This window comes from Loxodonta africana, chromosome 21 (genome assembly GCF_030014295.1).
Source record: "Loxodonta africana isolate mLoxAfr1 chromosome 21, mLoxAfr1.hap2, whole genome shotgun sequence".
Taxonomy (NCBI): domain Eukaryota; kingdom Metazoa; phylum Chordata; class Mammalia; order Proboscidea; family Elephantidae; genus Loxodonta; species Loxodonta africana.
In genome coordinates, this window is record NC_087362.1 from 33926333 (window position 1) to 34212336 (window position 286004).

General features: G+C 47.5%; 7 protein-coding genes across 13 annotated transcripts in view; 4 read left to right on the plus strand and 3 right to left on the minus strand.

The window, feature by feature from the left end:
* TAF1C (TATA-box binding protein associated factor, RNA polymerase I subunit C) overlaps positions 1 to 2400 on the plus strand; it is a 9954-nt gene extending 7554 nt beyond the window's left edge. For 3 of the 5 annotated variants that reach the window (XM_023558119.2, XM_023558122.2, XM_064273731.1), the window contains 3 exons: positions 1 to 192; positions 282 to 419; positions 494 to 2400. The exon at positions 1 to 192 is cut by the window's left edge and continues 1 nt beyond it. In XM_023558119.2, coding sequence (XP_023413887.1) covers positions 1 to 192; positions 282 to 419; positions 494 to 1404 — 1241 coding nt within the window. In that variant the 3' untranslated portion in view covers positions 1405 to 2400. The remainder of the gene's footprint in view (positions 193 to 281; positions 420 to 493) is intronic. The other 2 variants (XM_023558120.2, XM_023558121.2) reach the window with 2 other exon arrangements.
* Positions 2401 to 4577: 2177 nt separating this feature from the next.
* DNAAF1 (dynein axonemal assembly factor 1) lies at positions 4578 to 23189 on the minus strand. The gene is made up of 10 exons (XM_023558123.2): positions 22983 to 23189; positions 18901 to 19036; positions 18332 to 18423; positions 16137 to 16358; positions 15829 to 15995; positions 13669 to 13790; positions 10746 to 10912; positions 9539 to 9805; positions 7193 to 7302; positions 4578 to 5053 (listed from the first exon to the last, which is right to left on the minus strand). The coding sequence occupies exons 1-10, from the start codon at positions 23104 to 23106 to the stop codon at positions 4910 to 4912; spliced, it is 1551 nt and encodes a 516-aa protein (XP_023413891.2). The 5' UTR covers positions 23107 to 23189; the 3' UTR covers positions 4578 to 4909.
* A 163-nt stretch (positions 23190 to 23352) lies between these two features.
* On the plus strand, positions 23353 to 47154 carry HSDL1 (hydroxysteroid dehydrogenase like 1). Of its 2 annotated transcripts, XM_003418155.4 has the most exons (6): positions 23353 to 23438; positions 35837 to 35898; positions 37580 to 37811; positions 39155 to 39600; positions 39811 to 40038; positions 44841 to 47154. In XM_003418155.4, exons 3-6 carry the CDS (start codon positions 37592 to 37594, stop codon positions 44937 to 44939), a joined length of 993 nt encoding a protein of 330 aa, XP_003418203.1. In that variant the 5' UTR covers positions 23353 to 23438; positions 35837 to 35898; positions 37580 to 37591; the 3' UTR covers positions 44940 to 47154. The 2 variants fall into 2 exon arrangements, with proteins under 2 accessions (XP_003418203.1, XP_010596129.1); XM_010597827.3 differs by lacking the exon at positions 35837 to 35898 and having other exon boundaries at positions 23356 to 23438.
* Positions 47155 to 49655: 2501 nt separating this feature from the next.
* MBTPS1 (membrane bound transcription factor peptidase, site 1) lies at positions 49656 to 104804 on the plus strand. Its single transcript, XM_003418082.4, has 23 exons — positions 49656 to 49807; positions 63259 to 63744; positions 64454 to 64711; positions 68649 to 68852; positions 70550 to 70660; positions 70991 to 71100; positions 72866 to 72982; positions 74106 to 74173; positions 76751 to 76853; positions 78838 to 78989; positions 79863 to 80024; positions 84582 to 84726; positions 88084 to 88272; positions 88816 to 88988; positions 90266 to 90381; positions 91016 to 91172; positions 91926 to 92050; positions 92712 to 92789; positions 95021 to 95161; positions 97751 to 97882; positions 99066 to 99192; positions 102610 to 102740; positions 103933 to 104804. Exons 2-23 carry the CDS (start codon positions 63576 to 63578, stop codon positions 104127 to 104129), a joined length of 3165 nt encoding a protein of 1054 aa, XP_003418130.2. The 5' UTR covers positions 49656 to 49807; positions 63259 to 63575; the 3' UTR covers positions 104130 to 104804.
* A 1297-nt stretch (positions 104805 to 106101) lies between these two features.
* SLC38A8 (solute carrier family 38 member 8) lies at positions 106102 to 134584 on the plus strand. The gene is made up of 10 exons (XM_003418083.3): positions 106102 to 113006; positions 117814 to 118012; positions 120679 to 120820; positions 122102 to 122203; positions 124321 to 124378; positions 128313 to 128427; positions 129740 to 129887; positions 131190 to 131383; positions 132001 to 132052; positions 133676 to 134584. The coding sequence occupies exons 1-10, from the start codon at positions 112731 to 112733 to the stop codon at positions 133767 to 133769; spliced, it is 1380 nt and encodes a 459-aa protein (XP_003418131.2). The 5' UTR covers positions 106102 to 112730; the 3' UTR covers positions 133770 to 134584.
* Positions 134585 to 177975: 43391 nt separating this feature from the next.
* Positions 177976 to 195222, minus strand: OSGIN1 (oxidative stress induced growth inhibitor 1). 2 transcript variants are annotated; one of them, XM_064273733.1, is made up of 6 exons: positions 194998 to 195222; positions 186206 to 186310; positions 183728 to 183822; positions 182389 to 182580; positions 182108 to 182199; positions 177976 to 179511 (listed from the first exon to the last, which is right to left on the minus strand). In XM_064273733.1, exons 2-6 carry the CDS (start codon positions 186270 to 186272, stop codon positions 178563 to 178565), a joined length of 1395 nt encoding a protein of 464 aa, XP_064129803.1. In that variant the 5' UTR covers positions 186273 to 186310; positions 194998 to 195222; the 3' UTR covers positions 177976 to 178562. The 2 variants fall into 2 exon arrangements, with proteins under 2 accessions (XP_064129803.1, XP_003418132.1); XM_003418084.4 differs by having other exon boundaries at positions 183728 to 183864; positions 194998 to 195220.
* A 29224-nt stretch (positions 195223 to 224446) lies between these two features.
* On the minus strand, positions 224447 to 249670 carry MLYCD (malonyl-CoA decarboxylase). Its single transcript, XM_003418085.4, has 5 exons — positions 249096 to 249670; positions 238556 to 238668; positions 235998 to 236154; positions 232141 to 232290; positions 224447 to 225662 (listed from the first exon to the last, which is right to left on the minus strand). Exons 1-5 carry the CDS (start codon positions 249636 to 249638, stop codon positions 225132 to 225134), a joined length of 1494 nt encoding a protein of 497 aa, XP_003418133.1. The 5' UTR covers positions 249639 to 249670; the 3' UTR covers positions 224447 to 225131.
* Positions 249671 to 286004: the final 36334 nt, after the last annotated feature.

Sequence of the window (286004 nt, forward strand, 5' to 3'; positions counted from 1 at the left end):
TTTTCCCTGGCCTGCAGTTCTCGCTCTACCTGGTGGATGAGCGCCTCCCCTTGGTGCCCATGCTGAAGTGGGCCCACGGCCTGCCCTCTGCACCCCTGATGGCCCAGTTGCTGCCCGCACCCTGCCCCGGTGCCCCTCGGCCCCTGCTTCTGGGGGGCCAGGGTGGCCAGCTGCAACTGCTGCACCTCTCAGGTGAGGTCCAGGCATGGACGGATGGTACGGGAAGGAGGGTGGACGTGGCCTGCCTGGGTTGGGGCCTAAGCTGGCTGTCCGTCTTCCAGGAGAGGAGGTTTCTGTACCCCGGCTGGCAGGGCCCCCTCAGTCCCTTCCAGCGAGGACCGACGCCCTCTCTGGGTTCCCTCTGCTGGAACCTGCAAGTCAGCGGCGGCTGCAGGAGCGGCTGGATGCTCCAACCATAGGTGCGGAGGCGGGTGGGGCCACAGCAAGTAGCACCCCTGTCTGGCGTGGAGGGTGATCGTGACTCCATCTGCAGGTCTGGCAGCTGCCGTCCCGCCCTCTGCCTCCACATCAGGCCTGGCACTCTTCCACCTCTCCAAGGCAGGAGATGTATTCTACCAGCACCTGCGCCTCCAGGAGGGATCCAGCTTCTGCAGGGATGCTGGGCTTCCCAGCGACCCCAGCCCCGAGCCCCACACACCCACAGCAGCAGCTCCCACCCCAAGCAGGACACCCACACCCACCACAGCTTCCTGGACGCCCCAGGCCACTGCCTATTGCAGCCGGTGGCTGAAGGCCCTGCTCAAGGTGCCGCTGCCCCCACCTGTGTGGACAGCACCTACCTTTTCCCACCGCCACCTTCTGGGCTACAAGGAGCAGCTGCAGGATGGGGGTAAAGTGCTGGCAGGTCTGCGAGCAGCCATGACCCAGGGGCGGCTCCTGCGGCAGAGGGACGTGGGCTCATTCCCCACAGCTGAGCCGCCCCCAGCCCCTGAGTCTGGCCCAGAGGATGAGCTCAGTGAACGTCTGGACGAAGCCTGGGAGGGCCGGGGAGCAGACTGGTGGAGGAGACGACAGGGCAGGAGCTTGGGGCTGGGGCACCAGCCAAGGCGGCACAAGCGCCGCACTCAGCTTTCCAGCACCTTCTCCTCACTCAGTGGCCGCTGGGACCTCTCTGACGGCCCCAGCCCCCCTCCCAGCCCACATCGCACGTCGCCTGTGCCCCGGCCTCTGCCCCCAGCCACCCCCCACTCCCAGGGGCTGACCCAGGAGCTGTGGACCCGGGGTGTCCCTGTGGAGCGGCAGCAGACACTCCAGGATTACATGGCAAGACTGCCTTCTTCTGGCCTTGGGGCCACCTCTGCACCCCCGTCCCAGGCCTCCAGCATCCGGAGCACCCCGTCCAGACAGCAGGCCCCCCGAAAGAAGTCCCGCATGGGCTTCTGAGGGCACAAGGCAGCTGTCCCCCAAACCCCCAGCGAACTGTGTGGTTGAGCAGCCAAGCCTTGGTGTTGAGGGGGGCACTACCGGTACTGCCTTTTCACATCTGAAGACTCTGTGGTTGTGGAGGAAGGAACAGGGGCTAACAAGATCATTTCTCCTGTTCTTTACAAATTTACCTGAAGACTCCACAAGATGTGCTGAAGGCCCAGTGGTCAGGGTCAGTATGGGAAGTCCCTCCAGGGGACAGTGGTGCTGCGGTGGAAAATGGGACTCAGCATAGTCTGGGCGGCTCCATCACGCACCAGCGAGGCCTCAGGCAAGTGACTTGCTGTCCGTACCTCAGTATACCCCCATGAAATCAGGGATAACAGTCACCAGCTACCTCACTGTGATATAACTGTAAAGCTCAGTAAACGTCAGCAGCTGCTGCTGGTTTTGGTTTGTGTTTGTTAAACAATTTCTACCATGGTCTAATGTCTTGTAGAGATAGGCTTTGGGCCCAGGCTTGGGGGTTGAACACTTGTCAGCTGAATGTGATTTCTAATGATGGAGTTTCTTAGACTGGACAGCACCCCCTTATGAGGCTCCTGACTTCTAAAGTGCCACTTCCTGAGTTTCTGTCGCTCCACTAGACGATTGTGCTCTCCTGTGGAGAACACCCATTTGAAGCTTCATGGGACCAGGGTCTGATATAGATTCCTAATCACATTAAGAGAGGAATGGGCCTGTCCTCAGGGTAGCTGAAGAAATAAAAGGAATTACCTGTGACTGGCGTGAGTATTGGAAACCTTGGTGGCATAGTGGTTAAGTGCTACGGCTGCTAACCAACGGGTCGGCAGTTCAAATCCACCAGACGCTCCTTAGAAACTATGGGGCAGCTCTTCTCTGTCCTACAGGGTTGCTATGAGTCGGAATCGACTCGACAGCAGTGAGTTTGGTTTGGTGGGTTTGGTGGCATGAGTATTAAATAATCCAGTAACACACTGCCTTGCACTGATATTAAAATGTTTATGATACTCGGAAGAGACATTAGTATACTGGTAGTGCACACTACAAGTAACAGGAACGGGGGTGGCTCTGCTTTCAGAACAAGGAACATAGTGTTGGTCCACGTTTGCAAGGCTGAGAAAGTAGAAGCAGGGACCGTGTGGCGTTGGCATGGCCACAGCGAAGGCCCACATGCGCTCTCAACAGAAGCAGCGTTTGAAGGAAGAAAGTGAGCTGAGTGGCTGGCTGTGCCTGCTGGGGTCAGGCCTCAGGGCCCAGCTGCCACCTTGCTGTCATTGCCAATGCAAGCACAGAGGGGGCCACCTTTGGTTCAGTCCAACCCAAATTCAATGTCCTCATGGTCATCCTCCTCGCTGGGCTCTGTAGGCACCCCGGGCTCAGACTGCACTTCATCCTTTCCAGCACCATTTCCTAAAGAGTTCAAACAGAAGGTAGCTGAGCATTTGTGGGTGATGCAGCCAGCGCCCTTCATTTCTTTTTGTGGGCAGATCTGAGTCACCCATGCAGCTGTCTCTTCACAAACAGTACCACCTGACTACAGATAAATGTTGAATAAGAATAGGAATTGTCTGGGCCCGACAAACTCTTGTTTTGTAAGCCAACACTCCCTAATTTGGATGTCAAAATACCCGTAGTTCGCTTCTTACCTAAGCACTAGCCAGTTCCCCCTCCTCCGCCGCCAACAAACTGCACCTTCCCAGGGCCGCACGGGCAGGCCTCCAGCACCAGATGAGGCCTGGTGTGTTCAGCTGTTGGTGTCATCTGCCCATCTAGCCCAGCAATCGACATCATCCCAGACCATCTCACTAGTTCACCCCGGGTCCCTGGAGCTTTGCTCTGGGGGACCTATACCCTCAGGCCAGCTGCCACCCTTGTTTTGTCCCAGATTCCCTTGCTGTGGTGCCAACGATCCCCTCCAACCCTTAGAAGTCTTGGTCTGCATGGCCTGGAGGTGGCAAGAATGGGGGAAAAATGTAGGTTCTTTAGGCCCCCTCAAGACCTGAACCTGAAGCCGAGTGCTGATGGGCAGTAAGCACCAGATGACCTGATGCGTGCAGCCACACACACCAACCTCAGAACTGCTTGGACTGGGGCCCACTATTGTATGAGTTGCAGCTTAGTAAAGCTGTAAACTTAGGAACATGTCTGTGGTCTCCATGAGCTGCCATGAGTGTTCCTCCAAGAACACAGGGTGCTTGGTGTCAAAGGCCCAGTTGCTACTTCCCCTCTGGGCTTGGGTTTTAAACAGTTCATCAATGCATGGAGCTTTCGGCCCATCACTTTGGGTAGGGTGGCATTACCTGGTGGTGAGGCTGGGAGCATGTTGCTGTCCCTGTCATTGGAAGGGGCTGGCCTGGTGTGTCTCTCACAGGTCGGGGGCATCGGCAGTTGGCCTAAAGGCTCTTCGCTGAGCTCTTGAATCAGCGGCTGGGGGGGCTCCGTGTCTTTACTTTGGGTTTCCAAGTTCCTCTCTGCTTCTATTTTGAATATGTCTTTAAAGGGGATCTCAGCCTTCTTTGGGGTGTCTTTAGAAATTGCAAATATATTTGAAAGGGTGTCTGTGGACACATTTTCCAACACTGGGAGTGACGTGTAGTCCAGTTCTGGGTCACTGTCTTCACTCAAGCTTGGAATTGTTTCAATCTTCCGAAAGCATGTTTTCTACGAAAAAAAAAATAACGATGAAACGTTTTCATAGTTGAGTCACTCTAAATTGTATTATGCAAATTCTGCTTTTTTTAAAATCTAAAATCGCAAAGTATTCTGTTGCCACATATAAGAAAGGCCGAAGAGAACAAAACACAGAGCTCTGTACTTGCAGAGTCAGGTCTCAGGATGGACACTCCTTGGCTAGTTGCTTCTGAGCCCAAGAGTGGTCGTGACCTCTGCAGCCAAAGTTCACACCCCTCTCCAAGCCGACACCAACCCTCTGTGAGTCTTCACAGCTGCACGTCCCTACCCACTGCTTGGCAACATGGATGTGCTCTGAGACCCTGAGTGGCCCCTCATTGAGCCTGAAACACCCCTTGCCCAGCCACCTGGTGGCACGCTCTAAATCCACTATAGGCCTTGGCTCCCTTGGGTCTCGCGTGTGTGTGTGTTTCCTCTGTTCCATGGTGTGCTCACTGGAAGGAATGATGTCTTCTTTCTCTTTCTCAGTAATGCCCAAGGGAGAGATGGAGAGAAAGACGATTACCTTGGGAGCATTCCGCACTGTGCCTCATCCACTCCTTCCTGTCTCTCCTTTCCTTCCTTCTATGTGTGGTTACAGTCACACAGACATGCACCACGTGGACATATAAACACATCATAAGGACAGAAAAGTGTATTCAGGTAATTATGTGCAACGTGATAAAAACAGGTGCCCAGGAAACCCAAGTAGTTGACCATGAAACCTTAAGGGAGTGAGCAACAGCATACAGCCACGTTCCCTTTCTTTTGAGATGTGCAGAAAGTGGGTGTATGCGATGCTTTACTCAAAAAGAGCATTTTACTTCTTTCAAGGCAAGGAGATAAGCTGTGTAAATGACAAGACTAAAGTGAGAGTGGAAGGATCCTGGTTGTGGGGGAAATGTGTCCTGGTAACCTTGTCCTGGTTGCTGAGAAATTCACTGGCATCGATGTCTTCCAGGTCAGGTAGGTCCTGAAAAAGAAGTAACGAACCACATGTCACCAGGGCGTGCACACGCCAATTCCCGGCAGGCAACATAAATTGAATGGAGCCTCAGTGTATATGCAGGCAAAGTGTAGACGAGAAATAAAAATGAGCAGTGACCCAAATTTCTCAACCAAGGACCCACTGCCCCTCCAAAGAAACCCCGTACACAAAACACAAACGTTGCTACTTCAGTATCTGGATCTAACAAATCAAAGTGAGATTTCTACCGTGGGACACGTTTGAAGAATTTCCAAATGGTTTCTCCACTTTGTCATCAGAGACACAGCTTATCTGGGAGGGGCCTGAACCAAATGCACCTCCTCTTCCGCTGTATAAATTACTCTTCAGGCTCTATGTGGTATAAAGTTAGTATATTTTGGACCGCCCCAAAACTGGTAGGGCTTTTTTTTTTTGGCGTGTGTTACGGTTTTTTGGAGGCGTGGAGGCTATCTTCATCCATATCAACCAGTCTGGCATGTGGGAGAGGCAGCGCAGTGTGGTGGTTAGATGCATGGACTCTGGAACCAGACCCCCTGGGTTTCCTTGCTGTGTGACCTTGGGCAAGTTACTTAACCTTTCCGTGCCTCCATTTCCTCATCTGTAAAATGGGGAGTCCCTGGTGGTGCAAACGGTTAACGCATTCAGCTACTAACCAAACATTCAGGTCTGCCCAGAGGCCTGGTGATCTGCTTCTCAAAAATCAGCTACTGAAGACCCTGTGGAGCACAGTTCTACTCTGACACACGTGGGGTTGCCAAGAGTTAGAGTCAAGTTGAAGCAAATGACTTGGTTTGGCTTTAAAATGGGGATGATAACGGCACCTATCTCTTAGAGTTATTGGAAGGGTTAAACCAATTAAAATGTGTTTAGAATAGTGCCAGGTATTTAAAAAAAAACAAAACCAAACCCACTGCCAATGAGTCGATTCCAACTCATTCTGACCCTATAGGACAGAGTTAACTGCCCCATACAGTTTCCAAGGAGCAGCTGGTGGATTCGAACTGCTGACCTTTTGGTGAGCAGCCGTAGCTCTCAACCACTGTGCCACCAGGGCTCCAGTGCCAGGTATAGAACTGAAAAATAATAGTTATTACTGTTGTTCTGTATACAGTTGGTTCTCAAATGTTAGAGCTGAATTGTCCAAGCTGGAGACCTTCTATCAATATTGACCATGCTTAGTTTGACTCTTGTTGAACCAGTGAAATTTTGAAGTTTGGACATTTAGAAACGAAACACCAGCTTAGAAGTGAAACACTAACATGGGCAGGGGCATGCAAAGACTGAGCAGTGGTGGGCTGGGCAAGTCGAGTCAGCCGATGGGTGGGCGGCTGTCCAGAGGAGGATTGAGAGGCTCTGGCTGTGAAGCGTAACCTTCTTGACGATTTTGGGGAAAGCTAACTGGACAAAATTGCTTTGCAGTGTAACTTCTTTGGGGAAAAGCAATCAAGAGCTCCCTAGATGTGTGCTATTTTGTCCCCCACAAATATATATTGTAAATCCTAACCTCTATGCCTGTGGTTATAATCCCATTTGGGAATGGGCTGTCTTTGTTATGTTAATGTGGCAATATTAGTATAGGTTTTATCTTAAGTCAATCTCTTTTGATATTTAAGAGAGATTGAACAAGCAAGGGAAAGCAGCAGAGATGACGGAAGAGAGATGCCAAGCCACATGAAAATCACTCAGGAGAAGAAGCTCAGAGGAGACAAGGACCTTCCTTCAGAGCAGAGAAAGCCTTCGCCTAGGGGCGGCGCCCTATATCCGGACTTTAGCCTCGTAAACTGTGGGAAAATAAATCTGTTTGTTAAAGGCACCCACTTGTGGTATTTCTGTTATAGCAGCACTAGATATCTAAGACAACGTGGTTAAAAAGGAACCATTTAGGCCAATGCTTCGGAAACTTGAATGTGCATTTGAGTCACCTGGAAATCTTACTAAAATGCAGATACTGATCGGTGGTTTGGGGCAGGGTCTGGGATCCTGCCTTTCCAAGCAGTTCCCAGTGGTGCCATGCCTGCTAGTCCAATGACCACACTGTGGGTAGTGAGGAATTGAAGATTTGTATGTGATCACCTGTTTTAACAACCATAAAATATTTATTTCTACTGCAACCACTTTACGTACATCAATGAAGAGCTTCTCCTTTGTCTTCAGTTCGATGGTTTCTATATCTTCAGCTCCATCAAGTTCTGTAACTAATGCACCCTCAGTGGCCACAATGTGGACAGTTGAATCTAAGGAACAACAATAACAAAAGGTCATTAACCTTGGAGTTAGTTTTATAGACAGTGGTCAGATAGACAAGCCCAAGGTAAAGATGATTCCACTGGCAGAAGGACAAAAACCCTGCTTGGGTCACAAGGCTGCCCTGTGACGAAGCCACAAGAGCCCACAGCTTAGGACAGGGTTATATCCACTAAGGAAAGGAAGAAAGAGCTGCCTCCTTTCTGAAATCTGGAGATGAGGCCAGTGAGATGGATGGAACAGCCAGTGATCAATTCATAATAATCAGTAACTTCGGAGAAGGCATCATGATTGATGCGTATGGTGATGGAGAAGACAATGCTCTAATGACAAGAGTGGGAGACTGAGAGGCAGGCTGGACGTCGTGTCCTGGGCCCTGCTGAGGGAGAGGGTGAGCCCACAGACCTGGCTTGCCTGTCACTCAGTCAATGACATGGCCCTCCAGCCACTGCACAAAGATGAAGGACCAGGGATGCCTGTCAATAATCACTAGGTTACCTGGGGGACACAAGAACATTTTACTTTAACCACTGAGAAGTTGGCATGTGACAACTTGTACGAGGCAAAGTCATGAAGCCCCATAGATACATCCAAACTCACTGAGGGACCGAATTGCTGGGCTGAGGGCTGTGGGGACCATGATGTCAGAAAATATCTAGCTCAACTGGTATAACACACTATATAAAGAAAATGTTCTACATTCTAGTTTGATGAGTAGCATCTAAGGTCTTAAAAGCCTGTAAGTGGCCTTCTAAGATACTCTACTGTCTCACCCCATTGAGAGCAAGGGAGAATGAAGAAAACTAAAGATACAAGGGAAAGATTAGTCCAAAAGACTAATGGACCACAACTACCATGGCCTCCACCAGACTGAGTCCAGTACATCTAGATGGTGCCGGGCTACCACCACTGACTGCTCTGACAGGGATCACAGTAGAGGGTGCTGGACAGAGCTGGAGAAAAATGTAGAACAAAATTCTAACTCACAAAAGAGACCAGCTTTACTGGTCTCACAGAGACTGGAGAAACCCGGAGGGTATGGGCCCTGGATACCCTTTTAGCGCAGTAATGAAGTCACTCCTGAGGTTTACCCTTCGGCCAAAGATTAGACAGGGCCATAAAACAAAATGAAACAAAAAAGAAGCACACCAGCCCAGGGACAAGGCCTAGAAGACAGGAGGGGACATGAAAGCTGGTAATAGGGAACCCAAGGCCAAGAAGGGAGAGTGTTGACATGTGGAGTTGTTAACCAATATCAGAAAACAATATGTACACTAACTGTTTAATGAGAAGGTAGTTTGTTCTGTAAACCTTCATCCCAAGTACAATAAAAACAAAAAAGCGTCTGAATTGAAATGTGCTGTAGGTGTCAAAAACACTGGATTTTGAAGACTTACTATAAAAGTAAAATATCTCATTAATAAATTTTATACAGATTATATGTTAAAAAGATTATACTTTAGATATATTAAGTTAAATAAAATATGTTGTTAGTGGTTCCACTTGTTTCTTTTTACTTTTTTTAACGTGGCTTCTAGGAAATTTTAAAGGAGCGCTGGTGGTGCAATGATTACGCGCTTGGCTGCTAACCAAAAAGTGGGCAATTTGAACACCAGCCACTCCACAGGAGAAAAGACCCAGTGATCTGCTCCCGTAGAGTTTACAGCCTAGGAAACCCTATGGAGGCAGTTCTACACTGTCCTATAGGGTCGCTGTGAGTTGGAATCGACTTAATGTCACACAACAACAAGAACTTTAGGAAATTTTAAATGACACATATGGCCTCCTTCACATTTCTCTTGGAGCCCTGGTGGCACAGTGGTTAAGAGATCAGCTGCTAACCAAAAGGTTGGCAGTCTGAATCTACCAGCTTGGAGTCCCTGGATGGTGCAAGTTGCTAACCAAAAGGTTGGAGGTTTAAGTCTACCCAGAGGAGCCTCCGAAGAAAGGCCTGGTGATCTACTTCAAAAAAAATCAGCCATTGAAAACCCTGTGGAGCACAGTTATACACTGACACACACGAGGACAGATGTGTCAGGAGTCAGAGTTGACTTGACGGCAACTGGTAGTTACTGCTTGTATTTCTCTGGGTGATGACTTGTGTACTTGATCCTGTGGAAGCAGCGACAGAGAAGAACTGAAAACCAGAACGCTCCATTTCACCAGTGTGATTCCGTGGCCATGGAGCCCTCCACGCGCCCTCTGAGTTTCTCGCCCATTGCTCACCTTCCTCCACAGCGCCCAGAGCTGGCGGGGTCAGAGGCCTGGCTGGGAGTGCCACTCCTGGCTCCTGATCCTCAGTCTCCCCATCAGCCCCCTCAGGCAGCTCCCTTTCTCCACCGGGCTTTTCTGGGAATAGCTCATCCTTCGCCTCAAAGCTTTCCTTAACGAACATCTCCATCTTCTGCCGCGTTCCTTGGTCCAGAGGAGGCCCTTCCTTTTCTTCCTCCTTGGCACGCACTTCCTCATCGTCATTTGGCAGCAGGGTCTCCCCTAAACAAGAGAAGTTAAAGGGTGAAGTTGAAAATGTCTTGGAGGAGCAGGGGGTCTGCATGTCTACCAGGAGCCCATGGTGACAGTCTGAGGATGCGTCCTGAGGAAGTAGCCAAGGGTGCAGCTAGAGGAATTCCTGCAAGGATGCTTACAAAGTGCAGTTTATATCAGCCAATGAATGGAGCTCACTGTCCACAAGACGGACTGTTTCGCACATTCATTTACTGGAACAGGACAGAGCCATTAAGAACACATAAAGCAGTAGCTTCTTAGGAGAGGCAGGCTGGAGTATTTAGAAGTGAAAGGCCACGGTGTACGACATTACCTTCAAATTGAGTCAGGAGGTAAAAAATAAAGTGTGTGTGTGTGTGTGTGTGTGTGTGCGTGCACGTGTGCATTGTGCATGCCTGCATACATATGTGTGTGTTTGTGTGTGCTTGTAACAAATGTGTGGCAAAAATGTATGTTAAAAACCACAAGCCAAGGAATGCAGGTGGCCTCAAGAACCTGGAGAAGGCAAGGAAACAGGTTCTCTCCTGGAGCCTCCAGAAGGAACCAGCTCTGCTGACACCTTGATTTTAGCCCCGTGAGACCCATTTTGGGTTTCTGACCTCCGGAACCATAAGATGATACGTTTATAGGAATTTGTTACGATAGCCACAGAAAACAAATACATCATTTATTCTGAAAAACGGAGACTATTTTAACAAATTGTGTTTTAATCAGTAAAAGTGCCTTGGAATTGCACAGAATTGTGGGGCTTTTTCACTGGAACTGGCAGGTGTGTGAGACCAGCTGCAGATGAATCCGCAGGTAAAAGTGTATGAACTATTAGAAAAAAAAAAAAATCCTAGAGATTAAAGCACGTGAGTTCACCAGCCCATATTTCCCCAAACTAAACAGGGCTCAGAGGAGGTTGTCTTCTTCCAGGAGCGCGTACCTTTCTCTTGGGCTTCTCTCTGCCTTTTCCTTTCTGCAGCCCGCCTCTTGATCATCGCCAGGGCTTCAATGCTGTCTGCAATCTTCCTCTGCTCTCTGCTCTCCCACTGCCGTCTCTCCTCCTTCTCAGCTGCGTACCCTCCCCGAGCCCAGGCCTCTGCACAAGCTCTGTTTGCAAGGACAAATAAAGCAGCAGAGGTTTGACTTTTTACAGGTTAAAAGTAAATGCAAAATGTATGTTATCTGACCAAGCTTGTTCGTCTTCCCCAAAATCAAAGCGCACACAGGATAAGGAACAAGGACAAAAGTGAACACGTGCACCTGTTAATCTTTAAAAAGTCTAGTGGTTTTCAAAGCCTTCTTAGGGCCCAAAAGCACAAGCGGCAACAGAAAAAAAAGAGATCTCTTAGACTTCATCAAAATTAAAAATGCATGTGCTTTAAAGGGCATCATCAAGAAAAAGACAATCCCACAGCATGGGAGAAAATATTAGAAAATCTTATCTATAATAAGGGACTTTTATCTAGTCTATATAAAGAACTCTTGCAACTCAATGATAAAAAGACAACATAACTGAAAAATGGGCAAAGGTTAAGAGAATGAAAAGATATGCCACAGGCTGGGAGAAAATATTTGCAAAACATCTATCTGATAAAAGGACTTATATCCAAAATATATGAAGAATTCTTAAAACTCAACGATAAGAAAACAAGCAACTCAATTAAAAAGTGGCAAAAGATCTGAACGGATACCTCACCGAAGAAGATAAACAGACGGTAGATACGCATGTGGGAAGATGCTCAACAGCCTATGTCATTAGGGAATTGCAAATTCAAAGAATGAGATACCTTACACACCTATTATAATGGCTAAAATCCAAAACACTGACAACATCAAAAGCTATGGTGAGGATGTGGAGTAACAGGACCTCTCATTCATGACAGGTTGGAATGTAACATGTTATACTTTGGATACGAAGCTAAACATAGACTTACCATAGAATCCAGCAATCATGCTCCTATGTATTTACCCAAATGAGCTGAAAACTTCTGTCCACACAAAAACCTGCATATGAATGTTTGTATTAGCTTTATTTATAATTTACAAAAATTGGAAGCAACCAAGATGTCCTTCAATAGGTGAATGGATAAACTGGGATACAACTATACAATGGAATATTATTTAGCAACTAAAAAAAAAAGCTACCAAGCCACAAAAAGGTATGGAAGAACCCTAAGTGCACAATACTAAGTCCAAGATGCCTGTCTGAAAAAGCTACATACTCTATCATTCCAACTATATGACATTCTGGAAAAGGCAAAGCCATAAAGACAGTAAGACCAGAGGTTGCCAGGAGTTCAGAGGGAGGATGGGAGGGATGAATACATGAAGCACAGGACATTTTTAGGACAGTGAAATGATGCTGTATGATACTATAATGGTGGATACAAGACGTTATTCATTCGCCAAAACCCACTGGACTGCACAACACAGAGTGAACCCTGATGTGAACTATGGGCTTTAGTTAGTAATAATGTATCAATATTGACTCATCAGTTGTAACAAACATATCACAGGAGTGCAAGATGTTAATAATAGGAGAATCCTTGTGTAGGGTAGAGAGCAGGTATATGGGAACTCTCTGGATGTACTTCCAGAAAACAAGTTTTCGTAAACCTAAAACTGCTCTAAAAAATCAAGTTTACTAATTTTAAAAAGGGGAGGCCAAGGATCTGAACAGACATTTCCCCAGAGAAGATACACGAATGACACTAAGCACGTGAAAAAATGTTCAACATCATTAGCCATCAGGAGAATGCAAGTCAGAACCACAATGAGATATGACTTCATACCCAGGAGGCAGAAACCCTTGTGGCGTAGTGGTTAAGTGCTACAGCTGCTAACCAAGAAGTCGGCAGTTCAAACCTGCCAGGCGCTCCTTGGAAACTCTATGGGCCAGTTCTGCTCTGTCCTATAGGGTCGCTATGAGTTGGAATTGACTCTATGGCAGTGGGTTTGGTTTTGGTTTTTTGGACCCAGGAGGATGGCTATGATAAGAAAGACAGATAACAACAAGTGTTGGTGAGGCTGTGGAGAAATTGTAACCCTTGTACCCTGCTGGTGGGAATGTAAAATGGTACAGCCATTTTGGAGAACAGCTGGCGGTTACTCAAATGATTAAACATAGAGCTACCATCTGACCCATCAAGCAGTCCACGTTCCTGAGGTTTTATTCAAAGCTAGAATTAATAGTGACCTAAATTAAAGGGTAAATGAAAAACAGATAAAAGTAGTGTCAACATACATGGCAGTCCAGGGCTTTCAATATTCTTTATAAACCGATATGGAAAAAAAAAAAAAAACTCCAAAAGGAAACTAGGAAGAAATCATGAACAGAATATTCATAAAGGAAGAAATATAAGTGGCCAATAGAGATGAAAAACAATGACCTCATCAGTTATCCAAAACTGCAAATTTCAGACAATGAGATACTATCTCCACCCATTGATCAACTTGGCAAAGATTTCTTTGAAATGGTTCCATCTGGTGAGATTATAAAATGGTTCAAACCTTCTAGAAAACAATTAGAAAATATTTATAAGAGCTTTTTAAATTGCTCAAACCATATTCTTTAATCCAGTAACACCACTCTTAGAATTCAATTCTAAGGAAAGAATCGGCGATGTGGTCAAGGCTTATAAAAAAGGATACTTATGTAGGAATTATGAAAAATCAGATATAAAGTAAGTGCTCAAGAAATTGGGATTTCCTATAATGGACAATTACCTAGCCATTAAAATTATTTCCAAAGAGTATTTAATCACGTTTAAAAATAGTAGTAAATTAGAAATAAAGATTTAACATTTAAGCAAGCTCAAATATTAAGCATGAAAACGTGATCAAGGGGATTTCCTATTTCTTACCTGTCTTTTGGAAAAACAGGTCTGTCATCCAGATATGTTAAGTGTTTAAGTCGAATGGTAACTGTCCTCCGATAACTAGCAATGTGCTTAATAACTGGGTTTCCAATCAAATTCAGTACACGCTGTAAGCCAAGAAAAAAAAAAAAAAGCAAAGCCAAATTCATTACTAAAAAAACGCATGTGATTTAAATGTTTTATATGTCCGGTGCTCTAAGAATTAGTTAATATATTTTCTAGAGCAAAAAGGAAGGGCTAAATGTCCTGGAGACTTTCTCAGGGACATGGGGAGATTTTCACTGTGTTTGTGCCGTCTGAACAGCCCAGAGGACTGAGCAGCCCTTTCTTCTCCTTCAGCTTCAGATTCTAGGTCTTCTTGTCGTTACAGAACAATATTGGAAAACATTTCCTGAGGCCTTTTCCAGCTGCAGTGATTACATAAGTTTTGCTCACTGTCCTAGTCATCTAGTGCTGCTATAACAGAAATATGGTGAGTGGGTGGCTTTCACAAAGAGAAATTTATTTTCTCACAGTCCAGTAGGCTAGAAGACCAAATTCAGGGCATCAGCTCCAGGGAAGGCTTTCTCTCTCTGTCGGCCCTGGAGGAAGGCCCTTGTGATGGATCAGTCTTCCCTTGGTCTAGGAGCATCTCAGTGCAGGAACCTCGGGTCCAAAGGACGTGCTCTGCTCCTGCCACTGCTTTCTTGGTGGTACGAGGTCCCCCATCTCTCTGCTTGCTTCCCTTTCCTTTTATCTCTTCAGAGATAAAAGGTGGTGCAGGCCATACCCCAGGAAAACTCCCTTTACATGGATCAGGGATGTGACCTGGTAAGGAAGGGTGTTACAATCCCACCCTAATCCTCTCTAACATAAAATTACAATCACAAAATGGTGGACAATCACAGACTACTGGGAATCATGGCCTAACCAAGTTGATACATACATTTTTTAGGGAGACATAATTCAATCCGTAACACTCACTCAATCTCTTTTACTGAAATTAATCTCTATTTGATTGTTTTCTTACCTTTAAGCCAGGGCCCATTTTAAGAAAACATGCACAGCAGCTAGTCAGGTAAGAAGCAGTGATTAAGGGAAAAGATGGAAAGTACCCACTTAGCTGTGCCGCTCAGACTTAAGCCCTTTCTCCCAAGGTTTACAGATCTCCTTGAAGTCTATTTAACACCAGGAATAAGAAAGGGATACGACAAAATAGATTAAACAGCTGTGTGCCATCCTCATGGAATCCAGGAATTCTATCTCTGAACCACCACTGCCCTCTGTCCGTCTGCACTTCTCCTTAAATACTTATCACCTCCTCTCCTGCTCCACAAAGCTCAAAGAAGGTGGATGGTTAAGGCTACATCTGGGCAAACAGTTTTAAAATCTGTTTTCCTAAACTGACTTAATATTTTTCATATCTAAAGTGGTTTTTGTCATTGGAGAAAATAAATATGTTGTAAACTATTTAGTTTAGCATTTCTCAAACTTCATTCAGACACTACCTTCATTGTTTTTGCCATATCTTTTGCATGACATGCCAAGGGTACGGGTGGTGGGGGTGGTGGGAGAAATAAAGGGGGTGCCTTGTGCGCAGAGAATTTAAAAGCAATCATAAAGCAACTGCAACGCAGACTGCTCTGCATTATCACCGTGTGCTGGCAGTTCTAGACTATTCCTCCTTGCTGGGCTGTGCCATTCCCATTGCGCTGCACCAGCTTGGTGTGACATTGATTATTCCTGAAGTAGTGTTTCTTGGAGTACCTGGGTAGTCAAACGGTTAGCGTGTTTGGCTGGTAACTGAAAGGTTGGAGGTTTGAATCCACCCAGAGGTACCTCAGAAGAAAGGCCTAGCTATCTACGTCCAAAAAATCAGTCATCGAAAACTCTGTGGAGCACACTTCTATTGTAACACACATGGGGTCACCACGAGTCAGCACTGACTTGACGGCAACTTGTATCTTGTTACAGATAGACACTGAACTATTCACGGGTGAAATGACATCGGGTATTTCCTTTAGGATACTCCAACTAAAAACACAAAGAGGAAAAAAGTATGAAAGAAAAAGAGAAGGAAGGATGGAAGAAAGGAAGGAGAGAAGAAAGAGAAATTTGATATTTAAAGAATAAAAAATTAACAAGCTTTTTTTCTATATTTTTTACCAAATCGGGCATGCTCTCGAGAACCCTCAGGATCTCTGGATCACTCAGCTTATTGTGGGAGAGGTCAAGCACGCAAAGTTTCAAACATTCCTTCAGATGCTGAATGTCTTCCACACTCTCTAAATGGTTGTGCGCCATCTGTAGTGTGTTCAGGACTGGAAGGCAGGCTGGAAGGCAAAGTCAGCAGAAGTCAGCAACAGGGGCATGAATGACTGTTTCTTGCCCATAGTATCCATTTTTAAAACCTCCCCGGGGGAAAGTGATGGACATAAGGACATATTAAAAGATCCCTCGTTGGACATTCTTACAGAGGTTTTCAATGGTCTTGATGTAATTGTTGCTGAGGTTAAGGGCATCCAGTTTCTGCAGAGGTTCTAGGTTTTCGATTTTATGAATCAAGTTCACTTGTAAGAAAAGACACCGCAACTCGGTTTGGGCATCCAGGTTCTCGATTTTCTGTATCCCATTGCACTCCAGCCAAAGACAGCGCAGCCCTGTGTATTCTTCCAAGTTCTCAATGCGATCAAAGCCTAGCGACAAGGAAGGAGATGTCAGCTAAGGTCTTACACACATGGGACATACGGTCACCCTTGTTTCGGTGCCATGATTAAAGTGCTCAGCTGCTAACTAAAAGGTCGGTGGTTCAAACCCACCAGCTGCTCCAGGGGAGAAAGATGTGGCAGTCTGCTGCTTCCATAAAGACGACAGTCTTGGAAACCCTATGGGGCAGTTCTACTCTGTCCTATAGGGTTGCTATGAGTCGGAATCGACTCCACGGTAACAGTTTACCTGCCTGTCTAGCATCCGCACCTCCTTCCTCTAGTAACACCACTGCAGCTTTTAAGGAACCACCTCTCCCCCAATTCTAATCCACGGCACTCTGGGTGGCCCATCACAGTCACAACGATTCATTTGGAGATGGTCACTCTTAGCCAAGCTGGGCTAACTGAGACAAATCCTAGGAGTTTTGCTGGCTCCATTGGAAAGAGGTACTCTTTCTTTGGAATCGTCAACCTCGTGAGGTAAAGCCTACTACTGCAGCAGCCGTCTTGCCTTCATGCCTGGGGGTGGATGGTATAAAGAGTGAACCTTCCTGAAAATGAGCCAAACAGTGGAAAGCAAGGTCAAGAAAAGGAGAGAGACAGCTGCATGGAGACACCCTGTGAACACCTGGAGCCAGCCATGCCTAAAGCTGGGGCAACCTGTTGAGTGCTGTTTTGCTTTATTTTTCAGTTTTATGAGCCAAATTTAAGGATAGGGAAACAAGCATTTTTGTTTCCTTTAGTAACTCCTTGCTGTTTTGCAATTCATAGCCCATCCACAGTTACCAAAACTTTTTTTGTTTTTAAGTAGACTTTATTTTTCAGAGCCGTTTTAGGACGACAGAAAAAGTATGCAGAAACTACAGAGTCCCTGAGTACCACTACTGAAACTTTTAAAATCTATTCATTTCACTGTCTGAAAAAGTTTTCATTAGAAAAGTGTAACAACATCAATGGTGAGGAAAATGAAATTTGCCCATGGTCCTGCCACCCCAATAATCAAACTGTTTTCATTTTTCTCTATTGCCTTCCAACCCTGCTGTAAACATACATAATGTGTATACACTTGCAATCACAGAATACATTTAAATACAGGGATAGTAGAAAATTTTTTTAATTTTGCCTTTTTTTTTTTTCCTAACATTTTTATAGCATAAGAATTTTCCGTGTTACTTCAAGGTCTTCATACTGAATAAGTATCTCTAAAAGATGGAACCTTTTTTTTTTTTTGCCTTAAAGATAACCACGATACCATTGTGACACAATTTACCAATAATTTCTTCATATCGTCAAATAGCCAGTCACTGTTCACATTTATTGGTTTTTTTTTTTTTTTTTAACTATTTGTTGTTAGAATCAGAATCCAAGTAAGGTCTGCATATTGCAATTGGCTGATGCCCCTTAAGAATCTTTTAACCTGTAGTCTCTGGTCCTCTCTCTGTTTCTCTTTCTTCCCTTGCAATTTTTTGTTGTTATTGAAACACTGGGGTCATTTGTTCTTGAGGGTTTCCTACAGGGTACCTTTCCTACTGGGTTTTCTCGGGGCCTTGTTCTCTCTCCAGCTCTCACTGTCTCTCCTTCCCTTTCACTGTCCAGCACTGTTAACCCCCTTTCTAGTTCACTTCTCACTTCAGTCCAGTCCCATTACCAAAACCACCTGGCTGAGATTTCCAGTGACATCCTAATTGCTAAATCCTGTTTTCAGTCCTCTCTGTACCTGACCATTCAGAGGTATCTGACCTGATGGGCCATGCTTACCTTTTTCCAGTTTATAAACTCTAGGCAGACAAGACGTTTTCTTCAAAGCAAAATTATTCCTTTTCCATAGGTCTCCACTAAAATCTGAAAATGCTACTTAGATATAATTTGAGAGCTCCAGATGGTCCCTGAGAAGAATTTTGTATACCACTGGAGTCCTTCCACCTAACTAACGTGAGGCACCTTCTCCAGCAGGCCCTTACCTTTAAAGTGTAAATACAGCGTGTCATTCAGGGCTGGGGTAATGTAAAGCTTGTGTTGCTTGCAGAGTTTTTGCAGGAAACTTTTAGTCATTCTGTTAAAAGGAGAAACATGAACAAGAAATTTAATTTGTTAGCTGTAAATTATATTCCAAAAATTCTTAACCACATTCCCTTCTCCCCAAAATTCCACAACATGCTATGTGCCTGGTAACTATTTGAAATTCTCCTCCTCCTCCTTTTTTTTTTTTTAAACAGCTTTCAGGGCCTCTTCCAGTATTGTTACTTTCAGCATTCTTAATAATTGCAACATATGTTCCAACAAAAATGCTCTTAATGGTGTCATCAAGAACTACTGATGCTTCTCTCTGTAGGCCTGGCATTAAGTTTCACAGATTGTGGTCAGTTGTATAACAGAGGCACTGCCATCTGGGCTCTGCTCCTTTAATTCTCAGACATTGGGCAGCTGTTTCATCTCCGTGGGTCTCCATTTCCTCATCTGTAGAAGTGGTGAGAGCACCATCAACCTTATTCAGGAAATGTGTGCTGTAACTGGCAGCACGCCCACATACCTGGGGCTTCGGTCATCCCTGTCATCTCGTGGGTGTCCTAAGCGACTGTCTGACCTGCTGTCACCACTTTGTTTCTGCTCGCTTTGGGAGGATGTGCCGGAGGGATCCACGCATGTTTCCTTGGGCTTGTTAATTTCTATAAAAGAGACTGGTTCTATAGATATAAAATACACACACACACGCATGTATACACATATATATGTACATAACTTTTCTCCAATTTCAATTTGATTTATAGCTCTGTCTGCTTTTAGTATACTTGTTACTGTCAAAAAAAATTTTTTTTTTTTTTTTTTTAATGTCGTTAGGTACGTCAAATCAATTTCTAGTCATAAAGACCCCATGTGACAGAGCAGAACTGCCCCAGGAGGTTTTCGAGGCTGTAGATCTTTATGGGAGCAGATCACCAGGACTTTCTCAGGTGGAGCGGCTGGGTGGGTTCGAACCACCACACTTTCAGTTAGCAGCCAAGCGCTTAGCCGTTGTGCCACCAGGTCTCCTTTTAGTATGGCACTGTATGACAATTTTTAACCCATTGACAGGGACCATGTAAATTTATCTTCGGGTGGATTCTCTATAGAAACTCTTTTACAGGTGCACAAGGAGACCTGCACAAAGATATTCATTTTTGCATTGTTGGTAACAGCAACAACAACAAAAAGGTTACTAACTCAAATACCCATCCATGGGGACAGGTAAATAAAGCGTGCTATATGAATTCAGTGGGTAACTATTTTGCCTTAAGAAAGTGTATTAGAGCTACATCAATCAGCGTGGACAGTTCTCAGAAAGATACACTGAGGGGAAAATCCAAGTTTTATAGTAAGCAGAGTATCGTTTGTCAATTAAAAACATACAAACCAATGCTATGTATTGTTTAAGGAACCATAATATGCGTATAGAGAAGTGACTGACAGAATCTACACCAAATTCAAGAGAGCTGCTTGATCTTGGGGGAGGGAGAAGGGAATAGGACCAGGAAAGGAGGGCAAAGGGAACATTAATTTTATCTGCAAGGTTTTTATTTATCAAAAAAGACTTCAAGTCAATACGTTAATCACTTTCAATTCTAGGTGGCAGTACATGGGTGTTTGTTATATTATTCGTTGCTCTTTTAAATTTCTAAAAAAATTCCTCAAAAGAAAAACCACACAAAAATAAAGCCGGTAGACGTTTCTCTGGTAAAAAGTAAATAAGCGCATTCCAACGCACTGAATTTTAAGGGCTGTTGGCTGCTGCTCTCTCTGTGTTAGTGTGGTGTGCTGAATGAGACGAAAACACTCATTCTGTGAGGACTGTCTTACAGGTTATCTATTCCCCACAGCGTTCGTTGCCTAGCCAAAAGAGGCACTAGATAAATGTTTGTGGAATAAACTGCTTAGTATACACTTAATAATTTGTTGATTATACTAACACATTATTGTGAGGTGCCACTGAATCAGTTCTGACTCACAGTGACCTTACGTACAACGGAATGAAACCTTGCCCAGTCCTGCACCATCCTCACAACTCTTATGTTTGAATCTATTGTTGCAACCACTGTGTCAGTCCATCTTGTTGAGGGTCTTCCTCTTTTTCATTGATTCTCTATGATAATAAGGTAATAACAACATGGGGTACCATTTATTAATGGCCTACTATATAAGCCCTGGTGACACAGTGGTTAAGAGCTACGGTGAGCTACAGTTGCTAACCAAAAGGTTGGCAGTTGGAATCCATCAGCTGCTCCTTGGAAACCCTATGGAGGCAGTCCTACTCTGTCCTATAGGGTCACTATGAGTTAGAATCGACTCGATGGCAATGGGTTTGGTTTTAGTTTTTTTTTTACATGCCAAAAACTTTCACCCCAGGGCTTAAATCAACCTGAAAGCCAGGCATAATTATCCCTGTTTGCAGATGAGAGATTAAGGCTCAGAGAGGTTAAGTTCTGGGCCAACAGCCACAAAGCTGGTGAACTGTGAGTTGGAATCTGAACCCAATACCTCCTGGTTCTAAAGCCTATGTCTTCCCACTGAGCAATACTGCTTCCCTATGGTTTCTTACTAAGGATTTGCCTGGACAGTAGGTGCTTAAGATATATTTGTTGACTGGGTTTGAAAAATGAAATGCCTATCAACTGGCTTCTTTATCTGAGCATTATAAGGTTTCTCCGTTGGGCCCTAAGCCGAGTGAGCCTGGAGGCTCCAGCGTTTCTGCCAAGTTCAGCCCATTCCAGAAACTTTGGTGAGGGTCATACAGTGACCCCAGCACCATCAACCATTCACTGAGTCTATCATGTGTCAGGCACTGGACTGGGGACTGAAAATTCAGTCTAGATGTCCTGCCCTCACATAGCTTTCAGTCTGGATGGGGAGAACCTTGCATCTTACACAGCGACACCAATAAAGGGATAAGATCAAAACAAAAAATGTAGGAGCAGCAGGGGAGCTGGTGTGTTAGGTGAAGACTTGGACTAGCATGTTAGATCATCGAGGCATGAGTCTGTGTCACTGACTTGGTAGTGTTGTTGAGTGTCCCGAGTTGATTACAACTCATAGTAGCCCCATGTGACAAAGTAGAACTGCCCCATAGGGTTTTCTTGGCTGTAATCTTTATAGAAGAACATTGCCAGTTCTTCCTCTTGCAGAGCTGCTGGCTGAGTTTGAACTGTCAACCTTTGGGTTAGCAGCTGCGCTTAACCGTTGCACTACCAGGGCTCCTTCTGTCACTGACTAGCTGAGGGCAATCTGGAGCAAGTTTCATACATAGCCTCTTTAAAGTCTTCACTTCCTCTTCTGCATGAAATGGGGGTGGGGAGTGTGTACTGCAGCGGGCTGGTGCATAGCTCAGATACAGCAAGCACTTGGCACCTACCATTTTAGTAAGTGTCAGACCCCTGGTGGTGCAGTGGTTAAAGGGCCGGGCTGCTAACCAAAAGGTTGGCAATTCCAACCCAGCACCCTGCTCAATGGAGAAAGATGTGGCAGAATGCTTCTGTAAAGATTTACAGTCTTGTGTCTGGGGTCTTAAAAGCTAGCAAGCAGCCATCTAAGATGCGTCAATTGGTTTCAACCCATCTAGACCAAATGAGAATGAAGAACACCAAAGACTCAAGGAAAATATGAGGCCAAGAGACAAAGGGCCATGTAAACCACAGGACTCCATCAGCCTGAGACTGGAAGAACCAGATGGTGCCCAGCTACCACCAATGACTGCCCTAACAGGGAACACAACAGAGAATCCCTGATGGAGCAAGAAAAAAGTGGGATGCAGAACTCAAACCCTAGCAAAAAGACCAGACTTAATGGTCTGATTGAGACTGGAGCGACCCCAGAGGATATGGTCCCTGGACTCTCTGTTAGCCCAAAACTAAAACCATTCCTGAAGCCAACTCTTCAGACAAAGATTAGAGTGGACTGTAAGACGTAAGGCAACACTGGTGGTGTGGTGGTTAAGTGCTATGGCTGCTAACCAAAGGGACGGCAGTTCAAATCCACCAGGCGCTCCTTGGAAACTCTATGGGGCAGTTCTACTCTGTCCTACAGGGTCGCTATGAGTCAGAATCAACTCGATGGCACTGGGTTTGGGTTTTTTTTGGTTTTATAAGACATAAAATGATGCTGGTGAATAGTGTGCTTCTTAGCTCACGCAGACACATGACTATGTGGGCAGCTCCTGTCAGGAGAGGAGAAGAGAGAGCAGAGGGAGACAAGAGCTGGTCGAAGGGACATGAGAAATACAGGGTGGAGGAGTGTGCTCTCACATTATAGGGAGAGCAACTAGGGTCACATAACGATGTGCTTAAAAGTGTACGAGAAACTGAATTGTAAACTTTCACTTAAAGCACAATACAAAGAAAGAAAGAGAGAGAGAAAAAAAAGATCTACAGCCTTGGTAACGCTATGGGGCAGTTCAACCCTGTCCTACAGGGTCGCTATGAGTCGGAATCGACTCCAAGGCAGTAGGTTTGGTTGTTTGGCTTTAGCTGCTATTACTACTATTTTTGGCTCTGAAGATGAAGTATGTGATGTTGGAAGAAGACAAGAGGGCCTAGTCGCGTCGGCCATTGCCCTCCTTTCCCTCCCTGGGGAGGCCGTCGGCACCTTCCTTGCGGCCCCCTTGGCCTGCGCTCCCGTGGTCCCCCGCAGACGCCTCCACGCCGGGATCCACGGCGCAGTCTTGCTCCGCTCCCTGGCTTGCCACTGGCTCCAAGGCCTCGGGGTGCATGTTTATTCCTGTAACGCGGAACACCTCGTTCTGCGGGGCTGCTGCAGCACCAGCGCCGCCAGGGAGGCCGGCTTTCCTTCCTAGCCGGCCCCTGGCGCCAGCGTCGTTAGCTGCCCAACGGTCCTCTGGTCTCCAGGGCAACAACCGCGCATGCGCAGGCGCATACCGGTGCCGGCGCGCCACGGTGCCGGCGGCGGGCCCTGCATGGCTCCGCCCCCTGCGCGTGCGCGGTCACGTGGGGGCGTGCCCGGCGGCAGCTGCGGCGGCGGTGACGGGGGCGGTGGCCGCGCGGGCCTGGAGGGACTGGGCCGGAGACTGCGCCGCCTCTGCAGGTACCGCGCCCCTCGCACCCTCGATCCAACCCTCTCCTCGGTCTCCAGCCTCCGCTGGGTCCTTGGCGCGAGCCTCCTTCAGAGCCCCCAACCACGCCCCCCAGGGTCGTCCCCTTGGCTTCCTCGGAACCCCCCCTCCGGAACTCCCGCTCCACTCTTACCTCAAATACCCGCCCTCAGCACCCCCTCCTTCGAGACTAGTCACCCTGGCCCGTCCCCCCAAATCCCGGAACGCCCCGTTCCCTAGACTCCATCTCCATGCGCCCCCCCTCCGCGTTGCACACCAGCGGACCCCCCCACTTCTAATCCCCCCCTTTAGGATCCGGCAGTTCTGGCGGGTCCACCTTCCCCCAGCACGAACCCCTCTCTCCCCCTAGACTCTAACGGGCTCCTCCCTGGAGAGGCTTTCGAGTCACCAGCTTTGTCAGCTTTATTTTCTATTCTAGACGGTTTGGTTGGAGTAGGATTTTATTGTCTTTTTTTCTGTACTGGAAATGATTCCGAAGAATAGAACTGTTAAAAGGCAGCAGCAATTCCTAATAGTCGGATCGTTTGTCTAGATGCTTCCCTCGTGATCGGCCCTGCCAGGTTCCCTTTGAAGTGCTAGAGGGAAGGTCCCTGTTCTAAAGGATCTTGTAGCCCAGACACGGCCTGGCATCCAGACAGCTGCAGCACCTCGAGTGTGTGCAGGTTACTGGGAGGCAGCCTGGCGTGAAGGCTTCCAGCCAGGGCTCGGGACTTGGGTAGACCTTGGTCTGAATTCCGGCAGCTTCTTCGCTGTGGGCTCCTGGGTATGTCATTTTACTTCTCTGTGCCTCAATTTCCCTATCTGTCCACTGGGGATGATTGTAACCCTACCTTATGAGATTGATGAGAGAATAAAGTCAGGGTAGAGGGTAAAGCACTAAGAGTGTTTTGCACAGTCAGCACTTAGTTTCGGCTCTGGCTACGGATAGTTTATGGGTAACATAGAACACTGAATAACACTGGCTAATAAAAACCAAAATCAAACCTATTGCTGTTGAGTCGATTCTGACTCATAGCAACCCTATAGGAGAGTAGAACTGCCCCATAGAGTTTCCAAGGAGCTTCTGGTGGATTCGAACTGCAGACCCGGTGAGCAGCTCTTAACCACTATGCCACCAGAGCTTCCATAGTGGCTAATAAAAAAAAATAGCTAATATTTATTGGCCACTTATGGTTCAGGCACTGTTCTAAGTGTTTTATATGTATTACCTCATTTATTTCTCATGATATTAGCTAGGAACTATTATCCACATTTTACAGATAGTGTAAGGGAAGCAAAGAGGTGAAGTAACTTCACCTTCACTTAAGACACAAAGCTTTTAAATGGAGAGCCTGGATTCCACCTCAGTGTCCTTTCCCAGTGTCTGTGGTCTCAATTGTTGTTGTTTTCAGCTGCCATTGAGTTGGCCCCTGAGTCATAGCATCCCCATGCAAAACTCAGTGAAACTTCCCAGTCCTGCACCATCCATATGATCAGTTTTGGATTGGACTGTTGTGATCCACAGGGTTTTCATGGGCCGATTTTTGGAAGTAGATTGCCAGGCCTTTCTTCGTAGTCTGTCTTACTCTGGAAGCTCTGCTGAAGCCCATTCAGCATCATAGCAACATGAAAGCCTGCACTGACAGATGGGTGGTGGCTGCGCATGAGGTGCATTGGCCGGGAGTCAAACCCAGGTCTCCCGAATGGAATGGGAGAATTCAACCATTAAACCACTAATGCCCTCATTGTCTTAGTTACCATACTCATAACCAAGGACATAGAGTTCAGCAAACTGGTTCTGCTATTATTATTTCTTTTCAGATAGTTGTTTATTGTGATAAAATTGGCATAACAAAATTTCACCATTTTATCCAGTTTAAAATGTACGATTCAGTGGTTTTTATTATATTCATGATATTGTGCAGCCGTCACCACTGTCTAATTCCGGGACATGTTCATCACCCCCAAGAGAAATCCAGTATCATTAGCAGTCACTTCCAGTTCCCCCATCTCCCCATCCCTTAACCCCGCCAAAACCAAACCCATTGCCATCGAGTTGATTCAGACTCATAGTGACCTTATAGGACAGGTTAGAACTGCCCCGTAGGGTTTCTAAGACTGTAATCTTTGCGGAAGTAGACTGCCACATCATTCTCCTGAGGAGTGACTAGTGGGTTCGAACCACTGACTTTTCAGTTAGCAACCAAGCACTTAATCACTATGCCACTGGGGCTCCTTCCCCCATCCCTTGGCAACCATTGATCTACTTTCTGTCTCCATGGATTTGCTTATTCTGGACATTTTGTATAAATGAAGTCATGTGATTCATAGCCTTCTGTGTCTGGCTTCTTTCACTCAGCATAATGTTTTTAAGGGTCACCCATGTTTTAGCATGTACCAGTACTTCATTCATTTTTATGGCTCAGCAATGTTCCATTGTATGGATGTACCACATTTTGTTTATGCATTCAGCAATAGGTGGACATAGGGGTTGTTTTTACTTTTTTGCTGTTGTGAAAAGTGCTGCTATAAACATTCATATACGAGTTTTTGTGTGAACATAAGTTTTCAGCTCTTGTGTATACATTCAGGAGTGGGGTACCATTATTATTTTAATTCTTGCTACACAGAGACATGAAAGTCAGGAGTATTGGATCTTGGTTGAGAATCTGGTTTTCCAACTTCCATGTTGCTGGTCTTTCCTCTCAGCTCTTCCACTTTTCAATTTACTGCTGTACCAAAAATTGGCAAAGGAATGTAAGGAAATTCCAAAAAGTCATGATACACCAATAATAACTTTTTCAAAGTGCTGACACAAAGTTTGAGAAGCTTCTTCAGTTTTTCCTCTGTGAGAGTGAAATGTGAGCTTTGAACACAAAGCAGTATTTGATTGTATTTATTAGGTAGATACTGTATACAGAGCACCATGGAAAGTGCGGTGGAGGAGTATTAAAGATGTATGAGATCTCACCCTCACGCTTTCACAAAGTTCCAGGAAGATTAAAAACAAATCTGAAAAGCAAAAACTGTAAGCTTTTAGAAAATATTTCCGTGACATGGGACGAAAGTGGAATTTCTGAAACAAAACAACAAGCAAAACATGAAGGGATAAGATTGATAAATTTGACTACATTAAGACATTCAGTTCATCAAAAGAGCTATAAAGAGACAGAAAACATGGAGAACTAGCATCTAGAATAGGTAAAGATTTCTTCTAATTCTGAAAGAAGACCACACTAGAAAAATGGACAAGAGATAGCACAGGCATTTCATAGATAACACAAATGGCACTGAAATAAAAGAATTTCAACCTCATGAGTAATCAGTGAAATGTGAATTAAAACCATAACGAGATACGATTTTGCAATTCCATATTGGCAGAGGAGAACAGGTGGACAATGCTTGCCATTGGTGAGGATGCTGTGGGAGTGTAGATTGGTTCAACTACCTTGGCAGTATCCAGTTTAATGCATGGATGGCCTGTGACCCAGCAGCTCAACTCCTAGGCCTTGTACCTTGGAGAAACCCTTGTTCGTGTGCCTGGGAGGCACGTTCAAGAATGTTCACAGTAGCACTGTTCATAATTATAAATAAAAACAAGAGCAACCCAAATGCCCATTGGCAATGGATATGTGAGTTGTGAACTGTTGATACTGTGAAAAACTGTACACAGTGGAAGTGTGTGAACTAAGTTACAGGCATCATCACAGATCAATACCAAAACAATGTTGAGTGAAAGACACAAGTCACTGTGTGATTCTTTTACATGAAGTTCAAACCAGGCAGAATTGAACAATACTATAATACTGTCGTTTCAGAATACATGCTTGGGGGTGGGGAGTGGGGTTACCACTATTAAAAAAAAAAAAAAAGACAGCAAGGAAATGGTTACCTTCAGTGTGGACGAAGAGGGTGTGAACAGGAAGAAGCGTATATGGGGCTTCTAAAAACTTTCATTTGTTAAGTAGGGTGGTGGCTGCATGGGTGTTTTATTACTCCTAAACTATACGCGTAATAGTTTTAATACACTATTGAATGTGTGTCCTAGTTATCTAGTGTTGCTATAACAGAAATAACAGAAGTGGTCAGCTTTAACAAGAAATTAAATTTTCTCGCAGTATAAATCTGAATTCAAGGTGCCGGGTATAAAGGAAAGCTTTCTCTGCGGTTCTGGGGGAAGGTCCTTGTTCCTTGGCTCCTTAGTGATCTTATTGTGGCTTGGCGTCTTGTCTTCCCCCATCTCAGATTGCTAGCTTAATCTGCTCTTTTATGTCTCCAAAGAGATTGATTTAAGACAGGCCATATACTAAAACTACCTCATTAACATAACAAAGGAAACCCGTTCCCAAATGGGATTATAACCACAGGTATAATGGTTACGATTTACGACATACATTTTTGGAGGATACAATTTGGTTGATAGCAAGGTGTTTTTCAATTAAAAAAAAAATTACAGAAGAATTAGTTTTAGATGCATTTCCTATCCCTAAGAGGCCTGTGCTGTAGTTGGGGAACCAAGATGTAAACAGACTTAAGCCTTTAAATAAAATCCAAATTAGTGTGTGGTAAGTGCCGTATTGCAAAGAGCAAGTGCCGTATAAGGAGCCCTGGTGGCGCAACAGTTAAGCACTTGGCTGCTAATTGCAAGGTTGACAGTTCACACCCACCTAGCAGCTCTGCAGGAGAAAGATCTGTTGATTTGCTTCCTTAAAGATTACAGCCTAGGAAACCCTATGGGGCAGTTCTTCTGTGTCACATGGCAGCCTTAGGAGTCTAAATCGACTCATGGCACCCAACAACAAGAAGTGCCAAATGGGTGAGTGAGGCAGAGAGGAATACAGACCCGAGATCAGGGCGCCGGCCTGGAAAGGGAAGGGGCTCACAGGTGTTAGGTCTTCATTCACCGGGGCCTGCCATTATAGGTACTTATTTTTTTTTTATCAGTAAGTGCTGGAAGTGAATCCAGGAGAGGACATGGGGCTATTACGGAGCTATGGTGGCACAGTGGTTAAGAGCTACGGCTGCTAACCAAAGAAGTTGGCAGTTGGAACCCACCAGCCACTCCTTGGAAACCCTGTGGGGCAATTCTCCTCTATCCTACAGGGTTGCTCGCCTTTAGGGCAGTGTTATCTCTTAAATTTCCTGTTGCTGTTATAAGGAGGCCTGGTGGTAAAGTGGTTAAGCACTCGGCTGCTATCCAGAAGGTTGGCAGTTTGAACCCACCAGCTGCTCCGAGGGAGAATGATGTGGCAGTCTCCTTCCGTAAAGATTTACAGCCTTGGAAACCATGTGGGGCAGTTTACGCTGTCCTTCAGGGTTTCTATGAGTGGAATCAACTCGATGGCAGTGAGTTCAGTTTTTTTTGGATTGCTGTTACAACAAGTTAACTCAAATACAGGTAGTCCCTGACTTAAGTGACGGGGTTCTGTTCTGACAGCTACTTCCTCTTAAGTTGATCCTGACATAAGTCGAATACTTCACTTTTTTTTAGTTTTCATTATTATTAGTTTTTATTATCAGGTTTTTTTAATCTTTATAAATCTGATCTTGATTTGTTTTTGGAGGTTGGAATCATTACATTTGAGAATAACAATTACATGCTGCAACAATGTATGTAGTGCATATTACTAAGAATAAGATATATGAAAAAAACCCAAAAACGAGTGATCGTAAGTGCAGTTTGTCGTAACTCAAATATGTCTTAAGTCAGGGACTACCTGTACAGCGGCTTGAAACAACACACATTTATTATCTTACAGCTCTGAAAGTCAGAAGTCTAAAATCAGTGTCACTGAACTGAATCAAGGCGTCTGCAGAGCTGGTTCCTTCTGGAGGCTCTGAGGGACAATCTGTTCCTTGCCTTTGTGAGCTTCTAGGGGCCACCTGCTTTCCATGCCTGGTGGCTCCTTCCTCTGTCTTTGAATCCAGCAGCACCCCAACTTCACATCTCTCTCTCTGACCTCTGCATCTGTTCTCACATCCACTTCTCTACCCTTACTCTCCTGCCTCCCTCTTACGAGGACCCTTGTGATTACATTGGAAACCCCGGTGGTATAGTGGTTAAGAGCTTTGGCTGTTAACCAAAAGATTGGTAGTTCAAATCTGCCAGGCGCTTCTTGGAAACCATATGGGGCAGTTCTGCTCTGTCCTATAGGGTTGCTATGAGTTGGAATGGACTGCATTGCAATGGGGACAGGGTGATTACATTTAGGGCCCACCAGGTTAGCCTCCCCATCTCAAGGTCTTTAACTTAATCACATGTGCACAGACTCTTTTGCCATGTAAAGTAGCATATTCATAGGTTCTGGGGATTAGGGTCAGGACATCTTTGAAGGGCCATTATTCAGTCCACCACACTATCATTTGCTAGTGCATTGTCTTTTTCCTATCCTACTTGCTTTATTTTCTTTAGAGACACTTTGGACCACCTGTTTTATGTTCTTTTACCCACCCCAGACCATCCATTTGGATAGCTTGGTGATGCCTAAGCTTCAGCCAAGGCTTCTCTCCCAGAACCACTGACTCATGAAGGTTCTTCTTTTGGTCTTACTGCGTTTTGTCCTGCTGGGCTGAGTCAGCTAAACTGTAGGTCAGGATAATGTTACAGGCCAGAGCAGTGGTTCTTTGAAGAGGTGACTTTGCTCTCTGCAGTGTTGGTCATGTGTCTCCCATGACACTGTTGTACTATTACCTTTTTGTGATGAGTATAGCCCTCGTGAATATTGCCCTGCAGAAGTAAAAGATGCTGAAAGAATCGCTCGTCTTCGTATTTTGATGACAGTTCTGATTTACTCTTTTCCTCTTATTTGATTCTCTCTTGTTTCCTGCACTGATGTTTTAGTTTTCTAAAACATTTTTAATTGTTTTAACATTGCTTTCTAAAGAATGGGCTTTTCTTAGTTACAGACTAATGCTTTTAACTAACTAATCCATCCCTGGTGGTGCAGTGGTTAAGAGTTCGGCTGATAACCAGAAGGTCAGCAGTTTGAACCCACAGCTGCTCCCTGGAAACCCTGTGGGGCAGTTCTACTCTGTCCTATATGGTTGCTATGAGTCGGAATTGAATTGGCAGCAATGGGTTTGGTTTTGTTTTTTTTTTAATCCACAGAAAAATTAGCCAGCCAGACCCCAAAACAAGTTAAATGCTGCTTGATAGCTGCACATATCTGGCAGGTTTCTAGACTTAAGTGTGTTATTATACCTTTAAAACTGTGTTTCAGTGAAAGGCCACAAGCCTTCCTGCAATTTAATGGTTTTGGGGGAAGGACTGATTACTTCTTTCAGTAGAAAGGCTGTATTTCCCGTCATGTGCTTAAGGGCAGGGAACAGGATAGAGATAAAAATGTAATGAATTTATAATTTCCCATTCTTTTCCATTTATGGTGCATCAGGGTATAAACTTAGGTGCGATGATGTGGGGTGTGCATAAACAGCAGCCAGGGGTCCCAGTACCCTGTGCTCTCAGCTGCTGTTCTCTATGCCTAACTAGGAAGACTTGGGCTCAGCCCCATCACTTCTTGCCTGCACTGTTACAACAGCCCCTTCCACTGCTGCCAATTGCTTTCTGGAAACAAACTTGATGGACCCTCTCCTTTGATGCCAAGGATTCATCCCAAATGCTTCAGCTTGGTGTAAAGGCCTGCCACACTCTGGCCTTACCTCCCAGCCCCGTTGACATGGCTCTGCACACATCCTGGCCTGTAATCACATTAGAATTTACACTGTTTCCTGAGCGGGCTGGGTCTTTGACAGTGCTGTCCTTGGGATACCCCAGGATGCCCCTCCTTCTCTGCCTGACAAAGTCTCACCGGTACTTCGAGACACATGACCCTCTCTTCAAAAGCACCCTTGCTCCATTGCTCTGCAGTGGCCCTGCTTATCTGTCTGTGAATTCTGGGTACACAGGCATGGTACACAGTCCTGGCTTATTCATGATGGTGTCCTTGGTATCTGACAGTGACTTGTATTCTTCATTGGCATTTTGTTGTTTTCAGGTGCTGCCGAGTCAATTATCGACTCGTAGCAACCCCATGGGATGAAGTAGAACTGCACTATAGAGGTTTCCAGGCTATAATCTCCATGGGAGCAGATCACCAGGTCTTTCTCCCACAGAGCTGCTAGGTGGGTTTGAACCACCAGCCTTTCAGTTAGCAGCTGGGCACTTAACCGTTGTACCACCGGGGCTCCTTCGTTACTGTTTAGTAGTTTGGTTTTCCACATAGGCTCCCATGTAGACATTCCTATAGACCAGTGACCATGCACACCTAGGCTTCTTGGCTATTTTGTTTACTATGCATCTTAGGCTAGGTTCTCTAGAGAAGCAAAACCAGTAAAGCATATAAATATACGCAGAAATTTATATCAAGGAAATGGCTCACGTGGTTGTAGAGGCTGGAACGTGGGTCAGGCTGGAGGCTTCTCCTGATTCACGTAGCCACAGGGCCTGGTGAACCCGAGATCAGTAAGTCAGACAGCAGGGCTCAGGCTCAAGGACTGATGAATCCCAAGATTGGGAGGCTGCTAGCTCAAGTCCCAAGAACTGGAGGTCAGATGAGCAGGATCCAGCTGTAGGATCCAGTGTGAGCAAAAGCCCATGAGCCTTGCCAGAAAGTACACTTATGTTGGATGCAGGCCACATCCCCAAGAAAACTCCCTTTCAACTGATTGGCTGTCACAGCAGATTCACTCATGGAGGTGACCACATTATATCAAATCTCATCATGGAGGTGATCACATAATTATCTGACTGCCAAACAGTGTCATAATTGCCAAACCACTTAGAATCATGGCCCAGCCAAGTTGACGTACAACCTTAACGATCACTATGCATAAACAGTGAGCAAACGACTGCTTTAACTCTTTAGTTACTGTTGGTTTCAGGGTACACCAGCCACTTTTTGTGCTTCTGGACCTCATAGGTAGTACGTTATTGCAGTTCCAATGCATTTAGCACCAAGGTGGGTCCCTTTTGAAGTGCATTAAGATTACACCTGAGTTGGAGCCTCATTGTTAACGTAGACTGAGCATTCTATTGGGTGATAGTTCCTGGTTGTGTGAAATTTGTAAACTTTTTCCTTTTTTCCCCTTTATTTCTGTGAGATGAAGCTTGCAACCATGATTACAGCTTTCCTGTGTGATACTTAGGGAGCTCTGATGGGTTCGTTTTGTTTTTTCTGTGTCATATTTGCAGAGTCAGAAGTTCCCCATGTAACCTAATGGAAAAAACAAAACCAAACCAAGCCTGTTGCTGTCGAGTCAATTCTGACTCATAGTGACCCTATAGGACAGAGTAGAACTGCCCCATAGGATTTCCAAGGAGCAGCTGGTAGATTTGAACTGCCAACCTTTTAGTTAACAGCTGTAGCTCTTAACCACTATGCCACCAGCGTTTCCAACCTAATGGAAAGGCACCTGCAATAAATTGTTTCGTTCTTATTGGTATATTGTCATACTACGGATCTGTGACACCACAGTGCCACTCACCTTATTGGTAGCTTGTATTACCAGATCATATTTTTCAAAATTCATACTACCAACCAAAAATTTAAACACTCAATTAGTAAGCATACATTCTAATACTGAAAGCACATGCCATCAAAAAACTAAAGATAAAAATTTGGTAACAAAAGAGTTTTAAAGTGTTAAAAAGCAAAGATGCCACTTTCAGGACTCAGGTGCACCTGACCCAAGCCGTGGTATATTCATTTTTTTTTTTTATATGCATGCAAAAGCTGGACAGTGAATAAGAAAAACCAGAGAAAAATTGATATACTTGAATTATGATGTTGGTGAAGAATATTGGTTATACCATAGACTGCCAGAAGAATGAACAAGTCTGTTTTGGAAGAAGTACAACCAGAATGCTCCTTAAAAGTGAGGATAGTGAGACTTCATCTTGCTCACTTTGGACATGTTATCAGGAGGGACTGGTCCTTGGAGGAGGACATTATGCTTGGTAAAGTAGAGGGTCAGTGAAAAAGAGGAATACCCTCAACAACATGAATTGACACAGTGGCCATAACAATAGACTGAAACATATCCATGATCGTGAGGATGTCACAGGACTGGGCAGTGTTTTGTTCTCTTGTGCATGGGGTCATTATGAATCGGAACCCACTTGATGGCACCTAACAATGATAACAACATGCATAAATAAATCAGTCTTTGATTTATTGGTCTTCTGTGAGTTTGGTTAGTGCAACTTGGATCCCTCCACCTTGAGTTGCCTCTGAGGAAAGGTAAATCACATTTCCTTACATCAAGCTGAGGACCAGGCCTTTCATCCCATCAGTCCTCCTCTGATTAGCCATGATATACATTTAGGGTACTTGTCTATGGTAGAACTGTAATGTTGACATTTCATAGCACATTCCTGCTGACAAGATGGTGACTGGGCAGCTGAGGGGTGGAGTTGAGGAGCCAGGCCAAGATGAGATTGAAGCCACCTGACACAACTGCTCTTCAGTCAGCTCTGCACTCAAAACACTCTCTGCTGGGCTGAGCAGAAGGGCCCTAGAGGGTTGTATCCCCTCAGCTTTTCCTTCTGTCAAGGATCAGAGGACTGTGTATATGTTCCTGCCATGTGAAGACTGAGAGCAAGATAGGACATACTGTGGCCTGTGAGCTGCAGTGAAGGACTGGCTAGTGCAGCTTAATCCAGTATTCATGGAGCTCCTTCTCTGTGCCAGGAGCTGTGGGAGGTGCTGGAGGAACAGAGGGGAGTAAGATTGGCCTCTGCCCTAGAGGAGCTCCACCAGTAGGCGGTGTTACAAACACAAGACAATTCTAATGAATGCATGTGGCCGAAGGAGAGGGTGCAGATTTAGTACAGGGTCTTCTCGTTTCCTCATTCCCGCAGCACCTGCCCCACTCACAGTCTTGAAGATGCTGCACCCCAAATACATATGGCACCTTCCTCCCTGTACCTTCCCCCCCGCCCCTGCCCCAGCTGATTAGTCACATTGTGGTACCTGAACTGAGGTGGGCCAGCTAGAGTCTACCAGGATCTGGAGTAGAGATGCCAAGACAGGCTGAAGTGGTGTTGGAAGGTCAAGTGTACTTCACACGTGGAGCTGAGGGTGGTTTGCAGAGAGGGAGAGAGAGAGAAAAAGAGAGAGTGGCCAAGATGAAACCCCAGGCAGATGCCAGGGAGAGGAAGGTCAAGATCATGGCTAGGTGGCTGTTGTCTCATCCCACCCACCCTGCCTGTCTCCTGGGCTTGGGCTTCCTAATGGTCACTGGTATCTTTGCAGTTTGCCCCCTTTCTCTAAGCTAACTTAGATAGATTTTGTCCCATGTGATGAAATCTTCCTTAATAAAAGAAGGGGCAGGAAAAGGGGTGCACCTTCTAGCTAAATCTTGAGGGAGGCAGGGACTTGGGTGAAACACACGCTGGTCTGCATGTTTTGAATTCTGCGATGAGGCTCTTTTGTGTTTGGTGAATACTTTGCTGCCTAGACAGGGATTCCCTGCAGAAGGAGTTTTGTGTTTTTTTTTAATTTTTTAAATGTAATTTATTTTGTTGTTGAGAATATACACAGCAAAACATGCCAATTCAATAGTTTCTACATGTACAATTAAGTTACCTTGATTAGTTTCAGGGGTTCATCCAGCCTCCATGGCTCCAGAAAGTCTGGATTCCATGAGAATTTGAAATTCTGCATTTTCCCCCTTTTGTGTGTTTTCCCTCTTTAGCTGGAGGCTTTGCCCTCCTTGGCCCCACACAGGCTTTCCCACCTCAGTCTGTAATTAGACATTTTTTCATAGTGTAGATGGGTTTCAAAGTCCTTTTGGGGTGCTTTTTTAGGGCTCAAGCTAAGGGGAAGAATTAGGGGATATGAAGAAATCCTTGAGAGGAAGCAGTATGATCGGTCCCCTTACGCCCTCACACCCAGCAAGCACTCCAGTTGCCCAACATGCAATGAAAAACCCAGATCCTGTGTCATACCAGCCACACTCCAGGTGCTCAGTAGCCACATGTGGTTAGTGGCTGCCATATTGGGTGGTGCAGGTCTAGAACATGCCATTGCTGTAGAAAGTTCTATTGGACAGCCCTGCTCTGGAGTTTGCAAAATGCTTGTACACAACTATATTTCATTTTGTTGCTTGAGACTCTATTATTGACCCTGTTTACAGGTGAGAAAATGGAGGAGTTCATCCAGCCTTCATGGTTCCAGAAAATCTGGATTCCATGAGAATTTGAAATTCTGTTCTGCGTTTTCCACTTTTGATCAGGATTCTTCTATAGAATCTCTGATCCAAATGTTCAGTAATCGTAGCCAGGAACGTTTTCTTAATTTGTAAAAGCTTGTATCTTAGTTGTGTATCATTTTCCCAGCTGAGCTACAGGGAGAAGATGAGGACTTTGTTTCTTATTGGTCTTTGTTCACAGATTGGCCCTAAGAGAAAGACAGAGCAGCAGACTCTTGCAGGACCGGAGCTGGCAGAGACAAGGTGAGAGAAAACCAAGGGTAGACAGTGACTCAGAGCAGGAAAAACTTGGAAACCCTGTTTATAGTCAGTTACTTGTTGCTAGGGTTTTTAAAATTTTTTTAAAAATATTTTGTTGTTGAGAATATATGCAGCAAAATGTAGACCAATTCAACCGTTTCTATACATACAGTTCAGTGACACTCATTACATTCTTAGGCTTGTGCAACCATTCTCACCTGCCTTTTCTGAGTTCTTCCTCCCCCATTAACATAAACTCACTGCCTCCTAAGGTTCCTGTCAAATCTGTCAACTTGGTCTTGTCACTTTGATCCCATATAGATAGTTCTTGAAAGAGCTTAATGGTCAAGGCAGACCTTTTTTAACTAGTTAAGCTGAACTGTTGTTTGGTTTTAAGAAGACTTGAAGGGATATTTTTGGTTTTGAGTTTAAAGATTATCTCAGGGTAGTAGTTTCAGGAGTTTATCCATTCTCAGTGGCTCCAGGAAGTTCTGGAGTCCATGAAAATTTGAAACTCTGCTCTGCATTTTCCCCCTTTGATCAGGATTCATCTGCAGAATCTTTGATCAAAATGTTCAGTAATGATAGCCAGGCAGTGTCTAGTTCTTCTGGTGTCTTGGCCAAGGAGGCTGTTGTTCATGAAGGCAATTAGCTGTACATTCCATATCCTCCTCCTGTTCCTGACTCTCCTTCCTCTGTTGCTCCAGATGAAGGGAGATCAATTCTTGTGCCTTGGGTGAACACTTGCTAGGGTCTTTTTACTACACAAGTCTTTAAATTCTTAGGGAAAAAAATGTTTCAGGGGGAAGATGTTCTCCTTACACAACTTCCCATCTGTGTGGTCGCTCTATGACGTATGTTTTATTGTGTGCGGTTGAGTCGATTCTGACTCAGAGACCGCATGTACCAGAGTTGAACTGTCCCATAGGGTTTTCTTGACTATAGCTTTTATGGGAGCGGATTGCCAGGCATTTTCTTCCACAGAGACACTAGGTGAGTTCCACCTGCTGACCCTTCAGGTAGCAGTCGAGCACTCAACCATTTGTGCCACCCAGGGACTCCGGAGACATATTAGTGCATATAAGTTATGATTTTTTGGATCTTAGTAGGAATTTGATGACTCTGGGTAGTTTTGTTGGTTAATTTTCTTGGAAGAAAAGCACTTTATAAGCCATAAAAAACGAACAAAAAAACCCATTGCCATCAAGTCGATTCCAACTCACAGCAACCCTATAGGACAGAGTAGAACTGCCCCATAGGGTTTCCAAGGAGCAGCTGGTGGATTTGAACTGCCGAGCTTTTGGTTACCAGCTGAGCTCTTAACCACTGTGCCACCAGGGCTTCGTTTTAAGCGATAGCTCTCAAGTAATACGATGATAAATTGACTGGATCCACAGACTGAGGAGCCCTAATGGCGCTCTGCAGGAGAAGAATGTGGCAGTCTGCTCCCGTAAAGATTACAGCCTTGGAAATCCTATGGGGAGGTTCTATGTGAGGTGGAATTGACTCGATGGCATTGGGTTTGGTGTTTTTTGGTTTGGATCCACAGGCTACGTGCATTTGAAAAGTAACTGTTACTGGAATTCAAAATTTTCAAGGTCACATGTCTCTTGATGCCTTCCTTAACTGAAACTGTATGGTCATTTAACTTACTAACCAAAGAAGGTCTCTCCCTTCCCTGCAGGTTTCCATCACCATGGCTGCCGTGGACAGCTTCTACCTGTTGTATAGGGAGATTGCCAGGTCTTGCAATTGCTATATGGAAGCCCTAGCTTTGGTTGGAGCCTGGTATACGGCCAGAAAGAGCATCACTGTTGTCTGCGACTTCTACAGCCTGGTCCGGCTGCATTTTATCCCTCGCTTGGTGAGCAGAGTGGATCTGATCAAGCAGTACGGAAGATGGGCGGTTGTTAGTGGTAAGAAAGGAGATTGCAATTCTTGCCTAATTTAAAGTCGAAATCATCTTTTCTGTTCAAGTTGTGTTTTAAGTCAGATGCATCACTCAAAGAGCTTCTGAATTTAATGTGATGCTTTTACGGATCATGGTGATTGAAAAAGAAAAGTTAGTACCCCTGTTATGGTTATGTTCCCGTTGTCGTACTGCCCTCTTCTTAGGAAGGACTTTCCTCATGACTCCTCTCCTCGCTCTGCCTTCTCCTATTCGCAGTCCTACTCCAGCCCCACCTTCTAACCCCTCACCTTTCTTTTTTGCTCCCTGTTTTGAAATTGTCCTTGGACACCATCACCATTTTCAGAAGTGCTTCACCTATTTTAAATATTTTAATTTATGATTGTTCCCCAGAAAAAGTACCTCCTGGCACACATTCACTCCAGATACAAGTTTGAAAACGACTCCATACTGTGTGTCCTATCACCTTGGTAAATGTAAAACAGCTCTTTATCTATCATCCGTCAGGGTGTCTAGGAGAACCTCTAACTAGCATATATCAGTCCCTGGATGGTGCAAACAGTTAACGTGCTCAGCTGCTAACCAAAGGTTGGAGGCTCCAGTCCACTTAAAGGTGCCTCGGGAGAAAGGCCTGGCAATCTACTTCTGAAAAATCAGCCACTGAAAACCCTGTGGAGCACAGTTCTAATCTGACACACAGGGTTGCCATGAGTTGGAATTGACGTGTTGACAACTGATTTTTATCATTTGTCTATTGGTTCAACATTGTTGTCCTTGACTCATAAATATTAAAACTCATTTTAAGTGTGCATTTTTCTCTGCTTAAACATGGTAATGGCTATTTCAGATCCATTTTTTGAATAATTTATTTTTGTTGTCGCCGAGGATATACATAGCAGAACAGACACCAATTCAACAATTTCTGCACGTACAATTTGATGACATTGATTACATTCTTCAAGTTGTGCAACCGCTGTCACTCATTCTCTTTTTCTGAGTTATTCTTCCCCCATTAACGTAAACTCACTGTCCCATGAGTTTCTCATCTAGCCTTTCGAGTAGCTGTTGTCAGTTTGGTTCCATATACATAGATATTGAAAGAGCACAGTGCTCGAGGCAGACATTCTTCCCTGGTAGAGCTAAACTATTACTTAGTTTTGAGAAGACTTCTGGGGACATTTTTGGCTTGTGGTTTAAGGTTTAAAGATTATCTCAGGGGAATAGTTTCAGGTGTTCATCCAGCTTCCATTGCTCTGGAAAGTCTGGATTCCATGCGAATTTGAAATTCAGATCCATTTTAAAAGTTCCCCCCATGAAACGAGTGTGTTCACTTTCTCCCTTGCGTTGTAGGTGCAACCAGTGGGATTGGAAAAGCCTATGCTGAAGAGCTGGCAAGCCGTGGTCTCAATATTGTCCTGATCAGTCGGAACAAAGAGAAGTTACAAATTGTTGCTAAAGACATAGCTGACACTTACAAAGTGGAAACTGACATTATAGTTGCAGACTTCAGCAATGGCCGTGAGATCTACGTCCCAATTCGAGAAGCCCTGAAAGACAAAGACATTGGCATCTTAGTAAATAATGTAGGTGTGTTCTACCCCTACCCCCAGTACTTTACTCAGGTCTCCGAGGACAAACTCTGGGACATCATTAACGTAAACATCGCCGCAGCTAGTTTGATGGTCCATATAGTGTTACCAGGGATGGTGGAGAGAAAGAAAGGCGCTATCGTCACTGTCTCTTCCGGCTCCTGCTGCAAGCCGACTCCCCAGCTGGCCGCATTTTCTGCTTCTAAGGTAATGTATTAACTACTAGAAAGTGAAATCGTAATGCAACAGACGATTTATTACAGTTGTTTGGTCAGATTTGTTGAGTACTTTGTCAGCAACCATGTTTACTTATACTGTGTTTTTTCCTGAAGTTATAGTAACCAAAGTTTTCTTTTTTTTCTGGGTATTCTTTCAATTTCCTGAAAACTAAGCCTTTTCCCCTGTCTGTTTTAACAGGCATATTTAGACCACTTCAGCAGAGCGTTACAATATGAATATGCTTCTAAAGGCATCTTTGTACAGAGTCTGATCCCGTTCTACGTAGCTACCAACATGACTGCTCACAGCAGCTTTCTGCGCAAATGCCGGTGGTTGGTGCCTTCACCCAAAGTATACGCACATCATGCTGTTTCTACCCTTGGAATTTCAAAAAGGACACCAGGGTACTGGTCCCATTCCATTCAGGTAACACTACGCTCTCTGCCCTTGTAATGAGATTAATTCATCCCAAACCTTTATAAATGATACATAGGACTCTGTGGAAGCCCAGTGCTGAAAGATGAGAATTATAGAATGTGATTCTTGATGATTGTGGTTAAGGCACTGAATTTTCTTTTGTGGAATTATTATATTAAGACTATTCAAACGTTTAATCTCTATGACACCTAGAAGATGAAATATGCTGCTTTAATGTAAGTAAGTAGGTGGTAAAACCAAAAAAAACCCAAACCCATTGGCGTCCAGTTAGTTCTGAATCATAGCGACCCTGTAGGGCAGAGCAGAACTGCCCCATGGTTTCCACGGAGTGCCTGGTGGATTTGAACTGCTGACCTTTTGGTTAGCAGATGTAGCTCTTAACCACTATGCCACCAGGGTTTCTTAATGAGGTCGTAGCAGTAGAAAAATACTATGTATTTATATGGGAATTTCAGAGGAAAAAAGATTCTACTAACGTTTGAAGGGGTATCTCTAAGTCAGTAGTGTAATCTGAACACCATGAGACATAAACTAGGTCTTTATTTTATGTAACCAGTATGTCAGATAGCATCTCAGGGTGTTCTGCAATCCCCTTGTTCCAGAAGCATAGAATTTTTTTTTTTTTTTTTAAAGTGCGTTATTCTGGCCTGGTAAAGATTGCAGCCTTTTAGTGTTTTAAAGAGAAACATTTTTGATCTTTGAAATTTTGATTCTTAGATAGAGAATGTGATGATTTATTGTAATAGACTTGTATTTCTTTATCTGGCATAGTATGTAGATGTGCCCTGTTTAAAAAAATTTTTTCTAATATGTAGCATTTTCTTAATTACCAAATGCATATTTTTGGGACTATTTACATAAACAGTATTAGGTTTACAACCACCGAATAAATGGATAAGTGAGTCAACGGTTAATTTTTGCTTTTATCAAAGGATTTGGCAAAAAGTTTAAGAAGAAACAGTTTATTTAAGTGGCAATTTCCAGGTCCTTAGTTACTTGAGGAAAGCAAAGAAACCTAAACAAGTCGTCTTAGATGCTGCTGGCTGTTGGAGTTCCCTTAGAAATGAAGATGTAATGAGGATAGGGTTTAGATTCGGTAGGTGTTTTGACTGTTTATTGTTGTTGTTAGGTGCTGTTGAGTCAGTTCTGACTCATAGTGACGCCACGTACAACAGAACGAAACACTGTATGGTCCTGGACCATCCTTGCGATCGTTGCTATGTTTGAGCCCATTGCTGCAGCCACTGTGTCAATCCATCTCATGGAGGGTCTTCCTCTTTTTTGCTGGCCCTCTACTTTACCAAGCATGATGTCCTTCTCCAGGGACTGGTCCCTCCTGATAACATGTGCAAAGTACATCAGATACACTCACCATTCTCATGTCTAAGGAGCATTCTGATTGTACTTCTTCAAAGACAGGTTTGTTCATTCTTCTGGCAGTCCGTGGTATATTCAGTATTCTTCGCCAGCGCCATAATTCAAATGCAGTTTTTCTTCTTCGGTCTTACTCATTGTCCAGTTTTCGCATGCATGTGAGGTGATTGAAAATACCATGGCTTGGCTTAGGTCAGGCACACCTTAGTCCTCAAAGTGACATCTTTGCTTTTTAACACTGTTTATACACGCCAGTATTTTAATCACAATTGAACTTTGTTCACGTTGATGAGCTTTTCTTGAAAACATATTTTTTGTGCCAAGAAAAACTGTTGGCATTTTTTCCTATTTTCATTTACTCAAACTACTTTCAATGTTGTCAATATTTTTTTTTCAATTTTACAACAAAGATTTGATCTCATCAGTTGCTTTTCATCCATAGTAGATTTCTCTGATTGCTTTTGCCACTGTAATTTTTCTTTTGTAGTCATCATTTCTTCTGACTGCGGTCTTGCCAGGTTGAATTTTGCAGATCTAAATTTTGTCAAGATTTTAATCCTCTTTCAATCTCTTGTATATAAGAAATTTACTGTTTATGGAGTTTGACATGTCAAACATACTGCATGAAGTTTTATTTTGTGTTGTTTATTCAATTAGTCTTCCACATTATGAATGAAGTAAGAATGGTAGTTTATTTTTGGCCAGATATGGTGGTAGATTGATGAGAAGGGTTGAATGAAGAGGAAGTGGAAGGGTTGAATGAAGAGGAAGTGGAAGGGCTGAAGAGGAAGAAGAAGCACAAAATAGTCTCAGGTTTATGGCTTCGGAAACTCAGTGGTGTTACTCAGATAGGTAGCATAAGAGGGAGAATCAGGTTTTGGGAGAAATAGTGAGGGTTTTACACATAGCTAATTTGAAAGGGCCTGGGAAATGTTTACAAGGAGAAGAGGAGTTGGCAGGTGGATAGGTGGGAGCTCAGGTGAGAGGTTTGCATGGGAGATAAGGGTGTGCAAGTCACCAGCATCTAACTGGATGGTTAACTCTAGAGGTGGGTGCCATCACCCAAGGAGAGGTTGTAACAATAAGAAAAGAGTTTGAGGGCAGAGCCTCAAGGAGCTACAGAGTTTCAGGGGCCAGTGGTGGAAGAAGACCCAGCAAAGGAGACTGAGAAGGGCAGCCAGAGGGATTTGTAGGAAAACAGGTGAGAGTAGTTGGAGGGAAGCCAACGGGAGAGGTGGCTGTGAGGAGGGAGTAGTCATCAGTGCCAGGTGATGCCACTGTCCTGTAACAGAAGGACCAGAACATGCCTGCTGGGCGTGGTATCTTGGAAATCTTCAGTGACTTGCTGAAAACACTTTTGGAGGCATTTTCAGGAGAAGGCAGATTGTAGTGTGTTGACAAGTATTTAGAGGATGAGGACATGGAGACCATGTGTAAGGTAAACTCAGTCAAGAAATAAGACTGTAGAGGGTGATGGGGAATGGGTTTTCTCCTTGTTAGCTGATTTATATAAGTTAGAAGAGCCTTGACTCTAATTTGATGCTGGAGGGAAGGAGCATGTGGAGAAGAAAACCCTTAGGTGTCTGGCACGGTATACCTGATGCTGTTCCCCTGGAAAAACACAGTGGCCAGGGGTGGAAATTAAAGAACAGAGCGAGTTCTAGATGCCGGCCCCTTCCCTGCTAAAACCAAAAAACCAAACCTGTTGCCGTTGAGTCAGTTCTCACTCACAGTAGCCCTATAGGACAGGGTAGAACTAGGTAGAGCTAGGCTGCAATCTTTTTTTTAAATTTATTTATTGTGCTTTTGGTGAAAGTTTACAAATGAAGTCAGTCTCTCATGGAAAAAGCTGTACACACCCCGCCGTGCACTCCCAGCTGCTCTCCCCTTGATGAGACAGCACATTCCTCCTCTCCACCCTGTGTTCCCCGTGTCCATTCAGCCAGCTCCTGTCCCCATCTTGCTTCTCATCTTGCCACCAGACAGGAGTCGCCTACATAGTCTCGTGTGTCTACTTGAGCCACAAAGTTCACTGCTTACCATCGTTGTCTATTTCATAGCCCAGGCTAATCCCTGTCTGTAGCGTTGGTTTCAGGAATGGTTCCAATCTTGGGCTATCAAAGGGTCCAGGGACCATGACCATCAGGGACCCTCTGGTCTCAGTCAGACCATTAAGCCTGGTCTTTTTACAAGAATTTAAGATATGTTCTCCTGCTCCATCAGGGATTCTCTGTTGTGTTCCCTGTCAGGGCAGTGATCGGTGGTAGCCGGCGCCATCTAGTTCTTCCGGTCTCAGGCTGATGGAGCCTCTGGTTTATGTGGCCTTTTCTGTCTCTTGGGCTCATATTCCTAGGATACAATCTTTAGGGAAGCAAACTGCCACATATTTCTCCCATGGAGTGACTGGTGGGTTCGAACTGCCAACCTTTCAGTTAGCAGCCAAGTGCTTAAGCGTTACACCATCAGGGCTCCTTTCCACACTAAATAAGTACTGAAAAAACATGTCAAGAAATACCACTTTGAAGGGGATCTGACTCTCTAGTGGTTCAGTTTAGCCTTGCCTGCAGGTTCCTCTCTAGGGAGCAGACACTCACTGCTCAGATCGCCTTGGATTTGGAACAGTTTGTTTAGGGCACAGGCTCCAAGGAGCACTATCCGGGTATTTCCCCTATAAAATCCTGGCTCTTCAAAGGGGTCCAGAGAAACCTTAAGGAGCCCTGGTGGCACAGTGGTTAAGCATTTGGCTGCTAATCGATAGGTAGGCGGTTTGAATCTACCACCTGCTTTGTGGGAGAAAGATGCGGTAGTCTACCTCTGTAAAGATTTAGACTTGGAAACCCTTCTGGGCAGTTCTACTCTCCTGTAGGTTTGCTATGACTTGGAATCAATTTGTCAGCAATGGGTTTTAAAGAAGCCTTAGTTATTTTGATAAGAAGTTACCCATGGTTCCCAACCAAATACTGGGCCTCTAGTGTCTTGTGTCTTGGTGTCTAAGTTTTCTTGTTTAACTTACCTCCGTCTTGCTCCTAAAACCCCAGTTTCCTCATGCATTACTGACCATGTATGCATCTCTCTGTATCAACTGCCTTTTATTCTGGAATGATTTTATAATGAACATACTATTCATATCACATTAAGCAATGCTGTGTTTGTATTCTGTGTCTACGTCTGTCCAGCCTCACTGGAGAAAGGGGCTGAGTGGTGATCATTTTTCTTCTCTGTTCCCCATAGAGTCCAGGAGTATGATCTTATGCATAACTAGGTGCTAAGTATAGTAGCCCTGAAGCACTTTTTCCTTTGTTGTGTTTAATGTGATCAGTGGGTATATGTTGGATTAAATCCTAGGCTGATTTTAGCACTTCAGTGTTGATGGTTTTGGGGTCTAACCTTCTGACCTCTTTCTCTTTCATTTTTAGTTTCTTTTTGCACAGTACATGCCTGAGTGGCTCTGGGTGTGGGGAGCAAACATTCTCAACCGCTCATTACGTAAGGAGGCCTTATCCTGCAAAGCATGAACCTGGATCATCATTTAGGAAGTTTCGCCAACTTACCGGAACCTATGGTATTCTGACATTTGGAAGAACATGATTAATTCATCTTATGTATTTTTTGTTATTACTGGTTATTTAGCATACTGTTGAGTCATTTGCAAAGCAAACACGATGTTTTTAGAGAATGCTGTGGGGAAATCCTCGAGGAACACCTGAATGTTACAGAGCAAATAACAATCGTCGTGTAGGAACTAATTGGAGAAACCTAAATTTCAATGCATTTTTTCCCCTAAGCTTTTCAGGAGTCGTGTGAATCATGCTGCTCTCTCAACCAACGCAACCTGAAATTGAAAAATACTTAAAATATGACTTGTCAGCTCTTGTAATTTCAGATTTTTTTTTTAAGGGAAAATATCTATTTCACTAGCCGAATGGCAGTTTTGGTTTTCAGATGTTCATCAGGAAAGACTTTGTAAATGTGTGACTTTATAACTAAGATTGCTGGTATTATTAGCAGTGAATGTATGTGTGTGTTACGTTGCGTAGCTTTAGTTGTTTGTGTATGAAACTGCTGCTCTTCCACTGAGATTTCATCAGAGGTGTGTATGTGTGTCTATGAGCAATTTTATTTATGAGTAAATTACTTTAAAAAAGATTTCCTGTCAAGGTGGCTTAATGTGGAACCTTACGGGGTATTAAAAATCTAGATTATTCCTTTTCATACTAAACAAACCTACCCAGTCCTGTGCTGTTCATTTGCCACGTATAATATTACCTTGACGGCACTGGGTTGTTGGGTAATACTACTTTGCACATTCTGTTTTTCTTTTTAATCAACCGTGACATTAATTTATTCCTTGATTTGGACATGTACTGGGTGACTCTGAGTCACCTCTTGATTTATACAGATAATTATTGTGGATAAGTAGTGATTGCTCAGCCTGCGTTCCATCTCGTAACTGAAATGTAGGCCTTGGTAGAGCTTGCTATCTCTGGTTTCCATACACTTTTCTATGTCCTTTTCTTCCATTCCAGTAGCGTTATCGGTACAAACATCAAGTATTTGTGGAATAGTAGTTAAATACATATAAATTATGTCTGTGATAATGATGTATCTGTTGAGATAATATGTTAGAAGCTCATTTCTTGATTTGTATAATGAATTAATGCTTTATAGTGAATCTTTTGTTGGTGTGAAGATAATTAGGCACAAACCCCTACAACGTGGGTTAACATTGAAACCTACTGTGAAATGTTTCTTTTGTTCAGGGCTTATAAAGCCAAACATTTTTAAGGACCGCATATGTAGTGCTTTGAAAACTGTAAATCACAGTATGAATATGGTAGTATGTGCATATTTAAAATTCAGAGCTGATATTGTGACACTGATACAGAAGCTAGTAAATTAGTTAAAAGTGAGATTTATGGAATTGTTTTCTTGTGAGATGATATAAGTAGGCCTTAGTTTGCTTTTATGTTATACGCACAGTTTTGTCAGTGACATTGGCTACAGTATTTCCACCCATGACTTGGACTCAGAAGAGCAGTGGTTAAGTCCAGAAGTTCATCCACTGATAGACCATGTCTTGATAACAGAAGAGGATAAAATGTGGAAAATTACAAACTGGAGATTCTATGTAACACTGAATGTTTTGATGGAGTTTCCTTGGAAGCCTTTATTTTGTCACATTTGGCGTTTTCCCTCACCTACAATTAATTTATGGTCATTAAGGCTAGAAAAAATTTAACCTCATGCCACATTGACCTGAACTCTAATCGATGTGTGTGAGACGAAGCTGCAACTTTATGTAAAAATATCGTCCGAGAATTATAAGTAAACTTATGTGGTGCCGTGATGTCTTATATTTATAAATGAGGTCGTGAATCATTGTCATGTGATGAGACTAAGTAAACCATGTCCGTGATGTTTTTGAACTCTCTATTTAGCAGGATATAGGTAGATGTGCCGATTGGTACAAATGTGGTGGAAGCTTGTCCTTCGCTTTAGTGAAAGATCAGAACTGAGACTCTTCCTTAGGTTTTCTATCCTTCATGAAGTACTTTTTTCCTTTTTTGCCTCCAGAGCTCATTTGAGAGTCTTAGTTGCAGCATGGTTTGTGGATGGGGTTTCCTACTGAGAATGTGGGAAATAAGAACCTTTGAAACTTAATCTGTAAACTGAGAATTTAAAAATAAAAGCAGTTGCTGTTGCTTCTTTTGGAAGAGGCTTTGGTCCAAATGTTTGTAAATTAGTTGTTTGAAATAGGAGATACATTTTGCCCTCCCTCAAAGAAACAATTATAAAAAGTTACCAAAAATGAAGCCTTGACTACCTGTGGTGAGTAATTCATCGATAGCTAATAATTCAGCAAGAAAATTGTACATAACAGTGTGTTCAGTATGTCTTTTGAAACTACTAAGTGGTTTTCTTGACCTCATTTTCCTGATACGTTGAGTAAGATGAAGACTGATTTTGACCGTTGAATTTGGGATTGAGCCATTTCATTCAAGTGGAGGGGCTGAAGCTAGAGTGGAGTGGGTTCCAGGAAGAGTAGGAGGAAAAAAAGGGAGACAGCAGGTAGAGACAAGTCTTTTCAGGGGCCTTTTTTCCAACACCAATTACTTAAAATCTCATTACATTTGGGAACCAGTCTTTAGTCTTGACAATCTGAGTCCTCCAAAACCAATTCCAGTCTATCAGCGTCTCAGTATTGTCTTGGCTGTTATGCTTTAAAAAAACATTTAGTTTTGAATAAAGATTTACCTTCTCATGGTGGCACAGTGGTTAAGAGCTCAGGCTGCTAACCAGGAGGTCAGCAGTTCACATCCACCAGATGCTCCTTGGAAACCCTATGGGGCAGTTCTACTCCGTCCTATAGGGTTGCTATGAGTTGGAATCGACTCCACAGCAATGGGTTTGGTTCCCCCCGCCACCCATGGAATACTGAATGCTTTATATCCATGAAGCAGCGAGTTTAGCAAGTTATTTTAGACCCTGGAGTAGTGGAAAACTGGTAGACCAGGATCCTGTAGCTCCCTGTGTCTTGCTTGGTAGATACCCAAGCAGCTTATCTCTGCCATACCCAAACCCAAAAACCAAACCCACTGCTGTTGAGTCAATCCTGACTCAGAGCGCCCCTATAGGACAGAGTAGAACTGCTCATAGAGTTTCCAAGGAGTGCCTGGCAGACTCGAACTGCCAACCTCTTGGTCAGCAGTCATAGCACTTAACCACTACGCCACCAGGGTTTCCCTGTCATACCCAGCCACCTTCAATTTATAGGCATTTTCAGGAGCTGGCAGCAGCATCCTCTTCTCTGTGTTGGGGCTTTGCTATCACATGACAGCTGTTGGCAACTCACTGTCAACCTGTGAATTCAATGGCATAGCGATTAAAAAAAAAAAAACCCTTGCCTTTGAGTTGAATTCTGACTCATGGCAATGCTATAGTATAGAGTAAAACTGCTCCATAGGGTTTCCAAGGCTGTAATATTTATGGAAGCAGACTGCCACATCTTTCTCCCGTGGAGCTGCTGGTGGATTCGATCCACCGACCTTTCGGTTAGCAGTAGAGAGCTTAACCACAGCACCACCAGGGCTCCCTGGCATAGTGATTGAGGGCTGTTAAAAGAAGCCTGGCCAAAATTAATGTACCCCAAATTAGAATGACACAGTTAAGATCAAATACATTACATGGTGACAGCAGAAAGCGCTTAACTTTGAGGATTTACAAATGCACAAGCGTCAAGAATCTCTGAAAGTTCATAAAATCGAACGTGACCTCAGAAGGGGGAGAAAGTCTTAAGCATCAGATACGGGTTGGTCTAAGTACTAACCCCCACCGCTTTTGAACATGTACTTGATGTATATGCTTCACTTAACCCTTATGAGTTAGGTATCAGTATCTCTATTTTTGGGTGAGGAAGCTGAGGTATGAAGAGGTGAAACAACTTGCCCAAGGTCACAAAGTGCCTGAGGTGGGATGACTTCTAGGCTGTCGACCAATGTATTCTGCTGTTCTATATTTAAAAGGTCACATAGGTGGGATTTGGGATGGAGAGGTTTAGCCTATTAGGGTGGGAGTCGGACTGTCCGGAATTCGAATCCTCACAGCCACTTCACCTGTCTGCACCTCAGCTGCTGCTCGGTAACACAGGTAGCGATGCCTGTGATTTCGCTTAATTATGGGAGAGTGGAAAGGTGTTTAGCCCTGCACCTGGGAGTACTCCTGGTATTGGGCGATGAGGAAGAACTAGGGGTGGACAGACTTCCAGACTGGGTACTTGGGAAGGTGGTTTAAGCGGGGTTGGGGATTCTGAGATGCCCAGGCTGGGGAGAAAGGACCGTGAACCTGGCTTTGGATACAAACACCCTAGAGGGGCCCACAGGAAAAGTTTCCACTAAAGACGGTTCAACACGTTTCTGGCCAATGCCAGCAGACCTCCGAGCGACGGGGGTCCGTTTCACCAGGGTCGGACTCAGCTGGGCCGCTTTCCGAGATCCCGGCCCCAAAGCGTAGTGAATCCCCAGCGGAGGGATTCGAACCCCGGCTTCTCACAGACTGCCACCCGCTCCGGGGAAGTTGGCCACGCCCCTCCGCCTCTCGCCACACCCCCACCCTGCAAATGCCGCGAGACCTTAGCCCTTCTCCCAGTGCTCAGCCCGGCGGCGTGTAGGCGCCCGGAGCGCGCACGCAGGCCCCGGGCGCGCGGGGCACGCTGGGCACGCAGGGCCGGCGGGGGCTGGCGCTCCCGGCTGCTGGTCTCCCCGCACGGGTCGCGCGGTATCGCGAGAGTTGGGAGTAAACAGCCCCGAATGGAGACCCGAGGCGTGCTGTTGGCGGAGGCTCGGTTATCCCGGGCCCACTGGACCGGTGCTTGAGGCAGCCGCAGGTACGTCAGCCCTCCCGACGGCTGGGCCGCCGTCTGCCTGCGCCCGGAGGCCGCCGCCGCCGCCCCTCCCGACGGCCGCAGAGCGCTCAGGTGTGTCGGCCGCACGCGAGGCCCGGAGGTGAGGGGCGGCGGTGCGGCCGGCTGGGACTTCCCACTTGCCGCCGCGGACGCTCCGTTGGCCCGGGCTCGGGCTGCGACGCGCGGAGTGGCCTCGGTCCCCCAGTCCCTTCTGCACTGCGACAGGGCAGCGGCTTCGCAATGACTTCGGGATGCAGCAGGCAGCCCGGGGCGGTGGGGACGTTTGGGGTCGTGTATTAAAAATCTGCGTTTATAAGCACGAAGTACTTCATGAATACATCTCGTATAAAAACGCGATAGTCCCCTTTACCTCCCCCATCGCCAGTCTCCACCACGACTTACAGCTTGGGGTAGACCCTGCCTGGCTCTTTTCTGTGTGTCTGCACTGTCTGATGTTGTTTACACTGTCTGATAGATTGCTCAGTTTCGTTGTTTTCTTTTTGTAATGTAGACTTTAACTTGGTGGAATGATATGCCCTGCTCTGGCCCTCAGTCTCCAAACACACATAGTTCTAGGTATGCACCAGGAGGTGCTGGTATCAGATCTGAAATGAACTTCTGTAGCAGAGTTCGTGGTCAAGGAACGTGGTGATTGTCTGCCATATCTCGGTGCACATTGCTCTACTGATTTTTAAAAATGCAACTTAAGAAGCCTGAGGACCAGGTGGGCCTGTGCTTCCTTTTAACTCTCAGAATCAAAATGTGTTTGAAACTTGTAGGATTTTAAAATCTTGCTTTGTCCTGTCATTCTTGTACCACCTGAGACTGTTGTAGATCCTTAGCGTAATTTTTATTAGCATGTTTACCGCTTGTTTTAGATAGAGGCCCCTGAGAATCTTGGCCTACGTGTCTACACAAATGAAGGTAAATACTGGCATTTACTTAGAGTCTGAATGACACTTCCCAATGAGGTTGAGTGGAATAAGACCTCAAAGTTGAATTCTGAAGATGGGTTCTTAACAATGCTAGTAATTGGCTTTCACTTCTGGGTCTCAGTTTGCACATGTATGAAAATGAAGGGCTTGGAGAAGAGTAGTTATTCCTCTCCCAATTTTTTTTCATCTGCAGAATCCTTTTTTATTGTATTAATTTTGTATTGTTAAGAACTTTTTACTGTGGTATAATTTACATACTATGAAATTCACCTGTTTTCGATGTACTATCCATTGATTTCTAGTAGATTTAGAGAGTTGTGCAATCATCACCGTCACCACAATCCACATTTAGGATATTTCTACCACCCCTGAAAAATCCCTCATGCCCGTTTGCAATCCCAGATGCAGGCAACCACTAATCTACTTTCTGTCTCTCTAGATTTGCCTTTTCTGACTGTTTCACATAGATGGAATCATAGAATATGTGGTCTTTTGTGTCTGGGTTCTTTCACTGTGCTTAATGTTTTCAGGGTTCTTACCCCCTGTAGCCAGTATTAGTACTTCATTCTTTTTTAAGCCAGAATAATAGTCCATTGTATGGATATACTATGTGTTTTTCATACATTCATGCAGAGTGTTTTTTGCAAATAAAATATTATTTTATGCACCAGTGTATGATGCAGATGACAGCGGAGTTGTTCATTGGAACTGGGAGTGGGATCTAGCTGGACCCTGGCCCAGTAGGTCTCTCCATGACACTCCCCAGGCATTCCTGCTAATCAAGAGTTAGTGGTATAGGTGGAAAAAAGGGAAATTCTAATCCGGTGCTTGCAGAGCCTTTAAGCACCTAGTGTACTGAGAATCAAGAGGTAATTCATCTTGTCAGGAGGTTTTGATCATTCCCTTCAAAGTCACATCTTCTTTGATTCCATTTTCTATGAATCTGGTGGTGGATAGGAGCCCTGGTGGGAAAGTGGTTAGGAGCTTGGCTGCTAACCAGAAGGTTGGCAGTTCCAATCCACAGTGAACAGAGACAATAGCAACATTCACAAAATAATAGGCAATATAAGACAGTATGGACCAAGGATTTTCAGCCTTGGCACTGTTGCAACTTCAGGCTGGGTAATTTGTAGGTTTTAACCTACTGGTAGACAGACTATCCTGGAAAAAATGGTTCAGTCATGCTTAAGAACACACCTTTATTTTAAGATAATATGGTCTGGCACAGCTTAAATGTTAGCCTATTAAACAATGGTAACAGAGCCAAGTGTGTAATTAGTTACCAGAGTGCTATTTTTGCAGCCAGATTTTTAATTCAACTGAGTAGTCCCCTTCTGTGGTCTAAGCACAAATCAGAGTCTTCTCTGGAGCTATTTTAGTAATAGTTCTTCAAAAAAGTAAGGCTTATCTGCATAATTAGATGTTTATAGGGTGATACAAGTCATTTCCCTCACCTGAACTATCTTCCTTATTTTCAGAGGAATAATTTCAGTGGTACCAAAATTATAATCATAGTGATATTTTTTATTATGCAAATTATAAATAGAAGAATCTCTGAGCTGCAAGGAATGCTCTTAGCTAGGTTAGTTGCTTGCTCAAGTAGTACATTTCCTCTACTTTGTCTCCCTTTAACATGTGCATCTCATTAAATGGTATTCCTGGTATGTATGATTTGAGCTGTATCTTTTCTATTTAGTATTTGATGTCAAATATTTATTTATTACACCTGTGTTAGAGGTGCAGTCATACTTACGGAAAATCCATAGTTATGGAAATACATCTTTTATGCGTATACCTTGGCATGGAAAGAAAACCAAGTTTTCTACATAAAGAAGTTAAATTAAATCCAGTAAACACTTAGTGGATCCAGTAAAGCTCTAACCTGGCCCTACAAATAAGTGATATTACAAATGATAAGCCGTTTTGGGATGAACTAGCTAAAAGCTTAGTATTTTCAAAGGGTATCTTTTCCTTAGGCAAGAAAGTAGCTGTAGTTGGATTTTGAAAACGATTCCTAGGAATTAGATTCCCTTGTAAGCTCTGTTATGTGTACAAAAAAAGAAAATCTTTACATATTTGAATCTTTGTCCCACTGTCTTACCAGAAAATGTTTTTTTCTTTGAAATTAAAAAAAAAAAATTTATTGTGCTTTAAGTGCAAGTTTACAAGTCAGTCTGTCATACAAAAATTTATACATACCTTGCTATATACTCCTAGTTGCTTCCTCCACCCCCGTGAGACAGCACACTCCTTTCCTCCACTCTATTTTTGTGTCCATTTGGCCAGCTTCTGTCCCCCTCTGCCCTCTCATCTCCTCTCCAGACAGGAGCTGCCCATGTAGTCTTATGTGTCTACTTGATCCAAGAAGCTCACTCTACACCAGTATCATTTTCTATCCCATAGTCCAGTCTAATCCCTGTCTGAAGAGTTGGCTTTGGGAATGGTTCCTGTCTTGGGCTAACAGAAGGTCTGGGGACCGTGACCCCTGGGGTCCTTCTAGTCTCGGTCAGACCTTAAGTCTGGTCTTTTTACCAGAAGTTGAGGTCTGCATCCCACTCTCTCCTGCTCCTTCAGGGGTTCTCTGTTGTGTTCCCTGTCAGGGCAGTGATTGGTTGTAGCTGGGTACCACTTAGTTCTTCTGGTCTCAGGTGGATGAAGTCTCTGGTTTATGTGCCTCTTTCTGTCTCTTGTCCTCATAATTACCTTGTGTCTTTGGTGTTCTTCATTCTCCTTTGCTCCAGGTGGGTTGAGACCAATTGATGCATCTTAGATGGCCATGAAATTTATTTTAAAAGGTTTGTTAGAGAGTGTTTAATTAAATATAAAAATAACATATGCTCTTTGTTAAAAAATAAATAGAATGCAGAGGAAAATAGCTACCTGTAACCTTACCATTGAAAGGTAGAACCACTGTTAACTATTCTGGTGTATATTTTTCAGTGTTACTTTTTTTCCTATGCACATAGACATGTTTTTTTATGATCAAAATTTGGACCATTCTGTTAGCAGTTTAAACTCACCCAGCAGCTCTGCAGAAAAAAGGCCTGGCAAACTGCTTTTGTAAAGATTACAGCTAACAAGATCTATCTAGATGAGATCAAATTGACAACAGCAACTTGAGAGATTAGATAGGAACTTTAGAGGGCAGTGAGTTTATATTAATGGGTGAGGAACAACTCAACAAAGGAGGGTGAGAATGGTTGCACAACTCGGAGAATATGATCAGTGTCACTGAATTGTACACGTAGAAACTGTTGAATCGGTGTACGTTTTGCTGCCTATATACTCAACAACAACAAAATAAATGAGAAAAAAAAAATTATTACAGCCAAGATAACTGTGTGGAGCAGTTCTGCCCTGTAACACATGAGGCCTCCGTGAACTGGAATTGACCTGACAGGTGCAGGTTTGTTTTGGTACATGAACTACTTTTTTACTTAATATTTCATTAGTATTTCCCATATTCTTAAGTATTCTTTGAGAAATGTATTTGTTTCCATTTTGCTACTGTAGCAGATTAGCACAAACTGAATGGGTTAATACAGCACAAATGATTGTCTTACAGTTCTGGAGGTCAGAAATCCAAAATCAGTCTCACTGGGCTAAAGTCAGGATGTCTGCAGAGCTGCGTTAACTTCCAGAGGTTCTAGGGGAGAATCCATTTCCTTGTCTTTTTCAGCTTCTAGAGGCTTCCTGGAAACCTGACGGTGTAGTGGCTAAGCACTATGGCTGCCAACCAAAAGGTCGGCACTTCAAATCCAATAGGTGCTCCCTGGAAACCCTAACGGGCAGTTCTACTCTGTCCTGTAGGGCCGCTATGAGTCGGAATTGACTCGACAGCAACAGGTTTGGTTTGTTTTTGGTTTAGGGGCTTCCTGCATTCCTTGTGACCCCTTCCTTGCATCACTTCAACCACTTGGTTCCATCCATAGTCACATGTACTACCTAGTACTCTGATCTCCTGTCTCCCTATTTTAAAGACCCTTGTGATTACACTGGGCCCATGTAGACAATCTAGGCTAATCTTCCCACCTCCAGATCCTGAACTTAATCATACCTGCCAAGTCCCTTTGGCCATATAGGGTACCGATCACAGGTTCCAGGGCTGAGGAAGTGGACATCTTTGGGGGAAGTGGACACCTCAGCCAGCCACAGGAACATAATTTGACGTTGCTGCATAGCCTTCCATAGTATGGATGAACCATAATTATTTAGCCTGGCTCCCTCTTATTGCACAGTTAGATGGTTTCTAATTTTTCTGGATTATAATCTTGCAGTATGCATTCTTATACACAAATTGTATGCTTTCAGATTCACACTTCTTTGAGATAAATTCTTAGGGGAGATTTTAGAAAAATAGTGTAACCTCTCTCTTCTTACAGGGATGGCCTCGAGCCAGACCTGCTGCGTTCCCACCCCAGCTTTGCCGCTCACTGGCGTCATGCAAGGTGCTAAACTACTCTGAGCCTCAGTGTTCTCATCCACAAAATGGAAGTAATAACAGCTTGTTGAAAGGATTAAATGATTTAATGCATGCAAATTACTTAGATTAGTGCCTGCCACATAATAATAAATGCTCAGGAAGTGTTAGTTTTGGTTACTACTGGATTTGCTAGATCACGTTTTTTATGTTCATTTTAAGGCTTTTTAACACATAGTGGTAAATTACCATTCTGAAATGTTACAAGAGGTTTTTACATTCACCAGCAGCTTTTTTTCTTTTAAAGTGTTACTTGATTTTTAAACTGATTGTCTTTTTGCTGTTGAGGTGTTGAAATTTTCTGTGAATTTTAAGAGATTAATCTCATCAGATATGTCATTCCGCCCGATTTTTTCCCAGTCTGTAGGTTCTCTTTTTACTCTTTGGAGAAGTCTTTTGATGCACGTAAGTGTTTAATTCTTAGGAAGTCCCAGTTGTCTAGTTTATCTTCTACTGTTTATACATTTTAATTATGTTTGGTAGTCTATTTATGTCATAAATTAGGGCCCCTAAAGACCTATGTGGAAACGCTGGTGGTGTAGTGGTTAAGAGCTACAACTGCTAACCAAAAAGGTTGGCAGTTAGAATCCACCAGGTGCTTCTTGGAAACTCTATAGGACAGTTCTACTCTGTCTTATTGGGTCGCTATGAGTCAGAATTGACTCGACAGCAGCGGGTTTAAAGACCTACACAAAGAAAACTATGAAACACTATTCAAGAAACCAAAAGAGACCTACATAAATGTAAAAACATACCATGCTCATGGATAGGAAGACTCGACACTGTGAAAATGTCAGTTCTACCCAAAGCCATCTACAGATAAAATGCAATCCTGATCCAAATACCAACAGCATTCTTTAACGTGATAGAAAAACGAATCACCAACTTCAGATGAGAAGGAAAGAGGCCCTGGATAAGTAAAGCATTTTTGAAGGTAGGAGGCCTCACACTACCTGACCTCAGAACCTGCTATACAGCTACGATAGTCAAAACAGCCTGGTACTGGTACAAAAACAGGCATGTAGACCAATGGAACAGAACTGAGAACCCAGATGTAAATCCATCCACCTGTGGTCACCTGATCCTTGACAAAGGACCAAAGTCCATTAAGTGGGGAAAAGACAGCCTTTTTAACAAATGGTGCTGGCAAAACTGGTTGTCCATCTGCAAAAAAATGAAACAGGACCCATACCTTACAATCATACACAAAAACTAACTCAAAATGGATCAAAGACCTAAATCTGAAACCTAAAACAACAAAAATCATGGAAGAAAAAATAGGGACAACGCTAGGGGCCCTAATACATGGCATAAAGAGACTACAAACCATAGCTAACAATGCACAAACACTAGAAGATAAACTTGGTAACTGGAAGCTCCTAAAAATAAAACACTATGCTCATCAAAAGATGTCTCCAAAACAGTAAAGATAACCTACAGACTGGGAAAAATTTTTTGGCTATGACATATCTGACAAGGGCCTAATCTCTAAAATCTATAGGCTACTTCAGCACCTCAATAGCAAAAAGACAAATAATGCAGTTAAACAATGGGCAAAGGATATGAGCAGACACTTCACCAAAGAAGACATTTAGGCAGCTAACAGACATGAGGAAACCCTTGCTATCATTAGCCATTAGAGAATTACAAATCAGAACTACAGTGAGATACCATCTCACCCTGACATTACTGGCACTAATCAAAAAACAAAATACCAAATGTTGGAGAGGTCATGGGGAGATTGGAACTCTTAGCAGTGCTGGTGGGAGTGTGAAATGATACAATCACCTTGGAAAAATGATACGGCGCCTCCTTACAAAGCTAGAAATAGAAACACCGTACAATCCAGCAATCCCACTCCTAGGAATATATCCTAGAGAAATAAGAGCTGTCACATGAGTAGACATATGCACACCCGTGTTCATTGCAGCAGCATTCACAGTAGTGAAAAGATGGAAACAACCTAAGTGCCCATCAGCAGATGAATGGATAAACAGATTAAGGCTCAGACACACAAGGGAATACTACACAACAGTAAAGGACAGTGATGAATCTGGGAGACATCTCACAACGCGGATGAATCTGGAGGGCGTTACGCTTAGTGAAATAAGTCAACCACACAAGGACAGGTTATTACATGAGAGCACTATTATAAAAACCCAAGAAAAGGTTTACATACACACAAAAAAATCTTTGATGGTTACGAGGGAGAGGAGAGTTCAGCAGGGGAAAGACAGCACACAGTATAGGGGAAGTTAGCACAATTTGAACAAGACAAAGTCAAAGAAGCTTCCTAGACACATCCAGACACCTCGAGGGACCGAGTTACTGAGGCTGAGGGCTGAGGATCATGGTCTCAGCAACATCTAGGTCAGGTGGCACAACATAGTTCATAAAGAAAACATTCTATATCCTACTTGGTGGGTAGCACCTGGGGTCTGAAAAGCTTGCAGTCGGCCATCTAAGATACATCTTTTGGTCCCATCACATTCAAGCAAAGGAGAATAAAGAAAACCAAAGACACAAGGAAAATATTCATGCAAAGGACTAGTGGATCACATGAACGACAGCCTCCAGCAGCCTGAGCCCAGAACTAGATGATTACCAGCTACCACCACTGACCACTCTGACAGGGATCACAATACAGAGTTCCAGATGGAGTGGATGAAAAATGTACAACCAAATTCAAATTCACAAAGAACAGACTTACTGGTCTGACAGAGACTGGAGGAACCCCCGAGAATGTGGCCCATGGCCACCCTGCTAACTCAGAAATGAAGCCACTCCTGAAATCCACCTTTCAGCCAAAGATTAGACAGGCCTGTAAAACAAATGATAACACATGTGAGGAACATGCTGCTTAGTTCAGTCAAGTGTATGAGACCAAATAGGCAACACCTACCCAAAAGCAAAGATGAGAAGGCAGGAAGGGACAGGAAACCTGGACTAATGGACAGGGAAAACCCCGGGTGGAAAGGGGCAGAGTGCTGACACATTGCGGGAATTGCAACTAACGTCACAAAACAAATCGTGTATAAATTTTTTGAATGAGAAACTAATTTCAGCTGTAAGCTTTCACCTAAAACACAGTAAAATTAAAAAAAATCAGGGCTCCTAGGTTTGCCCTTTTTTTTCCTTCCATGATCTTTATAGTTTTAGGTTTTGCATTTAGGTCTTTGATCCATCTTGAGTTAGTGTTACTTGATTTTTATGATGTAAGTCAGAGAAACACTAGAGTTAATTTTAACAGAAATTTACTCTGGACCTTTTCAGAATTTGCAGAAGTTCTGTCAGTTCCTTAGAATGAGGGATACTTTTAATTTCACTCTGACAAAGTCAGTCCTGCCTGTTGGATGTTGAGATGCCATCATCTTTAGCAGTGATAAGTCGTTGACACAGTGTGTGGTCTGCTTATGCGCACCATAGTGCACATACATGAAGTCTGATGTGAGAGATATCATTGCCCCTTCCCCCATTTAAAATTTTTACTCTCTCCCCCTAGTGCGTTCCTGGCAACTCAAGCTAAGTATAGAATTATTCATTTTTTGTGTGCGTATTTTAGAAACATTCTCAACCTCACAGTTACAAGTACGGCATGAAACCTTTTTCTCCTGAAGAGCAGTGGGATACAGACCTCAAATTCTCTTAAGACCAGACTTAATGGTCTGACTGAGACTGGAAGGACCCCGGTGGTCATGGCCCCCAGACCTTCTTTTGGCCCCGGACAGGAACCATTCCCGAAGCCAGCTCTTCAGACATGGATTGGACTGGACAATGGGTTGGAGAGGGATGCTGGTAAGGAGTGAGCTTCTTGGATCAGGTGGACCCTTTAGACTATGTTGGCATCTCCTGCCTGGAGGGGAGATGAGAGGGTGGAGGGGATTAGAAGCTGGCGAAATGGACACGAAAAGAGAATGGAGGGAGAGAGTGGGTTGTCTCACTAGGGGGAGAGTAATTGGGAGTGTGTAGCAAGGTTTATATGGGTTTTTGTGTGAGAGACTAACTTAATTTGTAAACTTTCACTTATAGCACAATAAAAATTATTAAAAAAAAACTTTTTCTCCTGAACTATTCGAGAGTAAGTTTCTGACCTAATGGCCCAGGAAATGCTTAGTGGGTCCTTCCTATAAGCAAGGCCCTTTGCATGTAAGCACAGCACAGCTGTCAAAATCAAGAAATTAATATTGGTACCTCACTTACTGCTAATCCATAGTCATGCTCTATCTGTGCTTTTGAATTGTTTCGGTGATGTCCCTCATAGCACATGGGTCCCGTTCTGAATCAAGAGATGTATTTAGCTCTTGTGTCTCTTGAGTCTCCTTCAGTCTGGGGCAGTATCCCTGTCATTCCTTGGCTTCTGATACCCTGGTACTGTTGAGGATTCTAGGCTAGTTATTTTGTAGAATGTCCCTCAGTCTGGATTCATCCGATGCCGCCTCATGATTCTCTTCAGGCCGTGCAGCAGCTTCACAGAAGTGTTGCTGATTCTTTTCAGAACATCCATCCAGGTGGACATGATTGCACGTGTCTTACTGCTGGTGACTGTGGTCGCTTGGTTAAGTTTCTCCACTGCAGAGTTACTCTTTTTACCTTTGTAATTTCCCTTTGTAATTTGTTGGGAACCATTTTGAGACTATGTAAATATTCCATTCTTCAAACTTTCATTTTATTTATTTTTATCATTGTGGACTCACAGTTTCCTTTATTCATTGTCTCAGGATCCATTACTTTTATTTATTTTGATGCTCAAGTTGTCCCAGATTTGGCCAGTGCAGGCCTGTCACACTGGCTTCTGTGTTCTTTTGACACACCCCCGTGGTTCTTTTGAGCACCTCTTTGCTTTCCAGCATGAGAACATGTTTTGGGTTCATCTTGTTCTTATCTTGCCCAGCCTTTCTCCAAGGAGCCTGGTTTCTTTTAGTGGAGAAGGGTATATAGAAAACTAGCTCTGGGCACTAGATGTGCTCACTGCTATTGGGATGTCATTGCTCCTGTGTTCTTTCACTAGACAGAGCTAGGAAATACCTGTTTGTGTGTATATAGCTGTGAATGTATGTTTAGATGTGTGTATGCATGTATGCACACACATGCATATACACATTTGTGTATATTTCTACATCTGTCTATATGTTGAAAGCCATGAGTTTCACACTGTACTTCCAGTTTCAGTCTGATACTGCGTGGTTCCCTCAGTTTTTTTTCCCTTTTCATATGTGTGACCTGCCTCTCTAACAGTGAGAAACCTGGCTCCCATTATCCTCAGAGTATTTTATTTATTTGGTCAAAACATTTCCCCTTGTAATCAGATGTCCCTTTGTCATCACTGCCATCATTCTATTGTCTGTGTAGTGCCTTCTTCACCTCACTCAGGGTCTGACACCCCTCACCAAGGTGTCCCCCCTCCTCACCTTGCTCAGGCCTCAACACCCCATATTAGGTCACTGTGGCTCTCCACTGGATGCCTACCTCCTGTCCTCAGCTAAATCATTCAGGAGGGAAGAAGAAAAGGAAAAGTTGGAACTCTTTAAAAAAATTTTTTTTTCCTTTTGTGTATGTGTTGTGTGAGTCTGTGTATACACATGCTGTCTGGGCTGCTGCTTAGCTGCTTGCCACGAGATGGTGAGCCTGTCTTAGAGAAAATGCTCGCTAGGTTTACATTATATAGAAGAACCACAAATGACCAATCATTGACACAGGTGAATAAATATATTTGATGCTAGAATGTGAGATGTGTGTTTTTAAAGCCCCTGTAGACAAGTCGGTGGGGACCGGGGAGCTTTAGAACACACTGGCCCAGGAGTGTCGAGCTGGGCAGGAGTGGCAGGCCTCGCCCACCCCGTGCCCAGAGTGTTCACTGAGCCTCCAGCCCCTGTGTGCTGTTTTTGTTTTCCTCAAGAAATTTATATTATGAAGCCTCCTTATTCTAGAATTGGGAGACCATAGAAACCTCAGGATGCGTTGCCATAATTTTTATGAGGCACATAGGTTCTTCAAAAGAATGTCCTCTTCGAGCCTGGATTTTGGTTCTCCTTTTAAGACCCTAATTGGGTCAACCAGATCCAAACAGAACAGGGAAGTGCCTCCTTGTGCCCATCATTTTCAGCCTTCTTGTTTATTCCTATGGGGTTTTATACTTGAGGGTGTCTCCTTACGGCAACCGGTGGGCTTTAGATGGAGCAGGTTGGCTGGAATTGCTGGGCACGGAGGGTGCTGTGTGGCAAGCCAGCTTACTCCCCACCAACAGAGTGCTTTTCTGGAAGGGGTCAGTGGACCTTTTAATGACTAACCTCGTTGTCTCAGTTGACTACCCTTCCCATGGAAATTCTTTCCCACTGATTTTGATTTCTTTTTAACCCTCCTGTTCCCTTCTGCCTCCTTTCTCCTCACAAAAGAAAAGGAACTGATTCCCTAGGATGCTGCCCTAACCATGTCCCCCCAGTGCCAACGCTCATCTGAAATTTAATGTGTTCAAAACTCAGCTCTGCCAGTGGAACCACACTAGCTGTTTTCCTGCCGTCTTCTGCATCTCAGGGCAAGGTCCATTTGTCCAGTTGTTTGGTCAAGACACTTTAACTTCTCACGTGCACCCCCACTCCCCACATCTGGTTCATCAGTAAATTCTGCCAAGTCTGTCTTCATAGCCGTGATCTGACCCCCTCCCCTCTCCTCTGGCCCTGCCCTGGTCCAAGCCACTGTCGTCTCACCCCCAGATTGCTTACTTACAGGAGCCTTCCAGTTGGTCCCCCACTTCTGATCCTGCCCCCCTTCTACCTGGAAACCAGAGGTCATTTCCCTGCTTGGAATGATCCAAGGGCTTTCTTTCCCTCACTAAATAAAAACTTACACACTTTCTCTAACTTCTAAGGCCTTCCCCGATCTGTCTAGAGGCTGACTTTCCTGAGCATGCATCAGCCAGTGTTGTTTTTTCACTGCTGCTCTGATTTTCCACTAGGAAAAATGACAGGTTTTCCTCCATCCAGGTATTTTGAGAGTTATCTGTACCCACATGTAATATAATACTGAGATAATATTTTTCTTTAGCTGTAGCTTAGCTTACAACTGTCCTCTCTCTCGTGTCACTTCCACTATGGATTTAATCTGGTTTTATAACATATTTAACTGGCCAGGTTTCTTTTAAGTTTGAGGCATCAGGTAAAATCATTTGAATGACAGAAAAAACCCTTTTCATGAAACTGGCAGAAAATATTTTGACATCTGAAGAGGTGTAGTGTGAGATAATTTTAAAGCACAGTGTCTCTTCGAGAAGGTATGAGATATGTAACTTGTGTGAGAATCAGTTTGCCCTTATGTAGTAATTTCACTGAGAAAGGAAGCATGTATGTTCCAAGCTTCTACCTGAAAAATTGATGTCACTTATGGGGAATACAAGTCCAATTGGGGAAATGTGCTGGAGATGAAGAGTTGGAAATGATAGGAAATGTAAAAGTATGAAATCCAAGTAAAATAGGCCCTGGGATTATGGTTCCTTCTTCTGTTTGGCTACTAGGATGCTCTGGGCCATTGTGTTTACTGTTCCTGGTCTTATTTAGTTGTCCTTAGTTTTTTTCCATTTTCTTCATTTTTTTATCCTTTTCATTTTTGAAGCTGCCTTAAAGCTGCCCTTGCCCATGAAAGAGGCAAGGTATAGTTAAATAAAAATGAAATATTTAGATATTTTGTGGTTTTGTTATACATTTCCTGGGGTAGGCTTTTGACCCTCTTACCTAAATAGTGTCCCTGGGTGATATAAATGGTTAATGTACTTGGCTGCTAACTGAAAAAGGTAGAAAGTTCAAGTCCATCCAGAGGCTGTCTGAAGAAAGGCCTGGCAATGTAATTCCAAAAAATCAGCCATTGCAAACCCTGTGGAGCTCAATTCTACTCTGACGCACATGGGGTCGTGGGGAATCAGAGTGGACTCAATGGCAGTTGGAACTTAAACTGTAAGTATCCCTAAATCAAACCTGGCTGTGTCAAAGTGCCACTAGTTGCTGTATGTGCTGTGTTTTGTTCTGTAGATTGGCTTATAGAGCGATCGATCGCCTCCGTTGGACCTTGGTTCCGTGGTACAAATGGAGTATAGGACTCAGTAGTGTCGGCCAGAGTGAGAGGAGCGTGATACCCAAAATGGAGAAGAAGCGAAGAAAGAAATGAAAACCTCTCTTCAGGCCAGACCACAAAAGGCCATGAAATTTCACTTTTATTTACGTTGGACAAGACTGCAAGATGGCTGATCAGTAATGTTTCAGCTTTTAGCTGGAACAAAAATTAACTTATAATCAAGGAAGCAAACAGTGCGATTTGAATTTATGTGATTTTCTAATCATATCCACTCATGACCATGAAGCTTGTCAACATCTGGCTGCTTCTGCTCGTGGTTTTGCTCTGTGGGAAGAAACATCTGGGTGACAGACTGGAAAAGAAACCTTTTGAGAAGGCCCCGTGCCCTGGCTGTTCCCACCTGACTCTGAAGGTGGAATTCTCTTCGACAGTCGTGGAATATGGTAATGATACAGTTTTGAATGTTAGGACCCTTGTTTTTGTTTTTTTTTTTAATACTTTAAACAATTAAATTTTGCCCAAGAACATTCTGTTTCTACAGTAAATTTCAAATGGCATGAGGGCCCAGCACATGGATGTTAACTCTGCTTATGTATGTTGTTTCCTGATAGAGTTAGCTTAAGTGAGACAAGAAAACTGATATTCTGAATTATTTATTGACAGTGTGATTCCCAGAAGAGGTGCCCTTGTAGCTGGTGAAGATGAGAGGTTTGGAATAAATAACTAAACAAATAGACTCATAATCCACTCTGGCATTTTGTCGTTGTTTTCAGTAAAATGGAACCAGCTGAGTAGTTATTTTTCTGAATTCTTTTTTGAAAAACTTAGAGAAATCTCTTTGCTGTACATTCAAACTTCTGTTAATATCTGCTTTTGTGAAAACAGCAAAGGTGTCTGATTTTGAGTGAGGTAGTCTATGTACTGGGTTTGATCAGGGGATTCACATAGACCATTTTAAAGTCCACACTCTGCAAACTGCTGTGCAAGGCATTTAAACTAATGACTTGTTTTTGCTCTTTTTTCACTTTGGGTTTTATGATTTATGAGGTTTACTTTGAAATAAATTTTATTTTAAACAGTGAAGTTTTCAATTAGATATACTGTAGTATATGCACACAAATTCTTACTTTTATTTGTGGTCGTTGGTTTTAGAATATATCGTGGCTTTCAATGGATACTTTACAGCCAAAGCTCGAAATTCATTTATTTCAAGTGCCCTAAAGAGCAGTGAAATAGACAACTGGAGAATTATACCACGCAACAACCCATCCAGTGACTACCCTAGTGATTTTGAGGTGATTCAGATAAAAGAAAAGCAGAAAGCGGGGCTGCTGACACTTGAAGATCACCCAAACATCAAACGCGTCACACCCCAGCGGAAAGTCTTTCGTTCCCTCAAGTACGCAGAGTGTGAGTATTGCGACTGCCGGTGGATCTCTGTCACTCCTGAATCTGTATCACCTCCGTTGCACTTTGAGTCGGAGACAGAATGCACATGTTCACACAGGACAGTCCCTCCATCCCCAGCTCTTTATTTTGAAAAATTTTCAAACTGGCAGCATAGTTGAAAAGAGCACAGTGAACGCTGATATCCCTTCTTCTGGTTTCAGTGAATATTTTCTTGGCAAGAATTTTTTTCTTAAATGAGACTTAATGTTATGCTGGTAGAAGAAAACCTGAAGGTTTGCAGTAGGGGACGGCAATGGTCGTTGTTTGGAAGTGCCTTTTACCCAAGTTACTCTCAGAGCCTTCATGCCTTGAGGGTGTGACCCCCCTTCACTTTCTGGGAAACAGGGACTTGGCATTTTCTCTTTCCTGGCATATTACTTCTGGCAATGTGTTTTTATTCTTTGTTGAAGGCACTCTTGCAGAGCATCTTTTCCTTGGGTTTCATTTAACTTCCTCACTGCTTCATGACATGGTTTCAGGTCTCCTTACATCTCAGTTGGGTTTATTTAAGTCATCAGCTGTGCAGAGTGAGGATGGAAGGATTTTGATGGTGCTGTTTTCAGCTTGAGGGCTCATTCTTTTCTACCTCAGTACAACTTGGGCTTGGTAAGGTAGAGTTTATGCTGAAATAATAAATTGCACATTTATTACATGATGTTTCCCAAAGCATATGGATTACCAAAGGACTTTTTTTTCCCTATTTGGGAAAACCAGGCTAACAAACTGCTAGTTTTATTATTGTGTACTATCATTTCTTTCATTGGGAAGAAAAGGAAATTAAGTTTTGCTCTCCTTGCTTTGCCTGTCATATAGTAGGCCTGAGAGCCTCTGAGGTTTTGCTACATTAAAAAAAAGAAAACATAAGGGAAAAGATTAAATAATTTGCCTACTCTGACAAGCTAGTTCTTGGGTCAGCTGTAGAATCCAGGTGTCTGACTTCTTCAGAACCTTTTCTGCTAGTTGATGTTTTGTATTTTCTCCTCCAAAAACAATAATCTCAAAAGAAACCAGGAAGATAAAAACAGATCAGATTTTGTCCAATTAGCTAAATATGTACATTGTGCTTTTTCTTTTCTATTTTTACCTTAAAGAGCTTTAGAATATTTTAGGAAACATGGAGATGCCTAATTTTAGCACAGGAATCAGAGTATCGTGGCTGGGGTCCTTTCTACACCGTCTCTCCATGTGGTTGTCATATACTGTGCTTGATCCCACCACAAGGAAACACGATGCTTTTTGACAGACTCCGTGTTTCTTATAGTTAGCTGTGCCCTTGAGTGATGAGTGGCTCTTTTTCCTTAAGCTTCTATTTTCTTATCCATACAGTGGAGATAATACCTACCTCATAGGGTTCCTATGAAGAAAAAATGAAGTAACGCCTATGATGAGAGCTTAGCAGAGTTTTTAGTATGTCGTAAGTAGACATTAAATGCTGATTATTTCTATGGCTCTTATTGTTAGAAAGTTTTGCTTTATTTTGGGTTGAAGCCTGTCTCATTCTCGATCCCACCTGTTGCCTCTATCCAGGAGGGCCAAAAGGCAAACCTAACCTGTTTTCCACAAGGCAGTGTTTAAAGGTATTTTGAAGAGACCAGTGTCACAAAACAGTATGTATATAAATTTTTGAATGAGGAACTAACTTAAGCTGTAAACTTTCACCTAAAGCACAATAAAATTAAAAACAAATGATGAAGCAAAATAATAATAATAATAACAAAGATACCATGAAGTTATCTCTCTTTTGGGTATTTGAAGATATCCATGGTGTCCCTCTTCACAGTTTCTTCTCCCTAGGCTAATAAAAATCCACAGTACCTTCATCAGCTATTCATATGACACGATTCAAGTCTCCTCACCGTTTTAATTGGTTTCCTTTGAATACTCTCCACTTTTTCTAAATTGTTTTTTTATTGTGCTTAGAGTGAAAGGTTACGGTCAAGTTAGTTCTTATACAAAAATTTATACATGAATTGTTACGTAACCCTAGTTGGTCTCTCTATAATGTGACAGAACACTCCTCCTTTCCACCCCTAATTTCCCGTTTGTCTCATGTGTCTGCTTGAAGTAAGAGGCACACTCTTCATGAGTATCATTTTGTGTCTTATAGTCCAGTCTAATCGTTGAAGAGTTGGCTTCGGGAATGGTTTTAGTTCTGGGTTAACAAAGAGTCTGGGGGCCATGTCTTCAGGGTTCTTCCAGTCTCAGTCAGATCATAAGTCTGGTCTTTTTACTAGAATTTGAGTTCTGCAGCCCACTTTGCTGCTGCTGCACCAGAGACTCTCTGGTGTGTTCCCTGTCAGAGTGGCCATTGCTGGGAGCCAGGCACCATCCAGTTCTTCTGGTCTAAGGCTGATGGAGTCCTTGGGCTAATATTTTCCTTGTGTCTTTGGTGTTCTTCATTTTCCTTTGCTCCAGGTGGGTGGGGACGAATTGATGCATCTTAGATGGCTGCTCCCTAGCTTTTAAGACCAGAGACAGCACTCACGAGAGTGGGATGCAGAACGTTTTCTTAATAAACTTTGTTATGCCAGTTGACCTAAATATACCCTGAAACCATGGTCCCCAGACCTCTGCCCCTGCTACTCTGTCCCTTGAAGTGTTTGGTTGTATTCAGGAAACTTCTTAGCTTTTGGTCTAAATTGTTCTTAAAGAGTGAAGCCCAGATCTGAAAGGTAAAGCGGACCAGACCCCTCCCTTGTTGTAAATATTGTTCTTCAGTTAGTGCCTCCAGTATTGTCCCGTGCTGTTGACTTAACAACGGAGTCAACACAGGAAGCTCAGTACAGAACAATTTCAGTTGGACCGAACTAACAGTAGTTACCTTCTGGAATGGATTTGAGTGTATATTTTTTCCCGTTCCTTGTACCCTTATGGGTGTAGCCTGGGAAGGCTGGAGTAGAATGAGAGTAATTTGCTTCAGAAACAGAATTTCAGCAGTTACGGATTTGTCCTCCTGAAGGCTGATTGGAATTATTTGTTCATCACAGCATGTACTTTGAAAGGTAAAGGGAAAAAACTTTGTATTTCTTCTGCTTCCCCCCGCTCTTTTTTTAAATTAAGATTTAGTTTACAAATCTTAATTTAAAACTTTTTAGCGCACAGTTTGGCAAGTTTTGACAAAAGCATACAGCTGTGTATCCAGCAACAAAGTCAAAGTCAAGATGTAGAAGAGTTCCATCACCCCCAAAATTTACCCACACCCCTTTGTAGCTCTTTTAAAACAATTGCTTTTTGAAAGGTGAAATATGCAGATTAAAAATATCAATCAATATAAAATTGGACAAAGGTCCTATTGATGTTTGGCCAGAGATATGTGTAATGGGATAACATAGCTTTTTCCTGACCCAGAAATCTGGTACTGTAAAACCTCATGCTTACTTCATGACCATTTTTCTTCAACTTTTTTTTTCCTTCTGGTTCAGCAAAAAGTTGCTGATGAAAAGTCAGGTTTTTCTTCAGTTGTAATATTGCAGTTGGCTTTATTTCTTAAAGAGTGTGGGCTCTTCTCTACTTTACATTGGTTAGAAAATTCCAGGTGAAGAACTGTTTGAGAATGACATGACAGCTAAATAATATCCTATCTTTGGTTAAGCATTGGACTGCCAACCAAAAGGTCGGAAGTTTGAATCCACCAGCTGTTCCTTCGAAACCCTGTGGAGCAGTTCTACTCTATCCTATAGGATCCTATGGATTGGAATGGACTTGATGGCAGTGGGTTTTTTAGCATTGAGAAAAGGAAGAGAATCTTACTCTCCTTCAAATAAGATTTTAAAGGCAATCTCCTTCAAATAAGATTTCAAAGGCAATCTCCTTCAAATAAGATTTCAAAGACAATCAGAATGATTGTCTTCCCTCACAGAGCTTCTCCTATTGTGATCTTTCTCTTCCTTGGATCTAGCTGACCCCCTTGTGCCCTGCAATGACACCAGGTGGAGCCAGAAATGGCAATCATCCCGCCCCCTTCGAAGGGCAAGTCTCTCCTTGGGCTCTGGATTCTGGCACGCTACTGGAAGACACTCGAGCAGACGGCTGCTGAGAGCCATTCCTCGGCAAGTTGCCCAAACCCTGCAGGCCGATGTGCTTTGGCAGATGGGATACACAGGTGTGTACTGTTACTTGGTTTAGCAGCATCAAGTTTCGTGTCCAGGAGGGCCATCTGGTTGAGTTCTGGGCACCAGAGCTACATGGGCTGTGCACCACATCCTTCTCAGCATTTGCTGAGCTGGACATTCGGCACCGCCCCTTGTCTTTGACTTGTGGTCTGCTGGGCATCTGCTTCTGTGCTGTCAACACTTTTGCTGTTAGAAGGGGTGAGTTACAGGGCGTTTCTCTCCCAACAACACAGACATGGGCAAACACACCACCGCTCACAGCCAGAGTTGATTGGCAGTCCAGCTAAGTTCTGTAATTTCTCAGGGAGAGAAATACAATTCAAACAAGATCTTTACTAGTTACCTGTAGTTGGTGCTATGCATGTAAAATGAGTAAGTAGCTGACTATAGGACTTGCTGGTCATATGTTTGGGAACAGGAAACTGTTAATGACCTTATCGAATGGAATAAAACTTAAAACCAGTAAGTTTTTTTCCTTATTGATTGATCATGGCGGGAAATTCCCATTTTAACTAAGGTGGAGCCAGACTTTTAAATGTAAGTCAGAGTCTCCTTGATGAAGAGACCCTTACCTCTCCTTTGATTTCCCTAGTCCCCTGCCCTTCAGAATGCCTGAGGTACTTCAACCTTTTAACACCTTGTAGACTGATATTTTATTACAATGGTTGTCTTTTGGTCTTATCTTTTTTTTTAGGGTGAGAACTACTTCACAAAACAGAAATTCTCTATTCCTCAGAAAAGCACTTTTTATTCTACCCAAACCTAATGGTTCTTAATTTTATGTGTGCATTTTCAAAAAGTAAGCAATACGTTTTGACAGTTATCTCAGTGTAATTGATTAACGTAGTATTGGTACTTAAACACAACTCTAATACCAGAAAGACATCAGCTTCATTACATTGGTTAGCTGTTAAGTAATAAAAGTATCTTGTTTTCTAGAATGTCTTGATCTGACAGGATTGACTGTATTTTACATTGGTGCGGGTGGCTTTTGGCTAGTATCTGAAATAGATCCATGATGATATGTGTGTGTGTTGATGAGAGACAAAGGCCCCATAACCCAGCCCTTATGAGCATAGTAGAGTGGCTTTCTTTAGGATGTGATTATTCCTGTGTGTTCCCTACAGTCCCTCCCGCAGACTCTGCTGTAGTTCATGAATGGCATTGAGTAAGCCACAGTCCTCGTCAAGGTTTTGTCTTTCCTTGTTTGTGTGTCCTGCTCCGTAGGCTTGTGCTTTTCACCTTCTAAGGAGATGGTGGATGGATACCTGGTGTAAATTGCCAGAAGGTGTCCCTAACCCATTTTAACCAGCGGCCTTTTCTGGCCCCTCCCGATGTACCCAGAAGGGGAATATTGGTTGTAGTTGGCAACGTGCAGCCTCAGGAGTGACCTAGAATTGGGGAGCCGTGGTGACAGTTGAGGGGCGTCCAGATGTGTTTTTTGTTTAACCCCAAAGCTTGTTTAGCCACAGTGAGGGCATTTCCCCCACTGGCCCCTTTTCCTTCCTCTTGCTCAGCCAGCTGACTGTTGAAGTACCCTGAGTCGTACAAATGGTAACACCTGGAGCTCAGACCTAACTCTATGAGGTATTCTTCATGGGTCTCATGGAGGAATGCATTTTATAGAAGGAACTCCAGGCTGTGATTTCTCCTGACACAGTTATGCATTCTTTCTTTTTGGGCTAAGGTGCTAATGTAAGAGTGGCTGTCTTTGACACTGGGCTGAGTGAGAAGCACCCCCACTTCAAGAATGTGAAGGAGAGGACCAACTGGACCAATGAGCGGACGCTGGACGATGGTGGGTTGCACTGGGCTTGCAGTGCCCTCACGTCTGTGGCAGTGAGCATTCAAACACACACAAGCTGTGATGGCAACCCTTTGTTACGGGGTCTCTGAGGATATCTGGAAATGGGGTTTGAGGAGAGAAAGAAGGATGCCTCGGGGAGGAGAATGTTGCTGTTGAAGGAAGTAGGCGTGGCTGGACCTTGGGCTCTGAGTGGAGACAAGGGAGAGGCACAGGGACCCCTCACCCAGGACCCTGAGGGTGGAGTTGCCTTGAATTGATTTGAAAAGTTTTGTCCTGACATACATTATCTACTGTGCTTTATGTTTCTTTTTCCTTATGTAGGGTTGGGCCACGGCACATTTGTGGCGGGTGTGATAGCCAGTATGAGGGAATGCCAGGGATTTGCTCCTGATGCAGAACTTCATATATTCAGGGTCTTTACCAATAACCAGGTAGGTGATTTAAGAACTGTGGAACTTAGAAAGAATTGATACTGAAGTTTGAAAAGTAAAAACATGAGAAAACATAACACCTGTTTACAAGTGGCACACGTCAGCACTGCTAAGCTGCTGCTCAGTCCCACAAGTGTAGCCTCGCTGCCGTCCCCTCCATGTGGCTGCCCTATTCCCACCACCCGTTTCCTCAGCCAGTCTTGAGCCCGACTCCCTGCCCCCAGGTTCCTGTGTGCAGCGAGCCTGCCTGGTTTTCTTGTACCTCAGACTGCCCAGGGCTTCTACATATCATGTCTGGGGCACATTTCTTGTACTTTCTTCGGGACAGAAACATTGCATGCTTGTATTTACTGCCCCTATTGAATTGTGACTGCTTTGAAAGCAGGGGCTGTTTTATAGCTGTGTGTATCCCTAGCACCTAGTGTCATTTTTGGTACTGTGACTTTCAGAGCTTTGTCTCCCTGACTCTTCATATTTACAAAAAAGAGGGAGGGTCTTAATAGTTACTTACAAATTTTATTTCTTGAATAGGTAGTACAAAGTTCAAAAATATCAGAAGACAATATAATGACAAGTCTCCCAGCCCTGTTCCCCATCCAGCAGAATCTTACCTTAGTTCCGCACATCTCCTGAGGGGTATTGTTAGTCATTTCTTATACCTCCTCCCTGTAACATTTTTTGTATATACAAGCAAATATAAATATGTAGCCTTGTTTTTTTTTTAATGGACTTTACGTTTTAGAGCAGGTTTTGTTTTACAGAGAAATTGTGCGGAAAGCGTAGCAAGTTCCCATGTAACCCTGCACACTGTTTCTTACATTATTGATGCCTTGCATTCTGTTTGTGTGGTGTGCTTGTTACCGTCGATGAGCTAACGTTGACACGTCATTATTAACTCATACATCATAGTTTACGTTAGGGTTCACTCTTTGTGTTGTACAGTCCTGTGGGTTTGGACAAATACTTAATGTCACGAGTCCGCCATTACAGTGTCCTACAAAATAGTTCCATTGTCCTATAGTCTTTTTTTAAAAAGCCTTTTTCAAAAATAATTCGTAATCATTAGACTTAGTCCACTTAAGCTGTAAATTTAATTCTGGATTAAAAAAAAATGGTGATGCACAAAGTAATTTGACTTCTACAAAGAAACTAGGAGGAAATTAACATCAGAGAAATAATCCATGAAGTAACTTTTGAAAAGGCGATGCAATTTATCCTTCAGTCTATTTAGGAGCAAAGACTACTAGACAAATACATTAGACTAATTAAGGATGCTTAACTTCATGTAAGTGTCTTAGGACAGACCTTCTCGTCAGAGGGCAGCTGGAAGTCCGGGGCTTTACTTAGGAAGGTGTATGTTAAGATAAAAAGCTGTGCTTTAAGCATAGAAGGAAGACCACCCTCAACACAGCTCATTCTCCAAGGACTTACAGTTTCTGGTGTAGTGTTCTACATTTCAGAGCACTATCTGTACTTGGGGTTCATTTCTGAAATTTAAGTTGGAGGGTGAGAACGATTCCACAACTTGGAGAATGTAATCAGTGTCAGTGGATTGTACATGTAGAAACGGTTGAATTGGTGTATGTTTTATTGTGTATGTTCTCAACAACTAAATAAATTAAAAAAAAATAGAGATGAGAAAAAAAAATCACAGGAAACAATTTGAGCTGTTAAGAGCCTGTACTTTGCCCTTAAATATAAAAACTTTGTTGTGGCAGTCCATGACTTCCTGAGGTATTAAAGGAACTCTTTTAAAATGATCTAGGTGTCTTATACATCATGGTTCTTGGATGCCTTCAACTATGCCATCTTGAAGAAGATCGATGTGTTAAACCTTAGCATTGGCGGCCCCGACTTCATGGACCACCCCTTTGTTGACAAGGTGGGTCATGTCATCACACAGGACGACAGTGTGTTTTGAGGACGGCTCCTGTTCTTTTGTATGCCCCGACTTTGAGAGCTTTGTTTCAAGTGTGCTGGGTGGCTCTTACCACCCAAACGGTGACAATTCTGTGAGGATAGATGGTTAATGATAGGAACTTTAGTGGTTTGCCTGTCGTAAACTCAGTGGATTAGAAGCATTGAAGTAGGCATTTGTAAGTAGCTCATAGTGCCTGTGGTATTCCTTTCTTATTCAAACACAATTCCATCAGCTTCCTGAACATAAAGTCAGTGTCTGTGCCTTGTTCAGTGCATGGCCCAGCATTCAGATTCTATCCTTGCTCTAGGCTTGCTAGTTACCACACAGAGCCACGTGGTAATTGTCTAGTTTATACTGTAGGCCTATACTTCCTGCCCCTTCTCCCATTTATTTATTTAAAAATAATATTTTATTGTGTTTTTGGTGAAAGTTTACACCGCGAATTAGGCTCCCATTTGACAATTTCTATGCAAATTGTTCAGTGACATTAGTTAACGTTTTTCACAATGTGTCAGCGTTATCTGTAATTACAGTCTGGTTGTTCTGTTTCCCATAGTCTAGTTTCCTTGCCCTTTTATTTTCTCAACTTTGCTTAAGAGTAATTGTTGACCTTTTGGTCTCATAAAAATGGTTTTTTAATGGATCACCGTACTCACGGGTAATACACTTTATTTTGGGTGTCAGCCTGTTATTTCACTAAAAGGTGACCTCAGGGGAGAGTTTCATTTAAGGTTTAAAGAGTATCTCAGGGCAGTAGTCTCAGGGAGTCCTCTAGTTTCAACTCCAGTGAGTCTAGACTTTTAAAGATTCGAATTCTGTTATGCATTTTTCTCCTATCACTGTCCATCCATTGTGGCCCTGATCAGAATAGTCAGTAGTGGTAGCCGGGTACCATTTAGTTCTTCTGGTTTCAGGGTAGATGAGGCCATGGTTTGTGTAGGCTGTTAGCCCTGTAGACTAGTTTTTTCTATCTTTCTAGTTATTTTTTAGGATTATTTTTAGAAGTTGTGGGTTTTTGGAGCATTGTATGCTTATTGTTTAAAAGTGGTATGTTTTCATAAATAAGCACTTTTTAATTTTGTAGGTGTGGGAGTTAACAGCGAACAACGTAATCATGGTTTCTGCTATTGGCAATGACGGGCCTCTTTATGGGTGAGTAGCCCCAAACAGGGATGGCCTTAGAGATGTTTCTTCCTGGAATAATAGAAAAATTGTTTCTGTCTGTGTGTCTGTCTATATGTTTGTATCTATCTCTATATAAGGAAGAAACCCTGGTGGCACAGTGGTTAAAGTACTCTGCTGTTAACTGGAAGGTTGGCCGTCACTCTGCAGGAGAGAGATGTGGCAGTCTGCTTTCATAAAGATTTGTGGCTTGGAAACCCTATGGGGTAGTCCTACTCTGTCCTGTGGGGTTGCTATGACTTGGAATCTGCTCGACAGCAGTGGGTTTTTATATGTAAGGTGCTCTGGTGACGCAGTGGTTAAACACTTGACTGCGAACTGAAAGGTGGGCAGTTCAAATCCACCAGCCACTCCGTGGGAGAAAGATGTGGCAGTCTGCTCTTTTAAAGATTTACAGGCTTAGAAACCCCATGGGGGTAGTTCTACTGTATCCTATAGGGTCACTATGAGATGGAATTCACCTCAACGGCAATGAATTTGGTTTTTGTTTTATATAAACTTTGCGTTACAGAAATCGGGAGTATATGATGAACCCCCCATCCCTACCCCATAGGTACCAACACAAGGCCGATCTTGTGGCTGTTTAACTTTTTTTTAACTTTGCTGTAAACAGCAATTTAGAGACCTAAGGTTTTTATTCTAATTATTCCCTCCCCTCCAAATCAATCTGTTACAAATAAGTTGATTCAGTGGTATTTATTGAGCCCCATTGTATACCCAAGCACAGTGGGGTGAAGAGGTAGATAAGACGTTCTTACCTTTTTAGGAGCAATAAGATATAAACACAGCAAAACTAGCACAATACAGAAAGCGATGCATGACATTTCCTTTATTTTTCAAAGGTTTGAAGCACACGAAGAATGATGGGGATTGACAGGCAGAGGGAGGGTGGGAAGATGACATTTTTGTGTGTGTCATCTTCGTGGGGAAGCTCTGTCAGTGACTTGTGTACTAACCTGTGCTCCTTGAGTTCATAACATTTCACTGTCAACCAATAAAAAATCATTGTGGGCGCCTGTGAACAAGAGCCTGGCAGCATGTAGGTGGCCAGCGAGTTGAGAAAGCAGTGCATTGGAAATGGTAGGTGGTTACAAGAACAAGCACTGGAAATCTTGCTACTAATCTCACACTCTTTCTCTTTGACAAAATTTTATTGTGGTAAGATATATATAACGAAAAGTTGGCCTGTTTAACCGTTTTTAAGTGTACGCTTCAGTGGCACTCATTACATTCGCCGTGTTGTGCCACCATCACCACTCCCCGTTTCCAAAAATTTTTCATCACCCTAAACAGAAACCTAGTGTCCCTGAAGCAGTAACTCACCGTTGCCCTCCCGCTAGTCCCAGATAACCACGAATAAACTTTTGTGTCTTATTTCATTCAGTATAATGTTCTCAGGGTTCATCCATGCTGTAACATGTGTTAGAATGTCATTTCATTTATTGCTGGGCAGTATTCCGTTGCATGTGTGTACCACATATTGTTCATGCGTTCATCTGTTGATGGGCATCTGGGTAATTTCCATCTTTTGGCTGTTGTGAATAGTGCTGCAGTAAACATTGGTGGACAAGTATCTGACCCCCTGCTTTCAAGTCTTTTGAATATATACTTAGGAGTGGAATTGTTGTATCATACGGTAATCCTATTTCACTTTTTGAGGAACTGCCGGACTGTTTTCCGTAGCAGCTGTACCATTTTGCTGCTAATCTCTTTTAAGCAACTTGGAATCAGTTAACATTATTAACTTGTCGGAAGGTTCATTTTTGGGGAAGCAGAGCCGTAGATTGACAGTGCAGTTTCCTACCTGACCCGTTCCATACCTTCACACGGCTCAGCTTCATTTTCACTTACCTTTTAACGGTTTAGATGGTTTTGTCATTATTCATTTCACTATAATTTCTTTTGCAAATCTAGTTCACTTGAGGAATTGAAGAGAGCAGCATGGCTTTTACCCTGCATCCCATGTCTTTAGAGGAGCTCCAGGTTACAGAGTGATGACAGTCTCACAGTCCCTGTGAGGAAGGAGGAGCACACCGCAGGACTTTGACTGACAGCTTGTCACATCCTGCTCGTGGCAGATGTGAATGTGGCCCCTTCCCAGGGGTGGAGGGTGGGAGCGGGGCAGGATGAATACATTTGAAACAGCTGGAAAGAGCTATGAGGATGTGTAATGAGGGTGTGAATTGTGACAGGGCCACGTCTCATGAAGTTACAGAAAGGGGAGATCTTTGAAGCCTGGAGTAGCGAGAAAGTGAGTCTTAAGGTGGGCCCCCCAAAGTCTGGTAAGGTGAGGGGGAGAGAAAGAAAGGCCAGGTGCCCCAGGTGAGAAGAAGGGATTCAGACACAACACAAAGGTGGTGGTGAACGTGGCATTTCACAGGGCAGCCATGAGGAACTGTTAATAGGAGCAACAACTCATTGGGCCACAGAGGTCTTATCACAGAAGGAGAGCAATACAGTCAGATTCTTCTGGGGTCATTTGCCCTTATTCGAGTCACATATTTTTAAATGATTTCTCTTCTTCTGTGTTTTTGTGCCTCTCCTTAGCACTCTGAATAACCCTGCTGACCAGATGGATGTGATTGGAGTAGGTGGCATTGACTTCGAGGATAACATTGCCCGCTTTTCTTCTAGGGGAATGACTACCTGGGTAAGTTGGTCTTCATCAGCCTTGTGGGTCTGGTGGGTGTTTGTAAAGGGACACATTTGTAAAGGCACAAGTAGAAAAGCAGCTTGGAAAACAGGCCAGCCCTCATGTTCACGGCCTGAACAGCTGGGGCAGCAGGTTGCCCAGCTGTGAGGACGAGAGAGCTGAACCCTTCAGTGTCTGTCCTTTCAACACTGGTGGGTCTGGAGCCAGCGGAAGGGCCCATGCTGGCTTTCAGTGCGGCCTCCCAGTTCCACTTCCCTTCAACTTACTTCTAAATAACTCCTTTTTTATGTGAATTGGATTTGTGCCTGCATGTCCTAATTAATAGGCAGATAAGCAGTCCTTATCTGTGCTGGTGAATATAGTCTTTCTGTTCCAAACTCTTAAGCCTGAGATTGGCCTTGCAAAGCAAGAGAAGTGAGTCAGAGCAGCTTTACATCAGCTCTGCTAAGGTGGAGATAGTTACATGTAGCTGCATAAAACTTAATAATAACTCCAACAGGTTAATGTATTCAGCTACCTGGAGTTTCGTTACGCCACTAATTCATTGTCCTTTACCCATCACAAAGTATTCAAAATCAGGAGCTCTTGGGGCAGCACGTAGATGCTCTTACACTGGAGGGAGCCAAGGAGTGACACCTGTCCCCAGGGTTCGGTTGTCTCTGGTGTGCTCTGACTCCACGTGTGCTGAGGTCTCAGGTAAGTCCCAGGAAGGATGCTGAACTGCTGAGAGCACCGCTGGCCACATCCATACTGCAGCCCACTCGGTGGTGTGGTCGTCCATGTGAGCTTTGGTTTCAGCATTGTTAAAAGCTAGGTCTGACAGCGTTGCCCTGCATTTTCTTCTAAGAATTTTATGGCTTTAGTTGGCACATTTAGGTCCTTAATCCATTTTGAGTTTGTTTTTGTGTTTGGTGTGATGGCACGGTGAGCCTTAGTTTCATGACAGCGTCGACTCCTGGCGCCTCGTCTTTGGCTTTAAGCAGATGGCATCCCTTTCGTTTAGCCCCGCCAGGTTCCATGCCTCACATGCTTAGTCAGGTGCCTCCTCCTCAAGCCCATTCAGTGCCTGCCACGACCTGGTGACCCTGGTCTTTGAGAAAGTAAGTCCCAGGGGTACGTTGTGTGCCACTCACCCACGCTTCCTGAGCACTTTCTCTCTACTGTTAGATAGGAGGAAACCATGCACAGCCTGTTGGTGTCTCCAGCTCCCTGTGTGAGCGCCTGCCCAGAGAGAGATGGGCTGTCTTGTCCTTGGCCTTCATCAAAGGCTTATTTTCAACAGACTTTGAGAAACATCCCGTATCATCCACAGAGCTGCATTGGAGGTGTCTTTCCTCTGTGTTCCTTATCTATGGACTCAAGTTCCTTTCAGATTTGAGTGCCAGGAAAGGGTTTTCACTTCAAATTAGTTACTTTCCCTTTTTCCTGATAGTATAGAAGAACCCATTGTAATTCTTATCCCCACTTCCAGCAAACTTAGGGGCACACAGTTAACATCTTCTCCCAGGCTGCTCCTACGATTATCTTAATCCTCCTTCTGAATGATCTTTTCTTTCTCCTCTTACGACAGTTTGAAATGTCCACTTACATCATGAACTTTTCTCTTGTAAAGAAACGTGTATCTTTTCTAATTTTTAATGTTAATTTTCTAATTTTTCTAACATATTTCTAATTTTTATTTTATCTAGAAGTAAGTTGGTTTCCAGTTTCTAGTCTTGCATGTTAGTAAAATAAAAATGTTTAATTTCTTTATGGCCTTGCTGTTTTACTGGTTATTGCAAAACACACCAAAAATAATTTTGTGTATTATCATGTAAGTTTGTTTTCTGTATCATGGTGTATTTCAGACAAAAACCGGTACCTCTCTAAGGTTATACCATACTTTAATGACCCATATTTATATTTTGGTTTTCTCATAATTACACGTAGCTCTGTGCCAGTGTGTGGGATATGGTCGAAACCAAGTCACTTTTGTTCACAGGAACTGCCAGGAGGTTATGGTCGTGTGAAGCCTGATATTGTCACCTATGGTGCTGGAGTGCGGGGTTCCGGTGTGAAAGGGGGGTGCCGGGCCCTCTCGGGGACCAGCGTTGCTTCTCCAGTGGTAGCAGGGGCTGTCACCTTGCTCGTCAGGTGAGTGTTGTTCTGCAGAGGGAGACTCCTTCATCAGGAGTCAGGATACAAGGCCTGGTGCCTGGAGCCCAAGAGCTGAGTCTTGCTCCTGCCACCAGCAAGGTTTCAGAGTTTTAGCACGTCACGTCACCTTGCTCTGCAAAAAAGTTAGGAGTCCACTCTTTCCTAGAGGGTTGCTCTGAGAGTCAGATGAAGTGGATGTAAATGCACTTTGTAAACTCCAAACTCTGAAGCACTATACACGGGTAAAATGCCTGTTACTGTTTTTATTTTATGTTTGAGTTCTGTTATTTGTTTGTTCTTAATATACAGCTCATTGTTCTTTCCAGACAAGTATATCTGTTAGGAAGGGAATAAAAAGTAAGGTGGTTCCCTGCCAGTTTCCTCCATGTCTTCAAGAATTCACCCTTTAATTTACTATGTTAGCTGAGGAAATGCCCAACCAGTCGGTGGACTCAGCCACTGCTTCTTTAGGACAGACGAGTTTCTCTCCGTCATTGACTTGTTCTTTGCCTCATTGAATCCCATACACAGTTGGAATAGAGCTTGGTGACCAGCCCTTAATTTTGCAGCTAATGAAACTGGGAGAATCTTCCAAGTTCTCTGGCATAGTAGAACCAGAATTGAAACACACACCCTCTGACTTTTAGTCTGATGGCTGTGTTGAATAATTAAAAATTATAAAGTGATGTCTTTGGAGCCAGCATTTATTTTGTCACTGTCTCGGTAAGGTTTTACTTCAACTGTTGTGTCATGATGACACACAAAATTCTGAATGTATTTAAAATTATGGTATTAAATGTTTTTTATATTTAGAATTGTGCATAAATTTATGACTTCTAAGAAAATAAGCAAATCTGTGACTTCCTCCAGTACGGTCCAGAAACGTGAGCTGGTAAATCCGGCCAGCATGAAGCAGGCCCTGATTGCGTCCGCCCGGAGGCTTCCTGGTGTCAATATGTTTGAGCAAGGCCATGGCAAACTTGATCTACTGAGAGCCTACCAGATCCTCAACAGCTACAAACCCCAGGCCAGGTTGGTCTGCTTCTCACCTGAATAGGCCGGTTTCTGCTTTGTTGAGCTCTGCAGGGACTTTTCCCTCTGCACAGAATACGAGCCTCTAAACAAAAACACTGCTGATCAAACCACACTCAGGGCGCCAGTGAGACCTTAGTTCTGCTGCTGCTACAAAGGGATGGCGGGCCGCCAGATCTAATAACTCCTTTGACCTCCTGAGGTCCTTTTCCTTTTAATATAAATGGGTAAGAAATAATGACTTCCTCTCTTTCTTTTTTTACTTCTTTAAACCTTTTCTTTAGAAATGATTTTAGATTTACAGAAGTTTTTCAGAGCTAGTAGAGAGAGCTCTCATATACCCTTTACCCAGCTTCCCCTAATGCAAGCATTTCAGATTTTCAGCTAACCATACTACAACTACTAAAACCAAGGTATTGACGTTGCCACTGTACTGTGACTAGTCTACAGACTTGATTCACATCTTGCCACTTTTCCCACTCGTACCCTCTTTCTGGGTCCAGGATCCAGGCCCTGCGTTGCACTTGGTTGTCGTATCTCAGTCTCCTCCAACCTGGGACAGTTCAGCTTTTTTTTTTTTAATTGTCGTGAAGATATGCACAACAAAACCTTCACCAATTCAGCAGTTTCCACATGTACAATTCAGTGACACCGATTACATTCTTCATGTTGTGCAGCCTTTGTCACTATACTTCTCCAAATGAGTCCACCACCATTAACTCAGTGCCCCCTGAGCAAAACTCCCTCTGTCCTCCTCCCTCCCACCCATAGTAATCACTAACAATCATTGGTTTCTGTATATTTGCTTATTTCATGTAAGTGAGATCATAATGTATTTGTCCTGTACCACTGACTTGTTTTGCTCAGCATGGTGTTTTCTAGGTTCAGCTCTGTTATGGCAGGCATCTTCTGTTGTCATTCATGACTGATGCCTTTGAGCGGTACTGGCCAGTTATTTTGTAGAATGAACCTCAATTCGGGTTTATTAGATGACTTATGATGATTGGCTTTGTTACATATTTTTGGCAAGATTTTTTTTACCTTTTATTTTGAAAAGATTATACACTTAGAAGAAAGTTGCAAAAATAGTAAATGAGAACCCAGATATCCTTTACCCAGCTTCCCGTAATGTTAACGTCTTACGTAGCCATAGTACAAGTATCAAAGGCTGGAAACTAACATTGATAACTATACTATTAATTGATCAACAGACCTTATCCACATTCCTCCCATTGTCCCACTAATGTCCTTTTTCTGGTTCAGATCTAATCTGGGATCCCACATTGCATCTAGCTGTCATGTCTCCTTAGTCTCTTCCAGTTGGGGACAGCACCACAGCTTTTCTTTGTTTTATTCTTGGTGGTGTTACTTTTGATCATTTGGTTAAGGTGATGTGTTAGCTGAGGGCCTTCAAGAAGCGTATGCTAGAATGATGGGCGTAGATGTGTGAGAGATTTATGTGACTGGGGTGGGGTGGGTGGTGCCCACAGAGGACAAAGGGAAGGGAGCAGAAGCAGGCAGGAAGAGTCTTAGAGCTATGCTGCAGATCCAACACCTGTGAAGAGAGAGGGAGAAGGAAGGTTTGGGTAGCAAGTCTCACACTGTGGTATTGTGCCAAGACAGTTTTAGCTGATAGGGAGCCTTGAACCAATGTTGCCCACTGGAAGAGTACCTTGTCCTTTGGAAATGGGCCTGCCATGTCTCTCTGCTGTGCTGGGTCATCATCTTGGAGCAGCCTGGGGATCACATGTCCGTTCTTTTATCTTAAGTTCCTCTGATGCTATGTGTGTGCATTCCTTGGCTTGTTCTGTATTTTGCCTGATCTCTTGAAGAGTTCTGTATATTAATCTGTTGTATTCTACCTCTCGTAGTTCCAGGAAGTTTTCTTTATCCGGAAGATTTCTTGTTTTGGGAGCTTGCTGAAGCCATTGTAGTCTGCCTCTTATGTGATTTGATATTGACGGTTGTCTCTGAGCCATCAATAAGTTACTGCATTTATTTTATGTTTGCTTACTGTGTCTTAGCTTCTTGTTTTGATATGCCCAAATAGGCTGCTTGAGTGAGCTAGCTTGATTATTGGCACCTTTGAAGCTCTAATGTCCCGTCACTAGGTGGTTAGAGCTGTTACTAGGTATATGAGCCCAGGTCTGTTTACTTCCCTTGTATGGATTCAACTCAGGTGTCCAGGTAGTCAGTCACCAAGTGTGTGTTGTTGTCTGTCACCTACAGTCTTAGACGAGCAGGGGTAATTGGTGTAGGCACAGGTATCTGGCTGCTGTAGGGGGTCACGTGCTGAGCAAGGCAGAGGACTGACAGCCACCTCTGAGTGTCTGTGAGGAAAGTGTGTCCCTGTTCCCTAGGGCGCCTAGATGGGTGGGTTTTGCGGCCAGACTATGGGCAGTCAATGCTGTTGGCTGTTAGGACTGGAAGGCGCACTTATCCCTGGACCTCTGTCATGGCTGGCTATGTGGTGGGGGTGAAGCCACCAGTCCTCAGGCCCCTGAGATAGGTGAGGACCCTGCTTAATAGGCAGAGCCATGTCAGACGTCACGAACCTGCCTCTCCACCATATAGCTGAAACAGTTCAAGTTAGGCTTCAGGTATATACCCTGTTGTACAGTGCTAACGAGGGCCTATGCTGTTGAAATGGGCCCACACAAGTCTGTGCAGGGGTGAAAGGTGTTCAAAATTCATGGACCGCCTATGCCTGTGCCTAGGCAAGGAGCTGTGTCTGCCCTGAGTTCCCAGCTTAGGGGAGATGGCAGATTATTTTTTTCCCCTGTTTGTTAATCTGTTCCTTCTCCAAGGCCAGGAGGATGGCTCAGGATGCACAACAGGTCCTACTTCGAGCCCAGGGAAAGCGGCTATCACTGAAGCCGGCTTGGGACCTGGTGCAGAGTGGGGAGGGGTCAATTAAATGAGTTTTTCCAGAGGGGTGTTTTTTGGTCCTCGCAGTAGATCGGACACAAGTACTTGTCTTTTGCCGAGAGCACTGCTTTTTGCTAATTCCGGAGGTGTGAGTGAACTCTCCCCCGCTCAGTCTCTCCTGATGTGGAAAATGCGTCCGAAGCACCACTGCTTGTCTAACCGCGCTTGCGCCAGTGGGTCCGGCCTGTGGGGTACTGGTTCCATCAGCGTCAGGTCTGGCAATTCCTCGCTGCTTCTGAACCATCTCTCCCTCCCCCTGCCACTCAGTCCGATTCCTCAACTTTGCCTTTGATGTTCAGGGCTTCTAGATTGTCATATAAAATCGATTCACTTGTTTTTTCCGGTCTTTGTTGTAAGAGGGAGCAGCAGAAGCGTCTGACTACTTTGCCATCTTGGCCCCGCCTCCCAGTTCTTTTATCTTTAGCCTGATAGAATATAGTTGTACTGTTTTCCAAAGTTATTTAGGTTAATTCTTCCTCACTCCAATTAGCGTGGTTTTGTAAACTCATTCATAATACAGTTGGGTTTGTTTGTTTGGGTTTATGTACCTTTTTAGATTCTTCCCACATCTCAGTTGATTTCAACTATTTATTTGGTATATGAACTATTACCATGGTTCTAAAGACAGAACTAAGGTACCCTGGTGGAGCAATGGCTACACGTTCGGTTGCTAGCCGAAAGGTCAGTGGTTCAAACTTACCAGTGGCTCCGTAGAAGAAAAGACCTGGCAACCCGCTCCCATAAAGATCTCAGCCTAGAAAACCGTGGAGGGTTGCTGTGAGTTGGAATCAACTTGGCGGCACACAACATAGGCAACAAAGAACTACACAAAAAGGTGGACCCAGAGAAGTGTCAGTCCCCTGTCGTCTTTTTTATCCCTGTACCTGTTACCCTGTTTTTTTTCACCTTGTTCCCATGAACCTTCTGTAGTTTTTGGTTTGTTCTTTCAGTATTTCCTTCCGCACAAGTGAGTAGGTACATGCATGTGTATTTTTTTTATATGCTTCTTTTTTACCATAGATATTCTATTGTACTTTGCTTTTATCACTTAACAATATCTGGAAGTCACTCGTGCCAGTTTGTAGAGATCTTTATAGCTGCATTGTATGGAGGTGCCATTGTTTATTCATCCAGTCTCTTCCCTACTGGCATTTAGGTTGTTCCCAACACTTTGTGAGTACAAACAGTGCTGCAGTGAACAACCTTGTGCATGTGCATTTTCTTATTGTTGTGTCTCCTGGCTTCCTGTCCTCTCTCCCTCCTGCCCGCTAGAGGGGTCACAGAGCATGCCCCCTGCCTAGCAGTGAAATGCATCCACACTTGTGCAGTATCTCTGCCCAGGGGAGCCTCCGTGAGGCTCAGAGTCCAAGGTTTTTATCAGGGGCTGGTCGCATACTCATTGCCACGACATTAAAGTTGCAGACTTCCAGGAGGACAGAGGTGTTCCCCACATATGACATTGTTTGTACAGACAGTCTAGGCAGGCTGGCACGAGGGCCTGATCAGCACAGGGAGCATCCTAAAGGCAGGTATCCAGATGCCAGGGTCGGCTGTTAGGTCTTTTTGCATGACAGTTGTATTGCTTTGCTGCCTTTTCTAATACAGCCTACTATGATACTGTTCTTTCAGTTTGAGCCCAAGCTACATAGATCTGACCGAGTGTCCCTACATGTGGCCCTACTGCTCCCAGCCCATCTACTACGGAGGGATGCCGACAATCGTGAACGTCACCATCCTCAATGGCATGGGAGTCACGGGAAGAATTGTCGATAAGGTGAAACTTCTCTGACCTGGTGCTTTCTGACACGGTCTCTGATGTGGTGGGTGAACACAGTGTGGCCCCATTTTCTTCATGTCTTGATTGCTTCTTCTCAAGTTAAAACAAGCACACGGGCTTCTTCTCCAGTCTGGGCACTGAGGGTATTGGAAGTCCTGATTGGTTTACCTTAAATCCTTTCCAGAATAAGTCAGAGCATGGATAAATGAAACCAGTTTGCTACTTTTTACTTTGGCATCTTGAATTTTGCTTCCGAATTACCTAATTACATTTTGTTTTTCAACTTTACAATTTCCTACCTATAATTAAAGGCCTTAGTGTTTGGAAGATACAGTCTTTTAAATTTCATGTTTGTAATTTTTTTCTTTTATGTTTACTGCATAAATAGTATCATAATAATAAAGGATAGGAAGAAAGAATAGAAAGATGACTTCTGGCCCCAGCGTACTAACCACTATTTTTTAAATGTTCTTTTCTAGCCCTTATGCTTTTAGTTATCTTTATGCAGTAGGCAAAGATCCACAGTTATATTTTTTCGGTTCTTATTAAATTGTAAATGTTTTGAAATATAACTACATACACAGCACAAGTAGCTGTAATTTATTTACTGTTTCTCTTGCTTGACCAACAACGTGGCTTTTAGCATTTTGGTGCTATAAACATTCCACTGGGTGTCTTTACATGTGTGGGTTTTTCCTTCTGTGTTACTTCCTTAGCATAAGTCCCTGGATTGGAATCTCGAGGACGTAACTGTTATTGTGACTCTCGGTATTTACTGCTGGGCTGCTTTCCAGGAGTGTTCCGTTGGTTAGACAGCGGTGGTGGTGTATGGGGGAGGCGCCTCCTCTGTGCCTGCTCTGGGTGGTGCATCTTTTTTTTTTCGTTCTTGGAGTTTTATTTTAATTGGGATATATCTCACATGCCATAGAATTCACCCTTTTAAAGTGTACAACTTGTTGGCTTTTAGTATATTCACAGAGTTGTACAACCATTATTACTTTCTAATTCCAGAATATTTTCATTACTCCACAAAGAAACCCCATGCCCGTCACCTCCGCTGTCTGCCCCAGGCCCTGGCAACCACTGATCTACCTTCTTTGTCTCCACGAGACATTTCGTGTAAATAGAATCACAGAATATGTGGCCTTTGTGTCTATCTGGCTTCTTTCATTTAGCCTTTCAAGGTTCATTCATGTTGTATCACGTGTCATACCTCATTCCTTATTATTGCCAAGTAATTTTCCTTGGTGGTGCAGTGGTTAAGTGCTTGGCTGCTAACCGAAAGGTCAGCAGTTTGAACCCACCAACCAGTCCGTGGGAGAAAAGACTTGGCAATCTGCTCCTGTAAAAATTACAGCTTAGGAAACTATGAGGCAATTCTCCACTGTCATACAGGGTCGCTATGAGTTGGAGGGAAACTTGATGGCATAGTGGTTAAGAGCAGCAGATGATCCACTAGGCACTCCTTGGAAACCCTATGGGGCAGTTCTGCTTTGTCCAGTGGGGTCACTATGAGTAGGAATCGACTCGATGGCAATGGCAGTGGATGAGTTGAAGTCAACTTGACGGCCCACACCACCACCACCAATGGTACTATACATACATACCTGCTGCTGTTTACACACTACTAGAGACATACGCAAGGAGCCTTGGTGGCTTAGCGGTTAAGAGTTACAGTAGCTAACCAAAAGGTCAGCAGTCCAAATTCACCAGGCGTTCCTTGGAAACTATGGGGCAGTTCTACTCTGTCCTATAGGGTTGCTATGAGTTGGAATCTACTTCATGGCAGTGGGTATAGTGGGGTGTAGGGACATACCCAAGGAGCCCTGGTGGCACAGTGGTTAGGCCCTCAGTTGATAACTGAAAGGTCAGAGGTTCGAACCTACCAGCCGTTCCATGGGAGAAAGATGTGGCAGTCTGCTTCTGTAAAGATGATAGCCTTGGAAACCCTATGGGGCAGTGCTGCTCGGTCCTGTAGAGTCTCTGTGAGTCGGAACCAACTCAACAGCAATGGATAATATTCCACTGTGTGTACGTACCACATTTTGTTTATACATTCATCCATTGATGGACATTTTGGTATATCACTTAACATTAAATTTAGAAGAGATAAAATGGATGCCTGGTTTAATTTGCATTTCTTTGGTCTTTTTTTTTTTTTGAGGTGGATATATCTCAGGTTTGTTTACTAATTGTTTTTCCTCTTGTGTGGATTATCTTTTTATTTCCTTGGCCCATGTTTCTATGAGAATTGGAATTTTCCCTGTCAGTCTGAATAAGATCTTTAGGTCACTACTTGTGTTTTATGCAGTGTTCCCCAGATTATTGTTTTCCTTTCCCTTTAATATTAGTTCTTATAGTGGTATAAAAACTTTTTTTTTCCAGTTGTGTAAGTTTAACATTCTTATGTAGTTGAATTTATCATCTTTTGTTTCAAAGATTAGAAACTTAGCCTTCCAGAGATAGAATAAAATCTCAGTTCCGTTCTCCACTGTTCTTTTTTCATATGCTTGTTAATAGATTTAATTTCTTCATCTGCGTGGAGTTATTTGCGTGTGTGCTATAAGAGATGGACAAAAGCCAACCTTTTTCTTTCTCATCAGTGGCCCCAAATCCCTTTCCTTTCTCATCGTTGGTGATGCTCCATCCTTCAGACATTCCTTTTTCGTTTAAAAAAAAAAAATTCTTCTTTTTAAATAATCTGACTCATTTGGGGAGTATATACTTGATATTTAGAGCTGGTTTGAAATGCTGGTTAATCATAGGAGCTCATCCGTGTTTCTTCCAGAAGGTCTCTTGTGCTCACCTCGGCGGGGCAGAGAGGGCAGCTGTGTTTCCATCCGAGCAGTGCCTCTCTGGGCTTCGGCAAAAACCTCTGCCTCCCCAGCCTCTAGCTGCAGAATTCGAATGGGGACACTCTACACCTGTGGCATTTTATTACTTTCAGTTAATGTGATTCTTTAAGCTTATAATTAATTGGGACCTAACTTCAAATCCGAGATTTTCCAATTACGTTAGTTCTCAGACCAGATAGAAATTCTTTGTCAACTGTGTGTCTATCCCCCCCAACATTTTTTTTTTTAACTTAGAAAAAAATATTTTCCATAAAATTGGAGGCTGTCAGAAATAGTAGTTTGCAGACTTCCTAGTGAGTGATGTTCTAGAAGGTCCATAAGCTCCTTGGTGTATAGGTTGCTCAGTGTCTGTGTACACATTTTTTTTTGCCTTATTTAATAAAATACCTCTCAAAAACTGATTTAGCTCATTTAGGCGTCGAGATGAAGTGTCTGAGTTCCAGATACTTCGTCCCTAAGAATTTCCCTTCAGCCTTCCCTTGCTTTCTTTCCCCTGTAGCCTGACTGGCAGCCCTATTTACCACAGAACGGAGACAACATCGAAGTCGCTTTTTCCTTCTCCTCGGTATTGTGGCCTTGGTCAGGCTACCTGGCCATTTCCATCTCTGTCACCAAGAAAGCGGCTTCTTGGGAAGGCATCGCCCAGGGCCACGTCATGATCACCGTGTCCTCCCCAGCGGAGACGGAAGTAAGTGTGTGGCGGGGAAATAGCTTCTTTCTCCTACCCTTTAATGTCACTTGTCAGGCAGGGAAGGACAGGCTGACTCCTGGGGTCTTGGATGCTAAGTTCAGTTGACTGACGGATCAGTCTTTAAGGATAGGGTCTCTGAAGCAGTGGAGTGTAAAAAACCAATCCAGTAAGTGAGTAATAGTGTTCCCTAGTCTGTTGCCAAGCAACAACGGATGTGACTGTTTTGTGCCAGATTTCAAGCTCAAAATGATGGTGCCCAAGTATGCGTCCTCTAAAAGAAAATGGGGGGTCATCTTCTGAAGCTCTTGTGGCTTTTTGGAACCAAGTGCCTTACAGTGTAAGTCTTAAACTCATAAGAGTTTGAATGGGGTTAACTGCGGTAATTGAATCTGCCACTTCACACATTTGTTGCTATTGGAAATTCTTGTGTGCAAATTATTTGGCTTAAATTGATAAATAGAGATGATTTTTAAAAGAAGAAAACCCAACAGCTGCTTCTGTACAGAGGGGGCATCTTCAGGTTTCTGTTATTTCTTCCAGTCAAAAAATGGCGCAGAACAGACTTCCACGGTGAAGCTCCCCATTAAGGTGAAGATCATTCCTACTCCTCCTCGAAGCAAGCGGGTTCTCTGGGATCAGTACCACAACCTCCGCTACCCACCTGGCTATTTCCCCAGGGATAATTTGAGAATGAAGAACGATCCTCTAGACTGGTAAGCCACGTCAGACGTGATACGTATTGCCTCCATGTCCATCCACCTCGGGCCTGGGGGTCACCGCTCCTGGGTGGAGGGTGAACCTCTTGTTGAGCCTGGACTCCATGATCCCCAGACTTTGTGGGTCCTTTTGCTCTTCAAGCACCCTGCACTTTGCCTTTGAAATGTAGCACAGTTATAATTGAATAATTGTGCAGTAAAAAACCTCGAGGCCGTCCTTATTTGCTCTTTCCCTTACATCTCCCAGTGAGTCAATCAGGAAATCCTGTCAGTTCTACCTTCAAAACAAGTCCTGAATCCCACCATGCCTGACCATCTCTTTGGCTTCTGCCCTTGTACCAGCCATTGTCATCTCTTACCTAGATGGCATCAGTAGCCTCCTGCCAAGTCTCACTGTTTTGTTCTTGCTCCCTGAAAATCCTGTTCCCCATGTAGCAGCCATGTGCATCTTTTTAAAACATGAATTATATCACAGATTCCTTAAAACTCTTCAGTGGCTGCCCATTCAAACTTCTTTCACATGGCCAAACTTCTTGGTGTGGTCTGTGTAATTTTGAAAGATTTTTATAAGATCAGATTTGCCCTTTAAGAAGATTCTTCTGGAAGGTAGATTAGAAGGGGCTCAGACCAGAGGCAAAGCTGGTAAGCCGTGGTAGTAGCCGTGGGCCTGGAGAGAGTGTGTGGCTCAGCACTGTGGAGCAGGCTGGCTCTGAAGGTCTAGGGGAGGGCTGGGTGGGGGTGGAGTGCCCAGGATATATAGTGATTACTGGGGTTTTGGCTGGGGCAATTGGGTAGATGGCTTACATGGAGAAAACAGGAAAATGAACACATTTAGGCAGAAGAAGGAGTGAAAGGTGATCAACAAGAGTGCTATAAGTGTAGTTGTGTGTTGCCATCTTAGTTCTTTTTGCCCTGTGTGGTTTGCTCCAGCATCTCTGTGTTCTTTTGCTGTGTGCTAAGCTAGGTTGTCAAATGCAGGTGGTTACTAGCAATTTACATGCATGCTGCTTGATAAAGCTGTGGTTCAGCGCACTGTACAAACATTTTTCCAGCTGTGCCTTGGTATTATTTTGTCTTCTCCATGCGTGAGCCATGCACATGGTTTCCTGTTATCCATTCTCATGCATCCAGCACAGAGAAAGCAGGTCAGAAAGCCCAGCTTCTGGGCCGGTGGACGAGACTTCGCAGGCCTTTTCTGCTGGTGACCTAACTAGATAAGACTTTCTTATGAAAAAAGATTGATCATTTTCATGTCCTGGCTTTTTGCTTTTCAGGAATGGCGACCACATCCACACTAACTTCAGGGACATGTACCAACACTTGAGAAGCATGGGCTACTTTGTTGAAGTCCTTGGCTCTCCCTTCACGTGCTTCGATGCTAATCAGTATGGTGAGCAGCAAGGGTCTGCTATCCAGATGCTCTTGCAGCCAACACAGGGGTTGCTGAATGCTGACAGGGTGAATCACGTGTTAAATGATGGGCCAACAAGCAGTCTCCTTGTCATGGTGAAGGCCGAACTAGGTGTTAAAGAAGACTACGTGCCTCGGATTTGGTGGGGTGGTTGTAACATCCAGCTAAAAGACAGGACTATCGGATGCTTAGAGATAGGGACATTTGTACGTTTTTAAAAGAAAAAAAAACTCTCACACTGTATTTTGTTCCTTCTTAAGTAAGTGAGAAATCTTTATATTAGCCATCACAAATGAAAACAAAAGGCTACAACTAGCTGGCACCAAGAGCTCAACTGCTAACCAAGAGGTGGGCAGTTCAAAACCACCAGCTGCTCCTTGGGAACCTCACGGGGGGCAGCTCTCCTCTGTCCTGTAGGGTTGCTGTGAGTCGGAATCGACTCAATGGCAAGGGGTCTTTTGGTTTGTGTATTGGTGAGCCCTGGTCCTTTATTTTTCACCTCCTTTTTCAGTGGCACAAACCAAAAGATTAAGAGCCAGGAGCTTGAGAGATAGTCCCCAGTAAAATACATTCAGAGATGAAAATTCTCAAACCTTGGCACTTTGTGCCCCAGGAACGTTACTGATGGTGGACAATGAGGAGGAGTACTTCCCCGAAGAGATTGCCAAGCTGAGGAGGGACGTGGACAATGGCCTTTCGCTCATCGTCTTCAGTGATTGGTACAACACTTCCGTTATGAGAAAAGTGAAGTTCTATGATGAAAACACAAGGTACTGGGATGAGTTGGTATTTGGATAAGAAATCTGAATTTGGGGGAATTAATGTGTATCCACCAAATACTTCGATGATTATTTGACCTGCTGGTGGTCCTTTCAGTTACCAGAAATCAGAAAGCTTGGTTAGAAAAAGCTCTCTCTTCAGAGAGAGGATGTGTTCTTGAAAGATGCTTTAAAATGATACCTTGCAAAGTAAGTAAAATGCTTACCATTCCTGAGTCAGTTTAGGGAATTCATCGTCGTTTCTTGATCTCAGATACTTAAGCTGTACATTCTGTCCTTCCTGTACTCCCTCTCTCTGTTACTGAATTTGTACAGGTTTTAATGCACCAAAGGAACTGTTACTTGGAGGACCCTTCTAGTAAATTAATTATTTATAAGTATAATATCTTTATAATGTATTTTGAGTTTTTTCTTTATAAGTTTCTCAACTGAATTCTTACAAGTTTGCTTCTCATCTCTTTTCCTCCACTTCTCTAGATTTAGGCTAGGCAATTGTATGAGGGTGTTTGAATGAAGTACTGACTTTCATTTCATAAGAAAAGGTTACTTTTTCCTGCACACGGGTTGAAGCATTTGCACTTGCAGTGTGACTCCAACCCAGGCATTAGTCTCAGCTGAACTGAAGCCTTAGCGTGGACAGACCGGCATGTGGCAGGGGAGCTTGGCTTTTGTTGTGATGGGGTGTGGGTGGCGGTGTTGATTCTCCATGTGCTGAGAGCCTGTGCCTTGTTCTCACTTTCACAGACAGTGGTGGATGCCGGACACAGGAGGCGCCAACGTCCCAGCTCTCAATGAGCTGCTGTCCGTCTGGAATATGGCGTTCAGCGACGGCCTGTATGAAGGGGACTTTACCTTGGCAAACCATGACAGTGAGGTTCTATGTTTACTTTCTTTAAAAAGGGCACATTATTTCAAGAGTTGTGAGACTTGTAACTTTGAAGTCTACACTTCAGAGAGAGAATTATGCGATTCCTAAATAAGTGAGGGCCTATAGAAAGAATGACTCGATGTTTTTGAGAAGTATTTTTATAAAGTGGTATTAACCACTCTGGTTCTGTCCAGATTTTTGAAACGAAAATATTTTATGCAGGCACTCCTAATTTTGGTGCTGTCTGTAAAATTCTTTGTATATTATATGCTCCCAAATAGTAAATACATCATAGGTTGTTGATCATTTACAAAATTTCGTTGGTGAAATAACTTTGCATATCTTGTTTATGAAGTCTCCTGATACACTTCTGGTAGCTAGTTTCTGGAACAGCACTTACGCATTAGTAATTGTGCTCATCCTGACTTGGGTTGTCCTAAGTCTCTGACAGTTCTGTTCTGCAACCAGTGTCAGTGTTTTTTTTGAACTTGAATTTTGAGGTAATTACTTGAAATGTGACAAGGCAGTGGCAGCTTTTAAGAATAAAAACAGTTTTTAAAAACTGTATAATTTGTAAAGAATGCATTTTGGGTAAATGATTAGTTCTTGATGCAATTGTTGAGTGTTTTGTGTTCTCATAACTTTGAGCAATTCTTTTCTAGTGTATTACGCATCAGGGTGCAGCATCGCGAAGTTTCCAGAAGAGGGCATAGTGATCACACAGACCTTTAAGGACCAAGGTAAAGAATGCTACTCATAGGCTTTTCGGTTTCTTTGTTCTTCTTTTTATAATAACAAATTTGTTGACTATAACTCACATACTATAATATCTGTCCTTCTAGAGTGTACAGTGCAGTGGTTTGTAGTATATTCACGTGGCTGTTCAACCTTCACCTCTGCCTAATTCCAGAACGTTTTCATCCCTCCGAGAAGAAATCCCAGGCCCATTAGCTGTTCCTCATGAGAGTTGGTATTTTGTATTTCAGAATGAACGTCCATCTGAAAGTGTACTGTTTCCATAATGGGGAGTTATGGATGGTTTTATTAGTTGAGAATGATGAAAAGTCAGGATTTGTTACTTGTCTGCAACCGCAGGTGGAATTTATGTCTGAAGAGTCTCTACCCATTTGAAAGGGTTTTTTTTCTTTTCACCAAAGCCACGTCAGTCAGTAAACAGATCTGTGCTTCGTAGGGTTGTATTTTAACTTCAAGCACATGAGTGGTTTGTCTTCCCCCATCATGTGGCACAACTTAAAGTAGGTTAGTGATCCTTTCTGAAATCAGTGTCTCAAAGGACAGTCATTGCTGGCACTGGGTACATGTGAGGAGCAAAAGCAGTGGTCTCCTCATGGTGTGTGTCCCTCACTGGCTCACTGCTCTGGGGGAGGAGAATCAAACTTAGATTTAAGGTGCTCCATTAAAAAACCATCTGTGTCAGACCAAAAGATTAACAGTTACTCTAAAGCAAAGATGAGAAGAGAAGGGAGCAGGGAAACTAGAGCACTGGAAAGGGAACAACCAGAATGCAATTTAAGAGAACGTTGACACATTGTGAAAACTATAATGTCAGTGAACAATTTATGTACAGATTGTCAAATAAAAACCTAATTAGCTGTGTAAACTCTCGTTGAAAACACAGCAAAATATTATTTGGAAAAAAAAAAGAAAGTAGCACCTAGCAGCCCATGAAGGGCTTTTTGTTATGGTGATGTGCAACCTGTCAAGTCAGCAACCTGTTATGTTGATGCAGGTCCTGTTAAGAACATTCAGGATTTGGACTTTTAAAGGATCACGAAGACTTGTCATAGAAACACACCTTTAGGAGTGTTAACACTAAGAGTTTTTTACATAAGAATTAAATGAGGATTTCGTTTCAAAGTGAGATAAGTGTCTTACAGAGAAAAAAAATTACATTTAAAGATGAACACTTTATGTTGGTGTTCTGCTGCAGTCTGAAATGAGTAATTACCTTGAAATCCTTTTAAGTGGTGGCTTGTTTTTATTTCGAAAAAGGCTTCGAATTGAATAATCCTTGTGGTAAAAAATAGGAGTGTGGAAATCCGGGTTATGCTGTGTCAGAAAAGAGCCCACTGTCAGGAGCAAAACCCAGTGACACCGTGAGGCCCAAAGGCAGTGCCTTGTGCTTTACACATTTCGTCTGCTTTACTGCTGTTTTTCCCTCACTCCGAAGGAAATCTTGTTTCCTTCCACTTAGCTCCTAGTGGAGTTACACACAGAGAGCGTGAGATGGTGGCATTTTCCTAGCCACAGGCATTTTGAGTGCTACCAACATGGTACGCCCTGGGTTCTGCTGAAGACGCCTGTCATGTTCTGGTGTTGAGGAGAGCGCTCGCTTGGGAAGATGCTTAGATTGTAGGATGATGCACTGAGAGTTGCAGCCTGTGGCTTGGACACCTTGTTGACCTCTGACCCATTCAGCTTTCTCAGTCGTGCTGGGTGTGTCCTGAAGCCACTGTCCGGAACTTAGGCACCCTGTCTGGGACTTCAGCACCCTGTCTTCTCTTCCACAGCTTTACCCGCTAGGCTGTCTGTGCATCTCCAGCACGGCCACACGGGGGCGGCAGTGTTCTCTGGAGGGCCCAGCACCTGCTCTCCTCCCATAGAGATCTCTGTATAAATTTAACAAAAACAGTCCGAAGATGTAGGGCTCTCAGGGTAAGCGCAGACAAGAATTTGTTTTGTTTAAACCTGAAAAAGGAGAAATGACAGTTTACGCTTGCAGACCAGATACTTTGTACTTGCGTTTCAAGTGAAAATGAAAAAGGATGGAATTAGTGAATTTTGCTAAAACCCAAATTAGTGACATTTAAGACATTGCTTTCCTAGCCTAAAAGTTTGGACTATATTGATTAAATACTGAATCTTGCTGTGGTTTTATATTTGTTAAGTGATACAAAACAGTTCTTTGACAGAAATTCTTGTTGCTATTTTTGTTGTTGTGTTGCTTTAGGATTGGAGGTTTTAAAGCAGGAAACAGCAGTTATTGAGAATGTCCCCATCTTGGGCCTTTATCAGATTCCAGCTGAGGGTGGAGGCCGAATTGTGCTGTACGGAGACTCCAACTGCCTGGATGACAGTCACCGGCAGAAGGGTAAGAACGGCAGTGTGGCAGGAGAGCACATGGGCCTCAGAATGTGACACACAAGTCCTTTCCTCCCTTTGTCCTGAGAAGGCCCTGATAAAATGCTGGTGAACAAAAGACTCTGCTCACATGAGCCAAGTACAACTGGCGGTGGTCCAGGTGCTCTGACTGCTTGGAGTTTTTTGATAGGTATCTAACTCTGGACACATTTAAGAAACAAAACAAAACTGCTTTGGCAGTCTGCAGTGGCTTCTTCTCTTATCTCCACCCTCGTGAGGCCAGTGCCCAGGACCCCAGTACCACAGTGGAAAGACCCAACACCCTGTTTTCCTTTCCCAAGCTTTACCTTCTAAGCTGTCTGTGTGTCTCCCGTATGGCCACTTGGGGGTGGCAGTGTTTCCAGGAAGGCCCAGCACCTGCTTTCCTCCCAGACCTGGGAGTCTTGGCTATATGAGCCTTTGTCTTTCAGAGGAGTGTTATAACCTTTAGGGGTGGGTGGATGGGCGTGTGTGCCTTTGTGTTTCGGGGGAGTGTTACAACCTTTAGGGGTGTGTGTGTGCGTGCGTATGTTGGTGGGGGGTGTGCACCAAGAAGGGTCACCTCCTACACTTTCCCCTTTTCAGGGTCTCTTCTAAGCTTGGTGCTTTTGAGCTTGGATATAGACTGTTGTTTTATAAAGGAGGAAGTGGTATGCCGAAAGTGTTACGTCTTTGTACCTTGGTAAGATGATGGAAAAAAATAGGACTAAGACGTGGTCTCCTAATTCACTAAGACCTCTGGGGCACCAGGGGGAGGGGATGGTACCATCTACCCTCATACTTGCAAATCACTGGAAAAGCATAACTGCAAGAAAACAAGGTCTTCTAAGAGCTTGAACTGTGAGTCGAGAGCCCCATCCATCCCCTCTCTCCCCTCCCACCTACATTTCTTGTCTCTCTCCTCTCTCTCCCTTTCTGATTTTAAGTTGAAATTGACTAAATTCCTAGCATTTTATGTAAATCCTTAGAGTATAATTGGCCTTCTTAAAAATCAAAAGTGAGGGTTAAACTAACGGTTGAAAGAAGATTGATGTTTTATTTCCACAGAGATATTCTTTTAAAGATTTGAGATCACCTGGTAAAAGTCTTTATTAAAACTTAAAATGTTGTAATATTAATATATACTGATGATTCTGTAATATTCCTTGGGCGGCCATGGCTCTAGCAGCTTACTTGTCCATTTCCCCACTTTTGTCTATTACGTAATTTCTTTGGACTCGGGCAGATGTGGCTGTGGCAGCGTGCTTGTCTGCTTTCCCATTCTTGCCTATTCTGTAATACTTCCTTGGACTCGGGCAGACACAGCTGTGGCAGAGTGCTTGTCTGTTCTCCCACTTTAGTTTATTCTGTAATATTTCCTTGGACTTGGGCAGACATGGCTCTAGCGGCATGCTTGTTCATTTTCCTACTTTTGCTTCTTTGAACATATGCCGAATAAAACTTTCTTTTTGCTTTAAAAAAAAAAAAAGTGAAGTAAACATTGTAAATTTTTGTTTTTTATCCAGGCTTACTCACATAACAAACTCTTGTTTATAACTTCCAAATGTGTGTTATATAAACTGTAATCGTACTGTTTTGTTTTAATGGTGATTAAAGTGTCACCTCACGGTGATCGGCAAATTAAAGTACTTCATGGGAAAAAAAATAAAAACTTAAAATGTGAGAAGATTGTCCTAGCCCTTCACTTTCAAATGGCAGCTGTTAGTGCCCTGTGGGGGCTTGCAGCACATGACCACAAGTGTCCTTCATTGAGCGCAAAGTCCTGAATCATCCAGGTTGATGATAATGGCTCCTGGAATGGGCAGACCCAGGGAGGAAGGGTACGGAAACAGTCATTCCAGGTTTCAGTGCAGGGCGGCATTTCCAGTTTTCTGTAGAACCATGCCTCTGCAGCCTGTGAGCGGGACCTGGTTATTGCTGCTCAGCGCCTGGACTCCTTGCAATGTCCCAAGAAATCTCAGACCACCCTCGGCTTTCAAGCATTAGGGATTGGGAGCCACCAGCCCAAATGGCAGCTCAAAGTAATGGCTCTCCAACTTGTGTTGAATTCAAACCCACCTCCCTGCAGTGTCCACACACTGGTCCCAGCCCTGCCCACCAGCTCTTAAACACTGTAAATCTAGGTCCTTCTCCACAGAACCCTTCGGTGGTGGCAGAAGTTATGGTCCCTTGCCTCAGAGACCCAGCTCTCTGGGCCACTCTTCACTCCAGGGCTGTCACACAGTCTTGCTGTCCCTGCATGGGGCCCAGGGCTGAGTGCGTACTCGGGCAGTTTGGCCAGCACTGGGTGCAGTGATGCAAACACTGCCCAGAGCACAGGGCCCTATAGTGAAGCCCCAGCTGGTCTCATTTACACGTGCTGGTCTAGTGGCCTGGACACTGGCCTGGTAGGGCACGTGCTGCTAAAGAACCAGTGAGCCAGAACGTGCCAGAGTTGCCTTGATCTGAACTCTTTACTACCATTTTCTCTTCTTTTTGAGATTAACTTTCTTTTATCTTTCTGTAGGGTTTCCTTCTAAAACAATGTAATTCCTAACCAGCACACTTGTTAACTCCCCAGATTGCTTTTGGCTTCTGGATGCTCTCCTTCAGTACACGTCATACGGGGTGACCCCTCCCAGCCTCAGTCATTCTGGAAACCGGCAGCGCCCGCCAAGTGGAACAGGCTCCGTGACCCCAGAGAGGATGGAAGGTGAGTGGCCGGGACGGCGCTCATGGAGGGGAATCGTGCAGCCTAGCATGATGCCGCCTCAGGAACCATCCTGCTTGCCAGAAAATGAAGACCGTTGGTGTGTTCCACCAGGTTTTTTTCCTTAATGATCGTAGGCAGAGTAGCAAACGGCTGTAGCCTAGCTGACTAGAATGGACTTTTGCCAAGGGCCACTGTGCTCCAGGTGCTCTGACACGCTCCCCAAATCCTCACATTGCTTGGAGCTTGGGTGCATTGTCCCACTCTCACAGGTGAAGAACTGGCTCATGGAGGTTTTCAGCGATACTAGCGGATGCCTTTGAGCACTTGCTGGGTACCAGGCATTAGGCTGGTTGCGTGCCGTGGATTATCTCGCGAAGTCCTTTCAGCAGTCCTGTGAGAGTAAATGTTACTGTCACAGTTTCCAGATGAAGAAGCAGAAGCGAGAGAAGTAACTGTCAAGGTCACTGGCTGGTCACCAGTGGAACCTGACTTACAGGATGCTGGCTTGTGGGGACTGTGATCTCGGCAGGTCTCAAGGATAGCAGTACTGGCCTCAGGCTTGCGTGGCCCAAATGTTCCAGTCACCACCACACCATCCAGCGGACGCTTGCCAGATACATGCATAACTTCAGACTGTCTAGAGCCCCATAAAAAAATGTAAAAAGAAATAGGTGAAGCTCACTTAATACATCACAAATATTGTCATTTTAGCATGTGGCACCACCGCATTTTATGTGCTCAGGGGCCAGTGTGGCTCATGGCTACAGTATTGGACGGTGCAGATTTAAGAAATAAGAAATCAGAAGTTTTAAAATGCAGGGGTTGTTTTTGTTTTTTGGCAATGAAGCTTCTCTGCAGGTTCACATCCTCACGTGTGGCCTTGTGTATGCATTGATGGTCAGCAAATGTTGACCACATCATGACATACAGTGTGACCCTCTGAAAGGGGACAGTCTGTTCCATGTATCCACTTACCTGCAGCAGTGAGAACATGCTGCCTGGAAAAAGCCCTCAGGTCGCTGTCCTGAGGCACCTGGCAGGCCCCTGGAAGACAGGCTCACAGCGGAGCGTAGTGATCCTGGCGGCAGGAAAGCAAACAAACCTGCTTACAAAGCCTTGTCTTGTCCCTTGCTGCTTAATGACAGTGCTGCTTCTTTTTTGTCGATGTTGACCTGGGCCACAGGAAACCACCTACACCGCTACTCAAAGGTCCTCGAGGCCCACCTGGGAGACCCGAAGCCCCGGACACTGCCTGCCTGCCCACACCTGTCTTGGGCCAAGCCACAGCCCTTAAATGAGACGGCTCCTAGGTGAGTGTTCCTGGGGGTCTGTGATTCACAACTCCCTTTTTTGTAAGAGAGAATGGAATTTTACAGACAACACTATCGAATAATCAGATCTCCTGACTTGTCATTTTGTGATGGGATTGAAATTTAGTGAGCCCCCGTGTTGATCTTTGGAAATACGTTCTCTGGTGGCATCCTGCTGTGGGTAACTGGAATCTTGCTATGAGAATCTGTCACTGGCACTGTCACTGAACCTGAGCTCTGACTCGTTTTGGTGAGGGCGTGGAGTCTTGCTGTTTGAGGTTGTGGTCTCTGAGGTGTTCAGTGTGGCGAACTGCAGATAGGCCTAGGGTTCCTTGGAGGAGGTTTGGGATCTGAGTCGGAGCCTGGCCTGGTGTCTGCTGTGGCCTTAACTTCCTGTGCAGATGTTTGTTTCTTGTGAGCTCAGTCTCCCATAGTGACAGCCAATAACCCCATCCCTTGCCATTCCTTCTCTGTCATGTCCAGACAGTGTCTGTCTACCTGTCTCACTCTGCCTCTCTGTTGGGAGGGTTTCCTGTCAGAAGCCAGAACTGGATCTCTTGCCTGTTGTCTCTCTGGGCAGAATGAGCCTGTTTAGCACAGCTGGTGACAGTTTTCTCCTCCTCCCTATTGCTCTTCAGTCTGAGCAGGACACCCTCCTCTACTGCAGGGATAATTGGAGCTTTTCCTGACTTGGGGTGCTGGTGTGTGAAGCGGGGGCCAGTGTCACAAGAAGAGCAGTGCACCACTCCCTCAGCTGGAGCGGCTGCTGCATAAGAATGTCTCCCTCCTCGACAGGAGGCCACCTTCCCATTCCCTCCCCCGCCCTGCCCCCAGCCTTCAGGGCTGCACAGGAACGTCTTCCTCCTCCTTAGGAGGCCACCTCACTCCACTCCTGGGGCTCTATCTCGCTGAGCTGGGCGGCTCCCTGGCAGCCAGCCTTCCTGCTGCCCATGCCACCTCTGCGAGCAGATCCCCCTCTGGCGATGCCTCATGCCTTCTTGTCCTCTGCCCCATGAGTCTTCCTTTAGAATGTCTACGTTGCACGAATCTCAGTGATGTGCAGGTGTTGGTGGGGCCGGGTACAGAGGACCACAGTGGATACCATGAGTCACGAGGAGGATGAGCATGGAAGGCGTCGAAGGCCTGTCTCGTTATACACAGACAGCACTCAGGACACCGATCACGGACCATATGGCATCACTGGAATGTGTTTGACAGGAGACAGTGAGATTGTGGAGCCACATAGTGTCTTCTCATCAGCACTTTTCTTCCTGATACTTTCATTACTGAGAACTTCCCGTTTCCACTTAACATGTCATCATTTAAAATCTTCTGATAACTTGCCATTTTTACATCCCATTTATTAATAACCTCCCATTATTCCAGCACGCAGACCAGCCGTGGTCAGCAGTTCTGACGCTGTGGACAGGCAGTGCTGGTGCATGTTCTAGAAATCCAATTACTCTCCACAGGGCTGTTCCGGACTCGGAAGCAGATAACAATGACCTTTGGTATCCAGCTGTTCCCATCACATATTCCATCTAATTCTGAACTGATCCTCAGGGATGTTGATAACGCAGGGCTCCTAGAATGCGATTTCTCTCTCTCAGTAATTCCTTCCAGCTACCCCCGCCCGTTTATCTCACATTTAACATCTGGTTGGAAATTACTGTCAGCCCTCAGAAGCCTGGATCTAAATGTACTTTGTATTCCTAGAGGAGATTTGAGGCTCATGGAAGAAGCAACAGACAGCCCTTTACAGGCCCAGGGCAGACACTGGTGCAGTGCCAAGTACAGGCTTCTAGTTCACCGACGTGAAATGAAGAATCGTCACCATGCCGATTTGTCCGGCACCGAGTGTCCATACTTGTGGACAGTTGCAGGGGTGTCAAACCTGATAGAAAGCCCTGCCCAAGGGTGGTTCTCTCCTTCCGTCAGTATTTGGTGGAATTCTGGAATGATAATGATGGTGTATTGTTACCACAATTGCTTAACTAGAAAATGCCATCACCAAACAGTTAAATTCCGTAACAGCATATTTACCTGTTAGAGTTAAAATATAGCCCCACATATATTCAGCTAAAAAGTCAAACTTAAGTATCATTGATTCCGTAACTCAACATTGCCATTTTAATTTCCAGACAGATGAAACCTGAAATGTAAAGTTCAGTCGTATACTACAGAAGAGATTGTAATACTCGTTGGCATTTTCTAATTGATGGCCTGGCTGAGAGTATCCCATAAGAGTTTATCTCTTTCCTGCACGGAAGGCTTCTTCCCAGGCCTAAAGAGTTGTCAGGCTTCACTGTGTTTGGCTGATAGAACTGGACACTATTGCATTCTCTCAACCAGAGTAAGAGAGACAGGTCAGCAGTTTCCAAGTGGATAAACAGCAGAAAAATGGGGAATTGGTAATTTGCAAATATCATTTCACTCCTTCACCTTCCTTAGCAGGAACAGTACTCACATTTTCCATGCGTGTTCCTAGCTCTAATCTTTGTGTTCTCCCAAGCTGTCTGCCGCTGTTTACGGCTTGTCAGCCTCTCGTTCTTCCACTGAAGTTGTACTGGTCTGAACAAGCTCTTCACAGCTACGGATACATGATGAGAATGCTGCCGTGACGAGTACAGTACCTGTTGCCGAGCACACGTTTCCTCCGTGGTCTGGCACTCGCCCTGGCGGGCCAGGAGGGATGTGTTCCAGGTGCTGCTGCTCAGATGCTCTACTCTGTTGTTGTTGTTGTTGTGTGCTGTGGAGCCGACTCCGACTCATCACAGAGGAGAACTGCCCCATAGGGTTTCCCAGGCTGTAACCATTACAGGAGGAGGTCACCAGATCTTTTCTCCCTCGGAGACGCTGTAAGATTTGAACTGCTCGTCTTTCAGTCAGCAGCCGAGCGCTTAACCATTGTCCAACCAGGGCTTCTTATGCCATGGTTACATGTGTGTTTCTCATATCCTCCCTCCCAGTGGTGGTTTCCTTGAGGACAAGGACGATGTCAGCTCCCAGGGCCGGTTTGCCCTGCTCCTCACATGTGGTAGTTGTGCAGTTACGTCTGCAGTGTTGATTTTAATTAATCAAAAAGCGAGCTCTGGCTGCTCCAGAGCTCTGCTCCTCTTCCCAGTGTGCCTCTCTCCCCTGATGCTCTGTGACATCTCCAGCTTCAAGCGAAAGCAGGCTGGGTGGGCAGTAGTCTGACCTGACTCTGAACGTTGTAGAGTCCTGAGTATGGACTTGATATTGACATTTCTATCTGAGGACCCAGAAGGGGCACATGATGATTCAGTCGCCTTTATGTCAAGGTAGATGGGATCGTCACTTGTCTTTAAGTTACTTTCCATTTCTCAGGGATTGGCTGAACTTCCCAGGCTAGTATAATTGCTTATTTTTGTCTTGCTTTAATCTGTTTCCCTGAAGTAACCTTTGGAAACATCAAAAGCTACTCTCCATCGACCTGGACAAAGTGGCGTTGCCCAACTTTAGATCAAACCGTCCTCAAGTACGACCCTTGTCTCCTGGGGAAAGTGGTGCCTGGGACATTCCTGGAGGTAAGTTCTTACGTTGTTGTCACTGTGAGTCAACACTGTGATTCGTTCAAAATATCCCCTCCTTGAAAAAAAAGAAAAGGATTAAGATATTGTTGTCACTCTTGAAAATTCTACTTAGATTTTCAAATACAATTTTTTTTTTACTCTGTTCAGGTGTCACACTTAAAAATTTTCAGACAGAGTAACTTGCTCACTCTTTATTAGAGTTCTGTAGTACAAATGTGTATCACATATCCCAGGGGATGCCTGTTACCTGCTGGGCTTGGGCTTGGTCCCAGTCAGTGATGGTAACCGACCTGGCCTCTGAACCCTTGACACAGTGCCCCCCGCTCCCCATTCTCTGCCCAGGCCTTTGGGATACAGCACCATCCCATCAGTGATGGGACTTCACTGGTAGATGCGGTGTGGCCCTGGGTGGTTCCACTCCATCCCCTCACCCCAAGTACAGACACACGCCCTCCACAGGTAGCCACTTTGGCCTGAGCAGACTGCTGGGGCAGGTCTAAGGCTCTCCTTTACCTGGGCCATGGGAACTGGATCACCCTAGCAGAGCAGGGGGCCACTCCTCTGCTCTGGAACCCTGAGCTCTTCCAGAGAGATAACAGTCTGGAGGGAGTTCTCTGTTTCTAGGAGCTGAACAGAAGCTTTAGGGATCAGCAAGGGCACCCCAGCCCTGGGAACTGTGTGTGTGACACTAAGATCCAGAGGCCCTGCCATAGTCCCAGGGTGCACTGATGATGGTCCATTCTGGAACCCTCAGCATTGCTCATGACAGGGTCGCATTTGACATTGTAAATCGGGGGTCCCCCAGCAGCAGCTCCTAGTTTCCTACCACACAGCCAGTCTGTGGAGAGCTTTCCTAAATGGAGGGGCATGGCCAACAGGTGTCGCAGGATGGAAACTGGTCTACCTCTCGCTGTTCTGAGCAAACCGAGGCTCCTCTGGGCGCCCTTACTGTGCACTGTCCTGTCTTCTCTCTGGGAGAATGGGAGGAGAAGCAGAACCACAGCGCTGCTGCACCCCAACGGAGTGTCGCTGTGGCTCACTCTGCCATTCTCTAATGGCCTGGGCTACGCGTTAGCTGAGGTTTAAATAGTGCTCTGCCCTGCCAGCCCAGCATCTGGTTTCTGATGAATCCTGAGCCTGCAGCTCTGTGGTATGACTGACCACTCACCAGCCTGTCTTCTTTTAGGGATCATGCCTGGCCGCTACAATCAGGAGGTGGGCCAGACCATTCCCGTCTTTGCCTTCCTGGGAGCCATGGTGGTCCTGGCCTTCTTTGTGGTACAAATTAACAAGGCCAAGAGCAGGCCCAAGCGGAGGAAGCCCAGGGTGAAGCGCCCCCAGCTCATGCAGCAGGTGCACCCCCCAAAGACCCCATCTGTGTGAGTGCCAGGAGAGCCAGGGCGCCTTCTTGACGGCTCAACGGGCAGCGGAGCTGGAGAAGGCTTTGCACGGGGCCCCCTGGTCAGAGGGACCCAAAGTCCAGTGCGGGTGTGTTGGAGTTCCTTCTAGATGGCCTCCCCCTCTCAAGCGACTAGGGCTTGAGGTACATCTCCAGATGTCTTGGGGCCCGGCCCTGCCAGGAGGGACTCAGCAGTCAGCCTCAAGGGGGACATCACACAGCAGCACCAAAGACTCGGAGAGCTTCACAGGCGGCCTGGGGTCTTCTGACCTGAGAGGAAGATGTACTTAAACACTCGAACCAGCCCAGACCAAGTAAAACATGCTTGTTGACAGTTGTTTTCTATATTTATTGTTGGAAAAGTCACTTTAAGGACTCGTGGTATATGGAAGCAAAGCTATTTTTTTTTTTTTGGTCAACGGAATGCAGTTTTTTTACGATTACGACATCATGAGGATTAACACAGATTCCATTATCTCCTTTTTGATGAAAAGGACAGACTAAGATTTGAAGAAAACTAGCACAAATCTGTGAAACATAGACCTTCGCTTTATTTTTATAAGTATCAATTGCCATCATGTTTTGTAATTTGGGGTCTTGATTTCACCATTGTTGGTGAAGAAAATTTTCAATAAATAATGCATTATCTATATGAAGCTGAAAAGTCGTGTGCAGCTGGCTCTTTCTCTACTTCCATTTCTCTGCAGTGACAACCTGGAATGGATTCTTAATCAGCCTGCTCATTTTTATTATTATTGAGATATAATTCACATACTGTAAAGTTCACCTGTTTAATGTACTTTTTTTTAATGTATTTAATGTGACTTTTAATGTATTTACAGAGTTGTGCAACCATCACCACGATGTCATTTTAGAATGTTTTCATCATGCCCTAAAAGAAACCCTGTACCGTTTATCAGTTGCTCCCGTTTCCCCTCTTCCCCAGCTCCTGGCAACCACTAATCTACTTTGTCTCTTTGGGTTTGCCTATTGTGAACATTTTTGGAGTCATTGTCTGGAGTCACACGGTATTTTTCCTTTTGTGTCTGGCTTCTTTCACCTAGCATAACGTTTTCAAGGTCATCGATGTTGTAGCATGTATCAGTAGTTTACATTTTATGGTCAAATAATCCATTGTGTGGGTATACTCCCTTTGGTTTATCCATTCATCAGTTGATGGACGTTTGAGTTGCTGCCACGTTTTAGTTGTTACAAGTAATGCTACTATGAACAGTGGTGTGCAAGTTTTTGGTTCTCTTGGGTGTATACCCAGGAGTAGAATCACACAATAAGTATGTTTAACTGTTTGAGGAACTGCCAAACTGTTTTCCAAAGTGGGTGCACCATTTTACATTCCCGTCAGCAGCATGTGAAATTCCCGCTTCTCCACATCCTCGCCAGCGAGTTTCGTCTGTCTTTTTGATTCTAGACATTTTAGTGGTTATGAAGTGGTATCGCATTGTGGTTTTCGTTTACATTTCCCTAATGACTTAATAATGTTGAGCATCTTTCTGTGCTCTTGTTGGCTGTTTTGTATCTTCTTTAGTGCAGTGTCCATTCAGATGCTTTGCCCATTTTTTGAGTTGTCTTTTCATTGTTGAGTTGTAAGATTTTTTATTCTGAACAGAAGTTCCTTATCAGATACATGATTTGCAAGTGTTTTCTCCCATCCTGAGGGTTGTTATTTCACTTATTTGAGGGTGTCCTTTGAAGCACAAACATCTTTAATTTTGGGCAGTTCAATTTTTGTTCTCTTTGCTTGCAAATGTTTTAGGCATTATACCTAAGGAACCGTTGCCTAATCTAAGGCAGCCCATTGAGTTTTAACCCCTGCCTGACCAATCTGTTTTCTGTATCTGCCAGACCAGATATCAGCCTTCACAAGTAGGGGTTGAGTGACTGGAAAGGAGGAGGAGAGGCCATGTGGGACCAGGGGTGCTGATGGGGTCGTGGGGGAAGCACCTGAGCCATAGCAAGTGGCCTTGGCTCTATCTGTCTTCTTTGGGGACTAGATATCTCATCTCCAGAGGTGGCATTTGGAACTGGGGGTCTTTGCCATTCCTTCCCACCAGGAGGATCAGTTAAACCCGCTGCCATCGAGTCGATTCCGACTTATAGCAACCCTATAGGACAGATCAGTTGGATGGCTTTAAAACTCGTCTGTATATACCGCTCACCTTCAGGACCAGTTTTCCTGGCCCCAACTTCTTCCCCTGGCGCAGGTGGCCCAGGTCACGCCTTGTCTGCTGTCTCCGGAGACTGGAAGGTAGAAGGTGATCATGGTGCTTTCCTGAGCCAGAGCCCTTAGGTGGGTTTCCCACCAGGATGGGATGGACCCTGCTGGCCAGGAACCGAGCATTCTCATGGCCGGTCACCAGGCACATGACTGTAGCGAGTTAAGCCATTCTATTTGTAGGGCCAGGAAGTTGGGACCAGGACACAAGGACAAAGCATATGAGCATGGACACCCAAACCACAGATTGAGGCTAAATTAGGAACAAAAGAGAATTTAAAAAGTATTCAGATTTTTAGGAGCTGTGCTTACGGTAAACCAAGAAGGGAAGCCTGGTGGGAGATAATCTAACAAGGTGAAGTTCAGTAGCAACACATGTGAAGAGCTGTGGTGGTTTTGGAGAAGCGGCCTGAGTTACACAGGGGCCCGAGGGCATGAACAGGCTCAGCCTGTGTGCGTGCAGGGGCTGGAGGACATGAATGGGCTCAGCCTGCAGGCATGCAGGGGATGTGAATGGGGTGGGCCTGGGGCCTGCAGGGGCATGCTCTCAGTAGGCAGAGGCAGGGTAGTGAGCCTGCCACAGAGGCTGAGTTAGTACAAGGGCAGCATCTAAAAATAAAGTGGATATTGTTTGTGTCTCATAGACAGACCAGTATTAGTGCTGTGTGCCAAGCATATTGTCAAGTGTGATATGCACATCATTTCATTTTTACGCAAGCAGTGTAAGGTAGGGACATTGGCTCCCATTTTATAGGTTCGTCAACTTACCCAGAATCACATGGTTAGCAGCAAAGTTGGATTTGAACTTGACTCTGCCTCGATTCCAAGGCTTGTGTGCCTAATCTCCATTTTCTCCTGCTGTCCTCTGTGGTGTCCTGCTTCTGACTGCGTCATATTAAAGGGACAGCGACACTAGAAGGTTGATCGGGACCACAAGGGGCCATGGGACAAAGCCATGGAAGGGACGAGGTGAGTGAAGGAGCAGGTGAGATTGAGCCAGGAGTAGAGAGCTCTTGGTGGGAAAGCTTCTGCAGATCCGAGTGAAGACCCGGCGCCAGGGGGTCCCTGTGAGACAGCTTTGGGTCCAGCATAAACTGCTATGTTCAAGAAGGGAGACCTTCTTGGAGGTAGGTACCCCTTGCAGGATAGCTGCAGTGGGAGACCAGGGGTCCACCAGGGGGAATGTTCTAGAGAGGATGTTGTCATTCGTGGGATGGGCATGGCACTAAGACCCTGGCCCCATAAGACTCTGACCTCAGATGCCTGGAGTTCAGCTCTAGCCTGGCCCCTTTCTGCTTGCACACCTTCACTTCTCTGATCGTAGTGTATCGGGCCTAGTTACTTGCCAGCTACAGAGCCAGTGCCCAGTCAGTGTCAGCTGTTGGTAATGATAATTTCATGATGGCAGCTGTGCCCAAAGGCTGCCAGGCAGGTTCTCTGGCTGGGTCCACCAGTCTTGCCCCAGGCTGGGCCTACTCCCTTCTGTGAAGAGATCCTTTCTTACATGGACTCCCATGGACAGTCCTAGTAAATAACTGCATCTTTTTAAAAGAACCAAAACACGAGTGAATGAACCAGACCACAACCATAGAATATACCTGGGTGTCTACAGGACTCCAAGTTCCCTGGAGGGACTAGTTCTAGAGGTCGGACCCCAGGTTTCATTCCTAACCACCGCTTTCTCCCTTGAGAGTTGGGCAGGTGCCCTGAGTGCAGCAACTAAATGAGATGCTGTGTGCAGGTGAGACACAAATGATAATCACAGCTGGGCACCCCCTTGCCCACATTCAGAGTAGGGTGGGTCCTAAGCCCTCATTCCTTCTGAGTGGTGTCTTACACAGAGAAAAGAGGATGAGTCATACACACACACACACACACACACACAAACACACACGACACCACATGAGGATCTGTCCACAAGCCAACAAACACCTGGGGCTATAGAAGCTGAGTAAGACTAGGAAAGACCTTCCTTTAGAGACCACAAAGAGAATAGCTCTGCTGACACGCTGAACTTGGACTTCTAGTCTCCAGAGCGGTGAGACAGTAAATTCTGATCTTTGAAGCATTTTGTGACATTTATGTTATGGTAGCCCTAGGAAACTAAGACAGTTGCTGTCACCAAATCCAGAATACAGTTCTGAGCTTCCCATAGCCGTGGTAAAAAGGGCAAAAAGGATATGCCTGGTTCCCACAGCAATTAAGGCAAAACTGCCCCTTGCATTTTCCTTATGAGCCTCCCCCACTTCTCAGAATGGTTGTTCTGCACAAAGAGGATTTATTGGGATCATCAACTGTCCCTGCCTGTGTGGTCCCTATGGGCCAGCTGGTGGGAGGTGTCAGTGTGGAGTACAGGTTAGATCATCAGCTTTGCTTCCTTGTCTCCCTCCCCCCTGAGCCACCCTCATTGTCTCCCCGAAGCCTCCAAGCCAGAGCCTGGTGCCAGGCCTGGCTGGGCTCAGTGGAGGTGGCCGCTGCCTGTAGATGGGGGGTGCCCAGCAGGACGCCTCTCCACAGCTCAGAGGAAAGGTCATGCAGCCCTGGATGCCGGCAGAGAGCAGATATCAAAGCCCTGTAGAATGAAGAGGTTCTCCCCCTTGCCTGGGATTTCACAGGCTGCTGGCCAATTTCTAAGTCATGCACACTAATGGGCAGCTAATGAGGGGCCTGCTGGTAGGGCAGACTGTGGCCCCTGGCCCCAGAAGCCAAGATGAAGGAGGTACAAAGCCCCCAGCTGCTGATTAAGGCCTCTTTGTCTTCTTTCTCACTGCAATCAGGAGGCCGGGTTTGGGGGAAGGAGTAAAATGGCTTGACTCCGGGTGAATGCCCAGGGAGAGCTGTGTGCAGTATTGCAGGGTGTGCGACCTGGGCAGAGAGTGACACAGTGTGTGCCCCCTCCACCACCCTGCCTGTAGCCACATCCACAGTCCCCGCTCCGTGCCGTGTCCAGTGCCGTCGTCAGGTGTTTTAAACCTCCAGCATGGAGGAGGTGGAGCTAAAGCCCTGCTGTAGCAAGAATGGCTTACCCGGCACAGCCCCCCTAGGTCTAAGCCAGGGAACCCCAGAATGCAGTGGGCCTTTCCAGGAGCACCAACTTCTGCCATGACTGAGGCTTCACACAAGATGTTCCCACCTTCCAGAAGGTTTTGTCCCGCCCTTCACCTTTGGGATACCAATTTCTCCACCCCACGCCCAATATTTCTCCCATTGGACCATGGTTATTGTCTGATCTTGACCTTGGCCACCAGAGTAGAGACCCTTCTCTTGCCCTTCTGAGTCCTAAGTCCTGGCATACAGTAGGCACTTGATCAGTCAGTGTTTGTTGAATGACTGATTGAGAACACAATTGGATCCCAGATATGTGGGGTGTAGTAGGTTGGATGGTGGCCCCCAAAAAGATTCGTCTACCTGGAACCTTGTAAACATGACCTTGTTTGGAAAAAGGTTTTTTGCAGATGTAGTTAAGTGGAAAATCTTCAGATACATTCGTCCTAGATTATCTGAACGGACCCTAAGTTGAATGACAAGTGCCTTATAAGAAGAAGAGTAGACACAGAAGAGGAGAAGGCGGAGGCCAAGCAATACCTGGAACCACCAGAAGCTGTGAGAGAGAGGTAAGGAAGGATCCTCCCCTAGAGCCTCCAGAAGGAGCATGTGCTCCAGAACTATGAGACAGTAACCTTCTGCTGCTTTAAGTCACCAAGTCTGTGGTAATTTGTTACAGCAGCCACAGGAAATGAATACATGGGGGAAACCAACCTTCCTTTTCATCTCTCTTCTGGAGTCTGTACTCATCCATCCATCCATTCACTCACTCATTTGTTCACTCAGGACTTCTGTCCAGGGCCTTGTCAGGATCAGAGTCAGGGCTGGGGGTGCAGGGAGGCAGCAGGACATGGCAGGCCTTGCGATGAGGTCCTGTCGCTTGCCAGCCATGACACTGTGAACCACGAGCTGACCGTGCCTGAGTGCCACTCCTGCTCGGGATGTGGGGATGGTGGTAGCACCCCCAGAGAGTCGGTGTAAGGATCCAGTGAGCTAGAGAGTGTACTCATGGCAGGCCCCACTCACGGTAACCCTCCTTTCAGGGTAGCAATTTCAGTGCTGCCTAAGATGGTGTCCCAGCTCCCACCTCACATTCTGGCTCTGTGTTCACTGGGGATGTGGGAAGCTGGTGGTTCAGCAGGTCACACATTATTGATAACCCACTGCCATGCAGGGCCACTAACCAAATCCGCCCTTGAGGTAACCAGAGTCAGGGGCTGAGGAAGTAAGAAACCACACCAGAAAAAGGCCTTTGGGGCTGGTCTGGGGCTGGCAGATAAGGACTGATTAGAGGAGGTGGGGCTCTGGGCTCTGAGGATGGCTATGTTAGAACAGTGGTTCTCAAGGTGGGGAGGAGCCTGAGTGTTAGGGACTACTCGTTAAAAATGCAAATTCCCAGACACCCCCCCACCCCCCATCAGAACTGCTGAATGGGAAACCCTGAGGGTGGGCCCAGCTGTCTGTTTTCACGTGCCGCCAGGGGATTCTGATGCATGTTGGGGTTGAGAGCGGGGAGTTAGAGGGAGCCTGGATTCCAGGATTAATCAGGTCCGAATGAGAATTCACAGTGTGACCTTTATGTGCTGCATTTCCTGGGACGAGGCCATTTCCAATATTCTGCTGTCTTTGCTGGCCATGTATCTGATGGTGAGTGCCAACGGGGTTTCGGAGAAGTGGTCACACAGTGGAGTCTCTGCACTCAAAGCGTGAGCGGCAGCATCAGCCTTCTGAGAGCTAGTTAGGGATGCAGAGTTCAAGCCCCACCCAGGCCGCATGAACTTGCAAGTGCATTTGAACAAGCCCCCCAGGCCATGTGAGGAGCACTGGTTGGAGCTGGGAGGAAGAGGGAAGTGGAAGGAGCCAGCCCTGAGGAAGCACCTGCCCATAGCCTGCGTGATGTCCACGCAGGAGCTTACATCCCCTTGGCCTCTGCCACGTGGGTACGTGAGCCTCCTCTTGCAGGTGAGGAAGCCGCCGGGCGTCTTAGGTTTCTCATGTTGCTCTAACAGAAATACCACTAGCAGAATGGCTGTCACGAATGAATTTATTCTCTCACGGTTTAAGAGGCCGAAAGTCTGAATTCAGGGTGCCAGCTCTACGGGAAGGCTCTCTCTCTCTCTCTGTTGGCTTTGTCGGAAGGACCTTGTCATCAGTCTTCCCCTGGTTTAGGAGCTTCTCAGTGCAGAGACCCCAGATCCAAAGGATGTGCTCTGTCCCTGGCACTTCTTCCTTCGTAGGAGGTCCCTCTCCTCTCTGGTCAACTCTCTCTTTTATATCCCAAAAGAGTTGGACACAAGATACAACCTAATCCTGTAGACTGAGCCTGCCTCGTTAACATAACTGCCACTAATCCTGCCTCATTAACATCACAGAGGTTAGGATTTATAACACAAGGATAATCACAATCAGATCATAAAATGGTAGACAACCACACAATACTGGGAATCATGGCCTAGCCTAGTTGACACATATTTTTGGGGGACACAATTCAATTCATAACACTGGACCTCAGAGCTCACCCTGTGGGCAAGTGGCAGGACCAGACCCTGAGGGTCTGCACTCTTTCCATGCCACCTTCCTCAGACCGGGACCTCAGAGGGCACCGGAGGGAGTAGGCCTTGAGAAAGTGACCTCGGGGGTCACTGTGGTGTACCCCTGCTGCTTTGATTTTTCCAGCTGTGCTGCTGTAACCCTGGGTGGGGGGATAAGGGCAGCCTGAGAAAGCGCCACCCGCCAGGGAGGGGCTGAGCCAGGATAGGGGCGGAGGAAGGAGTCTTAAGACTTCACCCAGCCCTGGCTCGGACAGAAGTCTCAGAAGCAGCAAGTCCTTGGGTCAGATGGCCCTGCCCACTTGTCCCTGTCCTCCAAGGACTTGGGACATGACCCCTACACATGTTTTCTAGGGCCCCTTAACTAAGACTCATTTACCCCCCAACAGAGCTAGAATCTGCCTTTTTCTACCCTTCCGGACTCCAGAAAAGCAGCTGGCCTGCCTAGAGAGAGCCTGACTGGTGGCTGAGGACCCTCTCTTGCCCTGAAGTTGCCATCTGGTGGTGAGGACTAGTGTATCAGCAGGGGGGCTTCAGCTGGGAGCAGAGGGGTCGGGAGGATTGCCAGGAGGGAGAATCGGAGCTTTGGAAGTAGGGGGAGGTCCTTGGGGCTGAGTGGTAGGCCGAAGCGAAGATAAATGGGTAGAAAGAAGGGTGGGGGAAGGAAGTGGGCATTTGTTTAGGGGAGGAGGGCCAGATGTTATGGGCGCATGACAACCATATGCTTTGGGAGGGGGCAGAGGCAAAGGAAGAAGTAGATGGTGTCTTGGGGAGGGGGAGGTAGACCCCTGCAGGGAGGAACTTGGTATCAAGCCCTTCCCCTCCTTCCTCTGTCCCCTTTAGCTATGGAGGGACAGACCCCAGGAAGCAGAGACCTTGCAGAAAAATCCCCCCTTGCTGCGCACCCCCGCAGCTTGTCCTCGCTTGGGGCTGTCTTCATTCTGATGAAATCCTCCCTGGGGGCTGGCCTGCTCAACTTTCCCTGGGCCTTCTACCAGGCCGGTGGGTTGGCCCCGGCCTTCCTTGTGGAGCTGGTGAGTCCCTGGGGCCAGGGAGGAGATGGCTGCTGGTTTTTCAGGTGGTTCTTGGTGTCGCTTCTGCAGAACTCTCTGTCTTACAGACTGCACGTCTGGGGTTTCCTTTCCCTCTGCTAATGAGGGTAGAGACCACACCACTGTAGCACCAGGCAGGGAGCTGGGCCGGTCCATGGCAGAGGGTCACAGAGCCCGTTAGACTTGGACAGCACTCACAAATCTGGCATTACAGTCCCAAGGAGCCGTGTCTAGGCGGCCACCTGCCCGCCTGGCTGAGTGTTTTTGCCTACTGGGACCAGCTCGATAACGAAATCTTAAATCCTGTGTGCAACAGAAATCACGCCTGGGGTGAGTCACTCCACCATATACACACACGGTGCACATAACACACACATAGCACGTGTGCACACGCATAACAGCATGCACACACACGTGCTCACGTACTGCACACACATACACACACGTGTGCACGCTCACAGGCCTTTTGTGATGTCGGGGAGGGGGGGTTCAACTACTTCTGGCTGCTGGGTCCCCGAGTCCAGAGGCCGAACCTCCTTTAGTGGAGGAGAGCCAGCTGATGAGCACAGCATCATGTTACTTCCTGAGCTTCCCCCCCGCCCCCCGGGCTCATGAGAACTCTGCCTTTTGTGGTCAGCTCCCTGACACAGTTCCCCTGTTCTATGACAGCCGGGGGGGTAATTGATGAGCTTTAATGATTTATGGGCCACAGGGCCTTTCAAGTCTCCTGGGAACTACTGCCTCCCGCTCTGGTTGAGTCCATTATAACCCCCCCACCCCTATCCCCAGTGTAGGCCAAGCGCCTGCTCTGTGCTGGCGTTGTTCCGGCACTGGATGAATAAGACAGTGTGGCCCCTGTCCTTGTGACACTTGCGTTTTCATAGGGAAATCAGACAAGATACAAGTCTTCAGAGAACATCATTTCCCGTGGTGGTAAGTGCTGGGAGGGTCAGGAGGGTGGGACAGCCTGCAGGGTGGGCAGCAAGGTCCCTCTGAGGAGGTGATGTGTGAGCCACGCCACAGCGGAAATGGCAAGAGCCTCTTGTTGTGCATGTGTGGGGAGGCCTGGCTGTGTTTGGATGAGTGCAGCAGTAAGGCTCCCGTTATGGGACGCTGAGGAGGAAGCCCTGCTCTCAGGTCATGGGGTTAAAGGTGAAGCGGGTGGGGCTCAGGCACAGATGCAGCCAACCCAGGGCCCCTGGTAAGGGCTGCAAAGGGGTCACATGGGCATCTTGCTGAAATACAGATCCTGAAATGCAGCTCGTCTGGGAGGCCTGATATTGTACATTTCCCATAAATGCCCAGTGACGCGGCTGCTGCTGGTGGCTTGCCCTTTGTGTAGGAGGGTCTAGAGACCCCTGCCTTGACCAGACTTGAGCCCACAAGGAGACCTTAAACACGAATGCAAGGAACCCCTGCCAGGGAAAGAATTGGGCAGATAGCAGCAACTCTCCCACCCACTCAGCCAGTGCTTTTCCATCCAGAGCTGCCAGGTTGCTGGGGAGGGGTGGATTGGCTGGGGTGACCTTGGTACGAAGCCTGCCCCGCCCTTAGCTTGTGATATCCCATTACACAGGCCCTACTCTGGTCCGTGGAGCATTGCAAACTCCCTACATCCCTACATTACTGGGTGCGGCTGTAGGTCTCCAGTGACCCATTAGCATGTGTGGTATAATGAAACCCCAGCCCTCTCTTCGGGGCGGGCCTGAGCCAGAGGTAAAGGCTGGTTTCCTGCCCTGCTGCTCAGGGTATACAGTCCCCTCCAGCAGGTCACCTGGTCCTGCACAGACAGTTCATCTCCTTAGCAGAGACGCACAAGTCACGGGCAGGGGCTCCTTCTGACTCCCTCTCCTTCCTTTTGTCCACAAATGTTTATTGAGTGCCTGCTGTGTGTGAGGCACTTCTCGGGGGCAAAAAAAGACAAGGTACCAGTCTTCACAGAGCCTAGACTCTGGTGGATGAGAGAGAAGACAAAGAATGCCATAATATGTGCACGGCTGCAAGGATCCATTTCCTAGAGCCACCATGACAAAGTACCACAAACAACGTAGCTTAAAACAATGGAAATGTATTCTCTCACAGTTCTGGGGGCCAGAAATCCGAAATCAAGGTGTCGGCAGGGCCGTGATCCCTCTGAAGGCTCTAGGGGAGGAACCTTCTTTGCCTCTTTCAGCTTCTGGTATCTAGGCATTCCTTGGTTTGTGGCTACATCACGCCAACCTCTGTCTGCCTTCACGTGGCCTCCTCCCGTGTCTGTCTGCTCATCTGCCTCTCGTAAAGACATTTGTCATTGGATTTAGGTCTGACTTGAATAATACACAGCTCTGGTGGAGCAGTGGTTAAGAGCTTGGCTGCTAACCGAAAGGTCGGCGGTTCACATCCGCCAGTCGCTCCTTGGAAACTGCAGGGGCAGTTCTTCTCTGTCCTATAGAGTCGCTATGAAGAGCCCTGGTGGCACAGTGGTTAAGAGCTTGGCTGCTAACCAAAAGGTCAGCAGTTCAAATCCACCAGTTGCTCCTTGGTAACTGTATGGGGCAGCTCTACTCTGTCCTATAGAGTCACTATGAGTCGGAATCAACTCAGCAGCAGTGGGGTTTTGAATAATCTAAAATGATCTCATCTGGAAAGCCTTAGATTACATCTGCTGAGACCTAAAGGTCACAGTCACAGGTTTCCGGGGCTAGGACATGGACATATCTTTTGGGGGGCCTCCATTCAAACCACTACAGACAGTAAGTGTGCCCAAGGAAGGCGTGGGCATGGAAGCAGCCAACCTAGGGTGCTCCTAGCAGGCTCCTCTCAGAGCCTGAAATGGAGAGTTTAGCCTAGCCTGGGGGCAGGGGCATCAGCAGAGGCTTTCTGGAGGGAGTGATGTTGGAGAGGAGGTGCAGAGAATAAGCAGGAGTTTGCCAGGTGAAGGGGGAGTGGATGCGAGGGGTGTGCTCTGGGCTGAGCAGCCGGCACAGACAAAGGTGTAGTGGCGGAGGGAGCCTGGACAGTTGTTCTCCAAAGTTTCAAGTTAGACGTTTCTCCTCGGCAGCCCTAGCTCTGGCCTCTGGAGTAGTGCGGGATCAGCCTGTGTGTCCAGTAGCGTGAGCTGAGTCTGCAGTGTGTGAGGAGGCTTCCCCCCTGGCTGAGGATCTCCCGCTCAGGACAGCTCTTCTCCATAGGGACCAGGTCCAGCTTAGGGACAGGCAGTGGTCCGTTCAGGAGAGGCTCAGAAGTACCTAAGTCTGTGGGCTCGCAGGGCCTTGCACACATCATTGGTGGGAGTATCGGACAGCACAACCACTTGGGAAAGAAAGCAGTTTGGCAGTTTCGTATAAAATTAAACATATGTCCACCCTAATACCCAGCAATTCTAGGAGAAATAAGAACATGTGTCCTCAAAAATGTCCTAGAATGCTCAGCACAGCATTGTTCATAGTACCCCAAAACTGAAAACAAATCAGATGGCTATCAGCCAGTGAACGGATAGACACATCGTAGTACGTTCATGCAATAGAATACCAATCAGCAAAAGTAGGTTTAAACTGCTGATGAGATAAACCCACACAACGTGATGAATCTCACAAACATGCCGATTTGAAGGAGCCAGTTGGGAATTGATTGGGAAGGGACAGGAGGGAACTTCTCAGGGCGAGGTAATGTTCTATATTTCGATAAGGGTTTGAGTGGCACTTGTACGTTTGTTTTAACTCTTCAAATAATAACCGGTACCAATTATTAATGAGTCGATTCTGACTCATCGTGACCCCATGTGTGTCAGAGTAGACTTGTGCTCCACAGAGTTTTCAGTGGCTGATTTTTCAGAAGTAGATTGCCAGGCCTTTCTTCCACAGTACCCTCTGGGTAGACTTGAACTTCCAGACTTTAGGTTACCAGGTGAGCATGTTAACTGTATCATTCACGGACTCTCTTCAAATGATACCGTTAAGATTTGTGCTGCAGTTCATTGTATGTAAACTTCATCTCACAAGAGAGAAAAGAACCATAGACAAATACCAGGCTCTGATGAATGATATGCGTGCCAAAGTATCTGGGGGAGGCATAGTGCTGTCTGCAACTTACTTTGAAATGCTTCCAAAGTGATCATGGATTGATGCATGCATAGAGGCATGGGTAGACAGGTAGAGATGTGGTAAACAGATATGCCATCTGCTCATGGTCAAACCTAGGTGGTGGGCACATGGCTATTTACTGTAAAATTCTGTGAACCTTCCTGTATATTTGAAGAGCTTCATAACAAATGTTAGAAAAATATTTAAGCTGCAGGAGAGGGCGTATGGAGAGTAATAGTACTGCCACCATTTCTTGAGCACTTACTCTGAGCTGAGTGCTTTGCATGCTTTGTGTAATCCTAACGCATCACAACAGCCCTGTAAGTAGATGGTACTATCCCCACTTCACAAAGAAAGAGATAGACTCTGAACTCAGGTATGTCTGCTCCAGCTCCAGCTCCTAACCACCACGCTTCCCTGCCTCTCCAGCCATCCAGCCACACATGTGTGGTTAACTCTGTGGGTGTCTGCTGTCTCATTTGTCCAACTGGGGCAGAATGGTTAGAATCCCATGATCACAGACTCACAGCCAGAGACACCTTGTCTCAGAACAGAGGTGGGGCTGCTGGCACCTCCGCTGGAGGCCTCCCAAGCTGTAGGCAGCCTTGGCCTCTGCGGGTGAGAGGCCTAGCGGGGGGATCAGTACCAGATCCCCAAGGGGTGGCTGGCTATGGGGTGTGGTGGGGCGCCGCAGGCCTGGGCCCCTGGCTGACTGTCTCGCTCCTCAGGTCTCCATGGTCTTCCTGATCAGCGGGTTGCTCATCCTGGGCTACGCGGCCTCTGTAAGCGGCCAGTCCACCTATCAGGGTGTGGTCCGCGGGCTGTGTGGCCCCAGCGTCGGGAAGCTATGTGAAGCCTGTTTCATTGTCAACCTGCTCATGATCTCCGTGGCCTTCCTCAGGGTGATCGGGGACCAGCTGGAGAAGCGTGAGTACTGCCATCCTTGTTATTGTGGACTCCATATGTGCACATTTGCCGGCTCACTAATGTTTACCCCAAAATCAGTACTGGCGATGCCTTCGTGCTCATTCACCAATGTGCACAGAAAAATTTTAGCCCCGCAGCGTGCACCTTCCCAGCCGAGGTTGAACTAGGCATCTCTCTGTCTTCATGTCCATACTGTAAACAAGTGTCCTTTTTGTGCTGTAGTTAGTACTGTGTTTTTTGCATTTCTGTGATTTATTTGTTGGTGATTACACTGTTTAAAGGGACTCCCAAGCATAGTGCCCAAGTATTGCCTTATATTACTAACTGCTAGAAGGCTGTGGTGCGGTGTGCCTTACGGAGAAAATGTATGTGTTAGATGAGCTTCCTTTAGGCATGAGTGATAGGGCTACTGGCCGTGAGTTCAATGTTAATGAATCAACAACATATATTAAGTAAGGTATCTTTAAATAGAAACACATATAAAACAAGCTTATGTATTGACCAGTTGATGCAAATATCAAGACCAGAGGCTCACAGGAACCTCCTAACCCTGTATTTTCCCTGGAGCAGTGGTTCGGTATTTGCTAATTCAGTGTCTGCAGAGACTTTATATAGCATAAAAAAGCATAGCTACCATGAATAGTGAGAATCAAGTGTATCTCTGTTGAATTTAGGCCTGCCCTAGGGCGTGGAACCTGGTAAGCAGGAGGCAAGGAAGGCCCTGTGCTGGGCGGGGGGTATAGTGGAGGCAAAGACCACACCCCGCTCCCAGTGTCTGGGCAAGGGAGACTCTGGATGCATAATTACCAGTGTGATGAGAGAGAGAGAGGCTGCAGCCAGAATGTCTAGTGGAGAGTGCCCATTTTACAGTTGAGAAGACTGACCCAACTGCAAAGAAGCCCCTGATGAGAGATGACCAACACTACCTTAAATATTGGGATATGTCTATGACTGACTCCGCCCCCACACAACCACTGCGCCCACCTCCACTAAAAATCTTCCTCTGAGTACTGCGTTAACTGCATCCTGACAATTTTGATATGCTCTATTTTCATGTTGATTCCACTCAAAATATTTTCTAATTTTTGCTCTGATGCCTTTTTTGACTCATGGATTGTTTAGAATTGTGTTGTATAATTTCCAGTTATTTGGGAGTTTTCTAGATACCATTTTGTCTTCTATCTAAATTGTCTAATATTAGGAGAGAACATAATATGTGTGGTTTCAGTCTTTTTTATCAAGACCTGTCCTATTTTTTTTTAGTCCTATGGTCTAGCACACAGTCTGTCTTGCTGAGCGTCCCGTGTGCACTTGAAAAGGATGTGTACTCTGCAGTTGTTGGGGGCAGCGGTTTAGAAATGTGCGCTAGGTCAGCATGGTTGACGGTTTTGTTCAGACCTTCCATAACCTCACAGATTTTCTTTCCTTTCTTTTTTGTCGGTCTAGTTAGTCTATCAGTTTCTGAGCAAGAACTGTAAAATTGCCTACTATGATTATGGATTTGTATATTTCTCTCTATAATTCTTTCTCAGTTTTTGTCCCATGCCTTTTAAAGCTTTGTTTCTAGGCACAAACGTATGAATTGCCCCTTTCATGTGATGAAACATTCCCTTTTTGTCTCTGACGATACTTTGCCATTGAATCTGCCTCATATGATATTAACATAGCCACTCCAGATTCCTTATGGTTCGTGTTTGCATGATGTTTTTCTCTCTGTTCCTTTACTTTGAACCTAACTGCGCCTTGGGATATTAAAATGCATTTCTTGTAGGCAGCATATGGTCAGGTCTTGCTTTTTTAATCCATTTTGACAATCTCAGACTTTTAATTGGAACATAGTTATTGATTGATATGACTGGATTAAGGCCTACCATTTTGCTATTTGTTTGTTTATTCTGTCTGTCCTTTGGACCATGAGCAAAAAGGCCCCTGGCTATGGAATGCTGAAATTAAAGCCATCCATCCGTTGGGAAAGGAGCCCTGGTGGCACAATGGTTAAGCACTCAGCTGCTAACTGAAAGGTCGATGGTTCAAATGCACCAGCAGCTCAATGGGAAAAAAGACTGGCGATCTGCTCCCATAAAGATTACAGCATAGGAAGCCCTATGGGGCAGTTCTCCTCTGTCCTGCAGGGTCACTATGAGTGGGAATTGACTTGATGGCACATGATAACATCTCTTGGGAAGCACTGTCTTACCCATAAAGCCCTGAGGTTGGTGTATCTGAACCTCCACGTGGGTGAATGGGTACAAAAATGCCCTTGCCTGCCAGTGGCAAGTAGAGTTGATCTCAAGTTTTGACTTGAGTCAGTGGCTAGTGTTGTGTGTTGAGAAGGATGCTGAGGCTGTGTTCGGTAGTCAAGGGCCATGACTGGTTTGAGCCCTGAGCTGGGAATGGGGGCCACCCTGGCCCTGGGTGGATTGACAGGGGTGGAGAGAGTATTGCTTACATGTTTCCAGCTGGGTATTTAGGGATGTGCCTTCCCACAGGCAAGCCCAGGCTTCAGTGGTGGGGAGGGCAGATACAGGGCAGGATGTGTCCCCTCTGAGGGGGTGCTTAGGTGGGTCATCGGGTACCAATGATTGAACGCAGCTCCTGCTGCTGAGGACATCAGGGCGTGTCCTGGCCCCTGCTGGGCGTGAGCTCCTTCCCTCTGTCTCCACCAGTGTGTGACTTCCTCCTGCCCAGCATGCCGCTGGCCCCACAGCCCTGGTACACGGACCAGCACTTCACCCTGATCCTGCTCTCCATCCTGGTCATCCTGCCACTGTCCGCCCCGCGGGAGATCAGCTTCCAGAAATACACGAGGTATGGCACGGCAGGCACGTTCTGGCAGAGCAACAGCACTGCCCGGGTCCCCACCTGGGGAGCACCTGTGTCAGGGTTTCCTTGGGTGGTGCGCGCGACGGGTGAACATGCTCAGCCGCGCACCAAAAGGTTGAAGGTTCACGTCCACTCAGAGGTGCCTTGGAAGAAAGGCCTGGTGATCGATGCCTGGAAAATCAGCCATTGAAAACCCTGTGGAGCACAGCTCTGCTCTGGTACACATGGGCTCACCCCGAGTTGAGGTTGACTCAGTGATTCTGGTACACATGGGCTCACCCCGAGTTGAGGTTGACTTAGTGACTCTGGTACACATGGGCTCACCCCGAGTTGAGGTTGACTCAGTGACTCTGGTACACATGGGCTCACCCCGAGTTGAGGTTGACTCAGTGACTCTGATACACATGGGCTCACCCCGAGTTGAGGTTGACTCAGTGACAACTGATTTGTTTTTTGGGTTCTTTTTTGGTGGGATTAGGAGAGAGCTGCCAGGCCTGGCCTTTCCATTTGGAAAAGAAAAACAAATGGAAAAATTATACAATAGGTGGGAAATACAGATAAGCAACAAGGAAAATTACTTGTAACATCATCACATGCTGCTAACGTTTTGCTCTTGGATTGTTCTAGACTTTTTTATGCAGAGATACACAGATCCTTTTTTTTTTTTTAAATGGTCGGAGGCTTTATGCATACTTTTGAAAAAATAAAAAGCCTGGCAAAATTGCCCATACAAGTTGTAGCCTTCCCTTCCCTCATGGTATTGTGGACATAGACAAAGACTTCCCACCTTGGGACTAGAACACAGAAACGGTGGGCACAGAAACCGCCCCCTGTGCACCTCCTGCCCATGGAGCACATCCAGCCAAGTGAGGGGCCCCTCCCTGTCTGCACTGTGGCCAAGCCAGTGGCCCGGCTTAGACGCCACATCCACGACACTAGCTGGTGTTATGCTAGGGAGATGGAGGCCCTGATACCTGTCACGTTGTCGCTGTGGGCCCGGCACCGTTAGGAACTCAGCAGGTCTGCCCCCTGGGCCTGAGAACAGCACTGCCTGAAGTGATGCTGCTGCCATCCCCGTTGTACAGATATAGGCATTGAGGTTCAGAGCAATGAGCCACCGCCAGATGCCTGGTTAGGGAGAGGCAGAGCTGACATGCAAGCCCACTCAGGCTGGCTCCGAGGCCCTGCCTGGCGAGGTTTCTGTTCCTGTGTGTTGACTGTATGCACCACTCTTCCTGCCCCACCCTAACACTGTGTGTATTTTAGCATCCTAGGCACCTTGGCTGCCTGCTACCTGACCCTGGTCATCATGGTGCAGTATTACCTCTGGCCCCTGGGCCTGGTTCGGGAGCCCCGTGTTTTGCAGAGGTGAGTCTAAGGGACTCTTCATCGCATTATGGGGGAGGCACAGGGGATGCAGTGATGGCGTCCTTGGAAGACCCAGTCCCCAAAGTTTGCGGAGAGCCCCAGCTCCCTCATGTGAAGTCCTAGTGATGGATTTGGATATGGGGAACAAGGGCAAGGAGAGGCTCAAGGGTGACTTGGAGGTTTTTGGCTTGGATAAAATGGTGGGAGGACCAGATACAGGGCTTGTGTTAAGCTGGAGGTGGTTTTGAGGCATCTAAATGGAGATGTCGAGTCCACAGCCAGATCTTTGTGTCTGTAGTTCAGGCGACTGGTGATCTGGGCTGGAGAAAGATGTGGCTGGTGTTGGCCTCGAGATGCCCTGTAGAGCCGTGAGCCCGGCTGAGATCGCAATGGAGACATGCAGTCTGAGCCAGCCGCACTGCAGTATGGGGAGGTCAGGAAGTGAGGAGGAGCTAGTGGAAAGTGAAGCCCTGGAAATCAAGCAGAGAGCATTCCAAGGAGGTGGGAGTGCTCAGTTGCCCCCTGTGCTCATGGGTCCAGGAGGACTGAGCATCACATTTGGCCGTGGATTCCCTGTGAGTGGATGGCCCAGCAGGGAATGCGTGGAGTGGGAGGCACGTGGATTCAGTTCAAGTGAGTTGCAGAGGAGAAAAGGAGCCGGTGCAGATAAACAAGACTTTGGAGGAGTGGAGGAGAGAAACGGGCAGTGGCTGGACAGGGACACGGGGGTCAAGGGGGGCAGTGATCACAACACAGTCTCATGTCAGTGGGGATGATCCAGGAGAGAAGGGAGAATCGCTGACACAGGAGACAGCTGGGTCTGTGGCTGATTGTGTCCTCGAGTCAGCGAGGGGATCTGGTGGTGATGTGGCTGTAGGTTGGAGGCACCACAGGCTCAGCCCCGGGAGCATGTAGAGGACAGAATGTGTGTGCCGAGATGCTGGAGGCCAGTGGATGGAGCGGTGGACACACAGGGTCTTTTCTTACGATTTTCAGTAGAAAAGAATGACACAGAGGAAAGTGTCTTGAGCTGTCGGCAGGACAGAGAGACCATTTCCTAAGATGGATAAAATGGTCAGGAGGCACTGCGAGCTGCACCCAGACCTGGGGTCGGCCAGAGCAGCACAGACAGAAGATAACAGCTAGTGGTTCCGTATCGCTGCTGCCACAAGTTACCAAACATTCAGTGGCTTCAGACAGCCCACATTTATTAGCTCACAGTTCTGGAAGTCAGTGTCTGACTTGGGTCTTACTGGGCTAAAGTCACGTGTCAGCAGGGATGGTTCAGAAGAGAATCAGTTTCCTTGCTTTTTCCAACTTCTAGAGGCTGCTCACATTCCTTGGCTTGTAGCCCCTCGCTCTGTCTTCTAAGCAGCAGCGTAGCCTTTCTCTGACCCTGCTTCCATAGTCACAGTTCCCTCCGACCACAGCCAGGAAAGGCTCTCTGATTTCAAGAATTCATGTGATCAGATTGGGTTCACCTGGACATTCCAGGATCATCTCCTCAGCTCAGGGTCCTTAATCTCAATCCCATCTGCTTCTTGCCCTTTGCCATCTAAGGTATAATGTAATCAGAGGTTCTAGGGACTAGGGCGTGCACGTCTTTTGGGGACTTTATCCTACTGACCACAACCACCCTAATCCCTTTTAACTACAGGCAGAGACTATGATTTATAATACATAGAAAAATCACAAAATAGAGGACACCACACATGGCCTAATCAAGCTGACACATATTTTTGGGGGGACACAGTTCAATCCATGACAGGGAAGTTTGATGGACCTTGCCTGTGTCCCAGCCCCTCAGCTGGCTGGAGTCAGGTAGCCTTGAAAGAGAAGCCGGGAGTTACTTGTAGCAGCTCTGCGCCCAAGCTCTGCCTGTGAGTGGACTGTCAGCTTACCACATGTCGGCAGGGATGTGTGTAGAACGTGCTGCATTTAGCAACATCCTTTCCCTCTCCAAAAAGCCAGTAGTGGACATGGGAATTGAGATGCATCTTGTAATCATGCTCAGCTGCATTTTCCTGGCATCACTTAGAATTTTTTGTTCTTTCAGGTGGAAGGTTGTTTTGAGTTTAACTTTTCTTTAGCAAACACCTGTTTTCGTCTATTTACAGCCCTTCCTCCTGGACCTCTGTGTTTAGTGTCTTCCCTACCATCTGCTTCGGATTCCAGGTAATTTTAGCGGCGGTATTGCAGAGTGTGGCATTTTCAAGGCTGTGCATGTCTACCTGTTCCCTTGGGAGTTGGTTGCCTCCCTGTTGGGCATGCTGAGCTTGCAGGTGCCCACCTCCAGCCTGTGGCTGTCTTCCACAGACTGTACGTCCGGACCTGGGGCTGGTTCAGTGAGGCATGAGTTGCCATCGAACCTGGGAACGTGGCTCCACTGGCAGCCCAATGCCAGCACTGGGGTCGAGTGTAGGGGTCTGGGGCTTGGCCCCTCCCTGCAGGAGGGTCACTGGTCACTGGATGTGGAAGCTTATAGCCGCCACGCACACACATCGCAGGTAGATTCTGCCTCTGGGACATGGAGAAGAAAGAGCCCACTGGTCCCTGCCTCAGGGCATACAGTTTAGAGGGGCTGGTAGGTGTGTAGGTGGCTGCAGGAGCAGAGGGCAGAGTCCACAGGATTTTCACAGAATGATGTGGGAGGAAGGATGGAGGGGGTGTAGAATTGCAGGGGAGAGCTTCTCGTCTCACCTGGAGGGGCAGTCAGAGGATGGAAGGCCTGACAGGAATCTTGCAGAACTGTGGGAGGGAGGGAAGGAGGGAGATTGGGCATGGTGGTGAGAGACCCAGGGCTGTGTGTGGAGCATGTCAGGTGCCCTCCTCTGTAGAAGGGGCCCAGTGGGGGCCTGGGCTTGGCTCCTGCCTTCTGCTCTCTTATGCTTTCCAGCCCTTGTAGCAGGTGGCCTCGTACTCTGCTCTTTTATTGTTTATTTTAGGGAAGATCTGCCTCTTCTGAATACAGCCACCCACCACCCCCACCCACAGCCATAGCAGGACTGCCCCAAAGTAAAGCAGGCCTTACCAGGGCGAGGTGCCCAGGGTTGCTAACAGCACCTCAGCCTCCTAGCTTTTGAGTGTTTTCTTTCCTCGCCCATCACCCAGCTCCTGTTTCTGTTCTTCATCCCACATTTTCTGTTTTTTCAAATCCTGAAATGTTTCCATTTCTCTTCCTTATAAATGACTTGATTTATCACTTCTGGGGCTTAGCAAGCGTCTCACTGGAATTTCTCACATTTCTTCTTGCACGCCCAATATTTTGAAAGATCCGAAGCGATGATTTCACTGCCAGCTGTGTGGATTTAGTGTATTGGCCCCGCTCCCACCCTGAGCGGTGCCATCTGGCTGGGCGAGCTCATCCCGGGGGCCTGCTCTCAGACGCTTACAAGGGACGCCCCCTCACCTTTGCCGGTTCTCCTAGCAACCGAGACCTGAGCTGCAGTTTCCAGGGACACGGACGCCATGGTGGAGAGTTGGGGCTGGATGTGAAGTAAAGGGATGGGGGTAGGGTAGGGGACTAGGGGCTGGCGCAGGCTACAGGCGTCCTGACCACCAGGGCTGCGGGACCGACCCTGGGGTCCAGGGCTGGGGGGGAGCAAATGGGGGGCAGAGCTGGAGGGGGCAAGCACAGGGAGTCACCTGTTATCAGGAGCGCAGACTCAAACATATCACCCCAGGCACAGAAGGCACCCTCCTCCCAGCCACCATGGCCACACTTGGGTATGTTTATGTTTTTATATTATTGAGATATAATTCACATACTGTACAATTCATTTATTTAAAGTGCAATTCATGGAGACACAGGGTGGAGGGAAGGAGTGTGCTGTCTCTTCATGGGGAGAATGGCTGGGAGTATATGGTAAGGTATATGTAAGGTTTTACATGAGAGACTCACTTGATTTGTAAACTTTCACTTAAAGTACAATAAAAATATTAAAAAATATATATAAAAAAAAAAGAAAGAGCCCTAAGATTGTTTGATATGTCAATCCATTTTGTACTCAACAGTATGCCAGTGTTCGCCAACAAGCACTAAAGCTACAAAGCAACAGGGGAGATAAAACGGAATTTAAGCTTTTGCTTCAAATTCCATTCTTTAGAAGACAAACTCATGCAAAAAATATTACAGCTGTTGACATTTTCTGCTTCTCCTATAAGTCAGCGTACTCTTTCAGCTAAAAAAAAAAAAAAAAAACTAGAGGGGTGCAATTTAAGCTACCTCTAGTGGTTCTTATGGGTCCATAAAAGTATAAGTCAAAATGTTCTTTTTAAAAATATAGAATATTTAGACCATTCTGACAAGGGGTCATCTACAAGTAAACAGATTCAGGTGAAAAGAAGATAATAAAAGGCCATTCATTGATTTATTACTAATTTGAAAATATTCAAAAATTAATAAAAAAATAATAAAGTGTGCAATTCAGTGGGTTTTAGTAGAGTCAGAGCTCTGCAACCATCACCACAATCAATTTTAGAACATTTTCATCACCCTAGACCCCTTAGCCATCACCCCCAAAGCTGCCCACTGTCCCAGCCCCTGGCAACCACAGACTTGCTTTCTCTCTCTGTGGATTTGCCTCTTCTGGACATTTCATATAAATGGGGTCATACAGTATTTGTCCTTTTGTGACTGACATCTCACTCAGCAGGTCTCGAAGCTTCTTCCATGTGGTGGCATGCATCAGGACCTCATTTCTCTTTATGGCTGAGTAGTATTCCATTGTGTGTGTGTACCACAACTTGTGTATCCGTCCATCCGTGGGTGGACACTTGGGATGTTTCTGCTCTTTGGCTGTCATGTGCTCTGCCCTGTGTTCCACCACGTGGCTGCAGCCAATGAAAGAGGTGCTCAGAGCCCAGGAAGTAAGGGAACACGGCTGCAAGGAGCCTCAGGAGCGGATAGAAGTTAGGCGGGTAGAGCCTGTGGTTTCAACCGGAGTGTGTGAGGGGACATTGGGGTGGGAACCTGCCATCCCCCAAGGATCCTGGGGGACCCCAGCACCTACAGGGAGCACTTAGTTATGCCAGCCCATCTCAACGCTAGCCACACACAGGATCCCCTTTTAGAGCTAGAGCCTGTTTTTGTTGGGTGCCATCGAGTCAATCCTGACTCATAGAGACCTCATTTGACAGAGTAGAACTGCCCTATAGGATTTTCTTGGCTGTTAATCTTTATAGACATAAACCTCCAGGTCTTTCTCCTGAAGAGCCGCTGGGTAGGTTCTAACCACTGACCTTTTGGTTAGCAGCTGATTGCTTAACCACCGCACCACCAGGGCTCCTTAGAACCAGGGCCTACCCTAGATAAACTGACCTGAATCACAAGGTGGGCTCTTGGCATTAGTTACGTACATTTTACACTTAAAAGTCCTATCATAATATGATCTACACAATGAAGTATGTGCGTGCCCATGTAACAGCACCCAAATCAGGGTCTAGGGCAGTGTCAGTCCCCACCAAGGCTCCCTCTGCCCTGTTCTGTCAACAGCCCCCAACCCCAAGGCAGACCCTATTCTGCCTTCTCTGGCCACACAGCAGAGCAGCTGTTCTCAACTGGGACGGTTTTTCCCCCGGGGACATTGCCAGTGTCCGCAGACATTTTTGGCCACATAACTGGAGTAGAAGCTGTTATTGGCATCTAGAGGGAAGAGGCCAGGGATGCCGATCCTGGTTTTCCCCTCTGGGGAATGGGTGCACTGCCGGTGGCTATGTTCAGCTGTTGTGAATGCTACCTCCTACAATGCATAGGACAGGTCCCCCACCGCAAGGAATTATCTGGTACCAACTGTCAGCAGTGCCAAGGTTGGGAAGCTCTGCCCTAGACTTGCTGGGCGTGTGGTATGAACTCCACATCAGTGGGAACATGCAGTGTGAGTCAGTGTGTCTGGCTTCTTTGCTCACCATCGCCTCTGTGAAGTTAGTCCGTGTGTGGGGCGTACTCATGTCCTTCCGTTTCCACTGCTGTGTGATAGTCTGAGTGTCCTGTGGTTTACTTATGCGTCCTACCATGGATGGCCATTTGGGGTTTCCGGTCTTTGGGACATGAGAGTTCTCTGCACCACTGTGGGCGATGCTGAGGCCTGTGGCCACCCTCTCCCTGCAGTGTCATGAAGCCGCTGTCTCCATCTACTGCAGCATGCGCAACCAACGTCTCTCCCACTGGGCCCTGGTTTCCATGCTGTCCCTGCTCCCCTGCTGCCTCATCTACTCGCTGACAGGTAAGGCCTTCCCCGGGCGGCCAGGAGAAACGGGAAACGATAACAAGCATTGATCTTGAGCTTTCTGTGTGCTGGGCACCATGCTAAGCATTTCGAGTGCCTTAACTCATTCAGTCCTTCACGTCCTGTAGGAAACACCCCACTTTACAGATGAGGAAACAGAGGCTCAGAGGGCTCCCACAGCTTGCCCGAGGCCTCAGAGCTAGACGTGGCAAAGCTAAGACCCAAACTCAGGCCTTGTGTCTCCAGAGCCTCGTCTCACACACCACAGCCCTGCCCTCTGTCAGCAGTAGTGATGCTCACTGTAGGGTACACCTGGGGCACTTTATGACACGCCTTCCCATGGATGCGGTGGATTTGGGAGCTCACACGCCTGTGCAGTAGTAACAGCATCTTCACAGGGGTCAAGACTGGTTCAGAGAGGTAAAGTGCCATGTTTGAGGCCACACAGCATGTCTGTGCACAGCCCCAGGTCTTGGTTTCCACTGACTGCTGGCCCACTGCCTGCCTCCAGCCCAGTGGCCCTATCTTTCATCCACCTATTGGACTTAGGGAGCCCTTGGGGTGGCAGCAAGTATGTTGGACCAGCCTTGAACTTCTGTGGTTTCCCAAGGAATTGCTGGGTGGCCTTTTCGCCAGCTGGGCAGTCTCTATCAGTCTGAGCGCCATGACTCAAGTCACCCCACATGGCCCAGGTGTCAGTAGGATCACAGGACCCCTCAGAAAGGGCCTAGAGAGAATACTGCTTGCAACTGAGACAAGTGACAGCCCTTGGCCAGAGGTGGAGCATCTTAGGGAAAGGCCGGTGACCTGGATGCCAAGAGACAGCATTGTGTTGGTGGAGGGGGAGGACTTCACTCTCGTCCTGCTGTGTGATGCTGGGCACTTGTTGACACTGTGGTCTTGGTTTTCCCCATCTGGAAAATCGGTGCACTGCCAGCTGCCAATGTTCAGCTGTTGTGAGTGCAGTGGACAGGGTGGGGAGGTATACTATAGTTCCAAAGTACTGCGTGCTTCTAGTCGGTGCTTACCACATGAGCAGGCCCGCCCAGCTCTGTGGGCAAGGAGAAGGAGGAGGGTCAGCCCTAGTTCACCCCAGCAAGAGCTGTGAGTCAGAGAGCAGAGTAATGCACAGGCTTAGGATATGAGAGTCTTGAGGACGACAGGACAGTAGGACCCTCTCTAGGCCCTCCATCAGCTCCTGAGGACCACCCCAGGGGTAGTAAAGCCAGGTGCTGTCAGTGTGTGGGCATGGGGCCACAGCCTTTCTGTAATCAGTGCCCCCTGGCTTCCATCCTATCCCACCTCCCAGGAGCTTATGGCTTCCTGACTTTCGGGGCAGGTGTTTCTGCTGACATTCTGATGTCCTACCCTGGCAACGACGTGGTTGTCATCGTCGCCCGAGTCCTCTTCGCCGTCTCCATTGTGACCGTCTACCCCATTGTGCTCTTCCTGGGGAGGTGAGGCCTGGCTCGGCACAGAGCCCGCTCCTCATGGCTCTTTCCTCCCATGGCCCAGGTCCTGCCTTGATGGAGGAGGGAGTGTGAGGGTCCTGGGGCTGCCGTTTAACAAACCACCACACACTGGGATGCTTCAGACAACAGAGTTATCCCCTCTCGGTACTGGAGGCTACAGTCAGGATCAAGGTGTTGGCAGGGCCTCGCTCCCTCTCAAGCCTCCAGGGAGCATCTGTTCCATGTCTGTCTCTTAGCTCCTGGTGTTGCTTGCCATCCTTGGCACTCCTTGGCTGTGGCAGCGTCACATCAATCGCGGCCTTTGTCTTCACGTGGCCTTCTTCCCTGTATGTGTTATTTATATATATCTCGTCCAATTCTATGCTGTTTGGCAGATAAATAATCACAAAGCTGGCTTAAAGTGTCTGTAACTTAGCAAGACAAGACGTTTTATAGGAACACAAAGACAAAAGGCAGATAGATAAGCAGGTTAGAATTGCAAAACAATGGCCCTGTACCTGCTTGGAAACCAAAACCAAACCAAACCTACTGCTGTCGAGTTGATTCCAACTAATAGCGACCCTATAGGCGAGAGTAGAACTACCCCATAGAGTTTCCAAGGAGCGCCTGGTGGATTCAAACTGCTGACCTTTTGGTTAGCAGCCATAGCACTTAACTACTACACCACCAGGGTTTCCACCTGCTTGGAAAGGCCCAGAAAGTGGTGCCAAGCCCCCAGCAGCCAAGGTGAAGAGGGAAACCTGGTCAGTCATGTGATCCACCAGGTCCTTAACAATGGAAACAAGCTGACTGCTCAGGACACATGGCTATTCCTGACACCAGGATAGACAGTCACCTTCAGGACCTTCTTCCAAACTCGCACAGTGACATAGCTTGCCTGTCTTTTTTCCTGTCTCTCTCATGGGCTCATGCTTCCTGCAATTTGGTGCTTCTTTCTCTGCCAGCAGCACTGCTGGCTGCTGTATCCTTGTCTTTCTGCCCTAGAGCCTGTCCATGTGCCTGCCCAGGGCCTGTCGTGGTGCTGGGCACCCCAGGAAGAACATCCATGATGACTAACATTTGTTGTGACTCAGTGTGTGCCAGGCGCCGAGCTGGCACGAGGTATAGGGACTGCTGTCGTCTCACCTCATAGCTGAGGAGACGAAGCCCTGAGTGTCAGCCCATGCACTTGGCCTCCCTCGTGTTGGACTTCTCTGCTGGTCTCCTGGGGGCTGGTCGGGAGGCCTGGTGGGGACAGCGGGGGCTGGGCCACCTGGTGGCCCTGGTCAGCGGTGGGTGTGGCCCTAGGTCAGTGCTGCAGGACTTCTGGAGGCGGAGCTGCTGCAGGGCCCTGGCTGACCCTTTGGGGCTGGGGGTACGGATGCCGCTGACTGTCTCGTGGGTCGCTGTGACACTCACCATGGCCCTGCTCCTGCCCGACCTCAGTGAGGTCATCGGCATCATTGGCAGCATCAGCTCCTTCTTCATCTTCATCTTCCCAGGTGAGATTCCCCAGCCCAGCTTCCTGGCTATGAGCTCCTCTTGCCCCAGCCTGGCTCCGTGGGGTTCCCATTGCTGGCCCATGGGGGAAGCCCCATCGAGTTGGGCGGCTCCCAGCCCTGTTTGTTGAGCATCTACTTGAGCCAGCCACAGGGCTGGGTGCTCTACAACCTGCCCATTTAAACATCTCAGCAGCCCGGGATGGGAGTACTGTCATCGTCCCCATCCTACAGATGAGAAAACCGAGGCCCAGAGGCTCCCCAGGACCGCACAGTTAGAACGCAGCAGAGCTGAGGTTTGAACTCACCACTCTTTCCACCCATCACTGCTGCCTCACACTGGAGGATTCTGTGTTATTTTTTAAGTAAAGTCTTTGACTACATGAACCTCACATGGTTCAGTTACTGCCTGACCTTGTTAACAAGATGTAGAGCTGGGACCTTAAAACCCAGTCCTTCTACCTCCAAGCCGGGCCTTCACCTCACCACTCTTCCTTCCTGAAGGGGCATGAGCCAGTCGGGTCGCCTTGGGGCAGAGACCCTTCTGGTCCCTTGGGGTCTCTACTGCATGTGGATAGAACTCCTGGGCACTCAGGGGTATCCCCATGTCCCCCTCACAGGTCTGTGCCTCATCTGTGCCATGGACGTCGAGCCCTTGGGGCCAAGACTCAAGTAAGTGTCCCGAGAGGCGGGGCAGTGAGCTGGGCACGTAGGTGGCTCTGGTGAGAGTCTGCAAGCATGAGTGTGCAGTGGACATTGGAGACCCTACTGCCCTGCCTCCTCTGTAGAAGGGGAGGGCCTTGTTGGGCCCAAGAGGGTCTGCACAACTCTTACTCCCATTTCACAGATGTAGAAACTGAGGCCAAGAGATGGAAACAGATGCTGTGTGAGAGTCCCGGGGCTGCTGTAACAAATTACTACACACTGGGTTTTTTAAAACAACAGAAATTGTCTCCGAGTTGTGGAGGCCAGAAGTCTGAAATCAAGGTCTTGGCAAGGCCTTTCTGTTTCTGAAGGTTCTAGGGGAGAAGCCTTGTCTCTTCCAGCTTCAGTTGGCAGCTGGCAATCCTTGGCCTGTGGCTGCATCACTCTCATCTCTACCTTCATTGTCACATGGCCTTCTCCCTGGGTGTCTTCTTCTAAGAACACCAGTGATTGGATCTGGAACCCACCCTAATCCAGCGTGACTATTCTTAGCTAATTACATCTAAAAGACTCTTTATTTCCAAACACAGCCACAGTCACAGGTGACAGAGCTTTTCAGAGGCCACCATCCAACCCACTACAGATGTGCTTCAGGTGCACAGTTGGCCGGCCGTAGCTTTGGGCCCCGGTGCAGGCTGCTGCCTCCACATCCCTGTTTCTCCCACCACACGGAACACCACCTCGGTTTCCCAAAGCAGCAGGTTTAGCATGCTCCCCTTCTGGGCAGAGAAGGGGCCCTCCGGTTGCCTGGTGACTCAATAAGGGGTTCACTCCCTACAGCAGTCTCTGAAATAACTGCTTTTGTTTCGTCCCTGGGTCCAAGCTCACAACAGCTTTTACTGATGAGCTTTCAAGATATTTTCCTTCTCCTGGTCCCTCTGATCCACAGAAGCGGCTTCAAGCAATGCCGCAGCACAGTCACATTCGCCCTGGGTGGACGGTGTTTACTGCCCCAGGCAGCTGCCTGGCCAGAAATGTTCCTTCCACGACAACGGAACCTTTTGGCCTTCTTAATGGGGCTGGAGATATCTGCCGGCCCTGCCATCTTGTGGGGATCTTATTATCGCTCTCGCCTCATTGTCTGCCTCCCGTCTCCTCTGGTTACATCACGAGGCTGCAGATGTGACCTCGGCCCACCACCAGTCCCAGCTGCCTCCCCCAGCCCCGGCGGCCGCTGCCACCACTGCTGCCGCTGCTGTCACTGCTGTGCAATCTGAGGCCCAATCCAACCCCATCGAGTGTCTTAGAGTCTTCTCCTTCCTCACTTTGGATTGTTTCACCACTGTGAGGAGTGGAAAGGCAGGGCGTTTGCAGCCAGGCCTCTCCCTCCCGTGTCTTTGTCTTTGGCAGAATATTGGGGCAGGATGAGGTTTTGAAATCACAGACGGGGAGTTTTTGTTTATTTTTTTTTAATTGCCTGGGTACTTTTTGGTGGGTACTTTATTTCGTTGTCTCAAGAGCCCATCCCTACAGGTAAAGGAGAATACTCTGAATTTGTCCCAAAATATGGAGCCGTTCCCTCAAGTGCTCGGCGTGTCTGGGCAGAGACCCAGAAGGGCACGTGCAGACGCGGGTTTGTTACGTTGGCAGGTGCTGCCTGGAGCTCTGGGGTGTGGCCTCCGTGCTGGTGGGCACCTTCATCTTCGGCCAGAGCATGGTGGTGGCTGTCCTGGAGCTGTTCTGAACAGGAGGGTCCTCCGCACACCACCGTCTACTCCCCGACAGACGTCACTTGTTTCCAACATAAACACCTTCGCCTTTGCAGGCTGCTCATCTGGGCTTCCACTAGTCCACAGGGGTTCTGGTGCCATGGTGGGGGGTGGGTGGGGCTGAGGCCCAGAAAGCCCTGTTTGCTGGGTGTCGGGATCAGAGACATCAGGTGAGGGCAGAGCACAGTAGGCAAAAGTCCCCACTAGGGCTAAAGAGAGAACAAGATGGAGTGTCTGCCCAGGGCCGAGGGAGGCCCAGCCAAGTCCTTGGACTCATTGGCACTGATGGTGCACAGGGCCAGGGGGATGTCCCAGACACTGATGGATTCAGGTCACTCTTTTTCTGCCTTGGCACATTGTCCTTGAAGCTGGTAGTACCCAGCGCAGGAGAGGAGGGGCTGATATTCAAGGCCACCTTAGTTGGGGAAGGCAGTGGTTAGGCTCTCTCTGGGGATTATGTCACAGAGCCTGCATGTGTGCTGCACGAGGTTGGTGACCATGTGTCCGCTCTGTTTTTTCCCACCTGTCCACCTGCATGGAGTGGTTTTCGGTACATTCACAGGTTGTACAACCATTGCCACTATCTAATTCCAGAACCTTCTCATCACCCCAACAATACCTTCCCCCCAAGTTACCCCACCCCCTCTAAGTCCAGGCAGCCACTAATATATTCTCTGTCTCTCCAGACTTGCCTTTTCTGGACATTGCATATAAATGGAATCATACGCTACATGGCCTTCTGTGGCTGACTTCTTTCACTGAGCATGATGTTTTCTAATATGTCCATTTTACAGGTGAGGCAACTGAGGCTTGGGAAGGTCAAGACCTGCCCTGTGAGGTACAGAACTGGAGCCAGTACTGATTTGGGGCTGGACGCCATTGTCCATTTTCTTTCCACTCCACATACCACCAAGGAGTGGCCAAAGGGGTAGGGACTAGGATGCCCAACACAGGCTGGGAGTAGCCCTCTGCCCTCCTCCACCCTGGCCACAGGGTGGAGCTGGCAAGTGTTGCAAGTATCGACTCTGACCAGTGAGGGGGACACAGCCAGTCTGCAAGCCTCTCTCTGACCAGCCCCCCACAGCTAGCCGCACCCTATCTTCAGTGGCCACAGGCCCTCCAGGGCTATGGGTTCAGGGACCAGGACGTATGCCAGGGCAGAATTGTCCTAATGGGTCATTTATCTCCCCAGAGTAGGCAGCAAGAATGGATAAGTCATTCATTTATTATATCCTGTCTGCTTCCTAAAAGGCTTAGTGGCAGCTGGCCGGGCAGGCCGGGGCTGTGGTAGACCCTTCCCGCAAGGGTCCTAGGAGATAGAGTGGCAGGGAAGGGATCGGCCATACAAAGACCAGTGGGCGAACAGCTCTGCCATTTGTTATCTCAGGATCTTGGGCCAGTTTATGAACCTCATGTAAGAATCCATTTCCCTACTAGCAACATGGAAACAGTGTATATGATGCAGGGTTATGGTGGAGACTAAAGGTGGTAACATATCAAGGGCAGCTGGTGGGTGCCTTACTCATGGTAGAGTCTCAGGCAATGGCAGCTTTAGTTCCAGAAAACCTAGGTTGAGATTGGCAGGTGAAGACTGAGCTTCCTAGCAGCCAAGAGGAAAAGGGAAATCTGAGGAGCCCAGAGCCCAATCAAAGGCAGGAAAGCACATCAGGAGGGAAGTGGCCTGGCACTAAATGCTAAGAGCTGAGGGTGGGGCTTTTTAAAGGGTGACTGAATGTCATCACTGGAGACAGTGACGTCTGTCGATCTGTGACAGGTACAGACCTGCTCTCCATATGACCGAGCCTCAAATCCACACCTTTAGAGGCTGAGGGCATGACACAAGGACGTAGCCTGATAAGGTCAGAGGAATACCGGCCGAGAGTCACCATCTGAGGTCTGACAGGCACAAACCATCCCCCAGATTGTCCCCTCACTAGCGTTATATGGTCCTTTGTGACTGGCTTCTTTCACTCAGCATAATGTTTACAAGGTCCATCCACATTGTAGGCCTTTACTGCTCCTTATGGGTAAGATTCCAGTGTATGGATGTACCATGTCTTGTTTATTCCTTGGTTGATGGACGTTTGGGGTTGCTTGCACTGATCGGCTATTGTGAAATAGTGCTGCTATGAACATGCATATACATGTGCTTGTTTGAACACCTATTTTTGATTCTTTTGGGTATAATATATACATAGGAGTAGAATCGCAGCATCATATGGTAATTTTGTCTTTAACTTTTTAAAAAATTTTATTGTGCCTTAGGTAAAAGTTTACAGCACAAATTAGTTTCTCATTCCAAAATTTATACACCAATTATTTTGTGACATTGTTTGCAATCCCCACAAGGTGTCAGCACTCCACCCTTCCCACTTCAGGTTCCCCGGGTCCATTCGTCCAGTTTTCCTGTCCCTTCCTGCCTCCTCATCTTTGCTTTTGGGCAGGTGTTGCCCATTTGGTCTCATATACTTGAGTGAACTAAGAAGCATGTCCCTCACATGTGCTTTTATTTTACAAACCAGTCTAATCTCTGGCTGAAAAGCAGACTTTAAAGGGGAGTGGCTTCGTTTCTGAGTTAGCAGGGTGTCTGGGTGCCATAGTCTCGGGAGTTCCTCCAGTCTCTGTCAGACCAGTAAGTCCAGTCTTTTTTGTGAATTTGAATTCGGTTCCACGTTTTTCTCCCACTCTGCCTGGGACCCTCTATTATGATCCCTGTCAGAGCCGTGAGTGTGGTAGCTGGGCACCATCTAGTTCTTCTGGACTCAGGCTGGTGGAGGATGCGGTTCATGTGATCCATTAATCTTGTGGACTGTTATTTTCCTTGTATCTTTGATTTTCCTCATTCTCCTTTACTCCGGATGAGATGGGACCAATAGATGTATCTTAGATGGCTGGTCAAAAGCTTTTAAGACCCGAGACACTACTCACCAAAGTAGGATGCAGAACATTTTCTTTATGAACTGTTATGCCAGTTGACCTAGATGTCCCCTGATGTATTTAACTTTTGAGGAACCTGATCAGGATCTTGGCTGGACTCACCCGGAGCTGTTCCTCCTATGCATTTGGTGCAGTGTTGTCCAGTGGTTAGAACACGGATTGGGGGGCAGGGCACTCAATTTGGATATGAGCTGTGCCACTCGCTGTGTGACCTCTGAGGAGTTACTTGCCCTCTCTGGTCTTGGTGTCACCATCTGCCACATAGGATGTCATGCGCATGGAGTACGGTGGTGCCTGCAAACTGCTTGACTCCACGTGTGGTTCTGGAGTGTAAATTAAGTGGGAGCTATTATAACTTTTAGGGCTAAGATTTGTTCTGTTCAGAGCCTGTTCCCACCCACTCATCCTGAGGAGGTGCGAAGGCTCTAAGCACCCGTGGGCTGGGAGCAGCAGAGATGCTACATACAGTGTGGGGAAGTGTGGGGCAAGCAGGGCGGATGCATGCATGCAGCCCAGCCGAGTGGGTTTCCTAGTTGTACCCCAAAGAGCATCAGCCCCTGAGAATATTTTTAAAATAGCTGAGGTGGCTGGAAAAGTACCAGCTTCCACGGGGGCAGGGGCAGCTCTTGTGCTTCCTGCCGCCGCCAGCAGGGCATGAGCAGCGTTCTCACAAGCCAGGAGGCCTCTGAGGCTTCAAAGTCAAGGTCTTGTCCCCACTTTACAGATCAGAAAGTGGAGGCACCGAGAGCCCTGTGCAAGGACCTTCTGCTTGGAGATGTAGAGCTGGGACCAGAAACTGCATTTCATTCTTCCAGCAAGCCCACAGTGTGTTTTGCCGGTTTTGATGAGTGTGAGGCCGGCACCCAAAGCTGCATGGAGGCAGCTGGGAGGGGCAGGACTCAAGGACAGAGGCGGGACCTGACAGGGCAGCAGGGGCTCCCAGGAGCCAGTGAGAGCAGAGCAGCGCGGGCGAGGGCCTTGCCAGTGGGGGTGGTATTCCTAACAGCTGTCGACAGCTGGCTGTTGGCCCTGGGCCAGGCAGAGCAAGGGGAGATGTGCCGTCCCGGTCCCCCCTCTGCAGGGCTCCCACTTCCCTGCCCACTGGATGCAGTCACAGCGCCATGTAACCATCACCACTGTCTCTTCCCAGAACATTTTCTTGAGCCCTAACAAACTTAGTATCTGTTCTCCCCTCAAGTACAGCTCTCCACTCCCCTCGCCCCTGGTAACCTCTCCTCTGCTTCCTGTCTCTATGCATTTGCCTCTTCTAGATAGTTCACGTTAGTAGGGTCATACAATGTCTCATGTCTGGCTCCCTTCACTCAGCATAACGTTTTCATCCTCGTCCTTGTGTGTAGCAGGACTTCATTTCTTTGTACGGCTGAATAATACTCCACTGCATGTAGGAGCCCTGGTAGCACTGTGGTGGTGCGCTTGGCTGAGGTTCCAACCCACCAGCCGCTTCGTGGGAGAAAGATGTGGCAGTCTGCTTCTGCAAAGATTACAGCCTTGGAAACCCTGTGGGACAGTCCTAGTCTGTCCCATAAGGTCGCGATGAGCCAGTCGACTCGATGGCAGTGGGTTTGGGTGGTTTTGATGTGTATGTACTACATTTTGTTTGTCCATCATCTGTTGATGGGCATTTAGGGTGTTTCCACCTGTTGGCTATTGTGAATAGTGCTGCTGTGAACGCTGGGGTACATGTGTCTGTTTGTACCCCTGCTTTCAGATCTTTTGGGTATGTAACTCAGAGTGGAATTGTGGGGTCATGTGGTGATTGTTTTAACTTTCTGAGGAACCGCCAGCCTGTTTTCCACAGTGGCTGTACTATTTCACTGTCCCACCAGCGATGCACAGAGTGTTCCAGTTCCCCCACATCCTCTCCAGCACTTGTTTCCCGTTGTTCTTCTAAAAGGCAGCCAGCCTAGCGGGTGTGACGTGGCAGCTCATCACAGTGATTTGATGGTTTTGATTTGCATTTCCCTACTGACAGTGATGTTGAGCATCTTCTCATGGGCTTGTGCTGTCATGTGTTATTGCCTCCATTTCACAGATCAGAAAATTGAGGCTCAGGGAGGGTGACTCAGTCAGGTTTCACAGCTAAGAAGGGGCCCCAAGCACCCTTATGGCTTTCACCAAACCAGCTGGCATTAACTAGAGAACGGGAAACAGAGGCACAGCACACAGGTGTTCCCAACCACAGTTTATTTGGTGCCTGTGTCCACGGTGGCATCGTCTGCCACAATGTGACGTGGGCTCTGTGCCCACGGGCTCGGCCAGGCCTGGATTGGGCACTACAGGGTCACAGCTCCTACAGGTAGTTACAACCAGGGAGGCAAGAGAGAGGTGGCACTGAGTGATTCCTGCTGACCCATCGCTACCAGAATGTGAAGGGTCCGGGGCAGGCTGGGCACCGGGGCTGGGTCATGCGTGTGGTCAAGGGGAAGAGTGGATGGGTGTCTCAGAGGTGAGATGGTGGTGCTGGCGCCAGACACCCGTGCTGGACAGCCTGTGGCTGCAGCAGGGTCCGTGGCTTGGGTGCTGCTCTGCCAGTGAGGAAAGGATGGGAGACATGGGGTCCTTCATTTCAAACAGCAGGAAAATACATTCTTGTTTAGAAGTGTATTGCAAAGACAGCACGTATACCAAGGTTCCTAGAAAAGAGAGGGTGGGTGGACGGGCTCTTCTGGGGACCTCAGGGAAGTGGTGGTCAGTCACGGGCCACCGTGCACCAAGCAGCTAGAGAGACAGAGAGAGAGGGACAGAGACAAAGACAGGGAAAAGGACAGAGAGAGGGAGGGACCGAGAGAGAGATGGAGGGAGGGAGGGGGAGACAGAGACACACATCAAGGTGCAGGTCTGAGGATGGGTGCTCCTCCTGTGTCCCGTGGAGGGCACAGCTGGCAGGTGAGGAAGGCAAGGGCAGCCGTCCACTGGGCAGGGAGGGCTGAGGAGGTGGTCCCCCCACCATGGAAGCATCTGCTCCCCATCTGCTACAGGACAGGAGAACGGTTACCATGAGCACAGCCTCATTCATCAAGTGCCAGCTCCGTGCCCACTGTGCCAGGCTGGGGTAGGGGGGGCGCCAGAGTGCAGGGTTGTGGGGAGCCAGCAAGCACGGTAAAAGACGGAACCACAGGGCCTGTGGCCACCTGGCTGGCAAGTCAGCAGCCACAGAGGTGGCAGCAGTCTGGGTGGGGATAACAGTAGGGTCTCATCCCCAGCCCCCTCCCACCTGCACTGCATGTGGGCTCTGGGCATCACCTCTCGGGTGCTCCGGGTCTCACCTTTCTCCCCTCTGAGTCTCCTGCTCTGGCCCTACACCTGCTCCGTGGCTGTACTGTCACCTTCATTACCCGTTCTCCTCTTTACGGGTCTCACCTGACCTTAGCCCCGGCCTCTGACTGCAAGCTGTCTCTGGGACCCTTTCTACATACCCAGCACACGCATATCCACTGCGATGCACTCTGTGCAGCCAACTGAGCAAAATATGGAATCGTGGGAAAACCTGGGCCCACCTGGGAAGCTGGGTAGTACCTGGCTGATCCCACCAGGCAGGGGCCCTTGCTCCCTCTGGCCCTGGCTCTTGTCTCAACTCTACCGTCTCCCCACAGAGGACCCTACTCCTGCTTGCATGGCCTGAGCTTTTTGTTCCCCACCCCACCTCCCTGCTCTGTCCTGAGCCTCCCACCTCACCTGGCAAAGAGATCCTGGACAGGGCCTCGGGCTGGCTCAGCGTGTCCACCTTGGTGTGCCGGAATGCCTTGCATGCTGGACTCTGCAGGTGCCTACAACCGGGGGCACAAGGTCAGCTCTCAGGGTGCCTGCTCAAGGAGGGGCCTGGCACTCATCCTGTTCTGCCCTGGACAAGGAGTTTCACGCCCAGCTCCCACCAGGCTCTAGGCGCAGGGCTTCGAAGCCTGTGTGTGAAGACGAGGGATCCCAGAGGAGCACGGGACAGGTAATGGGGGGATAGCCAGGGTCCACCTCCCAGTGAGTGTTCCTCAACAGAGAACTTTCCTTCTGGCTCAAGACTGGCCAGGGTATCCAGGCCCGGAGTGACGACTGTGCCCGACAAGCCCTGTCTCATCTGCCTCCCTGGGAACATGACAGACTGTTTTGACTTAGAACCTTCCCAGCCAAGAACCACGCTAAGGTCAGGGGGGCTCAACCCCCGAGTCACCCGGGAGGTGGGTGCTCCTTATACCCCCTTGTACAGGTGAGCAAACTGAGGCTTTGGAGGTTCAGTCATTGTCACCAGTGTCAGACAGGGCTGGACTCATCACAGCCCATTGGGTTGGGGCAGGGCCACCCTCCCTGCGCCCCTGTTCCTGACCGATGGCCGCTGTGCCCACCTCTTCCACTCCTCCTCGGTCTCCCAGAACTCGTAGACAACAAAGGTGAAGCCGTCAGACATCCTCATGGCGGCGATGCTGCGAGGGGAGAAGAGAAAGGGTGTGTGGACAAGCTCAGAGCCACCACACAAGCCTCATCCCACCATCGCTGCTTCTACCCTTCCTGCACTCGGAAGCCAGAGCAAATGCAACAGGCCAAGGGACAGCCCAAGACCCTGGAACTGTGGGTCTGGCAGAGCTGGGGCGGGGCGCCTAGGAAATAGGGATGCTATGCTGGGGAGCTGCCACTTTCCTGACCCAAAGCCTCTGCGGGAACAGCGCCCCACCACCTGGAACCAGGACCGGCACCCTGTCGTGGCCAACACATCTGCTGGGTGGAATGTCATGTCACTGAGAAAGGCTTCACTGTCACCTATGAAAGCCCAGCCTTTAACAACAAAAGCCAGACTTGCCTTCGTAATCACAATCTCACCTATGTGATGAGGTCGGAATTGTCCTGACGGAGAATACCGAGGTACAGGGAGGGCCCTGCTCTGGATTTGGGGTCCTCTGGGATCACCACCTGATCACCCCTCTCTGCAGCTCTCTCCTCATAGGAGACTACAGGGCCAGGTGGGGGGCAAAGGGGTGGCTCCATGATGCTGGGGACTGTGGGAGCATGGGGGGCTGAGGGTCCACCCCGAGATGACACCATCTCTGACGTGTCCCCACCTTGTCTGGCCCCGTTCCTTCTCACATGCTCAGCAGAACAGAAACCCCGGCCCCAGCATTCCTCCATAAGAACAGTCAGGGCTGTTCTGCTGTATAAATTACTGGCAATTCCAGGTTCCCCTGCCCAGGAGAGAGGCAGGGAGACAGACCTAATGGTATCATTAGTTATTATGCTCCAGCTACAATCACACACGGAGCTGCAGGGCTCTTAGCCTCAAGGAGAGGGAGGGGGTGTGTAACCCTGGAAATGAGATGTCACCCAGGGCCTTCACCAGATGGGGATGTGGTGATGTTGGCAGGCAGAGGGCATCCTGAGAAACTGGGTTACTGCCACACAGTGAGAGCAGTCCCGGTGATGGGGCTTCTGCCCAAACAGGCGGGCACGGGGTGCAGGAAGACCTGCAGGGATTCAGCACCCGGGTGAGGAAGCCCTACCAGGCACCAGCCTGCCACATGGTCCCTGCCCCGAGAAGGGCTGTGAGGTACAGTGGGCATCTATGCCAGGCTATTCAACTGAGTGGGCCAACATTATAGTGAGGGGACCAAGACAGAGCAGCTGGTTCAGCCTGGGGGGCCGGGGCATGCTGCAGAAGGGAGGTGGCTGGCTGCCTCTTCCTCCTCATCTCCATCCCCCTCAGTCCTGGTTCACCCCTTCTTTCCACCGTCCCTGCCCAGGTAAGCACCTGCCGTCAGGCACGATCTGCACCAGTGACCCCAACCCTGCTCCAGCCCTGCCCTCCCCCAGGGTCTCCAGACTTGTATGTTGCATCTCAGATTTAATGGGGCCTCTCTGCATGCCCCCCTTCTCCATCCCAGTAAACGCCCCCTCCCCCATCCAGCTCCTAGAGACAGAATCCAGGAGTCGGCCTCACTTCAAGCCATGAGCAAACCTGCTGAAATCCACTCCAAAGCAGACCCAGCCCTGCTGGCCTCATGCAAGGCCCAGCCCCCACACTGTCCTCCCTATCAGTGACTCCCACCCCACCCCACCCTCACACCCAGGGCAAGGAGGAAGCCGTTCCTCCTGCTCATCAAGGCAAGGCCTATGGCACTCCAGAGAAGCCCCTGCCCTGAGGCTCATGGATCACCTCCCAGCCCCGCCTGCTGCTTTCTCAAGCTGGTCACCCTTCCTCTGCCCAGGTCTCAGCACTGGCCATTCCTGTGCCCAGAATATTCTTCCCCCAGAGTTACAGGCGTGCTGCTTGTCACTCAAACCTCAGTGCCCACAGGACCCCTCCTAGGCCCCTTTCCCCAAAGCCACCTTCTCACACAGAACCCTGTTCTCTTGCCTTCCTAGCACCTGTCACCACCTGGGAGCCCTGGTGGTACAGTGGTTAAGAGCTCGGCTACTAACCAAAAGGTCGGCAGTTCGAATCCACCAGCTCCTCCTTGGAAACCCTACAGGGCAGTTCTACTCTGTCCTATAGGGTCACTATGAGTTGGAACCGACTTGACAGCAACGGGTTTGGTTTTTTGTTATCATTACCTGAACCTACTTTTCTTTGCCTGGTGTTGTCCCCTCCCACCAAGCATGAGTTCTCAGCCAGGACAGTGCCCCGGCATGTCTCCCCAGAGTCCAACCACTCAGGAAATGAAATACAGGTTGAATGAATGGGCGGGGGGTGGTGGGGTGGCGGCAGGCAGCCAAGTTGAGGCAGGGAGACCTCAAGGCTATGGCTCCCATCCTGGCACTGATAGCGGGCCTGCAGGCTGACCGTGGAGGTGGAGTGAGAGCGCCCGGCCAGTCTGTGTCAACAGGCTTTAGTACATCACAGCCAGGGCGTGCGTGATCATCTTTGCAGACCCCTCAGATGTGGCCACTGCAGCGAAGCATGGCCAAGCAGCAACGCCGCCCTGGGGAGTGTAACAGTAATCAGTGATTGAGTCCCCTTAGAGGCAGCCCAGGGTGAGGAGATGGCGTGGGGGCTGCTGATCCAGCTGTATGCCACTCCCGCTGAGGAAGGGTGACGAGGAAGAGGATGGTGGACATTTACCTCAGGCCTTGCTGACTCTTCTTCCTCCCTGAAGTATTTGGTGAGCATGTACCACATGCCATACATGGTGCTAAGTCTACGACCACAACCACCATGACAACAGCAACAATAGTACCAGTAGCAACTGGCACAGAGTGAGTGTGGGCTGGGTACCACCCTCACATGCACTACTCACACCTCCTCACAACCCCAGGGAGTAGGGTGCATCTGTGGTCCCACTTTACAGAGGGGTAAGCTGAGGGCAGGAGGTTCACACAGCCCCTCAGTGCCAGTGCTAGGATTCAAACCCCGCTCTCTTCACCACCCCACAAGGGCACTTCCAAGGGTATAGACTGTTCCCAGGGGTAAAGCCAGGAGTCCTTATCCCCCCTCCCCAAGTCCGCACCATCACTCACTGGAAGCAGTTCCTCTCTCCAGCGGTGGCCCGCAGGTACTGCCGCAGTGATTCCAGGAACTCACTCAGCTGCTCGGGGCACACGGCCATCTCCTGCCGGACCAGCTGCAGGTGCTGCAGGCCAGAGGGGGCGTGAGCCGGGGGCGTGGCACGGTGGACTGGCAGCTGGCCACCCCCGCAAGTTCCCTGCCAGACCCTCCCACCAGACCTTCACCCAGCCTGATGGGCCCAGCACAGGACCCGGCCCCCTACTGCCTCCCTTCAGAAAGGACGAGACACCAAATTCTCCCACCCCACATGCACACTCATTTTTGTACATGAAACTGATTATAAAAGCACCAAAAACATAAAAGATAAAAATCAGAAAGCAGTCCCTACAAATCCTGCAAATGGACATGTATGCTATAGAAGCCCCACGAGCATCCAGAGCTGCCCATGGGGCATGTGGGTGCGAGGCGCAACAAAACCAGTGACTAGCGAAACCCAGTTCTGAGCGAGTCCACATTTTTTTTCATCACTGTCCTGCTGACCACTTTGTTTCTGCAAACTTTTTTGATCAAAGCTCCTCAGAGAACACCCCTGGGAGGGGAGGCTGGCTCACGGTGGGGTGGGGGCCAGGGGCCTGGCTCAGGCAGGCAGGGGCCTCACCACGTTGGTGCCGTCATCGTCTGAAAGCCGCTGCTGCAGGTCAAACCAGAGGGTCTGAAACAGCGAAGCAGAGGTGAGGCTCTGGGTGGGGGCACCTCCCTCAGGTAGGCCTCCGAGGAAGGGAGCACCCAGGACCACCAGAGCTCTAGGTTCCAGGAGCTCTGGAGTCCTCCAGGCTGGAGGGAGGCCCCAGGGGCCAGCCATTCCTGGACAGGGGCCCTTCCTCCTCCAGGGAGGCTCAGAGGGACCCAGGAAGCCAGTTAAAAATTGAATTGTGTCCTCTTGCACCTGTGAATGTGACGCTGTTTGAAAACTAGAGTTTTCTTTTGTTATATTAATGAAGTCATAGTAGAGTAGGAAGGAGTCCTGGTGGCGCAATGGTTAAGTGCTTGGCTGCTAACTGAAAGCTGGGCGGTTTGAATAGCACCCAGTGGCTCTACAGGACAAAAGATCTGGTGATCTCCCATAAAGATTATAGCCTACACAACCTTATGGGGCAGTTCTCCTCTGTCACATGGGGTCACTATCAATCAGAATCAACTCCACAGCACCCAACAACTGGAGTACGGGGGGTTCTAAACCTAGTCCCCTCTGAGTGGTGTCTTACAAAAGAGAGAACAGACAGACACAGAGATGTCATGTGATGACGAAGACAGATACATCTACAGGCCCAGGAATGCCAAGGGTTGTGGCAGTTATTAGAAGCTGAAGGAGACAAAGAAGGACCTTCTCCTACAGTCAACATCCAGATTTGGATGTCTAGCCCCCAGAACAGTGAGAAAATAAATTCCTGGTCCTGAAAGCCTGTGGCATTTTTTGTTCCAGCAGCCCACCACAGAAAGCTGCAGACTCCCTTCTGGCCCTGGCGGCCAGGGCCCCTGGGAGGCTCGGAGGCCAGCAGACTGTGGAGAGGGCAGAGGGAGGCTCCTCTTTGCTGGTATGCCAACTTGGGAGTCCTGGATCCAGGGTGCTGGTTTCACCCAGCTGCTAACCACTGCCCTGAGAATCACCATCAACTTATAAATCACCCCTGTCTGAACCCCTGGTGGTCTGAAATAGAGGCATCTGTTCTCCCCCCTCCCCCAGGCCTCCTTCCCTTTCTTTCCCAGGCCCCAGGCTAAACACTTTACAGATACATCTTACTGTATTTTACCAAGTACCCTGAGGCAGGTCCTGCTCCACCCTGAGCTTCTGGAAAACATCTTCACCCACTGTTTATCACTGAGTACCTCACAGTGGCTTTACTCGGTGCCTGCAACAACGGACTCACATACCAACCGTCATGAAGACAACACAGGACCAAGCAATGCTTCGTTCTGTTGTATATGCGGTCTCCACGGGTCAGAGCCCATCCAACACAACGACAGCACTTCACAGAGGCTCAATGAGATCGTGAATGAGTGGATCAACTACACAGGGAGAACCCTGGCTCCAAAGGTCACGAAAGCTGGTTCAATGTCAGAGCCCAGGTGTGAACTGAGGTCTCAGCCTGACACACACAGGCCTATGGCTCCCCATTCTTTAACTTGGACACCCCAATAAATGCCACCTGTGTGCCTATCCCTTCCCACGCACCACAGGGCAGACTGGGACTCTGTTCACTCACACACACCTGGGTTGTTACACACGCAGGTGAAGCACATCTCTTCACTGACAGAGCTTGGAGGACAGGCTTCAGGGGGAGCAGCTGTGTAGTTACAGGGTCCCCCCCCCCCGGGGTTTAATATTCTGCTACCACAGTTTTTAAATCCTTAATCATTTTTTAGCAGCCCCCTGTCCACCCCATGTTCATTTTGCACTGGGCCAGCAAATTACGTAGCCATTTCTGGAGAGAGTGGTTGACTTCTAGGGACACGCTTTGCCTGAAGGCGGCTAGTAAGGGGCGAGAGGGCCTCATGTTGGAGATGCGGCTCCGGAACGGCTGGGCCCCGCGAGGAGGGCACCCTGTCTGCCCCGAGCCCTTCCTCCTTCCCCCCTCAGCCCACCGCCCCAGTCCGCCCCCCGCCCCGCTCCCCCGTCTCTGCCCGGAGGCCCCACCGCTCCCCTTCCGGCCCGCACCCGGGGAGGTGGAGGCGGTGCAGGTGGGCCAGCGGGGGCGGGGCCGGAACCGAGAGCCAGCCCCGGATTGGCTCCCGCCCGCAGCCCGGGCCAATCAGAGGCGGCGCGGAGGCCCCGCCCTGTCTCCAGCACGCCCGGGTGCTCCAGGTTTCCAGCGCCGTTGTTAGGGCGACTGGGGCGCTAAAAATAAACTTCAAAGAGGCTCCATCCGCGGCGCCTACCGAGTTGTTATGACAACCGGGGCCAAGGGGTCTCCACCGAGCTGCTCCCACCCGCGGCGGGCTTCACGAAGATCCGTCCCACCTCGGCCTCAGCCCGCAGGCGGGTGCCCCCGCCGCCTCCGCGGACGCAGGGACAGATTACCCAATACGTAAGGGACCACGGGTTTACTTGAGTTTACTAATCTGTGGTGCGCAATTTCACCTGTTTCTCACCACAAACCCATGTGAAACTGTGCACTACAAAGTAGTAAGTAAACACAAGCCCTTGCATAACTTGCTCTCTGGTTAATCCCAGTAATCCATGCTTACTGGTTAGTCCCAGGCTGATGTCCCCTCAAGTGATTGCCTTCCAATTAGGGGGGACCGCCTTCTGCCCCCAGACTCCCTCAGAACTATCCCAAAACCCATGGAGGTACAATGCTCTTTGCAAAAGACGTAAAAAATACAGAAACGTTGAAGGAATGTAAAGTGTTCTTCATCCCACCGCTGGAAGGTGTCTGTTATCACCTGGGGGCTCATGTAGGCACATGGGTATGATGTTTGCATGTGCATAGATTCTGGTGTCCCTGTCTAATAACATAGTAATCGCTGGCATCGCTGCTATTGAACACTACCTACACCCCAGGTCTGTGCTAAGCCATTAGCAGACATCATTTATTTAATCTTTACAACGCCCTCCATGAAGGGAGTGCTATTCTATTTTTGTCTCTCTCTTCAGAGAAGGAATCTGAGGCTCGGAGAGGGCACATTACTGGCCCCCAGGTCACACAGCTGTTAGGTGGCAGAGCCAGGATCTGACCCTGGGCAGCCTGATGCTCAGCCTGTCTGCAAAACCCCACAGCCAACAATGTTTTACGCTACCCAATGGACATATTGCGAATACTCTACTGAATTATGAAACGTTCTTTGGAAACACTATTCTGGACAGGTGGTGCCATTTTCCATTACCTGTGGACATGCCCTAGCTTACTGAATAGAGTCCATACTGCTGTAGTACCTGGGGAGAGTGGCGCATGCAGTCAAGTGCTCAATTACTAGCAAAAAGGTTGGCCGTTTGAACCCACCCAGAGGTACCTCGGAAGCCAAGCCTGGCAATCTGCTTCTAAAAGGTCACAGCTTTGAAAACCTAGTGAAGCAGTCCTATTCTGCACATATGGGGTTGCCATGAGTCAGAATCAACTTGACAGCAACTGACAACTGCTTTTGGTTTGCTTGTTTCTACTCTCCCCTTTCACTCACCACTTGCTCGGGCCACCTTGGCCTTAAGCTCCCCTACAAGCTAGGGCCCCTCAGAGCCGTGACCCTGTTGATGATGCCTGGTTCTTTGCGACACCCCCACCTCTCTGACAGCCCCTCCACTTCTCCAGGCCCCTCGCCTGGGCCTGCACAACAGGCACAGGGCACGCGGTCTATCCTGAGACATATCCTCAATTTCCACAGTCCACCTGGTGATCTCTTTCAAGCTCCCGAGTCCCCTGAAGCCCTAACTTCTATCCTGAGCTCCAGGCCTCACTCCCCACCCCTGGGGGACTGGGAGAGATGGGGAGCGCGGATGGGGCTCAGCCAGGCTCACCTTGTTCTCCAGCCTCCCGATCAACTCTGCCAGCCGGCTCACCTGGGCTTCTAGGCCCTCCTCCTTTGGGTCTGCAGTGACTGGGAAGGACAGTAGAGAGTCTGATGGCTGGCAGGGCAGGCCTGGGGTGAGGGGAGTCCCAGCCTCCCTAGGAGCCTGGGGCCTCTTCCAACCCTCCCTGTCCCTGGCCTGGCTCTGAGGCACTCTCAGAATTCCTCCGAGGACCCCCAGCCGGTGCCCTGACTGAAGCTCCATTCTTACCAGTTGGAAGCATCTTCCCTTGTTCTGTGGCCACGAGCCTGTGGTTGGGGGCATAGGGTGGTGTGGCGTTTCCATACCAGGTGTCGGTGATGCCATGGCTGGGTTTACTGTGGTTCTGTCTGCAGTGTGTGGGGTGGGGGGGGGGGAAACACACAGACTGTGACAGAGGCTGCAGGGCCCTGACCTCAATTTTTAGCAGCTTGGACATTGATTAAGTGCTGGCTTAACCTGCAGGGACTCCCCCCATGGAACCCCATCCCTGTGACATGGCCATTATTGCCTTGGTTTTAGAGGGGGAAACTGACGCCCATAAGCCAGCGGCTTGGCCAAAGTGAAAGAGCTAGCCAGGGCAGATGCAGGATTTGAACTCAGCTCTACTCTGGGCCCACAGCCCAGGCCCTGCTCCCAGGGATCTGGTGCTCTCCAGCAGCACTTCTTCTGCCCGCCCTTTCCTCAGCACCAAGGCCCCCACCCCAACACTCTCAGCTCCCCTAGCACCCATGGGGCCCAAACAGACACAGAGGCCCACCCCCCACACACCTCACTAGGAGCCAAGGTGGTGTTCAGGGCCCTCTGGGGTGGGGGGCTTGCACTAGCCCAGACCCTCCTCCAAAAGGGACCCCTATGACAGCTGAGAGTAGGGATATAACAGCCCAGAGAAATCTGTGATCCTGACCTCAACCAGGCCCAGAGAGAGGAGCCAGCCTCCATATGCACGACACACACACACGTGCACAGCCACCTCCATGCCATGACACACTTGGTGCTAGCTCGCCAGAGAAATACACACACTGCTCACCAACGCTGGGCTCGGCAAACAGTAGGTGCTCAACAAATGCCCAGTGACTGGTGATCCCCACATGCAAACATAAGCCAGTACACACAGACACTCACAGACATGTACGTCTGCACAGAATACATGCCTAACCACACACACACACACACACAGCTGCACAGCTGACACCCCGGCTCCCACCCTCCCTGCCTTTGAGCATCGCTGCCTTCAGTACCTCCTGGCATTTGTCTGCTGTGACCCCTGCAGCTCAGCCTCTCCTGCCAAGGGAGCAAAGCAGACTCCCCACCCAACCCAGACTCCCAGGGGAGGGGAAAGGCTCACAGAGTTGTTGAGTCAATCATGGCATCTACAAACCAACAGCCAATTAAATATGTCCCACGGACCATAAGCAGGGCTGAGTGGGCAGGCCACCAGGGCCACAGAGTTTAAACCAAGCTGTGCCTTGAAACATGATTAGTTTGGGAAACAGTATTTTAAATAGTGCTTACTGTATGCGCACCAGGCATTCTAAGCGGATGTTATCCTGTTGAATCCTCACAACGACTGAGGAGGAGATATATAGTTGTCTCTATTTTACAGATGAGGAAATGGAGGCACAGAGAGCGATAACAGCCTGCCCAAGGTCACCCAGCAACTAAGTGCACAAACATCCCCACCAAGCAGCAGGCTGGTGTGTGCGCCCATGGCCTGTCCCCGGTGAGCATGCAAGGTGGAGCCCACCCATCAACGAAGGCATCAACGCACCGGATCTGGCTGGTCTGCTCCTCTATAGCCTCCACTGCACTCTCCACAGAGCTCAGGAGCGACTGGATCTGATTGGCAGTCTCCTTCAGGAGGAAGCGGGTCACAAACTGGTCCACGTTGCTCCCGCCCTCGTACACCTGGGCAGGAAGGGAAGGGGCACACAGCAGAAAGGGGTTGGCGTAAGGAAGAGTATGAACTGGAGGAGGGAACCTGGTGTGGGGTCTGGCACAGACTTGGGCATACGTGGGGGGACACCAGGGTGAGTGTTTTTGCCCTGCAGTGGGAAGGAGGACCCCACTGACTGGATCTTGGTGGCTGGAGCATCTCTGAGGTAGGGATGGTGAGTTCAGAGACCAGAGTTTGGACCCCAAATTCACTCCTTGCCAGCTGTATGACCTCTCTGAGCATAACAGGGTCACTGCAGTATCTATCTTACATGGTTGTGGTGAGGATTAAATGACAAAATGTATACTGAATGCTCATCACACAGCCAGTCAATATGGGTGCTACTGTGATGATGAAGGAGGAGAAGTACAAGGAGGAGGAGATGGTAGTGGTGGTGGTGATGATGATGAGGTGATAATGATGGCGGTGATGGTGATGGTGGTGGTGATGATGAGGTTGATGATGTGGTGATGGTAGTTATGATGGTGGTGGTGGTGATGACGATGACAACGTGTGGTGAGGTGGTGTTGACAACAGGGATAAACTATTAAAAAAAAAGGAAGAAGAATTCACAACCTCCTCCCCCTCCTTCCTCCTCCAAGGAGGATTCTCTGGGTCCCTGGGTCTTCATGCTCCTGCTCAGAGAAACAGAAGAAGAGAATTAAAAGCAGCCAAGAGAGGCTAAACTGGCTCCCCAAAGAAAGGGGCCGCAAAGAAAGGGCTGCAGGCTCAGGAGTGCAGAGGGAGGGAGGGGGCAAGAAGTATCGGGGGGACTCAAGAGGGAGACCTCCCAGATGCAAGGAGGAGAGGAGCTCCAGGGAAAGACAGATAAAGAGGATTTTCCACATGTTTTGTGGTACAAGACAGAATTTTCTCCTTTTGTCAAGAGACTCCAGCAAAGACATTTCATTTCCTGAGAGTGTTGGTGTCCACTTGGTTTCTTTCAGCTGCAAAAGGCTCTCTGATGGAAACGTGAAGGCTCTGGGATATCCCAGTCTCTCAAGGACAATAAAGATGAAAATGGCCCTGTGTTGGGGGGACTCTGGTTCTCTCAAAGCCTTCCCCTCAACTGCTCCCCAGCCTCCTCTGCCAAGACCCCACCTTCCTGGGTCACCTGCCCCAGGCACCTTGGAATTCTGCCCAGTCCCTGGCAAGGCAAGAGAAAACAGGGCTCTCAAGGAAAGCAAATTACACCATCCATCACTCTGACTGGGAATTAATTAGCAATAATTGCACAATGGGAAACAGAGCTGAGAGACCGACTGAGAAATGGAGCGGGGGCAGGGAGCAGAGGAGCCTGGATGAGGGATGGAAAGAGGCCGAAGAGAGACGCCCACGGACAGGGAGGGATGGAGGCGGACATCAGTGCCAAGGACCCGCCCAGGGCAGGCCAGAGACAGACTCAGACCCAGAATGAATTTGTGGCAGAATTAATTTCAGGGTCTGCTATCCTAATGCACTACAACTAATGACTGTCCCTCCTAGCAGACAATCAAAGCCACCCACAGTCCAGAGGTCAGTGGGCTCAGACAAACAAATGGCCAAAAACAACAAGGCCAATCTTGGTAAACGTTTTAAATGCAAAGGGAAGACAGGCTGCTAGAAGTGATCAAGCAGAAACACAAACTGAAGTGAGTAGAAAGGACGGAGCCCAGAATCGGGGATGTGACCAGGGCTCAGTAAGTATTAACTGGCTAGCTGAACTCTGAAAAAGACAAGTTATTTTCGAAGGAGTGAAAACTCAGCTTTTACCGATTTCTCCTTGCCACAGTCCGTGCCCAACAAGGCTCCCCCCGCAACAGATTCCAAAGGGAAAGGATGAGTTCTAGGATTTTGCATCCAGTGGACAAAGTATTCATTTGCAGGACAATAGAGAGACATTCAGAAATCTGCAGAGTCTCTGAAATTTTACCAGATGAGTGGCCTTTTCTGTAAAGAATACTTAAAAATCCTCCTCAAGGGTAAGAGAGTACACAATACGGGGGAAGCCAGCACATCCTGTACAAGGCAAGGTTATGGAAGCTCCAGGGGCACATCCAAACTCCCTAAGGGACTGAATTGCTGGGCTGAGGGCTGTGGGGACCATGGTCTCTGGGAACATCTAGCTCAACTGGCATAACTTAGTTTATAAAGAAAATGTTCTATATTCTACTTTGGTGAATAGTGTCTTGGGTCTTAAAGGCCTATGAACGGCCATCTAGGATACTCCACTGGTCTCATCCCTTCGGGAGCAAGGAGAAATGAAGAAAACTAAAGATACAAGGGAAAGATTAGTTCAAATGACTAATGGATCACAACTACCATGGCCTCTACCAGACTGAGTCCAGTACAATGAGATGCTGCCTGGCTACCACCACTGACTGCTCTGACATGGATCACAATAGAGGGTCCTGGACAGAACTGGAGAAAAATGTAGAACAAAATTCTAACTCAAAGAGAAAGACCAGACTTGCTGACCTGAAAGAGACTGGAGAAACCAAGAGTATGGCCCCCAGACACCCTTTTAGCTCAGTACTGAGGTCACTCCTGAGGTTCACCCTTCAGCCGAAGATTTGACAGGCCCATAGAACAAAATGAGACTAAAGGAGCACACCAGCCCTGGGGCAAGGACTAGAACACAGTAGGGGGCAGGAAAGCTGGTAATAGGGAACCACAAAGTGGAGAAGGGAGAGTGTTGACATGTCGTGGGGCTGTTAACCAATGTTGTAAAACAACATGTACTAACTGCTCAATGAGAAACTAGTTCTGTAAACTTTCATCTAAAATACAATAAAAAAAAAAAAAATCTTCTCAAATCGCTTAGGTTTGAAGTAGAGAAAGAAGTCCTGGGTAGGAGAATTGTGAAAAGAAGTAATGGTGGTCACTCAGATTAAACATTAATGTTACAGTGCCCAGGAAATAAAAACATTAACCACTAACGGTTTCATCTTAAGTATACTGGATTAAGGCAGTGGAAAATATAAAGTATGGAAGAAAAATCGCTTGAAAATCTCAAAAATTCCTTTTATTCCACAAAAGAGAATAGAAAGCAACGTTTTTTACTAGCTAAGTATAAATATAGGGCTAAGAATGTTAACATATTTTCAAAAAGTCACTAGCACAATAAAAACTGGAATGCTTCCCTTCCAAATTACATTCAAAGGGAACAGAGCAGATGCATCAAAAGGTAAAACACAAGGAGGCAATGAACGTATAAAGAAGGGGAAGCACAAGAGATCACAGCAGATGTGGAAAGTGTTGAACTGGCGTATGATTTGCTGTGTAATTTTCAACATAAAAAAGGAAAAAAGTTATGGCAGAGGTAAGTAAATTAGAAAACTTATCATGAAATCTGAATAAATGAAGTTGGGCAGATTGTTAGAAAAAGCTAATTAAAACACGCAAACCTCTGTCAAATATAAGTTTTTAAAATGTAGGGAAATAGGACAAAATTTAAAATAATGCCCAAGCTATAACAACAGATAACTTATTGAATTTAATCTGTATTAAATACTAATTTTGTGCCAAACAATGCTTCAGGTTTTTTAAAAAATCATATAAGGTCAGCAATTTGAATCCACCAGCCACTCCCTGGAAACCCCATGAGGCAGTTCTGCTCTGTCCTGTAGGGTCATTATGAGTTGGAATCAACTCGACGGCAATGGGTATATAACGGATAACCAATTATGCAATCATAAAAACAAATATTTCCATAAGGTTTACTTAGAAATATACTCAAAGGCACACAAAATGTCAAAAACTTTATTAAAACTACGGCTGACCTTAAAATAATTATTAAAATATTCTCCTCCCCTGTTTAGTCCATATCCAAGAGTTATGGATAAATTTTTTCCATTTTTGAACGGAAAAATGATTCTATATTGGAGAAGCTGACTTACACACAGAAGCTGTTCAAATATCTCACAGTTCATCCCCAAACTACACCCAAGCTCCGTTTCCAACAGAGAAAGAGATGAAACGTTCATCCAGTGACTAGGATTCGCCAATGCCATACAAGAAAAATGCACCAGTTAGGGCTTAACGCAGGAAGCTACGGATCGTTCAATATGACAGAAGCTAATAATAGAATCCACCCCATCAATAGCTTAGGGAAAATCATATGATCATTTTTAAAGACCAAAAAAAGCACTTGAGAAAATTAACTACCACCTCCTGAAGACAAAATTTAACAAAGGGAATGAAAAAAATATTTCCTTAACATGCTGAAGAAGATTCTAAAACAAGAGCTGGCATTAATATCCTCATTAGTGGAGAAACACTAGAGCAAAGCACTTGAAAAACATCAGGAGCCAAACAAGGCTGCCCAATGTAGCACCGTGACGGTGTTTTTAGAATTTGGGGGAAAATGCAACAGGACATAATAAGAAACATGAGGAAGCTTGATTTTGGATTTCTAGGCTCCAGAACTGTGAGAAAATACATTTCTATTGTTTTAAACCAAAAAAAAAAAAAAAGAAAGAAAGAAAGAGAGAAAATGAGGAACCCATATTAGCAGGAAGAGATAACTACACGATTTAATACAGATGGTCTAACTACATCCTGACAAAAGCAAACGAATCGGCTACAACCGATGGGGATACAAGAAAAGCATTTTAAAAAGCAATCAATGACATGCATTTCTACAAACAAAAACTGACTAAAAAATACAAAAGAAAAAAGCTGTTCCCTACTGTAACAGTTCACTACCACCATCCCCACTGAAAACCCACCAACCACACCTAACATCATATATGCGTGATTTACAAGAACAAAAACTCTAAAACTGGTCTATGCTGTACTGGTAGACATTAGAGTCTCCTCCTTGGTGGAGAATTACATTGTGTTCCTAAGTAGTATGACTAAAGACCAAGAAGTAACTACAGAGGTTATCAATGCCTCATGACAACATTGCTGGGAAGTGACCCCATTCCAAGAGAGAAAACTAGGCTAAATGAGTTTGTTTCAATTGCCCAGAGTCTCATGTGGGCATATGGTACAAGCTGGGGTTTATAGCCTTGTCTGAGTGACTTGGAAGCCTGGGGTCTTTCCATGCCCCCTTTCCACTCCACCACCCATTTTGATCTTCCAGAATATTCTAAAAAGCTGAACAATTACCGAGAATCAGTCTTACGCAATATTAAAATATACTTTAAAACAGTGAGATTCAAAACAGCACGACACTAGTACAGAAATGGAAATGTGGAGTAGAGGCTCAGGAATAGACCAAGATATTTTTGGATACATGGAAAGAAAGGGATTCTTTAAAACACGGCACAGCAATAACTGTGTGGCATTTGAAAAAAAGTACAGAATTGATCTGACCTACGCCTGGGCATATATGCTCCTTTGGAGCGAGGATGAAAGGACTTCAGCTTGCTTACTTAGGACAAAACATCAGGAAAACCAATCACTAGAAAGGACATCATGGTTGGTAAAGTAGAGGGTCAGCAGAAACAAGGGAAACTCTCCATGAGCTAGACTGACACAATATACACAAAAATGGGCTTAAACATCCCAACGATCATGAAGATGGTGCAGGACCAGGCAACATTTCCTTCTGATACACAAAATGTCACCATGAGTCAGAGCCAACTTGACGACAACTAACAACAACAATAATAAAAACTAGCAATCGCCTTTGCTCTGTGCTGGGCCCTGTTCTGAGTAGCTTACAGACCTTACATTATTTGGTCTTCAAAGGACCCATTTCACAGATGGGAAAACTGAGGGTCAGGGAGGCAAGTGACTTGCTGGAAGTCATTTAGCCTGGTCTGGCTGACTTTACCAGCTAAGCTCCCCTGCCTCAACCAGCATGCGGGCCCAGCCTTTTCCAAACTCCCACAATGCAGGGTAGCTCAGTAGGCTGAAAGCTCCCGGGCATCCTTGTGGCCACTCCTAGCTCCTCTCTGCAGGCCTGGATCAGTGTGTCCATGTGGTTGCCCCTGTTCCTGGCTGAGTGGCCCTCCAGGTGCCCCTGGGCCTGAAGTCCCATGCTGCACTCCATACTTTTTGCCTGGTCCCTAACTCAGTTTTCCTCTCATCTCAGCCTGTGGCTAAGGTTGTCTGGCTATGCCTTGGCTGGGGTAACCCCTCCAAGCCTCCATTTCCATAACTATAAAATGGGGCAAATAACAGTACCTACCCCACAGGGTTGTTTTGAGAATTAAATAAGATACGACCATCTTGAGATATAGACCATTTCAAGAATAGATTGGACACACTGAACACTAATGATCAAAGACCAGACAAGTTGTGGAATGACATCAAGGACATCATACATGAAGAAGGCAAAAGGTCATTAAAAAGACAGGAAAGAAAGACCAAAGTGTATGTAAGAAGAAACTCTGAAACTTGCCCTTGAACACAGAGTAGCTAAAGCAAACGGAAGAAACGATGAAGTAAAAGAGCTGAACAGAAGATTTCCAACAGTGGCTTGAGAAGACAAAATAAAGTATTAGAATGAAAGTATTATAAGTATTATAATGCAAAGACCTGGAGTTAGGAAACCAAAAGGGAAGAACACGCTCAGCATTTCTCAAGCTGAAAGAACTGAAGAAAAAATTCAAGCCTTGAGTTGCAATATTGAAGAATCCTATGGGCAAAATATTGAACAACACAGGAAGCATCAAAAGAAGATGGAAGGAATACACAGTCACTGTACCAAAAAGAATTGGTTGACATGCGTCCCTTTCAGGAGGTAGCATATGATCAAGAACCAGCGGTAATGAAGGAAGAAGTCCAAGCTGCACTGAAGGCATCGGCGAAAAACGAGCCTCCAGCAACTGACAATACCAACTGAGATGTTTCCACAAGTGATGCAACGCTGGAAGTGCTCAGTCATCCATGCCAAGAAATTGGGAAGACAGCTACCTGGCCAACTGACTGCAAGAGGCCTGTATACATGCCTGTTCCAAAAAAGGGTGATCCAACAAATGCACAACTTATCGAACAGTATCGTTAATATCACACACAAGTGAAATCTTGCTGAAGATCACTCACAAGCAGTTGGCAGCAGTACATTGACAGGGAGCTGCCAGAAGTTCAAACCGGATTCTGAAATTGAAACCGGACACGGAACGAGGGTTATCACAACTAATGTCAGATGGATCTGGGCTGAATTCAGAGAATAAAAAGATGGTTACCTGTGTATTACTGACTACGCAAAGGCATTTGACTCTGTGGATCATAACAAGTGATGGACAACACTGCGAAAATGGTAATTCCAGAACACTTATTTGAACTCACGTGGAACCTGGATATAGACCAAGAGGCAGTTGTTCGAACAGAACAAGAGGATTCTGCAGGGTTTAAAATCAGGAAAGTTTGTGTCAGGGTTGTATCCTTTCATCATTCTTATTTAATCTGTATACTGAGCAAATAATCCAAGAACCTAGACTATATGAAGAAGAATGGGGCATCAGGATTGGAGGAAGATTCATTAACAACCTGAAAATATGCAGATGACAACCCTGCTTGCTGAAAGCAAAGAGGACTTCAAACACTGACGATGATTAATGACTTCAGTATGGATTATACCTCAACATTAAAAACAAAAACAAAAAATCATCACAACTGGACCAATAAGCAGCATCATGATAAACAGAGAAAAGATTGAAGTTGTCAAGGATGTCATTTAACTTGGATTCACAACCAACAGCTATGGAAGCAGCAGTCAAGAAATTAAATGATGTATTCCACTGGGCAAATGTGCTGCAAAAGACCTCTTTTAAGTGTTCAAATGCAAAGATGTCACTTTGAGGACTAAGGTACACCTAACCCAAGCCAGGGCATTTTTAATCACCTGATACGCACGCGAAAGCTGGACCATGAATAAAGAAGACTGAGGAAGAATTGACGCCTCTGAATTTTGGTGCTGGTGAAGACTACTGAAGATATTATGGACTGTCATGAGAATGAACAAATGTGTCGCGGAGGAAGTATAGCCAGAATGCTCCTTAGAAGTGAGGATGGCAAGACTTCGTCTCACTTACTTTGGACATGTTAACAGGAGGGACCAGTCAGTCCCTGGAGAAGGACATCATGCTTGGTAAATTAGAGGGTCATTGAAAAAGAGGAAGACCCTCAATGAGATGGACTGACACAGTGGCTGTAACAACAGGCTCAAACATACCAATGACTGGAAGGATGGTGCAGGACCAGGCAGTGCTTCATTCTGTGTTACACAGGGTCGCTATGAGTCAGAACTGACTCAACAGCACCTAACATCAACAACATTGTGGAGAACATTTAGCACAGGGCCTGCCAGCCATCGTGGGTCCTAGGGAAATTGACTGTGCTCTTGTCTGTGGATGCCTGTCCCCTCCAAAAGCCACTAGCCAAGTGGGGGTACAGACTTACAGGTGGGAAATGAAGCTCAGAGCAAGGGCTGCTTATGCCCATCTGAGTTACAGTTGAGAAGGCTTTGAAGTGATAGAGCCAGGCTCTGACCTCCAGGGACAGCCAGCCCAGAGCCTGGCTCTATTGCCCTGCCTTTCTGCCCTCCTCTGGGGCACAAATGCAAACCAGGAGGAGACAGTGCCAGAGTGGAAGCTTTCAAACCACCAGGGACCTCTCTCAGGAGCACACAGAAGTCTTTCTCACACTCAGCCCTTTCCAAATACTCTTAACACAGTCCATTCTCATTACTCACAGCCACTATGTTCTATAAAGCAGTTCCAGAAGGGTAAAAATGGTTAGGCATTTGACTACTAGCCCTGGGTGGGTTCAAATCCACCCAGAGGTGCCCTGGAAGAAAGACCTGGCGATCTGCCTCTGAAAGGCCACAGCCTTGAAAACTCTACGCAGCAGTTCTCCTCTGCACACGTGGGGTCGCCATGAGCAGGAACTAGCTCGATGGTAACCAACGATAATGGCAACATGTTCCATGAAGTCCAACACTGAATTAGCAAATACAGAACCACTGCTCCAGGGGAAATACAGAGTTCGGTTCCTGCAAGCCTCTGGTCACAACATGTTCACCAACCAACCAATCCGTAACCGGCTTTACTGTGTGTTTCTGTTTAAAGACTCTTTATTGAACATATATTGTTGATCAGTTAACACTGAACTCAAGCTCAACAGCACTGTGACTCATGCACGAACAAGCTTATCTAACACTGTGTTTTCCCCGCAAGGCACATCACAGCCTTCTTGTACTTAGGAACGCTAGACAGGCTTCAGCACTACACTTGGGGACCACTTGAAACAGCAAAATCACTAACAAGAAGCATAGAAATGAGAAAAAGTAGCACTAAGTAGACTAAGTAGGAGTCCCAGGATGGTGCAAATGGCTAAATGCTGGGCTACTAACCAAAAGGTTGGTGGTTCGAACCCACCCAGAGGTTCCTTGGAAGTAAATCCTGGTCATCTGCTTCCAAAAGGTCACAGCCTTGAGAACCCTTGGAGCAGTTCTACTCTGCACACGTGGGGTCACCACGAGTCAGAGCCAACTCGACGGCAGCTGGATGAAACAGACCGTGAAGAGGACACGTGTCCGCAGTGAGAGAGCTGAAACAAGAAGGCATAGCACCTCCTCGCTCAGCCTCAGTCGGGAACGCGTGCACAGGGTGACTCCAATTTTTTGCCCCTCTGCACATGTCCATGAATGACCGCCAAAGTACCATGAGTACTGATTTAGGGGTTACGAATTAATGTTAGCAAGTAGACAAATTTGCAAATAGCAACAGGCAGAGGAGGACTGACTGGAGTTCTATGGCCCAGCTCATGTTTCCCACCTTGTCACAATGCCCTCATGTGAAACCCAACCAGATTCCTTGGTTACGTTCAGCCTGCCCCATCCATCCTGGGAACCCTGAGGTGGCAGGGCCTGTGGCTCGTCAGGTGTGATGACCTATCTGAGGCCATGGAGGCTCAGTGGGACCACTGCTGCCCTTTCTTGGACTCCATCCTAGGACCATGTCCAACATGCCAACCTGAAAACGCACCCAGCTCAGAGAAAGGGCATCGAGCTCCAAACCAGACATTGACTTTAAAGTTCGTAAAGTTACCAGCTGAGCTTGGATGGGCCATTCACCAAGCTGCCCTCCTCACTTCATTGTTTTTCTCAGCTACCTCTTAGAGCCGCAGCAATGCCCATTCCGAGCCAGGCCCACCTGCCGCTGGTCATCACAAGTTCGGGCAGGCCCTGACCCTGGGCGAGGGTGCCGGGAAATCCAGAGCTGAGCTGGTGCTGAGGCCCTGAACCTGAGGGGCTGCCACCCGTACTCACCTTTTTGGTGTAGCCCATGGCCTTCAGGACAGAGTGGTTGAGGGTCTCCAGGGAGGCCAAGACATCCTCATAGTCCCCCATGTGGTCCACAAAGTAATCTGGGGTAAGGGAAAGTGAAGGGCAAGGTAATAGGGGAATTCTGTCCCCCCGCCCCCGCAAGCCCCAACCATGCCCCTCACTGACTCTCCCCCATCCCATTCCAGTACCCACAGCTAGGCACCTACCACACAGCTCCTTGGTGTCCACGTGGCTGCAGAGAGGCAGAGACACATAAAGAGAAAGTCAACAGTCTGTACCCCTCCCCCCTGCCCCGCTTGCCCCCTGCTGTGCGCTATCACACCTCCTCCCCTTTCATGCCATGTGTGGCTCCACAAACCCTACCTGCTAGAGGATGGGGTGGCAGGCGAATGACTTGTGCCCCCCCCCACCCCACGCTGAGGAAGGACGGAGGGGCATGCAGCCATGTCTGTCCAACTCTATCCACCACGCCACCCCCACCCCAAAACCCACCCACCCTGTCGTGGGTAGAGTGGGACAAACAGCTAAGGGGACAAGGCAGAGGGTGGGGGCCTGGCTGTCACAGGTGGTCAATGAAACATGCACTGGACACACTGCCCCCTGGGCCTCCTCTCCTACAGGGTCCTGGGGCCCATGGGGCCTGGGACAGCCCTCTTTGTTCTGGCTCTGGTCCCCATGACCCCATTTCTACAACATGGAGAAGGACCTGCCTCTCTCAGGGAGGAGGCTGGGCTTGAGGGTGCTGTACACTATGGGAGACAGCGATGGCCGACCCTCGCAGATGGAGGGGGTGCGGAACATTCCTGACTGTGTGTGCAGAAGGCCCTGGGGGTGCAAATGGTTAACATGCTGGGCTGCTAACCAAAATGTTAGAGGTTAAAAGTTCACTCAGATGCACCTTGAAAGGAAGGCCTGGTGATCCACTTTCAAAAAATCAGCCACTTTGGCTCCCACTACCACCTGCCCAGACTGGGACCACAGAGCAGGAAAAAGTTAGAGAACCAAAAATCAAATTCTGGCTTGCTGGTCTGAAAGAGAATGGAGGAACCCCCGAGACCATGGCCCTAAGACACTCTTCTGACCTGGAAATGAAGCCATTCCCGGAGACCACCTCCCAGCCAAACAACGGACAAGCACATAAGATAAACAGTAACACTGGGGAGGAACGTGCTCCTTAGTATCATCGATTATACCAGATCAAAACAGTATTATCCGCCCAAAAGCAAAGAGGAGAAGGCAGGACAAAAGGAAATGGAGAAACCAGGGCAGAAATGGGGACAGTGCTGACACATTGTGGGGAATGAAAACAAGGTCATGGAACAGTTTATGTACAAACTGTCAAATGGGAAACTAATTTGCTCTGTAAACTTTCACCTAAAGCACACACACACAGAACAAAGCCCTTAAAAGACAAAAAACAACAACAAAAAAAACCAGCCACTGAAAATCCTGTGGAGTTTGGTTGTACTCTGACACACGTAGCATCACCCTGAATCGGAACGGACTTTACAGCAACCTGTTCTGGTTTTTCGTGGCCACAGTTCCCTCCTTTCGGCATGGAGGGGGCTGGCCTAGCAGTGTACTCAATGGAACCAGGCCCCATGGCTGCTTCCACCCTAAAGGGCTCTGTGGCCTAATAAACCTGGGCCCAGAGGTTCTGCCTGCCCTGTCCTCTCTTGGAGGTCGCTCCATTTAGGTTGTGTATTAAAAGTTCTGAGAAGTCCTGCAGAAAGGAACTCTGACTAATTTGTTTAAACTGTTTTGTTGTTGCCGTTGTATGCCATCTATTTGATTTGACGCATAGCGATCCCACGTGACAGTGCAGAACTGCCCTGTGCATAGGGTTTCCTAGGCTGTAATCTTTACGAGAGCAGATTGCCAGGACTTTCTCCCACAGACCAGCTGGGTAGGTCTGAATCACCAACTTCTTGTTAGCAGCCAAACGTTTAACAATTGTACCACCAGGGCTCCTTTTGTTTAAACTAGTATTTCACATTCTTTTTGATCCAAGTAAATTGTTTTGGGCAGAAAGTCTATTTAACACCTCCAGGAGCGAAGGTTTTCGGAGCACTTTGGGGGATGCAGAAGAGAATAATCCCACAGGCCTTTTAGAGTTCTGACCTTCTAGAATGGCAAGTCTGCTGTCACCTCCCTGGTCACCAATCACACAGTCACGTGGTTACACCAGCGACTCCTTCTCTCCCCACCCTCCACCTTTTGTGCCCAACACAAAAGGCACCTAATGAATAAATCAACAGTTAGGGCCTCAGCCCCTTCAAAGCTCCCTGGAGGGGCTGGAGGAACTATTCAGAAACCTCCACCTGGCTCCAGAGGCTAAGTCCTCTTCTCTGGGGTCTGCAGCCTGAAGCCATCTATCTCACCACAGGGCCTCAAAGTAGCCATCCCCAGAGAGGGTGTGCTGGTTCTACCTGGCCCCCAGAGGCCCAGCCCCAGCCTCTGCACACTCCTGGGACGCTCTCAGCCCTGACCCTGAGCCCGGCCACCATTTTACTGGGTCACTTGCAAACTGGCTTGGTGGCAGTTCTTTGTTCAGGCTGTCTCTAGCCAGTTTTAAGGGACCCCAACTTATCAACTCTGCCTCAAGAAGTCCCCCAGGAAATCTGGTCCTCATAACCTGCGTGGGCCTGAGGAAGTAACCAGGTCGGGGCTCTGGTCCTCCCTGACGCTGAGGCCTCGACCTGTTGTGGAACTGTGAGGCAGGAGCTAAGGCTGGAGTTAAGGGTTGGAGGTTTCAGTAGAATGTGTATTTTGCACTGGATTTAAAGACGGGCTGGAGCTAGAGTTTTGGTTGATTCCGAGATGCAAGTTAGGGTTATGACTGGGCTGGGAAGAGGTTTAATTAACGAAGGATTAGAAAGGGTGTCCCTAGTTGGCACAAATGGTTAAGCACTGGACTACTAACCTAAAAGTTGGCAGTTCAAACCTACCCAGAGGCACCTCGGAGGTAAGGTCTGGCAATCTGCCTCTAAAAGGTAACAGCCTTGAAACCCTATGGGGCAGTTCTACTCTGCATACACAGGGTCGCCATGAGTTGGCATCGACTCAACAGCAAACAACAATAACAAAACTAAGGATTAGAAATCGGGTTCAGGTCAGAGTTAGTACGTGGTTATGGTTTAACCTGACTTAGGGGTTAGTGTTACGATGTGGATCAACGTCACAGTTAACGCTGGGATGGAGGATTAGCATGTCACTAATACAGCAAAAGTTAGGCATCAGGGTTGCGGTTAGGGTTAGAACTGGGCTGAATGAGCAGAAGGAGGAAGTCACTGCCAGCTTCCCATTTTCATTACCCTGTATATTCTGTGCAAAGCCTAGGGTCTCTCCTTGCTTAGCCATGTGTGCTCAGAAAAGACAAACTTGGGACTGTAGCCAGTGCAATACCAACTTGCCCAGTCTCCAAATTATCCCAGGCAGTAAGGGCCAAACACATCTGACTCTTGGATTAGCAAGTTTGGGGACTCTTCCGGTCTCCTGCCCCCTACACGGTGTGGAACATGAGGACTTGGATGCTGGGTAGGAGGAAGATGCCCCTGCACGATCCACCCATGCCCTGCTCTGGCACCCGGCCACAGGCTCACTTGGTATTGTCGGAGTCAATCGTGTGGAAGAGATCCTCCAGTTCTTTCTCATTGAGAACGCCATCTGCAAAGAAGAGCTGGAATTCCTCCAAAGACAACTTCCCGTCATCTACAAGGAAGGAGGGAAAGCAGCTGGTGTCTACAAAGACAGGACCGTGAGGGCCAGGGCACACACTCCCTCCAAATCCAGGCAATTCTCAAACCGACAAACTCTAGCTCAGATAATCCCTCCACCCAGCTAGTTCCCAAAGTAATAGATAAACTCCAGCTCAGATAATCCCTCCACCCAGCTAGCTTCCAAAGTAACAGATAAGCTCCAGTTCAGATAATAATCCAGGCATCCCCATGTACCCAGGAGCCCTGGTGGTACAGTGGTTAAGTGCTCAGCTACTAACCCAAAGATCGAGGTTTGAACCCACCAGCCACTCTGTGGGAAAAGGATGTGGCAGTCTGCTTCTGTAAAGACTAACCCAAATCCCACTGCCGTCGAGTCGATTCCGACTCATAGCAACCCTATAGGACAGGGTAGAACTGCCTGATAGAGTTTCCAAGGAGCGCCTGGCGGATTCGAACTGCCGACCTCTTGGTTAGCAGCGGTAGCACTTAACCACTATGCCACCAGGGTTTCCCTGTAAAGACTATAGCCTTGGAAATCCTATGGGTCAGTTAGTCTACTCTGTCCTATAGGGTCGCTATGAGTCAGAATCAACTTGACAGCAACGGGTTTGGTTTTTTTTTTTTAACCCACCTAATTGCCAAACTGGAAATCCTGGTGGCGTAGTGGTTAAGTGCTACCGCTGGTAACCAAGAGGTCGGCAGTTTGAATCCACCAGGAGCTCCTTGGAAACTATATGGGGCAGTTCTACTCTGTCCTATAGGGTCGCTATGAGTTAGAATTGACTTGATGGCAACGGGGGTGGGTGTGTGTGTAAGTGCCAAACTAAACAGTAAACTCCAGTTCACGGAGAACGTGACCCATCCAGCTCACTCCCAAACGACCAACACCTGTTTACGGATAATTCCCAAACCAATAAAAAATACAACAATAAACAGGCAATCTTCTCCCACTTAATTGGCATAAGTGGTAGAGGTAGACCAATTTAAGTAACCTCCCAAGGTAACACCACCGGTAAGAGGTAGACCCAAAGCCAGGTGGTCTGATTAACTACCCCACTATTGCTTCCATGTGGCCTCCACACAGTTAGCTTCTCCACATTCAGCACCCAAGTCCTGACTCTGGGAGGGAGCAATCTCTCTCTACTCTGACCCAGCTGCACAGCTTCAGGCCCACCATGTCTGACTGGAGATGATTGCCATAGATGCAGCTGTCAAGATGCCAAACCATGAGGGATGGAGGGGCCAGGCCTGGGGTGGGGAGGGGCAGGACTCTGTCTGCCACACCTATACCTAGTCCCATACCCATTCACATGCCTGTACACGTGCCACTTGTCCATCCGCCCCCCTCCCTTTGCCTCACGCTCCTCTCCCCCACTTTGGGGTGCTCTAAGCACCAGTATCTGCTGAGGAGATGTCTGGCCCCCCTATAAAGGTTTTGTGGGTTGCAGCCACTGAAGGAGGAGGCTCAAAGCAGAACGTTGAGTGACCCCAGGGGAGGCCACCCCAACCCTCCAGCCTCAGGTCTTCCCACCTGCACACACCTGCTGAGCAATCTCCAGCAAGCCAGTTCCTGACCCCAGCAGCCAGCACTCAACACCCTCCAGACCCAAGACCCTCTCTGCTCCTCCACATGGCAGCTGTTTCCATGAGAGACTGTGAAAATCAGGGAGAACAATGATCTTCCTGGCTCCCCACCCTCTCTGCACAGCCCCCTCAAAGCTGGGTGCCTGGACAAGGAGCCCTGCTGACCCACATGGCACCTCTGTGCAGATTAGAAAACAATGGCCTTCCTCCAGGGGCATGCAGCCTGGTGCCCACACATGTGAGCCGAGAGTGAAGTGCTGGCCAATGTGAGGCCTCTCGTGCAGGGCACAACCTTCCTCTTCCATCCAGGGTAGACACACTTGGCCCTGAGTGGCTTAAGGGCTTGTAGCTCTGCTCCAGGCAGCGCTGCTGGGGCTCCACATGGGATAAAGGAACAAGCTCGGGCAAGGGGACTTTCACATCAGGGCCTCATCACACCATCTTCTCTCTGGCCCCATAAAGTGTCAGTGGTGGGAGGGAGAGAGAGCATGAAGGTGTACATATGCACAAGTACGTGCATGTGTGTGCACGGGGGGCTGGGACAACTCCCCAAGATGCCCCAACATCCCAGGAAACATCTCAATGTCACAGAGGGAGAAAGCTACTTTTAACTTTTGAAAACATGACCAAAAATCCAAACAATAAACATGCAAATAAAAGACCCAACCATGGAAAGTGTACAGAATCCTCTGGGAGATCATAAGATGGATGAGGAGACCTGGGAATGTTGGCAAGACCAAAGGTAACGCCAGGATCACCGTGCAGAATCACGCTGCCGCACGTGGCTCTTTCCACATGTTCACTCCTGCAGTCTTCGTAACAGCCTGTGCCATACGGAGCACCATGGCCCCCATTTTACCGAGGGGTAAACCGAGACACAGAGAGGCTAAGGGACTTGCCCAGGTCCCACAGCTGGAAATGGAACCTAGGCAGCCGGCAACTAAGTCCATGCCCTCAACTCAATCTTGGGGCAACACATACGTGGACCTCCACCTGCCCTTCCACATAACCAGGGTGGCAGTGAGGGGCAGCCAGTGGTGCCACCCTCATGGCAGGGTGCAGGGCTGCACAGAGAAGCCTTCTGAGGCTCAGGCTGGACTCCATGAAAAGAGATGGGTATGTCATGCCTGCCACGGACATGGGCGTGGGGGTGTCAGCATGCCCTGAGTGAACCCCAGGTCCCCATCTCTACCTGCTACCCTGAGCTGTAGGCTCCCTGCCTCTGTCCCCAAGCGTTGCCCAAATACCTCCATCCACCCTGCACCGGGAGGACAGACAGGCAGTGAGAAGCCACCTGTCTCCTGAACACAAAGGCTTCTCCACTGACATCTATCCTCGTGTCTGGCCACACGCCTAATGAGCCCGAGTCAGCTAATGAGGAAAACGGCTCCTGCCCGAACCTCGGGTCCAATTAGACCAGAGGGCCGGCATCTCCACTTCCTGCAAAGCCGGTTTGTGGGTGTCTCCGCTAATTAGCCTGAGCTCAGCCTCTGTTGTGGTGACCTTTCAAATGCCAGGAGCCTCTTCATGTCTGCGTCCCAGGTGGGAGACTCAGCCTGGCCCTCCCGCCCTCTGCCAGCCACCACGTGCTGTACTTCAGGACTGGGATACCTGGTCTGCAGCAAGTGAGTCCTTGTCATCAGAGCTACCATGACAGGCTGGCCACCAAGCCTTTGCTCCCACAGTGTCTGAAGTCTACCTGCCTCCAAGCCTCAGCTGAGTGCCTAGTTTGGGGACCACATTCCCATCACCCAGTCGCTGAGGCATCTTGCTCCTGTGGACACCGGATGCAGGGCCAGTTTCCACGTGTGGTAACCAATTGTATGTGTGCCTGTGTGTGTAACTATACCACACCTACACCCAAACCTATTCCCACATCTGTTCTATACCAATCCCCATACCTGTACCCAGTTCTAGTCCCATCCCTGTACCTATCCCAATCCCTGTACCTGCACCCAGTCCTATCCCCATACCTGTTCTCATATCAGTACCCATACCTATCTGTGTACCTATTCCTACTCATATTCCTATCCCATTCCCACACCTATGTCCATATCTGTCCTATCTTATTCCCATGCCTGTATCCAGACATGTTCCCATATGTATATCTATCCTATTCCCATACCTATTCCCACAGCTATGCCCATACCTGTTCCCACACCTGTACCCACATCTACTATATCTATGCCTTTTTTCTTACCTGTACCCATACATATACAATGTTTTTACACCGTGCTGGGTTAAATCAAAACCTGCCGGAACCACTGCACACCTGAAGGTCTGATGTTGATTATCTGCCCTCTCTAGCTCTTGCCTTTGTCCGCTGTAAAAAGGTAGGGGGTTGACACTTCTCACCCCAGTGGTCCCTAGTGAAGACTGAATGAGAGGCTACGAAGGCTTCGAGCATAATAGGTGCTCAGTGACTGCTGACAGCTCCCAGCCCACAGCCTCCCTGCGGAGCACAGGGCTGAAAGCAAACACTTGACAAGCCAAGCTAGCAGAGTCCCACTTTCGAAGGCATTCAATAAACATCAGCTGGTATTAGGGTTTATTGATTTCTCACAGAGTGCCAAGCCCAGGGCTCAACTCTTTATCCTCACACCAGCCTCTGGGGTAGGTACTATCACTATCATGCCCTTTTACAGATGGGGAAACTGAGGCCCCGGGAGTTTAGTGACTAGCCCAGGCAGTTGGGCCTAGAGCCCTAGCTCACGACTGTACTGGGTCAGAGGAGGGACAGCCTCTCCTCTCTGCATCCTGGGCTCTGGGGATTGCACTGGGAAAGGCATGGCACACAAACCCCGGTGGGAAGAGGTAAGGCCTGAGAACGGGGTGCGGGCTCGGCCTCTGTGGGTCCTCAGGCACAGAAGCCAGGATCTCACAGCTGTGCTCAGCTGGGTGGCCAGCCTGTGGGCCAGCCCCCAAAACGGCCTCTGACAGCAGATGCAGGTGATGAGGAGGAAACTATTTGTGCCCAGCAGGGACCCACAGCACCACCTACCCCCACGCCCCCACATACACACCCTGCAAGAGTTCCTTACAGAGCTGCCCAGTTGTGAACACACACACACACACCCTTGTTTACACAGGACAATCATCAGAGAGGCACACCCAGGAAAACCCGCAGAGGCACACAACAGTGTGTGTGTAACTATATATACACCTATACCCAAACCTGTACCCATACCTGTTCCTGTGCTGATTCCCATATCTGTGCCCATCCTACTTCCATACCCATGCCCATACTTGTTCCCACACCTATGCCCGCACCTGTTTCCATACCTATACCCATCCTATTCTTGTACCTATGCTTATCCTACTCCCACACCTGTATCCACACCTGTCCCTATACTGACTCTCATGCCTGTTCCCATACCTGTACCCACCCCTATTCCATATCTGTACTCATTCTATTCTCATATCTGTTCCCATATCTATGCCTACACCTGTATCTATACTGACTCCCACACTTGCTCGCATACCTGTTCCCACACCTGCACACATACCCCTGCAGTGCGTATGGAGATGCACAGCCTCACAGACACACCTACAGCCAGATACAAAGTCACACAGAAAGACCCACAGCCGCCCTGCTGCCACCTGAGTGATGCATACAGCCACACTCCTGTCATGTACCGACGACTTCCTCTATGCCAGGAATCGGGCCCACAACAGGCCCACATCCCTACCTTTGGAGACTTTGCCATCTGCTCGAGGAGCCCAGCAGCCAACAGGCAGCTGCTACACAGCCACACCCCACCTGCCCACATGCTGCACCCTGAGGACCATAGAGAGACTCCCCGTTTCCTTAACCTCTGTCAGCAAATCTCAAAAGCCATCAGGCCACAGTACCACCACTTCAGTCCTCCCAGCGTCCCCGTCCTCCTCTGCTCCACATGGACTTGCTGCTGATGGTTTTCACACTGAGGGGCCTGGGAGGGGCCGCTGTCACCCAGGGGTGAGACTCCTTGGCACTGGATGCCAGCCCAGGCCTGGGAACCCTCCTCTGGTCCCAAGACCTCACATCCCAGCTTCCAACAGCACTAGGAGGACTGGTCAATAGCAACTTCCAGGGACAGGGAAGGAGGGAGGCTGGGAGTGCTGGGGACCTGGACCAAAGTGGCCATCTGAGCTCTATCCTGGCAGGAAGGACCCTCCTCTCCCTCCACACAGCATGATACTCAACCAGCAATTTCTCAATGAACGAATGAATAAACACTGAATAAACACTGAGCATGACTTGATTTTCTTTAGATAAAGTTGTCACCCCCATCTTCTCCCTGGATTTTCCCAGTAGCCCAGGGAAGTAGGCAGGGCAAGTGTTATCACCCTCACTTTATAAACGGAGAGACTGAGGCCCAGAGAGGGACTGTGCCTTGGTTAAGGTGCACAGAGAGTTGCTTTGGGCCCAATAATTACGACTATGGTGATAATCATTGTGACACTTGTTACGCTGTCTGTCTTGACGGTCACAGGGAACTTCGGAAACTCCATTACTCTCAAGTACTCAGCCTTCCACGAGGTCTGCATACTTTCTGCAGGGGTGTGTGTGCGGGAATGGGAACAGGTATGGGAATAGGATGGGCAGAGGTATGGGCACAGGTACAGGAATAGGATGCGTCCAGGTTTAGAAAAAGGTGTGAGTACAGGTATGGGAACATACAGAGGAATCAGTATAAGAACAGGTATGGGTACAGATGTGGGCATAGGTATGGGAACAGGAATGGGAATCAATATAGGAATGGGTAGGGCTACAGGTGTGGGCACAGGTATGGGCACAGGTATGGAATCAGTATAGGAACAGATATCGGAACCAGTGTGAGCATAGGTATGGGAACAGGTGTGGGCATAGTTATGGGAATAGGATGGGCATAGACATGGACATAGATATGGGAAGACCTTTTTACAGTGTCCTGAGCTCTGTGGCCACAACAGCCACACATGCTGTTGGGGCAGCTGCATGCTGTGAAGGAGAGGGCCATGGGGTCTATAGCAGAGCCTTGATTTCCCATGCTGGCTGGGCAACACTGGGCCAGTCACTAACCTCTCTGCTCTGGGCCCCCACAACGAAGATAAAACAGGGCACCAGCACCAACCAACTGCATCAGGTTGCCATGAGTAGTGACTGTTCCAACACCTATACAGGGCCTAAAGTAGGCTGAGGGCTTCCTTAAGGAGGGGTCCCTGGGCCCCAGCCTGGGATGCCTTGGTCCAGCTCAGCTACACTCCATCTAAGCACACCGAGGACTTCCTCACCCAGTGCTGGTAGGAGTGTCAAATGGTACAGCCACTGTGGGCGACAGTGTGGTGGTTCCTCAAAAGACTAAACATAGAACTACCATATGACCCAGTAATTCCATTCCTAGGCATGTACCCAAAAGAGCTGAAAACGTGTTCAAACAAAAACGTGTACACACATGTTCATAGCAGCACTATTCACAATTGCCAAAAAGTGGAAACGACCCAAATGTCCATCAACAAATGATGGATACACTAAGTGTGGTGCACCCCCTACAATGAAATAGTTTGACCATAAAAAGGAACAATGTTCTGACGCGTGCTACAACTCACATGAAGCTCAAAAACCTTATGCTCAGCGAAACAAGCCAGACACGAAAGATAACATACCGTGCGATTCCATTTATATGAAACGTCCAGCAAAGGCAAATCCATAGAGACGTAAAGCAGGTGAGTGGTCGTCAGAGGCTGGGAAGGGGGAAACGGGGAGAGACTGCTAATGGGAGATGAAAATGCCTTCGAACTAGAAAGGGGTGGTGGTAGAACAACACTGTGAGTATATTAAACGCCACTGAACTGTTCACTCTAAAATGGTGAGTTTTCTGTTATGTGAGTTTTACCTCAACAAAAAGAAAAAAAAAAATACACCAAACACTAACCCAAGTAGGACATCATTCTCAGCATCACAAGCACCAACTCACTGAATTCGAGGCACCCTACTCAGAAGGAACGATCATGATCCCCAATTTACAGACGGGGAAACTGAGGTGTGTGCAAAGCCAGGTCTGGACCTTCTGCCTTCAGAACCCTGTGCTCTTAACCTTGGGGTTCAAGGTTGCCCACGTCTCCTGCCCCGTCCCTTCCCTGTGAAGCATCAGGACAGAAGGAACCTGGTCCTCATTCAGTGAACAGCCTAGGAGGGATGCTCACCATTTTTGTCCGCTCGGCGGAAGATCTGCAAAGAGAGGTTGAGTCAGCTCTGGCCAGGGCCGGGCAGGCGCCCCCACGGGCTTCTGACCAGACGTCTCCAACCCACCCCTCCCCCGGGGGTGAGCCCCCCAGCAGCTGTGGCCTGGGGGGCTGAGTCCCCTCCCTGGGAGGAGGCCGGGGTGGGCTCTAGGGCTGGGGGAGGATGGTTCAGGCAAAGCCCCTGCCAGCCGCCACAGAAGCAGCCGCCCACTCTCCCTCTGTGCTGCCAGCCTGCCCACGCTGCACGGACAGGCACAGCCCTTACAGAGTCACCATCCACACTGCCCACCCCCACACACACGTCACACAAAGAATCAGTGATCGGGGACACAGCCACACGCCAAGCCTTGCACCCTCTCCCAGACCCCTCAGAGCCTTGTTTCTTCAGGAAGGTTGGATTTGGTCTGAACTGAATAGGCTGTGGGTGGGTGGGGGTTGCGGGGGGGAGGCGGACGAGTGATTTTCTGGGTGGGGAGTAGGTGGCACAGGTGCCAGGGGCTCAGAAACCAGGGCAGGCTGTTCTGGCTGCACCAGGCAGGGAAAAGGAGCAGCCCAATTCCCAAATCTGAGGGCTTCTGTGAGAAAAGCCTCTGCTCGGCTGGGGAAGACTGAATCTCTTTTTCATCGGCCTTTCCGGCGACATCCGCACCGAGGCAGAGCCCTGGCCCCATCCACCAAGGCCAGGGATGCCCATCCCTCCCACACGCGACCATCGACCATCGCCTGGTGGGCTTTGCAAGCCTCTGCACCCCCGCCCTGCCTCGCTGGTGGGACCCAGGTGTCTTGAGTTTTAAGGCTTCCTGGGTGTGGCCATTGTTGAAACCTGTGTGCTAGAGACCTGCTCCACCCGGAAATGAGTCAGGCCCGCAGCACTGGGTACCCCTGGAAGCCTGTTAGAAATGCAGAGTCTCAGGCCCACCTGGCCCCACTAAGTCAAAACCTACTTTTTATCCAAATCCTCAGGATCTTATTTGCACACTAATGTCTGAGTGCGATTGCAGGGAAGGGGCAGACCCTAACTTCCCAGATCTGGGAAAAAAATAGGGGCCTCAGGCAGGTTGCTGCCGATCCCTGAGCCTCAGTTTCCTCTGAGCTTAACCAGCTTGTTAGACTGGGTAGGTAAGTGGTGCTCAAGAGAGGCAGGGAGGAGGCTGGGGCCTCTGGCTGTCCCACCTCCCTCCTTGCCCTGGGGCACCAGCCAGCTGGCCCTGCCACCCTCCATCCCTGGAGCACTGTCCTTTATCATCACAGGGGCTGTACCAGGCTGAAGAAGCAGCTGGAGGGGGGGCTTACATGCGCCCTGCTGCCCCATGGGGGCTGGTCGCCCCTTCCCCTTACTGAACCCTGACACCTGGGGACCAGCAGGAATCACAGTGACTGAGGCTGAAGGGGGATCAGACGGCCCCAAACCCTCCTCCAGAATCAGCCTAGGCACCTCACACCCTTCCTCCCAACAGTGCGAGCCCCCAAGGATGGGGGTCCCAGGCCTCCCCTGGAGCCTGGCACTGGGCAGGCACCTGCTCTGGGCGTGACTCGTCAAGTGAGTGACAGCCAGTGATGTCAGCTCCGGGAGTCTGCAAGGGCACTCTGGGAAGGCCCGCTCAGTCACCCCATTTCTCAAATGAGCAAACGGAGGAGGCTCAGAGCCCACCATCATCACCATCAGAGAACTGGAATCAGGAGGAGTATAGACAAAGCCCAGCGGCTCTGGGGGTCTGGGAAAAGAAGCTCCAGCTGTTGGAGTGTGTGTGTGTCTGGCTGTTTGACTGTATGCTTGGGGCACCAGAGACAGAAGCACTCACAGTCCTGCTGTCCCTTCCCTGCCCAGCCCTCCTCGCCCAGACCCGGCTACAGGTTCCAGGAGAGACAGAGGGAAGAAAAGGGGGTGCACGCACACACACACTCCCAGAAACACAACCCACCTCTTCATACACTCAGAGGTACCCCCACCCCCCACCAGCCACGCACCTCACAGGGCCCTCACTGGGACACACAAGTTGGCATCCCCATGCTGTCACTGGAGGTGGGGGAGACCTCTGATGAAGCCCCTCCATTCCTCCAAGATGCTCCACAGGGGGAAGCTCCCCACCAGCAGGCATCCATCCTGAGGAATCCTCCCTCCCCCATGGGGGCAAGGGGGATGGGTTCCCAGACTGCATGGGAGAGGGAGTGAGGAATGAGTCTGGGGTTCCTGAAGTGAACAGGGCTCTCGTGAGGGAAGGGTACGTGAGGGAAGGGTACGAGTGGAGACAGGAATGGAGGGCAGCTGGGTGCTTGGAGTAGAGTGGCTGGTCGGGGAATGGAAGCCCTGGAGGGGTTCAGGCTCGGGTGGAAGTGGTTCTGCATCAACGGAAAAGAGAGGCTAGGTGGGGAGGGGCTTCACTTTCAAGGGGGTTGTGTTGGGGAAAAGGGTCTTTGATTAGGAATGACACAACTGGGCTGGGGGGCCCTGCGTCGGGAAGAAAGAGGGGCCAAGCTGGGGGTTGTGGGGGTCTCAGAAAAGTAGCTACTGGGATAGAAAGGAGACGGGTTGGGGGTGGCCGGGGCTCCTTTCCGGGAAGCGACAAGGTAAAAGGTGGAGTGTAGGTCTGGGAAAAGGATCGGGGATTGCCTAGGACAAAATTAGTGAGGTGGCCAGGTCCGGGAGGGAGGTTCAAGGGCCCCAGCTCTGGGAAGGTGGGGAAGCGGAGAAGTGGAGGGAGGGGGCAAGGAGGAAACCCCGCTCCAGGTAGGAGCGGACACAGGGTGAAGGGGACTCCTGTCCAGGGAGATGAGAGGACTCGGGGTGCAGACCAGTCAGGGACATGGGGAGGCTGGGGGGTTCACGCTGTGGGGAGCGGAGAGGCCGCGTGAGGGTCCTGCCTCGGTTTGCCGAGGGGAATGGATACGAGTTCCCTGCTCAGAGAAGAGGGGGCTCTGAGTCCTGGAGGGAACAGGGGGTCCGTGTCAGGGGCCATTCCTCGAGAGGAGGGGTCTCGGGGAACAAGGGGCTCCGTATTGAGGTCCCTTTCCTGAGAGAACGAGGCGCAGAGTCCCAGCAGGCAGGGCGTCTCCCCCAAGAAGGGGGGCTCTAGGTCCGGCAGGAACCGGGAGTCCGTGTAGGCTCTCCTCCCTCGAGAGAAGGGACGCGGGGTCCTCGCAGGAACGGAGTTCCCCCAGAGAGGAGGGATACAGGGTCCCGGCAGGAACCGAGTTTCGTTTCGGGGTCCCCCGAGAGGAGGGCCACGGGGGTCCAGGCAGGAAAAGGGTTCCGTGTCGGGGTCCCCCTAGAGAGGAGGGGGCGCGGGGTCCCAGCAGGAACGGAGGTCCTTGTCTGGGTCCCCTCCGAGAGGGACGCGAGGTCCAGCCGGGACCCGCAGGGGCTCCGGCGGGTCGGGGCGCGCGTACTCACGTCCAGGATGACGGCGGTGCCCCCGCGCAGCGCGGCGGGGCCCGGCCGGGGGTCGGCGTCGGGGGTGGTGGGAGCGTCGGGGGCCAGCGGCGCCCGAGGCTCGCCCATCCTGGCGCCCACCCAGCGCAGCAGCCCGCCCAGCGCCCGGCCCTGCGGCGGCGGCTCCCGGAGCAGCCTGTGCGCGCCGGCCCTGCACAGGCGCGCCGCCCGCTCGCACATCGCTCCGCCACCGGAGCCCGCCGACCCCCGCCCGCCGCCCGCGCGACCCTCCCGGCGCCGCCCGCCGCCGGGCCCCGCCTCCCTTCTCGGTCCGCGGCCGCGGACACTCGGGACGGCCGGGCGGGGACGGGGGGGCCCGGACCCCGCGCCACGTGCCAGGTCCACCACCCCCACCCCGCCGGGCGCTGCGGCGGGGGCTGCCTGGGGGCGCGGGCCGGTTGGCTGGACCCCGGCAGGCCGGGGAGGGGGCTGCAGCGGAGGAGGCGCGGGGGTGTCTGGCTGCTGGAAGGGGGTCCCTGGGGGCTGCCCCCCCTCCGGAGTCCCCTTCCCATGAGCCCCTCCTCCCCTCGTGGCGCCGCCGCAGGGGCCGGAGCGCTGTGTCCGGCGAGCCCGCAGCGCCCTCTGCTGGTGCCGGCTCTAGGTTCAGCGTTCACACGCCTCAGGCCTCCCCGCCCCATCACTTCCCTGGCACCCACCCTTGCCCTCCAAGGGATTGCACGCCCCCCAGACCTCCCTCTGCCATTACAGAGGCCCAGAACCAATCTACGCCCCAGGACACCTTCCTCCTCTCCCACTCCCACTCATCCACCCACTCAAAGGATTCATTAAGAAACACCTGCCACACAGCAGAGACTCCCTGAGGGAGCAGGAGAACAGTGGGATGCAGACCTCAAATTCTCGCAAAAATACCAGACTTAACGGTCTGACTGAGACTAGAGGGAACCCGGACGTCACGGTCCCCAGACCTTCCATTAGCCCAAGATAGGAACCATTCCCAAAACCAACTCTTCAGACAGGGATTGGACTGGACTGTAAGACAGAAAATGATACTGGTGAGGAGTGAGCTTCTTGGCTCAAGGAGACACATGAGACTATGTGGGCAGCTCCTGTCTGGAAGGAAGGTGAGAAGGCAGAGGGGGACAGGAGTCAGCTCAATGGACACAGGAAATACAGAGTGGAGAGGAGTGTGCTGTCTCATTAGGGGGAGAGCACTACATAGCAAGGTGTATATATATTTTTGTATGAGAGACTGAGTTGATTTGTAAACTTTCACTTAAAGCACAATAAAAATTTTTAAAAATTTAAAAAGAAAAAGAAGTACCTGCCAGGTGCTAGGTCTCGGGCTAGGCACCAGGATCCAACCCCGGGGCACAACACCCCCCTGGTGCAGAGCCATACACTGGAATGATTCCACGAATAAATGAACAACTGAAACTGAGATGCTCTGAAGTGGTGGTGCCATGGGCCACGAGAACCACCAACAGGGGTTTGTGTCAGCGGAAGCTTCCTAGAGGAAGTGACCCTCATGCCAAGTGACTCAAAGGAAGAGAAGGAGTTAAAGAGAGGAGGAAAAAGTCATGGGCTAGAGACCAGCCTGTGCAAAGGCCCTGTGGCAGGCTTGGGCATGGTAGGCAGGAGGAACTGAGAGGACAGTGTGACGGGGAGAGGGGCAGGGAATGTAGGCAGGGGCTGCAAAGACCTCCACAGCACATCAGTCCTGGAACACACCCTCCCCCAAATCTTCTAACATGCTGCCCCCTCACCTGCTTGCACCTGACAATTGCCCCCCACCACACACACACTTGGGGCCCATGGAAGCAGCAGTCAAGAAATCAAATGACATATTGCATTGGGCAAATGTGCTGCAAAAGACCTCTTTAAAGTGTTAAAAAGCAAAGATGTCACTTTGAGGACTAAGCTGCACCTGACCCAAGCCATGGTATTTTCAGTTGCCTCATCTGCATGTGAAAGCCGGACAATGAATAAAGAAAACCAAAGAAAAATTGACACCTTTGAAATACGATGTTGGCGAAGAATATTGAACATACCATAGACTGCCAGAAGAATGTACGATTCTGTCTTGGAAGAAGTACAGCCAGAATGCTCCTTGGAAAAGAGTATGGCAAGACTTCGTCTCACGTACTTTGGACATGTTCAGAAGGGACCAGTCCCTGGAGAAGGACATCATGCTTGGTAAATTAGAGGGTCAGTGAAAAAGAGGAAGACCCTCAACAAGATGGATTGACACAGTGGCTGCAATGATGGGCTCAAGCATAATGAGGACTGTGGGAATGACACAGGACCGGGTGGTGTTTTGTTCTGACGTACATAGGGTCACTACAAGTCAGAACCGGCTCAACGGCGCCTAACAACCCCTACATCTGTATTCTCCCCACCCCAGTCCACAGGCCTCTGGCTCAAAGCGCAGGGTCCCAGGCACCCAGCCACCTCCCCAAATAGAGTCTTTGGACACAGGGTAGAGTTAGGCGCTAGTTTTATTTGGGACCTGTCGGGGTGCTGGCCCCAGTAATCCCAGCTCACATGGGCACCTTTTCCCCTAGATTGCTAATGCAGATCTGCGCTGGGCCTGTGGTCACTGTTGGCTCCTCGGCTTCAGTCTGAGTCCGGAGCAGCCTGTGCCCCTCCTCCTCATCCCCAGAGGCCAGTTGCATGGGCTCATGGCCCCTCCTGTCTCCTGCCAGGAGAAGCCCCCCTCACCGGGGTATCTTTGCAGGGCTGTTGAGATCTCCCCTCCTCCTCAGGGCCTCAGGACGAACACCCTGTGCTAGGGTGGCTTCCTGGTCTCCTTCCTCAGCAGGGAGCTGGCCACAGCCAGGGCACCGCCCTGCACAAACCGCACAAAGTTGTCCCCAGCCAGTGGCCCCACAGCATACAGGCCCTCCTGGTGGGTGCTCTGGTAGGTGAAAGGGTCCACGTCAACAGGGTTCCTCTTGGTGCTCAGTGGCTGGCTGGGGTCCACAGCAAGGTCGGCGCCTCCCCCAGGGAGGAAGGAGAGGTCAGGGTAGGAGCCAATGAGGACCAGCACCAGGGAGACACCAAAGACCTTCTGTCCACCCTGTGGGTCATGGAACACAACCTGGTGGTCTTCCTTGAAGAGTAGCGGCCGGTGCTCGGGGAGGCTGAGGTAGCCCTCATAGGGGCTGGGCGACAGGATGGACTGCTCACGCATCATCTGGTGCACCTTGTGGTACTCGGGGTACAGCATTTTGGGCAGCTGGTTGAACACCAAGCCGGGGTCGTCCACAGCCCGCCGGAAGGCATGAATCACTGGCACGTTGTAGTGACGGGCATACAGGACCGCGTCAGCCGCTGATAGCCCCGCGCCCAAGATGAGGACGGGCTCTGAGGCCGGGGTCACCGCACCTGTCCGCGTGGCCGCCTCTAGGGCTGACAGTTCATGGTGGACGAAGGGCAGGGCCTCCCCCGGGATGTTTAGGCGGGCTGGGCTGTCAGACGTGCCTGTGGCCAGGACTACGTTGCGGGTGCGCAGAGAGAAGGGCTGTGGGCTCTGGTCCTGGGTGGTCAGGAAGCCGCTCACCTGGAAGAGGGGGCTAGGGTCCTGGGACCTGGAACTGCCAGACTCAGGTATACTCCATTCCACAGCTGTGACCACGGCACCGGACACGAAGTTGTGGCCCAGACCCTTCTTGGTCACGTAGTCCCTGTAGTAGTGGGCGATGTCCCCGGCTGTGGCTCGGCTGTTTCGGAGACCTCTACGGCAAAGATGCAGGAGTGGGAGTGTCAGAGAGCAGTCTAGGGTGAGGGGGACAGGCTGGTGGAGATGACTAGATGGTGTCAGCCCTGGGGCCAGGCAGCAGCGGAGCCACCCACTGCCTGTAGGGCTGGGCCAAGTGGTTAAGCTCTGGGAGCTTCAGTCTCTCCTCTGTAAATGGAGCTACTAAGGCCCCTACCTCAGGAGGGGCAGCATAGGGCCAGATTTAGAGTGCAGACTCCAGACCTGGATGCCCAGGTTCAAATTCTGGCTCTGCAGCAGGTTGGAGGCCTGGTGGCATAATGGTTAAGAGCTTGGCTGCTAACCAAAAGGTTGGCAGTTTGACTCCACCAGCCGCTCCTTGGAAACCCTATGGGGCAGTTCTACTGTGACTTTTTGGGTCGTTATGAGGCATCACAGCAGGTTGGCTCTGTGCCTCAGCTTTCTCACTTGTAAACTAATGATGATGACGGTGACAGTACACTTCTTGGTTGTTAGAGAATTATGGGGGTAGATACTAATGAAATGCTTAGAACAGACTCTGGCAGGTAGCTAGTGCCACTATTATTATTGCCTCAAAGGATTAAACAATATTCCATGTAAACACAGTATGATTCCATTTTTATAGCATTCAGAAACTGGCAGGTCAAGAGAGTGTCTACCTCTGGGGAGGAGGGTGGGATGGTGACTGGGGATCTATTTCTTGATTCTGGGTAGCCATAACACGGGTGTCCCCTTTGAGAAAACCTCTCCACCTGTACATACATGAGGTGTGTACTTTTCTACATGTAGGCTATATTTCAATAAAACATTTAAAAAATGGAAAGCACTTAGCAGAGTGCCCAGCCCATGTAACAACAACAGTGGGTATTTTATTACTATTACTACCATGCTCCTTTCCAGCCACAGTGCCAGGAGGGCCAGTGCTCCTCATGGTTAAGTTGCAAGTTTGGGGAAATTTCAGCCCGCCACTATATCTAGCTGTGTGACCTCGGGTGCTTTACTGTACCCAGCTTGTAGAGAGATTGCTAAGGATGAACTTGCTTAATGCAGAATTGTAAGCGACATGCCAACACCAAAACCGACCAAACCTGTTTCCGTCAAGTTGGTTCTGACTCATAGTGACCCTATAGGACAGAGTAGAACTGCCCCATATGGTTCCAAGGAGCAGCTGGTGGATTCGAACTGCCAACCATTTGGTTAGCAGCCACAGCACTTAACCACTACGCCACCAGGGTTTCCCATGCCAACACACAGGTGGCTAAATGCCACACTGTAGCATGAGCTTGGACCACATCCCCCAAGACCACTTCAGCCACCTTAATTCAGCCAATCCTCGACTGACACTTGAGCTCTGGAAACGAAGCTATTTCTGTGGGTTTGTCATTTCCCCCACCTTTGTTGTCATAAAAATTATTAAAAACAAACAAACAAACTCTCCCAGGAAGATGTTGCATAAAGGGTTGTTTAGAGTAATGAAAAATGGGCAAGAACCTAAAAACCCTGTGACAGTGGCAGCGCCATGAGGGTGTGGAGCATGTCCATTGTGTCTTTTTGCTCCGACACCTAAGCGCGAGGTGCAGCACCATCATAAGGACTCAGTGAAGATTTGCTGAAGAGGAGCTGCTCAGCCACCAAGGACTCAAGCTCAGACAGAGGGGACAGCCAAGATGCTCTAGGGGTGGTGAGACAAGCTGACGTGGCAGTGGGAGGTGTCAAGAGAGAGCCTCCCCTCTTTCTCTTTTACACGGAGGATATAAAAGGGTATGTTTACAATTGCAATACAAGTTTCTGCCTGTCTGTTAATATCATTACATGGGCCTCAATGTGTTCTACCAAGTTTGTGCCTGTCATGGCCCCCAGCCGTCATAGGAAACAGGGCTTCCTATACAAGAGCAGAGACCACTCCGTGGAGGTGTCTGCTGGGAGCAGCTTCTCATTTCAGCAGCTCTAAGCGTTGTCCCAGGAAGATCAGGGCCTGGATTCCTTTATCCAACAATACAGCTGTATCTGGGGGGCCAAGGTGTCCGGTGTGGGCATATACAGAGCCCGAAATAAGACGGGGAGAAAATGCCCACAAAAGTGGCGGTGTTAGGTAGAAGTGCGGGGCTGGGGTTGGTTGTCTTCCTTTTCTCAATTTTCTGTAGTATAGTTATGTTTTTAATGCAAAAGCATTTTTTTTTTAAAGGAAGTATACCCTCAGCTGACTTAGAGGGAATGAGATCGTTCCAGACCAGGCTCAGAGTAGTGGGCGGGGCAGCAGGGAGACCAGGGGGCCCTGGAACCTGGGTCAGAGTATAGGGGGTCATGGGGGGCAGGGAGCTGGTGGTCACCTTACCTGGGCCTCCTTAGAGTCTGGGATGCTATGGGGAGGCCAAGCCAGGGGTCGTGTGGCAGGGTGGAAGGAGCATTGGACAGGGAGTCCTGGGGCAAGCCCAGCACTGCTGCTCACTACCCCTGTGGTCCTGGGCAGGTCCTGTCCCTGCCTGGTCCTCGGTTTCCCCTCTGGAGGATGAGGAAGGACCAGATGAGCCCTGAGGGCCCTTGAACTCTGGCTCCTGGACTCAGGGTGGGAGGGGCTTCCCAGCTGGCCTTACCTCCGCTTTTTGCGCATCCAGTCCTTGACCTGCAGATCTGGGAGCCCCATCCACTGGCCTTGACTCAGGGTCACTGTGGAGCCTTCAATGGACTGCATGAAAGAGAAGGCCTTCAGTCCAGACCTCTGCTATCCACTCGGGGAGGAAGGCAGGGGAGGCCTTACCTGGGGCTGGTGGGGAAGGAGAGTGGGAGGGGGAGGCAGGTGAAAAGGGGGAGAGGAGGGGAAAGAGAAGGAGGCTTGGGTAGAGGTGGCCTAACCCCACCGCACCCGCTTACTCACATGCCAGGCGCCCCCGGGCAGGTTCCGGCCCAGTACCACATGGGGGATGGCTCGCTCCTTCTGGCGCTTCCAGGTGAGCACCGACTCCAAGTTTCCCCCGAAGTCTGTATCTGGCCGCAGGAGGGAATCAAAGAGCAGGGCCACAGGGCTTTGGCACCGGCCTTCGAGGCCTTCAGACAGGTAATCCAGGTCCTGGAGGGGAGCGGAAGTCAGAGAGGCCACAGGGGAAGGCGGGTTGGTTTCCCAGAGCCGAGGGGTGGGCAGGACTGTGGGGACTGGGGCCAGGCTGTTTCCTTGAGGCTGAGACAGCCACAGTGGGGGCTGTGTGTGAGCGCTCACTCTGGGGTCTCTCCAGGAGCCCAAGGACCCCAGACCACTGGCTGAGCAGGAAAGAATAAGAAGGGACTCGAGCAACTGCCTAGTCCTGCATTCCCATTCTAATGTCAGGGGTCAGACAGGCTCGGGAAATGCTGCCTCCCAGAAGTGGATGATGCCTATCAGCACGTTAAAGGCTCTGAAAAGTTCCGCAACAGCCATTTTACCTGTTTGACTAGTTAATTACCCAGCGTTTCCCAGGTCCGCTGGATTAGGGACACTGTCTGGGCACATTATTCTGAGGAAACAGTGTGCTATAGGAGACACTGGGAACGGGCTGCTCTAGACCAAATACTGGTCTACTTCCTTCACCAGCCAACTCGGGGGTGGATGCCTGCCTGAAGCGGGAGGTGAACAAGGAAAGGCCTCCTGGAGGTAAGGGGAGTAGAGGGTGGATTTCCAGGCCCTTCTTGGAAGGGGGAATGGAACTGAAATTTCTGGGGCAGTTTCTCAACCTGGGCACAACCGACATTCTCAGTAGTGGTGGCGTTGTAAGTGTTTAACAGCATCCCTGGCCTCTGCCCACTAGATGCCAGTAGCACCCTCCACACAGTTGTGACAGCCAAAAATGTCTCTAGACACTGCCAAATGTCCCCTGGGTACAACCATTTATCTAATTGAGTGCTCCCAGTAACTTCAGCAAGGAAAATGCTGCTCTTTTTCACCTCATACTTGAGGAAACTGGGGTGCTGAAAGGTTAAGTAACTTGCCCGTGGTCACACAGCTGACAAGTAGAAGAGCAAGGACTCAAACTTGGACAGACGGGACAGCCAAGATGTTCTAGGGGTGGTGAGACAAGCTGATGTAGCAGTGGGAGGTGTCAAGAGAGAGCCCCTCTTTCTCTTTCACAATTTCCGTGGCTGATTTCGTGGCCTCTCGTGTTCTGTGTTGGGCCTCGTTTCCTGCAAACACGTTCTCTTTTTCCCCTGGGAAGCTGGGAAATTCTTCTGAGGGGGTGACCCACCTGGTCCAGGATGGAGACCCCTGGCGCCTCGGTGAGCTTCCTCTGCAGCAGGGGGTGAGGGTGGACAGCGCCTGGCTTCACGTAGGGGGTGTAGCCTGAGAGCAGGTAGGACAAGCAGATGCCCGAGGGGCCATTGCCTGGGGGGAGAAGGCAGGGGGCAATATGGGTGCAGGGATGGAAGGCAGCATTTTTAGGCAAAACAGACCACCACCGAGGGCTTTGGTCATGATCTGAATCATTCATTCATTTATCCTTTATTCATAAAAATAAAAATCAAGCATTTACTAAGCCTCTAGCATATTCCAGGTGCTATGCATGATAATAATCAATAAAAAAATAATGAACAATTGTTGAGAGCTTACTATGTTTCAGGGACTGTACTAAGAGCATTGGACAGCAGCAGTAATGAAGTAATGGTAATAATATCTAACATTATCAAGTGCTTACCATGTATCAAAGGAGCCCTGGTGGCACAAAGGCTAAGCACTCAGCTGCTAACCGAAAGGTTGGCAGTTTGAACCCACCCAGTGGCTCTGCAGGAAAAAGACCTGGCAAAGTGCTTCCATAAAGATTACAGCCAAGAAAGTCCAGTGGGGCAGTTCCACTGTCACACGGGGTCATTATGAGTCAGAATTGACTCGAAGGCACCCAACAACAACTATGGGTCAGACATTGTGTCGAGTGATTTTAGTAATAAAAATAATAATAAACCGACAGATGGAGATGCTGTATCAGGCCTCACAAGAACCCTAAAGTGCATGCATTATCTTACTGAGCACTCCCAATAACTTTAGTAAGAGAAATGCTACTCTTTTTCTCCTTTTTTTTTACATGAGGACTGGCACAGAGAGGTTAAGTAATTTGCCCGTGGTCACACAGCCAGCAAGTATAAAAGGGAGGATTCAAACCCGGACAGAGGGAACCCTTGGGAATGTGATGGCGATTCCGAGATCACTAAAAACTGGCCACAGCCCCTGAAAGCTGACCATCTGGCAGGTCGAACGAACGAGTCAGATATTATACTACAGACAGAGAAGTGTCTGGGTGAGCGAGCACAGGAGCCACGGGGGGCCAGGAGGGGTGCTAAGCCACCTGTAGGGCCAGCTGCCTCCAACTTTGAACATCCGTGGAACTCCCTGTTTGTGGTAGTTCTTGGGCAATTAATCAGGTCCAACCCCCTGACAGCTCTTCTATTCTTTTTTTTTCCTCTTCTTCTAATCTTGTGCTATTCAGAGTATTACCCATCCATAGGATATCATTAGGGCAAACCACAGGAAATGGCCAACATTTAACTGATTTTGACTTACAAAAATGGCCATTCTGTGTGGGTCCACCTGCTGCCTGCGTAGAGGAATCATCTGTGCCCCATTTTTGCAGGCCCCTGAGGCCAGGGGCCACATGCTGCTGCTGTGTGTCCCCTCAGTGGGTACCTAGCACAGGGTAAGCACCCGGCAGACATGTTGGACCTGATGTAGTTCTGGGAGCGTGTGAGGCATGAGATTCAGGAGCAGAGGACCCTGCAGCCACGCCCTGGCTCCCTCCACTCACTAGCTGTGTTTCCTTGGGCAAGGCACCTCCCCTGGCTGACCCTCAGTTCCCTCTCTGTAAAATGGGAACAGCAGGGGCCACGGCTGCCTTCCTCTGTAGGAAGGATCTGCCAAGATGGTAGAGGTGGTCAGGAATGCGTGCAGCTTTGCAGCGCTGTCCACCAGATGTGGTATGTGAGCCGTGGACGTGATGTTCAATTTTCTAGTAGCCACATTAGAAAAAGTAAAAAGAAACTGGTGAAATTAATTTTAATAATATAGTTTTAAATCTATTGATCAAAATAAAAACAGATACTTTAACTCTTATTTTCACACAGTCTTTGAATTCCCTTATGTGTTTTATATCTTAGGAGTCCCTGAGTGGCACAAACAGTTAAGTGCTCGACTTCTAGCCAAAAGTTTGGAGGTTCGAACCCACCCATAGCTGCCTCGGAGGAGAGGCCTGGCAATCTGCTTCCAAAAGGTCACAGCCTTGAAAACCCTGTGGAGTAGTTCTACTCTGCACACATGGGGTCGCCAGGAGTCAGAGTCGACAGCAACTAACAACAACGACAATTTTATACTTATAGCACATCTCAAAGTGGACTAGCCACGTTTCACATGCTTGGTTGCCACACGTGGCTGTGGCCACTGTACTGGGCAGTGCAGACTCACAGCTTAAGACTGCCAGCTTAGGGACCAGGCCCATCCTCGCCCTGCTGGCTGACCCTTCCAGTCTTGCCTCATGGGTTCTTGAGAGGATTAAATGGGATGATGTTTTATAAATCACTAAGCATAGCTCCAGCCACACAGTGGACACTTGATGGCTAAATTAAATACCCCAGGTGTAAAGGGAGGCCAGGCCTGGCCTTCCCCAGCTCCTGACTGCAGGCCTCTGTTGGCACCCTTCACTCAGTGCCAGCCCTGCCCCTGCCCTGGGCACCCTACTCACCAATGATCACAGCTGCAAGGGGCTCAGAGCTGCTGGCATCGAGGTGGTCCTTCATTGAGGAGTTCATGGCTGCAGCTGGCAGGGGTCTTGGCACTGGCAGCTGACCTGGGGACAGAGATTAGGCCTTGGTGTCACTTCCTGGCTACAGGGTGGCCTCTGTGGGCTCAGGGTGGAGTCCAAATTCCCCCGGAGGAATACTGACTCCTCTTCTCCTTTCTCCCAATAGGCCTGTCTCCCTGGACCCTGAGTTATACGGTACTCCTGCCCAGCATGCCCCCTCCCTTCCCCTCCCCTAGCCTGGTTACCTGGGCAGGCTCTAGCCCCCCCAGCCTCACTGCCTACTGATGCTGGGACAGTAACCACACTTGCAGCTCATTATCTATCTTCCACAAGGCCATCGCAGCCCTGCCCAGGGACAAGCCCTGCCCAGTCCACATCATGGTCTAGTAGTGTAGCCTGTGGACTTTGGAGCCATAACCTGGGCCTTCTTAGCAGGGCGACCCTGGGCCTATTCCTGGACGTCTGGGGCTCTGTTTCTTCATCACAAACTGGGAATAGTAATAATTTTCTACAGCACAGTGGTTAAGAGCTCTGCTGCCAACCAAAAGGTCGGCAGTTTGAATCCACGAGCTGCTTCTTGGAAACCCTATGGGGCAGTTCCACTCTGTGCTATAGGGTTGCTATGAGTCGGAATCAATTCCATGGCAACGGGTTTGGTTTGTTTTTGTTTTGTTTTTCTACCTCATAGTGTTGTTGGGGGACGCAGTAAGATAACTGACACGAAGCACCTGCCAGGAATAAATCTGCAATTGGGAAAAGACAAGGGCTTATTTCCATGGAAACTTTGGAAGCCAGTCACTTGGGTTTAGGGAAAGGCTGAAAGCCTGCTGTTCTCTGGAGCACCAACGCCCCCTGCTGGCCCAGCAGCTCAAATCACTCGACGGGACCCAAACACAGTTTTCAGGGCTGCAGAGGCCTGGGGAAACTGGGGGCTCACTCCCCCAGCCCAGGTAACAGTGGCCACCAGCCTCACCTGCCATCTACTTGATAGTTGTCTGAGGACCACAGGACAATGTGAGCGCATGTGGGATGGTTGGTGATTAGTGCTTTTCTCATATCCTCACGCTGACCCCATGGGGTAAATGCTATCGATCCTATTATCCCATTTCACAGATGCATACACTGGGGCTCAAAGAGGTTGTACAAATGGCTCAGTGTCACGCGAGTGGCATTTTAGCCCAGAGCTGCTGGTGCCCCGGCTTTGCCTAACCTCTGTGCCATCGTCTATCCCTGCAGGGGGACCCGGGACACGTCATGGCAAAAGGCTGAAGCTGGTGGGTACAGGGCCTGGCTGGGGACCACAGATGCCTACCCAGAGTGTGGGCCCAGGGCCCACAGCTTGTGGAATTCTTCCAAAGAAGGCCGAAATCTGCACTTTTATGTGATTTCTCTGATTTAGGAGAGTGGGCAATAGATTCCCATTTTTGGAAAATCTCAAACAGGTCCTACAACACTGCTGAGCCCGCATGCAACCTCTGATGTGTGCAGGGGACAGAAACCCCAGATTCACTGTCGGGCAGGTTCCCACAAATGGACGAGGGGCAGGAGCCGGAGCAGGCCAGTGAGAGGAGCTGGGCACTGCCCATGATGACAACTGCTGACCTTGCATAGCACTTTACAGTTTGTGAGGAGTTTGCTCCGAAGTGATAGTGTTTGGTCCTCTCGGCGACACTGAGAGGTGCACTGGGTGACCTCTATCTTGTAGGTGAGGAAAGGGAGGCTCGGGGTGAAGGATGTGCCCAGCGTCACACCACAGCTGCAGCGGGGCAATTCAGGGGCCCAGGCTCCCTCATGGGTACTCTCACATGCCCTGTGAATAAACTTCCTTGCCTGTCCAAGTCAGGCCCACGCCCCCAGTGTCCAGGGCCTCCCTCCTTCCCTGGGGAGACGACAGGAACCTCATAGCCTTCTCCATGCCCCCTTTTTTTTCCAGGGCCCTGTGCTGTCTACCTGAGGGAAGGTTTTAGAGTGACAGCATTGCCACCAATAATAATAAACAGCTAGCACTTGCACATGCCATGGAGTTGGCTATGTGCGAAGCGTGTTCTAGGTGCTTTGTACATGTCAACTCATGGAGTCCTTATTTAATTGGGCTGTTATAAGTACTCTTACTATCACTCCCAGTACCGATGGGGAAACTGAAGCCCAGAGAGCTTCTCAGCTGGCTTTTACAGTCTGTGAGGAGATTGCCCAAGCTCGCACGGGCGGAGCTCCAGTGTCCCAGGGGCCCTCCAGGCCAAGCTTGTCTCTGATCACCCCGAAGCTTGGTCCCAGCACTGGTGCCAGCAGGTAGCTGATACTTCCAGCCTAGACAGTCTCTCACTGATGGGCGCTGGCTGGCCAGGCTGCCCTGACCAATGGGATCAGAGTTCCCAGGGCACTTCCTCCTGGCACCCCCTTGGCCAACGGGCCTCTACTCCTCATCTTTGCTGTCTTGGGGAATAACAGTAGGGGTACATGGGGCATCTTTGCTTAGTGCTATCCACCTGTTGTCTCCTTCAACCCGCCTGTGGAGGGGGCTCCTCCTTCCACCTTACAGATGGGGAAACTGAGGCTCGGGGAGGTGAAGTCACTTCCTGAGGTTACAGAGCTAGGATTTGATCCCTGTGGGCTAAGCCCACAGCCATGCATGGAACCTGGACACCATCTACCTGTGCTCCACCTGTCTGGGCCATGCCCCCCCCAAACCTGTCCTTTTGTGTTCTCCACCACCCAATAAGGAGGTGGAGCCCTTTGTTGATAGACAAGGAGTCCAAACTGCTTGCCCCTTTCACCTTTTGTGGGAGGGGCAGGAGCCTGACTTAACCGCGGGAACTTTTTTTTTTTTTTAATTTTTATCGAGCTTCAAGTGAACATTTACAAATCAAGTCAGTCTGTCACATATAAGTTTATATACATCTTACTCCATACTCCCACTTGCTCTCCCCCTAATGAGTCAGCCCTTCCAGTCTCTCCTTTTGTGACAATTTTGCCAGCTTCCAACCCTCTCTACCCTCCCACCTCCCCTCCAGACAGGAGATGCCAACACAGTCTCAAGTGTCCACCTGGTACAAGTAGCTCACTCTTCATCAGCATCTCTCTCCTACCCACTGTCCAGTCCCTTTCATGTCTGACGAGTTGTCTTTGGGAATGGTTCCTGTCCTGGGCAACAGAAGGTTTGGGGACCATGACCGCCGGGATTCCTCTAGTCTCAGTCAGACCATTAAGTAATGGCTTTTTGTGAGAATTTGGGATCTGCATCCCACTGATCTCCTGCTCCCTCAGGGGTTCTCTGTTGTGCTCCCTGTCAGGGCAGTCATCGGTTGTGGCCGGGTACCAACTAGTTCTTCTGGCCTCAGGATGATGTAAGTCTCTGGTTCACATGGCCCTTTCTGTCTCTTGGGCTTATAGTTATCGTGTGACCTTGGTGTTCTTCATTCTCCTTTGATCCAGGTGGGTTGAGACCAACTGATGCATCTTAGATGGTCTCTTGTTAGCATTTAAGACCCCAGACGCCACATTTCAAAGTGGGATGCAGAGTGTTTTCATAATAGAATTATTTTGCCAATTGACTTAGAAGTCCCCTTAAACCACAGTCCCCAAACCCCCGCCCTTGCTCCGCTGACGTTTGAAGCATTCAGTTTATCCCGGAAACTTCTTTGCTTTTGGTCCAGTCCAGTTGAGCTGACCTTCCATGTATTGAGTATTGTCCTTCCCTTCACCTAAAGTAGTTCTTATCTACTAACGAATCAGTAAATAACCCTCTCCCACTCTCCCTCCCTCCCCCCCTTGTAACCACAAAAGTATGTGTTCTTCTCAGTTTATACTATTTCTCAAGATCTTATAATAGTGGTCTTATACAATATTTGTCCTTTTGCCTCTAATTTCGCTCAGCATAATGCCTTCCAGGTTCCTCCATGTTATGAAATGCTTCACAGATTCATTACTGTTCTTTATCGATGCGTAATATTCCATTGTGTGAATATACCACAATTTATTTAACCATTCATCTGTTGATGGACACCTTGGTTGCTTCCAGCTTTTTGCTATTGTAAACAGAGCTGCGATAAACATGGGTGTGCATATATCCGTTCATGTGAAGGCACTTATTTCTCTAGGGTATATTCCGAGGAGCAGGATTTCTGGGTTGTATGGTAGTTCTATTTCTAACTGTTTAAGATAATGCCAGATAGATTTCCAAAGTGGTTATACCATTTTACATTCCCACCAGCAGTGTATAAGAGTTCCAATCTCTCTGCAGCCTCTCCAACATTTATTATTTTGTGTTTTTTGGATTAATGCCAGTCTAGTTGGTGTGAGATGGAATCTCATCGTAGTTTTAATTTGCATTTCTCTAATGGCTAATGATTGAGAGCATTTTCTCATGTATCTGTTAGCTGCCTGAATATCTTCTTTAGTGAAGTGCGTGTTCATATCCTTTGCCCACTTCTTGATTGGGTTGTTTGTCTTTTTGCGGTTGAGTTTTGACAGAACCACATAGATTTTAGAGATCAGGTGCTGGTCGGAGATGTCATTGCTGAAAATTCTTTCCCAGTCTGTAGGTGGTCTTTTTACTCTTTTGGTGAAGTCTTTAGATGACCATAGGTGTTTGATTTTTAGGAGCTCCCAGTTATCTGGTTTCTCTTTGTCATTTTTGGTAATGTTTTGTATTCTGTTTATGCCTTGTATTAGGGCTCCTAAGGTTGTCTCTATTTTTTCTTCCATGATCTTTATCATTTTAGTCTTTATGTTTAGGTCTTTGATCCACTTGGAGTTAGTTTTTGTGCATGGTGTGAGGTATGGGTCCTGTTTCATTTTTTTGCAAATGGATATCCAGTTATGCCAGCACCATTTGTTAAAAAGACTATCTTTTCCCCAATTAACTGACACTGGGCCTTTGTTAAATATCAGCTGCTCATATATGGATGGATTTATATCTGGGTTCTCAATTCTGTTCCATTGGTCTATGTGCCTGTTGTTGTACCAGTACCAGGCTGTTTTGTCTACTGTGGCTGTATAATAGGTTCTGAAATCAGGTAGAGTGAGGCCTCCCACTTTCTTTTTCTTTTTCAGTAATGCTTTACTTATCCGAGGCTTCTTTCCCTTCCATATGAAGTTGGTGATTTGTTTCTCCATCACATTAAAAAATGACATTGGAATTTGGATCGGAAGTGCATTGCATGTATAGATGGCTTTTGGTAGAATAGACATTTTTACTATGTTAAGTCTTCCTATCCATGAGCAAGGTATGTTTTTCCACTTAAGTAGGTCCTTTTTAGTTTCTTGTAGTAGTACTTTGTAGTTTTCTTTGTATAGGTCTTTTACATCTTTGGTAAGATTTATTCCTAAGTATTTTATCTTCTTGGGGGCTACTGTGAATGGTATTGATTTGGTGATTTCCTCTTCGATGTTCTTTTTGTTGATGTAGAGGAATCCAAGTGATTTTTGTATGTTTATCTTATAACCTGAGGCTCTGCCAAACTCTTCTATTAGTTTCAGTAGTTTTCTGGAGGATTCCTTAGGGTTTTCTGTGTATAAGATCATGTCATCTGCAAATAGAGATAATTTTACTTCCTCCTTGCCAATCCAGATGCCCTTTATTTCTTTGTGTAGCCTAATTGCTCTGGCTAGGACCTCTAGCACAATGTTGAATAAGAGCGGTGATAAAGGGCATCCTTGTCTGGTTCCCGTTCTCAAGGGAAATGCTTTCAGGCTCTCTCCATTTAGAGTGATGTTGGCTGTTGGCTTTGTATAGATGCCCTTTATTATGTTCAGAAATTTTCCTTCCATTCCTATTTTGCTGAGAGTTTTTATCATAAATGGGTGTTGGACTTTGTCAAATGCCTTTTCTGCATCAATTGATAAGATCATGTGGTTTTTGTCTTTTGTTTTATTTATATGGTGGATTACATTAATGGTTTTTCTAATATTAAACCAGCTATGCAGATGACACAACCTTGCTTGCTGAAAATGAAGAGGACCTGAAGCACTTACTAATGAAGATCAAAGACCACAGCCTTCAGTTTGGATTGCACCTCAACATAAAGAAAACAAAAATCCTCACAACTGGACCAATGAGCAACATCATGATAAACGGAGAAAAGATTGAAGTTGTCAAGGATTTCATTTTACTTGGATCCACAATCAACAGCCACGGAAGCAGCAGTCAAGAAATCAAAAGATGCATTGCACTGGGCAAATCTGCTACAAAGGACCTCTTTAAAGTTTTGAAGAGCAAAGATGTCACCTTGAAGACTAAGGTGCGCTGCATGTGAAAGCTGGACAATGAATAAGGAAGACCAAAGAAGAATTGACACCTTTGAATTGTGGTGTTGGTGAAGAATATTGAATATACCATGGACTGCCAAAAGAATGAACAAATCTGTCTTAGAAGAAGTACAACCAGAATGCTCCTTAGAAGCGAGGATGGCGAGACTGCATCTTACACACTTTGGACATGTTGTCAGGAGGGATCAGTCCCTGGAGAAGGACATCATGCTTGGCAGAGTACAGGGTCAGCGGAAAAGAGCAAGACCCTCAACAAGGTGGATTGACACAGTGGCTGCAACAATGAGCTCAAGCATAACAACGATTGTAAGGATGGCTCAGGACTGGGCAGTATTTTGTTCTTTTGTGCATAGGGTCACTATGAGTCAGAACCAACTCGATGGCACCTAACAACAACAACAACAACCCTGAGGCCACCGTGCTGTGAGGAAGTCCAAACTAATCCACATGGAGAGACCCCAAGACTATGCGAACGGAGAGAAAGAGATGCCCCCACTTTTCCACATCCAGCCATGGTCTGACTACAACAGCAGAAAAGACTCCCAGGGTCAGACCCACCCAGACGGGCCCTTTCTGAATTCCTGACCCAAAGAAACCATGAGAGATAATAAAATTATTGTAATTGTTTAAGCAACTAAGTTTTGGGGTGATATGTTATGTAGTAATAGATCATTAGAACATCAACCTTTGATTTTGACTATTCTTTTTTTTTTAATTGTACTTTAGATGAAAGTTTACAGAACAAACTAGCTTCTCATTATACCATTAGTGTACATATTGTTTTGTGACATTAGTTACCAATCCCATGACATATCAACGCTCTTCGTTCTAGACCTTGGGTTCCCTATTACCAGCTTTCCTGTCCCCTCCTGCCTTCTAGTCCTTGCCCCTGGGCTGATGTGCCCATTTAGTCTTGTTTTGTTTTATGGGCCTGTCTAATCTTTGGCTGAAGCGTGAACCTCAGGAGTGACTTCATTACTGTGCTAAAAGGGTGTCCAGGGGCTATACTCTTGGGGTTTCTCCAGTCTCTGTCAGGTCAGTAAGTCTGGTCTTTTTTTGTGAGTTAGAATTTTGTTCTACATTTTTCATCATGTGGTTTTTGTCTTTTGTTTTATTTATATGGTGGATTACATTAATGGTTTTTCTAATATTAAACCAGCCTTGCATACCTGGTATAAATCCCACTTGGTCATGGCGGATTATTTTTTTGATATGTTGTTGAATTCTCTTGGCAACGGCGGGAACTTTTGAACTCCAAGTCAAGTGCTCCCTCCCAGCACCACCAGGATGCCACAGTCATGAGGTCACACAGTCCAGGACCGACCCATCGATCACTTCCTGTGCAGAAAAGCTGCCCGGGAGCCCTGATCCCTGAGAGCTCTCCCACCATGGAGTAGACCCGCTGAAAACGCACAGAATATAATGTGAAAGCTTCACACTTTTCCATTTCTTTCCCACTTTTACGGTTTATGAAGTTGGAAGCATCCATTTTTTAATTTTAACTTCTGAAGTCCCTCTGAAGATGGAAAATATTACTGGAAAAAAGTTAAAAATCGACTCTTCGAAATTCACGAAACCAAGTAAGCATAAAGCAAATGGAAATAAGGGCAGCTTTACGGGATGTTGCGTCTGCGTTTGTGGCATTGACGATCCAGAGGCCATCAGAGCTTAAAACTGCACCAAGACGGGGACAGCTGTATTGGCCGCGCTTGCTGCACACTCTGGCCCTCAGACCATCTGACTTTGAGGACAGCCCTGCCAGGCGCGTTTTCTCGTGCCAATTGCACGGTCGGGAAAACCGAGGTGAGAGGCGCCCTGCCCAGGGCCGCCCAAGAACGTCTGAGTCCACGCCATGAGCACAAATCTTAGTTCTGCCCTCGTACCTGTGCGACCCTGGCAGAGTCCCTGGACCTCTGTCAGTACGAAGCGCGATCACAAAGACACCGAGAAACAGCACGCCCCCGGGGCGCGGGCTGGACCGGGCTGTGAGCCTGGTGCAGCAGGGCCTCCCCTAGCGCCCCGGTGCCACCTCCCTCCCAGGCGGCCCCACCAAGACCCCAGGGTCTCCCTGGGCCTCCAGCCCTCCAGCCCAGCACCCTTGAGCCTGCCGTGGGAAGCTAGTCCCTGGGGTCCCCATGCTTGGCTGAGGGTCGGTACAGTGAGCTCGGTCCGGCGGGCGGCTGGACCCAGCGGGTTCGGCAGGGCGCTGGAGGCCACGCCTCCTTCCCTCCTGGAGCCCGGTCCAGGGTCGGGCGATCACGTGCCCCGGGCGGGTGGGCAGCAGGGCAGTGGCTGGATCCGGGCACTCGCCAACTAGGGGTGACCCTGGCAGGGGGAGACGCGGGCCGGGCTGGGTGGGGGGGCCCGGGGCTTCGGGACCTCCTGGGAGTCCCGCCCGGTTCCAGGGCCTGCAGACCCGGACCCAGCTGGCCACCCCTCCTCCAGGCCTGGCCGGGGTCACTCACCTGATGGGCAGCTGGTGTAGGTGGCCGGCGAGCCTAGCCGGCGGTGCACGAGAAACTGGGGTCACAGCGCCCGCTGCGGGAGCGGGACACCCGTCGCCTGTGGGGACTTGAGAGGCAGTGAGCGGCGAGGGGGAAGCGAGGGTATTTCACCGAGCGGCGGCGGGCGGGGCCGGGCAGTTACTTTCATAAGCGTGACTCAGCAGGCCCTGGATGAATGAACTTGTACACCCGGGGCGGGTGCACGCTGCGAGCCAGGGCGGCCTTGAAGGGGCCCCGGGGCGGGCACCTGCCTCCCACCAGCCTGGCCCCGCGCTGGCTCTCTCATTCCACTCAGATTCCACCCCAGGCGCCTCTTCCCCACCCCAGCCCCCAGCCTGCCCAGGCTGCAAGTCCCCCTCTGCACCTACTGGCTGGGGGAGGCTGGGCAAACTGCTCATGGCCGACCCTCAGTTTCCTCATCTGAAAAATGGGGCTAAGGAACAGCCTCTCCTGCCTGTGGTGGGTATAGGCTTAAATGACACCACTTGTCTCCCTCCCATGCTGACCACAGGAAGCCCCTCCCAGTTTAGATCCCATTTTCTTCCTTACGTTTCTTCTTTAGCAGGTATCCCTTCGCACCTCACACCTTGCTGGTTATTAGTTAGTCTTGTTCTTGTCTCTGTCCCTAAACCAGAATGTGGGCACAGTGTCGGCAGGGAGTTATGTCTCCTGTGTCTAGAATAGTGCCACACACAATAGTGGGCACTCAAATTTTGTTGAAAGGAAGGAAGGAAGGTAGAGCAGAGTCTGGTCCATAGGGCTCAGGACCTATTAGCTATTATTTCCATTACTGATGCTACTGTCTCCTCATCACCACTTTAGGCCTGGGGGCACCCCTGACAGCCCTGTTCTGCTGTGTGGCAGTGGGGGCCACCAGTGCTGGAACCAGGGTGGGGCAGGTAAGGCACTCACCTGGGGCACAAAATTTAAGGGTCTGTCAAAAAAACTCAGTAACCAAGAAAATAGTATTTTAAAGCAATTTGTTTGAAAAATCAAAATTAATGTAAAAAAATCCACGGTGAATGAAATATCAACGTTTAAGATAAACACAGGATTCAAGACAGTCCCAACCCAAGTCATATTAGATCCAGAGTCAAAAGGAAAAATCAGGAATACTGATGCTGTCTTCACTGAAAATTGTGGTATTCTCTTCATCATAGATGTTTTGCATTCATTTCGGTTGTTTAAAAAATTGCATTCATGCATTATGTGTCCTGATTATGGAGTGTTTTGGACCCCTTAAATGTTGTGCCTGAGACAAGCACCCCACTCCCCTCACCCTAGCCTGGCCCTGGCCCTGGTGGCCACAGGGGACCCGGGCCGTGCCCTGGAAGAGCACAGGAGTCCGAGGTTTCATTTCACATCCAGCTCTGCAATCACGTTGCCCAAATGGGCTCAGCCCCTTCCAGGCTGGCTGAGCTCCCGGGAGATACGGCCCCTCGGAACCTCAGTTTTACCCATGTGAAAATGGGCATGCATAATCCCTTCCTCCTGTGGTCATGGGCAGTGATGACCCAGTGGGGGGTCATATGACACAGCCTGTGGCCTATGGCAGAGGGACATCTGCCCTCTGTTCCAGGCCTCAGCTCCCGGCTTCTAGACCCACTGCAGGTGTGCTGTGTGACCTTGGGGGGTGGCCTCCCTCTCTGGGCCTCTGTCCCAGCTGTGGCCTTCGTGACACCCTTGGAGCCCAGCAATGACCAGTGAGGGCCCGAGGCCAGCAGCTCTGGCACGTACCTCTTGTTCACACGCCATTGTCCCCTAGCAGCTGCCTCTCTGTCTCCACTTCCCCATCCCAAGGTGCTCCGCCTGCAACTTCCCCGTTTTCAGATATGTAAACTGAGGCAGAGAGAGACACACACCCAGGGTCAGAGACTGAGGGTGAGGCTGTAGGGGCCAGGATGGCAGGGTCCGCAGAGGAGAGACCGAGAAGGAGGCCAGCTTCCCAGAACCCTGTCTCCTGGGCCCTGCCCACCCCTTCTCCCCACAGCCTGCTGCCCCCGCTGGCCATGACCCCCCTTTCTAGATTTTGAAAAGTTGCTGATAACTGGGAATCATGGTGACACGTGGACTTTCTTCCCTGCCGCCTTGTTTACCAACCATGTGATTAGTGGAAATAGAATTTTTTTAGTTGTTTCTGGAAAGCTCCACTAAGACAAAGAGATAATGTGACAAACCATGAAGGGGCAATGGAGAGAGGGAGCCACGGAGACAGGAAGAACAGGCCTTTACAGGCTGTCCTGGGGGACGCATGCTCTTGGATCCCAATGAACACCCCTAACTCCCTTCCAACTGCCTGGCCCAGCTCATGGCCATAAGCTACTCGTGCCTACTGAGCGTGGAAATGTGAGATGTGCTGGAGTAGGGCTGACAGATTTAACAAGTAGAAATACAGGACACCCATGTGAATCTGAATTTCAGAGAAACGCCAGTTGATTTCTAGTATAAGTATATCCCATGCAATATTTGGCTATTAAAAAAAAACCAAAACCCATTGCTGTCAAGTTGGTTCTGAATCATAGCGACCCTATAGGACAGAGTAGAACTGCCCGATAGGGTTTCCAAGGAGTGCCTGGTGGATTCAAACTGCCGACCTTTTGGTTAGCAGTCAAGCTCTTAACTACTACCCCATCAGGGTTTCCTATTCGGATATATATATAAAACCCTATACTTATCCTAAAACAAGTCATCATTTATCTGAAATTCAAATTTAACTGGACAGTCTGTATTTTATCTGGCAGCCCTCGCTGGATTTTGAATACACACTGGATTTTGAAGAATTAGTTTTTTTATTAAGAAGAAGGTAAAATATCTTATTCCTCTTTTTTTTTTTTTTTAACATGGATTATAAGACGTAATGAAAATATTTTGGATGTATTGGGTTAAATAAAATATGTTATTACAATTAACTTCACCACTTTATTTTGTTTGTTGAATGTGGCTATTAGAAAATGTAAAGTTACACAGTGACTGGCATTATACTTCAATGAGACAGCGAAGCTCTTGACCTTGGTGCCTGCTGATGACATAAACCAGAACATTCCCAGGTCCAGCACTGAAAGTCCTGCCGTGTCCCAGGCAAAGCAGGATGGTTGGTCACCCTAGAGCACTGCAAGTGGATGGGCAGTGTAACCTGGGAGAGGTGCTTTCCTTCTGTGCCTCAGTTTCCCCATCTGCGCACTGACGCTGCTAGCAGGAAGCTTGCAGGTGACACATGGGAGAAGCTTGAACCCTGGCAGCCTGTTGTGCTTGGTATGGCAGCACCCCCCACCCCAGGGCCCTGCAGGATGCTCAGGAGCTGTGGAATGGATGGGAAAGGGTGGGGTGGCACAAAGAGCTTCCCTGGGGGTCTTGGTCCTGAGACAAAACCCCCTACCCTTCCATCAAAACTGCCCTTCCTGTCTCCCTAAGAAATCCCAGAATCATCCTAAGGGGCTGCTCCTGAGCCCTGCTCATCTGTTCTGTCCCTCTGGTCCTTGCCTTCTTTGTCCTCAGCCAGGGGCTCCCACAGATGCTGTCCTTTGCTGGGCACCTTCAGGGCCGGGCAGTGTGAACAGAGGATTCCTTACATCCAGATGAGGCTCAGAGAGGGTGATCTCGGGCCTGAGGTCACACAGTGGCCGAGCCAGGGCTTGAACCCAGGGATAAAGTCTGACAGACAAATGGTTGCCTCCTTCCTGTCTCAGGAGCAAAGGCAGGGGTTGGGGACCCTGTCTACGTTCCCAGTGTCACGGTGGGCAGCCTGAAGACCCCGCCTACCACCACGGCTGCCCAGTCTTTACCAAGTGCCCGGTACTGAAAGCACGTTCCATGGACCAGCCAATGCACTGGATTTGCACAACGGTCCAGCGAGGAAGGTACAGCGCCATTACCCCATTCTACAGGTGAGTAAACAAGACGCAGCAAGTTAAGGCAGGCCCCAAGTTCACGGTGAGTGGCAACACTGGCAACACTTAGTTGTGCTGGGGCTCTGTCAGGAAGAGACCAGGCCAGTCCAGTACATGATACGCTAATATTTGTGCAGTGCCTCACTGTTTACAGAGCCTGGTTGTCTGCGTTATCTCATCGATTCTCCCGACAGCCCAGAGAGATGGGCAAATATTTTCAACAGCAATGTTTATTTTACAGATGAAGAAACCAAGGTTCAGAGAGGCCAACAAGTTTGCCCAAGGCCACCTGGAAATGAAGGGTGAGGGCACTCAGACTTTGGCCTGTCTGGAGGACAGAACCCAGAGCAGCAGGCGGGGCCTCCAGGGCTTGGCCTGGAGGGAGAGGAGAACGCTTGGCTTGGGTTTGTCCTGGGGTCTGGAATCACCGCAGACCCCTGGGGGAGATGCTGAAAAAGCTGAGAAGGACACACAGCCACACAGAGAGAACTGGGGTGGGGAGGGCCACAGAACAAAGGAGCCCAAGAGGTGTGCGGGGGTGGGGGGTGCGGAAGGGCATCTGCTCAGGGTGAGACAGGAGGCCCCAGCAGACACATGAGACATTCCTTGCTCCCCCAATTCCTCCTTCTTTTCCTTAAAATCCGTTGCCGTCAAGTCAACTCAGAGTCATAGAGACCCTATAGGACAGGGTAGAGCTGCCCCGTAGTGTTTCTAAGGCTGTAATCTTTAAGGGAGCAGATTTCCAGGTCTTTTCTCCCACGGAGCAGCTGGTGGGTTCAAACTGCTAACCTTTTGGTTAGCAGCCGAGAGCTTAACCACTGCACTACCAGGGCTCCCTTTTCCTTAAAAACCAGGGGAAAGTTCCCGCAGGAGAGGGAATATATCTGCCTCAGGGGCAGGGTAGACAGGATATGTAAAAGGTGTGTGAAAGGCTTCTCTTTGGAGGCAGACAAGCTGGGACTCTGGCTCCCTCACTTTCAGATGTGTGACTGTGGGCAAGTTACTTTACCTCTCCGAGCTCCACTTCCTTGTCTGTGAGATGGAGGTCACGACACCCACCTCTGGCAAAGCAGTGCTTCTCATCCCTGGCTGCATACTGGGATCATCCGTGGAGACTTAAAGAATATACTAACGCCCGGAGCCCCAGTCTTACAGATTCCGATGACATGGGTCAGGGATAGGGCCTCGGAGTCTGCATTTGCACCCCAGGTGCTTCCTGTGTGCAGCCTGGGCTGAGATCTTCTGTCCCTGTGGCCACTGGAGGATGAGCTGGTATCAACACAGAAATCACCTAGCCCATGAAGGGGCTCCAGGCCTTAGACCTCCCACCCCTGTCACCCCATTTTTCTGTAAACCTCCTTCCTTATGCTGTTACAGGAACCGTGATGGGGACTAAGAGAGAAATACGTCTTCAGAGGAGCCAGGAGCCAGCTGGTGACCCTGGTGGGGGACTCATGAGAAGCCCACAGCCCACTGACACCACCAGCTGGCCAAGAGTTTGACATCATCTTGCTCGTCCACTGCAGGGCTAGCCACTGTCCCTGACTCAGCTCTTCAACAGTGACTCTCTGAACCTCAGTGGAGGACTCACTCTTTACCCCTACAACAGTCCCTCTTACTCATCACAAGCAGGGCCATACTCTTGGAGCCTGGGATTCTAATCCTAAGGAAAAAATCCTCAAGCAAGAAACAGCTTCAGTAAGCTAGGAGACATAAGTCACAGTGTTAACATCAGCCGTGAAAAATTGTCAGCACCTTCTGCATCCAAGAACCGAGAATAGTCAGTACACGGTGAGCATGTGCTCAGAGCAGAGTCCTGTGCAGCCATTAGTAATGGCAGAGAACCGGGGGAGGGGGGGACGGGAGACTCTATGATATATACAAGAGAAGCAAATGACGAATTGGATTGATGCTGTGTCCAATGGGTAGGCCTCTGGGCACGAACTAGAAGGGGACATGGGGAAAAAAAGAAAGCTAGATAGATGGTTAGGATCGCGGAACCTGAAAATTCCAATTTCCATTATCTTAGTATAATGTGGCTGTTGGGCACTGTCAAGTTGACTCTGACTCATTGTGACCCTATGTGACAGAGTAGAGTTTTCTAGACTGTAATCTTTGAGGGAAGGAGCCCTGGTGGTGCAGTGGTTAAGCAGTGCTTTGAACCAAAAACTTGGTGGTTGGAACCCATCGTCATTCTGCAGTCTGCTCCCGTAAAGATTACAGCCTTGGAAACCTTATGGGGTAGATATACTCTGTCCTTTAGCATCGCTATGAGTCAGAATTGTCTCGACAGCAATGGGTTTGGTTTTGGTTTTAATCTTTATGGGAGCAGATTGACAGGGCTTTGTCCCGTGGAGCTGCTGGGTGGGTTCGAACCACCAACCTTTTGGTTAGCAGCCAAGTGCTTAACGTTGTGCCACCAGGACTCCTTTCTTTGTATAATAAACGATTGTAATAATCATAAGTTAAAATAATTCATTGAGAAAATGATGTCCTGTCTGTTTTGTTCACTGATGTATTGCAAAAGTCAAGCACAGGGGCTGGGACACAGTAATGGCTCAATAAATAGGAATTGAATGGCTGCATGAATCTCTCAGGCCATCCTGATAGACTCTGAAAGTGCTCATGAGCATTCATGGTCCTTCTCTGCTTTCTGTCATATGCCATGGTTGCCATGCCTTTCATCAGTCATTGATGACAACTTTGAATTGGCCAAGGGTGAAGACAGAGCCCTGTGGCACACCACTAGAGACCATCCCCGCAGTGCCCACAGCTGTTATTGTGAGAGGGGTGAGCAACTGGGGCCCTGCCTGTGGAGTCAGAGGCACTGGTTTGCATCTCAGCTCTGGGAACTTTCTTGCTGTGAGTCTTTGGGCAAGTGACTTCACTTCTCTGAGCCTCAGCCTCCTTGTCTATAAAGCAGGGATAATAATACCTGCCCCCTAGGGTAGCTTGCTGCCTGGCAGGTTGTGGCTTCTCAATATGTGGTAGGCATCCTGCAATCTGTCCACAACCACCTGTCCTCTGCTGTGGCTGAGGACGCACAGGGGGCCGGCAGGACACTCAAGGCAGGGACAAGCACAGGGCCCTAGTTTCCCAACGGGAAACTCACTGATTTTTCTGTCATCCAGCCCACATTTCCCCCAAATATCCTCTAGGGCAGCACTTCTCCAAGCGTGGCCCCCAGACCAGCAGCACCAGCAGCACCTGGGAATTTACTAGAAATTCAAATCTGGTACCGCATCCCAGACTCGCTGGATCAGAAATCCTGACTGGTCCCAGAAGTCTGTGTTTTCCCAATGGAAGGAATTGCTGCCAGGACCCGCACCATCCCCATGATCAGTTATAGATCAGACTGTGTGATCCACAGGGCTTTCACTGGCTGATTTTAGTAGATAGCCAGGCCTTTCTTCCTAGTCCACCTTAGTCTGGATGCTCCGCTGAAACCCGTCCAGCATCACAGCAACATGCAAACCTCCATGGACAGACGGGTGGTGTCTTCGCACGAGGTGCATTGGCCGGGGATAGAACCCCGGTCTCCTGCACGGAAGGTGGGAATTCTACTGCTGAGCCACCACTGCCCCCTCTTTTTCCCTACAGGCTTGTATTCCACCTGTGTGTGCTAAAACCCGGCCAGGCAGCAGGGTCAGCTCCCGTTGGAGTTCTAGCACGTACTGCCCTGCCCCCTTTGGAACCTGGGCCTGTGCTTGTTCCTGCCTCAAAGGTCCTGCTGGCTCCCTGTGCTCCTTAGTGATGGCAGTGGCTCCAGGAATGTGTCCCTCTGCAGCCACTTTGCAGCAGGTGGAGAGGCCTGCAGACTCCAAGCTGCGGGGCTGTTGATAGCCCCCGTCCTGGCTTCCATTCCTCCTGATGGGTGGGTGGCCTGTTCTAGTCCAAGTCCGTTGCCCTTGACAGAGAGGCTGAGGCAGCCTCAGCCTGCAGAGCTGCTGTTTACTGGCCCCGCAGCTTTGCCTTTGGCCCCAGGAGCAAGGACACTGCTTCCTTTGTTTCCTTTGCCCCGCGAGCTGCTAAATAAAGCCTTCTTTGCCTTCCCTATTGGGTTCACAAACCCCTGGGGCCTTGCCCTCTTGGACGGCTGGGGTCAGGGCCTTGGTAGCCAAACATACGGTCATGGGAAGTTTCAGAACTCGGAGAGGAGCCCCGTCAACACTTTGCCTGTTGCTCTGCAGGTGAGCAATCGCACTAGCATCTGACTCGCCTGGACCTCTTGGAGGTCCCAGAGAGTGGGCCTTGGGCTTCTGGGTCTACCTGCAGACGCGTCCTTTGCTACTGTGGTCCCACATGCCTCCAGAGTCATTTTATCAACAGCAAATTGGATCCTGTACCCCCCTGCTGAACAGCCTGCACTGGTTCCCACTCGCCCCACTTTCCCTCTCGCAGACCTGCCGACTGGCCACTGCCTGATGTAGCCCATCCCGGAGGACTGCTCCTCCCAGGCCCCATGAACATACCTGTTACCCCCACCCCCAGCCTACCATCTGCTGCCCTGCTAGGGACACCCCTCCTTGCTCTTCTCTGGTTGTGGCCACACCTCTCTAGCCTGTCTCCCCTTCTCTGTTCCCAGGCAGCGGCAGCAAGAGTATTCATTTACTGAGTCCCTATAGGGTCACTATGAGTTGGAATCGACTGGATGGCAATCGGTTTGGTTTTGGTTTACTGTGTGCTGGAGTCCCTGGGTCGTGCAAATGGTTAATGCTCTCAGCTGCTAATTGAAATGTTGGAGGTTTGAGTCCACTTAGAGGTGCCTCAGAAGAAAGGCTCGGTGATCTTCTGAAAAACTAGCCATTGAAAAACCTGTGGAGCACAGCTCTACTCTGACACACATGGGGTCACCATGAGTCGGAGTCGACTTGATAGCAACTAACAACCACAGCCATACGCTGAGCTTAAACCAAGTGCCTAACAAGCACATTCTCACTTAACCCATGAGGCTCCCGCCCTCACTGAGCTCACAGCCCAGATGTTAAAAAAGCCAAGAAGCCAGCAAGCATCTCCCATCCAAGTGGAACAAGTTTGAGAGAAGAAACTAACAGGGAGCTTTGCAGAGAATTATGGGGTTTAGGGGCGGTCAAGGGAGCCTAGGTGGCGCAATGGCAAAGCACTTGGCTGCAAACCGAAAGATGGGAGGTTCAAACCCACGAGCCACACTCCGTGTCAAGATTACAGCCTAGGAAACTCTATGGGGCAGTTCTGCTCTGTCCTATAGGGTTGCTATGAGACAGAATTGACTGGATGGCACACAACAACAACAGGGGTGGTTACAGAGAGCCCCTCTGAAAAGGTGGCAGTTCAGCTGGGATGGGGCTTGGTGGTTTGGAGAGTTGGGGTGGGGAGTGTTTGGGGTTGAGGGAAGGCAGGGCAGAGACTCACAGGCAGAAGCTCTGAGTGAGAATTGGCTAGTTTTGTCGGTGAAACTGGATGAAGGAGGTGAAAGGGGGTGGAGGAGCCCCAGAGGCTGGCCCAGACCCTGTCATGGGAGCCTTGGAGGCCGAGAGACAACCTTGGGTATTATTTGGGCTGCAATGGGAAGCCCCTGGAGGGCTTTGAGCTGGGGAATGGCACAACTGAGCGAGAGTAGAGGTAGGAGACAGCAGAGGCTAGGATGGCTGTCCAGTGAGAGCCTACACTAGGATGCTAGCTGTGCAGGTGGAGAAAATGGATGGGACTTTGGTTCATTTTGGAGCTAGCATCAACTAGACTTGATAATGGATCAAAATCAGAGGCTGAGTAGTAGTTTGCTGATAAATGTTTGACAACTGGCTTCCCGAAAAGGAATGGCCCTGATTTGTAGGGTCTGCCGATTCCCATGGTGTAAATACTCCCATCACTTTGATAAAGTCAGCCTGATGAATGAAGAGCTGGGAAGAGATGTGCACAACTGGCTCTCAGTGGTTTGAGCCGACTCCCACCACCACTGGGTGTGAACGGGAAGTGAGAATGTCCACAGCTTTCTGGTTTGACGAATGAAATGGACGATGGGCTGAGGAGACGGAGAGAGCGACAGGTGGGGAATCAAGAGTTGTGTCTTGTCCATGTTGAGTATGAAGTGCAGATCTCTCCAGGTATCCACCTGAGTACGGAAGTCAGGTCTTGGAGGGTAAATGTGGTGCTGTTGGCAAAGAGATGATGTTTGAAGCTCAGGGATCAGGGGAGATCACTGAGAGAGAAAGCAAGTGCTGGCAGAGAGAAGAGGGTTGTATGGATCCGAGAGAAGCAGCGTTATCCCAGGAACCCATTTGGTTGCTCACATCTCCCACTAACCTGTAAGGCCCAAGGCTTGCTCCTTATTGGGGCCCAGCATGCCTGGTGGGTGTGTATTCACGGAACTGATGACCCCCCCCTTTTGGTTGTGACTCAAGCCCCCTGGACCTGAAGCCAGACCCTGTGAGGCTCTTCCAAAGCAGTTTAGAAGGGCCTCACTGGCTCAGGCCCAGGGAAGAAGAGAAAAGTGGACCAGTCAGCAGACGAGGTGAGCTAGAAAGGAAGACAGTGATAAAAGTGATAACAAACGCTATGGTTTATTACATCCTCACCAAATGCCAGGACCTGCTCAGCACTGTCAGGTTAATCTTCACAGAATCCTGGGAAGCAGGTTCTATTATTAGCAATGCTTACAGGCGAGCAAATCAAAGGATAGCGAGGGCAGTGCCAGACACTTTGATGGTGAAGTCTGGTTTATCTTCCCAGTTCCACCCAATTCCAATTCCTTTCCCAAATTCAAGACAGAGCTTTCTCTGTGACCCCCTGATACTACCTGAGTTGAGACCAAACTGAACCATAGGTTGGTTCTGGTTTGTTGGCATCATCTTCATCACCTTCATCATTACAACCACCGGCTTCCACATCATCACTGTTATCTTCATCACCATTATAACCATCCTCATCATCATCACCATCATCATCATCACTATTTTCATCATCATCACCATCATCTCCGTTACCATCATCACTCTCTTCGTCATCCTTATCACCATCATCTTCATCATCAGATAGTGGGATAACCAGGGATTGTCCCTTAGCTGTATATTCAATTTTTTTCTGAAATGAATAAGTGTTACTTGTTCATTTAAAAGGGGGAAGCCCAGTGGCGGAACTTCAGGCATTGTGAGGAGCACTGGGGTAAGGAGGCTGTCGGGGCATGGGGATGCCTGTCTGAATAGACGAGATCCTTGCTGTGCTGATGGGGCTGCGTCTAGCAGGACCTGACAGGTCCCAGGCTCCTTGAACCAATTTCTCTCTACATGTTGGGAAGCCTGCCATCTGACCCCAAGTGGTGCCCAGTCAGGTCTGGGCAGGGCCCACAGAAGCTGTAAATGTCTGGCACACTCTTGGAGGTGGAGGAGCAGACTGGCTGGCTGGGTTGGAGGGAAGCATTGCCGAGATGTCTGCCACCAGAGCAGGGGGCCCAAGGCATCCTCATCTGCAGAAAACTCCTGCCCCACAAGTGATGTTGCTTAAATGATGGAATTCGGGGCATTGAGACCAAAGCATCATCTAGCTGGGCCTGGCTCCACCGACTCACACAGAAGCTCTGCTCTCCTCTTGAGTCTGAGCAAGGACGGGCTTGTCTGCTTCTGGCCTTAAAGGACCATGGACCTGACTCCAGGCCACTGAGGTCTTCTCCCTCCTTCTCCATTTGATCAGGGCGGGTGGTCCCTGTCTCTGCACTCAGGAGGCAGCGTCACATCTTCTCCCACGCTTGTGCCTTCTTCACCCTGGGATCTCCGCGGCTCATGGTGAGTCTGGACTTTTGCGCAGAATGCTGGGCACAGGATGTCTGTGCTCAGAGGGAGCCCGCACATGAGCCCATCATTTTCCAGGTAAAGAAGCTGACACCAGTCCAGTGACGGGAAGTTGTTCATCCAGGGTCACACAGTAGGAACGTGCCTTGGAATTCAGCCCCATGCTGCTTCTTCCTTGAACAGTGTCACCTCTGTGGAGTGGTCTCAAAGCTCCCCCTCCCCTTCATTTACAGTCAATAGGAATTTATGCACCAGGCATTGTGCTAAGAGCAGGGCATATAACAGTGGAGAAAAAGACGCAGAACTTGCCCTTAAGCAAATGACAGTCCAGTGAGGGAGATGACTCAACCATCATGTGAATAAATATATTGTTACAATGGACCAGCCTGGGGATGTAGGGAAAAGCCTCCCTGAGAGAGACACCTGAGTTGGGAACTGAAGAAGGAGTGAGAACCAATGGCAGGGCAAAGCGTCCTCAGACCCTTTGGAAGAAGTCCCTTGAGAAACTGAGAGGTGGGCATGTGGCTGAAACTAGGGTCTAAGGGAGGAGGGAGCCCATTGAGGCTGGAGAGGCTGACAGGAGCCAGATGCCTTAGGAGTTGGTGGCCAGGGAATGATTTTGGTTTCTCCCCTGAGGGCAAAGGGAGACACAGAAGGAGGGTGACAGGATCAGACCTGCATTTTGGGCAGATTGTGGGAAGGATGAGGGCAAGCACAGGCTGGAGATTGTGGCAGTTATTGCAAGAAAAGATCAAGGTCAAGGCCACTTCCCTTCCCCCGGGAAGAAGTAGAAGAAGGGGAGAGGCTGGATTCCAAGAGCTAAAAAAAAAAAAAAGGCAAGGGCCAGGTTTACTAGAAACTGCACATGGTTTTCCAAAGTGGTGCACCGACCCCATCTGCACTTCGGCAACAGCTCCCAACTCATCTCCCAACAGCATCTTTTTTTTTTTTTTTTTAACTTTTATTGTGCTTTAAGTGAAAGTTTACAAATCAAGTCAGTCTCTCACACAAAAATTTATATACACCTTGCTACACATTCCCAATTACTCTCCCCCTAGTGAGACAGCCCGCTCTCTCCCTCCACTCTTTCTTTTCGTGTCCATTTCACCAGCTTCTAACCCCCTCCACCCTCTCATCTCCCCTCCAGGCAGGAGATGCCAACATAGTCTCAAGTGTCCACCTGATCCAAGAAGCTCACTCCTCACCTGTATCCCTCTCCAACCCATTGTCCAGTCCAATCCCTGTCTGAAGAGTTGACTTTGGAATGGTTCCTGTCCTGAGCCAACAGAAGGTCTGGGGGCCGTGACCATGGGGGTCCTTCTAGTCTCAGTCAGACTATTAAGTCTGGCCCTGACAGCATCTTGTCTCCCTCGACCTTTCTAGATACAATCTGGTCATGTCACTACCTTGCTTAAAACACTTTGATGGCTGCTCTCGCCTTTAGGGGAAAACGTCAAACGTCAGCAGAGCCACAGACCCCCTGCTTATCTCCCAACTGTACCTCTTGCTTTTTCCCACCTTGAACCTTACATTCCAGCCATACAAAAAGCCCACAGTCCCCTGAACATGGGTCATTTTTGTCCTTCTGCACAAACTGTCCCTTCTGCCCGGAACACACAATCCTCCTCACCCTCCTGGTGAAAGCCTCCCTGTCTTCTAAGATCTCACTGCAGCGTCTTCGCACCCTGTGACTTCTCCAAGTCGTGGCCAGCATCCTCAGCCCCTGTCCTCCTGCGTCTCCATGCCATCGTGGTAACGCTCTTCTGTGCACACTGGGCTTGTCTGCTTCTGGCCGTAACCTGACTCCAGGACACTGAGATCTTCTTCTCCCTTCTCCATTTGATCAGGATGGGTGGTCTCCGTCTCCCCAGCCACATTGTCTGTGGAGGTACTGCATGGTCCTCAAGGGCTGGGACTGGGACTTTTTATCCCCAGCTACATTCCAGTGGGGTTCAGTGGTAGAATTCTCACCTTCCATATAGGAGACCTGAGTTCGATTCAAGTCTACTGCCCGCCCATCTATCAGTGAGGTTTGTGTGTTGCTGTGATACTGAAGAGGTTTCAGTGGAGCTTCCAGACTAAAACAGACTAGGAAGAAAGGCCTGCAATCTACTTCTGAAAATCAGCCAACAAAACCAATCATGAGGATGGCACAGGACTGGGCAGTGTTTTGTTCTGTTGTGCATAGGGTCACCATGAGCCGGGGCCAACTCGATGACAGCTAATAACAACAACATATACCCAGAGCCCAGCAGGAAGTCTGGTAAATGTAGACTAGACAAATCAATGAGCCTGAGTACAGACAGCATGTGCCAAGACCTGGTTCCCACGCTCCTGCTTTGAGGCAGATCCCTCAGGTCTGAATTCTTGCATCTCCACGGCCAGCATCGCCCTCAGCCTGTACAGGACTGTTGCCCCCTCTCTCCCAAGACTTCTGCTCTGACTTCCCGTTTCCTCCCTCCGCCCAGGAGGGGGCTTTGTCTGCGAGGTCTTGGTTCTGAACAGGTGAGTCCTCCCCTTCCTGTTCGAGGAAGCTCTCCTTGGGGTCAGGGTGCACAAACAGGACACTGCCCTGCTCCTGCGCATGGGGGATTTCCTGAGCAGTTTCCTCCTCTTGTCCCCTCTTGGTGGTCACCTGGCCTTTTACTCACTGCAAACCGGCCCACACGTGCCACACTGATTGGCAGGGAAAGGACCACCTGGCTCCCTAGCAGACTTCTGGTGTGAAAACACAGTGAGACACGTTATGATTGTCAGGGGAGAGGGCCTTACAGGTGAGCCCACTCCTAGCCGTCAATTCCAAAGTGTGGTCTGCTCCAGCATCACCTGGGAACTTGTCAGAAATGCAGATTCTCAGGCCACACCCTAGACCTGCTGGATCAGAAACTCTGGGTGTGGGCCTGGCAATCTGGGTTTCCACAAACCCTCCAGGGGCTTCTGATGCACCCTTGAGTGTAAGCACTACTGCCTCCTCACCTATGAACTTATTTGTGATGAAAAAATTAAAATAGGAACATCATTCTATGTCATGGAGACAACTGTAGTTCAGTGGTAGAATTCTCACCTTCCACACAGGAGACTCGGGTTTGATTCCCTGCCAATGCACCTCACGCGAAGCCACCACCCATCTGCCAGTGGAGGCTTGCATGTTGCTATGATGCTGAACAGGTTTCAGAGGGTCTTCCAGACTAAGATAGACTAGGAAGAAAAGCCTGGTGATCTACTTCCAGAAATCAGCCAATGAAAACCTGGATCACAATGGTCCAATCCATGAGAGATCATGATAATGGCACAGGACCAGGCCAGTTTCGTTCTGTTGTGCATGGGATCGGTACAAGTCAGGGCCCAACTTAACAGCAACTAACAACAACATTATTGTTATTCTGAAAAATAAAAAGAGTCTGATCCACGGGGCTGGCATGGTCTGAACTGGAGAGAAAGCACCTGAGCCTCCTGACTGCCCAGCTAGCTCCCACCGAGTCGTCTGGTCAACACCGGTGAGTGCTGAGACCCATGGAGGGTGATGGGGACCACTGGCATCCTTTGTCTCCCCAAAGCAGAGGCCTGGACTGATTATTTCCATTGGCTTCCTCCAGTCCATTCTCTGCTCTCTTGGTCCCCCTCTGAGCTCCAACCAACCTTCTGTATGAAGTTCCACTGGAAGAAATGCTGCTAGAGCTGGGAAAACAGAAGACCACCAGAGCAGCATAAACTTCTCGAGGACAGGACACTCTGACTGGCCAGAGTCGGCACTCAGTAGAAGGGTCACTCTCTCTCCGGTCATGGCTGGGGGGTGTGAACATCAGAGCGCTTCTTGGAAGGCAACTTGACCACCTCTGCATAATAAAATGTGCATGACCTTGCACCCAGCAGCTCTGTGCAGGCATTTATTTGTCTCACAGACAGACTTGCACTGTTTGAAATGAGGTATGCCCAAAGTTATTCATGACAGCATGGTTCAGAGGGCAGAAGGCTGGACACAACCCAAGTGCCAATCATTCAGAGACGCCTTGACGAGATTCTGGCACATTCTCACAGTGGAACATTCTGCACCGTTGTTTATGCACTGACAAGAAAGCTGCTTCGAGATTGTGAGTGAGAAAGAAAGAACAGCAGGTAGAAAAGCCTGGTGATCCACTTCCAGAAATCAGCCAATGAAAACCTTCTGGATCACAATGGTCCAATCCATGAGAGATCATGATAACGGCATAGGACCAGGCCAGTTTTGTTCTGTTGTGCATGGGGTCGCCACAAGTCAGGGCCCAACAGCAGGTAGAAAGAAAGAACAGCAGGTAGAATGGAGACTGGGAGGGAGTGAAAGTGGGAGGGTGAGGGGGGAGAGGGACGGAGACAAGGAAGGGAGGGAGGAAAGGACACTCGAGACAATGGGGGCTGTGGTTGCCTTCTGTGAGGGAAGCTGGGTGGCTGGGGACTTTTTTTTCACTCTAAACCCGTTTGCACCTTTTGCTCGTTATACCATTTTTATATATGAAAAACCAGTTGCCATTGAGACGACTCTGATTCACTGCAACCCCATGGGTGTCAGAGGAGAACTGTGCTCCATAGGGTTTTCAGTGGCTGATTTTTCAGAAGTAGATCGCCAGGCCTTTCTCCCAAGGTGCATCTGGGTGGACTCAAACCACCACCTTTTCAGTTACATTAACCATATACACCACCCAGTGACTCCTTTCATATATTACCTGGTTAATAAACATATAAAATTTAAACGTAAATAAAGAAATGCTCATGGGCTTTAATGGTCGCCTCCTTTTGTTCATTCTCATCAGTCTGGACCTTGGAACTCAGGGCAGGGCCAACCACCCTCCCCTGCTGGCACTCAGCCAAAGATCCCTGGGCTCCTTGCCTGGCTCTGTGAGGCAAGGAACCTGGTGGCTCCGACAAAGATCCCTGTGACTTTTGCCTGAAGGTTTCATGTCCCTCCTCTTACTCCATCCTCTCTCCTCTCAGCCCCCTGAGGTAGGCTGGAGGCTGCATGGGAGCCAGCCCTGGGAAGGGCATTCCAGGTAGAGAGCAGAGTACGTGCAAAGCCCAGGGGCTGGGTGGGCACGGCATGTGTGTGGATGGCGGTGGGACCCAGGCAGAGTGAACTCTGGGACTGAGGTATGGGGGATGTTGTGGAAGGGGCAGACGGCCAACCACATAGGGCCATCACAGCGTGGTTAGGTACCCGGTCCTGGGCAGCTCCCAGCTGTGTGGCCTGGGGCCTCAGTGTCCTCCTGGGTAAGATGGGGATAAGAAATGCACTCCTCACATGCCCAGCACCGAGAATCATGCCTGGAACATAGTCCACTCTACAGAATTGCTGGCTGCTATTACATCATTATTAAGAAGGAAGGAGCCCAGGGAGAGAGCTAGGGCTAGAAGCCAGGCTGATGGGCCTACTTTCTGGTCCTTTTCCACTCCAAGTGCCCCTCCTTCCTCTCCCCACATGCATGCTCGCATTTGGAAAGCATTTGCCACTGCTGAGGCCCTGGGTTTCTGGGTCCTGTCCAGGCCCTAGTTGTAAGCTGTGTCTCTAACACTCTGGCCACATCCCTGGAAAGAGGCTGACCATGCCTACCCCCTGCAGCTGAAGATGCCCTGGCAGCCACGGCCACCTGCTGCTTGGATGGAGAGGGGCTGGAGGGCGGGCCCAGCCTGGTGGAAAGCCATGATTGCAGGGCCATGGGGGCCTGTGGGCTCCGAGGGCAGCTGGGCAGCATCCTGGGGACTCAGGGGCATGCTGTCCCCTACGAACTCTGTGCTGGGTTTGGACCAGGTGGGGCCAGGCCCTTGGCATGTCCTGTCTCCCTGCCCCATCCTGCTGGCCCGGGTAGGTAGCAACTGGCAGAAGAAGGGTACATTGAGGTGGGGAGGCCCAGAGGCAAGGCCTTCCCAGTGCCTCCTCTCCCTCTGGGGGCCAGGAGGGCCACTCTGGCATCTCATCTGAAAGCTACTCCTGCCTGGGCACCAAGCCTTCTGTCCTTCCTCTTCCACTGCTCAGGCCAGAGCCTTGGAGTCAACCTCGATTCCTCCTTCGTCACACCCCCACCTATCAGCAAATCCCACTGCCCTCTCCACATCTCTGCCTTGAATTGCTGCAAAGCCTCCTAACTCTGCCCGCTTCCCCCTTACAAGGTAGCCTCTGCACAACCGCTGAAATAATCACACCGGAACAAAAGCTGGATCCCCCCACCCCCCCCCCCACACACACCCGTTTGCTCACTTCCTCTCACCCAGAGTGAGGTCAGGCACTGCTTCCCTGACCTCCTCTCCCACCTTTCTGCCTCCCTGGGCCCCTCGCTGCCCCTGGAACAGGCTGTCACACTCCCACCCCAGGGCCTTTATACTTGCGGCTCCCTGGGCCTAGAATGCCCTTCCTTAAACACCCACATGACTCGCTTCCTCATTGGTTCAGATCTGCTCAGTGAGGCCTTCCCAGATTGCACCATGTGAAATAGTAACCCTACTCTCCTTACCAGCTTTCCTTATCTACACAGCCCTCGTCACCACTTTGCTTCTACCTGCTTCCTTGTTCACTTGTTTGTCTGAACCCCCACGCTGGGATGCCAGCCCCAGGAGGGCAGGTGTTTCTGCTCTGTTCCCTGGCACCCCAGTACCGACAAACGGCCTGGTACATGGTAGGTGCTTGGTAAGTATCTGTGCCATTAACTGGGCCCATGAATGTCCCCTTAGCAAGAGATGATGAAGACTGTGGTCCCCTGGTCTCCTCCCTCTGGGACTGACTAGCCTTTCTGTCCTGGGAGATGATGTCAGAGGGGTTGCCTCTGCCAGGGTGCCTTAAGCCCCTGGCTCACCAGAATGAGTGGGCACCCGGCTTCTCCTCCAGCCGAGGCCGAGGAGAACACTAGCCTGGGCATCAGGAGGTGGGCTGGGCCTCTTTCTGGCCCCAGGACTGTGCAGGCAACCAGTCTATGCAGGGGTCTGGGAGGGGAGGGGCCGGAAGCAGGGGGTAGGGAACAAATCAGGTGCTCTCCTGGCCTGGCAGAGCTCATGCCTCACAGGTGGGGTGGAGGAGAAGACAAAAGGCCAAAGCGAAACCTGCTGACCCATGCTGGTGGGTGAGCCCAGAGGAAGCCTCAGGCCACTCCAGGAGCTCCAGGGAGATTGTCTGCAGAGGAACCTGGGCAGAGGCAACAGGAAGGACAGACAGGACTTAGGTGGTGGAAGCTGGGTGACCGGAAGGACAGACAGGCTTAGGCAGAGGGAACGGTGAAGGTTGGCAGTGAGGGGCTCTCTTGGAGGGGTGGAGAAGAGAGAGGAGGCCAGGAAGCCTCAGGGGTGCTCGGTGAATGGTAAGCTGGGCAGGGCCAAGGCCGCGTGGGGATTTGGGAAGTGCATCCTGGAGGCTGTGTGGAGAAGGGCCTGGAGAAGGCACGGCTAGAGGCGGGGAGGCCTGATGAAGGCTGCTACAACGGTTGGGGAAGGGATGGCAGTGGTGCCCGGGTGGAGGGCAGTGGTGGGTGTGAGAGACACTCGACTCCTTGTCCGAAAATGGGGGGGTCGGGCTAGGTCCTCTCAGACGGAGTTTGTTGTTGTTGTTGGGTGCTGTTGAGTCAATTCTGATTCATAGTGACCGTACAGGACAGAGTAGAACTACCCCATAGGTTTTCCAAGGCTGTAAATCTTCATGGAGTGGAGCCCTGCTACTGACCAAAAGGTCAGTGATTCGAACCCACCAGCCACTCCATGGGAGAAAGATGTGCAGTCTGTGTCCATAAAGATTTACAGCCTGGGAACCCTATAGATTTGTTCTACTCTGTCTTATACAGCTGTTATGAGTCAGAATCTACTTAATGGCAATGGCTTAATCTTTATAGAAGAAGACTGCCACATCTTTCTCCCATCGAGTGGCTGGTAGGTGGAAGGAGTTCACATCTGTAGTATTCTGTGATGTCTATTTAGTTAGCTGCCTCCTGTCCCCTTTATAATATTAAGTGGCTTGGAGAGAGGTGGGACATGTAATATAAACAGTTAGGACCAGTCAGCTTATCCCAATGAACAATTACAATGGAAACCCCCGGTGTGTCCAAGTAGGTGTTTAGACATCATCGTGACTTGGAGAGAGAAGGGAGGGGGCTGTGGCAAGTTGAATAGTGGCCCCCCCCCCCCCCCCGCTGGCAAAAGTCCATGTTCTAACCCTCAGAACCTGTGAATGGGACTTGATTGGGAAAGAAGGTCTCTGCAGATGTAATTAACTAGGGATTTGGATATGAGATCATCCCAGATTATCAGGTGGGCCCTAAATCCCTTGGCTAGCCCTTTTAAGAGACGGAAGAGAGGAGACACAGACACAAAGACAAAGGAGAAGGTAGGTCATGACAGAGGCAGAGACTGGAATGGTGCAGCCACAAGCCAAGGAACGCCCAGGGCCCCCAGAAGCTGGAAGAGAGGAGGAAGGGCCCTCCCCTGGAGCCTCCAGAGGGAACGCGGCCATGCTGACACTTGGATTACAAACTTCTGGCATCCAGAACTATGGGAGAGTACATTTTTGTTGTCTTAAAGCACCTGGTTACGGTAATTTGTTACGGCAGCAAAAAAGAAAACGGATCCAGAGGGATTGCAGGGCAATTAAACCTGACCGAAGGACTTATACTGAGATTTCCCTTCTTTCCACAACCCAGGTCTGGACTTGAGCACTGGGTTGGAGAGGTTTACGGGGGAGATGAAGGACCCTGTGAGAAGGGTGGCACTGTGAAGCATTGCCACCTTTCCTGCCTGGCGCGCACTTCTGTCCTCCTTGGCGGTGCTGAGGTTCCACCTGGCCTCCACTGCCAGAGCCCCCTCACTGGAGGCCAGAGGGCCTGGCAGCCCCCTTTGAAGCCCCCTTCCCCGCTGGTCCCCTGGTGCGAGCCCCAGCCCTCCCAGCCACGCCTCCTCCTTACCTGGTGGTAGACGGGCAGGTACGGTGAGGGTTGGCAGTGTGGCCAGGAGGAGGGCAGACTCTGTGTGGCTGGCCCTCCCCCGGGGGACCCCCCCCACTGGATGTGGCAACAGGGGAGGGGGGTGCGGGAGAGGCCAGGCTGGCCTGTTTGTCACATCACAAAGTCCTGCCCTTGGCTGGCCCGCGGTGCCAGGCAGTGGGGGTGAGTGCCCCAGAGGCTCTGCCCCAGGGGCCCAGGGAGCCCAGCGTCCCTCTTCTGCTGCAGCTCCACAGGCAGAGTCATCCGCAGCCTCAGTGGTGACACCCTGAAAATAGGCACATCTTGCTAAGGGGAGCCTGAGGACGAGGTAGGGGGAGGCCCCAGCAGTTGGAAGCTTAGGAACTCAGTGGGTGGGAGGGCAGGGCCACCACCTGCCTCCCATGTGGCCTTGGGCAGACACCCACCATGCTGAAAGAATCCGTCTCCTCATCTGGTGTGGGAGTGGAGAGCCTGTCTACTTCCCGGGGCAGTGCTGGTGACAGCCACGGGGGTATATCAGTTAGCCTGGGAAAGTGAGCTGAAAGAAGAGGGTGGCCGCTGAATGTGAACCCACTGCCTTCTTCACAGGTGTTTGCTCTTGGAGCCTTCATGTGAGGGTCCTGAGCCCTCAGTTTTTGGAAACAAGGCTGTTTTGAGGGTCATAAAAACTGGAAACGGGGGTGGGGGGGTGGGGGTTTGAGATGCCTGGTGCTTGTTACAACAAGCCAGCCTGTGTCTGTGGCCGCACCGTCCTGATTCACACAGGCAAAAAGCTGCAAAGTATCATATTTTTAAACAATTCTCTCAGTGTGTGTTCCAACTCAACCGATTTTGGGGGAAGCCTGGGTATCCGAGGGCTTAACAAAACTGACATTACCTTGTGTCATAAAATGGCAGGCTGGTGACTCCAGTGTGCTAATCTTGATGCATCGCATTTGTGAATAGGTTGTTTTAAATGCATTTAAAAAGTTATGGCTCTGATTTTTAAGTGAAGGTTTAATACAATCTTTGTGGCACCCCAGAAGGCCCACCGTACCTTGTCTGACCCCATTCTCTATTTGATGCTTCAATATCACGGAGGCCATATGGTCGCGAGGCCATAATGGCAGCCATCCACCTCCTGACGACTGAGGAAAGGTCTTCACAGGGCACAGAGATCTGCCTGCGCACAGCTATCTCCTCCTGGTCCCGGCGCTTATCCCTGGGGTCTCGGAGAACACCTCTGAAGAACGCTGACCTAGAGAAGCCCAAGGGAGAAGTTCGTGTTGGTATGTCCAGAGACAGAACAGAGTCCTTCAAAGTGTTTGCCAAAGTGTGAAATGGGCTGGTCCTTGGACAAAGCAAGAATATCATTTCATCAAAGTGAGCAAGTTCATTATTTTCAATTCTCTTTCAAAAGTCTTTTGAGGCTTTTTGAGTCCTCAAGGAGGACATCTATTTGGTACTTAGTACATCTTTAACACTCCCTAAAGGAAGACACAGGAGCCCTAGTGACACAGTAGTTAAAATGCTTAGCTGCTAACTAAAAGGTCAGCGGTTCAAACCCACCAGCCGTTCTGCAGGAGAAAGATATGGCAGTCTGCTTCTGTAAAGATTACAGCCTTGGAAATCTAATGGGGGAAGTTCTACCCTGTCTATAGGGTCACAATGAGTTGGAATCAACTTGGCAGCAACGGGTTTGGTTTTTTTGAAGGAAGACACAGGAGCCCTGGCAATGCAATAGTTAAGCACTTGCTGCTAACTAAAAGGTTGGCGGTTCGAACTCACCGCCTGCTTCCCAGAAGAAAGATGTGGTGGTCTGCGTCTGCAAAGATTACAGCCTTGGAAGCCCTAGGGGGCAGTTCTACTCTGTCCTATAGGGCCACTACGAGTTGGAATCAACTTGACAGCAGCGGGTTTGGTTTTTTCTTTTTAAAGGAAGACTGAAGAATTGATGCATTCGAACTGTGGTGTTGGTGAAGAGTATGGAATATATGGATTGCCAAAAGAATGAACAAACCAGTCTTAGAAGAAATACAGTCAGAAGGTTGCTTAGAGGGTTACTTTGGACATGTTATCGGGATAGACCAATGGTTAGGACATCACGGTTGGGAAAGTAGGGGTTCAGTGAAAATGAGGGAAACCCTCAATAAGATGGATTGATATAATAGCCAAAACAATAGGCTCCAATGTACCAGTGACTATGAAGATAGTACAGGACTGGGCAATGCTTTGTTCAGTTATACATGAGGTCACCATGAGTTGGAGCCAACTCGACAACAACATTTATTAATATCCCTCTTTTTTGGCAGAGAGAGGGGGAGAGAACAGGCGCCGTATCTAATTGGAATTTAAAAATGTTGTTTTGTTGTCATCATATTTTTTTACTGTTAACTTCTGTTTATTGACAACAAGCACTGTGTTTTATCTATGGTGGTGATATAAGAAAATCACAATGGTGGTCAGCAAGTGACCGAAGACTGGGAAAGCTGGCCTTTCAGCCTAATAATGGGTTTGAGACCTGTCTCCCTGCCTGAACCAAAAGTCTTAGAGTACTGTCTTCACTCAGCTGAGTTGGGGTCCATGTAAGGGACAGCTGAGGCGCTCCTCTCTGGGATTTTTGCTCCCCTTAGAGATTACCCTGACTCCGACTCGTGGGCAAGGGAGAGCGGGAGGTTGGGGCAGTCCTGCCTACCGCCTTGACTCCACTTCTTGTTGCTGGTTGCTCAGCCTCTGGATAGAACCAGCGCTCACTGTGCTGGCTCTGAGTCAGGTCTAGGCCAGTTTCTGTGTCACAGACAGACGCATGAGGAACACTGCCATCTAGTGGGCAAATGGGTTCACAGCGCCCCTGATAGCTGCTGACTGGGCCCGGCAGGTTCCAGTCTGAGACTCCAAAGTTTTTAGCATCAGAACTGTCTCTGAACTCCAGAGACAGTGGCCTTAGACTTAAGGTAAGTTCGCAGGCCCCTTGCCTCTCCAGCCACAGCACCATCATCCCCCAAGGACCCACCCTATTTTCAGCAGCAGGCTCTGTGTTCAACTCCTGCTGGGTCTCAACCTTTCAAACCTCCCCCAGCCCCAGGCGGAAGAGGCCATGAAGACCAGCATTCACAGGTCTTGTCCCTCCTCTGAGAAAAGAGCTTATGGAATATTTGATGGTGGCTCTTGGGTCCCCTCCTTCCCTGCCGAGGTTGTGGAGAAGGGACTCAGTCGTGTCCAGGATGTGCCGTGTAGACCACGGGAGCGAGGACCATGTTCTTCACTGGATCCAAAGCATCCACTGAGCATCCACCCAAAGCATCTGGGTCGATCTCACTGTGGGACGGTCACAGCTGAGGCTCCAGCTTCTTCCCAGATGCAGACACGCTTCATTCAGAGACCAGCTCCTGGGTGGGACACGCCACGCAGGCTCCCTCAGAACTGCCTCTCACCTCTCCTCTCTCCTGCCTGGCCTTCCCTCCACTCTCATCAGGGGCGACTGGCCTGGAGACCACTTCTGCTTGAAGCCGAACCAGTCACAGAGCTGTTTCCCGACTCCAAACGCCCAGGGTTGAGTCTGGGAGATTGGAGAGGTGGCCCCTGGGAGATGGGTCAGTGGGCAGACCTGCGTCCCACCAGGGGAAGAAGCGGGTCGATGGTGAAAACTGTCACTGAGGCTGTGGAGGAGTGAGGTGGCAGCAGGCCCCCACCAACAGGCGCCCCCTCTGCCTGCCAGCTCCTCCTGTGGCCTGGCTGCCCCACACGTGAGTGCAGGTGCTCTCTGTGTGCCCTGGACTAGCTGGCACTGGGCTCTGGTCCTGGCAGCTGAGGGTCCTGATGATACTGTAGACACTATGCCTGCCCAGACTTTAGAGGAGACACGACCGCCTCATCTAAACCCTGGGCCAACCCTTCTGAGGACCCACTCATTTTCCCAGTTTCTGTCCTCATTACCTGCCTCATCCAGGCTGCCTGTCCACTTCGCTGTCCTCATGTTGCCAAAGCCAACAACTTGCTGTGTTCCACAGACTGCTGGGCTTCTCATGGCACCTCTGCTCGGCTGTCCCTGTGGGGTCAGGAGTGGATTGGCGTAGTGGGGAAAAGGACAGGCTTTGGCGTTGATCCTACCGGGTTCGAATCCTAGCTCTGCCCCTCACTAGTTGCTCAACCGTCTCTGAGCCTCAGCTTCTTCATCTGCAAAAAAGAAACACTCCACCTGTTTCCAGGTGGTCGTGAGGTGTGTGTGCGTGGAGAACACCACGTAGAGGGCAGAGATTTCATAGGTGCTCTTTCCTTTTTCCTGCCCTTGATGGTCAAGAATTAGCTAGACTAGAAATGCAAATGCTACTTGGAAAATAACAACAAAGGCAAGTAGGAGACCCGAGGTCATCGTTACACATTTTGCCAAATTGCTAATAATGCAGAAACTTTCTGGGGCTGAAGAAGAAACCATTGGGCAACCAAATGGTCAACAGTCACCCACTCGAATGCAAAGATGAAAGCGTCAGGGGACAGGGAAGCCAGATTACTGGAAGCGAAACATCCCGGAGGGAATTAATGAGGATTTTAGCACATTGTGAAAATGTAACCAGTGTCTTTGAACAATTTGTGTAGTAATTGTTAAATGGGAACCGAATTTGCTGTGTGAACTTTACTGAAAACACAAAAATATTATTAAAAAAAAAATCATTGGATAGCTTTTGTTTCTAAGAATAGATCAAAACAGACTTCATATTCCAACAAATGCCTTAAAATCCAATTAAAAACCAGAAAGAAATACTTTCTCCATTTAAATCATAAATATACCTTATGTTTAATTCAAAGCCCAGAATAAACTAATACTTGACAAAACGTTAAGAATTTTTTTTTTCTTGTTAAGTCACATACAGAACAAGAGGAGTCCCTGGGTGACACAAACAGGTAACACACTTGGCTGTAAACTGAAAGGTTGGAGGTTTGAGTCCACCCAGATAGGTCTTGGAAGACAGGCCTGGCACTCTACTTCCAAAAAAGCAGCTGTTGACAACCCTATGGGGCACAGTTCTACTCCGACACATATGGGGTCTACAAGAGTCAGGGCCAACTGAACAACAACTGGTACAGGACAAAAACCAGGAAGTGGCCAGTCTTGCAGGATAATGTCAGGCTCCCAGGGACCGGTGACAGAGAGGGCAGAACTCTGCAACTCTCGGCTTGCTCTTGACCTGAAGGGCAAAGAAACGATCTTCACTAGGGACAGTGAAGCTCTAGAGGGGAGTTCCCTGGGAGAGTGAGACCAGGGTGCAGCAGACTGGCTCTGGCAAGTTCAGGCCAGAGGCCCCAAGGAATCGGCTCAGCAGGGTGCTGGCTGGGAGGGCTGGGCCTGCTGCTTAGCCTGGGCAAGTGGTCTGCAAAGTGGGGTACCGCTTACGTAGCAGTGCATGGGGTAGAAGTTCAGTGAAGGCAATTTCCTGCCCTGTCTCCTTCAGAGGCCGCTAATCACTTGTCACTGTGGAGAAATGGTGAACAGAAGCCAGAAAACTGGAGACAGCTGAACATTTCAGTTCCCAAATAAGCAGATGATGGATCCCAGGACGCACGCTCACTTGAGTGCGCCAGTGGTCCTCAGTACAAGCCTAGATGATTTGTGCTGCATGGACGTCTGTGATCATGACGATAGTAAGAGTGCTTGCTGTGCCACGTGTCGGGGTGAACGCTGTACGGACATTGCCGCCTGTCGGCCTCTCAGCATCCCACAGGAAAGCTGCTGTGGCTGCCACTGCTGAAGAGGGTAGGTGGCTTGCTCCAGGCCAACCTACTGGGAAGTGGCAGAGCTGGGATTTGAACTGGGCACCAGCTGGCTCCAAAGCCTTGGCCTTGACCATAATGCTGTCTTTTAGAGAAACAGATCTGGGCGTGAACCAGCCAGTGCAGGCTCACTGGGAGTGGTGGCGAGGGCACCGGCTTTCAGCACTGCTAGGATGTGAATTTCACAAAGCGTAGGGCTGAGCATCTCCTGAAACCCCTTGGGACTGGATGACAAACCTGGAGCCTGTCTGAACCATAGACTCCAAAGCAGTGGAACTGCGTAAGTGAATGGGTCTGTTCCACGGTGTTGCTGGGAGATGATGGGTGTCTGGCCTCACACCAGCGGTATGGAAGGGGGATTCGCTCTGAGTTGGGATCCGTGGACTCCAAGGTGGAGTGCGTGGGGAGGTGGGAGGGCAGTCTACCATCGCTCAGGGGAAGTGGGGAGGCAGGCTGTTTCATTCAGCACTTTCTGCTGTTCTAGGGGTTCTAACAATAAGTGTGAGAGGTAATCGAAGAATGAGGGGGGTTCCTGTGACATAGGAACCCTGGTGGTGCAGTGGTTCAGCCCTTGGCTGCTAACTGAAAGGTAAGCAGTTGGAATCCAGTAGTTGCTCCAGGCGAGGAAGACGTAGCAGTCTGCTTCTGTAAAGATTTAGTCTTGGAAACCCTATGGGGCACTTCTACTCTGTCCTATAGGGTCGCCATGAGTCAGAATCGACATGACGGTAACAGGGTTTTTTTTTCTCCTGTAACATACACAATGTGAGGGGGGGAATTAGTAGCTCAGTGTGACATAATGGAGGGGTCACAGGCTCTTTTTCCTTCAGTGATTTGGAGTGAGGCATGAGAAGGGACATTAGCACATCCATTCATCCATCTATCACCCACTCACTGATCCATCCTTCGTCCATCCATCCACCCTCCATCTATCTATCCAATCTTCACTGAGCTTCTGCTAAATGCAAGGAGGCATTAGCAAAGTAAAAAGATGAAGTTTGACAAGAATGGGAACTTATTGATGACTGTGGAAGCTGGGTGATGGGTACGTACAAGTTCATTACACTGTTCTATTTGTGTGCTTGAAAACTTCCATAACAAAATGTTAAGAGATGAGGTGTGAAATGTGGGCATTAGGACTGGTGGGTCTCAGGGTTCCTTGCCATACAGAGGCAGCTGGCACGTTAACTCTTCCCATTCTAGAACATAAGCTCCGTGAGGGCAGTGACCATGGAGCCCAGGAGAAGACTGGCACTTGCACTGGCTGAGGCCCAGGCACACAATGGTTATGGCCACAGCTGCCTGGGGATGCTCTGCAGGCAAGAGAAGGGGGTCAGGAAAAGTAAGGCCAAAAGAGAAAGGAAATGTTGCCATTTCAACGATCATCCCATTATTCTTTGGGCCAGACTTGACCCCCCTTTTCTTGATTTATAACTAAGGCAGTGGTTCTGAACCTTTTTGAGTTGTATGTAGATACGTGGGTGCTCTGTGAAAGGGCACAGTCTTCAGAGGGACATGTGGGAGGGAAGCGAAAGGGAGGGAGAGCTGGAGACTTCGGGTGTGGGAAGGAGGATGTATGTTCGTGTGTGTCCGTCGGGGGGGGGGCTTGTGTGTCTGTGTATGCTGGTGTGTGTCTGTGTTTCACCCACGTATCCCTTGAAGTTCTGAAACTTTTGAGTTGTATGTAGATACGTGGGTGCTCCCTGAAAGGGCCGGGTCTTCAGCTTGGCAAGACGATCTGCTACCAGTATGCCCCAGAACATTCTGAGGAGCTGGCCCTATGTCAGCCTATGAGGCCTGTTTTTACCCCAATCTCCTCAAAACAGGATGTTGCATCTGGGGTCTGTGAATGGCTGGGAGCTCCCAGAAACTACAAAAAAACAAGTGTGCTGTCTGTGCGTATCCGTTTGTTTAGCTGGGGCAAGGTCCACTGCCTTCTTCAGAAATGGCAAATGTCTTGTAACTTATATACTTAACCACACACAACAAGAGTAATGTGATTTGATGAGCTCACCTGCTGGAGAGGGAGGCCTCAGTTCTAAACCAATGATACTAATTTCACACTATTTTCAGACCTATCCTAGGAGCCCTAGTTCCTAGTGACTTAGGTTACTAATAGTTACTAATACCTCTAGGCCCCTCCACAAATATCATCTTTATTCCATCCTCCTGACAACTCCATGGGGGCGGGAGGGGATTATTGTTCTTTTTTGCATGAGGAAGCTGGAAGATGGAAGTAAATGAGATTGCTCAGAAGTCATTGAGCTGGGCTGGAAGCCCTGGTCTGAGTGATTCCAGAACTTTTCATGATCTCTCCATGGCATTCAAGAGGAAGAAGGTGATACAGAAGAAGACTGTTGGTCTTTGAAATCTTAGAGGCCAAAAGCTGAGAAAGAAGATATGAAGGCCAAAGAAGGTTTCAGTATGACTGAGGGTCTAGGGACAGGTCCTGCCACCTGCCACAAAATTCTGCCCCTAGAAGGGGGCCCAGCACTATGCCAGGCTGTTTGCTGGTGATTCGCATGCGAGGAATTCTAGAGATGGAGGGCCTTCAGAATTAGCCCAAAGCAATGCAAAGATACAGGAGACTGTTTCCACCAGGACTCAGAAAAAGCAAAAATTCTAGCGGGGACCACCGTCACACTGTTGCCAGCTCATACGCAGAAGACAATGCTGACGGACGATGGGCTGGTCTTGACGATGAAGAGTAAGGCAGGCGAGGGGACCTGAATACCTGAAAATAGTTGAGAACGTGGTGAACACAGACACACATGCAGACGCAGACACAGACATACACACATGCACCCGCACAAATCCACACATATACGCACACACAAAGACCAAAACACCCGCACCCACACATGCGTACACAGGCACACAACCCCCTCTCCCAAGACAGACAGACACAAACATACACCCTCCTTCTTCCCACACCCGAAGTCTCCAGCTTCTCCATCTTGTTCCCCTCCCACGTAGCCCTCTGAAGACCCGGCCCTTTCACAGAGCACTCACTGCCCCACTGGGCCCCTGGGGGTCCCCGGCACTGCTGACATTCCAGATGACCCCAGCCTTGCAATGGCCAGAATCTCAAAGACAACCACCACACTGTATGAAACAATCACGTGTTTAATGCATCACAGAACTTGCTCTTTGACATTCAGTTCAGTATGAACTTGGATTGCTGTAAAGTCTAGAATCCAATTTATGCCCCAAGCAGCAGCACCATTTGTGTGCAACCAGTGATTTAACTTACTAAAAACTCTGTGCAAAGTCACAAACCTTTTCATGTATTTATAATCATCAAATTCCCTTTGTAATGAGCAGAGAGAAACGGCTAAAGCAACCGCCGCTGATTTATTTTCTACAAGCTCAAAGGAAAAATCTGCTCTCATCTGGGCTGCTCGTCCTGGTCTTCTGAGGCTGACTGATCCACCCTGGAACCTTCTGGAAGATGGGAAAGGCCACAGCCCTGACCCGGGCAGGCAGCCAGGCCACAGTCATTGGCAGCCTCTGGAGCAGGCATGGCGCCCTCGCTTGGTCACGCTCCTCCATCTGTGGGCACACACTCACCTGCGCCCACCACCACCTCGCATCAGCATCGCTCACTTCCCCGTGTGACGACAGTGGGTGGGGCCCTGCTATGGGGAAGAGAACACAGTGGGATTTTTTTTGCTTTACTATAAAAGCTTCTTTGGATGTATAACCCTTTGGGACCCATCCAGAAAATTATCCTTTTCTCAGCCAGGAATGCCTGCTTTGGGAAAGGTTTATTTTTACAGCTTGCTATTCTTCTGGAACTGGGACACCAGGCTGAGGACCTGCTCAGAGGCTTTGATGTGCTTTGAGCCCAGATAGGCAGTGCTGTTGGTGGCCGTCTCCTCCAGGTAGTAGCGGTAGTTGACCATTAGGCCGCAGGACCCGGTGATGCCCCTGAGGCTCACGTCGGCCATCCAGTTGATACGCCACATCACAGCCCCGTTCTGTAGATGGAAGTTGGCGACAGGGTTGAGGGCGTAACCACGGTGCTTCTCGCCATACAAGTACCAGGCACAGAGCCTCATCAAGGGCGCCTGCAGTGTCCGCACCAGTTTCTCAGACCTCACCCACTCGTGGCTGCTGAGGAAGACCTTGAGGGTCTCGTTGATGGGCCCGCCAGTGATCTCGGAGATATCCTTAGATTCAGAGTCGGTGAAGAGCTGACTTCGCCCATGATCCTTCTGCAAGCTTAGCAAGCCCAGGAGCCACTTGGTGAATCCAGGTACAGGTGACAGACTTGAAAATGCTCCAAGGTGAGGAAACTCTTTCTGTGAAGCACAGTTGGGGTGGGGAAAGGAAGGCAGAGAGAACGACACAGAGAGACAAAAGAGATTCAGTGGGTATTTCACTGATAGCAAAAAAAAAACTGTCAATTTATCATTTATATCTCATTTAATCTGTGCACGCTGCCTTATAGTTTACACAGCGACATTTATGCACATTAGTTTTCTTTGTTCAAGGAACACCTGCTAGGAACCCGATGTGTGCCAGGCCCTGGAGGCATCCTGAGTCCTTGAGGCCAGTCTTTAGGATGGTGTCACTGTTGGCACCCTCATCCTGTGGATACAATGAGGCCCACGAGCCAAGGACTTGCCCAAAGTGAAACGGCTGTGCCGCCGTGAAGTGGATCATGGCGTGCAATCTTCTACCATACAGCCCTCCCATGAGGCAGGCCCTTGCTTGGGACTGCGCTGCTGCCCCAGAGCCTGGTGTGGGGCCTGGCACACAAGTACCCAATGACTGCGGACTGAGTGAGTAACTGATTGCCTGGCTCTACCATAATGGGTGCAGAGGATGGGGCACAGGGAAAGGCCAGGGGTGTTTCTCTGTATTGTATGTTCAATCATTATTCAACTTCTACTGTAGTCTCAACGATCATTCCCCAAAATCAGAGTGTTCTGGTTATGAAAGGCATACATACTCACTATGGACATTTTTTAAAAAACCTAACAGAAGAAAAAACACCAGCATAGTCCACTATTCTGAGACAACTAATCTCCATTTGTATAATTCCTGCAGGTCTTTCCCTAGGCAGTGGGTGAGACAGTTATATCCTGCTTGATGAATGTATATCATGAACATTTTCTCATCATTAAAAATTCAAAACCAATTTTAGTGGCACAGTAATATTAGAATATATGGCTGTATCATAATTTTTCTGTGTTCCTTCCACTGGGCATTTAAGGCGACTCCTCAGTTTCTGCTTTTACAAATGGTGATGTACATTTGTGCGCAGAAAGTAACACTGCTTCCTCCGAGATTCTCTCCATTGCCCTCGGGCTGAGCCGAGAGTCGTTCAGGAAACCCTCAGGCTGGCCACTGAGCTAAGAGGCCGGCTCTGATTTAGTGAGGATGACAGTCTGCGGGAGAATTGTCCAAATGCTGGTGGTTTCGACCCTTTCGCTGCCCTTTTACCCATACACATCCTCACTCTCTCCCCTTCATCAACACCCGCAGCAATGAAGAAGGAACTCAGAAGAAAATTAGACGTGGCTCCTTACCACCTCCAGGGAAAAGGAGCAGAGATCTATCTTAATAATGGTGATCCCAACAGGGTCCCAAATCCTCAGATGTAAAACTGATTAGGAGCGTAACAGAAGACATGTAAATATTCTAATACCACTACTCTGCCTTTCTCAAAGGAAGAGCTGTGCCTGCACTGTCCGTGCTAAGCCACCCACCCCAAGCGGGGACAGAACTCTCAGAGCCAATTATCAGCAATGTGAGCTGGAATCAACTCGATGGCAAGGGGGTTGATTTTTGGGTAACGTGACGGTTAATGTGCCGACTTGCTAGGCCACGATTCTCAGTATTATGTGATTATCCTCCATTTTGTGATCTGATGTAAGCAGACTTTCCTTGAGCGTGTGGCCTGCATCCAGGAACTACGGATGTTCTGCCGAAGTTCACTTTCTCAATCCTGCGTCCATCCGACTCATCACCCTCTGATGTTCAGTTCTTAGATGTGGGCCAACAGCCTGCCTTCTGACCTGCCGATTTTGGGTAGTCCGCCCCTGCAACCACGTGAGTCAGGAGATTCCAGCCTGACATCTGACCCACGGATTTGGGACTTGGTAGCCTTCACAACTGTGAGTATTTCCTTGAAATAAATCTCTCTCTGTATATATTTATGTATATATGCTTCACTGGTTTTGCTCCTCTAGAGAACCTAGCCCAAGGTATTTGGTACTGAGAGTGGTTCTAGAGGTACAAAATCCTAAGGATGGTGTTTTTTGAGTTTTCTCAGGTCTGGCTAGTCTTGAAGGCACTGCTGACTCTGCCTCCAGTAGTAAAGGGGCACTGCTAATCCATGGCATGAGGTGAGGCTCTCGCTAATTACGTATTTAATACTTTCTACAATTTTATCAGAGTGAGAAGTATAAGGAAGCTGGTTGGTTGGTCTTACTTTCAATAGACAAAGTGGTAAAAGAAAGGGATGAGCTCAAAGCTACAGAGTCACAGCTTAATTGCTACATTCAAGACCTGAAAGTTGACACTTGTGCCCTGAAAGTATTTCTTATAGTAACAGAGCTGACATTGTCAAAAACCAAACCTAGAGTCTTATTGTAAGAGCGGCTGAATTAAAATGCCAACTGACTCCCCAATCTCAAAGGGTGTTGGAAGTTAAAGTGAGGGCACTGACTGGGAAGAAATGGGATCCTGAAACTCGGGACAGGCACATATGGGCAGGAAGCTGGGGACGCTGAGCCCCTAAATTCCGCTGAATCACTCCTGCCAACAGAACCAGCCCTCTTATTCCCATTTGAAGAGATTACTCCATCTTTGCCTGCTGGGCCACTCTCCCCAGTAAAACCATTATCCTGTCCCCCTTCATATGATGAGATTAACTCAGTTGTGCCTGAAGAGTCTTTGTCTGAGATATCACCTGGGGTGGCACCAGTGGCAATGCCTGGGGCACTGCCTGAGGCAGATGGTTTACGAGACATTGCTGAATGTCCCTAGGACCCACCTCCACCACTCATTTTTGCTTCTAAAACTATAATTAGACTTAAGTCCCAGCAAGCTCCAAGAGTAAAGTGCAAAGTATGACCCAGGAGGAGGTACACTACATTTCCAAAGAAATGCTTGACTTTTCTAACATATACAAACAGAAACCTGGGAATATACGCGGGAATGGCTATTAAGGGCGTGGGACATAAAGTTGGATCAGTCTGAGTTTATTGATATGGGCCCACTAAGCACAGAATCTTCAATGTTTCAGCTTGAGAAGTTAGAAAAGGATCTAATAGTTTATTTGGTTCATTCAATGAAGCATGGATCAAGTGGTGGCCTGAACTAAATCAAGCTGAAATGCGAGAGCTCTCTTGGTATACTATAGAAGGGATCCAAAGGCTTAGAGAAACTAGCATGTTAAAGTTGATTTATCATGTTGGACCCACAGACCCATCTGTGGAGTGCCCAGAGGATACTTTTTACCACGATAGTGAGGAACAAATTTGTAAAGGGAGCCCCAGCATCCTTGAAGACTCCTGTGATTGCTACTTAATGTAAGTCAGATATGACAGTAAGCACTACCCTAACCGAATTAAGACACCTAACTACAATGGGGCTGACTGGACCCTGTGGTTGTAGGGGCCGAGTGGTGGCACTCAACTAACAAAGACAAGATGGGCGTAGTTACTGTAATGGACAGCGGAGTCAAAGCAGTAATCAGAATACTCTGACTCATAAGGACCTAAGGCGTTGGCTGAATGATCACAATTGGAACACGATTGGAAAATTGGTGACAAAGAGGAATGGGGAAGAAATATGCAGATAGGTTTCTCTGAATGGGCCAAAGAAGTAGATATCAGTGTCTACGTGAATGCTCACCAAAGGGTGACCTCGGCAGAGGAGGATTTTAACAATCAAGCGGATAGGATGATGTGTTCTGTGGAAACGAGTCATCTTCTTTTCCTAGCCACTTCTCTAATTGCCCAGTGGGCTCACAAACAAAGTGGCCATGGTGGCAGGGATGGAGTATGTTCTACGTGGACTCAGCAACATGGACTTCCACTCACCAAGGCCAACTTGGCTACAGCTACTGCTGAGTGCCTAACTTGCCAGCAGCAGAGCCTAATAATGAGTCTCTGATTATAGCACCATTCCTCTGGGTGATCAGCCAGCAACCTGGTGGAAGGTTGATTACACCGGGCAGCTTCCATCATGGAAAGGGCAGCGTTTTGTTCTTATCGGGACAGACATGCAATGCTTCTGCCAAAACTATCACCATGGACTTAGAGAATGCCTTATCTACCTTCACGGTAGCCCACACAGCATTGTCTCGGATCAAGGGATGCACTTCACAGCAAATGAAGTGCGGCAACAGGCCCATGCTCATTGAATTTACTGGTCTTGCCATGTTCCCCGTCATCCCGAAGTGGCCGGCTTGATAAAATGATGGAATGGCCTTCTGAAGACACAAATTATAGCACCAGCTACGTGGCAATACTTTGCAGGGTTGGGGCAATGTTCTCCTACAGGACGTATATGCTCTAAACCAGTGTCCAATATATGCTGCTGTCTCTCCCACAGCCAGGATTCATGGGTCCAGGAATCAAATGGTGGAAAAGGGAGTGACGCCACTCACTATTACTCCTAGTAACCCACTGGCAAAATGTTTGCTTCCTGTCCCTGCAACCCTATGCTCTTCAGGTCTAGTCTAGAGGTCTTAGTTCCAAAGGGAGGAATGATCCCACCAGGAGACACATCACTGATCCCACTGAACTCTATGTTGAGAATGTTACCCAGCCACTTTGGCTCCTCATGCCTCTGGATCGACAAAGAAGGGAGTTATATTGGCTTGCATGATTGACCCTAATAACCAAAGAGAAACTGAACTGTATTACATAATAGAGGTAAAGAAGAGTATATCTGGACTATAGCAGATCTCTTAGGAAGTCTCTTAGTACTATCATATCCTGTGATTAAAGTTAATGGGAAACTACAGTAACCCAATTCCGATATGACTACTAATGGCCCAGACCCTTCAGGAATGAAGATTTGGGTCACCCCACCAGGCAAAGAACTATGACCAGCTGAGATACTTGCTGAGGACAAAGGGAATTCGGAACGGGTGGTGGAAGGAGGTAGCTCTAAATACCAGTTATGACCACGTGACTAGCTGTACAAACAAGGACTATAATTTCTTGTTTTATTATATGTGTATGTGTGCATATATGTGTATGTGTGCATATATGTGTATATTAAAAAAACCAAAACCAAACCCGTTGCCATTGAGTTGATTCTGACTTATAGCAACCCTATAGAACAGAGTAGAACTGCCCCATTGAGTTTCCAAGGAGCGCCTGGTGGATCTGAACTGCCCACCCTTTAGTTAGCAGCTGTAGCACTTAACCACTACACCACCAGCGTTTCCATACGTATATATGCTATATAGCAAATATTTTTGTTTTCTTCCCTCCCTTATCCCATTAGTTATAAAATGTAAGATATAAACGGGGCTAGTGTGTTTTCGGTTACATGTATGTTGGTTGTATCATGTTAGGTGCAGGTATGACTTTATAATTGTCTTTATTTAGAGATTATGTATGGTTTAAAGAGACGTGCATGGGTGCCAAGTTGACAAGGGGTGGGCTATAATGGTTAATGTTATGTGCCAACTTGTTTAGGCCGTGATTCTCAGTATTGATTATCCTCCAGTTTGTGATCTGATTTAAGGAGTGTTTTCTTGGAGGTGTGGCCTGCACCCAATATATACGGATGTTCTGGCAAAACTCTCTCTCTCAATCCTGTATCCGACTCATCATCCTCTGGCATCTGGTTCTTGGGACATGAGCCAGCAGCCTGCCATCTGACCAGTTGATTTTGGGTTCGGCAGCCCCTGTAACCACATGGGTCAGGAGAAGACTCCATCCTGACCCATAGATTTGGGGCTTGCCAGCCTCCACAACTGTGTGTGCAATTTTCTTGAAATGATTCTCTCTCTACTTATATTTATATGTATATGCTTCACTGGTTTTCCTCCTCTGGAGAACCTAGCCTAAGACACCTAATAATGAGATTCAACTTGTAGTTCATTGAGACCCCTTTTGAGATAGTTTTCTAAGGCCCAGGCCCAGAGTGAAACTGAAAACTTCCTGCTGCAGGATGAGTAAGTTGCTTTTCGCTGGGCAACAAAGAGAAGGTGATACAGATATAGCTTATGTGTTCCCCTTCATACTGCCTGTTCTAACCTCAACACTAGGCTGGATGAAATGTCAGAGCCAGGAAGCCCTCGGGCATGTGAGTGAGGGTGGGCTGGGGGAGGTCAGATGTGCTAGGGCTACCACACAATCATCACCCAAACTGGGACACATTAGAGGGTGAAAGAATGTACTCCTGGCAATAACTCTAGGACACCACATATGAATTAGGACTGTCCTGGGGACTCTAGAGCAGAGCGTCCCCCAGGCAGAGCCAACATCCTAGGACAAACCTGCAGGGCATGGACAACGTAGAGGCCGGGAACTGGGTGGTTGGATGGCTTTGTCCCACATCACCTCCATCTCTCTGATAAGCTCACAGCTCCCAGGAACTGCACAGGGGCCTCTGACATTTTACTACTGCTTCCTCCCTCCCTTTTGGCTCCTATCTTCACCCATCAGGAGGGATGATCAGCAGTATTTATTGCCAGTCATGAAATCCAATACCCTGCAAGACTCATCAGTGGGAATGGGGCTGTATTCAAGTAAGATAATCAGAGGTGAGGACAGAACACGTAGTGTCTGACTTTGATACACTTACCTGCAGCTCCTTTATGACACGTTTTACAAGGAACTTTCCTAGCTCAACACCCTGTAGACCTTGCTGGGTCAAACTGATGGAGTAAAAAATCGCGGCGATGATTTTGTTCTTATCTTCGGCTTCTGAGGGAGGACATTCCTTCACTATTGCCTGGAAGACATTAATGGCAACTGTGAGCATGGCCTTTGGTGTACTCACCCCCCACATTTCAACCAATCTGCTTGGGGCCATAAGGACAATTCTCATGGAAAGGGAGCTGTTTAGGTTTAGATCACCACAGCTGAATGCTGTCTGTTCTATTTCGAAACCTCTCCAGCGGCAGCAATTTGACAACTACCCCAGGTTGTTTGGTTAGTAATGTAATTTCTACCATTCTGAAATTCACATGCAAATTTTGCTGAAGTGCTATCTATGTCCCTTTTTGTTCTTTTTCAGGACTTTGTGCAAACTAAACCCTACATAACATACTCTGATAATACCCAGGGACAACACACTAACCTTTGGGCAGGCCAGATTAACTCCAATTTCTTTCACTTTTCTGTAAAGACCTCCCTTCTTTTACCCTTTAGTGATTTGCCACAGGCAGTCCTATATAATTTTCTTTTACATTTTATGACTTTAAAAAAATTTTTTTATTGTGCTTTAAGTGAAAGTTTACAAATCCAGTCTCTCATACAAAAATTTATATACACCTTGCTATATACTCCTAATTGCTCTCCCCCTAATGAGACAGCACACTTCTTATCTCTACCCTCTATTTCTGTGTCCATTCAGCCAGCTTCTGGTCCCCTTCTGCCTTCTCATCGCTCCTCCAGACAGGAGCTGCCCACATAGTCTCGAGCATCTACTTGATCCAAGAAGCTCACTCTTCACCAGCATCTTTTTCTGTCCCATTGTCCAGTCCAATACCTGTCTGAAGAGTTGGCTTTGGGAATGGTCCCTGCCTGGGCTAATAGGTCTAGTCAGGCCATTAAGTCTGGTCTTTTCACAAGAATTTAGGGTCTGCATCCCACTGCTCTCCTGCTCCCTCAGGGCTTCTCTGTTGTGTTCCCTGTCAGGGCAGTCATCAGGTTGTAGCCGGACACCATCTAGTTCTTCTGGTCTCAGGCTGATGTAGTCTCTGGTTTATGTGGCCCTTTCTGTCTCTTGCGCTCGTAATTACCTTGTGTCTTTGGTGTTCTTCATTGTCCTTTGGTCCAGGTGGGCTGAGACCAATTGATGCATCTCAGATCGCCGCTTGCTAGCGTTTAAGACCCCAGATGCCGGTCTCCAAAGTGGGATGCAGAATGCTTTCATAATAGATTTTATTACGCCAATTGACTTAGATGTCCCCTGAAACCATGGTCCCCAAACCCCTGCCCCTGCTATGCTGGCCTTCAAAGCATTCAGTTTATTCAGGAAACTGCTTTTGGTTTAGTCCAGTTGTGCTGACCTTGCCTGAAATTGTGTGTTGTCTTTCCCTTCACCTAAAGTAGTTCTTATCTACAATCTAATTAGTGAATACCCCTCTCCCTGGCTCCTTCTCTCCCGCCTCTTGTAACCATCAAAGAATATTTTCTCCTCTGTTCAAACTATTTCTCGAGTTCTTATAACAGTGGTCTTACACAGTATTTGTCCTTTTGCAACTGAATAATTTCACTCAGCATAATGTCTTCCAGATTCTTCCATGTTATGAAATGTTTCACAGATTCCTCACTATTCTTTATCGATGTGTAGTATTCCACTGTGTGAATATACCATAGTTTATTTATCCATTCATCCTACTGATGGGCACCTTAGTTGCTTCCATCTTTTTTGCTATTGTAAACAGTGCTGCAATGAACGAGGGTGTGCATATATCTGTTCGTGTAAAGGCTCTTATTTCTCTAGGATATATTCCAAGGAGTGGGATTGTTGGATATGGTAGTTCTATTTCTAGCTTTTTAAGGAAGCACCAGATCGATTTCCAAAGTGGTTGTACCATTCTACATTCCCACCAGCAGTGTATAAGCGTTCCAGTCTCTTCACAACCTCTCCAACATCTATTATTTTGTGTTTTTTGGATAAACGCCAGCCTTGTTGGAGTGAGATGGACTCTCACTGTAGTTTTGATTTGCATTTCTCTAATGGCTAATGGGAAACCCTGGTGACATAGTGGTTCAGTGCTATGACTGCTAACCAAAGGGTTGGCAGTTCAAATCTGCCAGGCGCTCCCTGGAAACTCTATGGGGCAGTTCTATTCTGCCCTGTACGGTTGCTATGAGTCGGAATCGACTCGACGGCGCTGGGTTTGGTTTTTTTGGAATGGCTAATGATCGTGAGCATTTCCTCATGTATCTGTTAGCTACCTAAATGTCTTCTTTAGTGAAGCCCAAACTCTTGTTTTTCCTAAATGGAAACGTACACTCAGATAAGCACACAAAGCGATCAAGAAGATGACTTGGATTGGAAAGTCACTGACTCAAGTATGATTTTCTTGAGTCTATGTTTGATTGTAGGGTTCCTCTGAACCCTAATACTCTGAAAGTCACTTTATAACAGCAGACTAGCAGGTGGTTACCTTTTAGTTTGCTCTGATGCAAGTACAACCAGCTTACTTTTTTTTCTTTAAATATTTTATTGTGTTTTTGGTGAAGGTTTACACAGCAGTTTTGGTTCCCATTCAACAATTTCTACACAAATTTTTCACTGACATTGGTTACATTCTTCACGAAGAGTAAATGTGTTCATTATTTCCATTCTGGTTGTTCTGTTTCCAGTAATCTAGTTTCCCTGCCTCATTACCTTCTCATCTTTGTTTTAAAGTAATGGTTGACCATTTGGTCTCACATAGGTGATTTTTTGAAGGAGTTAAGGTCACTATGAGTCAGGATCAACTGGACGGCAATGGGACAGGACTTACAGGTGATAATTCATTATTTTGTGAGCCAATTTGTTATTTAGCTACAAGGACCAGTTCACTTTTGAAGAACACATTGAAACTAATGAACTTCCACCAGCTACCTTTGATTCTGGAAATAAGAGTTTTGAATCCAGAGTTCACGGATGGTCTCTGGGAGCCCATGGGCTTTCTGAAGTTGTGTATAACATGTGTGACTCTATGCATTTCCCCTGGGGAAGGGCCCTCTGCCTTCGTCTCCACCAGATTCTCAAAGGGGTCTGTGAGCCCCCAGAAGTTAAGGATGTGCCCTAAGTTGGGGGATCATGAAATAGAACTGGGGACTCCTCCCAAGCCCAGCCCCAGGCCCCATGCCTGGCCCTGCCCTTTCAGGGAAGAACTAACTCTATAGTTTAAGGAATGGAGCCCCCCGCCCTCCCCGTATCATTCATCTTCATCTCCTTTGTTGTTTAAGATGGTTCACCTGCGTGAATGTTTCAGCCATTCTTGCTGGACTCCTCATGAAGAAGACACGTTTGCTACAGGTAGAAATGATCAGAATTTTCACAAACTCCACTTACCCAGCAAAGTTCTGGGCCCATAGAAGGCATACGGTAAGTGGTTTATTTTTCAATCATGTGCCTTTTAAACTCCTTATAGGCATTTCACAAATGCCGAAACGCTAGTCAAGCATCCTAACTCTCCGTCAATCACAACCATTTCCTGCTGCACAAAAATGTTCTAAAATAGAGTTCAACCAAGCCTCAACTCAAAATCAACATACCTGGATGAATGCTGTTCTCTTTTCGTAACTTCCCATATATTACATGGCTATATTCAACAACCCGAATCTGGAGATTATATCTAACCAATCCAAAAATGCACAAAAAGTTCAAAGCCATTTATTTTAAAAAACCAGGATAAAACTAAGTTAAAAAATAAAAACACTTCAGGCCTCCAGGGTGGCTTGTTTGCTCCCGAGTAGACTGCGAAAAGGTACCTGGATGTTGCTGGTGATATCGTTGGTCAGGGCCACGTACAAAACCACCAGTGGCTCCTCGGGAGTGGAACAGTGAGAAAAAAAATAGCATCTTCTATAAGGTCCGACGCGGCGCTTTATATCCATCCAATTTCTTACAGGGTGCACTGCCTCGGACCTGGTGAAAATATTGTAAAAAGATAAAAAAGAAAAAAAATGTGTTAATTTACAAGTTAAAGAACTACCGCTGATTCCTTATTATTCACTAAAGTCAAATAAATTCTTTTTTTTAATAATTTTTATTTAGCTTTAAGTGAACGTTTACAAATCAAGTCAGTCTGTCACATATAACCTTATATATACCTTACTCCATACGCCCACTTACTCTCCTCTTAATGAGTCAGCCAGCTCCCTCCTTCCAGTCTCTCCTTTCGTGACAATTTTGCCAGTTTCTAACCCTCTCTACCCTCCTATCTCCCCTCCAGACAGGAGATGCCAACACAGTCTCAAGTGTCCACCTGATACAAGTAGCTCACTCTTCGTCAGCATCTCTTTCCAACCCATTGTCCAGTCCCTTCCATGTCTGATGAGTTGTCTTCGGGAATGGTTACTGTCCTGGGCCAACACAAGGTTTGGGGACCATGACCGCCGGGATTCCTCTAGTCTCAGTCAGACCATTAAGTCTGGAAATAAATTCTTTAAATACAGCTTTAACGGACTCTTCAGGAAGAGTCAAAGAAAGTCATTTTCATGTGAAACAGCAACGACTGAAAAAAACAAAACAAAACAACAAACCTGTTGCTGTTGAGTCGATTCCGACTCATAGCGACCCTATAGGACAGAGGAGAACTGCCCCATAGAGTTTCCAAGGAGAGCCTGGTAGATTCCAACTGCTGACCTTTTGGTTAGCAGCCATAGCTCTTAACCACTACTCCACGGGGGTTGCCTAACGACTCAGAGGAATCACAATTAATGACCATTTTACATACAAAATTGTGCTCTAATTCTTAATACCAGTTCTAAAATAAGTTTGTGATACTCTCGGGATGCATCTGTGCAGTGAATTTTCACATGTGCAGAAACCTAGTCAAGTGCTTAGTTGCTGAATGTTCTAAGTCTCTGATCTCCTTTGGCTCCTGCAGGTCTGACGTAACCGTCATTGCTGCCAACACCTGTCCCTGGGTTCTGTTTGTCTAGCTGCCTTGTCTGACTACTGCTTGGTTGCCAGCATGTAGAATGGAAGCAGGCACTGTCAGCCCTTTAAGTTTGCTACACTCCCGATAGTGTGACAGTTTCAAGCATGAGATTGCATCAAACAACATAGAATACGAAGATTCTGAGGTGGAAAGAAGTTTTTTGGGTTACGAGGACAACTGTGACACGCAAGCCCGTAATTACTGTGTCATGGACAAGCTGTGTCCCTGGGTGGCTGCTAACAGAAAAGTTGGAGGTTCAAGTCTACCCAGAGGTACTTCGGAAGGCCTGGCGAACTGCTTCTGAAATGTCAGCCACTGAAGAGACAGAAAGGGCCACATAAACCAGAGACTATATCAGCCTGAGACCAGAACAACTAGATGGTGCTTGGCTACAACTGATGACTATTGTGACAGTGAACACAACAGAGAATCCCTACCTAATGGAGCAGGACAGCAGTGAGGTGCAGGCCCTCAATTCTCATAAAAAGAACAGACTTAATGGTCTGAGACTAGAAGGACCCTGGAGGTCATGGTCCCCAGACCTTCTATTAGCCCAAGACTGGAACCATTCCCAAAGCCAACTCCTCAGACAGGGATTGGACTGGACTATAGGACAGAAAATGATACGGGTGAGGAGTGAGCTTCTTGGATCAAGTAGACACATGAGACTATGTGGGCAGCTCCTGTCTGGAGGGGAGATGAGAAGGCAGAGGGGGACAGAATCTGGCTGAATGGACACAGAAATAGAGGGTGGATATAAGAAATATGCTGTCTCATTAGGGGGAGAGCAACTAGGAGTATATAGCAAGGTGTATATAAATATTTGTATGAGAGGCTGACTTGATTTGTAAACATTCACTTAAAGCACAAAAAAACTAAAAAAAAAAAAAAAAAATCAGCCATTGAAAACCTCATGGAGCACAGTTCTACTCTGACACACGTGGAGTCGCCATGAGTTGGGGTCAGCTCGATGGCAACTATTTTTTTCAGACAAGTTTGTAATTATGTATAATACTGTCATTTTAGAGATTCTGCCCAAATGAGAAATTTTAACAAGATAAAGTAAACACTGTTTTGATTACTATTGCAAATACGGGGTCCAGTGAATCTGTACAACTCTGATGACAGGGTCTGGGGAAGCCATGAAGTGGGTGTGCTTGTTTTTAATATGAGGACATAAATAAGACCCTCCAGTAAGTTTAGTGACAGACACATCAGCTTCCACCTGAGCCCCGTCCTCCGCCACTATTTTCGGATCAGCTGCTGCAGTGGCCACATTTGTGAAGATCACGTTGGGTTTTAGTAGCTTTGCCATGAAACGTACGTGTGAGTGGAGAGTGGCTTCCAGCTAAAATCTAAGAACGAACAAATGTGAATACTTACTCACTGATTTTCTGAAGCACCTCACATGGTGAATGCCAGGTGACCCGTTCTAGGTTGAGGAACCCAGAAGAGAACCATTCTGAGAGCATGCTTTTCAGCACCCCGTCCATTTCCTGCAAAGGAAGACATCAAAGTTGAGTGTGGGCCTTCAAACTACAGCAGATCAAACCCACTTTTCCAACGTCACCAGCAAATGGAATGAAAACAGGAAAACATGGTACAAATGAAGACTACACACTCTGCTGACTGAAACGAGCCACACGCAAGAGGACAAGTATCATGTGACGCCACTTAAAGATATCCAGAATGGGCAAATGCATAGAGGTCAAAGTTTATTAGCGGCTATCAGGGCCAGGTGGGAGGGGGACATAGGGAGGGGATATTGCTTAAAGGGCACTGAGTTTCTATTAAACCTGGAAATGGATAGCGGTGATGGTTGTACAACATGATGAATAAAATTAATGTCACTGAACTTTACACGTAAAAAATGACTGAAATGGCAAATGTTTTGTTATATACATTTCACCACAATACAAAAATTTTTAATGTAAAATGTTTGCTACTCTTCAAAAAAAGAAAAAAAAAAAGACCACACAAGATGATTAGATGATTTTCTAAGTTGCTTTTTTCTGAGATAGCTCTATTGAACCCTTATCTCTAACCAGGTTGGACTTTAATATTCAACTCTATGATTTAGGCATAACGATTTTAATCTGTAAGATACCTGAATGGGAATACGCAATTCAAACTAAGCTGCCCAAATCAAATATGTTCCACTTCATTGACCACAGTGAACCTAACTAAAAATATAAAATGAATATAGTGCCAGGAGGTGCATCATAAAGGAAGGCAAGCAAGGCTGGCCTGGAGCTCAGCGAGTCCACAGCTGAAGAATTAAACATTCTTTAATTTGCCAGGATAGAATTCCCAGGTTTCATAAGAAAACAAGTCCTTGGTTCCAGGTACCATATTTCATGAAGCCCTGGTGATGCAGTGGTTAAAGCGCTTGGCTACTAACTGAAAGGTCCGTAGTTCCAAGCCACCAGTTGCTCCTCGAGAGAAAGAATCTGGCCATCTGCCTTTGTGAAGAATTACCGCCTTGAAAACCCTATGAGGCAGTTCTACTCTGTCCTATAGGGTAACTATGAGTCGGAATTAACCCAATGGCAATGAGTTAAGATGCATATTTTCATATTTCAACCTCTCTGCAGTCAGGACACATCTTTCTAATGACGGCATGTCATAGTTTAATTGGTAGCATTTTATTTAACCTTAAAAACCCGTGGCCATCAAGTCAATTCCGAACCATAAAAAAAAATACTGCATATAAAATAAGAGTGCGTCTGACAATCAATGCATTTCAGATCTGATAAGATCATCTTATCCCAGTTTCATTTCACTTATATCTTCTTCCAAAAATGACCTGAGTCAGTTTTATCATTGAAGATGCAATTGCACTGAAACCTTTAAAGCAAGGCTAGAAGAGCCAGAGGCGTGTGAGGAGAGGCGGGAAGCAGGAGCAGACACATCTCGGGTCAGGGTGCCATGGTCCTCTGGTCATGGCAGGAAGCTTTCTAACAGCTGGAGCAAAGGATGTTGAGGGTAACAGACATAGCTTGTTGTCCCCCAGGGGTTGTTTACCCTTTCTTCCAAACTAACAGAAGCCCCATTTTTTAGCGAGACACATAGCAGCTCAGGACAAAGATGGCACTGTAGCTAGGAGTGATCATGTGACCAAGTTCTGGCCAATGAGAGATAACCAGGGGTAGCCTGTGGCAGCTTTGGGAAACTTCCTTAAAGATAGCCAGAAAATGCCCTTTGCCCATCTTCTTCTTTGTCCTTTCCTCCCAACTACAGGCTAGAAAGCAGAGTGATGGCTTGAACTAAGGCAGCCATCTTGGGCTATGAGGTAACTCTGGGGATGAAGGTTAGTAGGGGAGAGCAGAGGACACCAGAGAGCAGAATCACACTGCCAGCCCTGGGCTGCTAACCACAGACTTTTCTGTGAAAGAAATTATTATTCAAACCACTACTAGTTTGGGACTGTTACTCATAGATGAAACACATACTAACAGATACACTGAATGTTTTACTGAATGATGTAAACATTTCAGTATGTCTAGTACAGAACTGACCTTCTGATTCTTTGTATAAAGATCACAAAAAACATAATGGGTAACCCCTGTAAATGACAGTTCTATAAAAGCTGTAAAAATTTTATAGGGCCATTCCACATTTGGATGCCTTGCTGGTAAACAATGAAAGCACTCATAACTGTTATCTGAGGAAACACTGCAGGTGTGGGGGTGGCGGCCCAAAGTCTGTAGAAAGATATGAGCTCCATCTTTAAATAGTTAAGCACTTGGATAAGAGTGCATGGATAAAACCACAGGTTTGTTCTGTGTGATTCTACTGGGCGGGGAGGGATAACCTAGGGCCAGCTGGTAGGAGACATGGATGCCAGACTTGGACTTCACTTGATGTGAAGATGCTCTTGAGGGCTCTCCCCAGACGCTATCTTGGGAGAGATGAAGCCCCACCACTGGACATGACCAAGCCGAAGGTAGACCAGAACTTGGTGAGGGCACTTTATAAAGGATTTCAGCATTGACTAGGTGGTCGACTGGATGACCTTTGCAATTCCTTTTAACTCTGGAGTCCATAATAATGCTCCGTATCTAATCTCCTTTCCTTGGCTCCAATAGGGTAGAAGCCATTTCAGATTCATTTCTATAGTTCCCAAAGCACTTGGTGGTACCTTCCATGTGGAAAATGGTTAATGGATGGGTATCAGATGAAACAAAGAAAGACTGGAAGGATGGTGGTTAGGAAGTAGCAGGGAAAGAAAGTAACATTTGCTAGTCAATATAGAGAGCCCTGGTGGCACAGCAATTAAGTGTTTGTCTGCTAACCAAAAGGTCAGCAGTTCAAATCTACAAGCCGCTCCTTGGAAACCTTATGTGGCAGTTTTACCCTGTCCTATAGAATCACTAGGAGTCGGAATCGACTTGATGCAAATGGGTTTGGTTTTTTTGATTAGTCCGTACAGACGACACTCAGTTTAGAACGGCTCTTTATAAAACTCCATTTGTTGCATTTGGTCCTAAGAGTTCCTCATCTTCCTGGAGTTCTCATCCACTCTTCAGTGTGTGCTGAAAACCATGGACCCTCACCCCAGGAAAACGCAAACACATCAACAAAATTGTGCAATTTCCTGGAGTTCATGGATCCCTTTGGAATTCATCTCTGGATTACCCTGAGGGGTCCATGGGCCCCAGGATAGGAGCTTCTGCACTCACTGGTCAGTAATGGACTATCTGAGCCCCATGTGAGCCCCGTGGGCACCTCTATTTCTGCCAGAGGTACGTTCCTGATAGAAAAAAGCTGGAAGTACCTTGGTTCAGTGTTATTTATGAAAGAAATGGTCTGGTTGATGAACACTCCCCCTCTAGAAGCAGCTTCATTCTATTCTGGGCTATTAACAGCTAGCTAATGTGACACTGGTACATGAGCACTGGGAAACTAGGTTAAAGGTTAGAAGTCTCCACTGCTTAGTTCCAACACTGGTGACAGCTGCTGGGGCTGGAATGAGGCTTCAGTGTGGCAAGGTTACTGGATCACAAGTGACAGGAGGGAAAGAACTCTCTTATGCTTTATACTCATTAATTCAGCAATCATTTATCAACAAGACCAGACTCGAAAATATAACCACCGGGAACATTTTGGTGATGCTACCTTTTTTTTTTAAGCTGATGTTCGTTCTGTGGCCAGGTCCTTCACAGGAGGCTGACTTTATTCTGTACTGCTAAGATCAGTTATCTTGGATGACACTGTTTAGAAGGACAGCCACCTTTTCTTTCAGCAGAGAAAAAGAAGTCTCCTATCCTGCTCTTGGGTTTTTGGTTATCAAGCGCTCCCATTTTTTATACGTTAGCTACCGTTGAGTCAGCCCCCAACTGATGGCAACCCCATGCATGACGGAACTAAGTGCCGTCTGATCGGCTGCAGATCAGACCTATGTGATCCACAGGGTTCTCGTCGGCTGATTTTCAGATGTTCATCACCAGGCCTTTTTTCCTAGTCTGTTTTAGTCTAAAAACTCTGCTGAAATCTGTTCAGCATCACAGCAACACAAAGCCTCCTGTGGCAGACAGGCTGTAGCCACACATGAGGAGCATTGGCTGGGAATCGAACCGGTGTCTCTTGTGTGGAAGGTGAGAATTTTACTGCTGAACCACCACTGTCCCCATCCATTTTTCATATGTGAAAAAAAGTTATTTTCATCACTCAGAAGTTCCAAGGTGGGGAAGAGAGTTGAAAACAACTGATAAAGGTTGTACATGGCCTTTGTATTTTAGAGGAAAAAAACACTCCTTAACAATGTGTTGTTATTGTTGTAGCCCTAATCCTCGGGCTGTGTATTAAACATCTGAAATAGCTGTAGAGCAGCATGCAGAGCCTGCTGAGTAACCAGGTACATGTACAGCCCAAGACAGCTCCGCGCATTATTGAAACACTACTGTCAATATCCTGTACAAAGAGTATTTCTATGCTGCTGTCATGGCTTGCACCATTCTGATCACAAATACGGTGAAAGTTTCAAATGACATCTAGACAGACAGGTAGCAGATCCCAGAAATAATGGCACTTGAAGAACTTCTAGACCCATCTCGTAACTGTAAGAAGAGTCCACAGATGCCATCTTACATCTAGGTAAAAACACTTGGGTAGGGAGTGTCTGCCATCTCTTAGGAATCAACAAGAAAAACATTTCTCAGGGGGTTGTCAGACTTCTCTGGGTCACTGGTCTTCAATCTATGAATCAATTGCTTTCCCTTAAGGCTCTAAGTCTAAATTCAACTCCCATCTTATCTCTAGGGAAAGAACTTTCCAGTGCTCACAAGTTGCCTACCAGTGTTCAGACCTTCTCCTTTACTGGGGATTCAACTCAGTTCCAACGGGGATTTTATCTCTAAGAAATATAACTCTTCCACTCAACTGGGCCTTCAGAAATGTCTTTGGAGAAAAATGAAAAGCCTATAACCACACACCAACCCACCTACCTACCGACACTTAAAGGCAGGCATCAGTGAAGCGCAGCTCCATGCACACCAAACCGGTTGCCATCAAGTTGACCCTGACTCATGGCGACCCCATGTGTGTCAGAGTAGAACCGCCCCACAGGGTTTTCAAGGCTGTGACCTTTTGGAAGCAGATTACCAGGCATCTCTGGGTGGGATCAAGCCGCCAGCCTCTCAGTTTGAAGTTGAGCGCTTACCTGTTTGTGCCACCTGGGGGCTCCTATGTGCACACACACCTATGAGTGCACCAGGACACTTTGTCTGGGAGCACATGGTGCCACTTTCTTCCTGAAGGCTTTGGCACCTTCTAGGAGTCATAGCTGGCTAAGACTAGCTGTCACCTGTCACAAGCCTGGCACCACTGACGGCACTGAAGACTAGGGGCACAGAGAGCACATGACAGGGTGGGTTTGAATCTGTGCCCCTCTGTGCCCAGATCCACGAAACAACGCGTAAAATTGGTCTTACTTCCACCCAGAGGTCACAAATCCAGGCACAGTGACGAGCCTCTAACTCACCTGGAACTTCCACGGAGGGAAAAAAAAAAAAGCATTTAAAAAAAGAGAATCTCCTATCTTGTAACCAGAAGGAACATTTCTGTTTCTGGTGTGATTACACTGCTTTGCAGAGTTTATATCACTCTTCACTGTTCCATTTTCCACAGGTTAGAAAGTTGGGTGTTTTGAGATTACGCAAGTCAAAGATATTGACAATTACTTTTCCTACAAATTCCTTAATTATCAAGACAAGTAAAATTCTTAGAATAAATCTGCTAGGATCAATTCACTTATTACAATCCAACAATTCCTACAAACCTATACCAAATGAATCAGTAAGTCTGAGGCTTCTCATTATACTCCGGCTTCTAACCCCTTTCGCATTACTGTTGGGCCAAGTTCATCTTCTCTGAGCATCAGACTTGCTATCCCACAAACTAGAGCACAGGTATTTGACCACCGCCGGCTTGTAAAACTTTCTTCAAAACAATGCTTCTGTTCCCAGCAAGGAGGCTTGGTACTGACTCTGAACTTTAATGATCCCCATGGGAGAGAAGAGAAACTTCACCTGACTTAAAATACCCCAGGAAAGTGATCTGCCCCAGAGGGTCATGTGCAGCAGGGCTGCATGCTGGACGTCGCTCAGATCAGAAAGGTCAGTCTTCTGATTCTTCAGTCCATCCCATCACCACAACCCTGGGTCAGAGACCAAAGCCCTGACAAGTCATGTCCTCATCTGTAAACTGTGCTTTTAGCAAAGCTCCCTTATGTCCCTAGGGCATTTCTCAGAAGTCATCAGGCTGACTTGAGCCCACAGAATCTGCTTGCCTGCCTGCAGGGCCCACTGGCTTGGGGAGTTAAACAGCTTGGCTAAAAGTACACCAGGCCCCTCCCTTCCGGCCCAGTATTTTCTCCTCACTACCCAAAACTAAACCTGTTGCCCTAGAGTCAGTTCTGACTCATGGCAACCCCAGGTGTTACAGAGTAGAACAGCTCTATAGGGTTTTCTTGGCTGTAATCTTTATGGAAGCAGACTGCCAGGCCTTTCTTCTGTGGTACTGCTTGGGTAGGTTCAAACTGTCAACCTTGAGGTTAGTAAAAACCTACTGCCCTCAAGTCGATTTTGACTCATAGAAACCCTACAGGACAGAGCAGAGCCGCCCCAAAGGGTTTCCAAGGCTGTATCTTTCTCCTGCTGGGCGGCTGGTGGGCTCGAATCGCCAGCCTTTCAGTTAGTACTTAACCGCTGTGCTGTACTACTAAGTTAGCAGTTGAGTGCAAATCGCTTGTGCCACCCGGGGACCTCCACTCTAGCCACTGTTCTGTAAACTACATGGAATCTGCATGGCTTTGTGGCCTCACATTTGCCACTTGTTCATAAAGTGCCTTTGCACCTTTAGGATTCAATAAGCAAGGAGCCTGTGACAGGGTAAACGCTCGGGACCAAGTCCCCAAAAGCTGTACAACAGCACAGTCACTGTACTCAACTACCAAGTTCAAAGGTCAACAGGGCCAGGCAAGGAACACGTGTGGGACGGGGCAGCCATATACAGGGTAAGGAGTGCTGGGGACTAGAGCTCCCTAGAGCACTCCACATTTAAGAACACAGAGCACTTCCACAGGGCACCACAGGCCCATGGGGGTGTGGGACCCCTGTTCTAAAGTCCTGTGTGCCAAGCTTCTGGTGCCTTCTAACGCTGAATTACTAAAAGTCAAAAGGTCTACCCCTATTTCTTCTTTAACTTGGATGCAAAATCCAAAATGAGATAAAAGAAAGGGGATCAAAATGGATGATACACATTGAATGATTACAGTATCAGATCCTGGCTGACAAATTCTATGACTAGATTAAGAAATGCACATTCTCTGAATGATTTAAATGATAGGGATTTGTAAAAACTTCAACCATGTAAAGCAAAGGAGAAGGCAGTGAACAGATCTAGCTACTGATGGTTATACACACTGGATATAAGGCTAGGATTTCCAGACAGACAAATGGAAAAGTCATCACAGGGCAACTAGAAAAGGTTTCTGGGTGAGTTATATCCAAACCATGTTGCTGTTGAGTCACTATGAAGCTCAAAATAGGTGCAGAACCTTGAGCTGGAGTAGGTGGGGAAAGTTTAGTAAAGACGCTGGGGTCGAAGTTAGCTCTTGAAGTGTGGGTGGGTCCTCCAAAAAGGAGTTGTGCCATGATATGGGTTCAGGAACTTCCAATCCAAGAGCCAGCCTGGAGAAAGGGTCTTTGGAGGGAAGTGGTAATGGAAGATAAAGCTGGAAACATGGTCCAGGTTGGCTTGGTGTGCACCACAAATGCCAAAAGAAAGACTCTGAACTGCTATGCTGGCCAGTGAGACTTGGTGATTGATCGTAAAGATCTGACTGTGGTTTCAGAGAAATAAGAAGCTTATGCAGGCCCTGGGTGGTGCAGTGGTTAACACGCTAGGCTGCTAACCAAAAGGCTAGAGGTTTGAGTCCACCCAGGGGTGCCTGGAAAGAAAGGCCTGGTGATTTACTTCCAAAAAAAAACAGCCATTAAAAGCCCTGTGGAGCATACCATACATAGGGTTGCCAGGAATTGGATTCAACTCCATGGCAACTGCTTTTGAAATTGCTTATAAGATAGAGGTCTGTAAAAAGTCTTGAAAAATTAAATATAATCACAATCAGAGTACATTAAACTTCTCATTTAGTGAAACTAAATAAAACAAAACCATTAACTGAGTTATTTGCTTTATTTTACCCTCAATTTTATAGTAAAAGGCAAATTTTGAGAAAACAAACGCAGGTTGGACCTGGTTAAACTGTAAACTTCCAAACTCAGTATGAAGTACATAACTGTGGAGTCACAGAGACTGGGCTTAAGTTCTGGCTCTCACTAGCTCTGTACTCTGGGCACTGTACTTGACCTTGGCAAACTCTTACTGCCTCATCTGTAAAACAGTTCCTTATGGGTTGTTGAGGATTACATGAGCACACGCATGAAAGGCACTTACCATCCACTGTGTCATGCAGATGCAGGTAGTTCAGTGTTAACTCTTCTCACGCTCTAAGGGAAGCTCCATGAGGGCAGTGACCTTGGAACATTGAGTATGCCCTGCACAGGATGCTCGCTCAAGGACTAGTATTAGATGGATGGACGATCTTGTTCTGGGGACAGGCAATGCTACCTAATTCCCAAGCCTTCTATGCAATGAGTCAAATTCCAGAAAGACCACCACGGGGCACTGGTCTTCGCTTCAAAGAAAAAAGGCCTGCTTGGACTGCAGACTAAACCCAACCCTCTCCTGGAGGAATCAGATGGGGATGTGTGATTATGTCAGCAGTGTGCGAAACAGGAAGACTCAGCTGTTAAGACTGGGCTGGTGCCAGGAACATGGTCTACTCAACAGAATAGGAATCCGTGATAGGTTTGGTGCTGGTGCAATTAGCAACTGTGTGTTCTCAGTCTGGGAATTTCCTGGCTGAAGGCGTATGGCCCTATGTAAGACTTAACAGTGCAAATTAGTCAGATAAATCATAGCCATTTTTACCACTCCGAAACAATTCCATCCTTAAAGATACCAAATTTTTATACATCTAATGACGGCAATGGGAAGGCTAAATAGCCAAGAAAGATAAGGAAGTTTCTGATAACCTCTGTAACTCACAAAGCATGCTGGCAATGTACATTATAGGGAGTGCACAGAACACCAGATTTGGGTGGGTGATCAGACAGATACCTATTTGGTCTGAGTTCTTGGGCAAGTCATATGACCTCAATACCTATTTCCTTGACTGTAAAAGGGGATACAGGAGTACCCCGGTGGTGCAAACAGTCAATGCACTCAGCTGCTAATTGAAAAGTTGGAGGTTTTAGTTCACCCAGAGGTGCCTTGAAAGAAAGGCCTGGTGATCTTCTGAAGAATCACCCACTGATAACCCTATGGAGCACGGTTCTACTGTGACACACACGGGGTCACTGTGAGTCAGGATTGTCTTCATGGAAACTGGTTTTGAAAGGGAATACACCTAACATCCATCTAAGAGTCAGGCAAGGAACATGGAAACTATCATGTCAATGTTAAGAGTTCTTAAATGAATTAGAAGGCAACCAACTGTTCAATTTTTTTAAAGCCAACTGCACCTAAACAAATTCTGAATGTCAGAAACTTCCTGACATATTTACATCACTTTTCATATTGTAAAAGGCAGGTTAATGAGCCCTCCACGTTTAGCACTAATAGCACAAAAGGACTATATTCAACTACAGTCATAATCACTGAAACTTAAAAGTATTGCTTTGAATCTACCATGCACTCACTGTGCTAAGCGCCTGATTACCCCAAGAAGTCAATTTACAATCATCACATTTCAGGGTTGAACTCCAGAAGGCAAAACGACCTTCCCAAAGTTATGCAGCAAAGAGAAGGCCGAATACATTAAGACTCCGAGTAGGTGGTGACCTTGAATTCTAGTCACCTTTGTGCATCTCACACAACTTTCTAGAGCTGTGTCTCACACATAGTGGGTGTTCAGTTAACTCTGGCCGGCACATCCAGTTCTCGGAAGACTGACTACGGCTCAGTTCAGTACTGTTTCTTTCAAGGTTATTATATAGGCGAAACCTCTCGTCTAAAATAATAGACTATGAAGCGCAAGGAGCCTGACGGTGACCTTAAATGTAGCCCAGTGCCGAGGATCCAGGAGCCCTATATACCTGAGGATTGCAGGAAAGCAAGAGCCTAGAGGGAGGCAGGGGTGTGTCCTAAGGAGGCAATGATTCAGAGAGCGTGGGAAGGAAGGGGACTTAGTTTGGGAGACTGTAACTTCGGACGAGGTGTGCGAGGCTTCAGGCAAGGGCAGGCGGAGTGTTTGGGGCTTGAGGGGCAGGTGAGGGGTAGACGCAGAAGCCTGAACGCAAGGCGGAGCCGCAGCCGGCATTCCCCGCTGCCTGGGGGGGGGTCAGCGGCGGCCCCTTACCCGGACGTGCGGCCCCTCCACCAGCTTCAGGGACTGCGCCTGGAGGAGGTCGGCCCGCAGCTGCACCAGGAAGCGCACGCCGCCGTCCAGCTTGCTGATGTGGTGGAAGAGGCCGCGGTAGCGCGGCACCAGAGCGTAGCGCAGCCGGTCCTCAGCCAGCAGCAGTACCGCCGCCTCCCGCTGCTGCTGGCGCACCTGGAGCACGCCGGCGCTCTGCTCGGCCACCTGGCTGTGGTCCACGCCGAAGCCCTGCGCGAGGCGGCCCAGAAGCTCGGCCCGCTCGGCCACACCGGCCAGGGCGCCGTAGAAGCTGACAAAGTCCGCGCACTGGCCCTCGGCCGGCGCCGGCGTCTTCTCGCGCAGCTCGTAGACCGGCGTGGCCGGCACGGCGCGGCGCAGCAGCTCATCCATGGCCCGTTCCAGGGCGCCGACCGTCTCCGCCGGCCCGCTTGACAGCCGCGCCCTGGGCGGCCGCGGCGGCCGGGGAAGTAGCCGCAGCGAGAAGAAGCGCCGCGCGGTTAAACCTGGCCGAAAGCCCCACATGGCCCACGGTAACAGCTGGGGCTGGGCGCACCGCCCGCGCCGTCGCTGGCTTCCGGCTTCCGACTTCCGGCGCGCTCCCGCCCGCCTCATTGGCCGAGCCGGGGGCCGGGCAGGGCCGAGACCAATCGCAGGTCGGAGCGACGAGGCGGGGCGGAGCGGCCTCCGGCGCGCGGCCCGGGGCCAAGTGAGGCAAAGGTCCTGCCCTGGGGCTCCTCGCGCGCAGCGTGCCGCCCTCAGCCCAGGGACGCCATCATGTGGTTCAGCAGCCGCTTAGGACCCGTGCCCTGACAGCTGGCCACTTAGTTACCGTCTCACTCCCTCTCCGTGTAGCACCCTGCTCTTGGGCCCAGTGCCCTCCCTACTAAGGCAGACCTCCTCAGACCCCAAGGTGCATCAGAGTCACCTGGGGAACGTGTAGCATGCAGGTTCCTCTGGGGAGGAGCCCAGGAACTTGCGTGCTTCAGAAACGTCCGTGGTAAATCTCTGACAAAGGAGTCTTAACTCTCCCCTAAAGCAAAAAACCAACCCGCTGCCATCGAGTCGATCCTAACTCATAGCAACCCTATAGGACAAAGTAGAACTGCCCCATACAGCTTCCGAGGAGCACATGGTGGATTTGAACTGCCAACCTTTTGGTTAGCAGCTGTAGCTCTTAACCACTATGGCACTAGGGTTTCCAGCTCTCCCTTATGCATTCTTAAACCCTTGTGAGGGCCTCATTTGTACAGATGACTCCCAGAGCTCCAGCCTTCCTCTCTCCTGAGCCCCAGACCTCAGATAAGCGCCTGATGACTCTAGCCTCCAGCGGACTGCACATGAAAAGATACCATGTTTAGTCATTATGGAAATCAAAGTCACAATGATATATCAATTCACCCTCACTAGGATGACTATAAAAAAGGGGAAAGGACAAGTGTTGGCAAGGATGCGGAGAAATTGGAACCCACGTACACTGCTGGTGGGAATGTAAAATGGTGCAGGTTGCTGTGGAAAACAGTCTGGCAGTTCCTCAAGAAGTTAAAGGTAGGGTTACATAAAAACAAACCGTTGTCATTGAATTGATTCCAACTCAGTGTGATCCTATAGGACAGAGTAGAACTGCCCGTATGACCTAACAATTCCTCTAATAAGTTCACATCCAAGAAAACTGAAAACATATGTTCACATCAAAACTTGTGCACGAACGAATATGCCACCAACTGATGAATGGATAGACAAACTGTGGTATATCCATTCAACGGAATAGTATTCAGCCATAAAAAGGAATGAAGTTCTGATACATGCTGTGACATGGGTGAACCTTGAAAAAATATGCTAAAGTGAAAGAAACCAGTAACCAAAGGCCACGTATTATATGATTCCATTTGTATGAAATGCCCAGAATAGGTAAATCCATAGGGACAGAAAGCAGATTAATGGTTGCCAGGGGCTGGGGGAGGGGGGAATGGGGAGTGTTTTAGTTATCTAGTGCTGCTAGAACAGAAACACTACAAGTGGGTGGCTTTAATGAACAGAAATTTATTTCCTCAGAGTTTAGGAGGCCAGAAGTCTGAATTCAGGGCATATACTCTAGGGGAAGACTTTTTCTCTCTTGGCTCTGGGGGAAGGTCCTTGTCTGTTTTTAACTTCAGTTCCTTGGTTCCTTGGCCATCTCCATGTGGCACAATCTTCCCTAGTTTGTTCTTGCTAGCTTCTGTGCCTAAGCTGCTCTATTACATCTCAAAATTGATTGGCTTAAGACACACGCTACACTAATATGGCCTCATTACATAACAAAGAAAACCCTATTCCCAGAGAGGATTATATCCCATGTACAGGGGTTTATACCACATATTTTGGGGGCATACAGTTCAGTCCGTAACAGGGAGTGGCTGCTAACAGGTACAGAGTTTTTTTTTGGAGTGATGAGACTATTCTGGAATTAGAACCATAGCGAAGGTTGCACAATATTGTGAAATGCTAAAAACCACTGAATTGTCCACTTTGAAATGGTAAAATGGTGAATTTTATCTAAAAAAAACAAAAAAAGATTAGCATCTCTCTAGTCCTAATGGTGGAAACCCTGGTGGCATAGTGGTTAAGTGCTATGGCTGCTAACGAAAAGGTCAGCGGTTTGAATTCACTAGGTGCTCCTTGGAAGCTCTAGGGGGCAGTGCTTCTCTGTCCTATAGGGTCACTATGAGTTGGAATCGACTCAACGGCAACAGGTTTTTTTTAGCCCTAATGGAAGCAGCAGTCAAGAAGTCAAATGAAGCATTTCATTGGGCAAATCTGCTGCAAAAGACCTCTTTAAAGTGTTAAAAAGCAAGCATGTCACTTTGATGACTAAGGAGTGCCTGACCCAAGCCATGGTATCTTCATTTGCCTCATATGCATGCGAAAGGTGGACAACGAATAAGGAAGACCAAAGAATTGATGCCTTTGAATTATAGTGTTGGGGAAGAATATTGAATGTACCATGGACTACCAGAAGAACGAACAAATCTGCCTTGGAAGAAGTACAAGCCAGAATGTTCCTTAGAAGCGAGGATAGCAAGACTTGGTTTGTCTCATGGACTTTGGGCATGTTATCAGGATGGACCAGTCCCTGGAAAAGGACATCGTGCTTGGTAAAGCAGACAGTCAGCGAAAAAGAGGAAGACTTACAACTAGATGGATGGGTTCAAACATAGCAACAATTGTGAGGATGGCGCAGGACTGAGCAAAGTTTCCTTCTGTTACACATGGGGTCAGTAAGAGTCGCAACTGCCTTGACGTCATCTAACAACAAGAGTCCTGATTTCAGAGTTCCAGTAGAGAGAATCTGATTGGTTCAGCTTGGAACAGGTGTCCAGGCTCAGACACAGGGCCACACAGAGCAAGTGGGATTTTTGGGGATCCACCCTTTTGGGTGGCAAGGAAGACCCTCAGCGAGGTGGAATGACACAGTGGCTGCGGCAGCGGGCTCAGACAGCAGTCATTGTGAGGATGGTGCAGGACTGGGCATTGCTTTCTTCTGTTGTGCATAGGGTTGCTATGAGTCAGAACCGACTCGGCAGCACCTAACAACAACGGTCCTTTCGGGTGGGGATATGGTGTTCACAAAAGAGAGGTGTGGGCTGGGCAGTCATTCCAAAAGATGTCTACTTAAAAAAAAACAAAAAACCCAGTGCCATCGAGTCGATTTCGACTCATAGCGACCCTATAGAACAGAGTAGAACTGCCCCATAGAGTTTCCAAGGAGTGCCTGGTGGATTCGAACTTTAAGTATAAAAAAATAACATTAAAGAAAATCTTGGAAAAAAGAAAAATCACCTGTAACTCTAGCATGGAAGGAGCTTTTGTGGCACAGTGGTTAACCTTTCCCCTGTTAACCAAAAGGCTGGCGACTCGAACCCACCAGCTGCTCAGAGGGAGAATGGTGGTAGTCTGCTTCCGTAAAGATGACAGCCTTGGAAACCCTGTGGGGGCAGCTCTCCTCTGTCGTATAGGGTTGCTATGAGTCAGCATCGACTCAAAGGCAATAGGTTTTTTTTTGGTTTCAATCTAGCATCTTCTTCATGGCAGTGTTTATTTCTGCAAATCCTTCTAGTATTTGTCCACAGGCCAGCATGTTTTTCTGAGTTGTAATCACTGTGCTTGTGCTGTTTATTTCCTATCCTTTTCACTTTTCTGTCATTTCACAGGCGTTTCTGTATGTTTCTAAATCACCTTCATAATTATCCTTTTCAATGGCTACATAACATTGAAATGAGTTGATGTACTATTATCTTTGCCTTTTCTAGATATTTACATTTTTTTTTTTGCTACTCTCTAGACAGCACTGGGTTTGTTTGTATATATGTATATATACCAAAAAAACCAAACCCAGTGCCGTCAAGTCGATTCCAACTCATAGCGACCCTATAGCACAGGGTAGAACTGCCCCATAGAGTTTCCAAGGAGCGCCTGGTGGATTCGAACAGCTGACCCTTTGGTTAGCAGCCGTAGCACTTAACCACTACGCCACCAGGGTTTTCATGTATATATACACATATATCTATATCTATCTGTCTGACTATATATATAAGTCTCATTCTGCAGGAAATACTTTCATACATACTGATTTTTTTTTCTGAATTTCAGTGGTCCAAATTACTTAAAAAGACCAAATAGGATAAAATTTCCCATGAAATGTTAAACTAAAAAGCAGCCAAAACGGAAAGAGACACATAGACTCACTGGAGATGGTTGGGAAGGCAGCCACAGCCTAGAAATGTCTTTACTGCCTAAGAGAAATCCCTGTTCTCTCACCCTTGGCATGTTTCTTCCTCTCTCCCTACCAGTTGTTCCCTGAAGATGTCTGGAATGAATATGCTGCCATAGCATCATCTCTTCCTTTGGATTGCTTCCAGGTTTGTTTTTTCTGTTACAGTGCTACTATGAACATTCTTGGGTAGTGCAAACACTTAATGCGTTCAGCTGCTAACCTAAAGGTTGGAGGTTGGAGTCCAGCCAGAGGCACCTTGGAAGAAAGGCCTGGCGATCTGTTTACAAAAATCAGACAATGAAAACCCTAGGGAGCACAGTTCTAGTCTGAAGCACATGGGGTGGCCACGAGTCAGAGCTGACCCAATGGTAACTGGTTTGACATGGCTCCTGGTCCTGGCAGACACATGCAAGGGTCTCTCTTGGTCAGTTTCTTAACCTTGACATAATGGACGTTTGGGGCTGGATCCTTCTTTGTGATGGAGGCTCTCCTGTGCCTGGTAGGATGTTTTGGCACATCCCTGGCCTCTACCCACTGGATGCCCGTAGCACCCCCATTTGTGACAATCAAAAAATGTCTTCATGGTCTCTATTTTTCTAGAACAACAGAGGAAGAAGGAAAATCAGGAATAGGAGGAGAAAATGGAATGTGTGGCTAATTGCCTCCATGAACGAATGCCTTTTTTGCCATGAGACCAGAAGAACTGGATGGTGGCCAGCTATCGTTACTGAACGTTTTCATGAAAGAGTCCATAGAAGAGTCCTGATCCAAAGAGGTGAAATGCAGAACAGAATTTTAAATTCTCATGGATTCCAGACTTCCTGGAGCCAAGAAGTTTGGATGAACCCCTGAAACTATTGCCCTGAGATAATCTTTAAACTGTAAACCAAAAAATATCCCATGAAGGCTCGTTAAAACCAAACAGTAGTTTAGTTAATTATTAAAAAAATCTGCCTTGAGCATTATGCTCTTTTAAGAACTATCTATATGGTGTCAAATGGATAACAGCAATTCGAAAGATTATATAGGAACTTTAGAGGGCAGTGAGTTTGTTAATAAGGGAGGAACAACTGAGAAAAGGAGGGTGAGAATGGTTGCACAACGCGAAGAATGTAATCGATGTCACTAAATTGTGCATGTAGAAACTGTTGAGTTGGTGTCTGTTTTGCTTTGTATATTCTCAACAACAACAAAATACGTATAAAAAAGATATGAGTATGTAAAAGAGAAAAAGGAGGGCTTCACTTCTAATTAATGAAAACGAGAAATCAACAGACAACAAAAAATCAAACTATAACATAAAATAAAAGGAAACTAGCTCATGAATGCCAGTGTAGGCATTGATACACAACAACAGAATAAAAGTCTAAATGTTATTTTTAAGTTAAAAAAAAAAAAAGAGTCTTCAGATATTGCCATATGGCCCCTAGGGGGCAGACATGCCCCTCCCGACATGTTGAGAACCACTCCACTAGACTAATAAAAAAAAAAATAGTTCTCATAATTTAGTGCACTTTAGAATCACACAGGGACTTAGGTAACATCCTGATGCTTAAAACCTGCCCTTAAATCAGAATCTCGGGGCGGGGAGGGGGGCACAGTGCTAGACTTCAGTTTTCTGGTTGCCTGTGCAATGGAATCACCTGGGGAACTTTAAAAACCACTGTTGCCTGGACCACACACCCAGAGATTCTGATTTAATTGTTCTGGGGTGGGGTTCGAACACTGGGACTTAAAAATCTCCTTGGGTGAGTCTAATGTGCAGTCACATTTAAAACCACTGGGGTAAATACCTATGAGCGGAACTGCTGGTTTGCAGGGCTTGCTATGCCCCATTTTACTAAGTAATTACAAACTGTTTTCTAACCACTTTTTCTTTTACCTGTTTCTCTTACATCTCCCCCCACCCCTGCCCCCAATAGTGAGCTCCTTGAAGGCAGGGTCTGTGTCTCTTTTATTTTTAAATCAGTAGCTGGTACATGTTGTTGGTTGCTGCCGAGTTGGCTCTGACTCATCACCTTATGTATAACAGAACAAAGCCTTGCCCAGTCTGCTGCCGTCTATATGATGGTTGTTATGTTTGAGTCCATTGCTGTGGCTGTTCTGTCAGTCCATCTCATTGAGGGTTTCCCCTCGTTTCTGCTCACCTTCTACTTCACCAGCCGTGCTGTCGTTTTCTGTTGATTGGCCTTTCCTGATATCCAAAGTAAGTGAGCTGAAGTCTCACCATGCTTGTTTCTATGGAGCATTCTGGTTATATTTCTTCAGTCTATACTTCTTATTGAATGATTGGAGTAGGTTATAATTTTGCTGTAAATTAATAATATTTTGTTGTTGGGACCAATAGAAAGAAGAGAATTATAAATAATGTTGGAGATGGGGTGCTGGATGGAATCTTCCCACAGGATGCCTCAGAGTCAAGCTAAGAAAGGCGGCCAATTCCAGCAAGTTTGAGAACTTGCAGATGCTTTACTCTGATGGCCCTGAAAGACCAAAATCCAATCCATAAAGGACTATAGGTGGCCTTAAGGGATTTCCTAGCTGTCCCAAGAGGGTGCCAGCCATGAGGACCTCTGAGAACTTGGCCACAGGGTGCTACCATAAGGAGTCAAGGCTGTGGTAAGAAGGCCTGAGCAAAGACAGGTTTAATGGAGACGGGTTAAGGGACTCCTAGGTATCCTTCTGTGGTTGGCAGAGTAACGGCCCCCCAAAGATGTGTACTTTTTAACCACTGGGACTTGTGTGTATATTAGGTTACATAGCAAAGGTTGTGAATTAAGGTTGCAGGTGGAATTAAGGTTGCTAATAGTTGATCTTGAGATGGAGAGGTATTGTTAGATCATTCAGGTGGAAGAGGGAGACAGAAGAGCCAGAGAGAGATTTGAAGATGCTATGCTGCTAGCTCTGAAGATGGAGGAAGAGGCCGTGAGCCAAGAAATGCAGGTGGCCTCTAGACACTGGAAAAAGCAAGAAACAGATTCTCTCCTGGAGTCTCCAGAGGGAACTAGCCCCGCTGACACTTTGGCTTTAGCCCAGGGAGATCCATTTTGGATGTCTGACCTCCAGAACTGTAAGAGAATAAGTTTGGGTTGTTTTAAGCCACTGAATTTTTGGTAATTTGTTACAGCAGCAATAGGAAACTAATACCTGTTCCAACTTTGGCCTTGTTTGCGCCAAAGGAAAATACAATGGGCAAAGTAGTGTTTTGTACTAAAGTCTGGCTTCTATTAATAGTAATAATAGCTAACACTTGGTATTGCATTGACCAGGCAATGCCAGGCATTGTCTTAAGTGCTTCACATAAACTCATCCACTTAACCCTCACAGCTCTGTGAAGTAGGGCTATTTTTACTTGCATTTTTTACTGATAAGGAAACAGGCACAGAGAGATTAAGTAGTTTATCCAAGGTCGCACAGGCAGTCTGACTTCTGAGCCCATTTACCACACTGCAATGCTGTATTTGGCTTCCTTCTGTTAAGACAGTGTCTGCAGCCCTTCTAAATGGAGAAACAGAGGGGCAACTATGCTGAGAGGTGCAAGCCTGTGTTATCAAGGAGCAAGGAAGACTTTGCCTTGAGCAGGTGAGGGTTGAAGTGCTGTTAGCTGGGTGACTCCAGGCAAGTTGCTTAACCTCTCTGAACTTTATTTCTTTGTTGGGAAATAACCAACTATTTCATCTTAAAGGGTTGGCATTTTGGTGAAAGAAAGAAAATATGAGAAAGCACTCAATAAATATATTTTCGCCTCTTGCCCCTACCTGAGTTGTTTTGCAGCACATATATATATACTTCTCCCCATGAGTCTGTCAGTTTGTCGTACTGTGAGGGCTTGCTTGTTGCTCTCATGCTGGAAGCTATGGCACTGGTATTCAATACCCGTAGGGTCATCTATGGCAGGCAGTTTTCAGCTGAGCTTCCAGACTAAGACAGACTAGGAAAAAGGACCCAGTGGTCTACTTCTGAAAAGAATTAGCCAGTGAAAACCTTATGAATGGCAGCAGAACATTGTCTGATGCAGTGCCAGAAGATGAGCCCCTCAGATTGGAAGGCACTCAAAAGACGACTGGGGAAGAGCTGCCTCCTCAAAGTAGAGTTGACCTTAATGACGTAGATGGAGTCAAGCTTTCTGGACCTTCATTTGCTAATGTGGCACGACCCAAAATGAGAAGGAACAGCTACAAACATCTATTAATCAGAATGTGGAATGTACGAAGTATGAATCCAGGAAAATTGGAAATCATCAAAAATGAAATGGAATGCATAAACATTGATATACTAGGCATTAATGAGCTGAAATGGACTGGTATTAGCCATTTTGAATTGGACAATCATATTGTCTACTTTGTCGAGAATGACACATTGAAGAGGAATGGCATTGCATTCATCATCAAAAAGAACATTTCAAGATCTATCCTGATGTACAATGCTATCCATACACCTACTAGGAAGACCAGTTAATACAACTATTATTCAAATTTATGCACGAACCACTAAGGCCAAAGATGAAGAAATTGAAGATTTTTACCAACGTCTGCTGTCTGAAATTGATCGAACATGCAATCAGAATGCGTTGATAATTACTGGTGATTGGAATGCGAAAGCTGAAAACAAAGAAGTATTGGTAGTTGGAAATAAGGCCTTGGTGATAGAAACGATGCTGGAGATTGCATGATAGAATTTTGCAAGGCCAACGACTTCTTCATTGCAAATATCTTTTTTCAACAACATTAACGGTGATTGTACACATGGACCTCACCAGATGAAATATACAGGAATCATATTGGCTGCACCTGTGGAAAGAGATGATGGAAAAGCTCAGTGTCATCAGTCAGAACAAGGCCAGGGACTGACTGCAGGACAGACCATCAATTGCTCATATGCAAGTTCAAGTTGAAATTGAAGAAAATTAGAACAAGTCCACAGGAGCCAAAATACAACCTTGAGTATATCCCACCTGAATTTAGAAACCATCTCAAGAACAGATGTGACACATTGAACACTAATGACTGAAGAGCAGATGAGTTGTGGAATGACATCAAGGACCTCATACATGAAAGTAAAGGGTCATTAAAAAGGCAGGGAAGAAAGAAAAGACCAAAATGGATGTCAGAAGAGACTTTGAAACTTGCTCTTAAGTGTTGAGTAGCTAAGGTGAGAGGAAGAACTGATGAAGTAAAAGAACTGAACAGAAGATTTCAAAGGGCAGCTCAAGAAGACACAGTAAAGTACTATAATGAAATAGAAAGCCGAAAAGGAAGAACACTCTCAGCATTTCTCAAGCTGGAAAAACTGAAAAAAATTCAAGCTTCGAGTTGCAATACTGAAGGATCCTATGGGGAAAATATTAAACAACGTAGGAAGCATCAAAAGAAAGTGGAAGGAATACAGAGAGTCACTATACCAAAAAATTTGTGGATGTTCAACTATTTCAGGAGGTAGCATATGATCGGGAACTGATGGTACCGAAGGAAGAAGTCCAAACTGCACAAAAGGCGTTGGTGAAAAACAAGGCTCCAGGAACTGAAGGAATACCAATTGAGATGTTTCAACAAGCAGGTGCAGTGCTGGAAGTGCTCACTTGTCTACGCCAAGAAATTTGGAAGAAAGCTACCTGGCTATGGAAGAGATCTGTATTTATGGCCATTCCCAAGAAAGGTGATTCAATCAAATGAGGAAATTATTGAACAATATCATTAATATCACATATAAGTAAAATTTTGCTGAAGATCATTCAAAAGTAGCTGCAGTAGTATATCGACAGGGAACCGACAGAAATTCAAGCCAGATTCAGAAGGGGACGTGGAACAAGGGATGTCATTGCTGATGTCAGATGAATCCTAGCTGAAAGCAGAGAATACCAGAAAAATGTTTACCTGTGTTTTATTGACTATGCAAGGGCATTTGACTGTGGATCATAACAAATTATGGATAACATTGCGAAGAATGGGAATTCCAGAACTCTTAATTGTGCTCATGAGGAACCTGTACATAAATCAAGAGGCAGTCGTTTGAACAGAACAAGGGGATACTGCGTGGTTTAAAGTCAGGAAAGGTATGTGTCAGAGTTGTATTCTTTCACCATACCTATTCAATCTGTATGCTGAGCAAATCCAAGAAGCTTGACTATAGGAAGAAGAACAGGGCATTAGGATTGGAGGAAGACTCACTAACAACCTGGGTTATGCAGATAACACACCTTGCTTGCTGAATGTGAAGAGGAATTTAAGTACTTACTGATAAAGATCAAAGACTACAGCCTTCAGTATGGATTACACCTCAACATAAAGAAAACAAAAACGCTCACAACTGGACCAATAAGTAACATCATGATAAACAGAGAAAAGATTAAAGTTGTCAAGAATTTAATTTTACTTGGATCCACAATCAACACCCGTGGAAGCAGCAGTCAGGAAGTCAAAAGAGCAAATTTGCTGCAAAAGACCTCTTTAAAGTGTTGAAAAGCAAACATGTCACCTTGAAGACTAAGGTGCACTTGACCCAAGCTATGGTGTTTTCAATCGCCTCATATGCATGGGAAAGCTGGACAATGAATAATGAAGACCAGAGAACAACTGACACCTTTGAATTGTGGTGTTGGCGAAGAATATTGACTATACCATGGACTATCAAAAGAACGAACAAATCTGTCTTGGAAAAAGTACAGCCAGAATTGCCCTTAGAAGAGAGGATGGCGAGACTATGCCTCACATACGTTGGACATGTTATCAGGAAGGATCAGTCCCAGGAGAAGGACATCATGCTTGGTAAAGTAGAGGGTCAGCGAAATCCAACAAGATGGAATGATACAGTGGCTGCAACAATGGGCTGAAGCGTAACAATGATTGTCAGGATGTTGCAGGACTGGGCAGTGCTTTATTCTGTTGTACATAGGGTTGCCATGAATTGGAACCAACTCGACTGCACCTAACAACAACAACAGCAGCATATATATATATATATTTCCAATTGCTGTCGAGTGGATTCTGACTCAGGGTGACCCCTGTATATCAGAGTAGAACTGTGCTCCATAAGGTTCTCAGTGGCTGATCTTTCAGACATAGATGGCCAGGCCTTTCTTCTGAGGTGCCTCTGGGTGGATTCAAACCAGCAATCTTTTGGTTAGTACCTGAGCCCTTAACCATTTGCACCACCCAGGGACTGTTTCTCAATATAGGATAGCAATTCAGAGATTAGGAGAGAGAACACTGAGTCTTATTCCCTGGGTTCAAATCCTGACTCCACCACTTGCTTAGTATAACCTTAGGCAAGTTACTTAATCTCTCTAGCCTCAACTTACCCATCTGTAAAATGGGAACAGTGGTGATAGTACCAACCCTCACAGTGTAGCTGTGAGTAATGGAGGTAAAGCCCTTGGCACAGTGCTGGGGACTCAAGGAGCTCATTAAGTGTTAACCCTTCTGCTTGTCCAAGACTGGGGGAAGGAGCAGAGGTGAACTCACTCTTCAGCTAAGGAGGTGAAAAGAGGAAGTGATCCTGGTGGGTGGGAGGGACAAGAGGGTCACAGGGATGAGAGGGAAGGGCTGAGCTGGGCAGGGTTGGGCATCTGAGCCAGACACCCAGTACCTCATCCATCCCAAATACAGAGTTGAGTTGCCGGGGCTTCAGCCGAGCCTGCACTGGCAGCCCAAGGCTTCCGTGTCATAGTCATGGGAAGAGCAAGAAGAGGGCAGCCTGCCAGCATCTTCCTTCTGTGCCTGTTTCTGTGGCTCACTCCCTGTGGATATGTAAACCCTTGCCCAGCTCGGGAGGATACGTTACCACGTGAAAAACATTCTTTTATGAAACAGTATTATACCATGTTTCTATTTTTATTAAAAAAAAAAAGCTTTCTGAAATGAAGTTTGCCAAAATGTTAATAGTTATTTCTGGGCACTGGCTGCTTTTTTTTTTTTTTTTTTTTTTTTAATTAAGTCTTTTTAATATATTTTTGAGATGCCAATATAGATATATAAACCGAAACCAAACTCATTGTCCTCAAGTCAATTCCAACTCACAGTGACCCGATAGGACAGAGTAAAACTGCCTTGTGGGGTTTCCAAGGCAGTAAGCTTTATGGAAGCAGACTGCCACATCTTTCTTGCATGGAGCATCTGGTAGGTTTGAACCACTGACCTTTTGGTTAGCACCTGAGTGCTTTAACCACTGTGTCACAAGGCTCCTTTGTAGATGAAGGTATATGTATCTGTATATATATCTATACGTACATTTTTTTTTTTTTTTTTTACAGTGAACATGCATGACTTTTAATAGGAAGAAAAAGGCATGTTTTCCCGTTTCCATTTTGGAACAAAAAAAAGAGCCAACATTTATCTTGCGTCAGACGATGCTGTATGTCTTACTCGTCTAGTGCTGCCACAACAGAACCACCACAAGTGGCTGGCTCAGCAAAGAGAAAGCCATTCCCCCACAATCCAGCAGGCCACAAGTCCAAATTCAGGGTGCCAGCTCTAGGGGAAGGCCCCCTCTCTCTGTCAGCTTGGGAGGAAGTTCCCCGTCGCCACTCCCACCACCCCTGCCCTGGTCCAGGAGCACCTCAGCACAGGGACCCCAGGTCCAAACGACGCACCCTGCTCCCAGCACTGCCCTCCCGGCAGCATGAGATACCCATGATTCTCTGCTCGCTTCTCTTTTGTATCTCAGAAGAGATTGGCCCAAGACAGTACCTAATCTTGTAAACCTTGTCGGTATAATTGCCACTAGTTCATTTTAATATATCATAGTGATAGCATTTATAACATATAGGGAAATCACATCAGAAGATAAAATGGTAGACAAGGGAATAATGACCTAGCCAAGTTGACAGATATTTTTTGGGGGCACAATTCAATCGATGACACTATACATTTGTGCATTTTCCAGAAAACTGAAAGTTACATCCTTTATTAGATGCAGTTCGACGCAGTGAACATTTAATGTAGCCTGCTGCGTGCCAGCGCTCTGCCTGGTGGTCCAAGAATGAATCAGACAGTCCCTGCTTTAGAGAGCTGAAGTGATCACTTCAGTGTTGATAAAAGTCTCAGGTTTTCTACCTAAATAACTGTATTAAATACAACTCAAGCTCTTCTGGGTAACCCAGTGTCCTTACCAAGAGCCCAAGTTCATGCCAAATGCCTCGTTGGGGATAAAGTCATACTGTAGGGGGTGCACTTCATAATGTTTTGGGGCTTCTGCAACCCATAGGACCACTTTTTAGACTTACTGGTGTTAAGCTACTGTGATTTTCCTGCCACTCAGTCATAACAATGATGTTGATATATTCTGAGCACTTGCTACATGCTAGGTGTTATGGATTGAATTGTGTCTCTCAAAAATATGTGTTGTAAATCTTGACCCATATGGTGGTTATAATTATTTGGGAATGGGCTTTCTTTGTTTTGTTAATGAGTATTAGTGTAGGATGTGTTTTAAGTCAATCTCCTTTTGAGATATAAAAGAGCAAGATTAAACAAGCAAAGAAGAAAGCAGAGATGGGGGAAGAGAGATGCCAGGCCACATGAAGATCGCCAGGGAACAGAAACTCAGAAGAAAAGGCCTTTCCTCCATAGCCAACACAGAGAGAAAGCCTTCCCCTGGAGTCTGTGCTCTGAATTTGTACTTCTAGCCTCCTAAACTGTGAGAAAATAGATTTCTATTTGTTAAAGCCACCTATTTAATGGTATTTCTGTTACAGCATCACTGCAAAACTAAGTAGGCAAAGTGCTATGCCTTTCACATGTATGACCTCATTTAATTCTAAGAATAACCCCATGAAGGTGCTGTATCATTTTCCCCATTTTACAGATGAGAAAACTGAGTTTCAGACAGACTGTGTAACTTGCCCAAGGTCACACAGCTAGTGAGTGGAAGTGCCAGGATTTGAACCCACTCTGGGCTGATTCCAAGACCTAAGGTGGTCATCTCTGTGCTCTATCACCTTTCCATGTGAAAGATGTGTTCACGTGTTACAGCAAATTGCATGTTCCAAAGGTGGCCACAACAATCACTACCATCTGGCTTGTTCTTCTAGAATCTTGTCACTTCCCCATCATGAGGGAGAGCCTGATTCTCCTCCCCTTGAATCTGAGTGGGCTTGTATGGTAGCCATGGAGTGCACTGCCTGGATCCCTTCCTGGAAAGGTTTACAACAGCTGCAAGCTATGCAGTTAGCTGGCAGCCTCCAAATGCTAGCACTTCCAGGAAACACCTCTGCTTGCAAGCCGAGGCCATGCTGTTCCTGGCCAGCCCCAGCCAGTGACTGAGCAGGGCAGGGGAGCTAGAGCCGAGCCATTTCTGCCCAATGTGGGGCTTCTCTCACTGAGCTTGAGGTTGGGTTGATCAAGACTCCATCAAGTCTGTAATGAATTTATCTTTGACTTTTGTTTCTCTCCTCCCCATTAAAATGTAAGCTCCATGAAAGCAGGGACCATGGTGCCTTGCTCATCTCAGGGTCTGGAACAGTGCCTGGTACATGTTATTTGTTGGGTGAATAGAAGTACACGGCCTTCTCATCTTTCCCAGCTCATGTGTCCTCTGAAAGAGGGATCAGCAGAGGCTGAGAAGCATCTCTGAACCTTGTTTCCAGATTCCTGAGAGAGAGAAAGTGAGCTTCCAAAGCGGGTGTGTGGCCCTGAGCCAGTCAACTATGGCCAGAGACATTGAGCTGAAGGCGATGGGCGTGGGTGTAGAAATGGGTTAGGTGACATTCCCCAAACTCTCCATTGCATGAGTCTTTATCCTCCATACCTAAGCCAACTTCCTGCCTACCTTTGAAGACTGGGGTTCTTTGGAGAAACCTACACTTCTTTGTCTATTCTCTCGTCACTGCAGAGAGCGACAGGTTTTGGGTCCCTAAGCATTGGCCCAGGCTGCAGGTGCTACGCTGTCCCCAGTGCCTGGCTTTGGAGACAGAATGGAAGGGCCTCACCATGACATGAGGACATTCGTCTGCTGAATCGATACCATTTCTAACAGGTGCAGGGCCAGGAGAAACAGATCTGCCCCCTGATCCGCAAGTTTAATTTCAGCTGTAGGCTCTTCCAAAACGGAATGAGAAGTGGCAGAAGTACAAAGCAAAACGAACAAGCATTTTCTTTTCTCGATTACGCTGTCTGCGTCTTCAAAGCACAGGGCTGCCCTAACAAGAGCTTTGGTTCAGTTATAGAGATGGGGTGTTCAGCTGCCAGAGGGAACTTTCTAAAATTCTGGGTTGTGTACTATATCACTGTCCTGCTCAGAGCTTGTCAAAACTCCCAGACACCCAAAACGGATTCTCCTAGCACCGCTTTACAGCTTACAGCCTGTTGAGTCTTGAGCAGTTGTGAGTTATGTCTCAAATAGCTTGTTACTGCTAGAAGTTAAAATATGGCTGTTTGTAGATGATTTCAAAAAAAATTAGAATGAGTTTCCAAAAGACATAATAAGGTGATTCGGCTTATCATCATCATCAGCAGCAGAATGATAAGCAAATGGTGTTATGTTCACACAATGGAATACTACTGAGCAGTAGAAAAGGACAGATTATGGATACACAGAAAACATGGATGGATATGACAAATATAAGGATGAACAAAAGAAACCAGACACCAAAGACCATATACTGTCTATTCCATTTATATTGAGGTAAAAAACAGAGAAATTAATCTGTGGTGATAAAAGTCAGAATAGAGTTTATATTGGGGGGTGTTTATACTGGCAAAAAAGCCTTCTGGGTTGTTGGAAAAGTTCAGTGTTTTGATCCAAGTGGCTACAGAGCCCTGGTGGTGCAGTGGTTAAGAGCTAGGCTGCTAACCAAAAGGTTGGTAGTTTGAATCCACCAGCTGCTCCTTGGAAACCCTATGGGACAGTTCTACTCTGTCCTGTGGGATTGCTATGAGTCAGAATTGACTCGGCAGCAATGGGTTTTGGGTGGTTACACAGATGCATGTCTATGTAAAAACCACAGAGATGCAAACTTAAAATTTGTGCGTTCTACTGCATAGGTGCTATTGTTGCTGTTAGCTGCCGCCGCTTTGGCCCCCGGCTCACAGCAACCCCGTCCACGACTGAACGAAACTCTGCCTGGTCCTGCACCATCCCTGTGGTTGGTTGCAGATCGGACCGTTGTGATCCATGGGCTTTCCTTGGCTGATTTTTGGAAGAAGATCACTAGGCCTTTCTTCCTGGTCTTAGTCTGGAAGGTCCACTGAAACCTGTTCAGTACCATAGCCACATACAAGCTCCCAGTGACAGATGAGTGGTAGATTGGCTGGGAATCGAACCTGGGTCTCCTGCATGGAAGGCAAGACTTCTACCACTGAACTACCATTGCCCCCTTATACATGTGCTCAAAAAAAGAAAAAAAGAAAACCAAACCCACTGCCATCGAGTTGATTCCGATTCATAGCGACCCTATAGGACAGAGTAGAACTGCCCCAAGGAGCGCCTGGCGGATTCGAACTGCCGACCTTTTGGTTAGCAGCCATAGCACTTAACCACTAAGTCACCAGGGTTTCACCTGCTGAATCAACTAGCCTGGAGCTTCAGGCCCATACCCGGCCGTCACCGGCAGTCGTATATGTGCTATAAACCCAACCCTTAAAAACCATCACATCACTCCTACGTGTGTTCAAAATGCTTCCAGGGAGGATAAGAGGAGGAAGGGGTGAAGTTAGATGTGGTGTAATCGGAATTGCACGGAAGTGGGGTGCCCCCGAGGACTGTATTGTGTGTGGGAATATTATCCATCTCTTCTGTCAAAACTGACCTAGAGAAAAACCTTTTGTGATCTAGTCCCTTCCTACTCACCAGCCCCATTGCTTACAGTTCCCCAAGTGCTCCCTGTAGTTCCTGTCAGCAGGTCTTTGCGTGGGCTCTCTCTGCTGTATGAATTGCCCCACTCCTGTGGTCTGCTAGAGAAACTCTACTGTATCTTTCAAACCCTTAAAAAAAAGTGTGCTGCCACCTTCTCTCAGGTGCCTCCCGCCTCTCACCACCCTTTGCCTTCTCACCCTTATGAGAGAGTCATTTCCTCCTCAGCCCTATCTCTGTGCCGCATATATACTTCTGTTTTTGGCAGTGATCACACGGCTCTGTAATTTAATTATTTACAAGTCTGCTCACTTGTTATATAATGCATTCACTGGGTACAGCAACTACGTTTTGCTCCTTCTTATAACCAAGGCCACAGAGCTGCCAAGTTGCATGTTGTGAGTGGTGCCCCCTGGAGTTGTGCAATATAGTGGCCTTGGCTAGCCCAGATTGCACTTAGAGTGGCACTTGTGTTAGCTGAATTGAATAAAAGCAAAACCCATCTGGGAGAGTTAGCCAACTACAAAGTGTAGAAGGAACACAGTCCACACAGGACCACCTTCACTTCTGACATCGACTGCAAGTTTGGGGGGCCTCCCGAAATCACCCTCAAGTTTGATCATTTGCTAGAAAGACTCACAGAACTCACTGGAAGCTGTTATATTCATGGTTATGGTTTATCTCAAGTCAAGGATACAGATTAGGATCAGTCAAGGGTGGAAGTGCATGAAGGAACCAAATGTGGATTTTCCACTGTTTTCTCCCCGTGGTGTCACGGACATGTTACTTTCCTTGTATCAGAGGGTGACAGCGTGCATGGAGTATTGTCAACCAAGGAAGTTTGCTGAGCCTGGTGTCCAGAGTCTTTATTGGGCTCCACCATGTAGGAACAGTTGACAGCCTAGGTGGTTGACCTCTGTTTCCACCCCTCAGGAGACTGAGCTGCAGAAATTGAACTGAGTGACCCAAAGCCTCTACTGTAAATCACATTGTTGATCTCTCTGGCATGGCCACTCCCCACCATGAATCACATTGTGAGACTGTCCAGTGTGGCCCAAGGCCCCAGCAACAAAGATACTCCTACCAGGCATGCCATTTGTCTTAGGTATCTAAACCCATTGCCATTAAGTTGATTCTGACTCACAGCAACCCTGTAGGACAGAGTAGAACTGCCCCATAGGGTTTCCAAGGCTGTAATCTTTATGGAGTCAGACTGCCACCTCTTTCTCTTGCCTTAGTTACCTAGTGCTGCCAAAATACAAATGCCACAGTGGGTGGCTTTAAAGAATAGAAATTTATTTTCTCACAGTTCTGGAGGCTAAAAGTCCATGTTAGGATCTCTGCCCTGAGGATTCCTTCCTTGTCAGTAGCCCTGGGAGTTCCTTGGTTCCTTGGCTTGTAGAAGAACCTCACATGGTGTCTTTCTTCCCCTGTGTGTGTGTCTCTGTGTCTAGTGTGCTCTTTTTACAACTCTGAAGTGATTGGATTTAGGACCCAGCTGTAAAAATGGCATGAGGGTGGTGTCTGACCTCCTCTTTCTTCACAAGGGGAAGGAGAATCAAGATTAACAGCCCAAGGCTGATTCCTGTGAGGCAGAGGTCAGACATGCCTCCTCTCTCCGCCATCTTTACCGTTGTGACACCAACCATCCTTCCACATCACTCTCTACTTCTCTCCTGGGTTTGGTAATTCATCTCAGTGGCCACACAGAACTCACAGAAGATATTCACGGTTATGGGGTTTATTAGGGAATTAACAGTGACAATTCAGGCTCAGAAATATTCGGGATAGAGTTCTTCCCTCAGAACAGCCTCTTCCCAGCCATGCTTGCAGACATGCCTCTCCCAGGCCCTCAGCCTCTGCCCAAAGGCATTCAGCTTTCTCTCTCTATGGGCAGGGAAGCCCCACCACACTGGGTCTCTGCTGGCAGGTCTCTGCTGTTGCTTTTAGCTGTCATCAGTGTTTATAGCTCTCTCTCTCTCTGTCTTTCTCCTGGTTCCAGGAGCTTCTCAGTGTAGGGATCCTGGGTCCATAGACTTGCTGGCTCCCGACTCTTCCTCCTTGGTGGTGGTGGGATCATCTCTCTCCTGCGTCTGGGGTGGCTCGTTTCAAGCCCAACGGGATGGCAAAACTGACTAATCCCTTTGGTGGGCCACAGTTACCCTATCACATAGTCCCAGTTGGGTGGGAGTTACAAGGGCATAGCTAGAAAGGTCACACAAAAAGTGATCCATCTCATCGCACCAGCCTATACTGATGTGACCTCATTAACATAACAAGAAATATCCTATCTCCAAACAGGGCCACAGGAATTCACATATTTTGGGGGAGTACAATTTAATCCATAACCGTATTCCAAGGGCTTAGAGATCACTTCCTGGAAGCTGGGGCTAAGGCCAGACCTCTTTTTGGACAAGGTCAGATTCCTCACCTCATCTTTTCGTTAATCTTATAATTACCCTCCTAGTTTCGCAGGTTGGTTTTTCCGTAGAGATGGGTGATTTATGTGAGTAAATGCCTTCCTTTTGCTCCTGTGGATAAAGCAGAAATGAGAAAGTGCTTTCTGATGTTGGACGCATGATTTCATACTTGCCATGGCGTGGCGCCGAGGGTGGGTGAGAGGCCTGGGGGTTCATCATTCTTATTGGGGGCACCTGGGAAGCATAGCTGTCTCTCCCATGGTAGTGCCTAAATCTTAGGAAATGGGCATGGGGTACACGCGTCCCCTTTTTTTTAAACATCACCCTGGAAGATTCTCACATACACAAAGCTTAAGAAGCACTGGTTTGGATGCAGAATGCCTGCAGTATTGATTTTTCACTTTCCTTAACAAACGTCTGCTGCAAAATCCAACAGTTCCAGCAGAGGGGGATGTGACTGCATGAAACAAAACGCCTCTGGCAGGAAGATGAGATTTGATGGGCCCCACTTCCCAGAGCAGGAAAAGAGACGTTCCCTCTGAAAGGATACCCGCCTTTGAAGGGGCTTTTCCACCACCCACCCCTCGCAGACATCCTAGGTGAGAATCCAGGCACGTTGTAGAACAAATGCTGGCTGATTTTGTTCCTGCTCCTGGAATGGGGGGACTTGTCAAAGCACAATGCTGTTAGATTAGGAAGATCTTTGTCTTTAAGGGACTGCCCAGTCCCAGTGCTGTTGAGTCTGAGGGGGGATTATTTTGGCAGCTATTGCCCATCAAGCTTGCAGCTTCAATCTGAGTTGGTTCACTTGCATTCCAGGTGGGGCACTCTTTTGAGGAAGCCGCGAATGAAGTTATATGTTTCTTGATCCTCAGATGAAACGAGATCACTGCGTAGTGGTGCTGGCTCTTGGACTCAGCGTGCGCGCACATGTCTGGGCCTTTACAGTGGAGGCCTACTCCTGGACGCAGAGAGCAGCTGTAAATTCCAAGGGGAAGAGGGAGAGAAACTGACATTTCTTCAGCAGCCTCCTCCAGCAAGGCATTAGATTACAGCCATCCTGAGAAGTCTGGTCTTGTTTCTCTGTTTTAAAGAGAGGGTCACTGAGGATCTGAGGCTTTAGGAAACAGGCCTGCATCATACAGGAGGTGAGTAACTGAACAAAGATTTTAACCTTGGTCTAGCTGACTCTGAAGCCTTGTCAGTGGAAAACAAAACAAAAATAATCATCCCAACCTCCTGCCACCTAAAAAAGAGGAGGTTTACTCTTTTTAAACAAAAGGACGGAAATGTGACTACAGAAACACCAAGCACACCAGCAGAAGAGGTCTCAGCTGTCCCTCAAAGCAGACTGGAGAGTGAGCTTGTTGCGGGGAGGGAGGGTTCTGGGGGTTCAACAAACGCATCTGACCCTGGTGATTGCAACTGCTTTCTTCCTTGGGTCAATTTTACAGTTTCTACCCAAGGTCTCTGTCGTCAGCAGAGTAACGGCCCCCTAAATGAGCCCCAGGAGCCCTGATGGCACAGTGATTAAGCCCTTGGCTGCTAACCAAAAGGTTGACAGTTTGAACCCACCACCTGCTCCACAGGAGAAAGAGCTGGTGATCTCTCTTGTAAAGATTACAGCCTAGAAAACCCTATGGGGCGGTTCTACTGTGTCTTATAGGGACACTAGGAGTAGGAATGGACTCGATAGCAACAGGTTTTAAAGATGCCTAGGAGTCCCTGGGTGGTGCAAACGGTCAATGCACTCAGCAGCCAACAGAAGGTCAGAGGCTCGAGTCTACCCAGAGGTACCTCAGAAGAAGTCCTGGAGAGCTGCTTCCAAAGTATCAGCCATTGCAAATCCTCTGGAGACAGTTCTGCTCTGCACACATGAGGTCGCCATGAGTTGGAGCCAGTTCCGTGGCAACTGGTTGAAGATATCCAGGTCCTAATGCCTGGAATCAGTGAATGTTACCTCACATGGGCAAAGGGAACTTTGCAGATGTGATTGAGTTAAGGATCATGAGATGGGAGAGTATCCTGGACTGTCCAGCTGAGCTCAATGTAACCACAAGGTCCTGAAAAGTGGAAGCCAGGAGAGTCAGCGTCAGAGAAGTAGATGAGATGACAGACATAGAGGTTGAAGTGATGCAGGGCCACAAAGCCAAGAAATGCAGGTGGCCTGTAGAAGCTGGAAAAGGCAAGGGAGGGGTTCTCTCCTGGAGCCTTCAGAAGGAACCAGGGTAGCCCACACCTTGATTTTAGCCCTGTGAGACCCATTTCTGACTTCTCTCCTTCAGAACTGCGAGATGGCTGGATGAAGCATGCTTCCTGGTTCATAACACACCATCATCAGTGCTCCACTCACGGCCTCTCATTGTTTAATTTTTTTTCTTTTTTTAAATTTATTCCCACAGGCCATTCCCATTGTTGTAGCCCACCAGATAACTGTTCTTACTTAATGTGTTTATTTGTTTGGTTATTTTAGCAAAACATGTTGTTTTGTGTGGTGCGTTTATATTGAGTGGGATATATATTTTTTACTTCAATTTTTTGTGAAAAATACAGCAAAAGATACCCTGTCTGAACAAATTTTACATGTACAATTCAGTGACATTGATTACGTTTGTCATGCTGTATAACTATTCTCACTATCCTTTTCCAAATTATTCTACCACCATTAACGTAAACTCAGTGGCTCCTGAGCAAAACTTCCTCTTTCCCTCGCTCTCCGACCCCTGGGAACCACTAACAGTCTTTGGTTTCTGTATATTTGCTTATTTCATATAAGTGAGATCATATAGCATTTGTCCTTTTGTAACTAACTTATTTTGCTCAGAATAATGTTCTCTAGGTTCATCCATGTTACAACATGCATCAGAACTTCATTTCTCCTTACGGCTTAGTAGCATCCCACTGTGTGTATATATACTACATTTTGTTTATCCATTTGTCTGTTGATGGACATTTCGGTTGTTTCCACCTTTTGGCTATTGTGAAAGGTGTTGCAATGAATATCGGTGTGCAGGTGTGTGAGGTATTTTTAATTTATGTAAATGGCATTATGATATTATATCATTACTTTTTTCACAAACATCTGTTTTTAAATCCATTCCCATTACCGTGTGTGCATTGAATCTGTTCCTTTGAATGCCGCCGTGGTGGCAGCCTGTGTATTCTTTCTCTCCCAGCCTACGTTTGACTCTTTACCACTGCAAAAGGTAGTACGTTGGGCCCATTTGTACCTTTTCCCCCACAGACCTTGGTGGGCATTCTTTTAAAATGTAGACTCCAGAATTGAATTGCTTGGCCTTTGGGTGTGTGTGGCTCCTTTTAATTGCTCCCCAGAATAGCTGTGCCATTCTCCACTGCCCCAGTGGTACCTGAGGATTCCTAGGTACCCACATTCTTGCCAACACTTGGCAATATTCGACTTTCTAATTTTTGTCAGTCTGATAGGTATGAAGCGCTATCTCATTTTTTAAATTTTAATTTCCCTGATTACTAATGAGTTTGAACATCTTTTCAGATGCTTGTGAGCCTTTTGGGTGTCCTCTTCTATAAGTTGCCTGCTGATGTCTTTTCCCATTTTCCTGTCAGGGTTACTTTTTTTTACGGATTTGCAGGAGGTCTATCAATAGTCTGTATCTGTGCTGTCTAGTATGGTAGCCATTAGCTGTATGTGGCTATTGGGCACTTGTGTCTGGTCCAAATTGCGATAAGCTGTAAGTATAAAATATACTTATGACTTCGAAGATGTAGTATAAAAGAAAGGTAAAAATGTCATCAATGACTTTTTACATTGCTTTACATGTGAAAATACTAATACTTTGAGTATATCAGGGCATATAAAATGTACTATCAAAATTAACTTCACTTGTTAATTTTTTGCCTTTTTTAGTGCGGTTACTAGAAAATTTAAAATTATGTAAGTGGCTCATGTTATATTTCCAGTGGAGAGCACTGGACTAGATATTAAGTCCTTGTCCACTGTAGACATTGTAAATATCTTCTCCCATTTGGTCCCCTGTGTTATTAACTTTCTCCATGGCATCCTTAATTTTGATGTAGTCAAATTCACTAATTGTGTAGTCTTATGATTTATGCTTTGAATTTTTTTTTTTTAGAAGTTTTTCCTCTGCCCTGGCTCAAAAATATTTTCCTAAGGTCCTTCTATTAGCTTTATAGTTTTATCTTTTACTTATAACCCTTGAATTTATTAGAGATCACTTTTATATGAGGTGTTATACAAGGGTTTTATAGTATTGCCTTCTATGTAGTGAGCTAGTTTTCTTACTACCATCTGTTAAGCAATTTACTACCTTTTATCCATTAATCGGTGGTGCTACCTTTGTTTGCATTGGGCAAATCTGCGGCAAAAGATCTCTTTAAAATCTTAAAAAGCAAAGATATGTCACTTTGATAACTAAGGTGCATCTGATCCAAGCTATGGTATTTTCAATTGCCTCATATGCATGCAGAAGCTGGACACCAAATAAGGAAGACTGAAGAAGAATTGATGCCTTTGAATTACGGTGTTAGCGAAGAAAATTGAATATACCATGAGCTGCCAGAAGAATGAACAAATCTGTCTTGAAAGAAGTACACAGAATGCTCGTAGTAGCAAGGATGGTGAGACTGCATCTCCCTTACTTGGACATGTTGTCAGGAGGGATCAGTCCCTGGAGAAGGACATCATGCTTGGTAAAGTAGAGGGCCAGCAAAAAAGAAGAATACCCTCAACGAGATGAACTGACATGGTGGCTGCAACAATGGGCTCAAACTCAGCAATGATTGTGAGGATGGCACAGGACTGGGCAGTGTTTCATTCTGTTATATCTGGGGTCCTTGTGAATCGGAGTCCACTTGATGGCATCTAGCAACAACAAAAACAACCTTTGTTGTATATGAAATTCCGTCTGTTTCTCTCACATACACGCACACATCCCCACATAGGTCTGAGCTCTCTTTATACAAGCTTTCCCATAAAACATTCTTATTAAAGAAGTAATATCCTCTACTGAGAGTACATATTCCCTGGCACGTCCTTCATTTAATGGTTCACAAAAAGTGGTCTTTTGTATATTTCTTTATTGAAACAAATTCTAGCAAATGCCATTAGCTACAACATAGTTTTTTTTTTTTTTTAAGTCTGTACTTTCATCCAGTTGTATAGAAAACCTCCCACACACCATACTTTCCTCTAATTCCGGTTTCTTTGACTCTTCAGTGTTTGCTATGCCTTTTCCAATGGCAATGCTGACAAAGAGATGCCTTTTACTTTTTGCATTTTTCTTTCTATTATTTCACCCATTTTTACTGCAGCAAACAAGTCTTTCCCCAGTGGCATGTGTCTCTTTGTCTTTTACTAAGAAATCTCAAGAGACTTTTGTAGATTTATAATTAAATTCAGTAAAATTTTGTAAAGAACGAGGCTGAGCACTGCTTGCTTTTACAGATTACTGGACAAATTTGTGGTGGTTTGCCTTCATGTCCCAGATGTTTAGTTTTTCAAGGTCTTGCTAAGTATGATGGCTTCTGCCCTCAGTAGCTAATATCTTTGGGCATAACGTCAGGCAGGCTGAGAAGGGCCTGTAGTAGACCTGTGATGCTTTGCTGACCCGCTTCTTGCCTCCCTTTCTGGATCTCAGCACTCTGGACATCTACACCCAGCCAGCCTTTCTAATCCTCTCCCTCCATAATTAAACCGCAGTCAGCCCATCATTAGTACCCAAGACAGGGTGATTTAGTGGTAAAAATGAGGATGTAGATTTCACCTATCTCTTTCTAAAATATAACAAGAGCCTTTTACATTTTGTAAAACTATGCGGTGACATTAATTACCCCACTCTATGCTTAGCAGTGGTTTTCATGCAACTGACACCACCTCATGTGATCCAGAGGTGGGCACATGACCCCAGGCCCAGCCAATCAACCTGTTTCATCCTCCTGGCCTTGATTGGCTCAAGGATGAGCACATGACCCAAGCCAGCCAATGAAACTCATTCTAGGGTTTTGTTGGAACATTAGGAAACAGAGGCTCTCTTTCCATTGAGGGTTTAAGCTTGGGCCAAGGCATAAAGTCTGTTTGAAAAGAGCTAGGAAGAGGAAAGGTGGCCTAATGAAGTAACGAGCTCTTCCTTCCAGCCTCGCCTGCTATCTGTTATGCGAGTCAAAAAATGTACCTCCTTTTTTTGTTTATGCCTGTTTGGGTTAGTTTCGGTCATTTTCAATCCAAAGAGAATCCAGGGAAACCACCACATCCTGTTCTTTATCTCCTAAGGTCCTTCCCCACCATGCCTGGGGCTCAAGGCTATTTTCCTGTTTTCTAAGGTCTCCAGTAAAGGTGGAGTCCCTGGGTGGTGGAAACGTGGAAGGTCGGAGGTTTGAATCTGCTCAGAGGTGCCTTGGAAGAAAAGGCTGATGATCTACTTCCAAAAAACCTACCATTGAAACCAACCGTGTGGAACACAGCTCTACTCCGACACACGTGGGGCCACTGTGAGTCCGAGTCCACTTGAGGGCAACCAGCAACTCGTTGTTTTTTGTTGTTCAGTAAAGGCACAGGGTAGGTAATTGCGTGACCCAAGGCTTTCAGAATGTGTGTGTGTGTGTGTGTGTGTGTGTGTTTGGGAAATGCCTTGTGGCTTTTGTCACTGGCACGCTTCAAGGTGGCCCAGTAGAAAGGCCCCTCTCATAGTCTGCCCCCTAAGCTAGATCAGATGGGCATCACCCTGGAATTTACTGCCTTGAAACTATGTTAATTACATGTATTACTGTAACACTGTGGTGAGATTACTTGCCTATTATTTCGGATCTTTGCAGAAGTTCTGGGAAAAGGGAGGGTTTGCCAACTCAGCAGTCTTCTGCGTACCTAATTACTTAGAGAATTTGGTGTTAGAAAAACACTGACGCCAGCGTTACAAGACAAGCTCACAACCTCAGATGTGAAAGACTCTCAGAGTCTCATTTGTAGGCATATAATCCAAAGCTCAGCGTTGTCGTAACAGAAATACAGTGCCCTTACACAGTTTCCTGGCACAACTCTTTAGAAAAAAGTCTGGAAGTTTCTTTCAAAACTAAATATTCATCTACCCCATGGACTAAACAATTCTAGTCTTAGGTATGTACCCAAGAGTAATGAAAACGTGTTAATCAGAAACTTGTACGCAAACGTTCACAGTAACTTTATTTATAATAGTCTCAAACTGGAAACGACTCAAATGCCCGTCAACAGGGGAATGAGTTGTTTTTTTTAAGTGATACATTCAGACAGTGGATTCCTACTCAGCAGTTAAAAAGAATGAACTACTGATAAACACAACGACCTGGCTGAATTTCCAAAACACGAAGCTGAGTGAGAGGCCAGACTCAACAAGTATGCGGTATATGATTTCAGTTATATGAAGTCCTAAACAGACAAAATGAGTGAAAAAAATTAGAAAAGTGGCTGCTTCTGGAGAGAACAAGGACAGAGAGTGGCTAGGAAGGGGCATGAGGGAGCTTTTTCGAGGTGATGGAAATGTTGTATATCTTGATAGGGGTTTTGGTTACATGGGTGTATACATTCATTAAAACTCAGCAAATGGCACTCTTTAAACTTGTGCATTTCGATGTAGATAAATTGTGCGTTAAAAATCATAAATAAGTATTGAACTCTTTAAAAATATGCATGCTCATGTATTTAGGGGTGAAGATGTCTGTCTTAGTTATCTAGTGCTTCTATAATAGAAATGGAAACCCTGGTGGCATAGTGGTTCAGTGCTACAGCTGTTAACCAAGAGGTTGCCAGTTCGAATCTGCCAGGCACTCCTTGGAAACTCTACAGGGTAGTTCTACTCTGTCCTATAGGGTCGCTATGAGTTGGAATCGACTCAACGGCAGTGGGTTTTTTTTTTAGTGGGTATAACAGAAATACCACAAGTGGATGGCTTTCATAAACAGAAATTTATTTTCTCACAGTTTAGGAGGCTGAAGTCCAAATTCAGGGTGCTGGCTCTAGGAGAAGGCCTTCTCTCTCTGCTCTGGAGGAAGGTCCTTGTCTCTGGAGCTTCTGTTTCCTGGATCCTTGAAGATCACCATGAGGCTTGGCATCTCTCCTCCCCCATCTCTGCTTCTTCGTTTGTCTGTTTAATCTCTTTTGTATCTCAAAAGAGACTGACTCAAGACAAACTCTACACTAATCCTGCCTCATTAACATAACAAAGACAACCCATCCCCAAATGGGATTATAACCACAGGCATAGAGGTTAGGATTTACACAATTCAACCCATAACAATGTCTGCAACTTACTTTAAAATGCATCAAAAGATAAGATGGATTGATGGATGGAAAGAAGGGTGGATTGAAGGATAGATATGTGATGGGGCAACTCTAGCAAAGTACTGACGATTGTAGACTCTAGGGGCTGGGTATGGGGCGCTTACTAAGCAATTCTTGCAACTTTTCTGTATGTTAGAAAATGTTCATAATAAAATGTTGGTTGGAGGAGAAGCACTCGAGTTTTTTTTTTTTTTTAACGGGCACATTCATTCATTTATTCAAAATAAATATGCATTGCGTGCCTGCTGTGTAAGGCTACTACTGTAAGGCAGTGTCTTTGTCTCTGAGTGTGCAGTGATAGAACTCACTCTTTAACAGGGGAATTCAGACAAAAAATAAATGTACAAACAAAGAACCCAATGGAAACAAAGTGATCACAGAGCATTACAAGTGCTGTGAAGGAAATAAACATGATGATGTGGTAAAGAATATTGGGGCACACTTTGGGTAGGGCAGTCAAGGAAGGCTTCTCAGCAGAGGTGACCGTGAGGGCTGTCGAGGGACAGTCCCAGCAAGGAAAGACCCTCACTGTGCGTCCTGGCAGAAAATCCGAAGAACTGACACGTAGCCCTTTCCAGAGTCATACATTTATTCAGGGAAACTACTGACACGGGCAAGCAGCTGCTTTCCAGTGGTGGCCGGCTGGAGTATTTTCCGCAACCACCTAGCAAGGGACCCAAGCTTATATAGCGTTCCAGTTGGGACCAAGGCTCATTGTTTTCTCCCACGTCCTTGGGCAGTCAGTGTTCCCAGGGACTTCACGTCGAGGCCCAGATGTTTTCCTTCTTGTTGCTAAGGTATTCTTCGGCATTGGCCACTGGCCCAGTCATGCTACTCCCAGCCTTTTACCTTAGCCCGAGTCCATCCCGAATTCATCCCCAGCATGCTTCTGGGGAGAGCAAAGCTGACTCCATTAGGGAGGGGATGCATATAGCTGAATAGCATTACCCTACAAGGGCACAATCTGAAAGAGCACAGGGAGCAGCAAGACAAAGGCTCAGGGGTGAACCCTTTGCTGTTGATCCTGATTCATGGTGGCCCCATGTGGTGCAGAGCAGAACTGAGCTCCATAGGATTTTCTTGGCTGTAATCTTTTATGGAAGCAGATTGCCAGGCTTTTCTTCCACTGCATCGCCAGGTGGATTTGAACCACCAACCTTTCAGTTAGTAGTCGAGTACAAACTGCGCCATCCAAAGACCTCTCTCAGCAGTTGGAACCCATGGAAAGCCAGTGTGACTGGAGTATAATGACTAGGGGTATGGGTTTTTTTCCAGACAGTCTACGAATTCCTCAACACTCCTTCCACAAAACCAAAAATACCAAACTAGTTGGTGCCTAGTTGATTCTGACTCATGATGACCACATGTGTGTCAGAGTAGAACTGTGCTCCGTAGGGTTTTCAGTGATTGCTTTTTCAGAAGTAGATTGTCAGGCCTTTATTCCCAGGCACCTCTGGGTAGACCCGAACTTCCAGCATGGTAACCGTTCACAATACCCAGGCCTAGGTGAAGGAGAGTTGGTATTTCCAGAGGAAGAGACGTTTTGGCAAGAAAACTATCAGTTGTTATCCTGAACCTGGTTAGGGCAAGGCTGTACATGTTTTGATAAAAACAAGACCACATTGTCTGCAAGACCGAGCGGAGTGTGATGACTTCATCAAGCCCAGTGTGCTGGGTGGAGCCTTCCAATAACCCGTCTCCCACAGGTGGGTTCCCAGCTTCATCCCCCACATTCAGCTAGTCTCCCCAACCCCAGCCTCCATAATTAAACCCCAATCAGCCCATCGTTAGTATCCAAGACAGGACAATTTAGTGGTAAAAAGGATACAGGCTTCAGGTGTCCTTTTTTGAAACATAACGAGAGCTTTTTACATTTTGTAAAAATACCCAATCATATTAATATGCCTAACCTGATTATGGTTTCTTCAAATGTGTTTCTTCTCTCACTGAAGACATTAAAGTACACGTTTTAAGCTGTATCTTTGTGCATCTGAAACATTAACAAATTATTAGACACTAATTGCTGTGGGTTCCATCCACCTCTCTAAACAGGCAAGCTTTGCCGTTTGCAAAATTTAAAACATACCAGAGCTATTTGTGCTCCTTAATAGCTAGACATTTGTTCACTTGACTCTAAACCAGCAAAACCTGGGAAGCTGATATGTAAGTATAGATAATGTCTGTCCACTGATGGTAGTTAACGCAGAGATCTGAAAAGCATTCTCTTTAGGATCAGGCCTATAGCAGCCAGCATTTGAAAGCCTGTGGGATGGCACAAAGAACCCCCAGAACCTTCTGCTGGTCCCTTTGCCATTGTTTCTGAGTCTGCACAAGCTCTTCAGTTTCCTCAGAGGGAATAAGAAGTAAACAGTGGTTGCCCTCCAGGAGGGTGAAGACCCTCTCCTGCTCGAAGCCTCAGAGCTAATCTTGTTTGGCAGCTGGTTGTGATTTTTCTTCCCTGTCCTACTCTGGTGGCACTGTGGTTAAGTGCTTGGCTGTTAACCAAAAGGTTGGTGGTTCAAACCCACCAGCTGCTCAGTGGGAGAAAGATGTGGCAGTCTGCTCCTGGAAAGATTACAGCCTTAGAAACCCTGTGGAACACTCCACACTGTCCTATCCAGTCACTATGTGTCTGTCCTTCTCTGCCTCTCAAACGGTCAGTTTCTGATTCAAAATAGATCACCAGTGTCTGATGTCTAGTCATCCAATCTGCATCCAAATGAGTGTCAGTAACAGTCATGTTTACTGTTAATGAAGCCATGAGTTGTGGATTGAATTGTGTCCCCCCCTCCGCCACATGTGTTGTAAATCCTAACCCCCTATGCCTGTGGTTATGGCCCCTTTTGGGAATGGGTTTTCTTTTTTATGTTAATGGACAGTATTACTGTAGGGTATGTGTTAAATCAATCTGTTTTGAAATATGAAAGAGCAGAGCAAGCGAGCAAGCATGGAGGGAGGGGAAGATGCACACCACAGGTTCGTCAGAGAACCCAGGAAGAGAAGCTGAAGAAGAGACAAGACCCTTTCCTCAGAGTGAACAGAGAGACTTCCCCCAGAGCCAGTGGCATGAATTTGAACTTCAAGCCTCCTAAACTGTGAGATAATAAATTTCTGTTTGTTAAAACCACCCAGTCGTGGTATTTCTGTTGTAGCAGCACTTACTAACTAAAACAGCATGGATTTCCGTGTTTTGACGGGTACCACACATTGAGGTTCTATTTGCCGTTGCAGGCAGGGCCCTTCCTGATCTGCTCATCTAAAGCTGGTATGCTAAAGAGGGAGAAACTGAGGCCCCAAGAAAGGAAATGATTCATGAAACTAAAGAAGCTGTAGGTTATGCACAGGTACTCAGGAGCCTTGGCTACGCCCCCACCTCCAACTCCCCCCAATCTGAATGGTCTTTATAGTTTTTCCTGACCTCAAACCAATGGCACCTAATTTTTTTTTTTTTTTTTTGAATTGTGAATTGCGATTCTGGTACTGTGTTAGGTGCTGGGAGTATACAGTGCTGGATAAGACATGGTCTTGGTCTTCAAGAAGCTTTCAGTTCAATGTGGAAGTCAGCTGTGAAAAGAAATTAGCAGCTATGAAATAAGCAATGATATAGAAACCAAAGATTATTAGTGGTTTCCAGGGATGGGAGGGAGGGGGAAGGAGGAGTTTTTGCTTAGGGGGCAGTGAGCTTATGTTAAAAGGGAAACAAGAATGGTTGTGCAACTTGAAGAATGTAATTACTGTCACTGAACTATGCATGCAGAAATTGTTGAGGTGGTGTATGTCTTGTCGTGTACATTTTCACCACAATAAAAAACAAACAAATGAACAAAACAAAACCCTACAGAGACACACATGGTGTCCCCAGGGGGGAAAAATTAGCAGTAATATAAGGCAGAATGAAAAAGAAAGTTGTTGTTCGGTGCTGTGAGTCAGCTTTGAGTGATGGCCACTCTGCACAACAGAACGAGGCACTGCCTGGTGCGTACCACCCTCACAGTCATTGCTGTGTTTCAGTCCATTGTTACAGCCATTATGTCAATCCATCTCGTTGATGGTCTCTTTTGCATGTCTTGCCTCACTCGCCACAGGGCCTTTACACATGCTGTTCCCTCTGCCTGGATCACTCTCCCTTCCCCCTTTCCCTGGTTAACGTCTGCTCCATCATCACTTCCTCAAGGAAGCCTTCCTCTGTCCACTTGAAGGAGTTAGAATTCCTCTTACACACTCTCATTATACCCTCAATTCCTTGACCAGACTGCAGGTCCTTGCACATTATACACATGTGAATACAAGCTAATATATTCTGTGTATATTAAAGCTGGATAAAAGATGCCTTGTGTTTGCATGTTAGCAGAAGTGTCCACCTTCGTGAATGCCCGTTGAGATAATGGAAGGTTTGCTGGGCAGTGAAAGCTTTTCCTTGGTTGTGACTGTTCCGTGCATCGCAAGATCCCTTTGAAGACACTGCTTGCCCCAGTCATTATGACAATGGACGACCCCCCTTCCCCAAACTCCCTAAGCACACCCCGGGGGGGCTAGAACTGCTGCTTAAGAACCACTACTCTAGAAACCCAACAGGATTGGCTACATCCGTGGATACTGTCTTAGTTATCTAGTGCTGCTATAACAGAAATACCACAAGTGGATATCTTTAACAAAGAGAAATGTATTCTCTCATAGTCTAGGAGGCTAAAAGTCCGAATTCAGAGTGCCAGCTCCAGCGGAAGGCTTTCTCTCTCTGTTGGCTCTGGAGGAAGATTCTTGTCATCAATCTTCTCCTGGACTAGGAGCTTCTCAGCACAGGGACCCCGGGTCTAAAGGATGTACTTCCCTCCTGGTTCTTCATTCTTGGTGATAGGAGGTCCCCCTCCTCTCAGTTCGATTCTCTCTTTTATTTCTCAGAAGAGATTGACTCAAGATACAACCTAATCTTGTAGATGGAGTCCTGCCTCATTAACATAACTGCCTGTAATTCTGCCTTATTAACATCATAGTGGTTAGGATTTACAACACAGAGGATAATCACATCAGATCACAAAGTAGCGAACAACCAAACAACACTGGGAATCATGGCCTAGCCAAGTTGATACACATTTTTGGGGAACACAATTCAATCGGCAACAGTGGCTGTAAACTAAATGCAGCCATTGGTTCTGTTAAGTGAAGTGTTGGGCCAGCTGCAGGGAGGGGATGGCCCCCATGGAGAGACAGTTCTTGTTGTACCTGCCTTGCAAATCATTCTATGGATAAGCCCCCATCCCTTGCCTGATATTGTTGCCCTCCAACTGCATGAACACCTTAACGACATCACTAAAATATTGCGGCTTTGAGAGAACCGGGGATAAAGCCCCAGTAGAAAGGAAGTGGTCTTCCCCATCAGATATCCATTTGAATCTCACTTCTGCCATTCTGTAGCTGAGGGACATTGGTCGAGTTATTTCACCTTTCTGAGCCTCAATTTCCTCACCTGTAAGATGGAGATAGCAATGTGACTGTGAAGATGAAGTGAAATGCTTTATGGATAGTATCTTGGTTTCCAAGGGCTGCCGTAACAGAAATCCCACAAGTCGGTGGCTTTAAAGAACAAAAACTTACTGTCCCACAGATCTGGAGACTAAAAGTCTAAATCAGGGTCTCAGCTATGTCTTTTCCTTCTGTAAGCCTCGTGACGACTGCTGTCAGCCCTTGGCCATCCTTGGCGTTCCTTGGCATCTGTCTCCCCCTGTGTATATCTCTGTGTCTAATCTCTTTTTTATAACTCAGAAGTGATTAGGTTTAGGACCCACACTATTCTGGTATGACTTCATTAACATAACAAAAGAGTATTTCCAAACAGGGTCATATTTATAGGTACAGAGGTTAGGCTTCAACACATATTTTGAGGGAACACAATTTGATCCGTAACATATAGTATATGGTAGACTGTCATTAGGAGCCCTGGTTGTGAAGTGGTTAAGCACTTGGCTGCTAACCAAAAGGTCGGCGGTTCAAACCCACCAGCCACTCCACGGAAGAAAGATGTGGCCGCTGCCTCCGTAAAGATTACAGCTTTGGAAATCTTATAGGGCAGTTCTATTCCATCCTACAGGCTCGCTGTGAGTTGGAATTGACTTGACAGCAATGGGAATGGAATAGAGACTGACATTACTCTGAGGCTACTTCCCTATCATTTCTAAGATTGGGTGTGATTTTATTTTTTTTTTCCCCTGTTCATCTAGATTTGATGAATGGTTAAAACATCCCACAGAGTGAAAGCCAAGGTTCTGTTACCAATCCCAATTAGATCTTAGAAAAGCTCCATAAATCTTGGTGCATATGTTATAGGAATTGAAAGCTAGAGCTGTAAGGCCATGTTCTACATAACACAGCAGTCATTCTGCAGCCCTTGTGTAATTTTTTCAGTCCGCTTAATAGTGTGGACCTATTAGTAATTGGCTTGTTATCGATTTCCTATCCCTGTATAATGCAGATAATGGCTCCTGTTCTTCAAAGCCAGAAGGAAATGAAGAGGCCAGCGTTCGCCGAAAGATGGCTACTTGATTTTATTGTTTGAGAGCATGTTAAACAAGCCACCAATGACCTGTGCAGAATTTGGGCGTCTCTGGCTTTCCAAAAATGGAATTGAGTATTGATTTCTATACCATTCCCTTATCGTTTAATTAAACAAACCATGGGCCTGCGTGTGCTCCCGCCACCCTGTCTTTTACTCATTAAGAAGGTAAATGGGAAAACCTACAAGCTATTGCACACCTGTCATAGCCTTGTGCCTATGGGAACCGGTGGCTTCTGATAATGCAAGGTGGAATTTATAGTGCAGGCTCCATTTCTTGTGTAAGACAGACCTCATTCCAATCCTTAGTCAATAACCCTTGTTCCACATCAAGAGGAATATTTGCAAATATTGGGTGTTCAATAAATACTTGCTATGTGCCACTAACTACTTAAAGGGGATGTACTCTCTGGTATTTTAATTCTTTTGCTACCAGAAGAGAAGGCAGCTTGCCCTTTAAAGTTGACATTGGCAAATGTCTATCAATAGCATGAGAGCGGGTTCAAAGTTTCAAAGCGGGTTTATTTTTGCAGGTCAAAAAAAAAAATTTTTTTTTTTTTTACCGGCATAGGATGAATGGGCTTCTTAGCAGCACATGCTATGCTCTACTTGTATTCAGGGCTCTGGACTACTAATTTATCCAGCTTGTCCCTGATCCACTTAGTCAAAGCGATCAGCCCCTCAGACAGTTCTAACTTGTCCATGTAAGTACTCGGCAAATATCAGAGTATTCTCTTTGTAATTGCCCAGGCCTCGCCTGTGTCTTGAAAGATCCCTGGTTGGCACAAACAGTTTGTCCTCCTACTAACCTAGGGGTTGGTAGTTCGAACCCACCCAGCAGCACTGCAGAAGAAAGGCCTGGCAATCTGCTTCTGTAAAAATTACAGCCAAGAAAATCCTATGGAGCGCAGTTCTACTCTAACACATGGGGTCAGCATGAGTGAGAATCAACTTGCAGAAATGGGTTTGGTTTTGGTTATTTGTCTGATGTAGCCTGCACCTAGTGTTCAGTTGGCTCCAAAATCATGTCTCAATGACTATTTAAGAAATCCATTAACTCCCTTGGTATAACTGAAGGCAGAGCTTCTGAGGGAGTGGCCTCCTAGCTCTCTCCAAGGGTTCACCACGACTTCCCCTGTAATACTTGGAGACCTTCGTGGAGTTCATCCAGGATGGTGGGTGTACTCAAGGGAACAGTCTTTGTATTCTCCTTGGTTCAGAATTTTGGAAGGGGAACAGTACTCTCCGAAGCCGGTATGGAGGTGGCAGAATGGATTTGGGTTGGGGTTCCCAAAGGAATGAGGAATCTGCAGGCAAGTGCCCTCCCCAATAGGTGAATATACTGCCCTGAAACTGTCACAGGTGCCCAAGGAGCTGTGTGTGAGGGCGCTAATCACAGTATTGTCTGTAAAGAGGAGCAATTAGGTATAACTTAAATGGCCATCCATAGGAGAAAGGGTAACATCTATGGGGCTATATTAAAATTCAGTGGAATACGAAAAAATACGGTAAATCAAATGAGCCAGAACACAAACAGTGTGGAGGCAAAAAAACAAGTTGTGTTAGGTGACATCAAGCCTGTTCTGACTTATAGTGGCCCTATGCACAACTGAAGGAAACACTGCGTGGTCCTGGGCCATCCTCACAGTTGTTATGCTTGAGCTCACTGTTGTAGTCACTGTGTCAGTCCATCTCATTGAGGGTCTTCCTCTTTTTCACTGACCCTCTACTTTACCAAGCGTGTCCTTCTCCAGTGACTGGTCTCTCCTAATAACATGTCCAAAGTAGGTGAGACAAAGTCTTGCTATCCTTGCTGATAAGGAACATTCTGTCTGTACTTCTTCCGAGACAGGTTTGTTTGGTCCTCTAGCAGTCCATGTTATATTCAATATTCTTCACCAACACCATAATTCAAAAGGCATCAATTGTTCTTCAGTCTTCCTTATTTACTGTCCAGCTTTCACATGTATATGAGATGATTGAAAATACCTTGGCTTGGGTCAGACACACCTAGTCCTCAAGGTGACATCTTTGCTTTTTAACACTTCAAAGAGGCCTTCTGCAGCAGATTTGCCCA

Excerpts from the sequence above, each read along its gene's own strand:
- DNAAF1 (XM_023558123.2), bottom strand. The coding sequence starts at position 23,106 with ATGCACCCCGAGGCCTTGGAGCCAGTGGCAAGCCAGGGAGCGGAGCAA. Across the intron at positions 16,359-18,331 it reads GCTGTATTTACACTTTAAAG|GCTTTGATCGCATTGAGAAC; the intron begins GTAAGGGCCTGC and ends CCTTGTCGCTAG. Across the intron at positions 5,054-7,192 it reads AGGAGAAGCTCTTCATTGAT|GACCTACCTGACCTGGAAGA; the intron begins GTACGTAAAGTG and ends CTTCTTTTTCAG.
- HSDL1 (XM_003418155.4), top strand. The coding sequence starts at position 37,592 with ATGGCTGCCGTGGACAGCTTCTACCTGTTGTATAGGGAGATTGCCAGG. Across the intron at positions 37,812-39,154 it reads AAGATGGGCGGTTGTTAGTG|GTGCAACCAGTGGGATTGGA; the intron begins GTAAGAAAGGAG and ends CTTGCGTTGTAG. Across the intron at positions 39,601-39,810 it reads CCGCATTTTCTGCTTCTAAG|GCATATTTAGACCACTTCAG; the intron begins GTAATGTATTAA and ends CTGTTTTAACAG.
- MBTPS1 (XM_003418082.4), top strand. The coding sequence starts at position 63,576 with ATGACCATGAAGCTTGTCAACATCTGGCTGCTTCTGCTCGTGGTTTTG. Across the intron at positions 63,745-64,453 it reads TTCGACAGTCGTGGAATATG|AATATATCGTGGCTTTCAAT; the intron begins GTAATGATACAG and ends CGTTGGTTTTAG. Across the intron at positions 92,790-95,020 it reads ACAGACCTTTAAGGACCAAG|GATTGGAGGTTTTAAAGCAG; the intron begins GTAAAGAATGCT and ends GTGTTGCTTTAG.
- SLC38A8 (XM_003418083.3), top strand. The coding sequence starts at position 112,731 with ATGGTGTCTTGGGGAGGGGGAGGTAGACCCCTGCAGGGAGGAACTTGG. Across the intron at positions 120,821-122,101 it reads AGCTTCCAGAAATACACGAG|CATCCTAGGCACCTTGGCTG; the intron begins GTATGGCACGGC and ends TGTGTATTTTAG. Across the intron at positions 122,204-124,320 it reads GAGCCCCGTGTTTTGCAGAG|CCCTTCCTCCTGGACCTCTG; the intron begins GTGAGTCTAAGG and ends GTCTATTTACAG.
- OSGIN1 (XM_003418084.4), bottom strand. The coding sequence starts at position 186,272 with ATGAACTCCTCAATGAAGGACCACCTCGATGCCAGCAGCTCTGAGCCC. Across the intron at positions 182,581-183,727 it reads GGGTCTCCATCCTGGACCAG|GACCTGGATTACCTGTCTGA; the intron begins GTGGGTCACCCC and ends GCTCCCCTCCAG. Across the intron at positions 179,512-182,107 it reads TGGATGCGCAAAAAGCGGAG|AGGTCTCCGAAACAGCCGAG; the intron begins GTAAGGCCAGCT and ends TCTTTGCCGTAG.
- MLYCD (XM_003418085.4), bottom strand. The coding sequence starts at position 249,638 with ATGTGGGGCTTTCGGCCAGGTTTAACCGCGCGGCGCTTCTTCTCGCTG. Across the intron at positions 238,669-249,095 it reads TGGAGGGGCCGCACGTCCGG|GAAATGGACGGGGTGCTGAA; the intron begins GTAAGGGGCCGC and ends CTTCCTTTGCAG. Across the intron at positions 225,663-232,140 it reads GTGTCATAAAGGAGCTGCAG|AAAGAGTTTCCTCACCTTGG; the intron begins GTAAGTGTATCA and ends TGTGCTTCACAG.